The following is a 288,358-nucleotide window of genomic DNA, read 5'->3' on the forward strand; positions in this document are numbered from 1 at the left end:
AGCAACTTAAAGCCTGGAAGCCCGGAAAAAGATGGGTCATGTGACATCTAAGTGTTCCATACCGTAGCAGTCCAACACTAAAAGGTATGTAAGGATGGTTAGGAGGAGAAAGTGTGAGAGTATGAGTGCGAGTTGTGAAATAAAACACAGTATCAGGAAAAGTTCAGCTTGTGTGAAGAACTTATCATTCAGTATAGTACTATAGTTCTAGAGTAGATGCTCGGCTTTAATTACAACTATTGTCAATATTTGGTCATTATTTATTCAAAGAGCACACAGGAGCTTTCAAAAACAAGACATATCATTATCCAAGTGTGCTATAAAGCAAAGACTTCACGAAGGAACACTGAGAATTCACAACATGAAAACCTCAAGAAAGAAAGACCAGAGTTAATGATTTCCAGAGCTAGACTAAATATATACCCAATAAACAGATGAAGCAGGTAATAATCATGGAATCAATTTCTAAACCAAAATATTCTAAACTCGTCAAATTAGCCATCTTTGGCAGATGTAACATGTGAACACATTTTTTTCTAAAATGGAAATCAAATATTTTTTAGGATATTCTACTCAAAAATGCCCATAGATGTGTGGCACTCGTAGGGTGTTTTGCTTTCACTCTTCTGTCCAGTTTATCCCAAACTAGCTCGATGGAGTTAAAGTCTGGACACTGAGTGGGCCACCCTGCGTTTTCAGGCTTTCCATCTTCTTCATTTTTTCTAAGGTAGTTTTGGCATAGCTTGGACTTGTGTTTTTAGTCATTTTCTCGCTGTAGGATGAACCCCTGACCAACTACCCACATACCAGAGGGTCCTGCGTGGTGCTGCAGAATGCTGTGGTAGTCGTTCCAGTTCGGGGTGCCAGTCACTCTGTACAAGTCACCAGCAGGACAGCCTCAGACCATCACGCTTCCTCCTCCATGACCATCCTTTTGCCTACTCAACGTCACACAAACATTCTGTGTGATGAACCCAAGATCACAAATTTAGTTTCATCAGTCCATAAAACCTTCTTCTAGTTTACAGTAGTGTGCAAACCTTTGCTTATTCTGACGTCTCAGCAATGGCTTTCTAGCAGCAACTTGACCTGCCAATCACAGCTGAAACTGAGGCTTGCTAACTATGTCTACTATTAAGTTGGGCTTGAAGCTGTGGTCCTGTGAGCTGCCTATTGAACTTCTGACTTGTTGTGGCTTTGGGTCTATCAGACCTCTTCCTGTCACAGTTTCCCCCAGTTTCTGAGTGCCTTTTGATGGTGAAGGAAACTTTATTCACTGACCACCTTCACCTTGAGTTTCTTTGCAATTTCTCTGTAGGAAAGACCTACATTTTTAAGTGTTATGTTGGTCTGTCTCTCTTCCATTGTTAATCACATTTTTCCCGCTTTGTACAATACAATACTGTTCAAATAATGCTCATGAGGGTATGGAACCTTAGTGTGTTCCAATACTAGTTTTATAGTTTTATACAGAGAGAGGAGGCTGAAAGTATCCAAGAAAAGTTGGGACACCTGTAGGAACTGGTAGCGCCAACTTTCAAGGCAATGTATTGCTACTTGAAAAAGGCCTTTCTGTATAATTCTGAAATGTACTTTATATTTCAGTATTTGGGTAACCTTGTTTTTTTTTTTTTTTAATATCTGGCAGTTCACCATTTTCCTTTGGATGATTTCAAGCTATTCATTGGACTTGAAGTGCTTGAATTTCAATAGGAAAAAATTGGAAATCAGGGTGCTTAATAGATTATTTCTTTGTTGTAACAATAGTTCTTGGAAATAAATCTTATACCGTTGGAAGGCCTGACTATTTCCCTTTTAAATGGTGCCACATTTGTAAAGAACATGTATTTGTGGGATGAGCAGCAGAGCTCAGTATGTGGGATGAGCCCATGGACTATTTGCCAAATCTTCTCTGCTAATGCCAAACAGCTTTTTTTAGCTGGTGTTACTGACTCTTGTTTGTTCCCGCAAGACCAAACTGTGGTATTATTTGGACTGAGCCCTAGTACCATCTGCAAACTGAAGGCCAAATTTAATATAACAGGGAATGTCAGAGATAGGCCACAACTAATGTCAAACCCATATCTCCAGAGTCTGGAATCAAACTCTATCCTCCAAGACGAAGCTCACCCCCAGAGAGCAAGGTTTATTAGAGACTACCTTCACAATTTGGTAGGGGAGAGGATGGACTTGCCCTCCAGCAGTCCTGACCTCAACCCTACTGAACACTTGCTTGTGGTGTGCTGTCCGTGCCAGAGTGAACACCACAACCACACTGTCTGACTTGCAACAAATGCTCGTTGAAGAATATGATGCCATCCCATGGCAGTGTGTGACCAGCACGAGGAGGAAATGCCAGGCTGTTGTGGCTGGGTATGGTTCTTCCACATGCTACTGGGGCTCCTGATTGTTAAATATATGTGTCTTATTACTTAAAACTTCAACCATCCAATCAGCCAAACAACACCAAGTAGAATCAACAGCAAAAGAAAGTCGTTTGGCATCAGCAAAGAAGATTTGACAAATCTTTCATGGTCTCAGCCCACATACTAAGCTCTGCTGCTCATCCCATAAATACATGTTCCTTACAAAAGTAGCACCATTTAAAAGGGAAACAATCAGGCTTTCCAGTGGTATACGATTTATTGCCAAGAAGCACTGTTACAACAAAGAAATAATCTACCAAACCCAAATGTCCTTATTTTTAAATTTTATATACAGCATACCGTCACAATATGGGACAGTGGACTGAAATGGTTACACTTCTTACACCATTCCCCTAATCTGGATTTGAATGCCATCAAATTAAAACAAAGAGTGTTTATTTTTGAGAGGAAAGACACTACTACCTTTGTTTGCAGTTCCCTAATGCCTCCCTACCCTACTAGGAGTATGTCATTTCACAGATGAACGAAATGAATAATTTATTACTTTATATCACTAATAGTTAAAAAAAATAAAGATTGCAAACTTACACATTCTCACATTAATTATAATAATAAAGGATATAAATTTAAATGGAAGTATGTCTAATATGTCTATTGTTATAAAGTTACAACTTCTTCCCTGACACTGACTCTTACTCCTTGTAAGAACGAAACCAATCGCTGTACATTATATCTGACATTTATATTTGTGCCATTGTAATCTGCTTTAGTCAATGAAAGCCATATCATACAATAGTAAATGTATAAATAATGTATAAAACAGTTAAAAATAAGGATCATATGCAAAAATTCCAACACAAATTTATTTATCATTTTCTGTTGGAAAGGGCCATCTTATTCAGTCAGTATTTATTGCACACACACTTTTTTATGCATGAACATAAATTTTCCTAAAGAAGATATCTATTTTAAAAAAGTTAATTAACTTTATGATGCTAAATTTTTAGCATAATTCACCTCAATCCACAAACTCACATGTGTCTGCTGTCAAATGTATGTTGCTGCATAGAAAATGCTATTTGTTACAACTTGGTGGTGATTCATAATGACAGCATCTCTGAAATCAGACCTGCATGTGTGCATGACATGACTGATAGAAGAGCACATTCCACGCTCTACAGTACGTGCCTGCAGTCCTGGTAAGATGGATGCCACTGTCAGCCTATAGGGGGTTTCTTCTGTGTGGTTTCTCCTCTACTTGTTCTTGCCAAGTGTCCTCTGCTTCTCTGCATGCTCTACTATTTTCTCTTCCACGTAGAGACCTTTGCGGCGGCGGACAGCGTTCATGTATTTCAGGGCCTGGTTGGTGGAGTCAGCTTTCTCCCCAAAGTGCAGATATTCTTCCTCTGTGGTGGGAACCCAATATGGATCACTGCTGATGACCTGGGACAAAGAAAAGGGGAGAGGGACAGAAACGTTCAACATTTGCCAATTTTCACAACTGCCTTTACATGCGTCAAAGACCTGCCTTCTTTGTGGTGGAAAGGAAGGAAGTGGTGCTACATGGAGGCACGTCACCATGTTAATGGCAGACAAAGGAAGATGTATAGTGGTTCTAAATACAGCTGATAACCAAGCCAAATCTTCTCAGATCTAGAACACAAGGTGCCCACAATTGAGACACTGGAGAAAGATACCATCAACACATACAAGAAGTTAAAGAATCAAATGCCTGCAACAGCCGGAGAAAAGACCATTGACTAACCCAAGGGAGATCACTCTTTGGATTTATAGACTTCTCAAAAAATACAAGGAAGGAGACCCACGTAGACCAATAATCAGCAACATCGACTCAGTCATATACAGAAGTACCAAACACCTGGCAACCATCCTTTCTCTTTTAGTTGGTAATAATTTACATCTGAACCAAAGCTCAGGACTTTGTTAACAAGATCTAAATCTATCTGGACCCACAAGAAGAAATCATATCCTATGATGTTATCTCACTCTTTAAATTCATTCCTACCCCCCAAGCAACAACAGTGGTAAGGAAACAATTACTACAGGACAACACTAACCAATAGAAGCAATTTCACCCCAAACCAAATTTGTGTGCTTGTTACAATAAAGGAAGACCTGGTTGTGTTATGGGGTCACTGATGTCACCTACAGCAGTCTGTGTATGGAAGGTCTGTACACTTCAAGCCACATACAAACAGAAGTTAGCTCACTGCCAAAAACAAAAGAGACCTACAGGCTAAAGCAGAACAATGTAGTTTATGCAGTATAAAACAGTGGAGAATACAAAGATTTGTAGACTGGAGAAACGAAACAACCATTTCACAAACAGAAGACTCTGCAGTACATGACCTACATCTGAAGGTCAAGGGACACTCTTTTGAAGACAATAATGACCATGTCTGTCTTTGACAGACCAGTTAATCCATGATAGGGGCTCTGCCCCCCTTGTATGATCACGATGAACTTATCCTTCCCCCCACTCATTCTACAATAAACCCACTCAACACACCCAGGCTGGCTTGGTTGACTGATGATTAACAGTTTTCATTCATATTGGTGAGGGTAGTTCTTGCCTTTGTTTCTGGGTTGTGCTATGTTTTCACCAAAATGTTCCACAAAGTACAAAATTGAGAATGCTGACTCACTACTCTGGGTGCAGATGGATGACCTTCAGATGACTATACCATGTTGTGATTAGTTAGAGGAGTAAAAATAGCCAAAGACTAAGGATTTGTTCATACCAATTTTAGGAAACTGGATCTAAACCAGACATGTATCTCAACCCAAATGCTCTTATTGCTTCAATCGGATTTACAAAGATCTGATGTACCACTCCAAATGCAACAGACAGCAGTGACATCCAATCCAGCCCGCCAAAAGTACTCAGCGAAAAGCTGCTAGTAGCGAACTATATGGAGAACATCGTAAAGGAATATAATCAGTGCCATCAATCAGATGCCAGAAGTCATCCTTCCACAATCATAAGTAGCTGTTTTGGCACCTGCAGTAAGTCAGGAATTTATTCACATTATTCTCTATGTACTACAAAAAAGGTTTTATTAAGGTAAATACTGGTAAATACTGGTAAACACTGGTAAACTTGATCAATTTGTTGGGATCAAACACGCCATAAGTGTCCCACAAAACACGTGCATGATATTGATTTGTGTGCGTGCATGGAAAGTCCATACAAACACTTTCCAAAAGCTGAAATTATGCGTTATACATACATTCACACACACACGCCCACTCGTACAGATTAGAATAACTACAGTAGCAACACACAGGCAGCAAGGTCCTGCACCTGGCCCTGGTTACACTGGGACAGATGGCTGAGGGAGAGCTGCAACAACGGCCGGAATGAAGGAGACAACACATCACATGTGAGCAGCATATGTTCAGCACACAATAGGATCCACTGAGGGGTGAAGAAGAATGGGGCATCCCGCCACAGTTAAGTGGCGTCTAGCTGACTGAATTAATATCAGCAGACCCAAAATTTTAGACAGTATCTCTAAGACGATAATGATATTGTTACACTTGAAAAAATGCCAGAAGTAGTTGTATAACAATTACATGACGGAATGCTAAGGCAGAAGTTTAAACCAGGTAGTGGTTTCTTCTCTCTGCACAGGTGCCCAGAGTGATCCAGTTGCAAGTGACCAGCTTCAAGGAAAGGTGAACACCCAAGAGCATCGAAGACACATTTTAGATGGAGTTGAACCACATTTAGGAGCTGTCTAGGCCTTGTGGCTTAAATTCTTTTGGTAGTATGAACACACAATGTGTGCTGGCCACAGTGACGGACTCTACTCCGTTAACATCCTCTTGCATAAGCACAGTTTTGCCTCATTTATTCAGCAAAAACACTCAACCCCTATTTTGAATGATCACCAGGAAAAGCATCGTAAGTAAAGCCTGCTTACTGGTAGGGAGCATTTTCTGTGCATAATCTGTGCTTTGTGAGGGTCATGGCGGAGATACATAAATGAATAACAACTATGTGCATTCAGTGAGTTAGAAAACACAGTCTGTCAAGGAGAACATTGCTAAAGGTGTTTTCGGGTTTTCTGTTTTTTTTTTTAAAAAAAAAAACAACATATTAGTTAAAAGGCCAGATTATTATGCAGTATTTAATTATTTAGGGCGGCATCTATGCACATACTCTAAAAAGTATCGAATTCTTCGTTAAGCGCAGTGAATCACTTAATTATCAGCTGCACATCACCAAGGATTAAGTATTTAGCAAAAAGGATGGTTTCGTACGACGTGCTGACACATCGAAAAAGAATATTCTTTATAATGTTCCAGCAAGGCTGGCCATCATAGAAATAGGGAGATGCATCATTGTAAAATAAATGGGTCAATACTGCACATTTTTGGATGGTCTCTCCCAGAAGGTATTCGAAATTGTAAGCGAGCTGGATGAAAAAAAATAAATAAATACAACCCCTCTAGTTGCTACACTCTAAATATGTGAGAGGGAAAAGTTTCTGAAAGGTTTTGACTATTGGCAAGCCGATGAACAAATACCACTTTCACATCTAAAATCCCAGGTTGACCTGGGTTGACTTGCTTTTGGTGCCTTTCACATCAGAAAAAGACCCGGGTCGGACCTCGCGCTGTGAGTGCTGTGTGCCTGTTTTTTTCCTCCCTCATACGTCATCGTGTACATTGCAGGTAAACAATGGGTAAACAATTGGGAGTTTTATACATTGGGGTTAAACTGAACCTTTTCAACACTCTTTCAAATGGCTGTTGATATTTGAATAAATCACTGTGTCCTGCACAGAGCCCGATATCTGTTGCCAAATCTCCTCTTTTCCTCGGATGCAGAGCGCTGCCATGATTGTTAAAAAAGTGTGGGATCAAATCAAATCAACCTTATTTATATAGCGCCTGTCGTACAAATGAACTGCAGCCCAAGGTGCTTTACACATAGAACAAAACTAAAACAAGCCCACAGAAACCTCCCACTTCCCACCCCCACGTACACACACACACACACACACACACAAAATAATAATAATAATAATAATAATATTATATATATATATAGTAGGTAGGCAAATAGAATAAATAATATATATGAAATAAGTAAGTAAATAAAAATATAAAAATAAAATAATTAATAAATAAATAAATAAATAAATAAATATATATATATATGCTGGATAGGCCAATAAAAACATTAAATACATAAATAAACTGAATAAATATAGTGTTAGTCCAGGGTGTATAAATCAAGCTAAAATAGCTAAAATAAAGCTAAAATAGACATTTAAGATTGGCTAAAAGCTAAGCTAAAAAAGTGGATCTTGAGTCTCTTTTTTCAAAATATCAACACTCTGTGCAGCCCTGTGGTACGACAGGCTGTTCCGTAGACGTGGGCCATAAAAGAGAAAAGATGCCTCACCGTACTTCTTTGTCTTAACTCTAGGAACCACTAGGAGGCTGGTACCAGAGGACCTCAGGACTGCAAGAGGCCGATATGGTAAAAGCAGATCTGATAAATATGAGGGACCAAGACCATTAAGACATTTATAAACCAATAAAAGAACCTTAAAATCGATCCTGAAACACACAGGGAGCCAATGCAGCGATCTTAAAACAGGTGTAATATGCTCTCTCTTTCTGGTCTTTGTCAGCACACGTGCTGCTGAGTTTTGAAGTAGTTGTAAACGATTTATGTTTTTTTTTAGGAAGACCTGAAAGGAAAGCGTTACAATAGTTAGTACGATTGGAGGTAATGCATGTATCAGCATCAGCATCAGCAAACAGACAAACTCTGTTCTTGAGGTGCAATTTCGCGTGACATTCCTGTTGACATCAAAGTCGTGCCGATAAAATCCTGGGTTGTTTACGGGTTGGTGACCCGGGTTGACCCTTTCACATTTAGCGAAAAGCCCGGGTTAACGTGGGTTTTTCGCTCGATGTGAAGGGGGCTAAAGATACCTGAAATAGGATTTTTAAGGATGACAGGATACTTTAACAAACAAATAAATAATAATGATCTGTACACACCAACAATTTTTCAATATTATTTGTGCACTGTACACACAGTAACTGTATTGACAGCTTCGGCTGATAAATATAGGACTTACTCACACAACTGCAGTTTGGAGCATAACAAAAGCTCCATTCTGATGGAAATCTAATGTAAACGTCCCCACAGGAGCCACTAACCATCCAGTTACACAACAATACATCGCTCAAAATTGTCTCTCTCTGCCTCTGAGCTCATTCATATGTTAATCCAATATCCTGGCCATATCAAATTGCTGTCAGGAAGAATGCTGACATAAGCACTAAGCAGCAGGAGAGTTCTGAGGCTGGGAGGACTTGGAGACCATGGGGGGCTCAGGACAATCTCTTTGTGAGGGAGCATCTGCACATAAATGAAATCAGACAGACAACTTTTAATGAGGCAAAGACAATGGCCGCAATACAATGTGCCTGCTCGATGTGAGTGTGTTTGTAGGGCATGGCCATACGAAGGTGCTCTACAGCCTCTATGGCGGCTACGTGTGGTTTCGTTATGAGTATTTGACAGATGTTATATAGCTAACCTTGGATATTCAAAACAGATTGAAAGTGATGTTTGGACCAGATGCAGGTCATCTTTTAAACAGCTTGAATTTTAAAAAGGCATCCAGACTCAGTTTAGAGTAGAGCTGGAAAGGGCTCAGATATCCTCTGTCATAATGTGAGCAACTCCCAAGTATTAGCCAATCATATTTGTTTTAATGCAGAGTTGAGCTTCCAAAGTGATTACAGTGCTACAATGGATACCAGCTGATGAAACTATTCGGTACTCAAGAAACAAACTATGCAATTCTGTAGAATAGAATACGACTGTCCTGTTAGAGAAAACCGTAGAGGATTATGAGCGCAGAGAAGCCAGAAGAACGTCACAAGATTTGCGGATATTTGGCAAAATGACATTTTGGCTTAATGATGCCACCGGCGGTAGAGGATGACTGAATTTAATATCATTCATTCAGAGGCAATCATTAATGTGTGTAGCAAATGTTACAATGATCCATCCATTAGCTGTTTCCTGACAAAACCACAAACATCACAATAATGCAGGAAGAGAAGTTATAAAATCATCTGTTTTGTCTGTGGACAATGGGCATAGTGGAGACTGTAGATTCTCTGGATGATACTAACTTGATCTCATTAACTCAAGAGCAAGTCTCATGTTAACTAACTTACAGAGGACAAGAGAGGACAGTGGGTATCGTCTTTCCTTCTGTTGGAAGTCCCTATGTGCATGTGATTGTTGTCTCAAAAAAGACTAGCGTGATAGTAATGATAGATGATGTTTTCAAGGAGGAGCATGTGCAAAATATATGGAAATAATTTGATTGATTCAAGTTTTGAACAATGGGAAAATGCCTAAATTGCAAAATCAACATTAAAGCAGCCTCTCCTACCACCCAAAACTGATTGTTTATTTTACTGATGAGGACTACTATATGTGTGTATGTGTTATTTTTAAGTATAATAGACAAGGATATTAAAAATTCAACCTTCTTATTTTCACTGTTAATGATTGTCATTAGATTTTTTTTGATGGGGCAGATTTTTAACAAATGCTGCCCCATTTGTTATTGTTTCTTGTTATTGAATGTGAATTATTCTGTCTTTTCATAATAAAACACTCACAAATTAAATGAATAAATGATTCCACCATCACTGAATAGTGGATACAAATGTCCAGCTATCCAATCTCAGAGAATTAAATTACATGAAAAAACATGATTTGTTTAAAAAAATTAAATTTAGACTTTCACTCTGCTACATGTGACAATAAATACTTCTCTCTAAAGCCAGAGTTGTACTTACATTTTCACAGAAGAATATCACATCTGTTGCTAATTGTGATATACAAATGATTAAAGAAGCAAAATGTCTTTGTAGTGATAATAAAGCATGAAGGTTTTCTGCAGGCACCGTTTCAAAGGAAGTCAATGGTTTTTGCCCGTTCAGTTATGTCATCAAAGCTGTGGCTGTAGCTACAGAATTATTTTTCTTTTTCTATTTTTCATGTGTGAGGAAATACTTCACTAAATATGAAGCCCATTCTACTGTGACATGCAGAATATGCAAGTCAGTCTGAGGTATAACAAAAGTACTACTGCAGTGCACACTCATCTGTTATGTTATCTCAGTTATTAGACCTTTGACTGCAGTACTATTAGAACTGGAGTGCTATTAAATACTATTGATGGTGCTGAGTTACAGCAGCTCACATTATGTGGCACATGAGTTGTTTGTCCTCAGCATATGTATTCAGGTCAAGAAAATCGATTTCATTTGTACAAAGCATTATATTCTACCGTGTTTCTATTAGTGATGTCGTCAGAGACTAGTCGGTGTCGACTTGACTTTCATCACACTGTAGTAAGAAATGTGAACTCAAGCAACCCCTAGCAGATAGTATTAGTATTCTGTCATGGTGTCTCACTTCACTGGCATCTTTATTTTATCTGTACGACTCTCAATAAATAATATATACAAAAACATCCCAAGTAGGACTCAATATAAAACAGTGAAACTTTTAAAATATTCCAGTCACAGTGAGGATATTCTGTCTGGCAAGTAGCTGTACGACAGTGGAGAATCATCTCTCTCTGCTTGCAGACAACTTGACCCATTACCCCAACTGACACTGTCCATATGGCCTGCAGGGACGTTGAGACTGGGCGCTGCAGCTTGAGCCAGCCAAGCGGCAGGTATAATTGGCTAATGCGCACGCTGTCTATTACAGCTTTGATTCCAACTCCCCCGAGGAACCGTCTCATTAACTAGACGGCCTCACTGACCTACAGCCCCACATAACGAGCTCAGTCACGCTCCAACTGTGTGTGTGCACCAACGTCTTTGTTTGAATGTTTGTGTGTATATATGCACAGCATAGATAAATACTGAAGGCTGTAGCCACCATTTGCTTTGATAAGAGCTTTTTACTCTCTTGACGTTATCTCAGTCAGCTTCATGAGGTAGTCACCTGGAATGGTTCCCAATGAACAGGTCAACCCTGCCAAGAGTGAATTTCTGGAATTTCTTGTCTTTTTAACGTGTTTGACACCATCCGTTGTGTTGAGCAGGGGTAGATTTGGTACACAGTGACCTACAGTCAATAGCCCTATCTGACTGGTTTTCTAATCCGTATTATGGCAGGAACCACTCAACCATCAAACACTGTGATAAAAATGAGGATAGAAAGACCAGAGGTCCCTCTGCTGCTACAGAGGATGAATTCATTAGAGTTACCAGTCTCAGAAACTGCCTTTCCAGCCTGATGATCATTTGTTACGTCGATCATTTTTAATGATTTTTTTTTTCTATTTATTGAAAATAGTAGATGAACTCTAGTTGACTATGAAGTGTAATCCTAAATGTGCACTTACTTTTGCACCACACAGATATGTAATATTGGTTAATTTCCCCAAATAAACAAACACACAACATCATATTTCAGTGGCATTTGTTTGATTGGGTTGTCTTTGTCTTCTTACAGGAATACATGAGTCTGTAATGTATAGTTGTGTGGTAATAATAATAATGATCACCTCCCAGTGGCTGAAGACCAGCTGTGGACTAGCCAATCCGCTGGTCCTCTTGCGGATCTCATCTGCAAATCCGAAGCTCTCAGCCACAGGCAGAACAGCCTTGATGATGAACATGTCCGTCCCTTCCTTCATCTCTTCCTGGAGGACGCGACCCTCTCGCTTCCCCAGTACTCCGTAAACTCGGCCTGGTGGAAGACACACGGCACGCAGAAATCAATACACCCGGAGGAGAAGACTGTTTTCAAAAAAATATTTTTAGACTGACACTTGAACATTATTTGGAGTTCTCTGATGACAATCATCACTGTGTATCACTAACTATCACTATTTTCTGTAGCTTTGACATGAATTCTTGCTTTACAAGAAATGATTTATACCAATTCTGATTAAATATAGAAATACAGTAAATAAATACAAATATATTTACAAAATACTAATAGAATAATTATAAGAATAGTAATGTTACAATACACTATAAACAATATAACAGCTCAGTCAGGCTAGAAAATGAAACAATTAACAAGAATATTTTCATTACTGAACACAGAATCATAGTCCTCAGTTGGTTGAGTACTCAGAAAATAAGAGAATGTTTTCTTTATTACATATGCTACACTACAGTAAAGTAGCTATAATTGGACACAGTTAGATTCAGCTTTAATAGACATATTTGTGCCTCTTAAACAACCACACGGAGCCAAAAGTAAGGCCGCATTTGAAGTACAATTTTTCATCTCACTAAAGTAGTCTGTTCAGATTCAGCTGACAAAGCAGTTCTTTGCACAACAAGCCGTGGCTACTAACTGCCCGGAGGTATGTTTTACCAACACGATAAATGGCATTTTAAGCCTCATATTCTTCTTAATGACTTTTAGAGTGAAGCATTAGTCAATACTGGGCTTTGCTGGCTTGGCTGGTGAGCTCATGCTGTATGTTTGTGTTGGTGGCAGTGGGGTAAAATCAATGTCTCTACTTATTTTTTCTTTTGTCTTTAAATTTGTTAAAATACAGAAAATGAACCTAGGATATAAGGATCTTATCTCATTATCTTATCTGTGTTTTAGCTAGTTGTCTTATGAATTTTTGTACTGTGTTTATTGATGTAACTGCTTGTCTGTCTGTTGCTTTTTTTCTCTCCTCTCCTCTCCTCTCCTCTCCTCTCCTCTCCTCTCCTCTCCTCTCCTCTCCTCTCCTCTCCTCTCCTCTCCTCTCCTCTGACTTCGCCCATTTACTCACACGCTCTGGGTGTTATGATGTCATCGTGTTTTAGAGCTAGGCTGGTTTCATGCGGACAGATCACACACTGTGGTTTCTCATCGCTGCTCTCCATAAAGACAGACTCAAAAAATATAATTTCTTAGCTTGGTTGATTTTAGCTTCGGTTGCTTGATGTTGCCAACAGTGGATTTAAAGAATTTCTCTTTCATGACCAGCTTTATGATAGTTAGCAAGCCCAGATAATGACTTGCAAAAATGTGCTGACTAAAAAGACATTATTTTACAATTTCAACTGACATGAATCTGGAGTGAGGGATTAAGTAGTGGTGGTGTGTCTGTTCCATTGCATAGTGGTATTACACAGAATGTAACACAAAGAGAAAACCAACCACTCATATTCACATCCACGCCTACAGTCAATTCAAAATGTGTATGTTTTTGGACTGCTGGTACCAGAGAGAAACTACAAAGACACAGGGAGAACATGTAAACTCTACACCTTGGCGGGGTTGTACCCAAAACCTTCATGCTGTGAGGTGTCAGTGCTAACCACAACACCACCGTAACGGCCCGTTTTTACGAGTCAGTATATTTCTTTTCAGTATATTTGTTTTATTATCATTATATTTGTATTTAATTATTTTATTGATCCCCAGTTAATATGTCAAGAACCCCTGGTATCTGGGGACACATTGGAGACTTCTTGTGTTGTGTTGGATTGGTGTACTAGAGCCCATGAGACCACATGTGGTGTGCTGTACAGTGAGAAATCAGGAAAAACATGTATAAATAATGTACATCTTAGGTTCAGTGCAAATAATAAAAAAGTGCAAGTAAAATGTGTTTTTTACTTATTATTTGAGCAAACTCAAATTCATCTGTAAAATGCTGTCGTAGAAATCCCACTGTCTTAATGCAACAACAGTGTGTGAAAAACGCCCTCTTACCCAACACCTCTGCAGTGGCCATGATCTCACAGGTATACATTGCAGCCATGAGTCTCTGAGGCTGAGCCTGGAAGGCGTGGCGGCATGCCTCCTTCATGGCAGCGATCAGCTGCCCGGAGACTGGCCCGTAGCAGTCTGCAGAGGACGCCTCTGGCCGACGTCCGGCCTGGCTCGGCCCTGCTGCCAAGCCCTCCACCAGTGCAGACATCTCACTGTTTCCCTCCGCTTTTCTGTCATGTGAAATGGAGCCCTCATCCAATGAGTCCTGATGCTGTGGTGGAGCTGAAGACTGGATGTCCCACCTCTCCACGGAAAAACAAACTCCCATCAGGGGCTCCTCACACATGGGCCCTGACATGGCTGCTAGCTGGAAGCCACTGATGATGCTGTTGTCCAAGTCTCGTAGAGCTCCGGCTTCACTAGCTACGTCTTCTCGGACCCGACACTGCCACACTGAGGGCCGCTGGTAGCCCTCCACACTGTTCAGCAGAATGTTGGGACCATACCTGAAAACAAGAAGCATTAAGGGACTTGAATAAGTAAAACAGCAGATTCAGTATAAAACACAAGTGCAGATAAGCAGATCTGTCATCATGATTATGCAATTTGAGAATCTGGAAGGATTTAAAGACATTAGAGTAACACTTTTTGTCTGTGACTAAGGAACAGATACACACTTAACCTGGGGGAACAGCTCATCTCATATTAGACACTTCATTAATCCTGTTTTATAAAGTACAGCGTAGACAATTTCAAAAGAACTCAAACTGGTTGGTGCCTCCAATCTTTCAATTATGTAGACATGATGGCAGCCACTTCAGTGCTTCAGCTTTCTGACTGTTATCTGCGGACCATTAGTGTACTCATACTGCGCTGCATGGTGCCAGACTCTTCAGCACTTAGTATGGGAAGGCGATTTTAAATGCACATGAGTTATGTCTCAGGTTAGCTTCAGCTAAATGTTGTTAATTTTGTTTGGACACAACAGATATTCTGGTTCATCCATCACTTGACTTGGAATAATAAGAAATCTGCTAATATATATAACATGTATATAATGTATATAATATCATGTAAAACAGAAAAGAAAGAAAAAAGGAACCAATTTTTAACCTTGAATTTATCAAGGAAATGTGAACAAGGAAGAAGAGTTAGGTTTGAAAACACAAACTGTAAAACAAGCTACAAGTTACAAACGTATATATGTTATTAATAATGAATAAAAGCCTCCCTTAAATATAGGCATGCATATGTTGGCATTATAATGTAACATATAATAAAGTTCCTTGACGTAAAGTTAGTCTCTGTTCTTTAGGTTATCAGTAGAATGTCTCTACAGTCTAACCTGCGAGGCCCAAAGGCCCAGATACGTTCCACAGCGTTCCTCCATTTCCTCCCCTGCAGCAGGCTCTCCAGCTGGGCCTTCAGTCCAGCAATGGCCTCCAGGGTCCTGAGGCTGACATCCAGGCTTTTCCCCTCCTTTAGGGACATGTTTATCATCTCCAGAGTCCGAATCACCTCAGAGCTACTCTCCAACAGATGGGTTACCTCTGACCAGAGAAGATCACATTACCACACTACCAAGGCTTCATCACGGTTTATAAGACACATCAGACCTCTGCAGCTTCAGGTTTCACTTCAGTTTTAATCATTTCAGATACTTCAGCTTTACATATCACATCTGGTGAGAAGTTTTATTTAAGTTATTCTCAATCTGGCCCCCCCTGCAAAAGTAAGCTGGTTCTCAGTTTAAGCATTAGGATGACAAGAAGCCAAACCGCTTCATAAGTGATTCATCAGGTGTCAAACTTGCAAACCTATAAGTGCCTGCAACTGACAGAAAGCATGTAACATTGTTCTCACTGGTACAATGCACTCCTCTGTTCGACAGCAAGGCCTGGCTCCTAACACTTTGCCTTTAAACATAGTCACAGATACAACATACAACTTATTTAGCTTAAGGAAGACCTTTAACTTGCTTGAACCTATAACCTGCTTGTTGTGTGTCCATGTCTTACCCTGTGGTAGGGGTATTGCACGGACGCTGACAGAGGCCAGTCTGTTGGGAGTGGTGAGTGTAACCAGACCACTGGGGTCCACATGTAGGGTGTCAGACAAACGTCCCTGTGAGATATCTTCTTTCACCTAGCAACACACACGTGAGCAGAAGCATACCTGATATTAATCAGGAGTATAAAATCCATCAAATCTACAATTAATAGTACTCACTCTGACTTTCCAATTCTCCTCTTTATACCACATTGGTAAATTGAAGGAAATGAGAAGTTGTCAAAACTCCAGGTACATCAAGACCAATTAGTCTAATTCAGTAAAGCTGAGTTGCATACTTATTGTTGGAGGAGTCCTGACCACTTCACATTTGTTAAATAAAACCTGTCACCTTAACAGCTGACCTGTGTACCATTCGCCTGCCTAGCCAACAGAAACAAAATGCTTGACAGAAAACCCAGAAGCTTTCACTCACTGGTTAACATTGCCTACTTTGTAATGACTGTGGAGGTGACTCACCTGATGAATGATGGCAACTTTCTGTTGCTTGCCCAGATCTTCATTCACCATATCCACTTTAGGAGGACGGACCACTGTTTCTCTGAATGGAATGATGGGCTTAGACACGCTGATCTCAATTTTAGCAAACCTTTAAAAAAAAGTTAAAAAAAGATTATTATTTTAAGTCGATCTCCAAATCCATAACCAGCAACATGCCAGTTTTAATGTTCCCTTGTATTACTTCAATTTAAGGACAGATATACCAAACTTAAAAGGAATATGTCCACTGAGAGTGAGTCTTTTGTCAGTGTTATATTTCTAATCAGTTTGACAGGCTCGCTAACGAGTTTCTAAAAACAGCAATAGCTATGAGAGGTGTTCAAAAAAAATAAGGGAATGGAGGTGGGCTGCAGGGGTTTCCTGGGGCAGTCTCTGCACCGGGCACTCAGGCTCCCCAGAATCAGAGGGCTGTAAGTGAGAAAAGCCATCGGAATCATCAGTGAGGTCGCAGAAAAAGCCTCTAGATAGCTGTGGATGAAGTGGGCAGATTCATGATTCATGTAGCGCTGCTCGGACACAAAACCAGGAGAGATCACCCCCGGCTGGGTCGCCCAGGTGAGGATGTCTGATCTGAGACCTGAAACACCCTATGGCCCTGGGTTCATCGCTGAGGATGTGTCTGAGCTGCACCATTTGGGTCTATGAAACAACTATCCGTAGACGTTTTCACCGATTTATGTTTTTAGGAACAATGGACTTGTGATTGAGAGCCACAACCAGGATACAACACAACACTGCCCACCTTATTTTATTATTATCCAAACATCTTTTAAATAAATGAAATTCCACTGAAGTTATTAACATACAAAATAATTATGCAAAATAAATTAACTTTTTGTATGTGTATTTTGTAAGTGTGTATGTCAAGCATGTTTGCTATTCATATGATGGTGTAACAAGTTTACTGGTTGGGCTGCCTTTGGTCTTATAGGCTTTACAGAGCAACACATATGCTTCCTGGTGGCTGGCTTAGTGACCCCTGAGCCAAAATAGATGTCTGCACTAGTATATGCATTAGGGTGGCACAGATACAGGGATGAGAAGGCAATACTTAAGCAGACACACAATAAAAGATACACTACATCCAGTAACAGGAAAGTGGTACTGCCCCTCACTCCTACGTACTACTACCCATACTTTCTGTCTCTTAATTAAAGGTGATTTGAAGTGAGCCCAGACACTGTTCGTTTCCATGATAATGTGGGTGACATATTGAAAAATATACAGGTACTCTAGAAACGCAGGTTTATGAGCATAAGTCGTGGGTGACCCAGTTAAAGGGTTACATCCAAACTTTCAGGCAAATTATTTTGGTACTGAAGGCTTTCATTTCTAACAGCAGACAGCTGTTATCAATTAAAAAAAGCTCAGGTAAATCTAATTTACACTATATATCCAAATATAACAGGTACAACAGTGAGTTTACAAATCAACTGCATATGTGAGCACTAATTAACATGGCAGCTACTGAGGGTAGAGAGAGCGTGAGAGTAGAGAATTACACACACACGCAAGAGACAGATAATCTCCTCAGAATGATGGGGCTGTGATGTCACAGTCTTGTGCTTGCTCAAGTGGCAGGACAGCGGTGACCTCATTATGACATGACAATGTGCAGGTCAGGCCGCTTGCCAATGATGTCACAAAGGGCTCAGACTGACATCAGCCAGCATGAAGTTCCAGCCAGTCACCTAAATAACCGCTGAGTGAACTGTACAGGTTAGTCAGCCAGACGCCTGACATTAAGTCACACCGCCAGCCAACGAGCCAAAAAAAGTCCAACATAAGGCGATGATATACTACAGCTAGCCACCAGCGCCACCCTAACAGCCAATCAGACTTCATCTGAGCTAAGTAGCCAGTCACCCAGCCAGTCGCTGTCCTCCTTTCCCCTCTTTGTTCCAAGTTGTCTGGGCAGGCTCTAAACATAGCAGCAGCCCTACACATGGCCTCATTTCTTTAGTGGGAATCCCTCAGATACAGTGCGGCAGACAGCAGTGGAAGTGGAATCCTAATCCATTTTACTAGCACTGACAGAGATTTACAATCATGTCTCAGACTGCAAAAGAACCAATTAACTGGGGGAACACCGCACCCTCTACTGCTAGTAAATTACTACTTGACTCAATCAACCCTGTGACCCTTTTGCGGGCTGTGTTTTTTTTCTCCTTATACATCATCATACAGTGGTTGCTTTCAATGCAGTTTTGCAAATGCAAATGGAAAAAAAGAACACTTAAAGAAACTATAATAATATAGAAACTAATACTTTTAAAGCAGCTATCCTGCATTAAATCTTTAAGTGTTCTAATGCTCAGTTTATGTTGAAAGCATCAGAGGGGTGACACTTCAACTGGATGATCATTTTGAAGGATGTAGATTGTGGTGCTGTTAAACTGGATTGAAATAAACACCAAATGTTATTTAGATTTGCCCATTGACTCAAATGGGGTTGCCAAAGTAATAAAAACATGTGTTGACACACCACAGTAGTATTATATACTGGTTAAATCAACAACAAGAAACAAGTGCTGAAGACAATAATCTAATAATAATGCTCAGATTTATTACAAGACTGATATTAGAATGTATTTGTTTCCATGTACCTAATGAACTGATATGTGATGTTTGGTGATGTCTACTGTCTGTGTCTGTTTCAAGTCTTCAGGTGATCACTGCGCACAAAGAATACTTGACAAAGTATTCAACATAAGGAGCTGTCATAATCTCAAGCAGCGTTACCTTCGCTTCATCTGTCTCTCTCCATGTGTGCGATACGTAACAGATGGTGTTCATAAGCAACGCTTTGCTAAATAAGGTCATTATATCAACTTAAAAGATGATTTGTCACTGGCTTTCTAACCAAACCACCATTTAAACAAGATAAACAGGGATTTATGTGATGGGCCCTGAAATGTCACTTCATGACATCCACAATTAGTTTATGCCAAACCACAGACTAAGTATTAAGAATCTAATTGTGATGTTGTGTTCCTATTTTTTAATTTTTAGATTGCCTTCATGTTGTCCAATTTATTTTTATAGTGTGATAAAATCTTTCTGTATTAGCACTGTCTGTATTAAATCCACCAATATTTGACAAAAAAAGTGTAAAGCATGCATCACTCAGTGCAATCAACAAACATATTTCAATCAACTACCACTAATACCAATGCAAACTTCTTCGTAACCAATGTTAAGTGTGTGTACTAGGCTGTGTACGATATTCTGTAATGTGGAGAGTTTTGCAAAATCGTCTCAAATGAAGCTTCAGAGTTTTCTGTAAAATAGTAGAAAGCGTTTCTCTAAACTTGATCACTTAGTTAAATCTTTTTGGTCACCCAAGAGCCCAGCAGTGAAGCTAGGACCAAACCCAATTCTTCCCTCAATCTGCCAATCAATGAGCTCACGTTGCTCTTCTTAGGAGGCCGGCCGCTTTCAGACACTAATGTAATGATAGCCAGATAATAATGGTTCTGAAATTGGAAACAGATCAGATCTGGCTCTCAGATTTGAGTCACTCAGTATATGAAGACACATTATATTCAGCCTGCACTAAAGATCCAAATACACGCAGTCATTACACAGACACCCACAAATTAAGACAAGGACACAGAGACAATTAATAAAACTTAAAGACTATGAAGGAGACATATATGGAAATGTATGAAATAGAATGCAAGGAAAACAAACACCACATCTGTAAAAGCACACAGGCACACAAACACATGTTTGGAGATACGACACACACACACACACACACACTCACCGTTCTCTGAGGTCGTCCAGGCAGCGCTGCAGATGAACCTCACCAGCAGTGACTAGAACGTGTTCTCCTGTTTCCTGGATCAGAACCTCAGCACAGGGGTCTGCTTGGTTCAACAAACGCATCCCATGCACCAGCTTCGGCATCTCGTCTAACACGAACAAACAAGGAGGAAATCCATCCGGGTACATTTCAAGGACAGTTTGTCAGATATTGACAGTTTGAAAAAAGTGCACCTTGAGTAAAATGAATGCCGACTTTCGTAGGTGAAGCTAGTGTTATATGCAATCTGAATCTGTGAATATGCAAGGGTAAGAGTTAGCAGCTGTGGAGGAATTTTGGTGTCAGAAACAGATGGAGACATGAGTGCATTTGTTTAACTCTAAAAACCTGTCTTGACAACCACTGGCTTCTTGTTCAGGCTGCTGTTTGTTCTGCCAGAAAATGAAACATACTGCCAGTCTAAGGTGTATTTTCCTGTTCCCTCTGAGAGATTAAGATTGATACACCTTAGATTGGTTGTTGGAGGAAAATCCGTCATCTGATAACAATTAAATTCTGCTTACCTTACAGTTTTTATATTTGAATATCCTATTGTACTAGTGCAAACTTGTCTGCTGTCATACATAAACTTGGACTCAGGGCCAGTGCAAGAAATTTCTTAACACAAAGCTTCAAGTAACCTCTGAAAAGTGTGTGTACGAGAGTAGACTCTCAATTATATCGTATAAAAAACAAAACTACCATACATTATTTTGAAGGTAAAAAACTGTAAAATTCATGAACAGAATTAGGTGTGAGGTTGCCGTCTAAGACCTACTTGGATGTTTGGGTTCTATGGCGACTCGTACAATAGGCGTGGCCTCAAAGTTGAGGGGGCTGAAGGGTGGGCATGCAGGAGCAGTTGAGAGGGTGGCTGACTTTAAGACATAGTCTTCCAGCCCTGCCAAACCTGAATGAGGATAGAAGAACAACATCAGCAACAACAATAAACAACATTAGGGTTAAGGAATGAGATAATGAGAGTTAGAAAGCTATTAACTTGGAGAAAAGAAAGAGTATTTTACTGTAGCTGTTTTTGTGTTACCAGTCAAATGCAATCTTTCTTTTAATTTAACTGATTGTGTTGGAGCTTCGCCTGTTCAGGTTTGTTTGTTTTCTTGTCACTGGCTTATTCCCTATTAAATTATAATTTTGTTTAAAATGAACTCTTCTACCTCCTCCAATATGTGGAAATGACATTTCATTTGGGAATTTCTTAAGTTTTGTTTATTCATTTATATTAAACTTGAATTGTGATATTAAATGTGAACTTTCTGAATATCTGAATAAAATGCTAGAGCTGTTGGTCAACTAGCTAAGCTGGTCAACTGTGTGCTTATAATGGGAAGGTTTTTATACTCACCAGCTCATTACACTAATGCATTCTAATGTAACAATCCTGTATTAGATCTTAGTTTCATGGAGGTTATGGTATTCAGCATTAGTTTAAAATTACTTCTGCTGATTCAACTTTGTTTTCATTTTAGAAGACACCATTTTAGTCAGTGAACTACGCTACATTTCACAGCATCACAGACTACATACACAGTGATCATCCAGTTAAATTACTGCCTTTGTGACATTGTTCCATCATGAACTGAACATTAGAAGAGTAGGATTTAGTGCAGGACTGTTATGTTAGAGTGCATTTGTTTTCACTAGTGCACCTAATGAACTACGAAGTGGATTTCTTTCATTTCTTCATAGGTTGTGTGAGAGCACACAATAAATAAATCCACACCTCTCTAACCAACCAGGTAATGACTTCATACTATATTAAAGTGTGTTAAGGTACAGATCTTAAGGTTGAAAAACTGGCTATATAAGAACTTCCTATAAACAGTTATAGTTTTAACCATTTCCTGTATTGAGTGAATATTTTGCTTAAGCTCTTAGTTGAAAGCAACAAAGCACAGTTTCCTAGCAACAAATGCACAGTGCTGGCTATGATATTTAGTCAGTACGATAATGAGACTGATCAAGAACACCTGTGTGGGTATTATTTTCACACATTCCTTCGGATCAAACCCAGACTTCCATCAATACCCTCATGGCAAAGTCACGCAGTTTGTGATATATGAGCTACTGACATCATGTGATACATTTGATATCAACTGAACTACTCACCATTAAATATGTACACATTGAGTGCTTTCAATAAGCCTGCCTTGGAAAAACCATTCAGTTTGTATTTTTGCGGTAAATCATATTAGTTCATAGTAATTCCAACAGTGTTCACTGAATAGACTTTCACAAGGACTTAATCCATTTACATTTAATACCTAAACCATCACCTTAACCAAGGTAAGGCTCTGGAGCTACAGAAATAACTACAACTAGAAAAATAGTGTTCAGCCTTGAATGAAGTCTTCAGTGTTCAACGATGCATTGTAACACCACAGTCTCTACTGTCAAATCTCGTCTTGTACTGTCTCAGTGACATATCACACCATTTCTATCCAGCAATCATCAGTTGGCCCTGGACCTGTCAGTAACACTTGAGTGACTTCGAGGGCCATCCTGGACACTGATCTGTAGTGTGCCCTAGGAAACATTTTTTACACTGGTCTTCGCCTCAGTGAGGCCAAATAGGACAGCGACTGTAGGGTTATATCCCCTCCCATTTGGACTGGCCCCAAAATGTGGTGAATGAAAAATCCAATACACAGGACAATGACACGAAACATTTCAGCAAGACTTCTGACCCCACTAACAGACACCGGATCACTGTAGCTATTTGCTTGTTTATAGCTTCTGATCATCTGAGCTGTTAGGGCCTTGGCTGCACATCCCTGCTCTGCTCCTCCTGGCCAAACCACACCGACCAATGGAAACAGCGGAGTGTCAGCTAGGCCCTCTCCAATCTCTGATGGTTAAACTCATGGTTTCCAAACTGTCCTGGAAGAGCTAGGAATTAGGGATTGTACAGATTGTGCCATGATGCTTTAAGCATCAAATCGTCTGGTCGCTGATCATGTGACAACAACAACATGGAGGCCTCAGAGAAAACAGGTTGTGGAGCGCAGTGGGTCATTGCATCAAACTAGTAGCGGTTCATCCTTTGTGGGAATACTTAAAGATGAAACCCACAATACCATGACGTGCAAAATACGCCCTGAAATACAACAAAAGTACTACTTATCCTGTCTCATCTGACACAGAGAGGGCAGCAGCAAATTTTCTGGTGAATTTCATTTCATTGTCAAAGTTATTAGACCTTTAGGTACAGCACACAGAGAAGGCTTCAGAGATGAACCACATTTGTTTGTTAACACTATCCTATCTAAGAAAACACTGTGCAGTGCTACTAAATGCTACTGATGGTGCTCACAGTATGCAGCCTATGAGCTGTATATTCTTAGCATATGTATTCAGGTCAAGGATATAGATTTTATTGGTGCAAAGCATTACTTTTTACTGTGTTTCTATTAGTGACATCATCAGCGACAAGTTGGTGTAATTAATTGTTTGATTTAAAGGGAAGCACAGCAGAGCTGCAGGTTGGACAAAACAGTAGGTTATGACAAATGTGCTTAGCTGGGAAAGAAAGATATTCTTGTTCAGCCCTTATATTTGATGTGTTTAATAATCACTGTGGTCCACATGAATTTGTAAGCAGTGACAGTTATCACAACACATCTTCAGTTATGGCTATCCCAAATTTGTTGTACAGGTGATTGTACAATGTTTATCTTATTATTTGGCACCATTATGAAATGCCTCTGCACAGTGTGTTTCTGGCTATGCAATAACATGCGCAACATATATTTTAGATTTGATACTCGATACTAACGTCATGGAACAGATATAATATTCGACATTTGCAACCAAAGACTGACTTTTAACAAGCTGTGTTGCAGAAAACTGCATAATACATAATACTGCAACAGAAGTTGACGAGAGTAATAAAGGTATAACTAGAGTTCAGTTCATACGATTTCTGCAGGTCGTAGGAAACTTAAATCAATCAAGTTCCATTGGAAAGCTAAAAATATGAAAAAAATAAAGCATAAAGCTAACAATTATCTCCTTCTTTCACCTGTTAACAGCAGAATTATATGGGCATCCTTAAAAAAGAAGCCGATAAATGATCCACTAACACTTTTAAAATATGTTTAAAGGTTTTAAATAGCATTGTATTTATAAAGTGCTTTTCTACCTATTGGCACTCAAAGTGCTTTACAGTCACAGCCACAAATCAACCCGTTCACTCACACAATCACACACACATTCACACACCGGTGCCAAGTACTGGCAGCAAGTCAGGGTTCAGTTTTTTGCTCAACAAAACTTTGGCATGCGGCATGTTCCGGGGATCGTACCACTAACTCAACTCTACCTACTGAGACACATGATTAAATGATTTAGTTCCTTAGTTTAAGAATTTATTAGAGTTTTGTCACAATCTGGATTTACAGACATCTCGTATCCAACAGGAAAGACAGATTAGTAATAACTACTTTTAACTGACCAAACTTGAGGAAAGACAAAAATGCTTGAAAGCACTCAGCCACACAGACACAGATACACACGCACTCACACAGTCACACTCACACTCACACACACACACACAGGGGACCAGGCCTGGTTATGTCTGACTGCGGAGCTCAGGATGATTCAAGCCTAAAGACATTTCCTTCAACCACAAAGAAAGTTGGCCGCGCTCTGGTTACATAAAGGTTTTTTTTTTTTCATTCTCCCTGAGCACATAGAAATGAATAAGGCATTGGGTATGTAATGAAAATTGTGAGGATGTATTATGGAAAACAGAGATTCATATTCATATTCCATACTGTACGGTTGCTTTCACTGAAATGATATACATTTCCTCACTCTTTGGAAGAAGAAATTTGGTACACACATATTAAAACTGATATTCCCTATGCCCACAGAGTGTTTAGAGGCAATTAAATGGCAAGGATGTATTTCTTCTTGTCAACTGTGTGCCAGACAGAAAGTATTTGGAAGTAACTGTAATTTATACATAACAGCTGTAGTGTATTCGTTTTGTGAAAAAACAAACAAACAAAAAACACTGTACAGACATTCTTCTGGATAATTGTTTAACTTAAAAAAGCCCTAGCTTTATTGCTTTCTAGGGGATTCCGGTATTGTCGACCAGGCCACAGTTTGTGTGCTTGTAAACCTTTACCTCTTCCATGAGTCTCGTCTCCTAATCCAGAGTCACCGCTAAGATCTTTCTGCTATTTCAGTGAAATGTTCTTGATTGATCAAGGCTTTGTAGAGTGACTGCCCCACTAATGCTCTATATCCAACCTCGTTAGGAATGCATGTTGCGTGTCAGCCCTGCGCCTGATGACTGGTTCTTCAAATTTGGGCCTCTTTTCTTTCCACACATCTTCCCATTGAACTATTATTTCTACTAAGATAATGTTCTTGGTGGCTTCGGAGACCGAATGTACTGAACCCCTCACGAATGTTATGTTATGTAGGGTGAGAAAACACAGCTAAGTATCACCAGGCAACCTTCACATTAAGCTGAAGCGTGTGGTGAATCGCAAAGACATCTACGATCACACGGGCCTGATTCTATACAAGATTAATGTGGGGGTGAAGGAGTGCCTAGATATAGACAAGGACAACATCTACACAGTACAACAGATGTTCAGCAGTATGCAGGAACTATCTGGAATACACGCACAAAGTTGCTAGCGCACACTATATTCACTGATTAGCAAAATCAATCAAAAGCCCAATTCGCACAGGACTAGTTTTACCTAAGGACATAATGTGATATCCAAATTAACCCCCCTACAAGGAGAGTAGAGATCCTTTTCCTTAATTCTATTGTATTTGATTTCCTCATTTCCTCATTATTGGCTCTCAAGAGAAATGAAGAAGCAGAACAAACTCTGTGCATTATTCGTGGATGTGATAGAGGAAGTCTGACTGTAACGGAGGAAACATCACAGAGCCAGACGTATGGCATGAATTAAGTTCTACTTTTTGTCACCCTAGAAAAAAAAGAAAAAACATTGTAAGAAGTGCTGTAGCTGTGGAAAAATGGCAGATGGAAAGGCAATAAATATGATGTGGGACTGGAAATTGTTAAATGTTCAGCATGGATTGTGTTATATTAAGTACAAGGCCAGAGCCTTGGATATCAGCTCCCTTTTAGATCCTATGGAATTTCCCTTGCACTGGAAAGTCTCACTTAAGCTGCAGCAAGTCAAGCATGTGTTTGTGGGTGCATGTAGCCTAGATGTGCATTGGCAGAAGTGTGGAAGCTGCACTACTGTCTAAACTCCACCAAGGTAAAAAAGAACAGTTAGAACTTTTGATTACTGTGGCACATTATTGTTTTCATTCTGTAAATCATTCTGTGATTTCATATATTGTTAATGCCTGAACAGCACTTAAGTGTAGTGCGTTGTGCATGGGAATATGCCTACAATCAATTACAGGCTTTTATAATTGAATAATGTGTAATCAGATTTTTGCAAAGTATTAACACAAGTGCTGCGGATGAGAAGTTAAAAGGGATACATCAGTTGAAGGTATCATACTTGTTGAGTACATTAAAGCAAGAATATGTTATTGAATAAGACAGCATATTCTACATATGACAATTTTATACTTTTGACACTATTTCTGTGTCCATTGTTGTGTATTTGATGGAGAGTATAATCTAACAATACGCAACCTAAAAATTCACTTGAAACAAGGGTGAATAGCCATGCGTTAAGAAAATAAAAGTAACAGAAGTGTCCTTTGCTGGCTTCTAGTACCATTTTGTGAAATGCCTTACAGGTCTTTGTGTGAGTGTGGAGCATAAATGAAACACATCTATTCAAATGTTCAGGCTTGAGCTGCAACAGAAATACTTAAACTAGAAATAAGTTCATAGATCAACTCAGTGTAGCATAGGTTTCTACACTCAGCTTAAAGTGCAGGTGGCTTTATACAGTACTTATTGGTACTGTTCCACAGGGGAGCTTTAATAAGCTCTGCACCCAACCATGAACCCTGGAATGACCAACATTCAGACAGGTAACTTATTCCAGAACATCTGTTAGTCCAATGACTTCCATCAAAATTGTGCTCACGTAACAATGGGTACATAAATCACAGTGACTCCATTCTAACCCAGAATTGGAAGAAACTTTGATATATTCATATAATGCTCATAGAGCTATAGGTGTAAAAAGTGACCAAATGCAATGGCCACATAATGAATATGCATTAAAATTACCAATATACACTAATAATTATCAGCCCAAATCTGCAATATCCACAAATAACAGTCTTTGTGTAAAGATAATTCCTCTTACTACAGAAATTATGGTCACAAAATGACATGTACCGACTACAGAGGCTACTGTGATGGACTTTGTTTTCCTTCCTGTTGGAAAATAATTGTCTAAACATTTTACTAGTTCCGTATTTTCTGAACTTGGACTAGGAAATTGTAAATATGAAGCCTGCAGAAAATGAGAAAATGATGGCATCTGATGATGACATATGTATTTTTGTTCTCTTTTGTTTTTAATTGAAATGTTCTACAAATGAACAAATTAACTAAATCAACAGAACAGAAATAACATCTAATAAATGGCAAAACATGTAACATTACATACATTTTTTAGTTAAACCAACTTGGCATTTAATGAATTAAACTTACAAGGACAACTCTCTATCCTGCTGTTATTCAGTGTTAACTGAACCTAATGTTTCGGTTGTTATTATGAATGACTGTAAATGCATGTGAAAAAATGTAGTCTTAAATAAGATTTATGTGTATTATTGTGGAAAATGGTCAACTGACCATGTTGAGGCTGATGAATGCAAAGTAGCCATGTTAAGTGACCCTGTTTACTTAAATGATACTGGGGGCTTTATTAACTTGCCAGATACATATTTACTGATGTTTTACTGTACCTCTGCTACGGATCTGGGAGAGTTGTCACAAGTGAAGTACATGTTTATCTGTAATCTGAAAGGAAGCATGTGTTTTTGTCAGTTGATGAGTTTTTAGGTCTATACTGCAGTTTGAAATTCTGCCTATGACAAATTCTTAATAATGTATCCCCCATGGTGTTATGTAATAGTTACGTCAATCATTCCTTTGTTTGAACAAAGAAGATTGGAATTAGAGAGTTTAAAGAGGTAAGAGGCTTGTGGTTACACTGTGATTATGATGGCATTGTAGGTTAAATCTGCACGATTTTGAGTAGTTTTGATATAAAGAGTTTTTTTTTAATCATTTAAATCACTTCCTACATGCATCAGTTAACACACTTTTAAGATCTGCAAATGCTGTGAAATGCTTCAATATACGAACAACATCGAAAGAAAGAGGATTCCTGAATGACTGAAATTTATAATACTGACTGTAGCCCCATGTATGCCAGTGCTGTAAGGGTTTAAAGAACAGTAAATACAAAGAAATTTGCATCTGGACTCAGAGAATCACATTCATTTTAAACATCCTGAAACGATATGGAAAAAAATGAAATAAAATAAAAAATGCTAGCAGCAACCACACTCATAAGGGATTTAACTTCATAACCTTTTCAAACTTGAACTCTGAACACTCTCCCTTCTCCAAAGACTCACCAAGCCCCCAACATTAACACGCACAACGCAATACCATACAACCACAAACTCCCAAACACTGCACAAGCCTCTTTCAGCTGACATGGACAATTGCACGACAAATGTTGCACAACTATGTGTACAGTTTTTATAGATATATTTTTCACTACATGCATCTGTGGTAACATGAACTCTTTAGCACAGTACTCAACATAGCAAAACTAATACTAAGTTTGTATATACTGTATGAACCTACAGTTAGTAGTACAGTAGTATCTATCAATAGCAGTACTCATCCATTCATTGCAAAAGCAGCGTTATTGTGTAGTTCAAATTCTGTATAACTTCTGTTTAGAACATTTTTCTGTATACCGTGTCATCATATGCTGTATTGTAGTCGTGTGTGGCTTGTTAGCATATACACCAAACAGCCACAACATTACAGCCACTGACAGGAGAAGTAAATAACATTGACCATCTGGTAAAAATGCAGTGTTCTGCTGGGAAACGTTTGCCCCTTTCACATCGAGCGAAATACCCACAATCGACCCGGGATTTTATCAGCTCGGCTTGACGCGGCTTAGATGTGAACAGGAATGCTGCGTCGACCCGGGTTTTTCGCTCTGATGTTGATGTATCTGCCTGTTACATTCTGAATGTGTCACTCTGGGCCTGACAATACTATATCATTGTAGAAGCTCCAGCTCAAGTTTTGATTTACTCCTATAAAGACCGATCTCTGAAGGGCAGAGATTTATGTTCATATTTTTCAGTCAAACAAATCAAATGTGTTGTTACACGATCGTTAATGGAAGTGCATAGGTGAATCAGTCGTACGTCATGTTTGGGAAATTGCACCGATCGGGGAATACATGTGCGACTGTGTTTATATACAGCTTGTATAGCAATATCCCACACTTTTTTAACGATCATGGCAGCGCTCTGCATCCGAGGAGAAGAGGAGATTTGGCGGTGGATATCAGGCTCTGTGCAGGACACGGTGATTTATTCAAGTATATGCAGCCTTTTGAAAGAGCGGGGGTTTGACCGGTCTATTCTTCAGGTTAATAACAAACTGAAAGGGTTAAGAAAATGCACCATGCAGCCTATTGTTTACCTGCAATGTACGCAATGACGTAAGAGGGAGGAAAAACAGGTACACAGCTCTCACAGTGGGAGGTCCGACCTGGGACTTCTGCCGATGTGAAAGGCACCAAAGGCGAGTCGTCCCGGGTGTGAAAATGCTGGGTCGAGCCCCGTGAAAGCGGTATTAGACACAGACCACCTAGACCAGACGGACACCCCCAGCCCATAGCAATGATACTCGTTCCCCAGCAGGATACAGCCTGACAGAGGCACACACACAAAAAAGGTTTAGGAACAACTCAAAAACGTGAGGAACAGCACAAGGTGATTCAGAATGAAATTGAAGACTGAAAAGATGAGGCAAGTTGCACATATGAACAAGTAGAAAATCACAAAATCCATTACTTGGCTGTCCAACATTCCAGCTACATGCTTTACGCTTGTATCTCTGTTCATATGCTTTTTTGTGCTTGTTGACTGTGTTCAGGTAAAAGAGCTGCATGTTCTACATGACAGGCTCCTTGTGCCCTTTGCATGACTCACTCACTCAACATCTACATGTGTGTTAGAGTCAGTATGATGGTAAAGCGCCTGGTAGCCTGACATACGTCAGCAGTGTGAAGCAAGCTTGGGCAAAGGACAAAACAGCTCATACATTCACACCACAGTCACCCCTAGCTTTTTATAAAGGCTCAGATTGTGACGCATGAACAGACAGACACATATAATGCCCCCCCCCCGATTCCCCATGTTATTATAGAGAGCTCTGCTTTAACTTGCAGTCTGACAAATGAGTCACCTGTAGCTGAAGCTGCTTTTACTGTCGCACTTTGAATAGAAGCCATGGCCTTCTATTCAGAGCATGACATGTGTTTGTTCTGTGTGTTTGTATATCCGCAACAACAGAGAAGTCCTTTTATCGCCTTCTGTATCCCAGATACAAAGATTGAAATAACAAATTCTTCAATATCAAGGTGGAATTCTAGGCACCGAACAAACCAGTCAGCATATTCTCCATCAAATTTGATGGTCCATAGCAAGTATTTAGTTATAGGGGCTTTTAAATGATCCTGTTGTATTTGCTTTGTAATTTAATACAGTTAAGCCACTTCAATTTGAAGCAGGACATGCTTTCTGTTGACCCGACTATGTAATCAAGTCTTTTAAGCACAAAATACTTAGATTTGCTCATCACATATAATCCATTCAACCTCAACACGCAACGAAAACTCACTCACGCACTTCTATATGCCATTTGTTCATGGGCTTACACTTAACTACAAAGGTTTTAAATGTTAAACTTAACACTGCCCATATCACATTTTATGTTAATCCCTGGTCTGGGTCTATTTACACAGACACTTTGCGTGGGCTCTGAACATGTAAACCCTGATCATGATTGCCACAGAAGGGGCCAGCTGTCATCTAGACCTACAGAACCAGCCAAAAGTTTGGACACACCTTCTCATTCAACTCAGTGAGAAGGTGTGTCCAAACTTTTGACTGGCAGTGTACATCAGGCTGTATAATGGCAATGGTAGTGCACAACGCAGCAGGCTGTATCTTGGCGTGCATTCAAGTAGAAGCACCTGTCCAAGCTCGTGTAACACAATTTCTTTAAACTTCAAAAAGCTGTGGTTGTCACATTCCAGCAGATTAACATTTACTTTCTTTAAAGCACTACACTATCCCTTGTAACTATCCCATGTGACAGCTTTGGATTTGTGGTGTTGCGAGACTGTATTACATTATACTGACAGGTGTTTCAGATATAGATATGGGGTAGAGAAAAGGGAAGAGAAAAGGCGAAAGATTTAGACTTTTTCAGTCTGAATTTACTGAATTTACTAACGGTGGTCCAGGCAAGACAGACTGGTCTGTGTCAACTTGGGGGAGGTGAGAGTGAATCATAATCCTCATTCTTCGTACACAGCACTAGATGATGAAGGAGGGTTAAGACACCTGTCACAGAGCTAACTGACCATGTCACACAATACACATGCACAAGCACTACACAATCTCTATCTCACTGCCACACAGAGAAAGTCACACAGCCCCACACAGAACTACAAGACATTCACTATCTGTGCAATTCAATACTTTTTGTATACATGTCAAAATACATATACAATTTTTTATTCTATTCTATCTTATTATTTATCTTTTATACAGTACTCTACATACTCTTTACATTTGTCATTTTCTGTTCCTATGTAGGCTGTTGCAAACTGCAATTTCTTCATTGCAGGATAAATAAAGGTTTTCTAATTTTATGCCACTTTTTTTTAACTCAATCTTACCCTGTGGCATACAGGGATTGACGCATGCCTCTTCCTCTTCTTGTGAAAGCGTAACACCGCGTGTTAACTAATGACACAAAAATGTCTGACTGATCAGAAAATGTATAAGAGAACTGAAAAAGTACTGACTTATTAGTAAAGTTTGCTCCTTTTTCCTTTTTACTCCTCACAGGTGCCATTTTCTGATAGCACTCACTTATTTTGTTAGGTCTACTCCTCCTGCCTGAGCATAATTTCCAAATTAATTACTTGCAAAGTCAAATGTAAGATGAGATATGATGTGATTTATTAACATAGCTCTGAGTAAGAACAAATATAGGAGAAAAATAAAGAACAGCATGACAAATACCAACTGGTATTTTTGTATTAAAAAAAGAAAACATGCTGTTAAAAGGTTTTTTTTTGTCCCCACTGTCAATAAGATCACGAAAGGGGAATTACTCGGGTTTCTCTTTACCTACAGCTTAACCTTACTCTGAGATGATGAATCGTTGTTCTGCTGCAAAAATCTGCATATTTGTGTAATTTATAGGAAATGTGGCAACAACGAAAAACTAATGGCAGCATAAGAAGCAGTTACTCCAACGGTCTTGTCTTTCTGCCAAGAGTGTGTGGTGAACTGGCAACGGGTGAATAACATAAACATCTGTTAGAAACATTTGTCCCTCACATTCAAATTTACAAAATTACAAAACCTGTACAGTAGTGCTGCTTGGATGAGATAACTCAATACATCAGTGACCAAAAGAAAATGTTCTCATCACAGTCTGTTAACTGCTTTAACACGTGTAAGTAAATGATTGAGCTGGAGAGCTAAAGAAACATCTCCACGTTATTCCTCATGAAAGACATATGGAGCCACTGTCATTCATCTCAATGCTAGTGAAATGCATGTATTTTCCACTTCAACAGAACTATGAGGCACTCTAATGGTGCAGTTGATTTATCTGCTCGCAAAAGGCACAGCACAGGGAGATATAAACCTGCTTTCACTTTACACTCAGAACACACAGGGAAACAGACAATAACACACCAGCGCTCTGTACTAAATGCTTTGCTTTGTGTCTAGCTTTGCTTAGAAGTTTCCCTGAGTTCCCTTGTGACCCCTCAGACTATTATACATCGTGCCTTTGTGATGATTTTTGTTGATCGACCACTGTGGAGGGTAACTGTTGTCTTAACTCTGTTTCACTGGTTCACAATCTGACTGTAGATTTGTGGATTCTAAACTCTCTACAGATGGTTTTGTAACCTTTTCCAGCCTGATGAGCAACAACAACTCCACTTTTTTTTCCTGAGCTCCACAGAAAGCTGCTTTGTCTGTGCCACCAAACACTTCTCACAAATGTGTGCAAGTGTCAGACGAAACAGATAAGTATTATAGACTAATTGCTAAATAGATAGATAAATACATAAATATAATATTTAGTTTCATTTGATTAATTGGGTTCTCTGCTTAATTTCAGGGCATATGTTAATGCTTCTGTTTTGAGTAACTGACATCTAATATTACTAGATGAAATATTCTAAATAATAGTATTACAACAAATCTAATAATAATAATAATAATAAACTATAAAAAGACTGGCAACTGAAGGACACTTCAGTTGCCAGTCTTTTTCCGGTCTGTGTTCGAGAGGCACACAAGTGAAGACGCCATGCATTTTATTCCTCACTCACGCCATCTACTGGCTTAACGGTGCCAGGATGAGCGTACCGCATGGCTCAGTCAAACAATGAGGGCAGGCTGCCAGCACCACTTGTACCGAACAATAGGAAAGAGTGAGAGGGAGTAATGAAGATGCTCATTATGGCTGGGTGTTCTGAGATGCCTGTGAAGCTGTGGGTAGAGGTCAGCCAGGTCCAGGCTCAGTGCCAAAGATTGGATCACCAGTTTACTGAAGTGAAACAAGGGAGGTGAGCAGGAGGTGTAGGGTAGCAGCAAAAATTCTGGGGGCTTTGCTGCCCTGTGCTACAGCCACCTGACTGCAGTTAACTCCCAGAGGAAGATCCACCGCCCTCTAACCTATCTTCTACACACACACACAGCCCACAACCCACCTCTTCATCTCTCAGCTGGGTAGTTTATTTAGGGTAGTGACTTTCTAACTGACCCACCTACATCCTGCTACTGGAGTTTTCAGGGACAATTGTGTCAGGCAAAACAATTAAACCTACCCACTACAATTACCATCACAAAGCTATTATTTCTGCAGGTTCTTCTAGTAGTTTTACTACAATTACTATCAGAGGGGATGTAAAAGTATAAAACCCAGTTGAAAGTATGTGCCGCAGTTTATGGAACATAAACACCTGAACACGAAAAATAATATAATAAAAAAGGATGAAAGCAACTGTGACAGGCATGGACTTCTTATTGGCTTACATTTTTATAAACATTAAATTTAACTAAATAAAACCAAATATAGCTGTGATTTGTACTCATCAAATGAGTGACCACGGCATTTATTTATTTTTTCCCCCCCAAAAGAGTCAGAATCGTAACTAGGCAGGTACGTTTTTGTTTTTCAAAGCTTAGTTTTCCTCATCATCACTTACACACGAGACATCTGCTTTCAGGTTAATCCACTTTTGGAAGAAGCTCAGTTTGTCAGAGAAAAGGGTGCGTAATTAAATCTATCTGGGACACAGCATTTGGAAAGACACATAGGTAAGATCATGCAACTCTTTTAACTCTAAATCAAATATACGAATCAGTTCTCTAAATATTTCATAAGCATGAAACGGTAACGCTGGCAACACGCAGGAAGACGTATTATGTTGCCACTTGTATATGGAGTCCTGGAACTGTGCAAATGAAGAAAAATGTGGCGTAATTATAAATACATTAAGTTAAGGAGAATCTTTCCTTTCCTCCCCTCTATCGACGTCATTCTTAGTAACTGAAAGAAACTTGTTAATGGGGCCTTCAAGAACTTCAAGAGACTACATAAAGAATCAGAGTGAGATTGAGACAAAGTGAGACTTAGACAGAGAAAGAGTCAAGAAAAGAGCAATGGAGGAGTAGAGAAAAGGACATGAAAGGTGGGAGGGAGCATGAGAGAAGAGGTGGTCAATAAATTTCCAAGGGGAGAGCAGAGGACTGATGAGGTGGAGAATGCTTTGTGGCTATGGGATCCCAGCAGGGCTCGGCTGGGACTAGAAACTGTGTCAAGGACGGCTGAGGAAGAGACAGAAGCAAAAGAAAACTCTAACTGCTGCATGCACACACAAGTACGTCCGGCAGGAAGCAATGGAGGCTTGATTCAATCTCTGTTTACGCCAAAGCTGATTCCTTACTGATTTGTGATGCAGTCGCCAAAAACAGTATTTTACTGCCTAAGTCGAAAAACGTAGTTAGCATGATGTAATGCAAACTTTTAACCCAACATGGACTTGTACTGACAGTGTTTAAAATGATAGACAGCTTGACCATCTGCCATCCAAGAAGAAGAGTTTATTTATTGATGAAGATCCTGTGACATGGTTGAAAGCGGTCCAGTGAGCAAACATTGATTTAAGATCATTCTGGTAAACTCCACTTTCAAGTACAAGAATGAAAGACTCATTTGCTCCATACTGTATGGACAATGTACACAGATCAGCCACAACATTAAAACCGCTGACAGGAGAAGTAAATAATACTGACCATCTTGTGACTGTACAATATTCTGTTGGGAATCTTTAGAACCTGGTATTCATGTAGATGTTACTTACGTACCACCCACCTAGACCAGACCAGGCACCCCAGACATAATGTTACGGCAGATTAACGTACGAAGCTACACAATAAGTCAAGACAACTTAGCAGTGTTGGCTGCCACACTATGTCAATGTGTTTCTGTGGAGGAAATCTCTCAGTGACACCCTGAAATTTGAATGAACGGCTGAGCTTCCAGTCAAATCGAGATACGTCCAAAGACTGTATGTAAAAAAAAAAAGCTCAAAGAGACAGGGACAGCTGGAAACTCAATGGAAACTGACTTGCAGGCGACTGCCAGCCGGCTGGAGGCAGCACTTCTGAGTGGGCGTATCTGTGACATATTGCATTGAAGAGAATGGGACGGATGGACAACATAAAAACCTAACACTAACCGCAAGGCTGTTCCTGGCACATGGAAGGCATATGGAAGTTCACAGAGGGAAAAAAAGTATATTAGTACAACCAATCAGAGACAAAAATTGACATCAATCATGAGGCCATTAGCGAAAGAGCAAAAAAAAAAAAAACAACATTCTGTGAAGAATTATTATTTACTTTATGAAAAAAGGCTAAAATTCCCAGACAGAAGAATAAAAAGCAAACTACTCTTTCCAGTGATGGAATATAAGGTGTGATTTACTAGAATGTTTTATTGTTAGAAGTGGAACACTACAGGAGACACTGTCATTATTCATTATATGGTCTGCACTGTACTGAGATGAACTCAGCTGGCCTCTGCTGTTACCCTGGTGTGGTTGACAGCAGTAAAATCAATCAGTTGGTGTGTTCTGTTAGAGATCTGGGTTGCTAGTCACTGCTGGCATGCAGAGAGAGAAGCCTAATGCAAAACAAATGTTTTCATAAAGTCGCCCAGTGTTGAATCAGCATCATTCATTTCACTCAGGACTGCTTTTTTCTGTCTTTTCTTCCCTCCCAAAGGACTGACTTGGATGACTTGGGCTGTGGCCGCTGCTGTTCAGGCAGCTGTTTCCCATTAGGGCCCCGATGACGAGTTTGATGCTGCCCACGTCTTTAACCCCTGTGACAAACCACTGGCCTTACTAAGCTCACCATCAAACACCATCGTGCTGGCTGTGTGCTCTCCCTCAGCTGCAATCACAGATAAATCCCATTGTTGGCTGGGAGTGTGGTTCCAATCAAAAACACTGAAGAAAATTAAACAAAGGACTTTTGTTGAAATACTCAGAGAGTTTCCAAGCTGTGTTTGTCCCAGTACTTGCAATTTTGCATCAGAGATGTGCCAATTTATTTAGGATTTCTTTTATCACCAGACATCGTAGATCAGACAAAGCTTTATTTCGACACACATCTGGCCCATAGGCGGGTAACTATTAAATGTACTTCTCATTCCTGTACTCCCGTCTGTGCTACAGTTTTACATCAGTGTTACAAATACACTATATGAAGCACCCGTACATCCTGCTCATATGTCTGAGTTAAACATGTCCTCATTCCAAAACTATGTGCAGCTATCAACCTCTCTACCAGATGCTGAATACGCAGCAGGATTTACTCCCATTTAAACGCAAAACCACTTGTAAGGTTGGGTGCAATTCTGCCTTGCTGTCCACTTTATGCCGATGGTTTCGGGGGTTGGGGTGGGGTTCAAGACTCTTTATGCTCCTACTAAGTTAATTCTCATCAAATTTAGTTGTGCCTCTCCAACTTGAATGCAAATAAACAAACCCAGGTCCCAGGTAAAACTTTTTTACCTCAAAATGTGCAGGTTGCAGGGCATATGCACATTTACTTTTGTCCTCAATTCAAGAATTCCTACGAACCTACAAAATGAAAGGATTCATGACACAGTTCATCACCTTGAAGAACACCAGAAACTAGCATTGAAGGCTGTGGCGTCGTCTGAAGTTACCGGTGCTCACACAGAGTACAGCCATTGGCCAACCAGTACAAATACACTGCACCTGCATGAGAGCAAAGACCTCTCCAAACCAGCTGGTAGCAGACGTCTGTGTTCCTCATTCAAAACGGAAATCCAAAAGAGCTAAGATTAGCTAGGAAAGAGTTGTAAACTATCCTGGATAACTGGCCTTTTCATCCCAGACCAAAAATATTGAGCATTAGGATGTTCAGCTGATATCAAGACTATGTGCCTTTGAACAGTCAATCAAAGAGGTCAACCAGGGCAACACTGCAAAAAGAGGACACAGACCAACCACCAACACGACCAGTTTTAAGAAAATTCAATAAGGAATTCAAACAAGGAAACTCTCTGTAACTCATAAAATCTATGTCATCTGGTAGTTGTATCTAGAATTGATTCTGGCAGACAGAAGCTCTTATACCACAACTCTGTCAGACGACATGTAGATGTGTTATTTATTATACAAAAAATAATAATAATAATAACAAACGGGGGTTTTGATTTATATCTTTGAATCATAGTCATAATCCTTGCTGGGCTGAATGACCAACAGAAATCATTCACAACAATGTATTAAACAGATTTAGAACTACTGATGATGTTTAACTGGAAAGGAAACCCTTCTCCAGGGAATGACTGGGGGTGATGGTAGGATTCAAAATGAACTGCACAGGAGCATGATGGGATGCTTTCATTTTCCGAGAGTGCGGTTTCCAACAATTGGCAAGAAACACAAGCGGGAAGCCGACACAATACAGTGCATAAAGCACAGCAGCTGTCTTCCCTTTGTCCATGTGCCCTTGTATGTGTGTGTGTGTGTGTGTACATGTGTCATGTTTCCTGTTATTCATTTAAAATGGGCAATCATGGCACACTGCGTCGCAGACACACACGAATGCAAACATAGCACTTTGTCATGCAGTCTGTGCAGTGTGCCATCATGTGGTTAACTAGAAAATGTTTTCCACATCAAATGCTGCTTTGTGTGTATATTTGTGAGAACGTTGCATGTGTGGTTTTTCCCTCTCCAATTACTTGCTCCAGCAGTCAGATAATAATGGGGGTCTAATCAGGGCCAAGCCTGGTGGGGTTTACACACTGGTACTCCACTGGCAAACTTCCTCCCTGCCACAGGGCACTAACAGGACAGGAATGATGGCTCCCACATGGCCGTCACACACAGAAAGACAGTGTGTTTGCATTGATCTATGAAGGGCAGAAAGTGTTTCCACCCTGCTTGCTACTAGTTCAACGTTCTGCTTAGTCATCAAACCTCTTAGTGGAAAGCAGTGGGATCCCGGGGGAACAAGCCGCCTGTGTCTTACTTTACCATTACAAAACATCATAGTTAAAAAAAAATTCCATCAGCCCTTTTCTGCATTCATTAATTAACGCACATGATCAATCAAAATCAACCAGTCACTGCAAAAAGGAAATGGGAGAGACACTGATACCATATGTACTGCTATTTATTAAATTAGAGATTTAATAGACACAGACCATATATATCCTCAGTAGAGTATGTTTAAGAGAGGGGGCTGTGTGGTTGGAAGAGAGGAAGCAGTCTGCGGCAGAGGTCAAACCCTGCCTCGCCTCCTCTCTACATTCCCAGGTCCTGCAATGGTTGATATTTTCATTTGGCTTATATCAGGGCTACTCTGACACTGTGAGATCTCCCCACACATTCCTGGTCAAATGTGCAAGCTGCTGCAATACTCTAATGAATGGGGTATAAAAATGAGTGGGAGTGCTGGGCCAAGAAAGTCCGATGGAGCCTGGCAACCGGCAGCCACTGTACGGACTATGCAACCCTGACTGAGTCCATGAGGTGAGGCCAAACAAATCTCTCGCTCTTTTCTGATCTGAAATTTTTCTACCTCGCCAGCTCAAATCCTCAAGAGGCAAGTGCTGGCGGACAGGTGTTTCACATCTCAAACCACATGTTAGGTCAGATTAGATATCGACTTTCAAAAAGTCTATATCTGTGTAACCAGCCCTAGAACTTGTAACTGCAGGTCAATCCCAGATCCATTTACTGCCCATCAACATGTTGCCTATCCAAATTAAATAAAGAGCCAATGATGCTCACTCAGTGACAAGATAAGAAGATCTGGTTGTTGACAACTCGTTTGTACTGTGTGATACCAGCTGATGACTGTATGTCAATATCCTAATGCACATTTCCTTCATAATTCATGACAGTTACACAGGGGGACTTCACACAGTTCGTCCATTCTGTGCTGGCACCACTCTCAAAGTGCCCCAGAACATTAATGTGAAGTCAAATCAATACTGCTCCAAGAAACACTCAGCACATGCATTTTAAGGCACATGAGAAAACTTAAAGGTTTGGAACTATGAACTTGAACTTTATTACTCCAAGTCATGAATGCAGGAAGACAGGAGCAACTATCTTTCTCAATTTATAGCATCTTGGTTTGTCAGCAAACCAGAAAGTACAAGTCGCTTTAGCTTCCGTTTAAATCAATTACAGATTATCAGAATAATCACATTTCCGTCCATCTACAAATGAAATGCTGGTTAACTTATAAAACAGAGTTCAGATTCCCTCAATATGCACATGTTCAAAGCAGCTATTGGTAGACAGGGGCAGGTAATGTCTACCATCTACCATCCTGCCTACCTGATTCTGAATGTGAACCAAAGCAGATAGTTAAGAGCGTCCCATGAACTACAGTATCTGCATGGAGAGAGAACAGCTACTGGGGCTGAAGCTGTTCATTATGTAGATATACATGTAAATCTGTGGACAAGTGGAAGAACTCATTCATGGATTTAATGTATTTTGAAAAAATGTGTAATATAAAGCCAGCTGTCAGAGCTGTGTGAGATCACCAAGTCAAATCTAGAATGCAGATAGAAGTGGTGTGTGATTATATGTCGTTTAATCACAACACAAGACAACAAGGAAATGAGAGAAATATGTAATGGTCCTAAAAGACATAGTGAGTGGGCTTTAAAAACATTATGTCGGAATCTGTATCTCAGACAAAATATAGGTCACTTCTCAAAAGAAAAACACGTCACAGAGTATTATGGTTCTAGAGATTACCAATTGTCTTGTCTTATGTCTGGTGGTCTGCTCATTGATTGGTTAGCGCTCCAGTTGTAAAGAAATTGTACTCACTAGAGATTTGTAGGACTGTAGTATTGTCTCTATAGTTTATATTGTACAGTCATTGGTGTGTCTACACAGACACGCACAAAGAATTTCAAGCTTGACTGTTCAGCTATTCACGTCACGTCAAACAGTAACTGCTCACCAAATTCCACAATCCTGAACCAGGTGAGATCAGCGTGCCCAAACCCTGTCCAGTAAAGCAGCGCACAACAGTAACACAATAACCGAGGAGAAACAGACATATTTACCCAGCACATTTCCTGCAGGGACTTCCTCCAGCTCCTCCAGCTCTCTGCCCATCAGCAAATAGAGACTTTCCAAGGAACAGCAGGACAGATGAGGTACCTCAGACACACAATCTGAAGCGCTGCATCCCTCTGGCAGCTGGTAGAGATGAGAGAAGAAACGGGAATGAGGACCAAAGCATTTCTGGTGGTTACAGTGAATGGACAGCTTTGTTGATATTAGATTTTCCATGCAACTTGGATAATAAAAAGCTAATTGAAATGGAAACCATTAAATCCATGACGCATAATATCACTTCAGTAGCAAAGAGATGGCTGAGATGATCCATAATGACTGTATTACTGAAATATGCAGATGCTGTGATGTATTAGGAATTACTGCTACAATCTTCTGACAACTAAATACTGTATTATAAGCATTATTAAGTAAAATTGGGCCCAATCTGTGCATATAAATTATAGAGTTCGGCCGCTGGACTCATGACTGGCTCAGCTGTAACTTGAAACATTATTTAGACTGTCTGAAACTAGATAGCACATCACAGGAAGGAAACTATGATTTGAATTTAGCATCTGGAAAGTGAAAGCTTTTAAAGGCAAACTGATCTGGTTATATTCTCTTTCATTAGCCCAACATAGAAATACCCACCATAAACTGAGCTCGGGACTCAGCCATTAAAGCACCAGAGTGGATGTTTATGCTATTTGATGGAATGATTTTAATTGTTTATTTCTGCAGTTCACTTTTAATCCACTCAGTGCGATAAATTTTGAGAGCTCCTAATTGGTTTAGTGGGAAAAAAAAGAAAAAAAATTCACAAGAGTAATAATGCATGCAGACACATTTGTCTGTCTTAGATTTACACTGAGTCACAGCCCTGGAACAGTTCCATAAAACAGACCAAGGACTAATACTAGAATATTTGGTCACTGCGCTAATTCTGTTCCTCAGGGTTTAAGAAAAACGCAAAATCCATTTATTTCAGTGTCAACAAATTGAATATTTACAGCAAATGCGTGTATTACACAAACAAGTGTGGGACACGTAGTGGAAACTGTGGGCGTACCATGCTCAGGCCCTGGGCAGGGTCGTACTTTGGTCCCAGTACAAATACCCTCCGTCCTTTCTTGACAATCCCACTGTAGACCCGAGCAAACGCTATGAACGTCTCTTTCTGCTCCTCTTTCTCCTCTGCCTTCAGTGTCAGACTCTCCATCTTAGCTGACAAGAGACAAACAGGATACACATGAAAATCAATACCCCTGATACTGCACGTACTTGGAAATCATCTGACACATTTACCAATTTTATCTGACACAGATAATAACATGCCTACTTGCATGTTTCTCCATCCGCGTAATTATTAGTGACTGTCTGAAATATTTAAGAAAGGCCTTTATTTAAGAAACTGTCTCCAGAAAAAAAGACATAGAGGGGATGTTTGTTCTTATGAATGAAATGCAGCGCTTTTAATGTTAATATATTTTATTCCTCTGAGCACGGCTGTTTGGAAAAGTAAAAATATGAAGATGACGTCAGAGATAGAAATTAGTAGGAGCTGAGCTTACTTGTGCTGACTACCACAGGTTGGCCTTCCTGTGGGAAACTCTCCGAGTGAGTGAGCTTTTTGTGGCTCTCCGCTGCCGTCTGATCAGCTGCCATCCTGTCAGCATGTCGCTGTCTTGCCAGCTCTCTGCGCTCGGCAATCTCTTCCTGAGTTAACGGTCTAAACAAACACACACAATCAGACCAGATATTAGACTCTTTTTATACACATTATTATACTAGATTAGTAGCAAATGTATTGTTTTGTGTTTCCATGTACTGCCAACAATGTAATTTTCTAATTTTTAATTATTTTTTTTTGCTGCTGCTTGTTTTTTAACTTTGTGGCAACTGGAATTAACTAATCTCACATGAACCTGATGGTCACAAGTGTCACTGCAGTGGACAACTGGAGATCAGTATTTCGATCAGCACCAACATTCAAACATGAAGCATGCAACTCTGGCCATAAACCCTTTCTACAAGATGGTAACTGTTCCTGATGTGGCAAATTCGAAATTTCCCACATAGGAGAATTTAAGTTTAAGTGGAATCATAAAAACAGAACAAAATTATTGTTAGTTTTGCTACATGCTGTGTGTTTGCATATCCATTGCAGTCTCTGTGTGCATGTGCAATACAGTTGGAGTGTTGGCATATGCGTTAGTGTGCTTTCCCTCTTCAAAAAGACCACAGTGACTATAGCAACACAGCTGTGCACAATAGGCCTGAGTGACGGCATCCAGCACAGAGTTCAGCTCCATGATGACAAGCCACTTAAAACAGGCCATAATTTGCCCCTGACAACAGCAGCAACCGTGCCGACTCACCGAAACTGATTGCACCTCTCTTTAGCATAAATTGGGTATAAATGGAGCCACGGCCTGAATTCAGGATTATAAAAGGAAACCACAAAAGAGCAAACCCCACTGGATGATGGTCTGGCCTTAAGAACAAATAACCTCCAACTGAAAAAAGCACAAGTCAGCTTACTCGGTAAAGATCACATTTTTTCCAAATCCAAAAGGACACACAGACCAAAAGCAAGCAGATGTGAATGTTATCAGTTTACCGTGACTGTTATTTCAGCCCAGAAATGAATGCTGTGTACATACTAGGCATCACGCTTTCCATACATTTCTCCTTAAGACATCAAATCAGACTGCCATCGGTAATAATGGGAATGCCAGGACTTGGCTGGAAGTTTATGGGTTCCAAAGACTTGAGCTGGTTGATCAGAAATTAAATCATATATTGATATTACAGCTGTCTGCAAAACACACTTCATTGCTTTTTGCTGCAAAAAAGGTTTTGATGGAACATATCTTCCATTCTGGCTAACCTGGATGATATTCTTTCTAAAATGAAATAATGAAAGCTCCACAGTGAGATACAGTAATTTGAGGGTTAAGCACATATGGGCAGTGTTAACTATGCAGATGAAACAAAAGTTAATGTAGTTCACATCAGCGGTCTGTCTAGTCACGTCAAACATTCCGTTAACCCTCTCTGTAGAACCTTTCAGTGCCTCACTGCCATCCTTTGGATGTACGGGTAATAAAACTGAACCTCTTCAAATGACTCTTTGACCACAAGTAAGACATGGATAGTCTTAAAAGAGGGGTAAAGGATGCCCTCTACAGTATGTCAAATTGAAAATTCCCTCTCTGAACTGGGGTTGTGAACTCAGATAAAATATGCCATTGGTTTAGGACACAGTCTTAACACTCGTCATAAAAGAATACCATTCATTGGGGAAAGGAAACAGGTTAAACACAGATTCCTCCAATTACAGGCAAGTATTTGATCATTACAGACCCCAGGCATGTGATTTCCAGGTGGACAATATCCACAAATGTTCCTATGTAAACCCCAACTCCCGAACCAGTCCGTCAGAAGTGAAGAAGCTACTTGAAACATCTTCAAGAAGGTCTACAATAGAGTGTTTATAGACACCTCTAAGTGTCCTATTTACTAGATACTAACTAGAAGATCCTATTAGATCTACTAACAGTATGTTTATTAACCACTCCACTGAACACAGCAGCATCTATGGTCTGCCACAGAAATGTCAGCATAGAGTCTGTGTGCCTGCTGCAGGTAGAGCGAAAAAGAGACAGGACACTCTTGCAAGCTAATTATCTGATATTTTAGACACATTTTCGTTCCCCACTAAAACTGATGATGACATTTTCTTCCTTCTTTCTCTCTCTATTTTACATATCTGTATCTCCTCATCCTCCCCATCTAAAATTCTTCGACAGTGTGTTGACAGTAAATCCACCTTCCTCTGCTTGCCATTCCGTTTCCCTAGAAGTGCTCTGGTTGAGTTTGAAATTGCAATCCAGCACTGTGACAGGAGTAGGAAGGAGAGGAGAGCCAGAGGGCTCAAGTAGAATAGTTCTTCTCTGCATCAGCTATGCTGGAGATCAAGAAGCTGAAAACTGAGGGGCAGCCATGGATCATACCATGTATGCCAGGATACTATTAAAACTGTGTTTTTATTAGTGACGTCGTCAGCAACTAGTCAGTGACAATGAGGCACAACAAAGACAATGAACTTACTCAAGCCCACTAACAGCTTACACACATGTTCCACAGACCTGGCCATTAAATCAACACAAACACTGCTCCTGAACATCCATCCTAGCCTCCTGTGAGCATCTGCTTCCAATAGGAAATGGCAGCAATTCACTCTTTGTTGCAGCATGTTATCCGAGCCTTTTAAGATCGTCCACATCTTTGCTCTTCATGTCACTGGAGGAAGTAGAATACCTCATGTCCCATTTTCATAAAGTGCTTGGAGACAGAGTCTGTGACACCAGGTTTAAATGAATGGGCCAGATACGGAAGAATGGAGCTGTGTGATGTTTATGTGTGCTCATAATCTAAAGCAGGACAGGCGGGGCAGACCAGGCCAACCCCATCTATCGGCCATTGTGGAGGAGTTGGGAGTTTGAGGTTCACCCTAAACTCACCTCCAAGACGGCCACAAAGATCAGGGAGGAGTATCAGTTGTATCCCACTCTGGGAAAAAAACAACTTGGGGTAGAAATGGTGCACAAGTGAAAGAGATACTAACACATGTTTTTTTTTTTTTTTTAACTCTGCCAAAAACTAATAGTGAGCAATAGGTCTGACATAGTCATAAAACAAGTCTAACTACAGGAAGACATCATACTCTAAAGTGAACATTTCAATTATCAACTTTATTAATAATATTGTGTGTTATAACAATATAGTATTATAACTGTGTCTGAGAGAGGAGAGGATGAGTAGAGAGCAGCTAGAGGAACAAGATGATAAGGTCATACATACACCAATCAGCCACAACATTAAAACCACTGACAGGAGAAGGAAATAACACTGCCCATCTCGTGACAGCCTGACACAGACACACACACAAATGTTTAGGAGCAACTCAAAAAAAAAAAAAAAAAATGACAAACAGAACAAGGTTCTGACCTAGCCTCCTACCCATTCGCTGATGAGTCTTCCTTTGAGTGAAAGCATGCTGCATATATCCTTTGTATTTAATGCTTTCACAACTGACCTTAACTAAATCATCAGTAACCTGAGTGACTACACATTTACATCCATGGATTCCAAAATGTTTTGAAAGACTCATGCCACATTACATCAACGCCTGCCTCCCTCCTGTCTTTAAACCTCATACAGACCTCATTTCATTCTGCATACAGAACAAACGACCTATCTTCACACCTCTGCATACTTCTCTTAAGGTCTGCAAGGTTGCTAGAACTTGGCTTTCAGTTCCGCCATCCCTGCCATCATTATGCTTAAGTTAGCCGCGCTGGATCCCTCACCTATTCACCGGTAGAGTTTCTGCCCACGCTCAGCATTGGTTCCCCACAGAGCTGTGTGCTGAGCCCTCTCCTGTATGCCATCTACACCCGTGACTGCACCCTCACCCACGCTGACTAGCACTGTAGTGGCATAATTCCAGAAAGACACCAACACACAAGCAGAAAGGCTCACAGCAGGATAAGCCTCCTGCACAGGCTATGGCATGGGCCTGTTGGATGGGCTTTGCTCTCACAATAATGGGAGCACCACAGAGTACAGTGCTCTCCTCTGTCACTGTACTCCTTGGACTCATGTCAAATGCAGAGGTTTTTTAGAGGAACTGTGGGGTATATCAGCGATGGAAGAAGGAAATGTATAGGAACACGGTGAAGGACGTTGTGATATGGCACACGTCAAACCAATTACATATAAATACTGCCAAAAGCAAGGAGAAAGTGGTGGCCCAGGCCCCTCTTTGCAGTCAGTAACCATCGAAGTTAGTTCGGACCTAAAGTACCTGGGTCTGCATCTACATTACCTACTGGACTGGTTAGTTAACACTCCAATGATGCTTCCACATTCGATTCTATTTTATGAATGATACGTACGTAAAAATGTGCGTCTGGCTGATAAATGCAAACTAGTTGCCTGGATGCACATCCTCCAGCCCATGTGTGATAGGCAGCATGTGAAATGGCCTTTTCCTGATGCATTTGTCGAAAGGAGACAGCACCAGAATTGGTCTTATTCCGCCCGTTTCCTTTGGACAAAGTATTGAGAAAATAAGTCCCCCTGTTTTTCTCTCAAGAAAACTGTGCAGATAGCTTGTTTCCACAGGTGGACCAGGAAACTGAAGCATGTGACCATTTCATTTCAGCATCCCTCGCTGATCACAGCCATCACCAGGCCGACGAGTGCCCTAGAAGTGGGTGCACGCTTGTTTGTGGAGCATCTGTTGACATGGTTACCAGCCAAAGTGATTCCCTCTCCACCCCTGAGTGAGGTAAGTGCTGGAGGTGGATGATAACTGTCTATAGTCAACAATGCACATTTGAGGTGAAGATTTTCCACTTCTCATGGGAGGAAGTGACCATCTTCTCCCTCAAGTCTGGTGAATGGCTGGGAGCAGAAATGTCACTTTTTCAGGGACTAAAAGCGCAGCGTCCAGGAAGGCCAGGAGCTCTATGAAACTAGGCTACAGCAGAGAGGTCGTAGACACCGGCCTAAAAGGAGGCCATAAGCAGGAGAAGACCATTTAGCTGATCAGATCTGCCACACATCTGGTTAGGCCTGTCACGATAATAAATTTTGCTGGACGGTATACTGTCCCACAAATTATCGATGATAAAAGATATTATTGTCAACATTATTTTGAGACCACTTTTTCACTAATTTAATAACAATGCGTCATAATGCAAGTACACCCTTTCAAAACCAATAAACAGTTAAATTTTTATTTCTCAAGATTATTTAACATTGGAATGAACTTTTGAATATCATAAATAAATAAAATAAACAATAATGATGATAAAAATAATGGAAATAATGGACCATCAGTAAAGGGCAACATTTCTTTTGTAATGTAGCTAACTCCACTTTATGTGAACGCTAGTTTCGTTTATATAACTTTGTTCAACCAAACGCGTCAGTGAGTTTTTACCAGTGTCCAGTGACGACAAACTGTCTCGTCTGTGTTAATGGGCTCATCTAGCTCGCTGTCCCGATTCATAGTCAACACGGACGACGCAATGACGCGCCGCATTGGAACGCAAAGTGCCGCATTGGCCGCCATGATATGTAGCTGCGTCAAGATACTTGTAATACAATCCGTCACCGTGGGAGGCGCTAATCCGTCTAAGGAACTTTTTAACCACTTTGTTATAAAACAGAAGAAGACTATTGGAACAATAACGGGAGAGGCGGAGAAGTTACGCAAGCTTGTACGGGCGCACTCACTTCACATCCATACTCTCATACAAGACTGACATAGTGAATGCGTGGATAGAAATTGCTGTCACGATGGGAAAGAATGTAGAAAGTGTCAAAAAAAGACTGGAAAAGGTTTGAGGGACAAATTCGATAGGCGTCTTGTTGCCGATTGAGTAATAATTTAAATTTAATTTGAATTTAATTAATTTATTACTAACATAACAAATACATTTGAAAGCCGAAAGAAAACAACAAAAAGTTTAGTGTCTGAAAATGAGCAGGTGGAAGTAAAACTTATCTCTACCCCTTTCTCAGTTATCTATAAATAAATAAAGACGAAAACTAAGTATAGCTTTAAATAAATCAAGATTACTCGCAATAAACTAACACACTCCTCAGTAGAGATTTGTTTTTTATATTTTTGCGTCCTCACCTCAGAGCCGTAGTGATGATATCATCTCAATAAACGGCTCTGTTGCTGCCCCCTGGTGTGTGAGCGATGTATGTGATTTCACTTATGGCCCGTGCATCAGACGTCCACTGTTTACACTATGAAGAGAGGTGCGTCGCTCACGCGTCATTGCGTTGCTCGTGTTGACTATAAACCGGGCCTTATTCCTACAAATTTCGACTCGCGTTACCGTGGCCTCTCACCTGCTGCTAGTTTGAACATGCCGCCCCAAAGCCTCTTGTCATCCAGCCTCTTAGTAGAGAGATGCGCATGGCGATATATTGAGGCCAGCAAAATTATCGAGTTGCTTTCCATTTATCGTACGATTAACTGAATTATTGATTATCGTGGCAGGCCTGCTTCTGGTTGCGAAAAACTTGGCAGTAGGAATATGACTAGCAAAATAGCTACAGCAGGGGAGGGGCTCCGGGCCACAGTGGAGCTTCAGGGCTCCCAATGAGAAACAGAACCTGTGTCAAAGATGGCTGAAATTTTCAGTTATGTCTTGAGCTAAGGATTCCCGCTGTGTGCCCCGCTGCTGCTATCTACTACCTCAGCACGGAGTGTCGTGAAAGCCTCTTTCTGTCGCTGCAGCTCCTCCACAGGCAGATGAGCACAGAGTTGGCATGCCAGCACAGCATGAATAGCCCAGAGATAACACCCAGAGATGAGGTCTGGAGGCTGAACTAGTCTTAGATGCCTCTCTGCAGGTTCTTTAGAGCTGTCACCCATCCAAAAATCCCTAGACTCCATGGAAACTTTTACTGCTCCCTCATTATATGAATAAAAAAATCAAGAAAAGTTACTCATAGAAGTATTAAAAATGAATAGTCACACTTACAGGATAAGAGAAAATGAATACCGGGGTTCTGTAGTCTGATTCCATTGTAGCAAAACGATATGGTGGCTCATGAAATTAATTTACACTGAAACTTGGCTGCAACAGGTCATATTAGGCATGTCACAGGAAGTCACATTAACCTCAACATATTCTCACAAGAGGAGGACAAGTGGCAGAAATCTTCCACTCAACAACCAAACTGGAAAACGCAAAGGCCAGTTCTCTTTGCTGTCCTGTATTGTCTACCTGCTAAATTCCTCATCTTTGGTGACTTTACCACTGACATAGATGTTGACAATAGCCATTGTCAAAGGACAATCAACAACCACAATCAAGACTTGCCAATGTGAAAACAATGGCCATGAATCAGAGGAGAATAGTTCCTTGGTATTCATTAGCAAATTTGTGATTCAAAGCATAAAGGAAGACTTTTAAAAGATGTTTTGTGAGCCTGGAGTTTCCAATTGTTACCATTAGAGAAAGACAACAATCATCCTTGTCATCAACAGATCTGGGTTATAGAGTTAACAGTAATCATACTACTAAACCTGATGAGGTTCATTTTAGTAACATGCTATGTATGGCAGGCTTTTAAAGTTTTTATAATTTTTTGACCCAGCAGTCAGCCATCCATAATCCTATATCAACCTCCCTTTATCTATAAAAATGTAGAAATGTGTAACAAAGCCGCTGCAAATCAGCTGTGTGTTATGTGTTAGGCCAGAACCAGTAATGATCCTCTCATTCCCTCATGAGATTCATGTGGGAATAGTTCATGGAACTCATCAGGAACATGCCCAACTTCACTTTTAATTTATGTGAATAATGTAATTTAAATAGGAAGTTGTGTGATTGCACCGCATAAGTTTTCACAATGATAACCATCTGAATCACATTACTTGTGTGATTTAGTACATCACGCTAGTTTTCTTTTAGCTGTGGCAATTCCAAAATAAGGAGCAGACAAAGACTGAATGCTAATGTACAATTAATTAAAACATTTCTATCTGAACCATTGTAATGGCAAGACACTGGCAACGTCAGGATGTTGAGAACTCTCCCCTGATGTTGTATAGTTGATAGTTTAACGATAACTCTATATGTTATGTTTTCACCTAGTGGTTACCAGTGGTATTGCTTTCTGAGTTAAACAAAAACATATTTTTCAATGCAATGTGACCATGTCTAGTTAGCCTACTGCTAATTTAGCCATTGAACAAGTCACCTTAGCCACCTCTGCACTGCAGGAACTGCACAATGCTGAGAAATGTGCCTTATATTACGAGTAATACACACTCACCTCTGTTTGTGTTGAGGCAAGGCCTTCGTGTCCACAGCAAACATTTTGGACACAAAGATGATAATGGGAGCATTTTCATCACTCGAACACTGGAGGAATGCTGGAAAATGCACAAGTGGAGGAAAAAGATAAACACCCATCTAAAATCGCTAACCTCTTCGCCGCTACGCCTACCCTAACCCTGCGTCTCGTAAACTATACAGAAACCAAATAATTTTTAATTTGAGGTGACATACAACACAGGTGGACATTAGATAATAACTTTACTGTTGAGTTTGTGCTAAATGTCTAGTGAGAATAAAGTAGGTCCATACTATAATACACAAACCACACATTACATAGTGGAGGACATTATTAGTGTTTTCACACTTTTTTGTAGTTGTTAATTGTAATGACTCAGTTTAAAGGTTTGTTCGTGGAAATAGTGCTGTGTCAAATAACGGTTAATTTTTGTCCACCGATATCTGGATGGAAATCCAGAATGCTAAATGGTCAGATAACTGATGGACTCAGAGACTGATGTCAGCCAAACATTTCCTACTGGCCCAGCTTCAAATTAAAATCATGGGGAAAAAAGCAATCAGACCAGTCAGGAAATGCAATGTTCTGTGAGTCAGTTGTTTAATAAAAATGCATCTGGAAAACAAAGCAGAATTATGATCTTTTTTCATATGGCCTGGTTTGCCTTTTCCTCTTTTCAAAGGTACGGTAGGGAAGCAAGGCATTGAAATAAAGTGTTATCATTTTGCACATTTAATTTTTTTTCTTTTAAATATATGTTATCTTTAGTCTTCAACAAAGTGTGTTGGTAATTAGATAGTATATGTATGAGTATATATAGAGTATTTATAGTTGAGGAAGCTACAACACAAAATATTCATATTTTTGGTGAGTTAGCCAGCCCAGTACCAGCACAGATTTTATGAATTTATTCAAAAACAGCAAGCATACAGATTGAGAAGGTACTCGACAGAAAAAGGTCCACAGTGTGGTCCTAATGAGTTTTTGGATTACATTTATTTAAAAGGATTAAATGACATTTCATATCTAATGAGTTGTATTAATACACACAACTTATTAAATTGGACTAATTTGGAATTTAATATTCAGGGACCTTCCAAAGTTTTAAGACATACTAGCCAGTTTCAAATGAGCAATTTATTAAATCAATCACGCTTCATTAAAAGTGACATCACCCAATATACTGATGCAGATGTCAAAGACACCTTAGCATTTAATAATGCTGTTGATGAATTCAAGTGCAGTTTTTAGAATTTGGCACATCTCTCTTTCTCTCTCTCTCTCTCTCTCTTTAACTGCTAAGTAGTGTTCCCTGTTCACCAGCTACTTACTAACATAGGCCTGTCTGCCCTGCCCAGACAATTTAAGTTAATTTAAGCTTTATCCCTGAAAATAGCTGTCTAATGCTTCTGGAAGTGGCAGTGATTTGAGTGTTAGGGCTGTACCAAAACAGGAAAGTTGTTGGCCATTAAACCAAAGGCATGGAAAGAAAGATACTAAAACACCCTGTAAAGCTGAGGATTACGGGATAGGCCAAGGGCCTGGTCAAATTCAGCTACATAAATATTTTAACCATGGCTGTCTTGTTTATGTTGCTCAACCTCTGATTTGATCACAGATATTTACAGAAGCTATATAGCTATAAAAACTTATGCAGCAGAGGCTGAGGTATCCCAACCTTCAGTCTGCAGTAAGAGGGAAACTAGAAAAAAACTATATCCTATATTTCCCATGATGCATTGACGGCATCTTCTACATAGATCTATAATAGCGAATTCCACCGTCCTTTAAATGTCCAAACAGCCCCAAGGGGCAGAGTATCATTGTTTTCAAATGATCCCTAAATGGGGCAAGGAACTATATATACAGGTGCTGGCCAGTAAATTAGAATATCATCAAAAACTTGATTTATCTCAGTAATTCCATTCAAAAAGTGAAATTTGTACATTATATTCATGCAATGCACACAGACCGATGTATTTCCAATGTTTATTTCTTTTAATTTTGATATTTATAAGTGACAACTAATGAAAACTCCAAATTTGGCATCTCAAAAAATTAGAATATTGAAAAGGCCAATGAAAAAAATGTTTTTTTTAGAAATGTTGGCCAACTGAAAAGAATGAACATGAAAAGCATGCGCATGTATAGCACTCAATACTTAGTCGGGGCTCCTTTTGCCTCAATCACTGCATTAATGCGGCGTGGCATGGACTCGATCAGTCTGTGGCACTGCTCAGGTGTTATGAGAGCCCAGGTTGCTCTGATAGTCGTCTTCAGCTCCTCTGCATTGTTGGGTCTAGCGCATTGCATCTTCCGCTTCACAATACCCCATAGATTTTCTATGGGGTTAAGGTCCTTGATTGCTGGCCAATCAAGGACAGGGATACCATGGTCCTTGAACCAGGTACTGGTGGTTTTGGCACTGTGTGCAGGTGCCAAGTCCTGTTGAAAAGTGAAATCTGCATCTCCATAAAGTTGGTCAGCAGCAGGAAGCATGAAGTGCTCTAAAACTTCCTGGTAGACAGCTGCATTGACCTTGGACCTCAGGAAACAGAGTGGGCCAACACCGGCAGATGACATGGCACCCCACACCATCACTGACGGTGGAAACTTTACACTGGACCTCATGCAACGTGGATTCTGTGCTTCTCCGCTCTTCCTCCAGACTCTGGGTCCTTGATTTCCAAAGGAAATGCAAAATTTGCTTTCATCAGAAAACATAACTTTGGACCACTCAGCAGCAGTCCAGTCCTTTTTATCCTTGGCCCAGGCGAGACGCTTCTTACGCTGTTTCTTGTTCAAGAGTGGCTTGACACACGGAATGCGACAGCTGAATCCCATGTCTTTCATGCGTCTCTTCGTGGTTCTTGAAGCGCTGACTCCAGCTGCAGTCCACTCTTTGTGGATCTCCCCCACATTTTTGAATGGGTTTGTCGTCACAATTCTCTGCAGGGTGCGGTTATCCCTAGAGCTTGTACACTTTTTTCTACCACATTTTTTCCATCCCTTCGCCTGTCTGTTAATGTGCTTGGACACAGAGCTCTGCGAACAGCCAGCTTCTTTAGCAATCAACTTTTGTGTCTTGCCCTCCTTGTACAAGGTGTCAATGGTCGTCTTTTGGACAACTGTTAAGTCAGAAGTCTTCCCCATGATTGTGGAGCCTTCAGAACAAGACTGAGGAACCTTTTAAAGGCCTTTGCAGGTGTTTTGAGTTAATCAGCTGATTAGTGTGGCACCAGGTGTCTTCTATATTGAGCCTTTTCAGAATATTCAAATTTTCTGAGATACTGAATTTGGTGTTTTCATTAGCTGTCAGTTGTAATAATAAAAATGAAAATGAATAAACACTTGAAATATATCACTATGTGTGGAAGGAAAGTATACAGTATACAAGTTTCACCTTTTGAATGGAATTACTGAAATAATTCAACTTTTTGATGATATTCTAATTTACTGGCCAGCACCTGTATGGCCACTACGGCACACACATTTTAAAGTGGCTCTCAGTGAGGTTTAGAAGCATGTGGTTTTCATTCAACCAATCAGAGGAGATCAAGGAAACATTCTCAGTTCAAATGTGGTCTGCCACCTCCGCATGAACGCTGACTATAACTGCTTTATTAGCGACCATGAAGAAGTGTCCTAATGTTGTCTCATGCCATAATGTTGACAAGTGCCTGCATCAGCTCTTATGTTCTAATGATCTAACTACATGTTTGTTTACCACTTAAAGACAAGGAACCATATGTTGGAAAATGATTCATCTTGGTTTCCTCCATGAAAATGGGCAGAGGTCTCCATCAAATCACATTTACAAATCCATTACAGAAGAGTGCATGTATCTACCTGTTTTCAGTTCCTGTGTCTTTTCAGGTAGCGAGTCAAATCGCCGCGCTCCAACACTTAACAGTTTCTCCACCCTTTCTTCTGCCATGTCTAAAGGACTGGGGAGTTTCTCACACACCATGGCTGCAGTCTCTGTTAAGGAAAACTAGAAAAAACAGACCAAGATCTCCAACATGATCTGGCACACAGCCTGGAAATGAAGGAGGCTGCTGTTACAAAAACATTTAACTCTAAGGAAGGTAACAGCCAAATTGCTTTGACACAATTGAATCGAAATTTTTGATGTCGACACTTAAGGAACAGGTCTTAGGTCCAGATTATAATGGACAAACATGTCATAGAAAGCTGCAGGAAAACACTAGGATACAGTTTGATTTTGATTTGTATAGTATGGGGTTTCAGTGAAGTAGTCAGTGTATTAGTACTGGTATCACACTTTAAAAAGATACCCAGATCAGATAAAGACAGGGCAAAGGATACAGAGGACAGCCTGAGACACAGGTAACCACTGGCTGCAGATGGCAGACAAGAGGACTTTAGGGTCGGAGTGACGCAAGTCTCTGGCCATCACCTTTACTCCAAGGGTTGTCACCATCTTCTCCACCTTCTCTTTGTCTCTGCTCACAAAAAAACAATAAAATGGATAGAAACGTATTCAAACTTGTTTGTGTCCCATTCCAGCTGTCATGGAAATACAGTTATAATTGGACAACTTCACATTTTTATCATCTTGGTTCAAGGAACCTATCAGCTCAAGCACCTCATCCCCAAACCGCTCCCCAGCCACTAGATGTACAGCATCTCGCTGCTAGAAATGTGCCCACTGGTCTCTGAGTGAACAAATGGATGGCTTAAGTGCAGTGAAAGAATTCCCCATGAGGAATCAATCAAGGACAAATAGGTGTTAAAGTGACCTCAGGTTTAATTTGATATTATTCTGTTCCAGTTGAAGAGGTGTTAGAATTACACAGACCCCTGTTATGTAATGGAACTGTTGGCTCAATCAAAAGCTGTTGATATTACATCATTTCTTCATCCATGAAACAGGTAAAACATCTGTAGTTGTTTTCAAGAGTGACATTAGCAACATAAAAAGGCCTGGACGTCCACAGATGCACCAAACTACAGAACAATCACAATGACCATTTAATTCAAAGTGCTGACATCGCATGATTTCTAAAAATGCAACTAGCAGAGAGAGTCCAATATCAAAATATACCGATCAGTCATAATATTATGACTAATGGCCAATGCTGATGTAAAAAAAAAAAAAAAAACAGTAGTGGCATCGGCCTTAAAAAATCCATATGGGTCGATCTCTAATTATAACCACCTTCCTAATATTGTGAAGGTCTCCCTTAGTGTCCCCAAAACAGTTTAGACTGATCAGAGAATGGACATGTGAGGTGATGAGGGTGTCCTGTGGTGTCTGGAAACAGAATGTTGTTAGTGGGGGCCTTTGGGTCCTATGGGGATTATCCCACAGATACTTGATCAGTTTTGGATCTAATGGATTTGGAGGCCAGGTCAACACTACTTTCCTGTCCATTAAAAGCCAAAAGTTATTCACATCTCCTGTCATAATGCTATGCCTGATTAAGTTTTAATTTTATTCATGGGAACTATTTCTCCACATTTCCATTTGTCAAACTTGAGTAACCAGTAAGGTGCACATGAACTACGAAAACACACTGAGATCAGTGACATATTTGTTCCATTTGTGGAAACAAATATGGGTTATAATACTGCCCCTCCATTCTTTCCCCTTCATCAGACCAGGTCAAGAAAAACACACACTATAAGTCCAATAATCAAAACTGTATTTGATGAACAGGGAGAATTTCAAGACTGAAGTATCGGCTTTGCAAAACATTTATTCTACTCATTATCAGGTCTTTGATTCGGGCTTAGATATCTTAACACCCTTAAAAAAATGTGGATCAATGTTCGGTTGAGGCTAAAGTGAGAAACCTATTTATTCAGTGTATCAGAGGCTAAGCAACAATAAACTATGTGCTATGTAAAATTCAGACAAGCCTCTCATAATCTAAAATATGTTTCTATAAAAAAATGAACAGTTGTTTGCAGCCATGTGTTACTAATATAATGTAATGAGGGATTGGTTCCTGTACATTTACTGAATGTAAATATATCAACAGTGAATCCCTGGAAGGCTTTCTAACCACACTGTACCCAAATACTGATGCAAGAAGGACTATGCAGTCAGTCTCTACTGCTGTTGGTATAACTTGAGTGTGTGCTTGCCTCTGTCTTCTACACACATGCACAGCATTATCTTTTCCCCACCAGTACACCATGCTCCATTTACTTTGATGTTAAAATAATTCTACTGATCTATCCTCTCCGGGAAGCACTTGATGGAAATCTGTTGCAGCCATGGACAACTTTAATCCATAATGCTACATACTAGAGTATGTGTGCATGTTCAAACATCAAAAGACAATCTGTTCAATCAACAAAGCAGTGCTACTCTTTAACCTTTAACCTACCTCCTGGTGACCACTGCATCATATAAACTCCAAATGTTATCCAGCACAAGCTGCACAAACAGAGGTTTCTTTCCTTTGGTCTGCAGGAATGAGGGAGACAAATAGCATACAACAAAATGAATGTTTGGAACAGGAAAAAAAAAAAAAAGTAATATCTGTGTTAATTACCACCATACTACGTTTTAACGCTGACAACCACTGACAGATTTTTACTGAAAGATTTTGGGGAAAATGCAGGAAACTGCTGTGTGTCAGTGTAAGCAGCTGGAAAACTGCATCAGCTGTTTTTCTCTTGATCTTCCACTGACTTGACATTGTGATTGAGTTCATGGTGATCTTGGGATCCATTAAACCCTTTGCGGCAGTTCATATAACTGTGTAAAACACACAGGAGACACATGGGCAAAAGACTGACAAGCAAGTAAGAAAGACACAGAAATAGTCTGTGTTAGTTTACCTGAGCTCCCCTCATGATCTTCTTTGCTTTTGCATTGAGGTAGAAATCCCCCCACAAGGTTTTGAGCAGCACCGATGCCTTAATGCCCATTTTCTGACTGTAGATGGAGGCAAACTGCTGGATTCTACAAAACACAAAGTCAAACTCTTAGTTTTCAATTTACATTTTTACCAAAATTCACTGACAACTGAAAAATCTTAACTGTAAACCACACACTAGCATTTAGCTTTCCTTCTATACTGAACTTATTGCCCTATGAGCAGTGCTTTTGTACTGTTAACGGGACGTGAGATAATGTGACTGTGTAATTGTTTCGATCTCAGGTTCCTTGTCTGTTGTTATAGATCTTAAATGGAAGGCTTGAATTCAGAGGCGGAAAAGATGGCTGTCTCCACAGGGAATTAAGTGGATTATTTATAGCAGCAAGTGATCAGAAGGGCACATCAGAACTAGGTCTTTGTTTCCTCATAATAAACTGCAAGTGTTGCATGGAGGCCTTTAATTCTGTGTTCTAACACATTATGTGAGATCAGATTGTTTTAGAATGGAGAATGCATTATAAGAGGCTGACTGATCTGTTCATTTCCAGTACTGAAATGTTATGGAGTAGTATTTTACCTTGAAAGTTCCTAATTGTGTAAAAGACTCGGGTCTTATAAGGTAGAAACACACAAGCTGTGGATTGTTCTTGTCTGTCATGGTTCTGTAATCAGGCTGATGGGCATTTAGTGCAGCATGCGTTAAAAGCCTAAAAGACTCCAGCACCATCTGGTGGACATTCTACTTATTTGCCAGTGTTTCTTAGAGTAGCTTACAGTGACATTTTGACTTCTTGAGTTATAGTCATAGTCACACAGACTCACTGCAAAGGCCATGGAGATAAAGATCTGGATTATTTTTGTAATGAGGAATGGGAAATTATTAGCAAGTCAAGAGAATAACCTTTAATCCAAAGAGGCTGAGTGCTTCAGCTATGCATTAGTTCAGATACAGTTAGGTAGTAAGTTTTAAAATCTACATTACATCATCTTTTTTTATTTTTTTTGCTGATTTGGCATAAAGTGCATATAAATAAATTCTTCTTCTTCTGATTTGTCCACATAAGTGCTATTACTTGTAACTTTTCTTTTGTGAATGGGAAATATAAACATAAAAATATGTCAGCATATCACTAACATACTGGGTAATAATTTGTTTGTCTTTTATGTAAATTCACAGTTTTCTTATCATTGCTATTTTCCATTAACAGTGATATGCATTGGAAGTTTTTGAAATAATGACTGTGATGAAAATATTCAAACTCCATCTTCAGCTGAATAATGCCAGGACTGAGCTGAAGATGGAATCTAAAAAATAACTTTCGTCTTTACTAGTATGTTATGTGCTGGTGCTGACTGGTATAATCTAATGAACACATTGGTCTAAATGTTTCGTGAGTTTAATTTGTTGGTTTTCCAGCTCGAATATCCAACACACAAAAGACAGTCTTCACAACTGCATCCAAGAAATCCAAGATGTTGGACTTCCGAATCATAAAAACCACTGATGTCATCAGACCCGGCTCACCTGAAACCCCATCCGTCTATAGCGCTGGCAAAGACCACATTTCCTTGGTCGGGAGAAAAGTAGAGGCAGGAGTCATCAGCCTTCTCTAAACCAGAACTCCAGTCATAAACATGATCTTCACTGAAAGCCTCGCTCTCTTTCTCCTCTTTCTCCTCTTCCTCCTTCTCTTTCTCTGCTCGCTCCTCCAGCACTTTGGATGTGAACAGACTCCCTGTCACTGCGTTCACCTTCCAGAAACAAGTAAGAGTGCACAAAAAAGTACCCTTTAAATAAAGGATTCCATCTATTGTGAAATTAGGGCTTAAATGAATAACTATGGTTTGTAAGATGAGAGCTGAAACCCTCACCTGTTCCAAGATCTTCTTCAAGTGGGTATAAGCTTCCTGAGAGGTGAGCTTCAGCTCAGTGATAAGTCGGTCTATCTTGTTGATGACCAGAACTGGCCGGATGTTCTCCAGCCATGCCTGACGAAGCACAACCTGCGTCTAAAAACAATACACACATTCAAAGAGTAATCACACTCCACATCTCCACACAGCAACATGTAAACATGCTTTTAAATGGCTACTGAAAATGAACATTCCACAGTATATAGTATACAGCAGCTGTGCGTTCCTACATTAACAGAAATTGTGACACTTGTTCAACCACGTGGGCAGACCTAAACAACTTTAGGTAAGGGGTCATAATGGTATGATTAATCGGTGTATAGCATCAACAACAATCCAAAGTGTCTGAAGATGCTTTCCAGAACCCAGAGCCTGCACTAAAGGGACGATGTAAATAAAGCTCCCTTTTAACAAGAAGTAACCCAGACCAGGACCCATGTGCTAGAGGCTGACAGAACACACCCCCTTTTCATTTCTTAGACCACAATCTGGAAAAGGATGGTGTTGGAATAATTCTACATTTCCAAAAACTGATGTCCACAGAATCCACCTAATAAAACACAAATTAAATTGTACATTAAGAATACAGTGATGCTAGAAAATACATTTTTGAATGTCTGATACACAGATATTAGTCTGTTTTATTGGCATTCTTTGGATATGTATGCCATACAGAATATTCAAAGTATGTGTCTCATGTTTTAAGTATGCAAAACGAACACAAAGGCCCACATTTCTGGTCGGGACAAGAAACAAAACCACTTTTCAACATTGTGAACAGGATTTAGAAAATATCACAACACCAGCCATTTCCAGAATGAGCTTGAAAGCTAAGATAACTGTGTGCACAGCTGTATGTAAAAGAGCATATAGATGGAATATTCATTTCCTTCAGACATGTAAGTAAGTGCCAAAAACGGAGTATTTTGTGCACGTGAGTGTAGTCAGTGAAATGTACCTGTGGACACACTCCCTCCACTGCATCAACAATGACAATGGCTCCATCACACAGCCTGACAGCTGTGGAAACTTCTGAAGAGAAGTCAACGTGACCAGGAGAGTCAATCAGATTTAGTAAGTAGTCCTGATCTCCTAAAGGGACAAGAAGCACAAAAACACTGTGAGTGTTCCAACTAAAAAAGTTTAGGCTGAGAGGACTGCTTTGTTTGTAATTACCAGTAAGTTTGGCCAGAAATTATGGCTTAACCCTTAACACTTATGATGTAAAGCGAATGAGGCACAGTTCAGTTAGCTGAGTAGGTAGTCGCTCTGTGTGGCCCAGTACATGGAATACAACAGAACTCCAAATGAACTAATGACCTTTGCATAAGAAGAGGCTCGCCTCATTCATTCGGCGTACAGATTTCACTCTGTTTTAAAAATAGGACAGTGTGTGAAGTGATCACAAATCAAAAAAGGTGTCTTAAAACGTGGCTGAATAAAGTATTCAAGCAACTGAAAAGAAACCAGACAGCTACTACTATGAATGGCGGACTAACCGCAAAAGCAAAAGCACAAAGTGTTGTGTATCCATGAGTAGGGAGAAACTTTAATGTCTTTTGTCCTTGTTGACGTTAACTAAACGCAATCAACTCAAACTAATTAATACATTTATTGTGCATGCATTATATAATCAAATGAAATAATTGAATATGAGTAGACTATGTGTTATTTCCTTGTTAAAAAGCTATGGGCATGTGGTTAGCTAATGATGTGTTCATGCTGACATATGTTACATTAATGCATTTCCTCAATATTGGGTCTTAATTGGCCTTATGTAAAATAACTGATGTCAGGGAAGAGATAAATAATCAACCAAACTGGTGTGATGAGCGAGGAAGACTTAACGCCACATTTTGTTTCAGGACTTGCAGCCCAACAAACAAAGAAACAAAAGCGTTCATGGTTCTGAAACGACAATAGCTTTTAGTTAAGGCCTACACAGCAGCTTTACCGTTTTTGTAGTGCAGAGAGATGGCGCTAGACTTCATGGTGATTCCTCTGATCTGTTCATCCTCCCTACTGTCCAGGTACCTCAGCTGATAGATCAAGCAGAAAATGACAAAACAACCTCAACTTTTAATCATTTATGTAATGTGTTGATCGAAACTGAGCATAATTTTCAAATATGTCTAATAAAGTCACTTACCTTCCCTGCCAGTCGACTTGATATGATACCATTACTCGCTACTAAGCAGTCAGCCAGAGTGGTTTTTCCTAAGGACAGGTAGGTGGTGGCAGGTGATCAGATAGCTTCCAAACAATGTGTGTATTATGCTTACTGGAGATTGACAGTTTAAGTTGTAAGAGTTGGTATTTTATGATTCGCAATAAAACGTGTACAGTACTCCTGATCAGTCAGCAGAGTATGATGCTGAACTCACCGTGGTCGACATGTGCCAGAATGCACAAGTTTCTGATGTTAGCGGGATTTTTCTGTAGTGCAACGATCTTCTCCAGGCTAGTGAGCCCCATGGCGAACGTCTACAACAAAGGATACCGCTAAACGTACAGCTGGTACTTTGTGCAGCCTACCTTAAACTACACAGTGATTACAATGATGAGTTAGCTACAATGATATGGTACAACAAAGTGAAGGTGAAAAGTAACACAGCTGATGCATCGCTTGCTAACTGGCTGCAGCTGTTAGGTAGCTTCGGCACTACAATGTAGAGAGACAATCGTACACCAAATATTTCCAGATTATGGGTTTGTTAGTTAGAATTCCGTTAGTACAGAGAATGAATGTACAGTAGAGATACTGTCGCTGATCTGTGTGCGAAGTGCAGCAGGTGATTCCTGCTATCACTGCGGCTAGCCTCACCTAAACTTCTCAGATAAACATAAATAAGAGCCGGATTAGATTCCAACGTTTACACAGAACACCAATATCACGCATTACTGTGATGCGCTGTGTTAAATATGACAGTATCTACGGAAAAAAGCACATATTTTAAGAGCATGTGGGCATTCTCAACTCACGTTGTTTTCCCGGAAGTAGATGAGCTCTGTTAACCACGCCCACTCGCTAGCATTGGCGCTGCCTTCAGGGAACGTGCTGAAAAGGAGCTTTTTTCTACGTTTACATTTTTATTTTATTTTACTGTACCTTGAGCCCCACTGACTGGAAGCAGTTTGGCAGATTTTTGTACACACGTTTTATAGCAAGGAAATGACATGTGAGGTAATAGTGGCTGTATACCGTTTAGAAGAGTTATGGTGCATTCAGGGTCACTATAACGTAACCAAAGTTGCTGCCATCTTACTCAGGAACAAGCAAACACAGAAGAACGGTAGCCATACTACCAATACTCAGAGTCAAATCAGTTATTATGAGGGCATTGAAGTTCATTCGTAGATAGACACGGAAAAAAAAACATAATATCATATAGGTATTAGTGATTGATTTCATAAAAAGTCCAATCAATCAGACCACACAGGCCTGCCCGAGTCTATAAGACTTCTTCAGTTCCAAGAAATATCAAGAATATGAAAATAAACAAACAAAAAATAAGTAAATAAATCTATATTGATACCTATTAATGTAATAATCGCCTTTTCAGACACATGCTTGTCAGTTGCAGTTGTAAATGTATATCCACAAATATATACAAAGCTAAAACCATATTGCATATCCACAATTGTGTCAGACTGGTAAAGGGAAAAATGAGTTTCCTTGAAGCAAGGATGCACGAGTTACTCATCCATATTCAGTGTATTACCTTCAGTGTTTACGGTCCCAGTTTGGAGAAGCAGATCAGAGTTCAGCGTGGAAGACAAGCAATGCAGTTCCAAAAAAGCGTTGAATAAGGTCAGCTGGACTAGTAGAATTTCTTGAAAGAAGAAGCGTCCTTCTTCAAGAAATTCTACAAGTCCAGCTGACCTTATTCAATGCTTTTTTGGATTACCATGACCTGGATGACTGAGAACCTTCACAGACACAAGCAATGAAGTGTTGTTGACAGATTCAGAAGTAAATGCACTTTAGCCACGTGAAACAATGCCATGCAACCATCTGGACACATGGACTCTGTTGTCTGATGTGCAGCAGGTGAAATGAGCATTTCAGTATGCACTTGATAGAGAGAAGTCAAAAATGGTTACATTCTGCATGCCTTTTTGAAGATCTAGAAGACAGCGTCCTTCTCAGCCTCTCATTTTACTACTATTGCAACTACTACCAGTCAGCCAGCAGCTCCCATCTAATTTGTGGTGGAATCTGAGGCTCGTGGCACGACATGCTATGCTACACATCATTGTCTGTCACATTCAATACTTCGGTTGGCTGTCATGCGCTGCAGTGAACCGAAGTGGCACACTGGTGCAAGTACTTCTGTATCCTGTGAAGGTCAGCAATGATGCCGCCTCCATGAACGGAATAAACTCGTAAAGTAAGGTCACATTTGGAAATGTGTAGCCAGTGTTTTCCATGTTGGACAGTGATTGGTCATGCCTGCACGTGTCTAATTTCAAGCAAATGCACATAAAAACATGAGTCACATATATAAGGTGATTTCTTTATTCCCTTGCAACATTATCTTAAGCATGTTAGTGATTTATTGTGCTACCATGTGTTCTTTCAGTCAAGCTAAATGTCCACAAGTACTGTAATGCTGCCACATCTTGTACATTTTATATATTCATCAGCAGCCAGGGAGAAACGTGGAGTCTTTCACAATGCAGCCATGTAAAATGAGCGATTACTTTGAAACATGTGTACCAGGTGAGTGCGTGGTAGCAAACATACCACCCAGTCAACAGTAAAAATGCATTATAGTCTGATATCTTGAACAGGAGTTAAAAAGACAATTTCATCATGAATAAGTAAGAAAATAAAAGTCTCACACAGTCGACATACACTCATTATACAATATTGCACTTAGAGCGGAGCATATACAAGACACTTTACGATCCATCACATCAGTATGATAACCAGCACAAAGGTAACATGAACAAACCCCTCAGTCCAAATCACATGGTCTGCTGGTGCACCCTCAGGTTCAGTTTCAACGATGAGCTGAAAGTTGTCGACTTGACTCTGAAATCATGCTATCACGAACACAACCCATTACCTTTACACAAGAGAATGGCCTCATAAGGATCGAAAAGGTGGCTTTTGTGTTTACATGATGTGACATTATTATTATACATTTAAACAGACTTAATTCTGTGGTGTTCATCAGCGCGATATCCCCCAAGAATTATGCTCAGTTAAAGTTCAGTGCCAATGCAAGTAACATTCTGTATTTTAAATGCTTAATTTAGTGAATTAGTGGTGATGGGTGAGTCGCACTCGACTTCAGCTAATGGTTGTAATTATCCATTAGCTCTATCCATTTAAAAAGCATATGTAAATGATAACAGCTTTCTTCCCTTTGCTTTTAACCTGTTACCCTTTGAGATATTGTGATGAAAGGTCATTATAAATAAAATGTATTTTTATGATATTATTATTTGACACACCATTCCTGTCTTTGTTACAGTTGATTCTTGACTGACTGCATTTTTGATGCCTTTTCTGTCACTGGCTTGTAATCCCTCACCCAATGGTTTACTTAAACCCAAGTGTCTCGACCTGGATATTCAACCGTAACACATTTACCTTGGAGGTCAAAGGGTCTCTAGAGGGTCTAAGGACACATGTCTCCTCTTACACATCATGGTTTGGTGCTTCTCTCAGTGGAATGGGGTCCACTCCCTAACAAAACTTGACCAAACATATTCTAGTTGTCATAAACAATACTTTTCCTAACCACCCGACAAAAGCCAGTATCTTAGAATTAGGTCATTAAAACACAACAACAATAACGACAAATATTTGAACATTTGACATAAAAGTCAGAATGGAAATTTGATGTATTTTATTTTAAATATCTACAGACATTTTAAACATAAAACACTAAATCTGGTCTTGTGGTAATATTGTTTTGTCAATGTCTTCAAAATGGATCACTGTCATGCCAAGGAAGAGCGAGAATCCAGTGTCAATACCAAATATTTGAACTAATCAAGATTCGCTTAAGATTATAACTACTTCTACTAGGATCAGAATAGATGTAGTAATTTTTCTTTACTACTCAGATTTAGTATAAAGGTGCAATTTAAATATTTTCAGGCTGGTAATATTAACCTCTAAAATCCCAAGTTGATTAGACACAAGTTTGCTTTTTCTTTTCAGAATCTCACTCCTGCAGGAAATACCCAAAGCCAAACTATTACTTTGGGAAGTAATAATCACAACTACTAAAAAATAAATCTAAGCATTGATAAAATGGAATTTCCTTTTCTATATTAGAAATGGAAAAAATATAAATGTCTTTTTTTTCTATTTCAGTTGTTTGATTTTTTGATGTCTTTGTTTATTGGCAGGATGGAAAATCTTCTGATGTTTTGAGTAATTTTTACGTAGAAATGCAGAAAGTTCTGAGGGGTGGAAATACTTAAAAGCAGCACTATAAATAATGATGAAATAAAGAAACAAAAGTATAACCACAATGTTTTCCATCAGTTATTATGTACCTGTGTATATGATGAACCTTAATCATCTCTGTGGTGGATGACACTTGCCTTATAAATATTAAAAGGTAATACTGGCAAACCAATACATCAGTATTGTGGTGTTTAGTGGTGTTCATGACAAACCAGAGGGGCATAGTTTACCATAAACATATTTATTCCTATATGGCCAGGCCACCTGTTTTGAATCCCACTGGAAACTAGATATTCATTTTTTTTTATTATTATTTTTTTTTATTTTTTAGCAAAGTCCAAAATCAGTATCTGATCCATATAGTGAACACCTGCCTTCACATTGAGATGCTGAGACCAAATCAGAAAGTAAAGCCATTCCATCGTTTCGCCCCTCTATTTAATTTCCTTTCAGGAAGTCAAAGAGTCAGAATGAAGCTTGTCCAGTTTGCATGTGTGCAGTTCTCGAATCATCCACTCACATACAATGTCCTTTTGAGGTGACTGAGGTGATGACTCACTCTATCCACTTCCAGTCCATGTACAGTATTTTACAACAAGGTGGTTATAGCTCCTCGCGGCCACTAGGTGGCACCCATGTCCTACGAACAGGACCCACAGCATTTATTTTTGTACGGCTCCAAATGGCACAGCTTTAGCCTCTTCACCACACTGCAGTACTGGGTGGTGTCCTTGCATTCACCTGCATGGGAACAAAACACTTGATTTAATCACCAAACATTTCTACCCATTGTTTTACACTTCCCATAGTTATTTAATTGTATCTGAGGATATTTCCTAGAAAGTCCTGTGGTAAGTCAGAGGCAGATTAAGTAGTGAGCCTTTGACCCAATTATACCCCTATGCTACACTGACACAAACTACTCCTGCTGGAGCGTAACTAAGTACTATTGCAAAATACGAGTTACAATTACAAGTAATTGTTATGCTTGAATGCTGTTTCACAAGTTTTATTAGATAAAACACATCATTATGTGAAATAGTTAACCTGTGTAGACAATGGCTCAGCTAACAATAAGATAAATTGTAGTAGCAAGTGTGTTTAGGTACAGTCAGCCTCTGCTGAACAAATGCAGTAGAAGAACATAGAATATATGGGGGAAAGAGCAATGGATTGACATTCATGCAGTGAAGGTCTAAGTGGCAATGGATCAAAATGAGGACTCAGTATTGACAGCCTTGGCGTACAAATAGTGCACCCACCAACCACTCAGGGTGCCACACTTGACGGCCTTTTAAGTCACGGAACAATCTACTAGTTCGGTGTTGAGCTCTCAAATAAACCACTGACTGGCAATGATAAGTAAACCTACAACTGAATTTAGTATGTGCTGCTATTTTATTCATTTTCACATAAGTCAGCTTTTTCATATTCATATTTTTGTTTCTGGCATTCACCTGAAAACCAATTGCAGCTGATTAGATCACTTTATATAAGCTTTACACGCTTTTTAAATTACAGTGTGATATTTCATCATACTACAGTGTTAGCACAAGTTCCTTGGTGTGGCGTCAGGGGTTCACACACAGACTTACTGTCACATGTGGCTGTGTTGCAGTGCTGCCAGGTGAAGGGCTTTTTTAACCAAGCACAGTGCTGGTCAGCCAGAGTCCTGCCACTCCTACGGTTAACACAGTCCACCCTGCGGGACTGAAACCCACTTCCACAGACTACTGTGCACATCCGCCACGCACCAGGGCGCCAGTACACATCACAAAGGTCTGAAGAACAGTTGCGCGCTGAGACAGGCCTGAAAGAGAGTAGTGTTAGGAATGTTATAGGTGCAATTAACACTCCACCCTAACCTTAAGGCATAACTATTTTTGCAAAGTTTCCTGCTTTGCAGTTCTGTGCACTTTGCAGGATAAGGAGCATTTTATTATTTTATCTCATTACGGAAATAAAAGGTTAGTGTTTATCTGTTACAGTCACAAAGTTGGAGAAAAAAAACTGACAATCTCTTATTGATTCAGGATGGTGATTGTGAAAGTCTTTGTACTGAGTTAAGTATTAAATAAGCGACTATGACAGAAACATCTATACTTTTCTTGAGGATTGGAGGCGAAAAAGAACAAAATGTCAAACCAGAAGCAAAAACATTCTACCAAACAACCCAACTAACTGACTAAAGAGAAACATCAACTGATAGAGAACAAGGAGGATGTGTTGGGTCTGACTGAGTCATTGAAAGAACTGGGAGGATTCTACATGAAAACTTCTGTAAACTTTGGAACCCCAGAATAGAAATTAATAAAAGAGAAGTAAACAAGGGATTAGCATGGCAGGGATTCACTGGCTGCAAAACACTAAGTCATGCTTAGAAAAGAGCCTCTGGTAAGGTACTGGCATGGAGAGAGACGGCAGACAGGAACTTGGGGTTTGAACAAATGCTGAAAAAGATCAAATAATCAGAGCTCCTTCTCTGATTAATCTTACAACCCTCTAACTTCTTGGACCATTTGCCGCAATCAACTCTGGAAACTCTTCATCAAAGACTGCTTTCATAATAAAGACATCATGGTAGCCGAACCCAGCAAGAAACAACCAAGAAGAGACTGGTCCACAAAGACAAATGTTACAGAATTTGAGTTCAGCATTGAGGTCTGCTTTGGAGCTTCTTTACTGTATGCAGACCTCAAAGACTTGAAATTCAGTCTTGAATTTTCTGAAGTACAAATTATATCAGTGCTGTAAAAATCTGTAAAAAAATATTTACCACTCAAGTGATGAACCTGAAAAAAAAGTAATGTACTGAAAACGAGTGAAAGAGAACAGCTTAGACACAGGCTTCCAACATATGTGACAATTCCCTAAGATACTGGAGCAGACTTCATGTTACATCTGTTATACTGTTGACAGAATTACATTCCACCGACTTCCCAGCCTTGGCACAAGAAAAGCTAACAAAGACATATCGAGACCAACTGTTGCTAAATTTGAGCATTACATAAGCAGATAGCTGGCAAAGAGTATAGGAAGGGAGCTGAAAGGAACTACAGTGAACAGCTTCTGAAATAAATCTAGGAAAGAAGGAAGGAAGGGCTCGACAAACCCAGGACCTCAATAATATAGAATAATAAAATACAGAAGCAGATATTTATGAACAGCCAGCCATCTTCTTAACTAAAGCTGCTTCTAACTTTACAATCACTGCCTGTTTTTCCTGATCTTTCCCATTCTTGTTCTTGGAACAATGACTCCGAAAACACACCTCAAAGATACGTGAGAGGTATTTAACCAAGTGATGACCAATCAAGTTCTCAACACCTGTGAGAACTCCTTCAAGACTGTTCCAGGTGACTATGTCATGAGGTTGATTGAGAGAGTGACAAGAGTATTTAAAGTTGTCATCAAATCAAAAGCAGGCTACTATGAAGAATCCAACGTATGCAACGTGTTCTGGTTTAAAACCTTCGGTTTACTACAAAGTGCTTGTGTTTCTTCAATAAAATAATAAAATAAATAAAAACCATGGAATGAGAAGGTGTCCACAGACCTTTGACTACTCTGTATAGAGTATATTACTTAAGGTTTACTTTTCAATTATTACTGGCCTGTTACATTTAACAGGCGTTCTTAATAAACAACTCCATATTTGTCCAAAACACGGTTGCAATAACACAGGCGAAGGTCATAGACTTGAAGATATTCAATTAGTTGCTCACTAGAATTATTGTTGCAGCACAGGTTCAGTCAGACACTTCATTTCAAAGCAAGAGAGAGAGAGAGATTTAGAAGTATAAACTCCAAGACTTTTACAGCAGCTTAACCGAGTCCTCTTTTCAACTCCTACCTACCTGTTCCTGAGATCACAGTCTGTGTAGAAGGATCCATTAGCATGTTGGCAGACGACAGACCTCTTCTGTACAGTGGTAGTGGGACCTAAACACCTTCCTGAGCACTGGAAGTGAGTAATATAAAGTTTACAACTGGCATCATCTTTGTCCATTTTATTTCCACATGCACCTTGTCACACATTGGTCTTAGTGTTTGTATCTACCTTTCCCCACGGACTGGTCACCCAGATAGGACAGTTGTTGCCAGAGCACTGCTCTGTGTTTGTAGGCCGGCTTATCCTCTCACAGGCAGCTGCTGTCAGAGCCCTCAGTACACCTCTTGCATCCAGTTGCTGACAAAATACCTGCCTCTGTTTCCAGCCACCACCACACGAGGCCGAGCATTTCGACCACTCTGACACAGACCATCTACAATGATGACAACAAAGCAAAAACAAATACACATCACTAAGCGTTCTGAATGAGAAATAGCTTTGCTTGAAAAATCTTTCAAAGAAATATGAGCTAATATATGATCTCCAATGTCGGCCTTGTGAGGGAGGCACAAACAGCTCATATTTAAAGAAGAATTTGTTTAAAAGATAATAAAGTGAAACACAATATATACACGCTAAACCAGTATATATGCAACACTTTGTTTTCTCTATACCGACTTGAGGCTGTTTGTATTGTGTCCATGTTTGTCCATCTCTGTCCATTCCACTTTCCAATTGAAATGCATGTGAATAAGTGGTTACACCGGAAAATGTAGTTATCAGTATTGTAGAATAATTGTATTGATTAATAGGAACTAATAGACAGTATGTGACATTTTTATTTATTTATTTTTTTTGGTGGCGTCTTTTTTTGTGTGTGTGACCAGGCAGTGTATTAGCACGTACGCAGATGTTTTTAGCCCGGCTTACTCTCCTCCAGCTCCTGAACTCTGACCTCTCCCTGCTCCAGCATCATATTGATGTTCTGTCCCTCAATAGGCAGATTTCCTCTCCGAAACTAGACGACAGGCAACACATTGGCACAGAGCACTTTGCCAGTTACGGTGCACAATACCTCCCGTGTCGTTTGCATTTTGCAGATGTTGTGTTTTTTATGTCCGGTGTGATTTGCCTGTCAGGGATAAATAAAGTGTTTTTGAATTAAATTTGAATAGCTGAATCTCCATGGCAAGGACAAACAAAGCTAAGAGCAAACATGAGGAGGAGCACAGAACATTTCTGCCTGAATGGGATACATTGTGTGTTCTTTGTGGAACGAAATGGAAAACCCTTATGAATGAAATGTTAGGCTTCACTTGTTTTGCATTTGAAAGCTCCAAACCTGGAGCATCATTTTACTTCAGTCCATGCTAACATGGCCCAACTGTTTCCCAAAAATATCAGGGGGTTTGAACATTGGCCGAGCGAGAAAACTATACAGTAAATGTGGAATGTACATCTATGAAATATTGTTTCAATCTTAATTCCCCAAAGCCACAGTGTGAAGCACTGTGTCAGACCTGTGTGTCACAATTCACCACTGAGAGAGAATAATGGATTTCAACCACTTGACTGTAAAACAGTTATAAACAGATCTTAAGAAATGCTACAATTTCGGGACTGCTTTTGATGAGTCATGTGACATACAAGACAAACTCCAGTTGGAAGTTTGTGTAGAGTCTGCGTCAGAAGATTGAACAAAAGAAAAAGATCTGTCAAACCACTACACAAAGTGATTACTGAGAATCTCTTGGTTTTTTTTTGCGTCAGACATAACAACAACCGCTATAATCATTGTTGTTGGGCTCTACAGATGGGCTTCCAGGGCTGTGTACTGATTTTTCCAGATTCTGTGACATTCTACTGCATCATACATCAAGAGAACCTGGTGTCCGAACTTTAACAGCAACATGTTTTCCTGTGTTATTTTAGCTTTTGTGTCCAGTGCAGCTGTTTCTGGAACGGAAACATGTGAAGCATGAGCCAAGTGATCCACAGGGGATTTTACATCTGGGTTTTCTGGTTGACATTTTGCAAAATCTGAATAAATTAAATCTACATCTGCACAGAAAGCTAAAAAATGGTGTTTTCAAGTTTAGCTAACAAACTAAAGGTCTTTAGACCCATTTCCAAAAAGGCGAGCTCATGCATTGTTAATCGTGCTGAGAAGCATCTGAAGTCTCTAGAGGAGAACTCTATGCTCAGCAACACCGGTCGAATATCTGAGTTTTGAGGATCCACTTTGTGACCTGAAACATAAACAGGCACAGATTACACTGATTCTCAGCCCTTTCAGTGCTGAATCAGACTGTTTGAAAGCTCATTTGGTGACAGAAGCAGAAACATACGTAGCTGGAGACGACTGAACATTCTGAGGATTACAGACACAAACGTGTTTTGATCGAAGGAAACTGTGCCCACAGATAATGTCAAAGAGGCTGCACTGACGCTAATAATGATGTTTGGATCAACTTATGTTTGTGAATCATTTTTTTCTTCACTAAAACAAGAAAAGTCAAAACTTTTGTGAAGAGCTTTTATGACTGGCCACAAGTGAGTATAAGTAACACTTGAAAATGAGTGCAGAGACAAAACCTGTCAGGTGTTCTATAAATTAAACTGAGTTGAGCAAAGGCCAATGAAAAGCATGAGGTGATGCTTTATGTCATGATTAGGACTATAATTGACTAGTAATGACTTGGTGTGGGCATCCATTTGTTGTATGACCCTTTGTAATGATGACAGATTTTTTTTCTTTATGGCATTTTGGTAAAGGGGGTAGGTGGAAGAGACCGTAGGAGCATAGCTAAGAGAGTGCATGAGTGTATGTGTGTGTGTTAGGTGCACGCCACAAAAAATGTTTCTGACTTATTTCTGCCTCTATGTGTTCTCATAGTAGTAACAAACACAAGTTAGGTCCAAACAAAGGGGAGCTGGATATCTGAGTGTTTTTAAAGCACAGCCTGGGTCTGTGATCCAAAGGTGCCTGGATTTAATAAACAACTGTTAGTGTACATGTGAGACTACGCCTCTGTGTGAGACTTAATTATACTCAGAAATCAAATCAGTACATATATAGTGACAACGGTTTATGAGATTTTAGTAAACCGTGAGTACACAATTACTATTTAGGCTGTCTCCTCAGTTAGTTACCAGTAAGTGAGAGGAAAATACATGATCGTAACATTATGACCACCTTTCTAATGTTGTGTAGGTCTCTTTTGTGCCTCCAAAACAGTTGTGACTCATCAGAGAATGGACATGGGTCTTCTGAGGGTGTCCTGTGGTGTATGGTAACGGATTTTGTTTAGTGGGGGTCTTTGTGTAGGTTGAGGGGAGGGGTTCCAACAGATACTTGATCAGTTTGGATCTAGTGAATTTGGAGGCCAGGTCAACACTTTGTTCTGTTCTTTGTGTTTTTTGAGTTGTTCCTAAACCATTTGTGTGTGTGTGTGTGTGTGTGTGTGTGTGTGTGTGTGTGTGTGTGTGTCAGGCTGCATCCTGTTGGGGATGGCTGCTACCATCAAGGAGTGTCATTGCTATGGGGTGGGGGTGTCTGGTCTGGTCTAGGTGGGTGCTACATGTCTAAGTAACTTCTACATGAATGTCAGAACATTGTATTGTCACAAGATGATGGGTGTAGTTTGTTGGTGTGTAATGCTCCTTTAGCCTGTGATCACGCCTGTTGTTGTCAGTAGGGGACTGCTGCTCTATGTTGCAAAAGTTGGGGCTGGAGGAAAAAGGTTACTACTTTTTTCTCCTTGCAGAATTATCAGTTTGGTGACAAGCTGTTTTGCTGCTCCCTTTAGCTTCTAATCATGAAGGTAGACGCTGTGTCGTAGCTGCCGGCTAAATAGCCTGTTAAGTCTTGGTTAGCGGTGGCCACCATCAGCACGCTCAGAAAGCTGCTGAAAAGTTCAAGAATGGCTCAAAGGGAGAAGAGAGAGAAGAAAAAAAGAAAAGGAAGAAAAGAGAGACAGCCATGGAGAAGCTGGGGTTTTCTCTCGCTGGGTTGGGAGACTTTTCACTTCACAATAATACCAGACAATGAACAATTTTCGAACACCAACATCGAAAACAAGAACTTGCCAATCGATATGTATCTCGGATGATTGAACAGCTTTCATAAAACTCATTCTCTAGAAGATTGTTCTCCAATATTACTAGAGACATGTCACTGAAATTACTGCAACACAAAGAGGAGGGTTTTCTGAAAAGTTGTAAAACAACATCATATAAGTCTCATCTCATGTCCAATTAGTTCGCTGTGTTTTCATGATATGTGCAACAAAAGGTCTAAAAATAAGTAAAATAAGTATAGTATTTAACTTTCACTGCTGTGTCAGAGTGAACCATGTTCTTCTATATGTGGGTTTCTTGCTCTGACTTTCAAAATCATAACAAAGTTTAGTTTTCATCACAGTGTCACTACTTGAATACTTTCTAACACCTCCCTTTTCAAATGTGTCATATTTTTGTCAGTATTGTGAGAGAAGCAGCAGCAGCGTGTGAGCGAGGGTGAGGGGTTGGTGTGAAAAAGGCAGGTTGGCAGGGCTGAAAACAGCAGGGGAACAGGCTTACCCTTGAGTTGTGATCAGGCTGGTTTTACATATTCATTAGAAGTCTATCCACACTTCCAAAGTAAATGTGTGGAAAAAAATACACTACTGCTCCCTGGGTGCGTAAGCTCACAGCAGAATAGTGAAATGGAAGTCAGTCTACTTAAATCAGACAATCTGCTTCGCGATATGTGTCAGCCCGAAGTCTATATCAAGTGTACCTGGGAGGGCAGTCTTGTCTGTTACAGGGCGCTGGGGAGGTGATGGGTTTGGGTATGTGTTGACACATGGTTGGCTGAACATCCTTTCCATCCAGAGTGACACACCGGATTCTTCGCAGCCAAGTTCCCCGGTTCCCACACGAAGCACTGCAAGTGGTCCAGTCCCCAAAACGCCAGGAAAACCCTGTGAACCCAAATAAGATTCAGAAAAAATGAATCTAAAAAAATCCAAACCCCTCTGGAAGCAAGCCACTTCACCATTACTTTAGATGGTGAAAGCATCGTATAATGCATGAAACATGGAAACAATGTACTGAGCTGGCATGGAAGAATGTTCCTGTTCAATTCTAACTAGTAATAATGTCCAGCACGAGTTCAATAAAGAGGGCTATTTCATCTCTGTTGAGAAAAAGTCCATTTTTACTTTTTAATGAAGTAATGTAAATCATAAGCCCTTGGAATATGTAAGCATCCAGCTGGGTTCACTAAAGTTTCAAATGTGTGGAGGAAGGAGCAGGTGCAGACTGACTTTGGCTTCCTCTGTCCAAAATGTGGATTAGAATGGTATTAGATGTTGGCCTTGAGCACACAACCTTGTACATGCTTTGCAGAATTAAAATCTGTGGGGGATAAAAAAAAATATCTGAAACCTTATTTTATGCAGGTTGTATTAAATTTGACCAGTTCTGACCAGTCCTGGTGATTATTGTCAGTTACACTTATACAGGCCTTGTCTTGTTATTCTGAACTAACAGTCTGGGGTTATGCCGCCATGAGTGGTGACACTTGAAAGTAGGACTTTGATGCATGAGGTGTGCATGCACGTAAAGTAAACACTCACCTTCAGTGTGAACATAAATCCAGGCAGACAACATTTGCCTGGTATTGTTGATGGAGGTCTGACATTTGTACCGGCCTGCAAATTTCCCCTGGAGCGTGCCAACTTCAAGGACACGGCCTCCCACAAGCATCTTGTACTGCAGACCCTGACCTGGAACAGAATCCTGGCTTTGAACCTGATGTGATACCTCCTTCAGGGTCTGGTTGTTGTAGTCCCACTGCACAGGCAATTTGTGGCCAGGAACCACTGGGCAACCTGTTTAAAGCCACAAGCAGACTGAATGTACATACTGATATGAACGGCACAAGATCATCCGTTTTGAAAAAGAAGTAGAATTACAAGTGTATTTATTACATCATACAAGATTAAAAGTTACAACGCTTATGAAAAGTCACCCGTTTCATCATATAACATGTATAAAAAAGAAATAATGTTAACTGCTACTATTCAGAGGCAGCTAGCACTCTATTGCACTTGCAAAAAAGCATCTGAAACTTTGAGACTCTACGGCAGTACAACGGAAGTGACTGTCATTTAAGTGTAATGAGTTAGGACAGACTGTGTACTCACCTATACGCAAAACGTCTCCAGGTTTAATAAAGACCCTTGTCCCACGGTGCGATGCCATGAGGACCCTTCTCCTGTTCAGCTCTCGAGACCCTGGAGGAAACTTCCTTTCTCCACCTGTATGCACACACACACACACACACACACACACACACACACACACACACACACACAAAATGTTCTCTAAGTGAAGGCAGGCAAACATAAACATGTTTGAAGGTTATGTGTAATTTATGTGTGAACCCACCGTAGACCTGGAGCACAATAGAAGCAATGGACTTCCCTATGATGTTAGTGGCAGTGCAGGAGTAGGTGTCTTGGTGGTCCAGGGAAACATTTCTTATCCACAGTGAGCCTGATGGCAGTGAAACAGCACTGGCATCTAAGGGTCTGCTCTTCCTTTGCCACTTCACCGTGGGCTTAGGAACACCTGATATAAGAAAAACACAGCTGAAAAAGGGGGTGACTGTGACAGAGATAACATGTAACTGTCAATGAAATGGAACTCTTGGGACAAAAAAGAACCATTAGAGAAAATGTGGAAGGTACTGAAAGTTGAGCCATTGCTTTGTATTTTAAATTCTCCAAGACTCCAGTCTCCCTCAGAATATGTGATGCTCTTTCTTGGGTACACAAATACAAATAATTAAAACAACAGATAAAAACATTTTTTTAAAACTATTTTTAAATTTAAAGCAGGGGTATTCAGCGTTTTTCAGGCCAAGGATCTTCAAATTGATGGAGTGATTAAGTAGGGACTCCCTATCTACTGTAAGTGTTCTATATTAAACTCAGTCTAGTGCTATTTATAAATATATTTATAAATATACATTATTATTATCACTTTGCATTCAATATTAAACTATCCCTTTTCCCATTTACTAAAATATATTGAATGTGCATTTAAAGACATTTGATTTAAAATATATAAAAATGTCTAATCAACCAAATATTTTGAGACCCCGCTGCAGTGCTTCTGCAGACCCCCTAAGGGTCGCGGACCCCCTGTTGAAGACCTATGATTTAAAGCATATTAATAAAGATAACAGCAGCTTCCCATCCCACTCATTCAGAGTCTCTTTATTGTATTTATACTCTATGGCTCTTTCATAATTATCATTGCTGACGCAGGCAAAAATCCTGAATTTAATTTAATCTGCATTATGAACTAATCTATGGGTATTGAAAGCAAATTTTTAACCAGTAAATTAGGGATTTAACGACTACATGTACATTATCTGCAGAACAGTACGACTTAATACCATAAGCATGAGGATATACTGTATATTGCACTTAATTAAACAAGAAACTATATAATTTACATAATGAACAGGATTAAGCTTTGTGGTAGCCTAACACAATGCATGATTAACTGCAACAAAACAAAACAAAAAAGTATTTCTTACTATACAAGGCTATAAGTATGGATTTTAAAACATAAACTTTCAGACACCAAAAACTCCTAAGATTCTCTGTTTCTTTTGCTTCCCTTTTTGATTTGGAATCTTTTCAGTAAGACCTATTCTCTATATTTGTAACTAGTCTTTTTTCCTTGGATCCTTTGGCTGTGTTCTCCTCCCTGTTCTCCCCAAGTTTCCCTGTGTTTTCCCCTGTGTGCTTCCAGTGTTTTTCAGTAACCTAGTGTCTCATAGTTCATTGGGTTTTTGTTTCTTTTGGATTTTCCTTTTTTCTGGTAACTGCTTTTCATCTGTTAATCGTTTGCTGGACTCTTTGGACTCATATGGTGTTTTCTATGCTGGGTTACACCTTTTGTTGGACTCTGTTATGAAGTATTCTACTTTACCTCTGTGGTCCCTTTTATTCTATTTTGCAGTGAGTTTAATTAGAATGCTTGTTTTGTATCCTGCCTCAGACCCCTAGTAGACGTGTGTTCTACTTTTAGGTAATTTTTCTATTTTGTAAAATTATTAAATATTTAAAACTGTTTAAACTGGTTTGTTTAAACTTACCATCTATTCACTACATTGGATTATCTTTCCTGATACATGGGCTTTGTTACAAACTCTCTGGATGATCCATTGTCAGTTTGATTTGCAGAGCAACACAACATATAATTGGTGGGTTGCATTAGTAATACATAGCACAAAGAGAACACGACAATTATACCACTTTATGAGAAAATTGCTGGATATTTTATTCTCCTGCTAGTCATCACTGCAATAGACTGCACTGGGCAGACACCAAAGTGATAAACTGCATTTAGAACCAACTCGTTTTGCAGTTCTTTGAGATTTTATAATTTCTTATATTTACATTTATAATTCTTTTAAGTGGACTATGCTGTTAGAGTAGCAGGAGAATTCCACAATAACGCAATGAAATCCGGATTATTGTAAATTACAACATATGGCGACTTACCAGTGGAAGGGCATTCCAGAGTGAGGTTGGCTCCAGGACGTACACTGACTTGTCCCCCAACCGTGATCCTCAAGTTGTGGCCCAAAATACCCACATGGTCGGAAATATTTCTCCATGTCATTACGATGGCTGGTGGCTCTGAAGGTGTTAGAAAACAGAAGGTGTTATTCATGTGTTATTTTTGCCTTAATAACAAATAATAATAATTAATACTGTATTGATCCCCAAGGAGAAATTATGTTCCTGCTGTTTGACCCGTCCATTTGTTCACACAGTAGTGTGGACAGTTGGAGCAGTGGGCTGCAGCCTGTGGTGGGTGCACCTGGAGAGCAAATTGGGGGTTATGTGCTTGCTCAGGGCACCACAGCCATGGAGAGGGTGGGAGGTAAACCTGGGAACCTTCGCCCCCCAAGCTGCACCTCTAACCACTACTACACTACTTACTTGAAAACAGAATTAAACTGTATGATCAGCGTGCTCCTTTGAGACAGATTTTCAGCATTCACCAGGTGCTCAACACCAAAAAAGTAATTATTGTTGGCAATTTTAACATTCATGTAGCCATTGGTAATGATAGTCTCAGCAATTTAATCTTAACCACAACATCCATCTTGTTCTAACACAGAAACATCTCACAGTATTTCCCTGAAACCATGTTTTGTTTGAATAATCAATTTCTTCCATGTATTTACTTCAGTACAATGGAAAGTAGGTCTCTTTACTCCCACACAAGATGATTGTGTGCAAGCTCACAAAATGCAACACTGTTGGCCTGAAAAAGAAGTTCATGGTTCAGAGGAGCCAAGCTACATGGAACTCTGCCTTTCTGTCTGCTTGACTAAAGTGCCACACTAAAGTGCATGATAATGCAACCCTACTTGAGACTAGGGTATTAAAGTAAAGGACCCACCTGGCAGCAGCAGATGAGAGGTCTCTGAATCTGAGCCATGTGCGTTGGCAGCTCTGCACGTGTACTGGCCTATATCAGACACGCTGAGCTGAAGGATGTGAAGACCACCACTATCCCAGAATACCCTTCAGATAGACAAAGGAAAACCTGTTTTATTTTCTTTCCGGCTCTTCCCAACAGGTAGATTAGGACCTAAAATGTACCTGATGTGCTTTGTAATTTGAGACAGCTTAAGCTGAGTAATGGGTTCTGTTAGAGGACCTCTGTTATGTTGTATAATATTTTATAATCCAACTGGTTAGTGTGTTAATGCAGCACTAAGTTCTAGCAGGACAACTACAGAGACAAGTTGAGTGCCTGAAGCCACAAGGAGATTGTTAATCAACAGTGCTGCTTCTGTACTATGATGAACTCTAAAGCCTGAATACTCTCAAACAAACCGTTCCTGCCTCAGTTGTCAAATAACTGAACCATTTACAAACAAATGGATGGCTGGCTTCGTCTATAGTTGTCTAAGACATCCTGGTCTAGAGTAGGGTTCTGAAGTAAAGGATTAAATACACCAACCTTAAAAGACAGTGGTTGACTGTTGCCTTTAGCTCTGCCACTGGGTTATTAAAACAGGAGGAATAAGTCACTGACAAGTCACCCATCTATTCAAAATCCTATTTAATGTGATTAGAGCTACTGTACAAGAATATATCTGTAGTTGAATTGACATTCAAATTGCAGTGCAGCCTTGGTTCAAATTACAGTGACTGACAGTAAGTCAAGATGCACTTAACTCATGTTCATTCATTTTCACTGGTGTCAAAATGGCATCTTACAAAGAAATTATGAGTCTTATTACTGAACTACTGAGGCTACAACTGGACCTAATTTTATAAATAGAACACAGGGAGAAAAGCTTAGCCTTTTGTGCTATATTACTGGAGTGGAGAGGATAATTAGGTTTGATTGCTTTCACCCATTTTTTTTTATTAAGGAACTATTAAAATACACTGCAGTAAAATACCCCTGGCTTAAATCAGTTTGACTTTTTGATTAATGAATGCCTACACTCACGTGGTGACACAATACAGGCTATACAGAGAGGGGAATCACTTTAAGACTTCATGATAGACAGACAGATTTAACACCGCTTTTGAATCTATGCCAAGAACACACAGGGGTTGCTTTCAGACCACAGAGTCTATTTGGAAGTGAAATGAGACGTGCAGCCTTGGTTCAATTGTTCAGCTTGCACCAGATTCTGACTGACAGCTTTCACGACTGCCCAACAATTCCCACTAAATGGATAAATGCTGAGAATTGAAATTGGCTTGAAACAGAAGAATTGCTTTTCCGTTCTAAGAATACATTTGGCATCTTTGAGTTGCTATTGCTGAAAAAAAAAAAAAAACATTAATGGCAGCTGTCTGCAACTCAAGTGACCCAGTATGTCATCCTAGTGTGACCCGGATATTACCAGGACCTGAAAGAGAGGCAGTTAGTTGAAACAATACCTGGATATCTATCTAGAAATTTAAACTGTTTTTTTTTTTTTTTTTTTTTTGTTTTTTTCTATAAAACCAAATTCGTTGAAAGTGATGTGCACTATGTGGGATTAAGTTTATAGGAATTTGATACCATGATTAAAAAAATAAGTAAATTAAAAAAAAATACCACAACTTACGTACATTACCAGAACTTCAGGAAGTAATGAAATGATGTTACCTGTCACTGTACTGCAGGGGAGCTCCATCTTTGGTCCAGCTGGTTTTGGGAGGTGGGAAGCCCTTGGCGGGACAGAGTATAATCAGTGATTTAGTGGCATTGGTGAAGAGGGCGTTGTGTCCGATACTAATGTTGATGATCTTCTGATAAGTCAGTGGAAGGGTCTGCTGCTGTCTGGTTATGACTGGCCTGTTGGCCACCATCTCTGGCCAGTGCTCTGACCAGTTGGGCAATCTGTCTGTGAGACAATACACAATATAAGAGACAAAACTTTTAGTGCTTTAAGTTGTCTGAAACTGATCTCCTGGTATTTTCACCAGAATAGTCTCTAGACAATATTGCGGAAAATGGATGGATAGAGAAATAATAAAACTTAGAGCTGATTCTGATTAACACATGTTTATTACCTTTAGCTTGTCTTCCTCCCTTTGTGTTTCTGATCCAGAGCTGGTCAGCAGGCATGTGGGTTAGCAGTGAAGAGATAAGCTCTGAGGCCTGAGTCTGCTGGATCTCTCTTCTATCAGCCTGCAGAGTGATATTAATCAGCCTTTCCTCCACCCGTGGCTGCAAATAGGCATCCTGGTCACCACTGGGCAGCAGAGACACAGTGACCCTACGAAACATCAACTCTGAGGCGTGCGTGTGGCAGGTAGGCTCCCAATTAGGAGTAGGGCTGGCAGGGGACATTGTGCCAGATGACCTGCTGTCAGTACCTATCAGTTGCAGGGTGAAAATGTCTGAGGCCGGTCCGGCCACACACTTGTATACCCCAATGTCCTGTGCCCCCAGAGAGTAGATCTTCAGAGAGCCAGACTGGGTGACTCGGACATGTTTGGAGCTCGGCAATGGGCTTCCATCTTTAAGCCAGTGGATGTAAGCTTTGGGGAACCTTCTGACAGGGCATTTGATGACCAGAGAGGTGTTGGGAAGGAGGTAAGCATGACCACCAACAGTCAGGTGGAGGCGTTGCACCTTGCGCGTCTGAATGTACATGTTGTGCGTGCCCATGAGCACTGGACACTGTTTAACACCCTTCCTATAGCCTCGAACCTTTGCTGGATGTCTCACCATCTGCTTGACTTGGTTCTTCCCCAGAACTTTGCGAGTGTCTTTTGGTCTCATCTCCTTTTTGTGGTCTGTCAAGTAAGAGGGTTATTTCAATGTAGTGCAATGTCGCGAGTTTACATAAGAAGAATGTAAAAGAATGATTACATTTATCTATCACTCTGCAAGACATTTGCACTATACACCAATCAGGCATAACATTATTTTGCCTAATATTGAATGTTAATGGGGGCCTTTGGGTCCTATGGGTAGAGGGAAGGGGCCTCTGAGGATCATCTCACAGATACTTGATCCTTTATCAATTTGGGATCTAGTGGATTTGGAAGCCAGGTCAACATCTTGTGCTGTTCTTCATTTTTTTTGAGTTGTTTCTAAACTGTGTGTGTGTGTCTGTGTCAGGCTGCATCCTGCTGGGGATGACTGCTGCCATCAAGGAGTGTTATGAGGTGGGGTGTCTGGTCTAGTCTGGGTGGGTGGTACATGTCGGAATGCCAGGTCCAAAAGTTTCCTAGCAGAACAATGTATTGTCACAAGAACATCAATGTTATTTACTTCACCTCCGTGGTCATGTTTTAATGTTATGGCTGATCAGTGTATGTACCTATACTGTGATATTCAGGAATCCCACCTCCATTATTTTCAGTGCTGAATTAACTCTATTACTGCTATTACTACTAAAATCATATAACTTTATCTTGTACACAGCCCACAGTGACTTTTCATAACCTACACCCAGCAAACATCATTCATGGTGGATGGCTGTCGCTGTCATACCATGATCAGAACACTGTGTGCGTGTGTGTGTGTTCTTACTGCGGCAAGGCATCATGCGGCAGGTTCGTACAAGAGGTGGGGAGGGCAAACCTGCGCATAGCTCCTTGTCCAGTGTCACCTTATTGCCCATGGTGGTTAACTGGTGACACAGTGCATCCCTGTGTTGTATCCCCAAACCACAAGACACAGAGCACTGCAGAGAAAAACAGGACTAGTATTGAAATGTTTGTGTCAGAGAAATTGTCTACAATATTGGACGATTCTGCAAAACTCTGTACCCAGGGGCAATAGCTGTTTTTTTCAGAACCAATGTTTTTGGTTCTGTCAAGTTTGATTTAAAGAATAGATAGAGAATTTTGAGAAACAATATCCACTGCTTAATTTAATGTCACTCGCTGAGAATTACCCAAGCATGTGCTGTTCTGAAAAGTAGTCTGCACACATACAATATGAAGTACATGGATATACAACAGTAATAGTCACACATGTACAGAATCATTCTAGCTGTACAAGCAGACTTGATAATTGATCAGTCTTCTGCTTGAATTAGATATGGAGCCTGTTCTATCATTTCTCCAGGTGCTCACCTTTCCCCATTCTCCTCCTGCCATGTAGGGCAGACAGTCGGTGTTGCTGCAGCGTCTGTTAGCAGAAGGTTTTGCTCCAGTACAGAGTTCATCTTCCAGCCTTCTATAGGCCCCTGTGGACAGGAGCTGCTTACAGTACACCTTGCGCACTTGGACCCCTCCACCACAGGACTGGGAACACTAGTGAAAGGAAGCAGAAGAACTCAGAGCTTAGGAGGGGGGAGTTAGACCAGTTTTCACTGTAGATTATTTCAACAGTCGCAGTATCATCTGTTCCTCGCATTAAAAAGGGAAGAAAGAATGTCAACAACAGCCCTGATCTGATGAACACATCAAAACATCACATAACACAGTTTGCACCGGGACCACTTGTGTTTCAGTCAGGAGAAATGAGAAGTTTTCAATCCAGATTAAAGTAATTCTTCTTTATATAATTTATATGACTTCGTTTAGAGTTAAAACAAGTGGAGAGTTTTGTCCTTTCAGAGCAGCTTCAAAATGAAGGATGGATTGTCCATATTTGTGATATTCCTCTCTGTTGTCTGGAGTTCTATGTATACAAATCCCTACTCTCAATATGTCCTGCATAATGTCCAAAAAGTGCTTCAGTTATGTATGTATTATGTTTGATTTCTCTTTCAGTACTGATATTGTTCACTATCTGATGTAAGGACAAAGACAGTCCTAACTCAAAAGCATAAACAGTTAAGTGGTATTGTCAAAACATGTTTCTGATGAACGGCTGTTTCAGAGTAATAATTTCTTTAAGCTGACAGCTGTTTAAAAGGGTAAACAGTTTAGTGTTTAGTTTCAGTGTACTAGTCGTATATACAGTATACAATGTTCAGGATAATGGACACACAATGCAACCAGCAACAACAGTGCAATGATGTGTTCTTGTTTCTTTAGTAATGGTTACTTGGTAGCTTGTGCTTCCATTGCGCAACGTATAAGGTAGACAAGATCAACTGATCACTTCATAAAATTACAAAAATTAAAAAAATACATTTTAAGAAGTGGTGTAAAGAAGTCAAGAATATGAAAACATAATCAGTAAATGAATTTTGTTCTTCCTAAGTGTAGGTCGACGATATAACCAGATTAATCATAGTTTCCTACAGTGTGACTTGTTAACAACAGATGCTCTACCACACATTTACATTCAGGCGTACTTCTTGTGTACCATTAATCACACCCACATTCTTTCCCTTTTTAAATTCTGTCAAAACATTCTCTACCTCACCACCACAACCTGCCTCAGCCTGTTGCGAGGCTTTGCAGCACTTTAACCTAATCATAGTGTGTGTGATTTTCCTTCTGAAGGAGGAAATTCATTATTCAAGTAACAGACGTTTGGTCAGGAAAACAAACACATACATCATTTTGACCAAACAATGGAAGAAGTTGCTTTTCGGGTTAGGGAGGTCATTCATCTTTTAGTGGCATGGAATACACTTTATACGGGGTACATAGGGACTGATATCTGGTAGATAAAGCCTGGCATCACAAGCTGCTTAGGGTTACCAGTTGGGGCGTACTCATGATGTCATTGTGGGGGACTTGATCACATCCGATTTAGTCCTATCACAGACCAAACACAAATTCTAGATGACTGCATCTGTGTATGCTGTGGGAGCTATGTAGTCACATATGGCGAAGGAGATAGTAACAACAAAACCACCTAGCTAACAAATGAGTGTTGCACATTACAGTGTCATATATCTTAACATGTATCTTATTTTGTATATACACATTGTAAAGCCCATACCCACGTGCCTTAGTTATACATGTAGTTTTATCTTGTCTTCCTTGCTGTGGATTTACTCTAAATCCTCTGTGTCCTGCACATATAGCAGAACTGACAATAAAGTTGTCTTTGATTCCTCTGAGAATATCTCACTGAAGAAAAAATTTAAAGTGGTTCAGACCTTTAATAATTCATAATATTTCCCAAATAATATTTTACATCAAGCATTGGCACACATATTAAACAACAAAATCCATACCTGCTCCCAAGGTTCGGTCTCCCAGACTGGAGGACAGTCCACCTGGTTGCACGGTTGCAGGATGGCAGGTTTGAAATCGCTGCACTTGTCTTCAGAAACAGTCACAATATCCTGCTGGTCAACAGAGAGGAGTCTCATGCAAAATACACTCCTGGTCTGTATTCCAACACCACAGGATGCAGAACAACCTGTCCATGCTGTCATCTCCCACCTACAGAGGGATATGGAACAGCAGCTCAGACACAATATAGTGATGATGTTGAGAAGAAAGCTTTTTACAATGAATATCTATTAAAGGCACATCATGACGACATTATATCATTATCAAGTGACTTATTATACTGTGTTCTATATGAAGCTTTCCTCAAACAAAACATCACACATGTTAAACAGCCAGCTATTCCCCCAGTCGTTGTCTCGCTGCATGACTCAGTTCCTCTTAAGATTCAGCTCATGGACAGACGCCCTGACTTTTTCTTTTAGAATTTGCTGGTATGATTCAGAATTCATTGGTCTATCATCAGTAACAACTGGTTTGCACATATGCCACGGTCGTGAGGCGGTATTCACTATGTCATTTTGTCTTTTTACTCAAGAACCCAGCAGGAACGCTTCACGGACCAGTAATGAACCATCTGCAGATTTGTGTATCTGTTGTAAGGATGGATTCTGGTGACCCTGAATCATCTCTTAATATTCATTCATGTACTGCATGTTGATAACTCCGACTTCTCTTTCCCTGTTACTGGCTGCAGGCATCTTTGGAAACTCTATGCCCATTGTTTAACATTTTGTGGGTTCTCTTTTTTTTTTCCTCTACTCTTCTCATTTCACAAATATTTCTTCCTGTTTAAAGGGATCCCTGTCCTTGGTAGACACCCATTTTCAAATTGGTAATGACTCTGTTTCAATTCACACATATCATCCTTGGAACAAGAACCAACACTAAACTTTGTTATAGAGAACACAGAGAGAAGGTCCAGCCTCCTAACTGCAGTGGTGTATGACAGCAGTCTGTGAGTTTTTTGCAGATGCCTTCAGTGACCTTCAGTGATCTCTTACCGTGGAGGACATGGGTCAGGGTTACAGATGCGGATCATTACTGATGGCCTGCTGAAAGAATCACACAAAGAATCGCCCACCTCCTCACCTCGCTTCCGACTAACACACCTCACATCAGCTATCTGCTTTCCTGGACAGAGGACAAAAAAAAAGAGTTCAACGTAAAAGGTATGTGCATTTCATCTTTCACCGTCCAATTCTAAACCCTCACCAGAAGCACATGCGGCTGAGCATGGTGTGAAGTCCCCGTAACCCCAGCTATACTGTTCCTCTGTCTCGATTAAAGTAGCACTGGGATCTTGGAGGCCTGAAGAGATGCCCTTAGTACATGGGCCCTGGTTGCAAAACTTCTCCAGGTGGGGCTTGTCTTCACCACACTCCTCTTCTGGAAGGTCTACCGCTGTCTTGGTGAAGGAGAGCAGCACCTGGCATTTCACCTCCCGAGTTTGTCTGCCAGGTCCGCAGGTGTTACTGCAGGGTGACCAGGGTCCAGGTACAAATCTGAACATGGTGACAGAGCAACAGTGTCTGACAAAGTGACGTGGTCTCCACATCTATGCAAATTATTCCTTGAGCTAAGGTTATGAGACTGTGCATGTCATACATTGGCATGTAAATATGTGTACAATGGTTAAATTCACTCGTGAAAGTCAAGTAAAAATACCGTTCTTCACTATCTCAATCTGGAGGGGGTTTGCAGCCCTTTAACCTAATCATAGTGCATCTGATTTTGCTTCTGAGGGAGGAAATTCATTATTCAAATAACAATAGTTTTGTCAGGGAAACAAACACATGCCTAATTTTGGCCAAACAATGGAAGTGGTTGCTTTTCTGTTTACTCTTTAGTAAATTCTTTCCAGAGTAACCTTCTGACATTACAGTTAATATGTCTTTGTGTCATGCAGTATATCTACCTTAATTGCACTGTGTGAGCTTCAAATCATCCAATTGATTGATTGATCTTGAGACTATATGAGTGTGTGCTGTAGGAAGTCGAGAGCGCGTTTGCAAAGATTTTGACAAAAACATGTGTGTCCCTTCCAAGCGTTGGAGGTGCATGCGAGTTCTGAAAGTTGACAGATCCCAGGGAGGCTATCAGAGCTGCCCAGGTCCAGAGGTCGCAGACAATAATCACATTATCTTCAGCAGTAGGAGGAGGAGAGGAAACAGAGCAGGGCCGATTCACACAGCTCTCAATAAAATGAGTGTGTGTGTGTGTGTGTGTGTGTGTGTGTGTGTGTGTGTGCCTCTCTCTCTCACTATTCAAAAATTGACAATTGTACATGTCTATCTGTACTCACGTGGGGTTCTCTGTAGCGGCGTAGTGTTCTTCCAGTTCATGGGCTTGCTTTAACCAGGGCATTTTGGCCTCTACTGGAACGGATTCTGATAGAGAGACAGATAATATTTAGTTAAACACAATCAACTGACCTAATATATGTGTGGTGTGTGTATTTATCCATAACCTACAACCACTTATCACTTAGCGGATCACGTGTATGAATGTATTTATGGTTTCTGTCACTTTAGTATGTGAGTTGTTCCGAGTTTACATGAAATATGTTGTGAAGTTATATATTCAAATAGTAGAGAGAATAAATAAATTTTATCTTTATCTTTTTCCATATTGTGTATGGCATAGCATGCAGTATGCTTTGCCATATTGGCTGGTAGCTGTTAGTAATGACAGGATGTACACCCTTGTCCTCTTCTATAAATCTGACAACATGTGTACATTTTTATGTTTTGGAAAGGAAAATATGGGCAGAGGTTGTCCCTAGTTTTCCCAAAAAACTCACGTCAGCCCATTTTGAATATTTCTTCTATCGTCCCAAATGTTGCGTTGCCATTTCAGTCAAATAAAGAGCAGTCTCACCTAATGCTGTCTGTAATTAATGTCTGCAATAGCACAGGCCAAGTATGTAGGACATACAGTCCACACATGTGAAACAACAAGCTTCACTGGGTTGAAGAAAATGTAATAGTTTAAGTAGTGTAACAGGGGTGTGTTTGTGTTCATGGTAGAATATGGATCATCAATTAAGGCCACATGATGGAAATCTGTTGTCACTATGGTTGTAGTGGGCATTAAAGAGACCACACACAAGCTAATGGCATTACTGCCAACTCTAAGTCATGACTTCAGTGCGGTTCGCCCAACTGTCATTTAAATCATGCACACATATGCACACAGCAGATACATTAGGGAAAAAAGCACAAATCAGCATATACCATACTAGTTTGAAGCCTACATAAATTTAAAAATACAAACAATTATATGGATATTTTACATCAGAGACTTTTAAAAGCCTCTCAGATAAGGTTGTACTTTACTCGATACGCACACACGCAGAAACGCACGCATGCACACACATACGCACACACAAACAGCTCACTGTCAACCGTTACCCTACCCCTGGTCTTCTGGCAGGCAATAGGGACCAAGCATTCTTCCTTAACATGAGGTTTCAGTGATGTTTCACAGCCGCCTATGTGCTGCCCATGATGGTTGACGCACAAAACCACCCGGTACCGCAGGCCACGGCCACATGTCACTGTGCACTGTGATGGGATGGCAACACATACATGTATTAGTCAATCGATTCGTTTAAAGAATTTTGAGCATCTAACAATTGATGTTATAATGATATTGATGAATCAGCAATTCCAGCTTTTGTAGCCCTAGAAAAAAAATGCTATTCAAGACTCAGTTATTATAACTTGTTCGCAATCTTTTTGTTGATGATGGAATGAAAGAGAGAAAAACTGAGAATAGCATATACCTGCTAAAAAGTTCAAATGAGTTTATCTAGGAACAAACAGGTGCCCAAACCTGAGACCACTCTATAGCCACCCACTGGGGGCAGGCAAAGGTATTGCAGATCTGTCGGGTGACGGGTCGAGGGGAGTGAGTGCACTTCCACTCCTCCACCTGGGAGAACTGTCCTTGTGTGTCTTCCTCTACACACATCACGCTGCGATCCTGCCAACCACCACCTTCCCCACAGGATACTGAGCACTGGGTCCAAGGGCCCTGTTCCCAGCTACACACGCACACACATTTAAAATCAAGTTATAAGTGTTGCAAAATAACCTCAGAAAAGTTGATTGGTAGGTGTAACAGATATCAACAAAGTCCAACTTTTGACAAGAATGTCTAAAGACACTGAGCTGGGTGCTGCTAAAAATTTCTTCTGTTTAAAGGGAGTGTTTCCTCTTGTTACTTTAGGTAAGATTCAAGTGTGGACCAGAAAGTATTCACATCACAATGTCTGCCCATGTGTAACCTCATGTACAACATCTGAAATAAAGGTCAGAGTTACTTACTGAGGCAGGGGATGAAAGTGATCATATGGCATCACCTCTTTGAATCCATCACTGCAGGAGACAAAACATCACCCAATGCATTAGATGGATCCATAATAAGTAAAGATATATTTACAGAGAAGCATTATCTAGCACCATTCCAAATAAAGGCGCGTGGCAGAAGTGCTTTGCAAGACAAATATGTAACACAAAATCAACATGAACAAAAAAAAAACAAAAAAACACAAAGGAAAATAAGTGTTTTAAACATATCTTGAACACATCCCAACAAATCAGATATGTGTTCTATCAGTACAATGTATAATTTAGAAACAATGTGGAAGAACTTAGCTCAATTGCAATTTCAACGGTTGAGTGGACCCTGTAATTTAATACTTGCGGGGTTTAGCACTATATGGCAAATAACAAATATTTATTAAAGAGGTGACTACAATTGTCTAATGGTCACCACTTTCCTCATGAATTCAGATGAACTCTATTCCAAAAACTGAGAGACACAAAACAGCAACTACTCATTCATATCTAATTACTCCTGTTATTCAATCAAAAGTAAATGAGAGACTTAATGATTCTCAACAAGCGCTTTAATCATCACATTCACGCTACATGCACATTAGTTTACACAATTAGCTTTTTTCTGCTACAGTAGAGAGGCAACACAACAAGAAAATGTAATGAGTTTGTAACCGTTTCATTAAAAATATGGTCTGAGCCTGTGTAGTAAGAAGAGAAGTTGATTTTGTACAGTAAGCCAAGATGCTAGTAGTATAGTATTTTCATCTGAAGCACAATAAACTTTCTTAGATGAGTCCCACATTATTTTTTAATGTCCCTGACTGCCACAGATTCATGGCTAAATAAACCCTTACACTATGGTTGAATAGCTGAATAATCTCTATTAGAAAAAAAAAAACAAAAAAACAAACAAACAAAAAAAAAACAAAATGATGGTATATTGTGAAATACAGAGACATTTCCAGGAGGTAGTTATCATAAATCTGTAAAGTCTTGACTGGAAAGGTTTGAATGGAAAGTGACATTTAAAAGTCAGGACGGACTACTAGTCCAGATAGAAACAGCATGCTGGCACAGATGTTTCCCATGACTGTCTAAGGAGGCTTGTCGAGGAGGCTAAGGCCCTTGTGGAGTGTGCACAGATTCATCTCAGTATCCTGAGATAGATCACAGCTATTGACTCAAAGGGAGTTCCTCCAGCAGCTCTAGAGGTAAATGTCACTGAGGTGCCAAAGAGAGCATGAGACACCAGACAGTTTTCAGAAAATGCATTACCAAGGGGAGGAAAAATAAATTTCTCCCTCCAAAGTCTATGTGACAGGATGAGATGGCTGTGACATAGACATTAAATGGAGATGGAGCTGACAAGATGCCTAGACGCCGCAACACTTTCAGAACCATGGACAGCTCCTGATAGTTTATGTTTATGTGAATATTTTCACATAAACATAAAGTCTTTTCCCAAGCATACGGGTGGTCATCTTGTGACTTTGGAGTCAGAGCCTGTTCAGTACAGTCCGAGAGTGGAGCCACGCATAGCTTCAATACTGACGACCTGACCACACTTTCTCCAGACTCACTCACGTTTTCGTTCAATCGATCCTACTCTCTGTTCTATCTCCACCACTTACAAGGACATATCGCATTATAAACGTACTTATTTTTATTTTATTTTTTTTAAAACTCTCACAGTCCCAAGGGACCGCTTTATGGAGCAGTTGGCATGGCAACTGGTAGTCACATTATTTCACATCATGTTTCTATAGTGTCAAATAACTAACTAAAACAAAACTTATCCAAAAAATGACACTTGAACATTCATCAATGTTATATTAACCTCCTAAAATGACAAACTATTCTTGGGGGAAAAAAATAAAATGTTTGATGTGTATTTTAGTTTGGTCCATGGGGGAGGTGGAGCTTATGACCTATACTGCAGCCAGACACCAGTTCCACTGCCCAACTTTATAGTGTCTGTGGGAAAGACAAAGGCTTCTTCCATCTCCCTTGAACAACCTGAAGCATATTTTAAAGTGTTATGGTAAACCAGGTTTTGTATCTTTGGCACAGTTCTGATAATGCTCATTATGGACACAGTCAACATTTCACAAGTTGGTTAAATATGATGGGAGGTTGGTCTTATGATGGCACCAGGGAAAGGTGAGTAGATCTTTTTCCTTGTTTGAGATTAAAGGGAAACGCTCTTATATGTCATGAGTAACTGGAAAAAAGGTATTGTGTCTTTCAAACTAATGTGGTTGATATTAATCTGGGGGTGACTCCAAGCCCTCATAACCCTGAATTAGAGAGTGACTGGATAGATGGGACAAGGGACGAGTTCATCAAAATGTTCCTGAAATGTCAGCGGTTGCTTTTTATCCTTACTTGTCTGGGCAGGGGTCCATATTGCACTCTTTGAGTTTTGGTGTAGGTTTGGTGTTTTCAGAATAGCTGTTACAGTGGTCTTCAGCCACAGTTTGGTTGGATCTGATGTCTGTGCACTCTGCAGAGTTAAGCTGATAGCCTGGGGGAGAAGATGACATGATGTTTAAAACTATGTTAGAGATACACTATACAGATGCACAACAAGTGGTGATCTCAAACCTATTAAAGTGTCAAACTTCTCTAAAACTCAATAGATACTACTACTACTGACTCACTGATGTTCACCTTACCTCCTCCACAAGTAAGCGAACAGGGGAAGAAGTCAGTTTCTCTCCACTGGTACCTAATTGGTTGGTAGAATAGAAACTGAACAACTGGGACCTTGGAGCCTCCATACTTCATCTGAACAACATGTAGGGTAACAGAATAATAGATATGCATTATGTTAAGAAGTGGAGGGTAGAAGAGACTACACAGTACTAGAGGCAAGCAGAAGAAAGTAGAATAAAGTGAAGATAAGCAAAATAGAGGATACCACAGTGGAGAATACTTTTTCAAAGTGATTTGGTTTGTAAAATTGATCTGAGAATCAACGTTGAAGACAAACAGCACCTTGAAAATTTGGGTTGAGGAGTTAACACAAGCAGAAAACTTCCTTTCAAACAAAACTTTCTTCCATGTTCACAGCTCCCTATTTGAAAGGGATATCAATAAGATTTGGACTTGTGGACTAAACTACTAAGTGAACTCTATAGTCTGGCCTGTCAGACATTGTATTATGGCAACCATGTCGCTGTAACAGCATTCTGTAACTTACAGCATCCCTCAGCATGGCTGGGCAACAATAACTATCATTAATGGTGAAATGTAGAAGATACAAAACAAAAGAGTGTTGCAGAAATTGCTTCTGACTGAGACAAATTAATTCTGCATATTTGATATAACAATAATCTACTGTTACAGCTTCTGTATTCCATCTAGAGAAGTGAGAATCTGTAGAAGACTCAGTGGGTATTGGCAGTCTATGCTCTGGTTTCAATATGAACAACACATCTTAAAAAGACAAATCTTTATCATCTGTGCATAAGATGCAACTGTAGGCAATCCAAGACTTGAATCAAACTCATAAGATCAACAATAATACTGACTTGATACCAGTATATAACAGAGATCCCCTTTGTTTTTAAGAGCTCATCTTATCTGATGGAAATAAGATGCAGAAACTTTCATAGTGCATTAAGCTGCTTTTTTTCAAACTACATTGGTTAACACTGGTTAAATGGTAAAGCTGGTGTTTTTTTAGCATAATTTATCATGATATTCTGTAATGTTAACTCACTTGTAATCATGTTTGATTTTCTTCAGATACCTGTTTCTGTTCTAAAAGCTTCTCCCTTGGTATTTTGTTTTGTACTGTGTTTTCCCTCTTTAATTATATGATTGTTTTCGCCTTGTGTACTCAGCCCTCATTAGTGTCACTTGTGTCAAGTCCTTTGTTTAGTTTAGTTTCCCGCTTGTTGATTTACGCCCGTGTTTCCCAGAATTTCTGTTCAGCTTCTTGTTGTTCGTAGTTCCCTGAGTTTTGTGTTGCTTTTGTTTTGTTTTTTTGGATTACCCTGCCTACCCTGCAGCGGTTTTTGTTCCTTTTTAGTGACTCATCGTGCCTTTTCTGGACTGAGTGCCCTGCGTTTGACTCGTACCTCCTTGCTACACATCATAACATCATTAACAAATTCCATCAAAATATAAAAGCATCACTGTAATTTCCAACTACCTGTCTTTGTCATTCAGCCTCAAGTCTGTTTTAAACAAAACACCTGGACGAATCTTAAATATATTAAATTTAGAAGATTAACATCAGTCTCATACCTGTGCTCACTAATTAACACTTTGTATAAATAATTTAGACTTGTAGATAAAAAAAAAGATGACATTTCCAAAGCAGTTACTTGGTTTAAATAAACAGTTTATCAATAATTACTAAAATGGGATAAAATACAAAAACTGATTTTGTGCTGTAGTGGATAAATCTGGCAGAAGGACACACTATGTGCATGTAATAAAAGTTAAACTACAATTAGAAAAAATGGATATAAGTGTTTATACAGTGATATAGCAGGGCTCTTCAACAGTAGTATTAATAGAGCTGTTGGAAAACAACTCCATACTCTTATTAAAACAATTCCCTACATTGACAATTATGCAATTTTCGTTGCATTTCGTGTATCTGTGCTTAAAATGTGTACATCAGTAGTCAAAGGGCGTTTTGCTGTGAACCCAGGCATGCCCCCCTTTCCTTTGCTTCACCTTGATAATGTAATCAGCTCTGAGGGGGCCGTGTGTCTTGAGTGTCTGTTTGTCGGACCCTCTTTGGAAATCCAAGGATGTATTGCCTATTACATAGGAGCCTGAAGACGCCAGACTGATCTCCTCCTTCCCCTGAAGAGAGACGGCTTCAATGACTGAAGGGAAGACAAAGCAAGAAGCAACATTTTATATTTAAATGTAACCTTTATGAAAAATGCAAACGCACGCAATATAATGAGCAAACATGAGGACAATGGGAATGAAATGCACTGAAAAAAGCTGTTATCTAATACAAAAATGTGGAACATCCAACAGGAGCTCTAAAGTGCAGTGGGATTCAGACATCTACTAGAATAAATGTAAAAAAAAAACACGACAGAAGCAAAAGGAATGAAGAGAACAGAGGGCAGAAAGAAAAGTCTGAATCAAAAATAACACAAGATAGAAAAGAGTGGACACAGGCTATTTCACATAGTTTTTACAGTTCAAGCCCAGGTAAGAAAAGGGAAGAATGTGTGTTGTTAAATACCCACAATTCAGGAGTCCAGAGGGAAATATTGTGAGTAATGCAAGTATATAGCAAAATAAATCATTTTCTTATTCAGTATTATAGTGGCAATGGACTCCCACTCCAGTCATGCTCCCCTTCACAACCACATCCCAGGATAGATGGGATGTGGCTGTGAAGGGCTTTCTAGGACGTTCACCCTGGTATGTGTAATTCCATGAGTGCATTTTGGGCCTATCACCAGTTCTCCCATGTGGATGCATCCAGAAAACCTCCAAAACGAGTAGTCACAGGGAAGTATCTTCTTACTTTATCTCCAGATGTGATTTTTGTAATGAAATTCATTCTGCCTGCTTGTATCTGTCATATGATTTGTCACGGCTCAAAGCTCATGATCACCGAACTATATGTCAAGTGTTTTGCTTTCAAGCTCTGTTCAGTCTCCTCACCCAGGCTGTCCATTATAATGTCTGCACTGCACCAAACAAACCTGTCTGTCAATCCGATCAGCACTGTTGAACTTCAGGGACTTCGTCTTTTGGGAAGCGACACACTTCCAAACCGAGGCAGCAAGATATTGTTATTATTTTCTTTTTTTGGAGTATTACAGCCTCAAGCTCTGAGCTGCTAATTCTGATTTTTCAAGCAAAACCGTAGATCAGAGAAACTAAAATTGTGCCAAACAGAGTCCTAGCTGGCTGAGGCTGCATCATAAGCCTGTAACAAGGATCACTTCCAGTATGACTTGAAAACCCTAAATGTAACCATCTTCTAGGGCTAATCTGCCAGAGCCTGTACCTGAAACTGCACAGGGAGAAGTTGGAAAGCAAGTTGACTAGATGCAATTCTTCATTCTAACCCTGTCTGCTAGAAGTTAAGAGCTGAATTATAAAAGTTAGTCTAGTTGTACTTGCCTACTGCACTAAAGCGTGTATGCTGGAGCAAACCACTAAGAAATACTTTTAGTTACTAATCTTTTCTTGTCTGAGACCTCAGTAACTTAGAAATACATACACTGCCAGGATTCAAATGAGTTTTACAGCTCCTGACTTTGTTCAAAGAGCATCAACTCTGCCTTTGGCTCTGGGCCACGGATCATTCTATAGCCCAACACCAAACTGACAGTAACTGTACTCAATGATGCTTTCTGAGAGAAGGACAAAGAGACAAGAAATGGTCAGATTGTGGTGATCATTTGTCCTTCAAGTCATAAAGAGCAATATCTATTCTCTTTCTGAACTTAATTCACGTTAAACTTTAAAATCTAAAATAACCAGGCATACATTACCTATAAGAAGATTAAAAGCAGTTAAAGTAAAGTTACCAAAAAATCTTAGTAGGGAAAGCACATGTGTCTTAATGATTAAATTTCAAGTTCAGTTATCCTAGTTGGCAGTGAACACGCTGGCACAAAAGCAGGAAGTCCTCCAAGGAATTCAGCAGTCATTAATACACCTGTACTTTTCCTATTTTGACAATTCATCAAGTCTGCTGGGAAAGGGGTCTGTTAAAGTTTTCACCCAAAACCTTCATGGAACATTTTGTTGGACATTTGGAACATTTTAGTATAGTCCTCACCATACAAAAAGAAGTCACTGTAAGGAGGGCCTTGGGTTGCCATATGTGAAAATGTGATCAGACCTCTGATAACGTTTGGTTTCAGAGGAGTTCATGAACTCAGAGGCTGGGTAAGCCAAGCTGTAAATCTGTGTGTGATTTCTTTTTATTTATGGTGGTCCCTCTCTCCCCTCAAATTCTCTCTTGTGTCCCCCATCCTCCAAACAGATTCCCTGGTAGCTGATGAATCATCTGCTAAAGCAATTCTTAGGCCATTCCTCTATTCAGGACTATCTAACAGAGCACACAGAGGACATCAACTGATCAGGGTTTTTATACTATATACTGTATTAAGAAGGTAGGACTAATACATTCACAACAAGGAAAGTAGTTTGAAAGTTTATTTACTGGACACTGGATAAACAGGAACTCTTCTTTGTGTCTTGTACATCACTTCAGTTGTCACAAGAGCTCATACATAATTATGAACATCATCAAGTAAGACGGCAATAGGCTTTATGTTGGACATAAGAAGTCAGGATGAATAGAAGTTTTCTAATATTTTCAATTTAACGGATATAACATATCATATCCAATAACATATCTACTATTGTATGGTCTTATACTCAGTTTTACATTTAGTAGTTCTATCAGAACCCATTTCTGATTAGGTCCAAACTCTTGGCTATGTGAAGACTTCCACCACTAACCAAACAATGACAGTACCACCCTAAACACTGAGACTCCTGTTTCTTAAATGGTCTCATTACAGTCTTTTAGTATAGCTGGCATCTTTCACAGTAGTATAAATAATAATTAAAAAAAAAATTGGGGAGATTAGTCGAACTGCAGCAATCAAGTGCATGCGGAAAAAGTAAATGTCTACAACAGGAAAAGAAAACAACTACAAAAAAAGAATAGGTTCTGAATGCATATTACACAGACTGTAGGTAGGACTTCTGCTAAAATAAAATAAAACAGAGGGAAAACTTTTGCCTTCATTTGTCTGAATCGAGGGACTCAAGGGAGATCAGGCGGCACCACAGTGAATCCAGCCCAGCCCACCTTCTTCCATTTCTCCACCATGCAGGTCAATGACCACGCAGCCTTCATACGTGCCAAGCTGAAGTAGTATGTGAGTCCTGACAACTTTCTATTGTAGCTAGCAGTGTTAATGTTTTCATCAATTTGTTCTACAGTGTTCCTCTCGTTGGTTCACAACTTCTCCTTTCTTGGACCACTTTTGGTAGGTTCTAAGTAAAGCATGCTGGGAACACAGCATAAAAGCTGCCCTCTCAGAGATGTTATGACCCAGTTATCTAGCCACTAGCCAGCGTCGTTCAGATCTTGAAGCTTGCCCACTTTTACTCATTCTGTCAAAGAAGTATATCCCCCCTCATACAGCATATCAGCAGCATATCCCACCCATGGACAAGTCCCAGCACATGTTGTAATGAGATAATAAGTATTATGGACTTCAACTGTCAGTGGTTTTTATGTGTTGGCGGATCACTGTTTGCATGTGAATCAGATGGACGCACAATTCAACAATAAGCTAATGGAAAACAGGTATATTTCAGAATGAAAGTGTGAAGGTAAGTAGGCAAGCTTTAAACACACAACTGATCAGAGTGGACTAATCTGCAGTCACTCACCTATCATATCAGATCCTTTGGCAGTGAGTCTGAGGAAGCGGCTTCCCTCTGGCACCTCCAGCACTGTCTTCAGAGCTGTAGGCACAAGGTCGGAAATGTTTTATTTCAACATGCTGAGGAGAGGCAAATGTTGTTGAGAGTCACATCAAGACCTATAAACCAGGGACCTCTGGGCCACAAAAAGCACTTGGAGAAGGTATAGCTTGGAGGCATTTGTCCTGCTACCAAGTGGTCAGTACGGACAGATACATATACATACAAAGCTGAAGTACAGTTATGTAGAATTTAGGCAGTTGTGTTGGTGTTGGTGAGGAACAAAGCAAAACTAAAAATCAGGTGCTCATAAAGATTACTGAGATGCTCCACATGTTCTGGATTGTGTAGATATGCAACTGTAGGCTTTAATTCACTCATACAAATTAAAGTTCTAATGTCTTTCCAAATGCACGTGCTTTAGTTAATTATATTATATTCCAACTATTATCTGGCCTACTGTCAGAGCCACAATACTGAGCCAGATCAGTGGGTCCTCCCAGACTGCAGCATTATCAAACATGTTACTCTATCGCGCCTTGTTTACTTGTCAATCATCAGACTCTCTCTGGTGCATTCTGGGAGGTCACGAGGTCACCAGCACAGAGCTAAGACATCTGAGGTATAACTGTGGAAAGATTGCTGTTTTTCAATCTGAAAAATACAAAATTTCTCCATCTATGTTAAGTAAGTAAGCAAGTAGAACAAAGGTGAGACCTTTATAGACAACTGGTGTTTTAATTAGATTTTCTCCATTTTATGAAAGTTTTAATTTCTAGCACCAAAGAGAGCTGAGCTCAAATAATTAAGCCTCTGGGCTTTACGCCAAATACTTTTGTGTTTGGAAACTGCATCATGAATCTCCTCTTTGTAAACAGACTTTAGGATATACTATAAACATTTAATTTTTTAAATGCAAGAACTGATAAAAACAAAAGTAATGAATAATGGATGAAGAGGAACAAAGGTGCTACTCTGTGTGATACCAAGGTAAGGCTATATAATTGGATGTTTATTGGATTAGCTCTTCTCCCTGTGGACATTAAAGTTGAGGTCAAGGTAGAGAACATAATTCTTTATAATTGAATGTAAAACATAATGAGTCTGATGGGTACAGTTGTTTTGGCCAGTAACTTGCCTAAGCAGCTTTACAGACTCCCTGCTGGCCTGGGATAACATACCAATGCACCCAGTCACTATGCTCTATACACTGCAGTGGTAGAAGGTGATCAGACAGGAACAGGAGGCAGTGAGTTGAAAAGAATGAAACGTTAAGCTCCTCAGTGTCTACAGTGTGAATACTGTAAATGAGAGAAAGGATGCTGGTGGGGTACCATTTCAGTTTAGTTCAGTTCAATTTGTTTGCAAAATCTAACGTCGCCGCTTAATAGGTGTGCTATTACTTTTCTTTTTAAACCCCTTTTAACTTTTAAAGTTATTCAGCTTTTTTCACGAAAAAAAGTTTTTTTGAAAAAAGTGTTGTGAACATTAGGTATAACATTAGGTATGTGTGGTTATGTTTGTTTTAAAATAATGTAGAGAATCCCATTAAGCCATTAATAGTTGTTTCTTTGTCAGTATTTTCCATATAATTTCACCCAACAAACTAAAACAATCGACACTGAATCAGTTATGCTGTTTAACACTGAAATACTCACTTCCAAAAACACATTTTCTGTTTCACACTCCCTGCACTGTTTTTGTTTTTTCATTTAAAAAAAAAAAAAAAAAAAACTCCAAGCAAAGACAGAAAAAGAAATAGAAAACACCAGGCCAAAACACAGTGATGAATTTCATCACTTGGTGTGAGAAAAAAAAATTGTGTCAGTGTTGTGGATGGACTTGCGTTAGCAAGTGGTTAGTAGTTCAGATTTGATAAAGAAATACTGGTTCAAGAGAGAAGATCAAGACACAGCCAGGATGGTTCATGAAGACACTGGCCAGCAGAGCAACAACTGACATTAGATTAGACCTCAAAGATATATCTGAGCACCAAGCTCTCCACCATGGAAACCCTGCCTCACCTATGGAGGGCTGCACAGAACCTGGACTAAAAACCTTTGACTGCTGACATGATAGTGATATGTGCGAAGGTTTTGGGTAGGTATGAAAAATATGCCATAAACTAAGAATGCTTTCAGAAATGGAAGTGTTAATAGTTTATTTTCATCAATTAACAAAATGCAGTGAATGAATAGAAGAGAAATCGATATCAAATGAATATTTGGTGTGATCACCCTTTGCCTTCAAGACAGCATCAAGCTGGTAGGTTCTCCCAAACATCTTGGAGAGCTGACCACAGATCTTCTGTGGATATAAGCTTCCTCAAATCCTTTTGTCTCTCTTCTTTACGTTGAAGATAGTTCATCATGACCTTGACTGTATGTTCGGGGTCTTTGTTATACTGCAGAATAAATTTGGAGCCAATCATGTACCTCCCTGATGGTGTTGGATAAGCATCTTTAGGGTAGTAACACCAAATATTGATGTGACTTCTTTTGTTCGCTCACTTTGTATTTTGTAAAGTGATAAAACAAACAATCATATTAAAACTGAAAAGTGTTAATGATTAGAGAAGCTAAGAAATGCAACAACAGTGAATGCATCATTTCGAAGTCTGGTTGTGAGATACCTACTTTGGTCTGGTGTAAGGCGGGGTAGGGCTTGCCCTCGAACCAGTTGACACGTGGAGCCGTCACCACCACAAACGCCACAGTTATCCTCCCTCGCACCACTGGCCAGCTGCCGATCACAACCTACCTCCTACACACAAAACAAACACAGAATAGTAATTGATGAATAGACAGAAAGATAACACAGCTGAATAATGTACTATAGACAGCACACGGTACACAGAGTGGTGAAAAGAAAGCCACCTTCTTTGCTTTACTTTGACTTCAGTAACTTTTTTAAAATTACATTTAAAGTCAAAATCAACATGCAAGCATTTTGCTTGCACCCTTAACTGTGTGCAGAGGTTAAGATAAGATGTGCCGACGTTCCCCCAGAGGGGAAATTCATGGTGACACAGTGGAGTAAGATACAAACAAGAAAACTGTAATCAGCATGTCAATGTGCTAAGGAAATACAAATAATCTCAGCATTGCACACATTACATGAATAAAACATACAGGCTCTTTTTTGCTATGAGTGTTAGTGACTTGTACATATTCATTTAAAAATAAAAAACTTCCACAAAGTGGAGATTAGAAGATCAGAGTTACAGAAATAAATGGTTATTCTGACATTTTGAATTAAAAAGAAAACGTTCTTTGTCTGAGGAGCGCTGTCTTCTCTTAGGCCTGTCCAACCATGCCCTTTTACACATGTTCTCCACACCAACCAAAGAGACTTGCACTGAAATTGCAAGGTCAATGGGGGTGCAGAGCAACGCACAAAAATCACCATTTTTCTGGTTAAACCAGAGCTGGATATAACCCCATGTGTAATTTACACAGTTCTTACTCATACCATATACCGCACAAATCACTGTGATTAAAGGTTGTCTAATGTGCACTATGGAAAAAAACAAACTTTTCTTTGACTTTTTATATTGAACATTTTGAATATGCTGTTAGTATTCTGGATACCAACTGTAGCTGTTGCTGTTCTGTTGCAATCACTGTGACCATTAGCCCACTCATAGCCACCCACACAATGTATTTTAGTTTTGTGTGTGTGACTAAACACTTTCTATTCCATTTCAAAAGTCTGTTTCCCTCATAACAAGTAAGGCACCCGAATTTGATGGAATTCATCACATAAACACACAGTCCACCCCAGATACTCCATTTTGAGGCGTGACATGTCTGCTAACTGTGACAGGCTTACAAAGCAAAGTGACAGCGACACACACATGCACAGAGAGCATAAAACAATACTGTTCCCTTCCCTTTTACTCCAAGGAATTGTATTTATTCTCTCCTTTTCTTGTATACAGTTGGCATTTATGCGGCTGTGTGGTGTATTATTAATCTATACACATCCACCAGAGGAGGGACTGGCCTCATTCCATCTCTTACAAACTCCCTGCTACAATACCACTGCAACCCAACATCCTTTACTGTGCTGCAGTCTCCACCATTGGGTGATGCCATTTCCTAATCATGCCCAGTGGCCTCTCTGCAAGCCAGGACCAGCAGCTGCTGATGTCTGAGCACAATCCATCCCTCATTACTGCCCATGTAACAGGCCCATTGTTAGGTGGGTTCTCAGTTTGATGATGGAGCAGAATAGCCCGAGTAAATCCAGTCTTTCTAGAAATTGTGTTTTGACAATCTGTCAAACTAAGTTTATTTTCACTGGTCAAATATTAACTAAACGATCATAATCCAAATGGAGGGGATCGACTGTTCTTATCCTGGAGGAAACAAGCTTCATCTGAATGTTTTTTGTTCTTCTTTATCTGGGTCTTCCTGAAGTGTTTTTGTGTGTGTCTGTGTCAAACTGCATCCTGCTGGGGATGACTGCTGCCATCAAAGAGTGCCATTGTTATGGGACGGGGGTGCCTCGTCTGGTCTAGGTGGGTGGTAGCCTACATGTCTAAGTAACTTCCACATGAATGCTGGGCCCAAAAAATGAAATAGTTACAAGATGGTCCAAGCTCCTGTCAGTGGTTTTAATGTTGTCGCCATCACTATGTAGCTACCATGAGATACCAACATGTCCAAGGCCAGACCCTCTTAAAAGGAAAAGTCATACCAATGGTAATCCATGTTTGTTTCAGCCTTCAATTTTCTTTCCTTTGTGGACTGGAATACTTCATCTGAAGCTTAGGTTCAATATTGGTTGACATAGAACAAACAGATCCTGTTACATGTGGCCAGCTTATGAATGTCCACACAAACGCCATCATACTACAAAATGTGTGTAAGTGTGTAAACTTCTTCAGTCCATTTAAAAGATCACCTCTCTGCTTGATGTTAATTTCACTTTGTCCCCAACAAAGAAAAAAACAATCCTTCATCACTTTATTTCACACTGGCCACACTGACTGGTGTAAACAAATGTGTGAGGCACTTCTAAAAATGATTTCTGCTGTTAAAAAACCGTTGACAGCAGCAGATGTGATCTGAAATTCTGCAATGCAGCAGACTTACTTTTGCTTCAGAAAATAATAAAAGCTGCAATTCAGGGTTGTGTCGGTGTCATTAAATATGAACATAACAAAGAAGATGGGACATAAATAAAGGAAAAGAAGTAAGAAAGAACTACTGCAGGTTCACTCCCAACAAGGATGCACTGTCGAACTAACAAAACCTAAGTTGAAACATGTGCATTGTTTTGGGGTCATACAAGGGGCCTCTCTCCTGGAATGTCCCCAAACTGTCAGCTCTTGTTTTGGAGGAACGTTCAATTATTGCAATTTTCACTCATATACTGCATGTACTATGAATGAAGGAAGTATTTAATATTGCTGACTAGACCAAATTTGAAATGTAGTGCAGTCCCTTACCTGACACGCTCCACTGATGCACATGTCAAAGGCATCAGCCCGGCATCGTGTTCCATCCAGCACCTTAGGGGCCAGTTCGACAGTGATACTCCTGCCTTTAGCCTGACACAACAGCGCACATGGTGCAGAGGGGTCATAAGGTGCTGGGACCCACTCATAGGTGATCCCCTGGTACTTGATATCATTGTGGGCTGAACACTGCTGGGCCCGGAAATCACCTGACTCTGCAGGGCAGTCCTAAACAGAGGAACAGGATGGGGGAACTTTGTCACTATGGTATTTTCATTTGTCATATTTAAAAGTATACAAATATAGTATACCTATCTAACAATGTATTTTGTTTTGTATTGCATTCAACTTTTTTTTCTTCTTTCTTTTTTTAAGAAAAAGCTGTCGAGGTTCCCCCTAGATGAAGATCATCAATATAAAGGCAGTACTGATGTTTTATGCACAGATGATTAAACAGCCCGGAGGTGAAGGTCAGTCTGCATGATGCTCAGATTCACCCCTCCTCAGTGGTGGAGCACCAAAGAATAGCTGAAATACTAAAACACGCTGCTTTGCCTTTCCCCAGTGGTAGCTCTGAATATCTCCATTTCCTCCACATCAGATTATGAACCATCAATATACAGCATCAGATTATTTTACCAGAACTTCAGAACAGTGAGTGTTGGTCATGTGATCATACGATGCAGCATCTGGTTTAGGACTAGATTCTTAACTAGCTGATCTGTTTTAATTAAGTTAACTGTTATTTGTGAAGTATCCCTCCATCACTTCTTGATAATCCATCTTTTACATCGGCAGTCATCTTCTAGTCTTGAGACACTAAAATCTACTACGTCGTATACTTGGTGGCTCTACACTAGGACTGTACTCTTGCAAACCACAAAAATACATCCAGCCTGTTGAAATAATTATCTTGGATCATTTTTAATAAAATGAAGGCAGCTCTTAGTGGTTCAGTCTGGATTCTTTATAGACGTTTGATCTCATCCAGCGGGAAGTGTTTCTGGGATAGCATTTATACCATCTCTCTGCTTCATGTGTCTCTTATTTGTCAACTCCACATAGGCATCTGAAGGACTTGCACACTAGCAGAGTGTGATATGTCTGACTGACTGTGTCCAAGTTTCAGTCAGGGAGAAGCAGATAGGGTTATTCAGTGCCAGTAGTCTGCCAGTTCCAAAAGGAACTAGTGTTTGATAGATTAGGCACAGTCCCAAGATGCATCGATGTGTTAAGCTGTTTCTGCAGCATCACCTCTTCTGTCACGGTGAGACAGGCTGGATGTTTGAGCCTTGTCTGAATCAAACAATCATAAATCGTTAGCCTAATAGCATAATTCCCTAAGTCATTTATTGATTTATTGTTATTGTCAATAAAAATAACTATGTGTTTCTTGTTTTCTGAAAATGTTCAAATATGACAGCTTGCTGCAGACATGTTGCAGAGTTTGTATCACACTCAGATAGTGGTCTCTTATTCTTATGAGGAGTTAGGTGATGAAATATATGTTAACTTCTGAGATTAACCATATTAGCTAGAAATGCAAGGAAGCATGGCTTCAAAGTGTGTGTTGCAGAATTGTTGCAGGGACACCAGGGAGACTCGAGCATCAACTTTTAGTCAGAGGTAACCTCCCTTAAAAGTTGCTGCCAGATTTCATGGTCCTTTGAGAGTGTTCCTGTGAGAGTCGTGTTCTTCCTGGGGTAGTGTCAGAATGTAGCCCCCGTATAGTCTGTCTGCTCGAAATAACTTTTTTAAGCTTGGAATACAGCACCTTCTTTGTGGGCCTGCATTGTGTGTTTACACGCTGTGGAGGACTACATTTTGTCATGCACTAACAATGCCATTTTCTTCACCATTAATCACGCTTGCTTACTCTAAGAGTAACTGTGAGGCGCACAAACTGTGCTATGTTACATATGGCCCCGCCAGGGTACTTGATGAAACATTAGTGAAGGATTTATTCATTTTTAAGCACATTCTGAATAAAAATGATTCAGACTGTGGAAACTGTTAACAGTTTTAGAGGGAATTAAATGCTAACAAGTTAGCAAATGTGTATATAGTGCCCCCTCCTGACAGCTATAGGATGCTGCCTCTACGGCAATGTTGTAAATAGTAATTCAAAAATCCTGTTTTAAAAAATTCAAATGTAATTAGTATTAATCATCAAATACAAGTAAAAATGGCTTATGCAATGAGTTTGATATATTGTAAAGTGTGCCGATGTTCTACTAATAGACCTAACATGCAAATAAATAAATAATAATTTTAAAATGTATTATTTAGGTAACGCTAAAATTCACATACACTGCCTGGCCAAAAAAAAAAAAAAGAAAAAAGGCGCCACCTGGATTTAACTAAGGAAATAGCTACTAGCCTCCTATTGGATAATTACTCCTTAGGCGATTATCTTTCAGCTAGCAACAAGTTATTTAACCCCAACTGATGCAATGAGCTTCTATTTCTTAATCAACCATGTTCGTAAGACATCCTGTGGAAAACTAAAAAAATAAATAAATAAAATTGGGTTGTCCAATGCATTATTAAAAACTGGAAGGATAGTGGGGAACCATCATCTTCCAGGAAGAAATGTGGTCAGAAAGAAATTCTGATTGATGATCAAGTTTGGCGAAATCAAATACAAGAAAAACAACAGCAGAGCTCAGGGCTATGTTTAATAGTGAAAGTAAAACCATTTCCACACTTACAATGTGACGAGAACTCAAGGGACTGGGACTGAACAGCTGTGTAGTCCTAAGAAAACCACTAATCAGTGAGGCTAACTGGAAAAAAGGCTTCAGTTTGCTACGGAGCATAAAGATTGGACTCTGGAAAAAAGGAAGAAGGTCATGTGGTCTGAAGGGTCCAGACTGATCCTGTTCTAGAGTGATGGGGCATCAGGGTAAGAAGAGAGGCAGATGAAGTGATGCCCCATCATGCCTAGTGTCTACTGTACCAGCCTGTGAGTTTTGGCAAGGCAGTGAACAGAATATTACAGAAGAACAGTAATTACAGTGCCATTACATTACAAGAGCATTACACTTCATATGTGATACATGCGATAAAGTCTGAAAGGAATAACACTAACAGTGGAAAGAGGTATAACATCCAAGCAGCATACTATTCTGGACCAACAGCAGCTACTCTAACTATCAGACAGACTACTGGGTAGAATAAGAAGTGGTTACTGTCTTTTGCAACTTGACATTTATAAAATATATATAATATAAAACACTAATATAAAATAAATGTCAAATCTAATATAGACAAATGTCACTCACCATGTTACTGCAGGTTCTGTAGCGGATATTTTTACCATCACAGTTTCTGAAAAACAAAAGATAGTCTCATCACAGATGACACCAACAGACGACTCGGTGATACTTGAGCTGCATATCAATACAAAGCTCGATGAAAACCAGTCAAAAGATTTAAACCAGTTAGTGTCAGTAATGAAGCACTGTTTTCCAGGTCTACTTGTGATATTCGACATATTATTTTTGGAATGAAAAACCCTTTTAGTTATAGCATCTTTTTTTTTTTTCTAAATCCTTACCTTCAGATAATCATTCCACTGGTATTCTGTTACAGAACAACAATAATTTTGCATCTCCTTCTAATTATTATCTCACCTAACAGCACCTCATATGACCTCCACAGCCTTTTCCTTCAGGGGAACACAGACGTGAGGAAGGAGGTGATGAAACAGTTGCTTAAATTCCCTTTATCTCTTTTTGGTTTCATGGTATTTATCAGTAGCGCGTTTTTTTTTTTTTTTAATCTTAATTGTGTGAAGATTAATATGAAGATTTAAAATCAAATGTGACGTGAGTTGTCAGATTTACCATTAGTTACCTGCATAAAATGCTGACATCTGAGTTGCCTTAAATTCAATTTATTTGTCTTTTTTCTATCTTCATTCAGAAAACAGACACTACCAGAGAGGTTTGGTGAATTCAGACAACCTTGAGAGTTTTGATTTTTGTGTTAAATCACAGGTGAAATAATAAAGTAACAGAGAATTAAGAAAGCTGTGAACTACGAATACGAAGTACATATACGTTCTATGAGTGTAAACCAAGCTTAAGAACGAACAAAACTGTCCATGAAGCTGAAGCAATGAGCTGAAAAATTCTTGAGCTGATAAGTGTGAAGGTGACCAGTAACCGTTTAGGTTAGAGCAACATTGGGTGCATCTTTAAAGGCGTGTACAGTATGCCTGCATGAGCTAGTTGGTGTTTCCAGGTTCTTCGTTACAAGTTTTCCAGACAAATTGCAGCTATGCCAGGGATAACAAAGTAGGGCTGAGCTACAGTCAGACATAACGTAGACAAATGCATCGTCAGGAGGCTATAGGATGAGATAGACTGTGATAACTTCCTGAACAAGCATTACAGCACAGCGAATTGCTGGGCAGAGACAGACTGTCAGTGGGAACATGCAGCTCAGTTGTGGGTTTTAGAAGACAGATTACACGCACTTCTTGTGTTCAGTCAGTCTGAGAACAATGCAGAATACACCTGACTCAGACCTGTCTCTCGACTTCCAAGTATCTTTCACCAAATCTGCCACTTTCTAGTTCTGAATAATCATTTTGGTTACAATGTCATTATGATATAAAAAATAGAGGCACCAAATCCTACAAAAAAAGAGTCAGTCAGATGAAAACTAGGTTAAAGCTTGTATAGCTGGTGTTCATACATTCTCTTTGATTCAGAGTATTGTTTTTATATGAATGTGACAGTTCAAACAATAAATAGCTGGCTGAATATTTTGTGGTATGGGAAAAAAAGTGTTTTTATCATTCTCATCACAGCCCTAGCAGTGAGCACCAGCTCTAGATGCTAGATTTGTTTATGTTATTCTAGTGATGAAATGTTTCCATTTTTACCAATAGGCTGTTAAATGTTAAATAAGGTTTACCCTCCATTGAGGCAGCGTCGTAGAGAGTAGGACGCTCCTCCCCCACATGTTCGAGAGCAGTCACTCCAGGAGCCCCAAGCATCCCAGCCAACGTCCATGTCTTCATCTGAGCGGGTCGTCCTTGATGGCTAAAGGAAAAATGCCAACACAAAAAATCACATCACTGTCCTCACTAGTTTATACTGTTTCTTCAACTTTCTTTGGTGATGAACATTTTCTGTATAAAGACTGGTACTTTTGTCACTGCTAGATGACTATTGACCATACATGTGTAATAAATTCCTTTCAAACCTGAGAAGCATGCAGGAGCAACACTAGTATTGTTTTGATCACTGGGGCTGTGGCTCAAAAAGTAGAGAGGCTAATCCTCCTGATTATCGTAATCCCTGGTGTTTCCTGTCATGCTACATTTGTATTCTTTTAGTCTTGTCCTCTTGACATTCATGGGAAGGATTGCTGTCAGCTTTGCTCCCTGCATCAAGCATAGTCATCAGCTCAAATGACACTTTGGTTAATGACCAAGTCAGTCGTGATATACAGTATGAGACATGTAGCAGTGATGTGGTTATGAAGTGGTGACGAAGAATTATGATAAATAAATTATTATCAGTGGTGGGAATTATTATCAAAGTGGGAAATTTGATATAATTTTCATCACATAAGCTTGTAAACAGTCTACTGTGTTAGTTGACCAATGCTGGCCAAAGTTCTGCTGATGTGCAGCAATGTCCTATTTTCACTTTCACACCTTTTTATGACAGATGCAAAAGCACATGTAAGGTTTTAGACCTATGAGAGAGCTTCTCTGTAGAGACTGTGTTAATACAAATCCCATTTTTCTGACAAGTAATGACTCACTTGCTACAAGAGTGGATGGATTCCATTCTTCTTGCTCAGTCAGTACTGAGGACCACTGAAATATCTACTTGGAATTTCCTCCAAATATGTTCAAAAGAACCTTGGTGTGATGATCCTAGACGGCCAACACTAAGACTGTATGTGTTTGTTTTAATATGTTGTAAATAGTATCGTGGTCATATGACATTACCACAGAATTTTGGGTTGATTGCTGCAAATCAACAACAACAACCTTCAGTATGTATGAAAAAAGAAAACAATAAAAGATAAAGCTTGGCAGACTAAACTATAAAAATGGTTTAGAGTCTAGGAAGTTTGAAAATGAGTGAAAAGTACTAAAATCACAATAGGAGGACTGATTTAAGAAATGAAGAGTCTCCATGTATGCACTGCAAACAATGACACACATCTATAGGCATACTACGTATGCACATATTTGAAAGAAATCGAGAGATTTCTTTAGTTAATTCTGTTCTAAACCCTCCCCTAAGACCTGCAGATCCAGCTGCCTAGCCTGGAGACTCGGTGCTGATCAAAGTCATAAAGAGAAAGACGTGGTCCAGTCCAAGGTGGGAAGGCCCAGTCCAAGTCCTTCTTTACTCCAACTGCTGTAAAATTGCTGAAAGGACTATGAGGATTCACATGTCACACTGTAAAAAGGCACTTGGGTTGTCTGAGGGGACAGACTGAACAGACAACTCTGAGACATACTGATCCACGGCTGGGGGAAGTCTGGGCTAAAAAATGGGGTTCACATAGAAAACCATCTCAAATCCCAGTCACCTAGACAAGAAAGTGGTCACATCAGAGTATGTCGTAGAGGTACTTCACTGAGGACACCCCCCAAGAAAATGGATCCCTAACCCTAACCCTTAGCAAACAGACTGTCCATCATGGTGAGGGCAAATCCTCTGATAATATCACTTAAAAGATCACAACAGGTCAATAGAACCAATACCACCTCAACTACAGGAGTGAACAGACAACCAACGACATTCCCTAGTGATACACAGGTGACATATCTAACAAATATCACATTTGATGACAAATTAGTGCTAAAAACAGGTTATACAGACAAAAAACTATTGGATGGATTGGATGGCATACAGCAAAAGAAACTGGTAAAACTAACTGCATAGCATGTTCCACTGTCAGACCATAATTAGGAACAATTCCATTTGGATAAACCTCCGACCCCTCAGGTTGGCAATGTATTATTAGCCTGTTTAATAAAAGCACAACTCCTTTAATTCATCAATATGAATCTCTGAGTTTGTTGTTTCCTCCAGTGAAGGACTCCTAACAGGTAATTACACCTTTTCTCTACAATCAGGAAATGACTTGGATGTAAGGTCCCTCAAGCAGTGCTCCAATATTATTAATATTACCACTGACAAAGTTGCTGAAAGAGGAGGAGGTGTATGATGAAAGTTTGGAATGTCCTGTTGTACATTCATTCCTAACAACACAGCTCCGGATGGAAGCATCACCAGAGCCTTGGAGAGACTGACCGGTCTGTCTAAAGAACTGTCTGAGATCGGAGAGATAGATGATCCATTTAAGAATCTCTTAGACTCATGTTTGGTAGGTGGAGCAGGGTAATATCATCTCTCCTCGTCTCTGTTGCAGTGGCTGCAGCTCTGTTGGATATCTGCAGATGCTGCTGTGTCCCTTGCATCAGAGGGCGCTGGACTGAGAACATCATGACCCGAACCATGTACCAGCAGATGGAGATGGATGATTATGGTGATGCTGAAGAGATCCAAGCCTAAGGAACCTTAACGACACTGAAGTGAACTATCAGTGATACACATGATGGAAATCTTTTGAAGTGTTTTGTGGTGATGTGTAGTGTTAAAGACAGGACATGCAGTATAAAAATGTCAATATAACCTTCTATTGTCAGTTGATTCTGTACTCGCTATAGTGGATGTATCGACTCCTCGCTGCAAGTAAAACTTGAATGTGATTCCAGTAACTGTCATTCTTGATCATTCTTGATAAAAGAAAATATATTACTTTCCCTATATACACTGTACCACTGATGAAAAGGAAGGACATAGTGGCAGAACAGGCACCAGGACAAGCTTCAAGTATCTAGCTAAAGATGACGCAAAACAATTGCAACAAACTAAATGAAACAGTCTTACATGCTCCACTGCAAACTCAAAACAAGGCTGACTACACACATTCAAGCAATTTCTTACTGGTTATGTCTTTCTGTAACACTTGACCCGAAGTATGTGTTCAGTTACTGTTCTATCTCACCCACTGTCATCACTCTGGGAGCATTTTCCAGAGTATAAAAGAACCCAGCAGTCAGTTGGTGCAGGCCCAAGGTATTTTTTAAATCAAATTATCAGGGAGCTGAAGTACTACAGAGAGCCACCATTTTACTCAACACTGAGCAGTGGCATTACCTCACAGCCTTGTGATACAGTAATCTGTTTTAGGAAAGGAACCCAACAAAGCCTCCATGAATGTTACCCTGGACCTTTCCTCTGTCTTATCTGCAGCGTTAAAAAGCTCAGATGAAAGTGAGGGAGTGATGGAGGGTGAGATTTTGATAGGGAGTCAGGGAGGTGGAAAGAGAAAGGTTTTCCTGGCTGTGTGTCACCAAAAATAGGAAAATTGGCTACCCCAGGTCAGTGATGTCACCACAGACCCCGTGGTGCCAGAGAAAGAAGGGATCCCATACTGAAGCAGCATGTGTGTGCATGTGTGGGTGTAAGAGGAAAACTGAAGCACAATGAAGCACTTATGGAAAATACTGTAAGTGTGGGAAGGAGAGAACTGAGCTTTCAAGAGTGATTTAAATGCATGTATTTCACCCAGTGTTTTCTTGAATCAATAGTCAATACATGTATTTATACAACTGCAAATGTATAGTTTACATGTGTTTTTTTTTTTCCTGGAGAATTGATAAAGCTGGCTCTCAAAGACAAGAGTTGTTCCTGTGTCAGTAAAATTCACAACACAGGAACAAATTCTAATTCCTCTGACAGTATTATTTATGCCTGGTCAACCAGAATTAACATTTCTGACATGCCTCTGCAGGTTTCATTTCACCCTACCTCCCAGGCCTGGATCACTGACTGACATTGGCTAGCAGAGAAAAACATTTTAAAGTCTACAACATTCCACCACATCCATACAGATACACGAGCCTTGGACTTGAGTTCTGAAATGGAACCAGATATTCTCTTGCTTTTCTCTGCCTGCTGCACTCTAAGAGACAGGCTGACTGACTGGAGGGGAATTAGCACTCCACTAATAGGATAAAACCACCTTTTGTTGTCAGGCTCAACTGGCCAACAGCCATCACAGACCTCCAACAGTAATAACATCGGCATGAGGAGAATCTGTCCAGCCATGGCTTTTTTGGCCCTGATAGACAACCTATTATGTGAGGCCTGCATAATTCTGTATCAGCAATCTGTGTCTGACGACCCAGGGGACCTGAGCATTTACAGTATGCACCAATCAGGCATAACATTATGACCACCAGCCTAATATTGTGTAGGTGGAATACGATTGTACTAATGAACATGGGTGTTCTGCCAACATAGTGATGTTAGTGGGGGCCTTTGGGTCTGATGGGTTGAGTGGAGGGGCCTCAGTTTGGATCTAGTGAATTTGGAGGCCAGGTCAACACCTTGTGCTGTTCTTCATGTTGAGTTGTTCCTAAACTGTGTGTGGTCTGTGTCAGGCTGCATCCCACTGAGGGTGACTATCAAGGAGTGTCATTGTTATGGGGTGGGGTTGCCTGGTCTGGTCTGGTCTAGGTGGGTGGTACATGTCTAAGTAACATCCACATTAATGCCAGGTCCAAAAGTTTACCAACAGAACATTGAATTGTCACAAGATGGTCAATGTTATTCACTTCTCACGTAAGTGGTTTTAATGTTGTGGCTGACTGTTGTATTTCTGATTGTACCATCATGAAGGATCAACAGCATCTTGTTCAGTGAATGCTGTTTCCATTGGTACACCTAACTTATAAGGCATCACTTACAACAGTTTAAAGCTGTTGATGGTTTGATGGTTCAAACACTTTACTGAGTTAGGTTTAAAAAAGTTGGCTATTGGAACTGGCAGTGGGGTAGTAAAAAAGTCAAATGTTCACAAGAAGAGATAGGACACAAGAAAATAAAAGTATTCTTCTATGGGAAACATGTGAATAATGAATGAAGGGACATACTTTGATCATGTGTATATGATCATGTGTCCAGCACATTCCACAGATGCTCAATTAGATTGAGATCTTGGCAGTTTGAAGGGCAAGTTACCACCACTGCAGTGTTTCTCAAACCAATTCTGAAACTATTTGTTTTGTGGCAGGGCACATAATCCTGCTGCAAGAGGTTAGTGCCATCAGGAAGTACCATGTCCGTAAAAAGGTAGAGACAGTGTGACACTTACCCCAAGCTGACTGACTTTGCCCACTCGAGATAAGTGTATGGAGTCACTTCCTGTTTCTGCACTGTACTGTAAAGCTGTTTACAGAGTATCCTAGCCCCTTAAATAACACAAAACTGTTTCTGCACGGTAGTTAATTCTAAATTCAAACACATATTCTACTGTAGTACATTTCTTCCATACCACCTCGTATAGCTACTATTAACAATAAGTAAACTGCTGCTATGGGTCTAATCTGTTGGGAGACTTCTCATGGTGCAAAAATCCCTTATTTTCCATTCTGTTCTCACTCATTTGTCTGCTACACTGGCTTCCATTCCAGGAATCTCATTCATATGCTGCTATGAACAGCCATCAACTCTGTGTCTCTCGCTTAGTCTCAATTTGGATTATATTCAAAGCTATATAAGTGAAGTTGAATTAAGTGCACAGGCTACGCCATTTGCATTTTTCATGCAGTTCAATGCAGTTCTTGTGCCATTTGTTCCCACAATAAACAAACAAGAAACAACAAGCACCCTGCCTTCCATGTGATAACCAGATAATCTGCATTATTATTCACTGAGCGTGTCAGTGGTCATTATGTTATGGCTGATTAGTGTATTTATGATTTATGAACACCATCATAGCAGGTGGCAGTCAAGATGGAGTGCAGGAATACACAGCACATGACTCTCATATTGCTTTTGTTTGACTTATGTCTGCGTCAGGCTTAATAGGCAATGGATATACCTTCATCAGTATGCCATGCATTCATTAAATTAAAAAGGTGGATCACTTCAGCTCATACAGAGCTACAAACTTTTTTCTTTTTGTCTCTGCTCATTTCAGTTTATTCATTAATTTTATATATATTCCACATTTTTTTTCTCCATTAATCCCATTCTGCATCACAGAAGCTTTTCTTTGAGATTCACGAAACATGTCGAAGTGCATATCCTAAGAGGTTTCTTCACACTTGATCTCATGCAGTTACAGAGATGGTAAACAGACATGCATCAGATTTTGGTTGTAGGATCTAATACAGAGTGGAAATAGCAAGGAGCGTTAGTCTTTCTTTCTTTTTCTTTTCTTTTTTTTTAAAACGTAGTTTTGGATGGGAGAAGCAGGAATCTACTAATGTACTCAGTGAGATATGATTTTGGTCAAACTGTTAAATATCCAGAACAAATTCTCCGTCATCCATCGTATGAGCCTGTTGGGACCGTAGGTAGATCCTTCTGCCAGAGATTGCTGTGCCCACGATACGAAAATTTTCCAGGTCATCATGTAATATTTGCTTTCTTAAGAGTAACATTGCTGTTACAGTTTGTCATTTCCATTTTTACAGATTTCACCACCACTTTAATCTTTTTTTCTCTCATTTGGTAATTTATTTTATATTGTAGGCAAGAGAAAGCAAATTCAGCACTGTTGTTGAGAAAGTCATTTACATGTTATATTACAGTTACTGCTAATTCATCAGAAACAAGTACCACATTTCATAACTTGTTTCTTTTTACTTTAAAGTAAACCCAACTACATTGTTATGATGACTATAGTTTAAAACTCATTCTGAGGCTAAAGGACCATTTTCCCTGTCTTGCAGTAAAGAACATTAATATACAGGACTACTTTGACCTGTAAAGTCCATCTTATTCATAAGGCTAGCAGGTTGGACTTTGAACTCATTAGAAATGATTAAGCTCATTGCCTGGCTGATTGCAGCTGAGCGGGCCCTCGCTCTGTGAGAACTGCTCTCAAAATACCACAGACAACTTAAAACCTCGATCAACGTTAAGTGGTACCCTTCATACTTATCATTCAGCTGTGTATCTACAAACAAACAAGACGGTTAGTGGTTTGTCCCCTACAACGTGCCACCACACGCCGAAGTATCTTTGATGCCAAACCCCCCCAGTTGCTCCCAGTGCTTGGCAAATGTGTGTGAGCCACAGAGTGTATAAACAGTACGTGCCATGACAGCTCCTTAAAAGTAAAGCCAAAGCAAGTTGCAGCACAACCCAAATTCTAGCATTGGTTTGACCACACCATGACTGCAGACGCAGCATCCATATTTCCTACAGTCTATAGTACTACACTAGTATAGTAGTACTATATGAAAATCCATCCTGGTTTTCATCCTGGCCATCCCTCACAGCTGTACAAAGACTCAAGCCATTGAAGAATTGCTGATAGAAAACAAATCCTCTGAGCTGTCAGACAAGAGCAGGATATGAAAGGGGAACCAACAAGGTCAGCCCAGACAAGGTCCAGCCTTTGTGGCTACATCTATGTTTATGTCATGTTGACCTTTGACCAGCAAGGCCTTTAAGGGATCAAAGAAATAAGATGGTTGCCATAAAATGTCCTTTTGAGTACTTGTATATGAAAACAGACTATACAACACTTTGTAAATGGATATTTGGCAAACAAAATGTATACATATTTGTTTTTGCAAAGCTCATAAACAAGACATATTTCCATTAATAATCTTTGACATGAAAACTGTGCTAGCTCAGTTTGTGGCAAACCTACAACCTTCCACTTAGCTCCCACATGAACTACTTTATGATTAGATAACAGAACATTTGGACACAACTCTGTCTGTGACTCAGACTTCCACGGGCTTGAGTAGAGAGTGTGTTCTTTGGTGGTACAAAGAAGTAGAGGGGGAACAGACAGTCATTTATATGATGTCTCCTTTCAGTCGGACTGCATTAAATCGAGCAGTTTGTTTTTGCTTCAACCTTAGCTGAATGCAGTGTGCTGTAGATGTGGTCTGGGTTAGGATGAAAGTGAATTTCAACTCTTCACGCTGCGCCACACGACAGCATCTGTTGTCTTTGGATTTTTTTAATCAACAGTTGGGAAGAAAAGAAACTGTGACAAGAGGGTATAAACAGCCCCAAACCAGCCACTGGTTTCAGTAATTTCACTATAATTCTCAGAAAATCCTGTGAAGTAATGTCAGTAAACTGCCCAGTGAGTCATGTTCACCAGCCCGACCAGCCAGCCTGTGAAGCTATAAGCAGAGGATACTAAAGAAATTTGACAGAAAAGTCGTGATGTGTGTGGGAGTAAATCAGTGACTCTGCTTCCTAGGGGACGCTAAAATATTTTCAGCTGCACAGAATTTATATCACACATAAACACATTTGCTTACTGAGGCCACCCACTCACCCCAGCCCTCAGTTAGGGCCCAAACATATACTGGGAATCCTGATACTCCCTCCGAGTGCTGCTCTGAGCTCTGAGCGGGGCTTGTCCTGTGAAATCCCCTGCTGCTAATTTGTTCCGCAGTAATTCTCAAGGCCAGGGAGGAAACATAAATTGTATTTGTGAGAAATTAGAGGCTCTCACAGTAAATCAATGTGCATGACAGAGGAGCTGGTCTCTCAAGCTGCCTCATGGCTGTCAAGTGACTCATGCGAAGCAACTGGTGTAACAGAGATGTTTTTTTTTTTTTTTATTAAATGCAGCATGGTCATAAATCAGCTTGTTGATCATCTGAAGAATTATTCAGTGCCCTTGTAGACCCTCGTGAAAGACAGAATAGTAATCTACATTTGCTTTGTCAGATACAGGATTTATGTTCTAATGTTTTGTTTGAAAAATGTTGTCTTAAGGGTGGAAGGAGTGACTGCAACAAAATCTTGGCTGCATGGCAGGCAACCTGCTTTACATTAATCATAGGTTAATAATTAAGACAACTATAGACTTCCTATTCAACTAAAAGTCCATGGCAACCTTCACAGACATCTATGGCAGTGTCTACATGGACACACTGACACATACAAAACAAAAAATTAAATGTATTTAATAACAAGCTACAACAAGTTTGAACAAAACCTCAAAAAATTTGTTTTTACAGACAGAATGAAATAAAATGTTTAAGGTTACAAACTTAGGCTAGGTAGTCCAGTTTTATATTCTTCTTTAATACGTTTTTATTTCAAACAAATGGGCAAAATAGTAAACACAATGCTAGTGGAGAATGGGAATCAAAATGTAAAGCATTTGGGTGCACTCTCTTCCATTACCTTATTTTGATGTCTTTCTTCCTTAATAACAACCTGTATATTTATCTGTGTCCACATTCAGCATATGTTCAACAAATAACATTAGCATATTTCTGTAATATTTCAAATCCTGCCTGAAGTGGCTGATAACTCTGGATATCTTGTAACTTAAATTTTCCATCAGGAATCTTTGTGGGGACCTATACAACCCTTTATATGCTTAAAACAGGGCACTTATTTGCTTTTTAAATGTGCAGTGATTAGTGATGTCAGGGACATAGTCTGTTCCTCAGTTACCCTATATACCAAGCACTTCCAAGTGCTGTGTACACTTTCTGACGTTATAGCCCATTTCCTGTCTCTGGCAGCTGCATAAGCCAGTAAGAATGCACAGCAGTCAAAGCACCAGGAGAAAACATTTGCAATATTCCACTATAATAAATCCATTGTTCATACCACTAATTTAATTGGTAAAACCCACTTCCCATTCCAGCTTTTTCAGTTCAAGCAGTCAATAGTACTTTCCGTATGTTTTCCATCACTGATAGCTTGGTGCTAGCAGCAGCTCATAAAAAAAAAAATTGAAGTGAAATGTCTTCCCTAACTTATAAGCACTGTTATGTTGCTGTGCTGATTTGTGGCGTCTTGAATGGTTGGACTGTGTAACCCACTGGAAATATGCAAAAAGTACGAAACGAGTCAGAAGGTATTAACCACCAAGGACAACATGAAGTGCAAATCAAAAGAAATGCAAGTCAGAACCAAACTTCTGTCTGCCTTTACACTTTGCTCTTGACACATTGCAATGGCAACTTTTATAAGTGTCTTTTAAAGAATTACCATCCAAGTCAAGTGAAATATTATCTCCAGATTTATTTGGAATGGTAAAAAACAGTAATAAATTACAGCATATTACAAATGCCTAAGAATGCCAAATCTAGAAGACTATTATTGTGCAACACAACTTGTACAATGGTGCAACAAATTATAGATCAAAATGGAAAGAGACGACAATAACGGATATCTCAATCCTAACTGGCAATAGTAAACTAGTAAAGACACTACAAGACTCGCTTCACTAAACATCTGGTCCAGCTTCATTAAAATGTTCCAGTTAAAACGAAAGTGAAAATGTTGAGCTGGTTGACTTATGGTGATAGATTTAAACCGAGCATGACAGACCAAACCTGTAGGCAATATCAAAGAAAAGGGATTACAGCAATGTGTACAATAATTAGTCTCTCTGTGTTAGTCCTGTGATAGACTGGTGACCTGTCTAGGGTGTTCATTGTCTCTAGCCAAATGACACTTGGGATAGGCTCCAATCGAAACGTGACCCTCCAGAGGACAAACAGTTACAGAAAATGAATGACTGCACAATAATTAAGAATGGAAATAAACTGAGTTTCCAGGAAGTGAAAGGGAAACATAGATTAAAGAACAAGGACTATTTTATGACGGAAGTACAGAAACCAGAAATCTTAAATGGAATACTTGATATAATTACCCAGTGGAACGAAATTCAAGTCAATCTCAGTACTATACCAAAAAGAAACTGTAAAACAAAAATCGTCTTTGACATACTGTACATCAAAACAAAATGGGAACAACAACTTAATATTAGAATGACAAGGGAGGACTGTCTCAACATTTGCGCAACACACAACTAGAACCTCACCAACATGGCCAGAGTTTGGATGGAAGAATCTAACTAGAGTTTTTATTTAACCTAAAACCTGTTGAAGGGGAACATGGTACTAGAGCAGCAATCATACATTTTGTTTTGCAATGCCATATAAACAACAACCATTTTAGGATCATGTTCATGCTATGACTAAGCATATCACGGGCTATACTACACCTAAGACAACATTCTGTATCTAGGATATATAAATGAGGCAATAACAAATAAATGGTATGCGAAGGAACCCCCTACTTTGGTAAAGGAAGAAGGTCATGTGGTCTGATGAGTCCAGATTGACCCTGTTCCAGAGAGATGGGGCATCAGGGTAAGAAGAGAGGCAGATGAAGCGATGCCCCATCATGCCTAGTATCTACTGTACCAGCCTGTGAGGGCAGTGATATGATCTGAGGTTGCTGAAGTTGCTCTAGTCTAGGTTCAGCAACATTATGCCCAAAGAATGAGGTCAGCCGACTACCTCAAAATACTGAATGACCAGGTCACTCCATAAATGGATGTATTCCAAGATGATAATGGATTTATTCGGCTCAAATTGTGAAAGAGTTGTGTGCACATGCAGTCCTAGTTTAACAAATCAGTCCAAACTTTATGCCTCATATACCACCAAAATAAAATGCATCGTCTGAGAAGAGCAGAATTGGCATTTTAATACCCGTGAAAGTGAATTTCAACAAGTCAAAAGCTGCAATTTTTCTCCTCAGTCTGTAGAGCTGAGGAGTGCTATTTCCTGTAAGCTTTTATGGAGCTGTCAGAATTTTCGAGAACACTAGTGACACACTGTCTCTAAAGAGAGGGAGGGTCCAGGAAGGGATATTCATGGAATACCAACTATAGAATGAACACAAATGCAGAAATGCACAAAGAACTGAAAATAAGAGAGGTGCATGATGAAATATGAGAAAACGGAAGAGTAGTAAGTGATGGATAGTGGTATAAATCCTTGGGGATTGACAAAAAAATAGTATGAATGGGGGAAATGAGTCCTGAGGCCTGCTGTGTTAATGATGAGGAAACCGAGGAACCCTGGGTAGCCCTGCTCTGATCAAGCTCAAAATAGATACACACACACGTACATGCTCCTTACTGTGGTTGTGAGGACCCTTCTAACCAAAGAAACCTAGAACCATTGATGTTTTGACCCTATCCTATTATATAACCTTTACAAGGATTAATAAAACGTCAGTGCTTTGGAGGGCATTCCCTATCAGCTAATTTTAGGGAGGCCACAACCATCATAAAAATAGAAAAGGGCACATACACATGGAAACTTGTCCCAGTAGGTTTTTGCATGTGTGCTGACCATAAACACTGCACAACTTTCCACACATTATGACTGTCACCCACCCTTGCATTGTCTGCAGCGTTGGTAGGTCGACTAATGTTTATTTGCTGTGGAATTCCACCTCATTCACTGATGAAGATTTTTTTTTTGCTATCCATCTCTCAAAGTTTATATCAGTTTCTCGTAGTGTGGCATTAGTGGTGACTTTTTCTCTGGAGTAAATCTCAGAATCAGAATCAGAATCAGAATTACTTTATAGATTCCAGGGAGAAATTACTTTTCGTTACAGCAGCTCCAACCAAAAGTGTACCAGTGTTAAGAACAAAGAGCAATGTAGGCAATAAGAATAAGTAAGAGAATGTGGAAAAATAGAAGAAATATATATATAAAAATATGTACAAGTATAAGTGAAGTGAACCTGTGCGCCGAGTTATTGCTCTACAGTGAAAATATTATTGCACATGGTGAGAATATAAAAGGAAATATTTAAGTGTATGAAAATAATGAAGTTAAGCATGTGTTATTGCACAATCTCAGAGACAGTACAGTTATAAACATGGGTTATAGTTATAATCAATTGTTTTGTTTTTTTAATAACACTGTGCTCTGCTTGTATCAAATTAGTTGAAGATGGTGAAAGAGAAATTAATGTGAAAGACAAAATTGTAGGAGACACTTTGCACACCCCATCACAATGGTTTTGAGAGGCAACCCTTATCACTGGTATTACATTGAGACATTTCAAATCCAAATTAAGAATTTAAAAAATGTAATTATCTCTATGGATTTCTTTTATCTAGGCATTGGACTGAGTAAATTCACTATAAAAACTACTACTATTTATTATAGACATCATAGTCTATGCCTTAGTGAGACAATCAACAACACGCACACTTCATATCTGGTCAGATTAATATGCAATGTATCATCAGTTTCAGTCTGGGAAACGTTATGGCTTAGAATGAATTACACTGAAATTATGTTAAGTTAATGCTTATTTGGAGTATTCTTGTTACATGTTAATGCTTATGCGTGTTTCAGGGGTATGGAAGTTTTTCTGTGCCATCTCAAAATGTATATGTGGGTTGAATTCAGGTTATCACACTGTATAAAGTAGCTTCATTACAAAATAATGGAACTTTTTCCTAAAATTTATTTTTAACATACTAATTCCCTGCAGCAAACAGAGGAGATGTTTTTATTCCTGTTAACTATCTGGTACTGTTATTCCTTAACTATGTGGTACTGCTCCTGAAGCAGCAGGACCTTGCAGATAGATATGGAATCCACGAGTCCACACTCACCAGGATCATCACAACATGGAGCAACTTCCTCTGAACCATCCCTGGGTGCATGATGAGCGCCTCATCTGCAGAGTAAAGGAAGGAAGTTCTTCGACACAGGGACCCCACTCCGACTTGACAACATTAACCAACTACATGCTGTGGCATGTCTGCTTACAAAATATGAAAATGGAAATGTGTAGGACTTGAAACTGTCCACATTTATTCATATTCATAAGTGATATAGTATGTAATGCATTCATTGTGCTTATTGCCCTTGTGTAGTTCTGTTTAAACTCTGTTCTTATGAGAAAAATTGTAAATGACTGCACTCCTGTTTTTCTTTGCAAACACGTATGCTCCTCTGTATACTTGTTGTGCCCTCTCTGCATAATGCATGATCAAGATCAACACAGATTGATCCTCTGTCCTGTTTATTTGACTTTTCAAAGGGAAGTGTTGAGGTAAAAAAAAAAAAAAGGAGTCAACTTTGTCTTTAAAAGTAGTAATTCAAACTATGTTTAGCTACATCCATGATTACTACGTTACAGTAATATAAAGTTAGCCTAGCATATTCGCGCCATGTACAATAGCCACTGTCAACGTTATTGTGTGTCATTTAATTAAACTGCGTTACTGGTTACCCAGAAGTTAAGACTGGTGATTTTTGATGTTGAATATTTGAGGTTGAATATTTTTAAATGTTGAATTTGTGTGTAAACTTAATTTATTTAGAAATTCAATCAATAACGCATAACTTACGTTAGCAGTTAACGTTAATGTTATATGTATATATGAAACTGATGATTTAGGAACATCATGGCCTGGTTCATAACAGCTAAATAATATAAAACATCTTCCTGTTTATGAAATGATATCCTTTGTTGGTTTTGTTGTTTGTTTCACGGAAACATCCTTAAGCGGCATAAAAGTCTGTCATTTCAGTCAGTCAGATGCACTGACTGCAGTCTGACCGCAGCCCAAGATGGCAGCCGCGTTGCCATGTCTGACAAGCTTGAATGCAGCATCTAGTGTATTTATCTGTGGGGTCCCGTGATAACGAGTTTATTTCCTGTTTTCTCAAGATTCTGAGTTATTTCCATACATCACACATTCTGTGATATCCTTATTTTAGTTTCAGGAATGACTTTCTGTGAAAATGTGAAATGACAGTTGTTAACATAAGGTAGGGATTTTTAACATAATGTCTGGAAGCAAGAAAAAACTGCCTGACTTTAATAGAAATTAAAGCCATTGGTATTGGTCAAGATGATGGATTTTATTCCATATATGTTTTACAGTATGTGCATACTGTGACAACTCAGCCATATACATGCAGTAAAGCATGGTCCACATATGGTCACATAACATATAATATGTAATACATAATACACGTGATACAAGTTATTTCATCGCTCTGTACTGCACTCATCACAGAAGGCACAGAAAGTAAGCAGCTTCCAACCTCTCGACTGAACTGAGTTGGGAGTACAGTGGTTGGAAAAAGTGCATCAAATGAGTGAAAAAACAGAGGCTATACTTTGTATTAGCTCAGTTCTCACTGCCAGACGGAGAACATTAAGTATGTATTTAAAATGCAATTACCATAATTCCCATAGGGTGAAGAAAACTGCCAGGAGGACATTCACCAAAGAAAATTAATATCAGTTTTTCCCATAGGTACATCACGTATTTGTCAAAATAATTACACTTACCTACCAAAAATTCTGTATTAATTGGTGCAATTTGAAGGAAAATCATGTTTTGGCCATCTGGGAACAGTCGAGAACTGCCCTCTCAGCTTTAACCTCATGCAGTCAGTGCATTATATTTTACAGAGGAAGCTGTATTTAGTACGTTTTCCATCAAACACTGCATAATGAATCTCCTTATATGAAACTGGACACCTCAGCCTATCACTGGTAGCCTACTTATGAGAAACTGACTTTACGGAAAGGAAAATAACCATTGGATGAAGAAGAGGGCACATAGAGAGAGACAAATAAAGATAGAAAAGCTACTGAAAGAATCTCTGTTGGCAGGAGGTTGTGTCTGGTTGGCATGAAAGCCACTGTAATGTGGAATTATGTAGAATCAAAACCTGTTCATAGAACAACATAATACAGTTTTGCTGTGCTTGCACAGTGAGAGGTAAAGTACTACAAAACTAAAGAAAAATTCTGGTTTTACCGGAGAGTTTACAGACAGTTGAAGAACATATGATAGCAGAGTTGAGATACAAACATGAATCGCAGGTAGTGCTGAAAGTAACATGCTAGGTACTTATTTATGGAGCTGTGGCCATACAGACTTCAGTTTTAAATATTTTGCATACAAATGTAACTGTAAAAGTGGAATGGGGCAGTGGGGCCCAAGCATGACAGAAATCTGCTCTGTTTGACCTCATGTACACACTCGATTTACAAGTTCACTATTTGTGTGTGATGCAAACCACCCAGGAAGAAAAGTCATCATTGTTGAACAAAACAAAAGAAAGTGCAACCAGCACAATGAGATGCAACACTGCAGGAAACCCAGCAATACAAATTCAGTTTAACTGATTTGCAGACATCCATGCTGTGTATAGCATCATCTTCAAATTCATCATGGTGGTCAAGTATGTGTTCAAATAGCACTAACAATAACACTCACCAGTCTTGAGGCAAAATTCCCTCCTGGTTTGTACCATGTGTATCAGGTGCTTCTTACATATTTCATCAATCAGCTACACTGGGTTTGGCAACATAGAAAACAGTCAGGCCAGAAAGATGAGAGAACAACATTTTTATTCTATTTTTTTAATTAATGGCGCCAACTATTCACTATTGATATACAGCGTATGTACAGGACTGTCAAAATTAACACAGTAATAACTCACTGAGAAAATTACTTTCAATTGATTAATGCATGTTCACTCTGTTATGACTGAGGGCTGAACCACAGTTTGAGAAATCAAAAGAATAAAACACTGTGGACAGCAAGGAGAGTCTGAACAGCCAAATCCCAAAAGACGAAGAAGAAACAAACAGAAAAAAACAAGGACAAACAGATAACGAAACTCGTCATTTGAACTTCACAGCCATGCCTTAAGGTTCTCTGACAGGAGCAATGTTATCTACATAGACTGTTGATGTAAACAGAGTTACCATTGGATTAAGAACACACCTGAGAGCAGAGAGCTCTCTGCAGAGCAGAGGGTTTCCTGAGGAGTTGAGATGTTGATAAGAGTAATAAATACTGAGAAATACCCCCTCTAGTTACATTTAAAACAGAAAGGAGTTGAGAACACAGCGGCCTATTTGAATACACAGTATCTGATTATCAGGCTCAAAATTCAGGTTTGATGACACCAACTACTAGAAATGTTCCAGAGGCTGTGCAAAGAAGCTGGCTCTCACGTTTGCAAAATTGTTTAAGACTTCACTCAGTAGTTTGGGAGTATTGGGAGGTGACAGTTCACAATTTCAACAGTGTGCAGATTTACTTGTACTTGGTTGGGATAAACTAATCTCTGTTGATCTTGTAGTTAAGTGCAAACACATGAGATTTAGCCTGGTTTTGAGGATTTTTATCTTTATCTTTTTTATCTTTACACCTACTGTACGTTTTCATTTTTTGTATGTCTCTTTAATCATTGTTTGTACTGTATCTCCTGCGCAAACTAAACTGAGCAGAACGGGTCATAAGACAGATTGTGTTCCAACTTCAGTGTGACAACACAGACATACTTTCACCTAATAACTGCCTAGTGCAGTTATAAAATAAGTTAAATCTAGTGTATGGAATACTTCAACAGTTGCAGTAGTCTTCCAGCTAGAACTGAGAGAACAGACAGTGCTGCATGCTGTCAGGGGTACGCGTCTGCAGAGAAGACATCGCATGTCACCGAATGGATCAAGGCCAACTGAGTCTGGTTTCTCCTCCTGCTGCTGTCAAATAATCCCCTTATTTATCTCCATCACACAACGTCTCATCTCCCGTGGGTGACAGAAAACTTACAAATAAAAGTGAGAGATAAACTCATGGGGAGATTTGTGCTTTCTCTTGGTTCCTCTGTGTCTGTGTGTAGAACAAAGCATTACTTTATGTATGGGCATAAACAATGATATTATTACTGAGATTACTGGGAACTAAATCGATGTTGTATGCATGTACAGTGTATTATACTGTACACTTGTGAGAATATAAGCCAGCTCACATTTGTTCTTGGAGTGTGTGTGTTTAATATAATGTTGCTACACTTGTAGCATACATTACTAACAAATATTTCACTTGTATCCACCAGTCTTGCAATACGATCAGCTAACAGTGACTACAGCATTAATATTTTATTTTTTTTATTTTTTATTTTTTTTTTACTGCTGATCAGAGCACTTGAGATGGAAAAAGTGTTTTAGAAATTTTTAGTGAAATTTTTTATAGCACCTCCCAAAACAAAATTTCAATGTGGCTTACAGAGAAGACAAAATAAATTCCCCTCACATCAAGATGGATACTTTGTGGAGGAACGCCAGCGCTGGACTCAAAAAGCACTGTGCCCTGGGTGCACAATATCCAACATTACACCATTTGCAGCCAAATTGTGTATTGATGTGAAAAACTTAAATCAGAGTCAATTATCAATTGGGAGACTGTGGTGAACATAATGTCTGCGCCTAATTTAACACATCAGTTGTGGAAAAACAGAACCATGACAGAAGGTTGAAAATGTCAACTTTTTTTAAACATTATTTTAAAGCTAAATCTTAGTATTCTTCATGAAACTGATCTTGCATTATGCATTTGTGGTGTAGCTCAATACAAAATGTTAAGAGAGATTATAAAAAGCAGCCATAGACACCACAGAGTGTCCCTCAGAGACCAGAGGGGAAGCAGCTGTGGCCCCTGACACTTACATCTAAAAGCAGCCAGCAACACACACACACACACACACACACACACACACACACACACACACACACACACACACACACACACACACACACACACACACACTCTCTCTCTCTCTCTCTTCTCAGAGTGACATTTAGTCATGGTAAGGGTTATTCTTATCCTCACTGACTCCGTGAGGGGTTGAATAGCATTCACAAACAGCCTGCAGCCTTCAGTTTGTTTACATATAAATTGGTGTACAGAAGTTTGTATGTGAGTGAGGGCAGTTTGGGAGTTGGAGGGTTTATGGCAGTATCTCTAATCCCTAAAACTCACTTTATCACTTGACTAAAAGACCAAGTGGGCATTTTAGAGGGGTTCACACAGTCCTCGAGCATCCACGCTGCAGCACAAGAAACCGTAAAACGAGAAGAAGGGGAGAGGGATGTTTGCAGTATTAAGACCTTGGCACGTGTAAGCCTTTCTATCAAAGGCACCAGGTAATGTCAAAGACACTGGACCTTATGCATGAACAGTGCATATGCACAGATTTCCTTCTAAATTGTCCAAATGTGCAAATACAAGACTTCTGTGGCATCCATCAACAATCGCGTGCTTCTAGTTCTTAGGTTACAGCACAAATCAAGAGCGCCCTCCAACACACTTATGCTAATATGCACTTATGATTATACCAAAAGCCTTTTGTGCTATAAAATATTATTAGTGCTACTAAAAATACGTAATTATTAGAACACAGAAAGAAAACAATCTGATCCAGTCATTCATTCATTTAATAATCTGGATTGATCAGAATGGTTAAGACATATGCCAAAGAGTGTTTAATATCTATCTTGCTTTTGGACTGAGTCCATGCGAATCTCAGGTGGGTTGTCTGGTCTGCTAGAGATACACTTGAACTAATTCATTTATTCATTAAAATGATGTCTATATGGTTGATTTTGGATTAAGTGCAGTTCAGGTGGTTTGTTTAACGTGGAATCAACTGCCACAGTTGTGATATTACTCATGCTGCCTGGTGTTGATGGGTTTGCCACAATCAAGCAGAATTTCAGCACCCCAGCAGAGTTAGATTGATGGCTTTGTGCTCAACCATGTCTACAGTGTTGACCGTTTTCTGGTCTCCTCCTGTGACTGTAATCGACCTCATGGCAGCAGGTAGTCACATTATTGGAAACAATACTCGAGTTAAATTATTTTGCTTCCACACATGCTGCATTAATTGCACTGAGGGAGTTCCAACGCTTTGTACTTGTCCAGTTGACTGACACCACTGCACAAACTCGAAAACAATAAATACAATTTTGGACTGTTTCTACCTCTGCAGAGAAAACTATTTTTTAGCTCTTGGGTGCCATTTTCACTTTCGTTACTTCATCTGAGTATAACGTTACATGTCCAGCTCATAGCGTCTTGTGGCTTCCTTGTGATAATTGCCTGGCACACGATTTCATGAGGGGTATGTAGGATTTTCTCTCTTACATATTTTTGCTTTGACTAAGAACAAATAGGAAAATATTCATGCACAAGGAGTACATTTGTCTCTGTGTAGACAAAAAGTCAAGAGTAAAGTAATTTCTGTATTTTGACAAGGTTTGCAGCAGTGCATCTTAAAACTCAACTGAAGTTGTCCTACGTTTTAAATTAACATTATATATAAGACGTATACAATGTATAAGACATTTCCTATTAGCGGCTCCTTCAGCACAGTTGTGGCAGTTACATGGTAGGAGAAAGTAGAATCATTATTAATATGATCCAACATAGCAGCATGTGTCCTGCTACATAGACGCAAATGATCTTCCAGAAGTCCAAGCTTCCTCTGACCTTGTCTTCTGCATTTGCTACTAGTGCAGTACCACTGCATTAATGTCATGGGAAGATTTTAGTGAATCTCTCGAATTCATTGAAAGGACAATACAGTACTAAACTCTAAACTAAACCTTTTTTCTGTTTATGAGATCAACCTTTAAATGTTTTCCGTAACATTCTATCCCCTCGTGTCTGCATCTGGGTCCTACCCCCTCACTACATCTCACAACAACAACAGTACTGAATAGGTTCACTAACATCTGTGAATATATGTGAGAAATCTCACACACATTTCAGGGTGCAACAATAAGCAATGTGTAATACTTCACACTTGTCTTATTTGTAACTTTCGTTCCACAACAGTCATGCAAGCAATATGTGACAATTCCAGAATAATTGCACAATAATAATAAATGGATATCAAGTAAAATGGTATGAGTGCATAGTTCACCAAGGCAAAGCAGGCAGATGATGAACTGGATCAGCGACCTTTTGGAAAGGCACTGTACTAATTTATTTCATGTTAGTGTGATTCCATTCTATTTGTCTGAAAAGATTTGTTGCTATTATTCCTGGAATTATTTCTTTGTATTCTTTGTCATGCATCTCAATGCTCTAACCTTGTCTCTCCTGTGAGAATCATTCTGTGTTCTCCTTTCATCACTTCAATGAAATGGACCTCTCAGGTAAAAAATCATAATTAGATTATAATCATGCATTTTGAGTTATGTGTTGAATGAGACAGAAACTTGGGGACACGGTGTATAGTGCAGAGCAGGTGCGCTATGAGTGTGTTTACCGAGGAGGAGGTAATGCAGCGTGAACTCTGTGCACCGCTCCTTTTTGTTACAAATGCCATGCTAATCCCCTATCCTTCTGCCCCCTTCTAATAAAAGCAACTGACTGATTAAGGGTTTGAGAGGGCTCCTGTGTGTGTATCTGTCCACAAAGCATCAAATTACATCACAGCTCCCCACTCAACCAGGTCTTACAGGCAGGTTTCCTATGGATGGGATGAGTGTTAGTCACTGGGTTGGTCACAACAGAGGTGTCTCAATCCACCCAGCCTGAAAGAGCTGAAAGAGATGTCAGGAGAAAGAAGCATTTTACATTCGTTGACCTGTTTAATTTTATCAGTCTAGACGCTGGGAGGCAAACTGACTGGTGCCTTGATCCAGGGAAGTAGAAAAAAGGAGGTGACCGTGATGAGTGAGAGTTGAAGCTAGATATGTGATGCAACTTGTGGAGTTTTTTTGCCACCGAGGAGAGCCTCCTATTAAAAACATAAAGACGCACCTCAGCTGATCTATATGGTAATAACCCAGCTATCTCCATGCCAGCATTGTGAGTGAGAAGCCTGTGTGAACCAAGGTAACTCTTCTGTCTAGTTCTGCTAAGTACGTCCTGTGTACTCTCTTCACCAACAGGACTCAGTGGAAAATGCAATTATGAACAGAGGACTTATAGAGGGGCTCACACACACAATGTAAGAAATCACAATATCATTTATAAGCTTAACATGGAAAACTATTGATCCTGACCTCAACCACCAGCATTGGAGGCCGTCTGATTACTTCAAACTATGTGACCAGGTTTGGTGAAAAATGTGTTCACGGAGACAGCCTGAAAACAAGGGTAGGGTAGGTCATACAGCTGCACCATTCCCATATAGGCTCATCATCTGCCTACATTTATGACGACTACAACCTGTTTCAACTTTGACTTGTACCCTCTAGAAACTAAGCTGCCATGATCAAATTGGTGGTGCCTTTGTTCAAAATGTACTGTGATGCCAACAGAAATGTAACAAATCTGCTGACATGAATAAGTCCACAAGGACTGATTTGTTCATTGCTATCACTGAGGTCAGCCTTGATGGAGCCTGAGTGTGTGTTTACCTTACAGAGGGAGCCACAGTGGTGTTACATGGGAATGCTGAACAAGTGGTTTGCTTAAAGCGTGCAATATCTTTCCCAGATGTAGCGTGGAATGACTACAGAAATGACTGCTTCTAGCTGGGAGATTGTTGACAATTGAGGCAAATGAGTTAATCTGGCTTTTGGCTCACAGGAATTACTTTTACACATTTTTAAGTCGTTATTTGAAGCTTTGTCTGCATTTAATTGTACCATTTGACACATTTGAAATAAGTAAAACCATTATAGCTCCACACACACTCAGAAACACAGCTACCTTAGCCATCTTTCTTTGCAAAAACCCAGAAAACTGAATCGCAGAACATTTTTGTTTTAAAACTGAAATGTTACTTCCAACCATCACTTGGACAAATCACAGATAACTATATAAGAACTATATAAGAACTTTTTCCGCTCCAGTCAAACAGGGCAATGTAATGCAGAAGACTGTGGAACAACAACAGACAGGAATCAATGAGACACTGCAACAACAATCAGAATAGAAGAGATTCCAGCAGTGTGGCTGTTAACCCTGATATACTGCTTTTCAAATGGGGCCTTTCAACACTGCAAACGAGTCATAGATTAGTAGAACAGCTTAATATATCAGCAAATTTATTACAAGAGCTCAAAAATCAGAATTGGTGAGTGGTTGCAAGCCCTGCCCTTTCCCCTGCAAGGGCTAAGATACCTGAAACTGAATCTATACCTCTACCAAAGGTTTGTAGTGTTTGGGTCAGTTCCTGCAGTAAAAACCTGACAAAGACTACACCATGGTTATAGCTGAGGGAGGATGAGCCAACTGCTGCTAATATGAGAAAATACACCATTAATTAAACAGTCAGAATATGAAGCAGAAATAGTGCGGAGACGTAATGAGATGCATTCAGAAAGTGTGATTAATGAGTACTTGTTAATGGGCCATCAGAGACTGTCAGCCACTGTCGAGGTGGGTATGACATAGATTCTTTTAATGACAGACATCTCACACAAACTGATACTACCAATACTTGACATCAGCAGTACTTAAGACTGTCTGATGGAATATATACTTATAAACAAAGTCCAAACAGATTGTCAGGGCATCTGACTCGTGTGATGCTGAAAATTAACTTTTGAATGACTGAATGTAATTGAGTTTTTTGGTTTAAAACAAAAGAAAAAAAATCAACACGTCAGCATGTAGCATGTACTGGGGATCGAACCCTCTGGTTCGCGGGTTAGTGGAGTCTGACAAAAGATAACATAAAGTCACAAGAATCCACACAGCGGGCATAAAACATACATACTTACTGTAGATGTAAACCCGCTGTACAAAAACTTGACTATAGTGACATTGAACGTGCGCATCATATGGTACAAAAAGCACATCATTTATGAACAACACACAACATTCACGAAGCAGCCTGTCTGCATCGGGGTGATGTTATAATCTGATGACTGCAATAAGATGGGATGGACTACAGTGATCAAATGTGACAGTCAGTACACACATCATAACAAATAACACAATCAAAGAAATATATTGAAATACTCTACAAGAGAAGCCCACTGGATCATGAAGCTCACTTTTCTGGCTCTGATGTAAATAATGCAAAGAATTTGAGCGTGAGTGGGGCTAATGTAGGTGGGTGAGACAGCCGTAGACAGCTAGTGACCTTGGCTGACACTCATATGCCAGTCAATGTGTGTATCTTAGTGTTTATTTATTGCTTAAATCTGGACATTATAACATCTAAGCAGTTATTTGAATTTGAAGCCAAATTCAGGCGACAACCAACAGCAAAAACTACTGTAGTGAGTCTGTCTTCTGTTCTGTGACATTCATTAGGCCTGTTTTGATGTGAGTCAAAACAGTGTTTGTTCCTTGTTGGGTGACTCTTCAGCTAACATTCAGCAAACATCGGGTAAATGTGTCACAGATCAAGTCGAGTTCCTTTTCATCTGCAGAGCTCTGCAGCATCACAAAACATGGGGCTCTAATCTTATAACAAGCGTTAGTACCATCATGATACTGTGACAATAAGCCAAACAGCCAACAATCAGAACTTAGGCTTTAGAGTTGAGTATTTAATTCAAGTAAAAAACAAACAAAAAAATAGCTCTGGATAATGACCAACCCCAGGTTTGAATTGGAGGGTGAATCACCACCGTGTCTTTAACACTGGTGTGATGTATTCACTCTTAACAGTGACTTTAACACATACTAGAGAGAAACCTGCTGCCAGTGCGAACTGGATTTGACATTATTTTAAAGCCTAAAGCTATTCAAAAGGTGTCAACCACGTTAAGACATAGCAATGACAGTTTAATTTCTTAGAGTAGGGCAAAGACAAAAAGACATTTATACTTGTCAAATGGCAATGTTCTGCGCTACAACAGTCTCACAGAGGCAGTGAAAGACAGCAAATAGGGATTTTATGGCTACAGAGCTTAACAAACCCAACCAGCTGGGAGCCATGACTAACAAAACAGATAGACTCACATTACCTATTCTACACAAAGGATGACTCGCTGCATCTGGAGTGGAGTATTAAGGATTGTTTTTCTGGAACTTCTGCAGACTATGACAGAGGTTTCGGTAAATAAGTAGGCAAATATTAAATTTTAAATTTACAGGTAGACGCAAACGCACCTCAGACTGGCTGTAAATATTGTCCTTTATCTGCTGGCTAATACAGCAAATCTTGTAGTCATGACTAGTTTGAAATGTGCAAATCTCTCACTGATGTTTGTACAGCTTGTTCTGCTACCCTTCAAAGCAGATAAAAAAAAATCTAATGATGCAACTTCAACAGAAAATGAAGGAATAACGCAAAGGAAATGTGCTAACTCTCTTCACGCTTCAAGTCTTGTTTCTTGTCACTTCCACAATAGGTTAATAAAAGCATACTGTTCCCCCTAGTTCCACTGTGATACATATACGATGACAAGACACACACAACGACTACTGTAACTGCAACTACTGCTGCACTACTCCACTCCACTACAACACATGACAGCACAGAATACAAAAAGATTCTCTCTTTTTTTAAGAGCTACTTGAAATTAGAATGGCTCTTTAATAGATTTGTGTTGTATGGCAGAATGAGAACACTGTAGAATGAAAATATTCAAGATTTTGTGAAGATGTCGATTCTACAAAACACAGCGTACACTTCTACCCTGCTTTAGCGTTCTTTTATTTTAATAGATACAGATATGGTGGAAGTTTGACATGCAGCAGCAGCATGTACAGCTGTAGATCCAGGTGTGTCTCAGGAAGCAAACCTGTGTTGTAGCAAGACTTATGGAAAATAAAAGAATTAAAAATCATTGCCTCACACCCTTTCAATGTAGGAAACACACAATGACTGCCTACAATACCATGATAGAATTTCTTTCATCGGACTGCATTCATTCTAATGCATCAAGGTCGCACAATAAAACAGAGGCCACTTTTGTTCTTGGCGTAATTCTTTTTGTCCTAGTCTCCTCTATGCAGGAGACTGAGTTGAAAGAGCGGAAGGAAAACAAAATAGCGCAGAAAATATGAAACAAATGCATGAAAAATGAAGAGAGAAAACAACACTGAATAGAACACAACCACAGAGAAAGGCAGAAATACAGTATTTGGTGAAGCTGTTTCTGTGATGTCTCATACCTGTGTTATGTTCCATACTATATCTGTAGTTCAGACCTCTGTTAGACAGTAGGTATGAAGTGCTCTGGCTCTGGCACCAGAGCTGTGACAGCCCATCATGTCGATATTTTGGAGCTTCTTACCGCTGCTGCTCTCACTCGCAGAATGTCATACGATAAGCTCTGCGTCTAAGGCTGCTTAGCTAGAGACAAACGTTATGGAGATTCAGGGAAATTCACGTTACGTTCTCAAAGTGCTCCGCCTGCTGCCAGTGTGTTTAATAAGCAAGTGATGATGCCATTTGTCTGACACTTCCTTCCACTAAACATGCTTGAAGAATGATACATCCTCAGGAAAATCCTTCAAAAACGTCCTCCCACAAGAAGCAGGAACACCTAAGCTCAAGTACTACATGTCGTACATGTTCACCTGTTAAACCCCATAAATTCAGCTTTCCACCACACTCCATCAGCTTAGTGTCATATGTTTGGCTGCCCTCTCCTTTTCAACAGAAATACAGTTCTTGACGCATGATTCTGTTAAGATACTCGAGTGAATCCCTGCACCATGTTTCACATTAAACGCCTTAACTAGTACATGAGAGATATTCCTTTCTTTCTACACAGACTTCAAGTGTGAAATATCTGCAGGGAGTTTCATTAACAGGACATTACCAGTAAACGTAAAAACAACCCAAGAGAAACAATGACATCAGTGTCTATGACTTTTATAGTTCTACTTCTAATGCCAAATACAGTAGAAATTGCTGATAGTGATCATGGACATTTTAACATTTTAGCAGTGGTTTGTTTCTGGAGCCAGTTACAGGGGATAACCAGCGGCAAAAACTACCATCATATAGATTTGTCTGTGCTGAAAACGTAACGTGTCTAAACTCATTTTAAGTTTTGCTTTTGTGAGGAAAAACAGTGTTTGCTCCTTGTTCCATGTTAGTGCAGAATCATCACAGAGGCTATATAAATAAATTGTCTAAGTAATAAGTATTACACTTAGCAGTTGTTTGTGGTCATCCATGACAACATATGGAGAAATAAAATTTTAACTTTTTTAATTTTACTCATTGTGTTCCATGTCTATACTGTCTACATACTGTCTTTTGGAGGGTTTCTGTGACCATGTTGGGTGTTCCTTGCATTTAATATTTTTATTTTATAAAGTTCTCCCTTGGTGTTTCTTGTCTTGTTTTACTTCCTTTGTCCCCCCTTTAATTGTTGGATTGTTTGTTCCTTGTGTCCCCCGCCCTCATTCGTTACACCTGTGAATCCTAAGCCCCTCTGCTCTTGTGTATATAGCTCTGCCTTTGCCTTTGTTCCCTGACAAATTGTCTGCTACTCTAGATTTCATTAAATTCATCTCGAGTTCCTACTAATGCCTCTCCTCTGTGTCTTGCATTTATAACATAACCATCACACTTCCTAATTGGTCTCACTTGTGTCTTGTTCTCATGTGTGCTACCTCTCTCTTTGCCTTTTCTCCTGCTGTTCCTGTGTTTCATCTTCATATCTCCTCTCCCTGTGGTTCTTACCTCCTCTCCTTTGTAAGACTATTGTTTTTCCTTCTTGGTTCTTCCTCTGTTGGACTTTGTTGTTAGCTTCACCTATGATGCACACATATCACTGTCAAATCAAGGCTTGCAAAGGTTTAAATGTCAACTAGAAGCAGACAGTTGGATACTCTGGGCATCTAATCATGAGGCCTTCTTGACCCCTTCCATTAGAGATTTCCCAGGCATAGCGAGCTGAGACTCCAACACCAGAACAAACTAAAGAGCATTATACAGTACATGCTGGCCTAGACACCTTGGCATCCCAATACTCAAAGGTGGCAAAAATTAACTAGCAGTGAAATATGGTCATGTTGTGTGCCCTTTCACCAAGGTAACTCCAACTTGTAGCAACCAGTGTGTCTCTCATGCGATTATATGCATCATTTCTGCCATGCATCAATTTGAATGTGAATGAGTGTCTGCACTAGTGCATGAACGACGGGAAGATGCGATGCAGAGATGTCAATACCTGCCACCACTTAGGCGTTGTTCAATGCTCTATGAAGGACAATATGGAGAATAGGAAAAGCGCTGGCATAAAATCATTTGCTGGCACTTTGTGACAAAAAGAACCATCAGCATCAACGGCATCATTACATTGTTACAGACACATCTCTCCATAATACAGCAACCACAGAACACAGAACAAATACAATCTCAACCCTTGCAAACAACAGTGGGGGCAGTATGTTCTAAAGATGTTATTTGAGGGAAAAAATCCTGCAGTCTGAACAAATTCTCTGACACAATTCTCTGTTACGTAAAGCTTTACACTTCAATTGCACACTTGAACCTTCTGAAAATTCACTGCAGGAATTCTATTCTTCTAGGAGTAAAGTCATATACAAGTGAACACTTCATGCACTGTGCTCTGCTCAGATACAGCTCCATAATTTCCTCACAGAAGCGACAAAATGCCATCCTCAACTTTTGTGTCTCACACACTTCAGTTCAACAACCCTACACTGCAGATGGACAGAAAACTTAGCCAAGGAGAATCTCTCGAAGTGTTTCGTAAGGGAACATGCGTATAATATTTATCAGCTGTAAGGCTTTCAGAACACAAAGTATTTAATCTGATTCATACGGATGTGTCTCAAGCCAAAGAAAGATCTCAATAACTGCTCTTCAGTGTCACAACACCAGAACAAACTAAAGAGCATTATACAGTACATGCTGGCCTAGACACCTTGGCATCCCAATACTCAAAGGTGGCAAAAATTAACTAGCAGTGAAATATGGTCATGTTGTGTGCCCTTTTACCAAGGTAACTCCAACTTGTAGCAACCAGTGTGTCTCTCATGCGATTATATGCATCATTTCTGCCATGCATCAATTTGAATGTGAATGAGTGTCTGCACTAGTGCATGAACGACGGGAAGATGCGATGCAGAGATGTCAATACCTGCCACCACTTAGGCGTTGTTCAATGCTCTATGAAGGACAATATGGAGAATAGGAAAAGCGCTGGCATAAAATCATTTGCTGGCACTTTCTGACAAAAAGAACCATCAGCATCAACGGCATCATTACATTGTTACGGACACATCTCTCCATAATACAGCAACCACAGAACACAGAACAAATACAATCTCAACCCTTGCAAACAACAGTGGGGGCAGTATGTTCTAAAGATGTTATTTGAGGGAAAAAATCCTGCAGTCTGAACAAATTCTCTGACACAATTCTCTGTTACGTAAAGCTTTACACTTCAATTGCACACTTGAACCTTCTGAAAATTCACTGCAGGAATTCTATTCTTCTAGGAGTAAAGTCATATACAAGTGAACACTTCATGCACTGTGCTCTGCTCAGATACAGCTCCATAATTTCCTCACAGAAGCGACATAATGCCATCCTCAACTTTTGTGTCTCACACACTTCAGTTCAACAACCCTACACTGCAGATGGACAGAAAACTTAGCCAAGGAGAATCTCTCGAAGTGTTTCGTAAGGGAACATGCGTATAATATTTATCAGCTGTAAGGCTTTCAGAACACAAAGTATTTAATCTGATTTATACGGATGTGTCTCAAGCCAAAGAAAGATCTCAATAACTGCTCTTCAGTGTCACAACACCAGAACAAACTAAAGAGCATTATACAGTACATGCTGGCCTAGACACCTTGGCATCCCAATACTCAAAGGTGGCAAAAATTAACTAGCAGTGAAATATGGTCATGTTGTGTGCCCTTTTACCAAGGTAACTCCAACTTGTAGCAACCAGTGTGTCTCTCATGCGATTATATGCATCATTTCTGCCATGCATCAATTTGAATGTGAATGAGTGTCTGCACTAGTGCATGAACGACGGGAAGATGCGATGCAGAGATGTCAATACCTGCCACCACTTAGGCGTTGTTCAATGCTCTATGAAGGACAATATGGAGAATAGGAAAAGCGCTGGCATAAAATCATTTGCTGGCACTTTCTGACAAAAAGAACCATCAGCATCAACGGCATCATTACATTGTTACGGACACATCTCTCCATAATACAGCAACCACAGAACACAGAACAAATACAATCTCAACCCTTGCAAACAACAGTGGGGGCAGTATGTTCTAAAGATGTTATTTGAGGGAAAAAATCCTGCAGTCTGAACAAATTCTCTGACACAATTCTCTGTTACGTAAAGCTTTACACTTCAATTGCACACTTGAACCTTCTGAAAATTCACTGCAGGAATTCTATTCTTCTAGGAGTAAAGTCATATACAAGTGAACACTTCATGCACTGTGCTCTGCTCAGATACAGCTCCATAATTTCCTCACAGAAGCGACATAATGCCATCCTCAACTTTTGTGTCTCACACACTTCAGTTCAACAACCCTACACTGCAGATGGACAGAAAACTTAGCCAAGGAGAATCTCTCGAAGTGTTTCGTAAGGGAACATGCGTATAATATTTAACAGCTGTAAGGCTTTCAGAACACAAAGTATTTAATCTGATTTATACGGATGTGTCTCAAGCCAAAGAAAGATCTCAATAACTGCTCTTCAGTGTCACATGGATCATTTTTCTGCATTGCGCTGCTTTACCTTCTCAAAAAAAAAGAAAAAAAAGAAAAAATGGTGCACTGAGTAGCCTGTTAGTCTGTGACTAATACCCTTTAACAGAATCTAAAAACACAGTATGATGAAAGTCAGATTCATAGGTTTGTTTCAAAGTCTATGAAATTACCTTTCTCTCATATTGAAGGCACACAGAATGCCGCAGGAATGCAATATAACAACTTATAGTGCCAAAACCTACGTACTGTATTTTAATTATCACGACAGATAAAATTCCATTTCCACCGTAGATGAGCCAAAAACCTTGAAAGCTTTTGTGATAAACCTTTTAAGATGCTGGCTTTGTGCTGTTGTGCATGAACCATATATTGTAAATGGGTATTTTTCTGCGTGCGGTGGAAAATTCGCTCTCCTCACTCTATTTTCAGTGAGCACTTTTAAATCATTAGTGGGAAAAGAATGTGTCTAAATGGCTAGGGACCTGTTACAAAGCTGGTTCGAGTCTATTTTATAAAAGTAATCAGTATTTAAATGACTCGTATGTAGACTTTAGGAAGCACTATTGGCATATATAATAATAATTAATGATAAAAAATTATAATTAGAAAATATTTTTTTATAATTTCATTTTTGTTAGTGTATGGTGACCTTACATAAATTTACTTACAAATTATTTATATTTACATAGGCAGGAGGTCTACTCTTGAAGTCTGCCATTTTGCTACAGTAGTAGTAGTAGTAGAAGTTGTTTTTTTTTGTTCTTTTTTAAGTTATTATGTTGACGGTCATATTTAACCACTAATGGATGCTCTAATTATATACTTTAGCTCCATTGTTAAAAAATAGGGGCTGTATGTCCATCTAGCCTACCGACAGAGTAATGGGTGAATGAGACCACTCAGTGGCCGGATGTGTCATACCGGGACATTTATGACATCTGGGTAATATATGACATCTGTCATCAATTCATGATCACTCTGCAATGTTAAATTAACTAATCATGACATAAATACAGCATGAAGCTTAGCCAATGTAACAGCTCTGTCATTTCAGTTGAGCATCAACATTCACTACTATGACATCAACATTCACTACTATGACATCAACATTCACTACTATGAACTTTTAACATTATAACCATTATAACATTGTAAAAACTTTGACGACTGACATTAGCTGACGTTATGTTTAAGTGTTTGCCTCAAAGGTACACATATCGACTATCAGGGTCCCACAGCTTTCCATCATTTCCACCCATTTTGAGGATTTTTTTTATCTTTCTCTCTTGAGGGGAGGGGGGAAACGTTTATCCTTTAAATGGTTTGAAAAAAAAAACCAACACAGCAACTTCTCCTTTGTTTGGCCTTTTCAGTGACGTAGGGTTACTCTCTTCCATACAGGAGGCCCTTGATGAGGTGAGCAACTTTGTCAACTTTATGTTGTAAGTGCATGTGAAGTAATGTTACGAGCACCAAACTGCAACCACCAGGAAGTGCAGGACAGCAGGGAATTAATGATCATAATTAGCAAATAAGCACCTGGACAGGTTTCACTACAGTTATTTATATGTTGTGTACGTGTTTGTACCCCAAGAAAAGGAAATAAAAACCTGGTTCATGCAACAACAACAGTATGTCTCTGCCTCTCCCCAACACTGTATACCAGGTCTGCATAGTAAAGGCAAGATGAGAGAGGCAGCTATGTTAGGCTAGAGTGAAGACACTAAACAGCCAACTTATTCAGGCTACAATTACGGTTCCCATTTGAGGTATTTGCATACTTTAACTAAAAGGCTGGAATCAAGCTTAGTGTATAGGCAGTAAACACTGCCTATAATGATGAAGGGGCCAATTAGATACTGTATGTGGAGCTTTGAAAGACTTTTTTTTCCTATAACAGTACATTTTCCACTCTTTCACAGTACTCACAGGGGTGAGTCTGCAGAGGTGAGGAAGGGATCCGCTAACACTGATCCACAGCATCAAATCTGTCTGCAGACGTCCTTTGTTAAATGGTCTTGTAAGCATAGACATAGATTGGTTCCAATTACTGACACACACTGGCCATGAAATCTATACCGTGGCATGAAGCAGGATGAAAGCAGAGAGCAGCCGCTGTGTTTTGGAGTTGGATGAATACTGAATTTTAAAATATATTTAAAAGAAGGGAAACATCTTTTGATTGAGGGAAGACCTGAAACCATCCACTCTGAAATACCACCTAGGGGATCTACAGGCTTGTGCTACATGTCTACATGAAAGAGAATGTAGTGAGCTAGGAAATGTGACAGTATTATTAACCACCCTGGTGGGAAAAACACAGAAAGCAGCTCTGCTGACAAGTCAAATCTGCTGCTCCGAGGATTAGAAACTGGGCCGTACATCAGTTAGCACATCTTGTTCATATACCCTGCCATAGTGAAGACGATGTAGACCGCAGAGGATTTAGAATATTAGCATCAGCTTAAGCAAACCTTGTGCAGCAATGGCAAAGAGAGTAAAGAACACATGACTGACCTGGTCATCGTATCTGTAAGTTAAATATTGATCTTCTGTGGCATCCTCCATGAAGCTTCCCTGAGGAGAGAGGGCGAACTCTGGCAGGAACACTGCAGTTTGGGACTCGCTCTCCGAATGCTGACAACACACAAACACACAAACTTAGTTAAGCAGTGCATGTTAACTGTGCTGGAATCAGATCATGATTATGCACCAAATATGTAAGACTTAACACACATGCATACAGGTACGTGCACTGTAATGTTCAGTTTTCAGGGTATAAATATAAATTGAGGGAGCTGAAACCTGAACCATTTGTATTTTCTAAACAGATGGTGTCAGGCCAACTCCCAAAACAGATCAGACCCCTTTTCATCCTCCTTATTAGCTCACAGATGGGAAGTGCTAAGCTCCAATATATTTGAGCCCTCTGTGTATTCTTCCTAAATTCTGCTTCACTTGAATATGTTCTAATCATTTCCCTGTGATTTATATGCATCAATCAGGAAGCGCGTGCTTCTCAAGCTCAGCATTTAAACGGTCAGCATGAAAGGCTGGGAGGGGAGGGGGCAGGGGCGTGAAACTGATTATCAGGTAAACAGTGACAGACACTATGCTGCCAACTGGTATGGGATGGAAATAACTGGCATCTGGCATGAAGAGGGATCCCAGGAGAGAGACAGAGTGATTGAGACTGCTTGAGTGTGTGTCCAGCCCACTTGAACTGCATGAGAGAGAGATGATCCACCATTAAGATTAGTAGGAGAAGAGTCTCCTACAAGCTTTTAAAGCCACTTAGAGACAGACACAGCCGAAGTGCCACTGCTATGTGTTTCCCTGAGGAACGTCTGAGGACTGCACCACTTTCATCCCTCTCCGACCTCTTGACTCCCTCTTTAGTTCTGTCCCTAATTCAGATGTGCTTTACTCACAGGAGAGTAGAATTTTGCTCTATTTTAAGTCCCAACGTTTTGAGAATAACTTGCAGTGAAGTAGATATTTCCAAATTTAAATATAACACTACCATGTAGTGTGGCATTGCAATCTTCTTCTTATTATTTCTTCTTGGAGCTGAATTATCAGATCATTTGAATTCGGTTCATCATGTTTGACTAGAGCCATTTGATTCTATGTTGATTTCAAAAGTACCAAGTACACACTAGCACTTGGTTCCATTTGATAGTTTTTCACGTGTGCAGGAGACAGAGAGCAATACATCACTGACACTACAATTTATTTCAATAGCTGATTAGCCATTGTATGCTGTTTGTGCTGTGACAGTTTTATTATTCAGTTTATTCTAATGCACTCCTCTAATCAAAGCCACTTTGAGCCACATCGGTGGCTCAGCCTTCCTGTCTGTCTGAAAGGGGCACGAGTTGTCATTCCTACAGAGGGCTGGGCCCATATTAGGCCACGCACATGCCAAACCCACACTGACAGGATGTCAGGTTGCTATATAGTTTCTGAGCCGTAGTCATGCAGTGCAGTGTAGAGTATTTCCTCTACAGCAGCAGTAGAAGGCAAGCGTCAGGGCCATGCTCACACTTCACACACTGCAGAGGCTGATTCACACCTTGGATCACTGGCTTACTTCAATGGAGACAGCACTGGGGTCATAACATACGGAGTGCAACGGTCAACCCAAAGGAGAACACACCAGCTTTCCAAAGGGTCTGAAAAGTCGCTCATTTAGCAACAATGAGGAGCATTTGTAACTGCTTTTGCTCATTGGGTATGTTCGCAGATGCAGAGAGAGAGTGTGTGTAATTAGTGAGACAGTACAGATGCAAACACTGGCAACATTAAGTTATATTTACATATAAACAGTACTGTCTCATACTCTGTCTCATTTTGTAAATACTGTATCATAAGAAACTGACAGAGAGTGCCAGTGCCAATGATATCTGTACTCAAGGAATGCTTTAAATATGTTTTTTAGGGTGGGGAGACCCTATTATCCTGGCAACAAGGAATCACTTCAGTCACCAATGACACTCCTTGATGGCAGCAGCCATCCCCAGCAGCCTGATACAGACACACACACAAGAACGGTTTAGGAACAATTCAACCACAAAGAACAGCACAAGGTGTTGACCTGGTCTCCAAATTCACTAGATTCAAACCGATCCAGTATCTGTGGGATGATCCACAGAGGCCCCTCCCCTCAACCCAAACGACCCAAAGACCCCCACTAACAACATTCTGTTTCCAGAAACCACAGGACATTATCAGAATACCCATGTCTGATGAGTCACAACTGTTTTGGAGACACAAGGGAGACCTACACAATATTAGAAACATAATGTCATAATGTTATGCCTGATCTGCAATTTAAATTGTTCTCATAGGCTTCATCGTCACTGCTATGTAAACATAAACCACAAACTCTGCAATGTAAAGCCCGCCTGTCTAAGACTCCTGAATCTGAAGAGCAACTGCAAGATAAACAACAGGAAAGGTTTGAACTTGAAGGTGAATTCTCTACAGTATAAAGACTCAAATTTTTGTAGCACACTTTGAGAATTGATAGACAGAGATGCCTGTAGAAATGGCTGCCTTGCACATTCTTTGATTGATTAAGTCCTTTGAGGGCAAAGATGTATATGAGAACATTGGGAAAGTTTTAAGCTTAACAAGAGATATAAAAATGGAAATTCTAGACAAGATGGCTGAAGGAATATTTTCCCTGAAAGCCAAAGAAATATGACGTCTATTGTCAGCAAGCATCCATGCTCTGGGGATTTTATGGGCCAAGATATGAGGTATGGACAACAAACATTAAGGACTACCAATTTAAGCTGATTCAGACTTGCTGTAATGTTGTCAGTGCAAATAGGAAAGAAGGGTAGAAGAAGATGCCACTGATGGAAGGCTCAAATTTAAGTCGATATGTTCCTGAACATTTTGATAATGAAAAGAAACACCACGAGACCAAAGATATGAACTGATAGATGGATGTATTATTACAGCTCATATTGAAGAAGACTTCAACTGCTGGTCATTGCTACCAATGAATATCTCTTATCGATGGTCTTAGAATGAATATATTACCTAGGTTGCTCATCTGTTGAAGTGATACCTACTTTTATTTGATCAAAGCAAAAACCACAATCACATTTCAATATTACAACAAACACATGGCAGTGTTGGCTTTAAAATGCTTGAAAGATTAGCCACACAGCTACACTGCATCGGTTTTATTAGTGTGATCCTAAAGGTGGCATAAAGTGGAGGGAGTAGAACAAAGCATTTGTCTCTGATCTATAAATACTACCACCCCACCATAGGCCAAGCAGTTACAGATATATGAATGAACATATTTAACATGAAAACACGCCCCATGATGAAAGGGCTTTAGGAGACTCATCTTCTGATTTGAGTCTGGCTGTACAAGGCTAATGTGCGATGCATCTTTTTTCTTATTATTTTAATGAGCACATTGACATCAGCTGGCATTTTCCAATTGCTCATGGGAACGTCAAGATTTAAGTGTTGCTGTTCTGAATATGAATCTCATATTTTCTGTAGCCATTGTGGTATTTGTCTCGGTTATGACTTGGTAGACAGATATGTTTCACACACCACTGTGGCATTTTTCACTTTCAGAGAACCAAATATTGAATAAGGAGATGAGAAAAGATGTGGACTGACCTGTATTGATGCAAATACGTAGTCAAAACCTCGACATTATTCCTTTCTTGATCTCAGAGCTGAATTGTTCAACAAAATGCTGAACCAATGTGAACCAATAAAGCTACTATACTGCGATCTCACAGCAAACAGTGCATACTCACTGGGGTTATGAGCTTGTGTTGAAAGAATGTGATTAAAAGAGGGTGTGAATATGTAAAAACAAGGCCATTTACCAAACAGTTAAGCTAAAAAAAAAAAAAAAAAGCTACCTACACAATTATGTTATTTGGTGCAATATGGGAAACGTCCAGTACTGTTCAGTGTTATTGTAGCCGGAAACACAGTAGAGGTTAGACTTCAACATACCTCTCTGCTAATGTGACTTTACTATTCTCATACATAGGTAAGTGGAAACTAATTTAATGATGTATATGACTATGCATCATGTTGTATATGAATATGCTCTAACTTACTCGTAAACTTTAGTAAAGTTAATACGTTTCTCTCCTGTAAAGGCACCTGATAAAAATTTCCTTCCGTCCATCAACACATAAAATGTGTCCTTTCTCAAATTCAGCCCACAAAGCTGACTATTGTAAGATAAACTTGTCTTATTATAGAGGTTGAAAGAGTGGGATGAAAGGCTTTGATCCCATCAGGTCTAAATAAACAGGCTCTATTTTGAACCTGGACTCAGTCCACCACTGGAGCATACAGGCCCACTTCTGTTTGTACAGTCTTTTTATAGTTATAGTATTCCATGGAAATATTTGGATGAAGATGGGATGGGAGAACATCCTCTTCCTACAAGCAAAAAAGCAATGCCACACTGAGGCTTTACTTGAAATAATGTGTGTCTGCATCTGTAACAGGTTTTCTGTCTGTGTTCCAATACTAAAAGTGAAAAGGCCTTTCTAAATAGAGCCATTTATACTGTATGTATGAAAGGGCTTTTGTTAATGGGTTATGAACTTGCACGTGTAACCCAAACTCTGGACCAATACAGCCATGAATGTAAGTCCACTCATTGCAGATTGGGATTTCAGTTGCACTAGTAGGAGGTATCACAAAGAAACTCTGCGACTAACTGAAAGGGAAAAAAAGCTACCATGTAGCTATGGATGACTGCAAGAACTTCTTTGTTACAGCTTAAGAAAATGGGAACCAAGGTTTACTATTATCAGAAAACAGGAATGTTTCAGTTGCTCAAACTATTAAACTGTGTCCACAGACACAGTTTATATTTAGTATTTAAGCGATAATTCAGATTTAATTTAACCTGGCATAATTCCTGGTCATGTGGCCATCGTGTGTATATGAGTGAAAGATGTAGAACATTTAGTGTTTAATTTCCCTGCCACTTTCCAAAAAAAGTAATTTTTACATGTATTATATGAATGTTTGTTTTCAAATCTGACTGAAGTAATTAGAGTGATTAATCATCTGGAATGGTCATTTGCTAAAATGCATCCATCTGGGGCTTCCTGTCTGACCTAATCAATGGCCTATTCACCTGAACCTTTCAGTTTGTTTACACTGAAATCCAATTTCTATGCTTACATTAAAAAAAGGTAGTTTCTTTTTTTCACTAGCACCTTTCACATTGCCTATTCAACAAATCCAGTGCACAGTTCTGTGTGAACAGTACAGAAACAGAAAGAGGCAACCTTGTTGTGGTGGAAAGATGCAGGGCAGATGCATCTGCAGTCTTCATGAATACTAGGCGCTGTGAAAATATCGAGGTGCAGCACAAGATATGCTGTGTTACCAAGACGTCTTTATCCACCAACACCAACACTAAAGCAGCAGGAGTACCAGTAGCTGAGGATGCAGTGTCGGCTAAGTACATGAGATTTTAACTGTTGCAGACCAGACAATACTCTGCAATCATCTCAGCAGTAAGTGAACATTACCACCAGAAAGCATAAACATATTTGGTAATATTAATTGTGGTTGCAGACCATAGCACCATCTGTTTACCTTTGTTGTACACACAGGGACTTAAGCGTCATAAGCCTCATTCCTGCAATGCCACACAATGGACAGAGAACACTTTTACATAACTCTAAGGCACCCTGATGCACAGGACTCTAAGATGAAGAGTCAAAGAGTTGAAAATGAAGAGAGCCTTGTCCCCTGTAGCGGTCCTAATGGGGTGAGCATGGATAGCATAATTAGCAGGTTTTCTGGCCACATTACAGCATGAACAGAGTGCTGACCACAGAGACAGCACCAGTATACTGAAGTACATTTTCTGTCATTCATTCATACATTTTTTACAACCGCTTGTCCTCTGGAGAGCATGTCTTTGGATGGTGGAAGAAAGCTGGAGTACCGGGAGAGAGCCCATAAAGACACAGGGAGAACATGCCAACAGGCATCAATGCTAAACACCACGCCACTGTGGCACCCCATTTTCTTTCAGGATGGTCTTCCATTTGGTTTGACTGTAACTGACACTGAATTTACATGTGACTGTACCCACGGTGGTGCGCTGGGTAATCCACCACTGCATTTAGCTGTAAAGCTAAACTCACCAGGGAACACATTGGAGAGCAGGTGCTGGTGAGAACAACTGAGAGCAAATTGGCCCTCGCTGCCTCATTGTAATCCACTTAAGGCTTTAATCAAATTTTCCAGACAATTCCATCAGACTTGAGGTCACAACAATGCTGAGGGGTGAATATACAGCAGACAGCAGTATGACCACTAACAGCAATGACTTGATGAACTACTAGCCATGGAAATTCCTCACAGAGGTAATTTTACTCTGACTACACATGTACATTTCAGTGACGCACATTTATTGCACTTCCTGCCTTAGTGTTCTCCAAGGAGTGTGAATATTTGGTTTTGCTAGATCCCTTCATTACGGACAAGGGATCCGCAACCATGTAACTAAATCGAATACTCGAGCTCACAGGATGTGATGTGTTTGCTGTCGTTTTCAGAAATGATGAAAGTAAATGGAAAGTCAATATATTGAAATTCCGTCGCTGCCCCACTCAGGAGAGGAGAGGTTAAGGGGTGACACCTGTGACCCTGAGATACCTGCTGATGATGCAGAAGGGATTCCCGCATGCATACTGACCGCTCTCCCAGAGCTCCATCACAGGAGACATCTTCAGTTGCTATGTCCTAAGTTGCTCCTACAGTCTCTGCTGGTAGCAAAGCATCTTTGATGTTTATTTCATCTTGTATATAAGTTTACCAATACCTTGTGCTCCTCACATTGCCTTGTTTTCTCTTTGTCTTGTACTTAGGTCCTCCCCTTTAACTAAAACTTCACACATTCGTATTTAAACAAATTAAACAAATAATGAAGAGCATTGACTTTATCTGTCTAAAGGATGTTTCATCCTCCATTGCAGAAAAACAATTTAAAGTTGCAGCATTATAGTATATCACAACAACATTGGTATTGTACAGTCATTTGGAAAGAATATTGTGTGTTTAAATACAATATTGGGATAAGTTGATGTTACACTGCCTAAAGATAACAGCAGTTCACTCGCAAAGACATTTGCTAAGATACTATGCAGAAAAGGATATAGTTGAATCCTACCAGATGGTCATAATGTTATGCCTGATTGGTGTATGTACTTCCGTTTTCCCTGTTTGTGATATGGATTGGAATTCCTGCACGTGATTAATACATAACTGAATTGCTTTCAGATCCCTGGGTTTAAATGTGTGCACCAGTCAGAGGGAAAAGACAGGGGAAAGACCAGTTTGTTTTTCCTGAAAATGGACTCTATGTTTAATTATTCTGTCCAGAGTACATCATTTCAAAAGCTCTGACATCCTGCTTCCGTGTTATTTTTCTTACAGTGGAATGATTTGTTTAATTTTTGGCATGAAGACATCACAACACTTCAACAACAAGGACAACATTAATGCCTAGAAGTCAGAAGGTTTACATAAGACAGGGTCCACCTGTCACGGATTCTAATCATAGGCTTCTAATATACATCCCACAATGTTCATTTCTTCATTTGCATTATGAAAATGACTACAAAATGTTTATTGTATGTGTAATTAGTTTGAGTAGATCACTCACTTTTCCAGGGAGTGTGCATATTGTTTCAGGACTGTGCATATAAACTGAACTCTGGGAACCCCATAACATAATGTAAAGCACTTCAAACTGTTGGATTTCTCTGCCACTATAAGGCCTCGACTTTCCACCGTGAAATGCCCTGGGATTACGTATAATTTGGAACTCAACTCAAAATACAAATAATTATCTGTTATTTCACAGGAACACTGTGCACATGAAAGCCCCTGGCTCCTCACCTACTTTGACATCACTTACTTTGGAAGAGTTGTCTTCCATAGTTGTCACTGCAGCTGAGGCAGCTGGTGGTGGTGATGGTAAAGAAATGCCTGCAAACTACAGTTTCAAAACTGCCAAATATAGAAACTGTGACACATTCATATGAAAGGTTTAAAAAAAAATCTGAGGAATGGAAAGTAACAGACTTACTTTTTTAACATTGCTGAATGCAGTCATGGCACATTTATCAAAGTGGCAAACTCAAAGATGGGCAGCACCGATATCCATATGTATGTTTTTGAACCAATCATCTCTGAGAGATCTGAACAGTGTGGCCTGTGTGACACCATCAGTCTGCTGAACATTAGCAGAAAGATACTTCTTTAAATGTACTGATGCTCCTCACTGAACCACATTTACATTTTCCATGGCTCACTTGGCTACATATAGTGACTCACCAGACTATTTTAATAAAAAGCTCTGAGGCACTTTAATAAAGTGATGACAATCGACAGCGTATGATGGGAAGTGTTAATAGCAAATAGCTGTTCCAAAGGGCCACATGAAGAGACGAGAACTTTAAATGTTGGGATAGCACTACACACGTTCAGACAGCCTCTCTAGGCCATGTCTGGATGTTGCAGACATCTGTCTAATAGCATAAATCAAGGTGTAGAAAATGTCTAATAATAAAAGAAGTCGTAAAGAGAAATTCTGCTAACCTTTCATCTTAACACATCCGTTCATGATGAGTGTATTTCTGCAGTTAATTGCTGGCTTCACTGGTTTCATTTTTCAATAAAACTGTTCACAATATTAAAAAGTCCTGGATTTGATTGTCCTTCAGAGTGAATAAACATAACTTGTAAGAAAAAGCATTCCATTAGAGAGTGACTTTCCTTGGTATGGTTGCATGCTTTTTCTCTTTCTGTCTTTCTCTTTGTCCCTTTTTCCTTCTAGTCCCTGGCTGCTCTCTGCAGTTCCTCCACCTCTGTCATCATTTCTAAACACAATGTGAATAGCAAACTGCATTCCTCAAAGTCATAGCTCATAGCTCATTGGCATTACAGACGATGCTGTTTTCAGAGTGGGGTGAAAGAAAAGGCTGGGTGATTTTGTCCTGTTGTTGTTTGTGAGTGCAAGGGAAGAGGAAGCTGGCGTTGACGAGGGCGGGGTGGCCGGCCTTGTGAGGGGGGAGGAGGAAAAAGTCAGTGCTGGCGCTGCAGATGAGTTACATCTGAACGGCTGTGCCTACAGGGAGACTGAGTGCTGACAGGAAGAGGCCGGCACCAGGAAGGCCCGGCCGACAAAGAGACAATGAGTAGGAGTAAAGGATTTTTGAAATTGTCACTTTATTATTATTCCTTTTTTTTTTTTTACTTTTGCCTTTACCACTCCTTCATCCGTCATTCCTCTTGTTTAGTGCAATAGTGCCAGAGTTCAAGCTGTCTTTTTGTTTTAAGCATGTTCCAATGTTCCACCATTGCACAAAATAAAGCCTTCGGAAAATATTACTGACAAAATGAAATGTTTGGAAAGGGGGAGATAAGATGGGGTCACAGCTATAAACCTCAAAACATGTCTAGAAAAGCACATGGCATGGTTATAATGCCACATCTAGTGAATCTGTACGCTAGCATGCAACCTGCAACGCCATCAAACACCTGCACCTCCTTCATCTCACTCACATCTTACCATTTTAAATCTGCATCCGTGTCCGAAATATTCCTTGTTCTTTGCTTTTACCTTTACTGTATAATCAGGTTGACACGTAAGCTTTTCATTTTGATGTATTTTAGGAGACCTCAGTGACAACTGGTTGAACGATGGCATATTAAAACCAAAGTGCACCTGTGCACACCATTCTTTAAGGTTGCATGTGATAGATCCAGCCCAGAGCCATAATGCTCAAAGAATAAACCATGTCAGTATTAGTTAAGCTCATTTGTATTTCTTAGCAGCATCTCATTTGTGTATGTCAATCATCTGCCCATGAAAGGAAAAAGGTTCCTCATGTGTGCTGCTCTTTTAACTGAGCTAGGCCAGGAGGACCACTGGTTCTGACACTTTCAGTAGGTCTTCATTTGTTTGACTTTGGAGACTGCATATCATCTTAAGCAAAAATCACATTTCCATTGATTATTAATGTAATCAGTATTTACAACACTTGAGTTGGATTATTCCCTTTAAAGTATTACCCTATAGTTTTATATCCTTGTTAAGAAAGGAACTGAAATGTTAGAGGTAAGAGATTCATACTGATACCAGTAGTGGGTGTAGGTCTGCTCTGCTACTACCTTACAGCAACATACAGCTGTACTCGCACAGTCGAATCTGGGGTTTGAATAAATAACATTAGCAGTATTTAGTGCCAGCTGCCTGATATCTGTTCTCAGAGTTCTTTTAGACCAGAAGTGTTGCTGATGTGGAGGTAGAAGTATAAAAGTATAGTTTTAAACATTCGGCAGTGAGGTGCAGCTCAACCAGCCTGTATAAACAACACATACCACATTCTAGCAGCATGCAGTACTGTAGAACAGGATGCTACGTTCTCTCATCAAGCAGAGGCAAGCCCTGGGAGTATTTGGGTCCAAATACAAGCTCCTTGACTCACTGCTCACCAGTGGAAACTTCTGAAAAAACAGGCAGTCTGTTCTGGCTCCATCTGAGGAGTTTACCAGAAAGGTGAGTTTCTGTGATGCTGTGAGTAAGCACTGAGGGACCGCAAAATGAACGACGCGAGACCTTCACACCCTCAAAGTCGGGTGATCAGGACCGCTGAAGCTCTCAACTTGCTGTGAATATCAGCCCATCCCACCCAAAAGCAGTCGCTCAAAACAGCAAAATGATAAATTACCCTCTTAAGAAAATGAGGAATGTTCCTCAACTAGCTCCCTCTCTGTGGAAAGAATGGACAGAGCACACCAACGCTCTTGACCCACTGCATTTCGCAGGAATGTCCTGATCACTCCTCGAACAAAAACAGGTTAAAGCACTGCTGAAGTCCAAAGACAATGAACTGCAGTATCGACAGTTAACAAAAAACTATGTTAATATAAGAGTATATGACAACCAGACGCTAATCACCCAAAAAATCAAATCAAATGATCAGCTGTCTGCTGTAGACCTCTCAGAGAAACCATAATCTCATCTTGACAAAGCTACACTATTCCAAAACACACTGACTGCATGGACAGATGAACAGACAGCCCTGCTTCCAGGCACAAACGCACATGACATAAAGCACAGTGCACAACTGTAGCATTTTTCTCATATGTAAACTGATTTCCGGGGGGGGGTGACAAGGTATGATATTATGACAATGAGCCAATGGGATTATGAGGGAGGGGTTTTGTTCTTTCACCTCAACGCAACACTCTCAAGGGAAGGCTGTTATGTACTAGAGAGAACTGTATACAGGTGGGGCACAGAAGAATACAGTGAGGGTAACGCACAAGACAGAGGACTGCATAATGAAAAGTGTTGAAAGACAATGTTCAACCTGTCCTGAACACAGAGAGAGACCAATGGAAACATAGCCCAGAGCATGACAACGAGGAAAACTGATTCACAGTAGCAGATCTCCATCCCAAAGCCATTCAGCTTCGATTCCCAAGGGCCCAATTCAATTTAAATAACTATTCGATTTGATTAAATGTCAATTAGATTAGAGATACTTCAGTTATAAAACCAAGGCTTGTGTAACTTGACCTGCATAACTGTGACTTTTCACAAACATATTCAGCTGGATTACCAATTTTGTTTGGACACGCATGAATCTGTCAAAAACTAAAGCTGTAAATTGTACAAGGCACTACTACTGAAGAGCAAAGTTTTCCAATGTTTTTTCTATGGATATGGGCCCCGGCATGACTACTGTTTATCTAACTAGTCAACAGTGAGAAGCTAAAGATGGGACTTGACAAAGGGTAGAGGCTCTCTGGTTGGTGGACAGCAGACCAATAAGACCAAAAGGTCATCTAGATAGTCAGTACTCTAAACCGCATAAAGTAAATGTTTGCTGGGGTTTTATCAGTTCCCAACAGAGAAACTTGGGAATGTAGACATTTTGAAATGATTATGGAAAGAGGGTGGTGATGGAGGATTTATGGTGTGTAAATATCCTACATTAAGCCAACCGATGAATGTTTTGTAAAAGAAGCTGATGGATATTTACTACAAGATAATGACAATAGCAATAGACAACATTAGCGTTTGGAAACGCCACCATTCCACACGCTGTTAATGTTGGCATTGGTTCTAAACACACTCTGCCTTTGGTAGCCACAATAGCTTAGCAGCCCATCAAGTAGCAATCAAATGTCTGACATCTGTCTAGATGGAGTCATGACTGAAAGGTGACACCAGAGCACCAACACATCATAATCAGTACACAGCAGTGGTGAGCAATATATACAACAGTATACGAGGTGCAATCGACAGATGACACCAAATACTATACCAGCAATATAACACTAATGGGAAAACTCTACTCAATGTGTTGTCTGCTGGCAGCTTTAAACTCACAGGCTACAACCAAAATAGTGACAAACAGATGAGTAAACTGAATGATGAAGCCAATAAAATCACCTAATACTTCTAGTTCACGTTTTCAATATTCATATCAAATTCAAATTCAGATGTTATGTTAATATTAAATCTTTTTACTTAATACATATTCACTCTTAAATGTAACTGTGTGTATTTCTGGTAGTAATTTTAGCTAGAGGTGCAAATGCGATGCAAGTGATTTCTGACCACTCCTCAGGACTGTACACATCTACACAGTGAGCATTGAAACCCCCACCTAAACCTTTTAATCTGACTTCACCAGAATAGCAAGTAATCAATAGAAAACACTGAAAGGCTTGAAGGCCCAGCCCCCTGAAAATAGACTGAACAAATATTCCTTCTACCTTGAAGGGTTCAGGCCCAGTGGGGAACTCAGAAACAAAATAAACCAACTAAAAACATATTAAGGTGTATTTTTCTCTCACTAACTTTCAGATGTGGTCCAAATAATGGTCTAATGGTCTCCATGCTGAGCTGATCATGGAGAACACTAGGCCTAACACTGCAGGCTGTTTCCTGGGATTAAGTAGCTGCTATATTTGCCAGAGAAAATCCTGCACTCTGTATTGCTTCATATAAGGAGGTGACATTCATCACAGCTCATACGCATGTACAAAGATTCCAGCAGGCTCTCCACTCTGCCAGCAGCCTTTTAGCCTGAGCAAACAATTTGATTTGGGTGGGTCAAATTAAGCAACAGCGCTAACAGCAGTAGTGGCGGGTCTGGGCTTGTTGTGTATGGAAAAGGTAGCTCTAATTAGGTCCATGTTCATTTTATTCACCAGCTAATGTGATGATCCACTATGACTGTGAGACAGGTGGCCGAAGCACAAATCTGGACGTACAACAGAACTGTTTGAAGTGCACTGTGGGGCTGCAGCCGAGCATGAGGAAAGAAAATGCAGCGCCTGGATTACTCTATCCAAAACCCTGTCCATCCATTCATTCATTTTCTTTACCTGAAGAGAGGGAAGCACGAGGAAGATCAGGGCAGCCCTCCGGAGGATAAATGACTCCATCTTCATCTGTGTTTTTCCACAAGTCAATGTCTCTCTGCAGCAGGATGAGCCCCAACCTATATAGGAAGCAGGTACAGCAGAATAAATCTCTTAGCAGAAGCACATGGGATGTTCCGGAGACGCCAGACTTTGTAAAAAAAAAAATAAAAAATACTGTATGGCATGAAATAACTAGTTAACACAGCAAAGGGCCCAGAACAAACCTGAGCTGCGGGCCCTCATTCCCACAGCATAAATATGCATTGTATTACTTCAGCAATTAGTTTGAGGTGCCTTGATTAAGCACACAGGTATTTAACCTGTACTTAAACACACTGTAATGCTACTTAACTAGCCACCCTGCTCAACATATGAAAACACCACACACAATGTCCAATAAAAGGAAACTGCTGAGATGCGCTATGGAAATGCAGGGCCGGTATTTTTGGAGTTTGACCTATACAAAGCACTGAATGTCAGGATATCGGCTGCGCCGGTTTTGACCATTCTTTTTAAAGTCTGACAGTCCACAGGAGCCCGTTACATGCACTGCTAAATGTCTCCCTCTTTAGAACTAGGCTTTACTGGGCGTCCCTGCACAAGATGGGAGCTCAAACAGACCTTCTGCTTTCATTTCAGCCTCATCAATAGAGCTCTGCGTCTTCTTCAGTGGCACGAAAGCCTGGTTTGATCCTGTGTCACTACTATGAGTTAGGTCTGTGAAAATAAAGTAACTGACGATTTTTAACATTGTTTTCTACTGCAAAAAAATGTCTTTGGTGGCTATGGCTCAGAGCGGGTTAGTGGTCTGATAGATAGATAGATAGATAGATAGATAGATAGATAGATAGATAGATAGATAGATAGATAGATAGATGGAACATGATTATCATGACTCATTTGTTAAAGAAAAAACACCATTAATGTTAACAGCTTCTATGATATAGTATCTACTGTAAATTTCCCACTGTGAGACAAATTTTTCTATTCTATTCTATTCTTGTCTTTTTTCAGACAGATATACAGACTAATATTTCTTTAGGGTATTCATTTTATTATTACTATTGTTGTTAGTATTATGTGCATATAAGTCACCTGCATCCATTAACACTGACCAGAGACTCTGTGACAGCAGGAGGCTGAGTTTCCTCCCATGTAGCTCTAGGCCTACGTGTAAATATAAATGAATATCATAGTGAAGGTCTATTTTAGCGAGCATACCGTGAGCATACCGTGAGTGTGGGCAGAGTTTCTTAAGTTTCTGAACGTTCAGAGGATCTTAAACACAGTGGCAGTGTTTATGGCATCACGCATCAGAAGCATCGACACCAGACAGGTTGGTCTCGCAGCCCAAACGAAAGTCTTGGTGGAAGATGAGCAGTCGCAGGTGAGCGGCCCTGCTTTCAGTTGGACATCTGTTTGTTTGCGGAGAAATAAATAAATTACCTTGAGTGTGGGGAGAGGTCCTGTGCTCCCTACGCGCTTCTTTGGAGATGCGCCATCCTTTATTTTCCAGTCCCGACAAACACCGACCACCGATCACCTGAGCACACACCCCGAACCAACACAGAAGTGACCGGAAGAGACCGCTGAGGAGCCAGAGAGGTGAACGCGCTGGTGCTTCTGAGTATCCAGGCTCCTGGAAGAGCGCAGCCCGTCCGCTTTCCTCACACACAACTTGGGACCAATGTCGAGTTAGACACACATACTAGTAGATACAGCTTCCGGTTATCGGTTTCAAAATAAAACACATACATACAGACAAACTTGTATTCGTTTACATGTACTTTGAATTTCGAACAAAATAAACAAAGCTGACTGTTTGTTCTAACTCTATATAAGGCATGGTGAAAGCCTGGTCACAAACACTGTATACAATACGTGTCAAACATAAGGCCCTCTGGCCAAAAGTGGCCCAGCAGAGGAACCAATCTGGCCCGTAGTATGAAGTGTGCAAATTACACAGAAGTCTGCAGGTTTTATATGAACACAACAAAACACAAGAGGACACAGGACTAAATAGCAGACAGCAATGTGGCCAAATTGGCCATTATTTATTTATTTATTTATTTGATTGTTTTTTTGAAGGATCATTTGTTAAATGTAAACATTCTCCTAATTGAGTTCTTCTTTGCACTCTGGAGTTCCATAACCTCAACTTCCCACTAGTCTCTCAGAACTCACGAAGCTACTCGAATGAGCAGCAAAACGTCTAAAAGACACTAAAAGTTCAGTAGCCTTTCTTTAAAAGATTACCTTGACCTGGAAGACTGAGAACCTTCACAGACACCCTGTGGAACTGTCACTACTTGTAGGTTATTGTGCTGTTATCTTACTGTTCTGGCCTGCTTGGGATCAAATTGGGCTGTATGTTTTTATTTTTTTAGCATCAATACAAATTATCTCCAGACACTTAACAAAATCTGGCCTAAAACCTTCAGAGCAATCGTGAAGTCAACGGTGGCAAGGAAAAACTGTATTTTAACAGGAAGAAACCTTGAGCAGAACACAGCTCATATAGAGGGACCCATCTGCCTGAGGCCAGTATGTGGCCTCCAAACAAACATGACTGCCCTCATATACAATATATCCCAATGTGGACTACATGAGTACGCTACAGTTATGTGTGGATCCTTTGTACTATGATCCCATGTGGTGCCAAAAAGGAGAAAAGCAGGCTCAACATATGTGTAATGAGGTGGACTACTTCAGTCGGCACATACAGAACGTAGGTCCAAGTTTCGATCATTCAAACTTCTGTTTGTATGAACCCTGTTTCTTCCCTTAATTCACTGTAATATCAGGCTTGTGCGTAGGTGTGAAGCAGCTACTCAAGTGGTAGATTGGAACAATAACAAAAATTAGAATTGCAAAACATATGGTGAACTTTTTAGTAAATGTTATTTATTGAGTTTAGCAGGTGACATTTGTAAGGACTGAAACATTTGTGTTCTTACGTTGTTTATGTGTGTTGTCTGACTTTCCTGGTGAGTGTGAATATGATTTTGTTCTGAAAGGTAAACGTAGTCCATTTCCATGGGTTTCTCCAGCAGCTTGACGTGGTGCTGCGTAGGCGAGCCTGATGACCAACCTCTCTGTCCCATGTGGTGCGGAGGAGCACAAAGCAAAGGGAGAGATGATTGGTTTCCACCTGTGTGTGTGTGGGCGTGTCTGCGTGTGTGTCTTTTATTATGAGGTGTAGAATACGAGCTGGCAGAGGATGAAGGGCCTGCTTTTGACTTTCACAAATAAGAACAGAAGAAGGTTTCTGTCAGCAAATGACCTCCAGGTCCACAGCTGTGCACAACTGTACTCTCTGGAAACACACTACATGCATGCAGAGGTGGAGGGATGACAGGTAGTCTGAACTAGACTGAATGTTGTTCTTTCTCTGTATAGATGACTCCCCTCCAGTCACATGTATATCTAGTCACGCAGTGGGTCAATACATTCAGCCAGCAGACACTTTGGCAGATAGTGTTTAGGCTATGTGATACACAAATAGATGGGACACTCTATCACGAAGTCATTATCAGCAAAAATCTATGGTGGAGGTCTGGCGCCCTCTTCATTCACTTTCGTGTAATATTTAAAGTGAAAACTGCTTCTCCTAATGTCTTTATTAAATGAGATATAGCTAATTGTGGTGTCATGCATTGTGTTCTGTGTATTTGTTTTTCCTGAATATATAATCAGTGTCCTTATTATGATCACGATCGGAAGAGAATCACTGCACAGATATGATGCTATTTACTGTTAAATATTAAATAAAATGAACGTGTTTACATGCGTGCTCACTAAGTGACCTCGAACCCTAAAGTGCATCTAAGATGTGTAGAAAAGAAGAAAAAGTTAGTCTTGTGATCAGTGACAGCAGCGGTTTTGGCGAGTCATCTGTCAGCTGATGCCCTGCAGGAATTTTACTGAAGTCAAACTAGAACGAGTTACGGCGAGGAATAACGGAAGCGATACGGTGATTCCATCAGTATAAAGGCGAAAAGAGGCAAGAATTCAGTATTTTAAAGTCAATTTTTAATCAGCTTTAGTCTCTCTCATAAAAACAATATCATTTCGATATGTTGGTGGTTCGACAGATTGGGCAATGTGTTGCTCTTTTTAAATGTTTTGTTTTGTTTTGAAAATTATAACCGGAAATGCTGTGGGTAATTTTGGGTCACTTGGTTTTATTGCGACAACTCGTCAAATTAGATGGATTTCAGCTGTGGACAACTTTAATGTAGGAACAAGGCCACTAACAGGTAAAGAGGACCATATTTGTGATTTCCATGTGGCGTGATGACAGTGAGACTGTACGGGAGCGCGTCACTGGGACTTTAACGCGTTTTAAACACTGCGCATCTACGGCTGGCATCAAGTCGGATGTCTCAGCCTCACGGCCCGTAGTTGTATATTCTTGTTTTTTTTAAATCTACTAATCTGTATCTTGACTAGTCCTCTTGCGAACCTTAACGAGACCCCCATGGCCTCCGCCACCTCCACCCCCGCCGCCTCCGGCAGCCGGTCCAGCCGCTCCGTCAGTCGCCGCAGCACAGCGGCCGGCGGCCTGCCGTCCTCCAGCACCAGCCCGACCTGCATGTCCCGCATCCAGGAGAAAGATGACCTCCGGCACCTCAACGATCGCCTCGCCAACTACATCCAGCGGGTCCAAGAGCTGGAAAGCGAGAGGTCCTTCATGCTCATGCAGCTGGAGGAAAAGGATGAATCCAAGAGCCGGGAGATGGGCAACGTGCGACGGTTGTACGAGGAGGAGCTGGCCGATGTCAGGAAGTCCCTGGATGGTATCGCTGGAGAGAGGGCCCGCCTGCAGATCGACTATGGGAATCTCTGTGAAGAGTACAAGAAACTTCAATCCAGGTAGGAGAATTTACATATTTGTCACTCCATCTCCATTCACCGCTAATGCAGACCAAGGCTAAGACCTGTCTAACATCTTAAAAGTTCCGGAATCATATACTTGATGTTACCCACTAAGGCAACATTGACAGACACATGCAGGAGACTGGTCTGACAGAAAACTTGTTAAGATTGTTGGAGCATGTGGTTATTAAGCTGATCTATCTATCTATCTCTCTGTGTCTCTCAGGAACCAAAAGAAGGAGAGCGATCTGACCAATGCTCTGGTCCAGTTGAGGAAAGCTGAGGCAACTCTAAACTCCAAGGATGCTGAGTACACCAAATTGCTGTCTGAGAACAGGAGACTCAACGAGGACTTTGCTGACCTACAAGGCCAGCTGGATAACGTATGACTTAAAACTAGATTTGAAATGCTAGCATGTATGAGGAGTGCTATACTCCTGATGGGTTACTGTCTTAAAATAGCAGAGCACTGGATAAATGGTGAAGTAGCAGTGCTGTTATGATGGTGGCTCATTCTGAGTGTTACAGACCTATAGTCTACCGATGTGCTTCGCCTCGTTTGGCCTTTGCTTTGTTTTATAGTAGGAAAGTAGACTTGCCTTGTCTTCTGTCAAAGTGTGTTCCTTGAATGGAAAAATGTTGCCCTCCAGAATAGTTTTCACTGACATCCCCTCCACAACTGCCCGTTAGGTTATGGTAAGTTATAGCAGGGACTGTGTTGGAGAAGGGTCGGGTCAGAGGACAAGTGGTTGGTGAAGGTAAAGAGTAACTTGCATACATGACCGTGTAAAAGACCTCAACACAGTACTGACAACTCTACAGGTCTTTAATACAATATGCATCTAGTGTTGTCCATGCATAAATATCTAATGGCAACATTTGGAAGGATCGATATGTTTTGTAGAGATTCATGACTATCATATAATCAGCATAATATTTTGCTACATGACATGTTGTGTTTTTTTGGGAGCTAGAAGTGGCCATGTTTGTATTGGACAAGTGGAACTTGAAAGGAGTAAGGGATGGCCAAGGACCACTCATGGACACTAGTCACGAGCTAGTGACACTGAAGGCTTACACTGCTTTTCAGCTACATAGTTGTGGCTTTAATGCCAACAGCCAAGCAAGGCCAGTTATTTTACCCATGAGGTGCTGTTGATGCGCTCATTGAAGAAATGTGTAAACTGGAAAAACTAATCCATATGACTCACTGACATCTCAGCTCATCATTGGGGTGCTGGGGAAATACCTGAAAGCAGTCCAACTTTGCAGTGCATGTTTGGCATTAGTTTGTAGCGTCATATTTCGGATTTCAGATTCTATTAAAAATGACTTGTGGCCTGTTGCTTTTTTGCTGGTATAGTGAAAACGGCACAACGCAGGTGTTGAAGATCGTTCACTGCCCTCTAGCCAGTGTCGACCAGCTCTGATCTCGCCTGCGTCTCATCCCCACCTCGTTTCACTTCCTACTATTTTTAGGCAGTGGGTCTGTTTTTATCAGAGCATCTCATGTGTCTGGAGCATGAAGTTAGCTTTCCCAAGTTAACGCATGCCTGATATTAATTGTCAGTAAACTGTAAACATGTAGTCTTGTTGCTTTGGGTTGAACTAGAGCAGCAGTTCTCTTTATGCTAAGCTATGGTATTATGTCTATATTTGACATGCATGAGCTTGATGTCCATCAACCCCATTAACTCACTCAGTATAATGTGCATATTTCACAAAATAAATGAAGTATAAAGAGTACATTTTGTAAAGATGCATTGACAGAAATATTAAGTAGCTGTAGTATATACCAGCAGGAAATGTTGAGGAAAGGGTTAAAGAGTTTTTCTTGTAAGGGATGAAAGTCCAGCAAGATCTTAATGCTGTTAATGCTGACTAACTTCAAAACCCCAATAAATCCTTCAAAATGTTCCACATACAGTATGTGTACCAGGAATAAATGTTGTTTATTATGTGTGCTCGTGTGGTCACCAGGTAGAACATGTGCTGGCAGAGGCCAAGAAACAACTGAGCTCTGAGATGTTGAGGAGGATAGACATGGAGAACCAGGTGCAAACACTCAAAGAGCAGCTGGAACTCCAGAGGAACATCAGCGAGCAGGTGACACACACACACATCCTCTCTCAATCTCAACCCAGCTCTCGTCTTTCTGATTGCACTGTGCCACTGCGGTGCCATTTTACATGCCACCGCAAATTGTTCACCATGACTTGATCTTCACAGGAAATCTTGGAGATCCGGAGTCGACATGAAAGCCGCCTAGTGGAGGTGGACTCCGGGCGGCGGAGAGAGTTTGAAAGTAAACTTGCCGAGTCGATTCAGCAGCTGCGCCAGGACCATGAGGCACAGCTGCAACTGTACAAAGAAGAAATAGACAAAACGTTCAGTTCGAAGGTTCAAACACAGAAAAACGTGATATTTTAAAAGCGTGTTTTCATCTCTTTTTGCACTGAATTCTTTTCCGTACTTTAGTTAGAGAACGCCCAGCGGGCTGCACTGGAGAAAAACGACGCTGCATCCGCTACAAAAGATGAATTGGAAACCACCAAGCTCAGAATGGAGACGCTCAGCTCCCAACTCCAGCAGTACCAAAAAGATGTAAGTTCACCATGTCACACAATCTGAAAAGATTTATTAACAAAAATAAGATCCCCATGGTTGAAAACTAGTTGAAATTTATGTGGACTGAAAGAAATCCTCTAACACTGCCAGGAAACTGGTTAAATTCCACGGGGGAAAAAATAGTCCAGTCTGACCCACATGATGAATTGCCAAAGTGTGAAAACTTGGGTGCACTAGGGATCGTGGTGCTTTAGTCACGGTCGTAGACATAACCCAACGCTGACACCCAGAACCAAACAGCAGATGGCAGCAATGTGCCAATGCACTTATATTTCTTAAGAAATTTCAGATTGTCGATAAAATGCTTTTTAAAAGTATAGTTGATTAAATGTAAACATCTTCATTATGTACGTCTCTGCATGAAAATAAAGGGAAAAATCTCTAGTTGCTGTTATTTGTAGGTTATTATGCTTGCTAATGCTAATGTTACTTTTTCAGCCCTCTTGAGATCAGATTGGACTGTATGTGATCCTTGAACTAAAACAAGTTGGATTTGTCCCTTTTTTTTGTGAATATTTTGATATACATTAAAGGAAAAACTTACAATTTATATTAAATTGACCTTTTCGGTTTCTTCCCAAGAGCTAAATACGACTGATTACCACTCTAAATATTAAGCTGCTGCCAACAGCCCCCTTCACTATCTCCAATATTCACTTTATCATCTGAAAAGTTGAGTGAAAAACAGAAACATTGTTTGTTATTTAGTGAGCCTCTGTGGCATTGGTAGACTGATTACGTTTGCTTTGGACAGAGCCATGGCAGCTGTTTCCAGTCCCTGTGCTAGGCTAAGCTAACCAGTAGCTTCTTGTGGGCAGCTCTGCAAGAAAGCAAATCAACAAAATGTCTCAAAGCTAGTCTTTTAAACACAGTTAAGTTCTTTGTATCTGGTGGTCTCCTAGTTTCTCCACACATTATCTATCTATTTTTCTCAGAAAATGGCGTTGGAGGGTCGCTTTCAGGATCTGGAGAGGACTCTGGACAGGGAGCGGGAGGTTTGGCAGCAGAAGTTGAGTCAGAAGGAACAGGAGCTGCTCAACATGAGAAGTCAGATGTACACTCAGTTAGAAGATTACGAGAACTTGCTGGACGTTAAGTTGGCTCTGGACATGGAAATCAATGCCTACAGGAAGATGCTGGAGGTAGAGGAGCAGAGGTACGGCTGTGATCCATGCACATCATGCAAGAGTTGACCGATGGTTCATCCATTTCAGTGTCCACAAACAGAATGGTTTCAGTGCGTTTGGTGCTTTAGTTCTCAGGTGATTTTGTCATTTTTGCGTCAGGCTGCAGTTGTCCCCCAGCCCCTCACAACATGCACCCGTAGCCAGAACACAGGAACACAGCAGCCGCAAGCACAGAGGGAAAAAACGGAAACATGAGGGAGCCTCTGGCAGCTCTCCAGCCTATAAAATGTCCAGTCGTTCAACAGAGCATGGTGCAGTGAGCGTGGCAGAAATCGACATTGATGGAAAATATGTTAAACTGAAGAACAGCTCTGAGACGGTAAGGCTGGAACGCACCAGGAACATGGGCCTCTATAAGTTCTGTTTTTTCTGTTGGGGGTGTTTTAGTAAAAACATGACAATCGATTTAGTGCTTCAGACTAGTCAATTCTTGAAAACCTGCTATGTAATAGACTGGCAGAAAATGGCCCTAGTGACCTCACCAGGGTTATTTCAGCTTTAGCACTTGTGAGTTAGATCATATTCATGACATGCATCCAGATTCTGTCAGTGATGTGAAAGTTAAAACAGTATATGAATATAACGCGGATAAAGAGAAGAGTTTCACTGCATCCTTGACAATATTCTCTCATCAATAGTTCAGGTTTTCATACAATTTGGTCCATTCACCAATAAGCCACAACATTAACATTGACAGGGGAAGTAAATCTCATTGAGATAGGCTTTTGAAACCTACTGTGTTCTGTATCACTTCATTTGTGAGGTGAATTGAACACATGCTGTCAATTGCAAGCAGCAGTTTCCAGATGAACGTAGAAACAAGTTCCTACTTAATTGATGAAGAAACGTCAAAGGGACAACCCACATCTGTTCAGCAAACAACTGACTTTTAATTCTACCAGCGCCTGTTTATTATTAAAGCATATTCAAGCTCCACTTGTATAAAATAACTACTCGTATCCAAAAATATATGGTCCTGATGATATAAACAGATCAATGTACTAATTTAGTTACATTTATTGTGACATGCATAGTCCCTATTAATCAACTGCACAAAGTGCCAGTAAATAGGGCAGCTTTAGCTTTAGGTAGTTTTATTTGAAGTATGAATACTGTGTTCTTCGGGGCATCAATATTCACTGTGTTATTTCTGCTGTCTTCTCTTTTCTGCACTTTCAGGAGCAGCCGTTGGGTGGTTGGGTTGTACGATGGATGTACCCAGATACTGCAGATGTCTCCTTCCACATCCCCTCCCCCTGTGTCCTAGCTGGTGGGCAGACACTAACGGTGAATAGTTTACTCTGTATCACAAACCCATAAGTATTACTGTTTGAGAGTGGGCTCTTAAGATGTGTGTACTGTGTGTGTTCCTGTCAGATCTGGGCAGCAGGTGCAGAGACAGAGGCTGATTCTGGGGACCTCATTCTGCAGGGCCACAGAAGCTGGGGGGCCATTAGTGATGTTAGGGTGATTCTTCTGAACTCCGACCTTGAGGTTAGTGACATTTGTCTTTGTCTGTTGTAACTACAGTCCATCTATATTTTTCTAAGAGGCTTGATCATTTTCTTGAAGACAAATCACTGAAGTAGTGATTATTCTGGGCACTTGCCTGTAAATCTTTGATTTCTGGTCATCTTGCAATAAACGTCACGCAATGTGTTTTCAGGAGGTAGCAGAGCGCAGGGTGTGTTTACAGGGCAGAGGTGACGAAGAAACTGAATTGGAGTTTGATGAAGAATTTGTGGCAGGTAGCGACATTCAGCGCTTTCGGAGACAGGTAAAGATGAAGTACCTATCTAAAACCACAATATGAAGTGTGATGTGCTTTTACAGACAAAAACTCTTCAGTATATGAAATCTAATGTTATTGTTTTCCCTGCCTACACTGAAGCCAAAGAAAAAGAAGTGTTGTTCTGTGTCCTGAATTCAGGCCAGACAGCGTCCTGAATAGTAGGTGAGAAGAGTGTTGCCACCCACTGAGGCTATTCCACCCCGCTTATCTGCTTTTACATGGTGTGCATTGCACAAGATGCATGGCTCGTTTAATACGTGTTGGATTTGCTACTACCTTTATGATTTTAACACATGAATTTCCTTACTTGTGTCCCAAAGCTGTAACCACTACATGCCTTTTTGTCTCAATCAGCTGTTTAACCAGTTTACTAGGATCAAGTGTCCAACTGTCCATGCTTTCCATGGAGCTTGTGTGTTTAATGTAATAGCGAGACTGCACTTATATTGAGTAATTAGGTCAATGGAGCCCATCTGTAGGTCAGTGGACATGAGAGCAGTGACATGGGGATTGATCATTGCAAATGATCAATCCCCATGTCATGTCACTCTCTAAATTTGCGGCTCCTAAAATGAAGTGTACATCTTGAACTGAATCAGATGATTGTGAGAAGTCAATTTATTTTTCTTTCGCACTAAAATAAATATTGCCTCTGTTTAGGCTATATATTCTTGTTCTTGCGTGGGCTTTTGGATGCTAACTGGTGCAATGTAGTTTGGCCTACAGAAAGCTTTTAAATATCAAACTGTCCAGCTTTTAGAAGAGAGGTGTGCTGTTACTTTTCTTTGTAATATCCTTTTAAACTTTTAAAATGTTTCACTTTTTTAAAAAAAATGATGGATTTCAATAGGCAGAATGTTCAAATCCTCTTCAAACCTGCTCCTCTTTTAATTTTCAGCTACAGACCAGGGGCGGAGCTAGACTTCTAAACCAGAGAGGGCCAGAGGGTGGACAAGGCTTTTTAATGCTATATAATGTATGGGTGTTTAAATGTGACCCATATTATGTATGAAAATATTTTCAGCACATATTAAATAACAAAATGGCAAATATTCAAAACACAAAATCCTTTATTGGAATACGGGCTGGGTTTGGAGCCCAAGTCTGTGCAGTGTGGTCCAACAGTGGCACCACACGCTGGATTCGGGTATCACTACTGTTTCTACAGCGTCAAATTTATCAGAAGAAACAGGAAAACGCATTTTCTCCAGGAAATGCACATTTCTAGTTGCCTTTGTATTCTGTTGAACTGCCAGATGTCCACCATCTTGTGGATATTTGTGGCATTGCTGCTCCCATTGTCTGTGTGCATTTTCCCCACACAGGGCACATTATGCTTAACCCTTGTATTAAATGTGTCCAAAACAACACTGCCAGAAAGCAAAAATCCATAAATGTGCATGGCAACGCAAAATTAAAACAATACAGTGTTAAATTCAAGTGGCTAACTCAGATTTCACAGAAAACGGTTCAAAATGGGTCGGTATCTGCTCCTGCGTCTGTGGCCTCATTTCCACTGCTGTAGAGAGATTTATCCAGGTTCCCTGAATCTTACCCTACATATTTGGAAAAACTATTTCAATTATTTGCCGATTCGGGCTTTTGCAGAAAAACACCCCACAGATTTACCTTTTTTTTTCCTTTTTTTTTTTTCACTCGCTTTTTTATACTGGAAAAATCTCTGAGCCCCGAGTTACATTCTGCCCCAGTTCTTTATAACTTCACCAGCATGTGTAGTGCTGCCAGACTAAGTGCCCTGATACTAATTGATTAAATGTGATAACACTGCTGTCTTTTTTTTGTTTGTTTGTTTGTTTTGTTGCCCTCAGGACCTGTCTAAGGAGGCCAGTTGTGCCGTCATGTGATTTTGTCCATCCACTGCTGGCCGTCATCACTATCTGGAAAACCCGGACCAGCTCCGGGCTTCAGAGTACAAATGTCAGCTGCTGTCTGGTTCTGGTGTTTCAACAAACTGACAAACTTCAATAAGACAGTGACATGTTAGTAAAGAGCTCCTATGCCTTAGCACAACCTTAACCTCAGTGTCCCTCACATTGCATTGCTCCAATTGCACATTGTAGGCTTTTCCTTGATTTAGTCTTATTTAAATGTGTTGTGAAATAAAACTGTAACCTAATAAAGTTTTCTAAACTATTATAGTTCAATCTAAAACTCCAAGTATGAATGTCTGTTTGTTTCAATAAGGTTCTCCAAAAAGTGGTTGAGTGTAAGCGAGCAGGTTCGATCCTCAGTAAAATGGAGTACACACTGAACAGTGCTTGAGCCAGATGACGATGATGTGCGATTGTAAAGGGCTGTGAGCAGATTAGCACTATATAAATGTAAGACCATTTCAAAATAAGATGCACATTCAGTTCTACTTGGCAAAATCTGAGTTGTGACAAACCTGATTACTGCATTTTTGTCTTGATGAATCATTTTTTAGGTTGAGTGAAGATTTTTCTGTCTTTACCAACTGTCAGTCTCCTTCACGTTGTGTGTTTGTGTGTGTGTACCAGCTACACAGAACATTCCTAGAACACACACAAAAGCCGCATTATGTTACTAAATGCCAAAGTAAGATGTCATGTTGTCATTGTACCAGCTAAACATTAGGTCAGCGTGGTGACGATAGCATGTGGCTCAAAGGTCCGTACAGCCTCAGACTGTGGTGTCTTGTTTCTAACGCTGGTAAATGATGAAGGACCTTCTGCTTTGGGTTCTGTATATAACAGGATACAGTTCTAGGTCTGAGCAAGATTAGGGGAGAAAGGGTGTAAAATAAACTAAATAGACATCCAATATTGGATTGAAGGAATCTGAGAATGTCTGAAATGCCTATTAAATAAAAATCTTAAATTCCCAGTTACTAGACTGGACCAAAATTTAGTTAGGCAGTGAATAGATTTTCTTTTACTACTTCCTTTTTCAGTTATTATTCATAGAAATAACCTAAAAACATTGTAGGTAACTGTCGTATTTATTCAGTATATAACAGGAACAGGAACAAGTATCACTGTCTTTGGCTCAGATGTTGCTCTTCTTTGTTGGTCCCTGTTTTAGCATTGCAGCTGGAATGAAACCCTGAGATGACATTGTTACTGAGGGCTCTAAAAAAAAATGAGAAAGCGCACCATTGCGAAAATGACTGGTGTCAGTTTTCATCTAAGTTAGACATTTTGCTCTGTTGTTCCACACGGGTTGAAACCGAAGGACCAGGAGCTGATGAAACAGTCTTCAGCCTCGGCTCTTGAAGGAGTCCACGCCATGCAAGCGTCTTGAATTATGTTGTCTTCTTTCTTTATGATTGTGGTACTGTAGTCTACACTACTACAGACTCCTTGTTGGTGGCTTTGCCAAGAGTGCATTTGGACAGGATTTGTTGGTTTAGAGTGGTTTGGCCTGGCTGAGGAAGTTGCAGTCTCACTTTCTGGTCAGTCTTCTTCCACATTTTGTACAGATGCACATGGTAGCGCACAGACACCTGGCAAACGAATAACCAAAAGTCAAACACATAACAATGTCTCCTCACCAACCTTCTATACTGACAGTAGGTCATGTAACGTAAACTCCTTATGTAGAAAAAAAGCCAGTAAGTCCACCGTGACATTAGATTATTTTATGAAAATACTGTTCTTATGAATCTGTATGTTTGAGTTTTCATTTTGGCTGATAGTATAAGGACTTATAAAACAGGAAAAGCAAAAGCTACAATTGATTAAATATGTTAGCCAAAGATTTATTTAAACTTTTACACTGATCAGTCATAACATTATGACCACCTCCCTAATATTGTGTAGCTCTCCCTTGTGCCTCCAGTTGAGGGTGCTGAGGGCGTCCTGTGGTGTGTGGCAACACGATGTTAGTGGGAGCCTTTGGGCCCTATGCACTGTGGATCATCCCATTGATACATTGTGCTTTTTCTAGTTTGCAGTGTCACAAGATGATCAGTGTTGTTTACTTCACCTGTCTGTGGTTTTAATGTTGTGGTTGATCAGTAACAGTACCAAATCAAATGACAGCATAATGAGAAAGTAAATGTTATTCCATGGATCTACAGGTCTTCTGTTAAAACACTCCTTAAAACACTGTTACCCACCCAAAAGGGTTCTAGGTTCAACCTTGCTGATTGGCTTTGGTCTTTCTAGGTGGGTTTTCTCTGGGTACCCTGTCTTCCTCCCACAGGCCACAGATGTGCTTATCAGGTTGTTAGTTGTTAGGTGATTGGTTGTTTGGTTCTGTCTATAATGTACTCCATATGTACTCTGTGTCTATCCTGTCAGATGGATGTTCAGGTTTAACATATGATTAATTGTTACTTGGTTACAATGAAGGTTGGGGAGCTTGAATTAAGTGTAATATGTTGGCTGAAAGGGCAGTATTGGTTCCAAACTTACCACAGTCCAGAAAACATATATGGTGAAAAGGGCCAGCGTGAGGACCAGGAGCCCCAGTGCCTCCATGCCATTGGTGTAGTAGAGGTCCATGGCTCCTTGAACACACAGCCACCCTGATAAGCTGGCTAGGGGCGTGATGAAGAGGAAACATGCTGCATCACCACAGAGTGTCCTCCTCTGCTGCTGCATGGATGGAGAACATAACCACTGGGAGAGGAAGAGGGGGAATGAGGCCTGATTGACAGCATATCGTAAAAGACAACATCAGAATGGTGTGCATGCTGGGGGCGAGATGATTATAATGGTCATAATGTGGAAAAATACACGCTAAAAATTCTCTTGGAACTGGAATGTACAGTGTGTGGATATACAGATATAGGTAAGTTTGTATGCTTTTTATCTATTTAATGGGTGATATTGTTAGAATGAATATGAAATCAATCCTTGTACATGATGACAACATGGGAGAAAGCACATGTGAATAAAAAACCTTCATCTTGTTGCATCTCTGAGTTTGAATGACTTGTATGACATATAATTTATACCCTGTGACTATGCCAGACTCCTGCATCATTGCTTTACTTGCATGAGAAATGTCATGCAAGGTCCCAACCAAGTGAGACCAACTGAAATCCAAAGCAGGTAAAGACCAGAGATTCTGTGGGAGTACACTGAGTGTGCGGGGCCTGCTCTGGCGATGAGAGATGAATAACACCTACACATCACAAATGTAACGTATTGCACCTGTGTTTCTGAGCACGAGTGCAGAGCTGCCCGACATGGCAGAGAACAGAGATTACAGGCCACGACCACATGTGCAACTGGACAGAAGGAGACACGGACACACTTTCCTTCACTGTCGCAGCGTAGAGTAGCAGGCGAGGGAAACATCATCTAATCTGGCTCTCAGGCTAAGTGGCTTTAGCAGTACTCGTGGTCCAGCTGACAGCAGCGTGTTCTTTAACGTGAAGGCAACAACCTGCAGAGAAGCACCTCCCACTCACTGTGACATCAGCTGTTTCATTCACTTAAAACAGGGGGACTTCATTATTTCTGTCTTATATTCTCTTCTACTAGCTCTGTTGCAGTTATAGTTTTGCTGAAGTACAAAACAGTAAAAACATACAAGTACCTGAAACTCAGCAAAAACGCTGACAACACTGTACAACGAGCCAAGAGAATATATTTGTTAGGAAAATTCAACTCTTTTGACGTCAACAGACCTAATTTACCTTTTATAAAACTTCTGTTGAGTCTTCTCAATACTTTGTTTTTATATGCTGGTTTAATGGACTGTGCTCAAAAATCACCTGAAGGTCTGAAGGAGTGGGTTGGTTCAGACAGGGGACAGAATATTATCCCAATTTGTAATCAAGCCCTCAGGAGGGCTGTGTTATGTGCCGGTACAGAAATCAAACCGCTACGCAAATTCTTTTATCCTTTCCACCATGAGGCTGCTAAATGCACATATGCAGAGTGAGCCTTGAATTATTTAACCTGCATCTTGCCCCACTGTGCCGTGAATGGCTGTGGTCACTGTTGATATAACGACTGATGATGCTAGACTGTGGATGTTAATTCTGTGTACTATTTATCTCTTTTATAGTGTATTTTGTTGTGTTTTTTTGCGGACAGGTTGACTACAAAATGAATTGCCTCCCTAGGACTAATAACGATAACATAATCTGAATCTGAATGTGAATCTGATTTGATTTTACACTATTTGTGTATATTTATTCTATTTAAGTTGACCGTCTAAAATCAATATTCCTCTTTTAGTGCTGCTTGGTTTGTCACCAGTCAAGCATGAGAAAATCAGAAATTCACTTTAGTGGTAATGAGAACAGAGTGCTGAGCAGCAGTAGGTTAATGAGCATCAGAAATTACAGTGTTGTGTACTGCAAGGGCCTACCTCAGTAAGAGGCTTTGGCAGGCGCTCCAGTGCGAACTGGTGGTGGCAGAGCTCACAGTGGCCGCTGTTGGAGGCGGTGAGCCACTGCTCCAAGCAGGTCCGGTGCACCATGGCCAGGGTACCGGAGCACTCACACGGGGAGAGAAGCTCCCCCGAGGTTTGGTCTTCATGGCAGATCCGACAGAATGGCTCCTCACTGCACAAACTGACACACAAAATAACATTAGTTATTTAATAAGAATTGCCACAAGGCATCAGGACTTATTTTGGCTGGCACATTTTGCACAGGATCATTTTTTTCATTGGTTTAACTTAATTTATTTTTTATATATTATTGAGTAATTATTTTCTTCTTGTAAACATTTCATGTATACACTGATCAAGCCTCCTTTGTGCCTCCAAAACAGTTGTTTCTCATCAGAGAATGGACATGGTCCTTCTGAGGGTGTCCTGTGGTGTCTGGTAACAGAATATTGTTAGTGGGGGTCTTTGGGTCCTATGGGTTGAGGGGAGGGGCAGATCAGGCTTGTTCCAGTGCATCCCACATGCATTTTAACAGTATGGGATGTAGTGAATTTGGAGGCCAGGTCAACTATGTTTTAAATTATACGAATCCTGACCTAAACAGAAACACACTGCACATTTCAATAAAATTATCTAGTTTACCATCTTCATACCAACCATTAGCCTGGAAGATGATTTGTTTTTATTCATTTTCTTTATGTAGTTCTCAACTTTAAGGCCCAGAAATGAAAAACCTCTGAGACATGGGGATAATTCAGCATGTACCACAGTATAAATCTACTGTATCAACATCTAAAAAATGTGAGATTAAATCCCAATTCAAAACTTCTAATAGTTATAGAGGAACAGAGTACATGTGTGTACTGCATACATTCTCAGACAGAAGCCTTATAAATGTTTCCATTGGTATTTTGACCTGGATGGTGGAAACAGATCTGTAGAACTAATATTACAAGTGTGTGATTGTTGTTTTTCATCTACTAAAACATTTATGTTACCTTTTTGTGACTGCTGCACATTCCTTAGTGGGCATTTCTATGTGATAGCTGTTGAGCTCTTCCTCTTGCCCATGTTCAGACATTAATGTGACCTCCCCCACAGGACTGGACACCCACAGACTCCTGGGATCCTCTGCTGTCATAACTGCTATATACGGGGCCAGTCGGATATATATGTTATCAGATGTTATTAAATTATAATATATTACATGTGATATTATAAAAATGACAGATCGGTAATGTAATACACTTTTTAGTTAAATGTGACATGACTTTGCAAAACAAGTTAAAACAATAAATGAATTGTTCATTTATGAGAATTGAATAACATTCTGTGTTCTGTCTGCTCTTATTTGTTTTCAGTAGTTAAAATAATTGAAAAATAACTTAAATAAAAACTCCAGATAATACTAACTATATGACAGAATACACACGTGAATACTTCAGGGAATCAAATGCAGTGAACAGACAACAAATATTATAGGCAACCATATGTGGTAACATTGTAGTGCATGTAGTCAAAGCCAGGTACTCTGTAGATTTCACTTTATCTTTCTGCCAAACATTATGATTCTGATAGCCAAATGATTATATCAGTGTCTTACCTGTGGGGGTATGTATCTTGAGTCAGCCTGTGATTATCCTAGCTTAGCATAAGGACTGGAGCCAGAGGCGAACAGGCATTCTGATCAGTCCCAACACAACAAATAGGGTGAGTTAGATTATTTCTTGACAAAACCTTGTTTATTCACCAGGCACTAGGTACTGCCTCCCCTTCCCCTAAGGACATGTTTACAGATACAAGCTTTAATCTAAACCACAGGTTTTAGTATTAGCCGTTGATTACACATTTATGAAAAAATATCAGCTTGATTAAAACAAGGATCAGTACATCTGGTAGTTCAATCATGTTATTGAGACCCTAACGCTGTACTCATCAATACTGATTCCTTCTTTGGTCTCATTCAACTACAAAAACATTGTTGCTATGAATGGGCAAAATCAATTAATGCAGCTTTACAGTCTTTTTTCTTAAATCACATGTAATGGTCTATCAGTGTATAGTATTCATCTGTCTCCAAAAAAAAGTCGGTTTAATTTTTTGTGTTTCTACTACAGTAAACTGCTTCATGCCTGCTTGTTTCAACACGCAGCCTGCATCCACTGAAACAGTTTGGCCGTATTCTGGCTCACTCTAAGATGTGCAGACATGGCTCAGGTCAACACACAGCTGACCTTGTTCAGACTGATAACACACGCACAATCAGGGGCACGTGAAACACAACGTTGACCAGTTGAAGTATCAAGTCAATCACATGTAGTGGAGCTAAGGACAGCTAAATCAATATGTTTTAAACAACATGTTCAACAAAGTAACAACACAATCCTTAACAGCATTCTTACCGCAAGCTCGATCTCCGCCAGCAGCCTGTAGCAGTGTGAGCTCCCATACCATGAACAGCAGCCCTTTCCCTCTCTGTTTATCAGAGAGTCGCTGCATGGAAGCTTCTCTTCCTAAAGCCTGCCTGCAGATTAGCATGGCTGACGGACAGTGGTGAGAATAGAGAGGGATTAGACGGAAGGAAAGTAAGGGCCGGGCCAGACAAATAGAAATCACATCAGAGTGAGTTACACCACGCAGGAGCACCACCTCACCATATCCCCCTTAATCCTGTTAGGAGGCTACCAGGCAGGCAGCACAGTGAGCCATTTACTGGCCTCATGGTAATGTAGGCACTGCAGATGAGGAGGGACAGGAGGCCGAGTTGTTGCTGTTGTGTCTAGTTTTGGAAAGGGGCGCTCTAATTATGGGGGAGACATTTGGAATGCTGAAATAGAAACAAAGCATATTAAAATCCCCTAAAACTGAATTAATTTAATGTCCTTGGTTGAAATGCTTTGACCCTGTGATTGCTTGGAATGTGCTTGGAATGTCTCAAACTATTGATGCAAGTGTTCCTCCTTGATAAATTGATTGAATAGCACCAGTGGTTCAGGATAGAAATGTAAATGGTGTTAATTACTGCTACAGTAGAATTTTGCTCATACCTTTTTAGGGCATGTTGTCCTTGTATGTAGATAAGGTTTGCATTTATGAGACTACAGTTTAACTTCTTAAGTATCAATGTAAGACTAAAAATAAAGAGTAAGAGTAAAAATTTACTCCCACTGCTAAAAGTAATTAATTTAATTTATTTTTTTTAATTTTTTTTATCGTGAACCACCTACATGAATCATACAGTCGTGTTTGTATCATGTACGTATGTTGCTGATTTCTTCTTTATAAACAGGTTTTATTTTAATTTTTATTCAGATTCAGACTCGTTATCAGAACATATACTGTACATACAGGGCTAGCAGAAAACTTGCTGTTTTATCGTCTGCTCATTTTGTTATATAGATGTTTTTTGTTAACTTTATATTCAAATATTTGTACATATTTCCTCATATATTACTGGACTCTGGACTCACCATGTGCAATCATTTCTGTGCAATATATATATATATATATATATTATTGTGTGTATTCTTACTATAATTGTCTACTTACTCTTACTTATTCTCATTGCCTACATTGCTCTTTGTTCTGAACACTGGTACACTGTGAGTAGAAGCTGCTGTAATGAAAAGTAATTTCTCCCTGTGAACAATAAAGTTTGCTATTATCTTATATTAACATATGTGAAATAAACCGTAATTAATAACAATAATAATTAATAAGGTGCTGCCAAGTGTAAGTGTAAGGAGTGTAAGCAAGTGTTAGTGAGAAGTTAACGTCATTCATGTGAAGCCTGTAAATCTCATGTTCAGTATAGAATATAGAGATAGGGATGAAATAACATTCACCAGATTGAAAAATAAAATAAATGAAAAACAGCATTCTGATGTTGGTGGCTAAGTCTAGCATTTTGATTTTCAGCTGTTGCGGCAGTGCTTCACTATTGATAATAACACATTGATGTGTGTCGTCTAGATGATGAAAGTGTTTTAAAGCAAAGACACATTCCGTTCACATCCAACCCAGCAGAACCTCTAAAACGCCCCGGCATAGACCCTACACCTATGACCAAAGGTCCCTTCAAATTTTAAATTTGTCGCGCAGAATAATTTAAGATATTGAGTCAAAAGACAATCTTCAAATGAATATCCTCTGTCTAAGTGAAATAAGCATTGTGCTCAGTACACTGTGCAACACAGTGAAACAGAAAAACATTTCAGTACCAGACAGTGTAAGGGTTAAAGGAGGTGTCCCATTCATATTTATTGTAAAAAGAGAAAGAGGAGGACTGTCACGGGCAGAGCACCGGTGCTTTTCTTTCTCCCTCTTTTCACTCTAATCCTGTCTGCCTTTCACTCTCAGACTGCTCCTGAACAAAGCGCAGGGGGAAAGCACGGCATTGAGAATTCCTTCGTGAACAGCGTGAGAGGTTGGATAAACCTACCTCAGACATACATGCATGCAGAGGGCCTCCTCACACTGCTCTGGAGAGAGGCTCTTTCCTGTGCTCAACGTGGCCTGTGTGTGTGCTGCTTGGATGCTGTCTCTGGCTGCGGCTCTGGATCAGCTGATGTTGTGTCTGGGCTTTAGTCAAGGTCTATTTGAGATCAGTGGAAGCGTCTGCCCCCTCCTCAGTATGTATTGTGTTAAATGGGACTGGGGCCCTCACTAATCCTGCTCAGGGCAGGAGCGAGGGGCCACTCGCCAGTCTATCGATCGCTGGTTCCATCAGGTCCCATAACAGCCATTAAAAGATGTTAATCCACTGTTTACTTCAGTCTGGATCGATAGGAGACAATAGCACTGTAGGAGACTGTCTGGATCACGTTTTACCTGCACTCTGTCTGTCACCATCATGATTAATATACTGCTACACCTGCTCCCAGTAGGTACCATTGAATAAAAGAAGGCTTCAGTACGCTTTGATTAAAGTCTTGGTTGTGGCAAATGTTAAAAGCATATATTGCTGTTCTGAATGTCCACACTGAGAAGGGAGAAGCTTGCCTTTACCCAGTTTATCTCCAATTCCAGTATGGTTTATGCTGGTCTATGAGTATATTGTGTTTATATGAAACTACTTTGATAGACTAAAAGCGGCCATGTAACTCTGTCCTTGGCAGGTGGTATCGATAACTGAAGGATTCACATTCACAGTGATTTAAAATAAAACACAGTTGCTTAAAAACATCCAGTAATAAAGCATAACTCACTCACTGGATTTTATGCTTAAACTTATATTCATCACTGAAAAACTATCACCTCTATTATAGGAGGTGGAGATAAAGAAATCAACAAAGTGGTAAATGGTAAATGGTCTTATTTTTATATAGTGTCTTTCTACCCATTCGTGCTTGCTGGGAGCAACAGGGGGTTTGGTGTCTTGCTCAAGGACACTTCAGCATGTGCACCCACTGAGTCAGAGCTCTGTGTTTAAGTGAGGCCGCTTTTGTGAACAATAAAAAGGAAAACCTCACAAATACACTTTCACACACACCTCTAAAGCTGATCTGTTAGTTTGGGAAAAGTTGTATCAGATGATGTGAAATGATCCAAGAACCATTTCATTTGAAGCACACTGAGTTAAAAGATTTACAAACTATCCTGTTTGAGTGTTCGTGTCATAAATAGAACGTGGACAGACGCCTGAGACAAGGACTCAGAAGAGTTTGCCAAGATTGTTTGAAGTAAAGAAACAGGTCACTAAGTGTTTTATCTGGAGGACAAAATGATTTAATGCTAGGAGCCCTTTCAAGGGTCTGTTTTTAAAACAAAGATAAGGAGGATCAAGCCATGCTCGATCCATTCCATGCTCAACTTTGGACAGTCTTATTGTCACCAGTCTCAGTGTTTATGTCTTACTTGCTGCTCTGCTGTGCATCCTGACAGACACCACCTTTTTTTGTAACAGCAGGACAGGTGTTTTTGAGAGTCTGTCAGTTGGCATGCTCTTCTGAGCTGGTCATCATTTAAAATGTGCCTCTCCATTAATGGAAGAGCCCATTAGGTTTCAGAGGACTAATCTGTGAAGAATGCTATATCAGTCTGCACTATCAGCAGGTCCTCCAGTAGAGGAAGGGTGATGTCTCTTGGTTTTAAAATGGATCCTAAGGACAAGAGAGAAGTGAGCGTGCCAAGTGACTCATGTCAAGTGGACATCCTTATCTCTGAAAGATGGGTGTCTCCCTCCTGCAATGGCTCCACTGTTCCACTCCAAGGCAGCCAGGCAGGGCAGGCAAACATTTAGAGAGGAAGCCCACTGCAGGCTTCAGTATTTGGAAGAGTATGGCTATGATATGAAGAACAGTCAGAGGAACTGCAAAACAAGGTTTTGTAGAATTAAAAAGAAGGGCAGGGTGGCTTAGTATCAGCTGGGTGGTAGTTCAGAAGGAGGAGAGGTGGATCAGTCCCAAGCAGACTGCTCTATTCAAGGCAGTTTGTCCCTCCTCGAGGCAGCCGGCAGCCACAGGCCACCATGACGGAGTGGACTCTGCTCAAACGTCTCCTGGATGCTGTCCACCAGCATTCCACCATGATCGGACGTCTGTGGCTCACGGTCATGGTCATCTTCCGGCTGCTCATTGTCGCTGTGGCAACCGAGGACGTGTACACCGACGAGCAGGAGATGTTTGTGTGCAACACGCTACAGCCGGGATGTTCCACCGTCTGCTACGACGCATTCGCTCCCATCTCACAACCTCGCTTCTGGGTCTTCCACATCATCAGTGTCTCCACGCCATCGCTTTGTTTCATCATCTACACGTGGCACAACCTGTCCAAGCTGCCGCATAACGCTGCCCTGAGACTGGGGCAAGGACCTGGGGAAATCTCAGGGCAGGGAGGCCGAGACGTACGGCAAGACGGCGGACAAGAAGCATACAATCAGAGCTGTGACTCTGACAGCTGCTCCATCCACTCCCATAAGCATCTAGGCCACAGCCTGGCAGATGTGATGGACCAAAGCCTCCAGAGAAGAGACACCAACAACATAGTGTCCTTCAGCCAGACCCGAGCCTGCGCCTTCAGGGAGGGAAATACAGAGGGTCACATAGTCTCTGGAGGGGTCCTGTCCAAATGTTATGTCTTCCATGTGTGTTTACGGGCTATCCTTGAGGTGGGGTTTGTCTTGGCTCAATGGAAATTGTTCGGCTTCCAGGTGCCCGTCCATTTCTTATGTACCTCGTACCCCTGCAGCCAGCCAGTGGACTGCTACATCTCCAGACCCACAGAGAAGACCATATTCCTTCTCTTCATGTTTTGTGTGGGAGTTTTTTGCATACTGCTTAACCTGCTAGAGCTTAACCACCTGGGCTGGAAGAAGATCCGTCAGGTGGTGAAGCTGAGAGAGAGAGTGTCCTGGGGAGGCTGTCCAGGTCTGGAGGGGGGCTATGAAACCTTCCCTCCAGACAGCCCCTCTCTCATATCTTCTCTTGGCTTCAGGGAAGTGACCAGCACCACATCACTGCCCACTTTTGACTTGGTGGTCGGTCACCAGCCTGACTGGAGCTGTACTATGAAATGTGCCAAGATGAGGGAGCCTGAGGACGCCAGAAAGACTAGACAGGAGCAATCAAAGAGACTGGAGACCCACAAAGGAGAGAGGCAGCCTTTGAAGAGTAAGAGGGAGATCAGAGGGTCCAAGCAGAGGAGCATTGAGGTCTGGATATAGCCTACCATTATAGAAAAGCATCTTACTGCCTTTTATCTTGACCCATGAATTTCAATTCAGAATTTCTAGAGTACACAGAAATTGATTCACCCAAAATAATAATAATAAAAATAATAACGGTCTTAGTCAGCCTTAAAGGACCTCAACAGGAAGTAAAAATAATCATCGCATATGAGTGACAAATGAAAACTCCACTGAAGGAGATTAACTGAACCGCTCAAATATGTGACTTAAGTTTGAAACCTCTGTGTAGAAAAACAGCAGTACTCTGTTATTTTGTTGTTACTTTGTGATTCTGGTGAATAAATCTTGTATTTTAACACAAACGACTTAAAATCATTCAGACTACATTCTGACTTTTGTTCCTTAATAAAATATATATATATATATATAAATTACTTGCAGCGTTGCTATAGGACAAAATCTTAACAGGACTAACGTGAAAACTCATATCGGAATTAAGATACTAAAATGCTCATGCCAATAAATATTGCTTTGCATGTTGAGTCATAAAGCTTAGACGAAATATGTTGATGCTTTGAAGTATTTTCACAATGCAGCGGGTCAGTGAGTGTTGAAGCACTGTGTAAATATCCTATGAGACACAGGTGGAAGAGTGTGAGGGTTGGCAAGGGTTGAAGCCTTAACCAAAAAAAAATAAAAAATGTGTAATCCTAAACTCACACCACATGTTGCATGGCTTGTTTTATTTGTTGTATTTGACTTGCTGTCAGATGGGTGCATTTATTGTTTGCAGTACTGAGAGAGGCAAAAATTAGAGACTCAAATTAATAATAGGTGACTATTATTAGTTCCGCACAAAATAAGAAAAATGTTTCACAATAGAGATATGAAACATCTTTGTAGTACATTACATGAGTCTTAATGGATCTTGTAGGGTCCACACTAGGAACCAAAAATTGAAGGTAAATTATATAACCATAGGTATGTAGATGTCATGCACATAAATGAGATAAACTGCAGCAATCTCCTGTTGAGAGGTCCAACACGTACACTGGGTGGGAATCATAAGGTCACGCTCACATGTGGAAATATGCTGAAGATAGAAACGAACAAACCCAAACTGACACTTAATTAGAAACAACCCATTGTCTAAACGTCAGCGTGTGCTGTTTGTCCAAGCCCAAAATATGAAAACAAACCACAACAACATGGACATGGCAGGTGGACAGGGCTACGTCATTGTAGCCATGCAGTGTACACAGATGAACGAAAGTTCAGAATGCACACAAATAAAACGCATGTGAGTGTCGGCTCAATATTCGCTGGTCATTTATTTACACAATATATTTATTCATATATTCATTTACAACATCTATAAAACATACTTTGCATAAATTATGCTACAGAGAAAAATAAAACAGAACTGCAACTTTGTTTAGCCAAGAAGTGGACATTTAAATTAATACTGAAGGGAGACTGGAAAGGTAAACAGAGGTACAGTGTTAAGACATTTTATTTTAGTGTATCAAAGTGTCAGTTCTTCATACAGTGGGGCTACCTATAAAAAATACATTTAAACTAATCTTGCATTCAATCTTAAATATGTAAACACATCCAACAGGTAGGACATAAAATTGATATAGATGTGTATAGTTTTTGTTTGATGATAACAGAATCTATAAAACCAAATGTTCAGCAGAAAAAAATTAAAAAACAAAAAAAATATGTGAATGAATGCAGGGACTTTCCATTCTGTAAGATACAGTGATGCTGACAGCTGATAGCTACCTGTGCTAAGGCCTCCCCAGAATCCAATCTATAATGATCTTTAGAAAAACAAATCATCATGCAACATCTTGGACATTTAAGCTTTTACAAGCTAAAAGTAACCATCCAATGCATTGTCTCTATCTCGTCTCTATTGTAGAAAAAGTAGTTGGTCCACATACAATAAAAGATGCAACTAAACAATGTAGAATGTGATTGATCAAATAGATATTGAGGCCAAATCAGATTTTGCTTCTGTTCATGTTATGAGCAATGCTTTACTAATAAAACTAAACTAAGGAAATGCACATTGGTTGTAAAGAAAAATTTGTTTTAGCGGACCTCCCATGATAACCTGTGAGTACTGAACTAAATTCTCTATAAACAGTGGCCACTGGAAACAGTATGGCAAAGATTTCACTTTGCTAAAAGACAATCCCGTTCACTGTATTAATAACAATAATAGTAAACATCCAGAACACAACCTAACATCAGGAAAGGACTATAGTGGTTGAAAGTATGAGGGGCCTGTAATGGCAGAAGTGTTTTCCTGTGTTCAGGTCCCATTTCAGTTAAAAAAAATACCCTCTACATCTGAATTATTCCTGTTTGGTTTCTCAGAAATCATGTTTTCTCTTTTTGGTATGATTCAATTTAAGATTTGCTACTGAAATGCGCCAAGTCAACTATTTTTAATCATGACTTTTACACAGTTAATTTTTTTCTGATAATTATTTTTTATGATAAATGAACCAGGTGATTACATCTCCTCAACCCGCATGGCAGCAGAAGTGAATCAAAACTACGCATTCAGAGAGAAACTGCTTGTGAGTTGTAAGTGTGACACGACTGTTGTTCTTGTTTGTATTTCAAGACCAGTTTTGAATTTGCCGCAACAAATAATAAGAGCAAAAAGCACAATTTTTCTTACTAAAAAAAATAAACAAATATAAAACAGTGAAGTGACGATTAGAAGTAGGTTTCAGTCGAGGTGAATGCAGACTTCCCAACAGAAGAAGAAGAGATGGCTGCTGGTTATTAAGATACTGAGGTGTTTTACCAGCTCATACCACAATGGGACATCTGAAATGAACGTGGTCACAGTAATTGCAGGCCTTCCCTCAGTCTATGGCTTATCTCTAGTTGGAAGAGACTGCAATACGACTTTCACAAGGTAACAAACTGTCTACTTCCACAAAGTCTGTCTACTTCTCATGTAAGTTGCGATACAACATTTCTTTCCTAGATTACAATAATCGATATCGTGGCGTCATTAAATATGTACATCTAGTTTCTACAGTTTTAACATCACACATATCCTTTATATCTGATATGTAGTGATTCTAACCCCGTTTTGAAAAACACAAAGTGCAGCACTGGAAATGTGGAAAAGCAAAACATTACCAAACCAAAAGGTGCATGTCCATAAACATATAGTAGGTAGATAGTTTCTAAAGCTTGTGCAATACAGACAACATATCAAAAGCACTTTCATGTGGCTGAAAGACGACCGTTCCTATGCTTACGCAATGTCACAACAGGTCAGAGCGTGTAAACAGAGAGAGAGGGACATTCACGGTTCCTCAAAGAAACGCTGCACAGTGCGTTCTGGAGCGCAGAGAACAGCAGCCAACAGGAAACATTTAGAAAAGACACACGAACAGAAAGGTACAGAGGTACAACACGAGGCTGGCCATCAGAGTCCCGTCGACCGTGGTCCCAGTGGAAGCTTTCAAGCATTGGTGACTCTGACTGTCCAAGAGGTGACACATTCACAAAACAGTAAAAACACATTTAAAATAAATAGCTATGGAATGGAAACAGTGGCATCACACTAAAGCCAACACTGACCAAGTATTTGATTTCACATTTTAAACCATGATTATGGTTTTCAAACTATGTTGTTTGGAGGTAAATCTGATGATGAGTTTGTGTGAAATGTCAATGATCTTTCAGTGCACAATCGTGGCGTGAGTAAAGTTGGTCAAAGCAGGTCTCAGTTGTTTCTTTCTTTTCTCTCCCAGATATGATTGGCTGATCCAGAGCTTCATTTAAAGTGGCATTAATCCGTTTCACATGGGCACCAGGGGAAGATTGAACTTCATAAACATTTCATAGAACATTATGGACAACGAGCACATTCCCAAAAAAGTTGGGAAGCTGTTTAACATGATGATTTGCAAATAATTTATATCCTGAATAAACTACATTACACAAGTTTTCCAGTCTTCACACACTAATTCGTTTTATCTTGGTTTCCTTCTCCATGAACTCCTCAGTAAAAGAAGTCTGATATTTACTCCTTAGATTAACAGTGTCTGTGAGTTGTTTGGTGCTGGGCGGAGAGGACACAGGGGGCTTCTCAGAGCTGCTGATGGAAAAGCAACAAGAGAGCTATGACTGAAAAGAAACAGTCAGTCTGAAGGCTTTACAACCAAAATGAGAGTAACTGTGGATGACTGCAGAACATTATATCTGCAGGAAACAACCGACGTATTCATGATAAATAATTAAAGTCAGCACAGATTTCAAGCCCGTCTTAATGTCTGGCTGCTTGAGTTTTTTTGTTTCCATCAAAAGCTCCTTAAAACAGTGTCACCATGGTCTTAGTCTCAATGCAATATTACAATTATGAAAACAGTTATGTCAACAAGAATTAAATCATAGTAGACTTGTCTCATCTTCTAACAGCTCGTCCTCTAGACGAGTCGTGGGGGGCTGGGGCCTACCCCAGCTGTCTATAGTAGACTGAAAGCTCCACAAGGCATCACAGTTGGTAAAGAGCAGGGCTTGTATTTGGATAAGAACAGAACATGTACTGTTTTAATATATTAAAGATAGCATTGGTAGAACACAGGACTGTGGCGCCCACACTGGGGGGGTTTCTGCACATCTAGTTTTTCAGAGCTTCAGAACTTCCCAAACCTTTTCAAGGGAATCCTTACTGAATATTTGTAAACTGTTTCAGTTCAGTTGCGTGAGCCTCAAACTTGACATTAATTAAGCATTGATTAAAGCTGGGACCAGTTAAGGATGGGACTTATTTGGACCAGTAAGTGTGTATCTTTGTAAATGGACACTGTGCACTTTGGGTGAACCAACAGTTTAAAGACCTGGCTGATCTTTTAAACATGGAATGACTCAATGAAATTGTATTTCTTGAGCAGCTGAGTCATGTCTGCGTGGCAGGCATGATGCAATGCAGTAACAGTAAAGCCAAAGCCAACAGAAAGTTCAACGAACAACTTCTCTGAGGATAAACTGTGAGCAACTTCATATGAAGGACGGCCGGGTTGCATTCCACAGCTTGACATTTCCACTTTAGTCAGAGCCAGAGGACACAAAGGGTCCCATCAGGCAAAGCGTCCACGTTAATGGCTAGGGTTTCAGTTGGCTTCTGTTCATAAATATCAATAGACAAAACAATGCAACCATCGACACTTGATCTCAACTCAGCTTGGAACAAAATGACTACCTGTCTAGCTTGGTTGGAAAAACAGAACACAGAATTTGTTTGTCAGCCTTGGGCTGATCCGGTGCTGTGCATTTTTCCAGCCTGAGTCCAGCTGAGGACAGAGGCTGCATGTGATGAGGCAGTTGGGCATCTGTAGAGGACCCTGGGTTTTGGTCTTCACTGAGGCAGGGGCACAATGACCTCCACATAGCTGATGGGAAAGAAGCCAGACTCCCCGTTGATCATGCCCTCATACCAGTTTTCATCTATCTGGTTGGTGAGGATGATAATGTCGCCCAGTTTGAAGCCGAGCTCACCCTCATTCTCTGGCTCAAAATCATAGAGGGAGCGACAGCAGGGCTGGTCCAACACTTCTGACTCTGCAGCCAAACACAGAAAGACATCAAGTGAATGGTTATTTCACTGCAGCATATCTATAATGACATATGGACTATGGTCTGCCTTCCTGGAGAGTGTAAGTGCACAACAGCCACAGCTCATAGCTACTTTTGTTATTCACTCTGCAATTTATTCATTATTGAATTAAATCTAAATTAAAAAGTCTATGTTGCTTTAAACTCTGTCAATGGTTAAATACATTGATATGAGGTTCTATGTCCAGAAAAGCTAATGATGTGACATTTAGTGGGTTAGGTTAGCTGCATTTTTACTAATACAAAGCAATACTGAGCAAACGTCAGCCACACTCACATTTGAGTAGTTGAAAGCAGCACTAATTCTGCACGGCAAGATTGACTGATGATGAAAACTTTTGTTGGTTAAGTTTGTTTGTATGTTACTTACCGTCAATATTGCCATTGGTAGTGGGGCTCTCAGGCCATGACAGTGGGACAGAGGGTATATGATCAGCTGGATGAGATGTAAAGACAAATGAATATGGTGCTCAGCGCAAGACAACACAAAACAATGCAACCTCTGAGTGTCTGATCAATGAATCCTCCCAGGTTTGACTGGAATCCTCATATTTGTGGAGTAGTGTGTGTAGTGTTTGGCTTTTCTCTGGAGTATGCTGGGGGACTGTAACCTTATTTTTCCCACATCCAGCAGGTGGCAGGTGGACAGACTTGTATTTATATAGTACTTTTCTATCTAGTGGTACTCAAAGTCACAATGACTGTGACACATCCACCCACTCGTTCACACAAGCACACACACATTCATACACCAGTGCCAAGCACCGGGAGCAACTTGGGGTTAAGTGTCTTGCTCAAGGACTGTTAACCCTCTGGCTTGTGGACAACCCACTCTACCTGCTGAGCCACAGCCTCCCCTGGACAAGAAACACACTCAACCTGCAGGGCTGAGCTTCAGAGCAAATTGTGAATTTTCATGAGCAAATTTGGACTCATTCTTTGTGTGATACAGTGGTAATGGAAGCAGAAATATTCTGTGATATGGCAAAATGCATCCAAAGCTGTACACCAGGAGAAGGAGTGCTGCAAATAATAGAACAGGAATAAATACAAGAAAGAGTGATGGAACAGATATCATTTATATGATATCTGATATGATATTTATATAGATTTAAGCTTTAGTTATATCTGTTAATTCAAGCTAAAGAAATAAACATTATGAAACCTCATGGTCTCACTCCAACTGCACTAAATGCTACTTTAATGAAGTAGTAGTAGTGCTTCATCCAGAGACTGACAGTGTTCACTTGTCAGTCTGTAAAACTTGACCGGATGTGGGCTCAGAAACACAGTTCATTACTGTGTCGACACAACACGTCAGGTCCCCACTAATATGAAACAATCTTGGTTATAGAAATAGTACAGAGTGAGTCTGTTTTATTCTCAACAGTTAAAAAGCATAAGGCAGCTCGAATAGCAACAATGAAAAACTGGAAAATATGAGATGTTTGTAGCCGTTCTAAAATATCTTATAACAGTGTACATGGCAATCTGATATGATGCAGCTACACCACTGTATCTGTATCTGTGTCTGGATATGAGACACACCAGTGTGAAGTGAGGGGGAGCACATGTCTCAGACCTGAACACTATAAATGAATACCTACTTTTCCCATTGACTGTGTGGTTCATCTGCATATCTGTAAGGAACAACAGAAGAAAAATACTACATATCAAAGCAAACAATGTAGATGGAGATGACAGTGAAAGTGACATGTAAAAGAAAGCAAAAGCACAGATAAAATACAGACAGACAGGAGAGACCTGTACCTGATTTGACTGAGGAGCTGTAGGACAGGCCGTTGTGCTGGCTGTCGTCCAGGGTGTCGATGGTGCTCCTGATGGACTTTGGTCTGAACTCTCTCTTCGGCCGGCTGCTAGCTGTGGATATCCTAAGATGACAAGAAAAGAAGAGTTAAAAACATAATGATGAGTGCTTTACTGTTTTAGAATTCAGGGGTTTTCGGTGCGTTGCAAGGGGGTCCAAAAAGATGAAAACCGTTCATTTGTATTATTCTCCAGTTAGATAATATCCAGTCCAGAGATCAACTAGCCATCCTTACTTTACTTGCAAGGAACTGCATGTCACAATGTGGTAAATGCACACAAAATCATGTGCGTGGTTATCTGCACAACTGTTCACAGCACTGATCTGCAGCATGTGATTGGTTTGTTTAAAGCCACCACTGCAGAGAGCTGATGTAGGTCACAGGTAGTGGGCCAGTGTCATGAAAATGTACCACATTTAGGTTTATTAATAACGCTTCAGTACCTTGGTAAATGGTCAGGAATGAAGGTCAAACAGCATAAAATATTAAACTAACAGAAATTAAGACTTAAGAAAAGAAATTAATAACTAAAGTTTTCAACAGTACAGCAACTTAAAGGGTTATGATCTCTCATAGCGAACATTAATTTAAGTACCATACTATCTTCACATACTGCTCAGAAACCTGCTGACATCTCGGCTAATCCTTCACAAACACACTGAGTGAAATGAGTTTTTGAAGAGCAGAAAGTGAAGGAGAATGTGACTGTCTGAGTGCCCCACAGGTTAATGAACTCTGTAAAGTAATTACAGAAAGTCGAGGCAAGTCTGGCCTCAAGTACAGCGGAGCGTCTTCCTCACCTCTTCTGCAGCTTTCCGCTGAGCTCCTCCAGGATTTCATGGGACTGCCGGTGGTACTCCAGAGACGCCTCTACCAGTGCAAACAGCTGGCTCACCTGCTCCACCTATTGGTCACACCACCATTGCATGTGTACACAAAAGCACACAAAGTTTACGATGTATGCACTGACTCACAGTAATTACTACGTAAACATAGAGTACTGAGTAATTATCCGACTTAATTACTTCTGAATATAACAACATTCAACCTGTTTGTTAACAATGTATGTATCAAACCTCAAATTCACTGGTTACCAACAAAGATCAGTAACTGAAGAGAGAAGAGGTGCTGGTGAACAGTAGGCTGTTAGAGCTCTACAAACGCAGAGATCAAATCTACACCAGAAAGCCTCTTAATTGTGCCTGAAAAATCTGATGAGCGCTTAATATTGGGTCAGTAAATCAGGACATTGTCTTTTGAAAGCGCAAAGCAGGATAATGTGCTGCGCTGGTCTGACACTTGCAGTTTAACAGTTAGACAGAGAAAAACAACACTACTTTTATGTGTAACTATAGGTAAACATTAGGAGTGACTAAAGATACAATTTGTATTCAAAAATAAAGCGCAGAAATGAATGACTAGCTTAATTCTCACTATGACTTTTTTTCTACATATTGTGCACCATTGTTCTTACTGTTCAAGGTTGAGCCTCAGATTCTGTGCCGTCACTAAACATTAGGATTTCTCATGTCTAATGCTCCTTCAGTAGTCAGTTCCTAATGTTCTCTTACGTCATTCTCCAGGAAGTTGAACATGCTCCTCTCAGCCAGCTCTTTGCTTTCCTCAAACTTCTCCACAGCCTGCTGGACCTCCTCGTCTGGGATTTTGCCTTGGCGCTTCTTCTTATAATCAAAGTCTAATCGACGTCCTTCCAGCTTCTTCAGGTGGTGCTGCAGAGAAAGACAAAACAGGAATGTCAAACTTTTTTACTCTTTTACAAACATGTCTGAACAGTTCTGCAAGTGTATGTATGGAGTACCGTATCATGGAGTATGGCTGGGTTTTACAACCTTATTTACTTTAAAATTCAGATTCCTGCCCACTTTTTTTCTTAAAAAACAAAACAAAAACATATTTATATAATTTCCCTGTACAAGATTGATTACACGGCATCAGGATTATTTTCACAAAATATACCAAGTAGCCAGTTCATTAAGAACACTAGTGAAAATAAATGCATTCTAAAATAACAATCATCTGCCCTGTTATAATGGTCACCTTATGTCGTTTAGAGGATGTAATTTGTAAAACTGTTAAACCAAACACTAAATGTTAAAATGGGTAATCCATATAACGGAAAAAACAACAGACTACTATTCAAACACTACAAACCACAGCCTCCAAAATGAAACCACAGCTGAATCCAGAGCACTCTCAGTTATTTGAAACAAATGCTGAACACCACAACCTTCAGGAAGCAAAGACTTGTTGAAGGTTATATTATAATGTATTCTAACCCACACTCACTAGTGTACCTGATGAACTTGCAAGCGAGTGTATGTCCCCAAAGGCATTTTATTCTGAAAGCGACAATAATAGGCGACTGTTTCTGTCCTGGACAACCCAAACAGCTTGTAGTTATTCTAATCACCGCATCTGGAGACATATGCCTTAACATACAGAAGAAATGAAATAAAGTAATATTACGCCTGCAATATTTCTAAATGTTGTTCCTGACACAGGTGTATTGTCTGGAACTGTGCAACAATGCCCACAGAACGCCCACTGAGGGCGTCTGAGGACCCAGCAGCTAGTGTGAACTCTTGCTTGAGTAAACTGCGCCGTCCTTATGGTTTACAGAATCAAAGGGTGTAGGAAAACTACAGCAGCTACAGAACCCATCAGTACATGTACACTGGAGTATGTATGGATCACCCTGGCCTTGAACCAGTGTTTGAATGTATCGTCATGGCAACATTCATTTAGCATCTATAGTGCACACCATGAGGATTTCTGTGGATGCAAGTGGGTAGTTAGTACTGTAAAAGATACGTTAACGTAGGGAAATACTGCAGTAACATACTGCAGTGTGTTACTGTTTGTTTGTTCATCTTTGATGTAGGTCAAATTTAATGTAGGCTACACTTCTATGAAAACCCACCCACAAATTGTTCTAGTTCTGATTATGAGATTTATGAACAACACAATAACAATGTTATTTAATGTACCAGCTGATACAGCAGCACTAATTATTTCACAAAGATGCAGAATTACAAAATTTAGTTTACGTGCACGCTGAGTTAGCTGTGAACATTCTACACTCATCTTTCTAAATGCAACTAATTGACTGTTACAGATACTTGGCCTATAGAAGCTTTGGTCCTTTAGATACAGAGGGTTTTAGCTGATGTAAGCAAGGTACAGAATTTGGACAGCAGACCTGCCCTTGGTTTAAGTTAAAGACATATCTGAAGGTAACTTCCAGCTTGTCTAGTTTTCCCAACTCAGCAAAGAGATCCTCAAAGGTGGAGATGTTCATCACCTCATCCATATATAGAGGTTGAGTCCTGGAAAAAGATCAGGTCTTGAGGTTTTTTTAACATCCCTCTTAGTCCTAACAAAAGATGAATAGTTTTCAGAACTCTTTTTAAACATTTCCCAAGCTGTCCGTGCTAGGTGCAGCATGCACTGTATGTCAAAGTTGACAGCATATCTTTCATAGTTATACAAACAGACTTTTCTGTTTGAGTGAGGATGGAATAACGATCATGAAGAATAGTATTATTAGGCTAAAATAAGTTACCTTAATGTTAAACACTGTTTGGATAAAGTATGAAAAATATTTACATTTTCCCTGTTTTGAGATATGGAGAAAGAAGCTGGAGCTGATCCTTCCTTCAAGTGCAGTCTTGAAACATTTCAACCTCTTTCCAACTACTGCTTAAACTTCATCGTTGATAAACTTTATCAAACTCTGTCAGTTCAGGTGGCTGGTACTCTATGTAACGAGGTATCTTAAAGTTGCAGCTGTTTAGAGATCTGCGTAAATACGCGTGCGGTCGAACTCATATACGACAGACCCACTGAATGACATGTTTACAGATGTTACCAACCCATACGAAACTGGCGAGGTGGTCATACGTCATATATTGGCTACTCTAAACACCCGAATGTGGCACAGAAAAAATCTGCTTCTTTTTTTAATATCACACAGGCCTAATAGGTTCTAGAAACAGTGTTGCACATGGGCTACGGAAATCTTTGCACATCCTGGTGGCAATGTCAAATTTCCTGTGTTGCAAACAGTGTAACAGAACTTGAAGGCAAACTTCAAGCCAGCCATATATTTTCCTATACGTGGTTCACTTGGTTTAAGTTAGGCGACAGGATCCATGCTGCTGCACTGTACCGTTATCTCTTTCAGATCCTTGTCCTGTAGACTCTGCAGGGGATCTATAAAGTTTTGTTTGACGCTTATGTCCAGGGAGTCCTTCACATCGGCCATCTGCCTCATGGCCTCACCCATATCCACCAGAGCAGTGCCTAGAAGACAGAGAGACAAACCACACCAAGTCAGTCTGCAGCAGGCCACTAAGACATACATCATCTTTCAGTTGTACAGGATCTGCTGTGACTTGTCCCCATGGTACATACAGTCTTAGAGACCATATTGCAGCAAACGGAAAAAGGATCTCACTATTTCACTTTCTGCAGAATTTTACATAAGCAAACATTTTCATCATAATATTAGCTACATACTGTATGTAACTATCTTTAAACTTAAGAAATTCATTATGGCATCTTGTGTTCTACCTGTGTGCACAGTGCACATCCCTCATTGTTACAACACCTCCCTCCAAACATTTCAGGGATAAATAAATAAGAGATGGTACCAAACACAGAGTCTTCTCCCAGTTCATAGCCGTAGCGCAGCATGCAATCTCCCAGCAGACCTTCAGTCTGAGGGTAGCCAGTGGTCTTCACCTGCCCACGGATCTTAGACACTGTGTTCAGCATGTTCAGTTTAGCTCGAGAGGCTACAAACGTAAAACAATAGAAACACCATGTACAGGATTGTAGATAGCAGCAAATAAAAGAACAGCAAATTATCTTGAAAATTAAGAAATGACCCATTTTCTTTTACCTGGGTTAGGCTGGAGATATTCTGTTGTTTTAGCCAAGAGGTCAAACACTGACTTGTTGGTCACATCAATTTTCTGTTGGGAGAAACACAAATAGGTCGTCAGCATTTTCTGATTCTGCATGTAGACAATATTGGACAGATGTGAAGCTAATCACACAGCTAATTTGATATTTCTCTGAATAGTCAACTGTGGATGACAGTTACAGCCACAGTCCCAGACAAGTAAGTTGCAAGCTACTGATAAGATGAGACTCAGTCAAGAACAAATAAATTATAACCAGTTTCTGTCAGAAAGCTTTTTGTTGAAAGCCTGACTGTTCTGCAAAGAAACTGATGTTGCATCTTATTTCTTAATGAGAAGGAAATCAAATAATCATAGTCCCCAAAAATGGTGACACTATTTTATTTAACATAATATATATTCATCATTTGCAATGGACACTAATTTCAACCCAAGTTCAACCAACACTCCAACCAAGTGTATTAGGCCTGGCATAGTCAAAATAGTGTACTGAATCCTGTACTGAATAAAATCAGTCTAGAACAAGAAAAAGTAACATCAACACTATGTTTCCATCGTATGACTGTGTTTTCTACTACACTTGCCCAACTCACCCTCTCCATCTCCATGAAGTCTTCATCCAGCTTTGTCCCCTCTGCCCCACTGATCTTTTCACTGAGTAGCTGCAAGGACAAGAGCAAAACAAACACTTATGAAGGACTGAGAGGTAATGGGACAGAAGAGTAGAAGGAGACCACGTTGTTCATTTTGGTAATATTCAGTGAAATTCCTACGGCATACTCACTGGCTTTAGTTGGCGTGCATATTAACCTTTTTTTTTATAAGATTATCAAATCTGACTCCTTAGAAATGAATTGGTTATAATGCCAGCAAATGCCGTAATCCCCTTATACACTGGGTCTACATACTGTTTGATTCCAGTACATAATTTCAAGTGAGACACGTGCTGCCCTCACTTTGACTTTATTTTCAGATAAACAGGATGTGAGTCTCGTCACGTGGTATAACAGGAGTCACCTTGGGACTCAAGATCATTAAACTTCCAGCCCTGTGCAAGCAAAGAAACTGCTGTTGTACCATATAACAGGAGGATCTCCACAATCAGCTGTGTCCAAGCAGGGCAAACAGCAATACTATAAACCCTTCCGGGTTTTTAAATGGGTGCCAGAACCAGGACAGAAATGTCGACGGCATTCTCTGAACGATTAAAAGAGGATTAAAACTCTGTGAGCACAAATACTGGGCTAAAACTGAAACATTTAGGTCTGTGGGCCAGTTTGGAATGCAGGTCAGTTACTGAATTCGTCTTGTGCGACTGAAAAAAAAAAAAAAAAAAAAATCAGTCATATCCATAATCCTTTAAAAACCTCGACAGCTGCATTTATGCACTTAGACATTTTATGCCATTTTTATTTTATCCAACAGATAAATGTCTATTGTGGTCTATACTACATGTAATACACAAAACACTTTTGGCTGAAGTTAACTAACACATCTCAATGTCCAACAACAAAATATTCATGAATGTCTGAAATGAACTCATATTAAAAAAAATCCTGAACAAGTAATGAAATTTTGGTTGTGTTTTTACCTGTAATGTCAGACTTTATCTGAATTTGTACTTTGTGCAGATAGAGGAATAATAATAATAATAATAATAATAATAATAAACAGCCCCTCTACTCTTTTCCCAGTACAGGTGATGTGTGTCAAATGCTCCACCACCAGCGTTGCCACCAGTAGGAGAGCTGAAGGCCTAAAGTGGGTCAATGCCTGTGTAAAATTAGCAGAGTACTTCTGAGTACAGACACGAGTCCGATCTAGCTGCAAGCACCTTTGTGGGACAGTGGAGGAGAAGAGGCGATGCGTAGCATGAAATGAACAGGAGGGTGCGTACAGGCTTACTGCATAACTGCACATGCACACGCACAGTTAAATGCTGTTCCTGGTTCTGCTTTTCTGAGTTTTTGGTGAAGTCTAATCTGGTTTTCTGTTCCTCAGGTTATATCTGTAGATGTGCTGATTCAGCCAGTGTTAGTGTGTGCCTGATGCATGTGTCTTGTTTTAGTAGCCTAAATACGCCGTGTTTAAAGTTTGAAAACTCCCTTAAACACATCATTACAACAGCAGCCTTCTCAATGCAAATAACCTCACCTTTCATCTGGTAAGTCAATGAAGAACTAATAAGAAATAGCCAATTCTGCTTTACTTGGACCATTTACTTTTGAGGATTTTGAATATCCTCAAATTAAAGCTGAGATTCTGCACTTTAAGCCCGTATCCAGCCGGTGTTCTTCAGGTCCAAATGCACTAACAGAAGCTAAGACGCTAAATGACTAATTCTTTTTCACAATGACGTCATCTAATCTACACATGAGTTCTGAAGTTAACCTACTGTAAAGTGAAAGTGATGCCTTAACTGTCACTTTAAAAGTAAAACTGTTGCAGCCAACGGGAACACGAAGAGACCCTCATAAGAGCTGTGATCTGCACAAAGATGTTTTTTTTTTTTTCTTTTTTTCCTCCCAGATCAAAGAAGCCGGCAGCTTGTAATTTCGCTTAGAGTCATTTCTTTGATTGTGAGACTGTGCCGACAGATATCTCTGTTCTTTCTTCCTGCACTCTGAACTTCAATGGGCCTGGGTGGAGCGGACACACAGTGCTTGTTCCTTTGTATATAGACAACACACAGGAGCACAAAGGAGCACAATAACTTTGTCTTTTTGCTCACACTACTTAAACACAATGAATAATGACTAAGCAGCCAAATCATAAAATTGTAACAAGAGTACAGGCTCAGTGCCAGTGTTATGTCAATCTGGGAAGGTATCAACAGGGGAAATAAGGCAGTCAGAGGGTGATTAGTAAATTGTGCAATTCGTGAGGCCAAGTCTCATGCAGCCAGTTATAGCTTCAGGTTAAGCTGTATACTGCCGAGATATTCATAAGGATATTGAAGTTTGTGTTTTTGTGATAACAGCGAAGTGCCCGGTTTTGAGGCGTTCGGTGTTTGCCTGATTGTGTGTCAGTAAGACAGGGATAGAAGACAGTGTGTGCAGAGTGTGCAGCTCTGCCTGTTTGGGGTTTCGTGACTCACGGTCATGGATCACATTCCCCCCCTCAGTAAGATACGCTATTGACAGGCTCATAAGTGACATTAACCCAAACCACGGCATTCCCCCTTGAAAACAATGAGCAATCTCACGAGGAAAGTAATCACTGGCTTACAGACACACACAGGGATTTAGTTGCGGACTTTTTTGTGGTCAAGCAGAACAATACTGTTTCACAGAAACATACGAACAGTGGAGTCAGAAAAAGTCCCTGTGCAATATATTTAAACTTTAAGAATGTTGTAATTATCTTTCTGCTCTATAACGCCCCAAAATATTGACACTGCTGATCACAAAGAAGGAAAAGAGTTGAACAAGATTTTGAAATGAGGACATTTAATATTAAACTTATAATCATTCATGTTAAAATGACTTCTATCACCTGCAGCTCATCTTTTACATGTTACACCTCCATACACTCTACAGCCCACACACTTCTAATTTTGACTGCGTCACTGAGAGGTGTGGTGAAGATGGAAAGGCCGAAAAATAAAGCAACAGAACAACCTGGATGACCTGTCCCCCGGCTAAAGCTGTCCCCGAAAGTGTTCCTGATTTTAGCTTTTTATGAATGAGAAAGGCAACAATTATTATGACAGCCGGTCACGCTGCATCCTTTCACGCAACTGGACGTTGTTGATCCACCAAAACGGCGCTAATTACTCACACTGCACTACGTCACCTGACAAAGACTGATTGACATTCCATACATAGCAATATAAATATGTTTGAATATGAATAAATATGTCAAAATAAATGAAACCGTAATTGTCCCTGTTTCTTTATTTCATCTTGATAACATTTATTCATTTTTATGTCTGCAAGTGTCCCCAGACTTCCACATGAGCAGCCAGTGCTAACAGGCGCCATGTAAACCTGTTTTATTACTAGTGTGGGATTATTCTACAACATTTACACATCACCACAGTAAAATCCATCCCTCTCTCAACTAGCAGAAAATGTTGTGAACATGTGACTATGCATGAAAACAATACTGTGATACACCGTGATACTGTCAGAATTTTGAAAAATACAATGATATACATTTTTGGTCATACCGCCCAGCACTAATGCTCTCCTTAAATTTGTTTAAATGTTTAAATTTGACATGTGATAAACTGTGTTTTTTGAAATGCTCCAACCTCCTGAAGACAGAGTTTCAATGTTGAGATTTCTCAGATTTTCTTAGATCAGCGACATACAACTATGCAGTGCACACGGTTCAACAGCTCTTCGAATGAGATCATATAACAAGAAAACTGGTTGAGCATCTTTCGAAAATAATTTTAACAAAAACATGTCAGGACAAACAGAAGGGAATATGCAAAATCTTCATTCATACAACTGAGCTTCAAAACTGCTGTTCAGGAGTAAATGAATACATCCAGTCGTTATGCCCAGTTGTTTAGCCTTCTTCTGCTGTGGTCGTTGTCACACTGCAACATATTACAGCAAGCTGCAGCAGCAGCCTCTTTTTTCTTTACACCCTGTCAGCTCACAAGAAATGCTGCATTTTTTGCTCCTTGCCTAGGTCCATTAATCTAAGATATATACACTGTACTACATGCTGCCCTATTGTTTTCAGGTGTTACAATGTGTGCTTTCTCTGTTTTATAATCTGAGCCCAGCTTTGACTTCAGAGTGTGTAGTGTAGTGTCCCATGTGTCCATCAGAGAGCTCTGTGAACTAAAGAACTGGAAATGAGCCTTAGATTCGTCAGAAAACAACACCGTCAGTGAGCGCGTGCTGCACAGCTTTCTGTTGCGTGTTTGTGGTGGTAGGTACTCAGGGGTGCAGAGCTGTGGGTGGAGCTTTTTTCATGCGTTCAAGTTTCGGCGTGTGAAGCAGGAAGGAAGAGGCAGCAGGCAGTGTAGCTGACATTGTTTGTGACGTTTCTCTTTAGGCCAGTCAGGCGGATGTAGCGAAACCCCACGTACAAAGCTACACAACTCTACACCGCTCTGTTTCAGGGAATCAAAGCTTCTGTGAGCTGTAGCAGGTGAAATAAGAAAGATAATGAATTAATGTTTCAGACTGGACGGTATAACATTATTGGATTAATCACTGCCTTTCCAGATAACTGACTCATTATAGGCCCAACCAGAACACGGACATTAATGAGTTGTACTGCTTGTTGATGGGCCCTGGTCAGAACTAATGTAATTATTAGTCCTTTACTCAGAGCACATGACATGAGTGAAACACAAAATCATTTAGGAAGCAAATTAGCAAACATGGAGTCACTCAAATTTCAAATGCATTTCATCCAGGCTTCTATCCGTTCAGACAGAATGTAAGAATGTGACACACTGTCAGCCTCTTGGTGGATTTACATGCTGCTGCTTCGTATACAGGCAGACTGACAGCCTGAACCACATTAACCTAACAAATGTGCCAGGAAACACTGCATAAATTCCCACTGCAATGGAGATGACACCCAACTATATTTATCCACAAAGCCAGATTAAACAAAACATGTGACGAGCAGCTAACTTTCAACTTCTAAATGGTATTTGGGCCTAAACAACTCAGCGTTTCAATATCTATACTTTCTCTGGATGCCACTACATTGACCTCCAGCACTACTGTGAGAAACCTTGGTGTTATATTTGACCTATATATATATATATATATATATAAAACAAGTGACCAGGAATCATTTCTTTCACCTGCAAACATCCTGTCTCATAGTGATGCTGAAAAACAAGTTCATGCATTTGCTTCTCTTCACTGGCACCCTGTGAAATCCAGAACAAATACTGAAATCCTTTTCCTGATATACAAGGCAATAAAAGGGCAAAATCCATCCTATCTTAAAGACCTCATAGTACTTTATCACCTCAACAGATGGTTTGATGTCCTGGTATGCAGACAACATCAGCTTAGAGAGTCAATGCTAACTAGGAAAAAAAGGCCCTTATTAACATGTGAATCTCATACCTCAGTTTACTCTCTAAGCTAAACGTTACTAGTGAAAAGGGACTTGTAAACTAAAACATATGTTTAATTCAGGGTTTTCCATATCAACTGCTCAACCAATTGAACCATGCAGAAATGTTAAGGAAACTCAACTTCATCCTACTGTTACAGTTGTTGCTTCATGTAGTGATAGTATGTGAGAAGTTTGTCTTGTCTTTCACATTTTATTCATTTTTTGTTTATTGGAATGGCATACATGGTGTAGAAAATATTTTAAAATCATTTTAGAATATTTTTTTATTTGAAACATGACACCACAACCACCAGAGGCTATAATTCTCTAGATCCCAGGATGTATAGAGCTTCTTTCCTTTTTACCAGCATTATATTGCAGTCTTTAGGAAATTTCCCAAAGGAGTGACCTGTTTTTGTATGTAATGAATCAGCTGTTGTTCAGCTGGAAGGCTCTCATTTTGCACTACATAATACAGCACGCATAACCTTGCTGGTCCACATCTTAGTGGGCTGAAAACGATGATGACAAGTTGATCAAATGTTAATGAGCTGAAAGGCTGCCTGCCAGACCACCGGGCAACTTTGGCTCAGTCCCTCCCTCCATCACTCATCATTAAAGATGGATGGATTATTTTCATTGAGGTCTCAGCTCTATCTACCGTTAAGTAGTGGTCCTTAGATTGTGTTGCAGGTTGCAGGCTGCTGGTGTGCATGAGATAAAACGCACACCAGATGATGTAGTGCTGCTGCAGAGAGGTGATGGTGTTGAAGGTGTGCCTGCATGTAACAGCACACAGGCTTCATGAGCAGAGACATGATTAGTGGATTATTATTGCTATTACTCTAAGAATCCTGAATAGAAGTCTAAAGCAATATCCCGTAATACCGGAGATGACACATGCCCCACCCCTCTAACCCTGCTTTTCTTTTACAGCAGACATCAGCAGGATGAATAGGGTATGTGTAATATGGTTATAAAAATGCTACTGACGTGTTGATGATTAGCCATGTGGTACACCCATCAGTCCCAACATTAAAGCCACTGACCGGACACGTGAATAACATTGACCATCTTGTGACAATTCAATGTTCTGCTGGGAAACCTTTGAACCTGGTATACATGTGGATGTTACTTAGACATGTAGCACACCCCCACCCCATAGCAATGACACTCCTTGATGGCAGCAGATTAGAAACGGTTTAGGGACAAAGTGTTGACCTGGCCTCCAAATTCACTCCCAGACTGATCAAGTATCTGTGTGATGATCCACAGAGGCCCCTCCCCTCAATCCATAGGACCCAAAGACCCCCACTAACAACATTCTGTCACCAGACACCACAGGACGCCCTCAGAAGACCCATGTCCATTCTCTGATGAGTCACAACTGTTTTGGAGGCACATTATTAAGGAGGTGGTCATAATGTTGTGCCTGACCAGTGTATACCTTTGTATATTTTATATAAACACCTTTACACATTCTACCTCTATGATGCTACTATATATCAAATATCCTGGGGATAAATAAAGTATCTATCTACCATAGTAGATGACAGGAAATCAGCTGACTGCATTGTTTACACTGCCCTGCACTTCTATTAGTCACAGGTCTCCAGTAGCAGTCATAACATTCCATAGATAGTGGGTCCCACCAGTACAAATAACTGTGGACTTTGAGCAGTGGGATGAGTATCAAAACCACATCCGTGAAGTCAGACACTGAGTCAGACCCACAGCTAAATTCTAGGTCATCTGCAAATTCCCTCAGTGTCAGACCACAACACACCACAAACAAACGCTTTTCTCACACCTACTCAGTTCACATAGTGTAAAGAGCTGTCATTTTATTCATATCATATTTATTTTTCAGTTTTCAGTTGTCTTTGTGGGAACATGGGCGGCTGGTTATAATGTGTGCGTGTGCAAGTGTCACTGGAGGCAGGTGAGGTACCAACAGATATGTTGTCGTACGTAACAAACACTCTGTTTCAAATAAGAATCTTCTGTCTGTTTTTTGAAGGAGTGAGGCCGTTAAAATTGAACTGAATTGAATTGAATTGTTCCAACAATGCAACAAACCCATGTCATACTTATGGTGTTGATTTGTTTCGTTGTGTTGGTAAACAATTTTTAAATAACTGGATAATCTCCTGTCACTAAAATTCAACACCTGCAGCACTGATGTCTCAAACAATAATCAGCCCTGTTTTCAGAAAATTCAACAAATTCAACAGGCATACAAGCACTTGAATGAGAAAAGGAAAACTTCCTTGTCAACTTGTTGAGACAAGTCCATGAGAGAACATTTCAAATAGGCAAAAACCTTGGCAAACTACACTGGCAGGAGTCAAAAGTTTGGACAAACTTTCTCACTAAACTGAATGAGAAGGCGTGTCCAAACTTCTGACTGGTAGTGTACACTTGTGTGAGCTAAGGTTTGTTTCCATGATGACTGGGAACACTGAACGTTAAGTCCCTCACAACCTTTCATGCCAAGACAACGAAAGTAATTCTTTTCTTTAACTACCTGACTGGCTAGATAGGTAGGGATGCTAGGTGACGTTACCTAATGATAGCTGGAGCGTAAGGTCTTGTACATCACTACACACAACGAGGCTGAGTTTTCCTACAGCGTGGTCACGTTATACACTCATGCAAACCAGATTTGTTGGTTGACCTATGGTAGTCAACAAGACAAATATCAGACAATTCACGGCCAATAAATCGATCCATCTCTGTGTGACAACCCCCTTTGAATAACTTCTCCGTTTGCATTACTAAAATAATATCTGAACATATTTCCAATGGCTGCAAGTGGGCATTCAACCTGCAGTAACACCCAGTGCTGAAGCTTTAATAACAACGAAATTCTTCTCTATTCCGGCCCCACGATCAGTTGGGGTGGCTGTCAGCTGCAGGGAATATGGCACGTCCAGTTTGGTCCTCAGGCTGACAGACCAGACCCAACAACATCGCCTTCCTGTTCACTGTATATCCATGTTTATTGAGACTTACGGCTCACCTGCTTGGAACGCAAAGCACACATGAATGCACCCTAAAGAGGCAGTTGAAAGAGAAAGAAAATAAATTCATTTGAATAAAGCAAAATGCAAATTCTGTCTGCTTGGAACTCTACACCACAAAACAGACTCGTCCCGACCCAAAACACAACAATTTCAGTCTGATTGCAGAGGTCCTGTGAGTCCAACAGACTTATAATGTATTAGCAGGGTTTGATAAAAGCACACAAAGCAGATGGAGAGCACTCTGCAGGCTAATTCAGCAGCATCTAGCTGGAAAACTGGAGTTAGCTTTCCTATTTTAAACAGAGGCTCTCTGAGGTTTAAACCAGGGGTGTCCAAACTACGGCCCGTTGTCCATTTTTAATCGGATCAGAGGAAACATGAAAGCGAACATTTTATCACAGGCAACGAGGAGAATCGAGTCTGTTTGGTTTGCAATGAAATGTCTGACGCTGGTGCCGAATGAAGCAAACGGACAAAAGTTAAGCAAATGACAGGTATCCTGCAAGCTCTGCGATCGACTGCTTCCATGCAACAAACTGACAACAGAAAAATGCCTCCGCTGTCAGTTCTGTTCCCACCGTTACAACGCTGTTACAAGTAACAATGAGTTTAAAATACAGGATATTCCAAGGTTTCAGGTGTTAATAAGTCCAATTCATTCTTTGCATTTCAACTTGAAATATCCCAACCACCCCTCCTATTATTCTCACTACTAACCATCTAAAGCTGCCGTTTTAAGCATGAGCCGCCAGCTCTTCTTGTAACAAAACAGATGAAGCTACTTTAATGAAAAGGTGTGATGTAGACTACTTTGCACTAAAACAAATGGAAAAGCTGCTTATTGTGTGAGTTTGACCCCCCTGACTTTAACCAACAGGCATTTCACAAATAGTGTTTTGTAATTTGGGTAATTTGTTTCCAAAGACACGTCATCTAAATGTTAGAGATGCTACGCAATTTCTCCCAGCCACCCACAATGGACCCACACAGAGCAATTTACTTTAAGTGACATTTTCAGCCAAGTTAAATCGTATTTAGGGGGTACCCGCTCAGCGTCATCCTAGCTGGCTTTAAATTCCATTAAGTGTGAAGGAATCACCCCAATCAGTCCATTGGATGCGCACAATGTCATCTGGACTATACAATTACTTCTGCTCCCATCTGAATCCAGCGTTGACAGCTAACTCAACATCACCAGTCTCTGAAACATATTCTTTACGTGTGGTTTCCTGCAGACTTTAAAGCATAAAGCATGGCTGCATACGGCACGACTTATTCCTGCCATACAGTTTCCAGACCATATACACCCTGACTGCTTGGGTGAGCTAGGTCTGATATATTTCAAAAATTTCAAGATTGAATTGAAAAAGAATTAATACACCAGCGATGACGCCGAACCATCCACTGAATGGCAATATTTCAAAAACAGTCTAAAACTTAGTCAATTGATAAACAGGCGTTTGTACACACGCGGAAGTAAATTCTATTTCCAGTAATTTCAGCGGAGTTTGGTCTAACGGTGTCCCCTCTGAAAACCAACTTATCTGGATGAAAAAGTAACGTTACATAGAAAGCTCAGCGTCGCTTCACTCCATCGTCGTTAAATGCGAGAATTGTAAAGTTGTACGTGGGTTTCGAATCCCCCGGAAAGCGTTTCGTCTACAGTTCGCTGAAAACACTGTGCATGACCAAACAATTGTTGTTATGGAGGAGCTAATAACAGGCGTCTCCGTACCTGACTGGCTTTGTGGAACTGTTTCTTCAGCCCGGCCACAGACATCTTCGCCAAACGTGTGACTCTTCACCTCTGGAGGAAATATGCCGTGAAACACTGAAGCCGAAGGGGAAAATCCAACTAAAGAACCATTCGAAGCCACCACACATCACTCACCTCCTTTCAAGATGAGATTGCAGCACGATCCACGGGGCGTCAAGCTCGCACAGCTGAGGACGACACGACCGGAAACAGTCCGAACCCTTCAAAGCAAATGTGTTCATAAAGCTGATGTTAAAAATAAAAGACACTACCACTGCTGCTACTACTACTACTACCAAAAATAATAATAATCACAATAACAATAATAGTTATTATTATTATTCAACTGTCTGCTTTGAGCTCTGACATAGTTGAACCTCTGTTTATTGGACCAAGACATATTTCAATAACTACATGGCGTGATTCCACTACCTCATCAGACATAAGTAGACTAACTCTAGGACCTGTACTCTCCTAAAATGAGGAAATGGGCATGAAAATCATTTCCACGCTCTTTACACCCTTGCCATCCAGCTGGAACCCTGGGCACTAGAACACCTGGGTACAAGGATAACTGTCAATGAGCCCTTTCCATCTACTGTCTCACAAGGAGTCTGAAGGTTATCTATTCTATCCTCGACATTAGGAACCCATGCCAAAGTGTCCTTGAGCAAGACAATGAAGCCCAGGTATTTGTAAATAGGCTTTGTGCACCAAGAGAGCAAACGTGACATGGTGACTGTAGAATATCTGAGTGGCCTAACTGTAGATAGAATAACGATTTTGTAATGCAAGGCCAATTAGGCTACACGTCTTTACTGTTTAATGTGCTACAGTTATAGCACATTTCAACTTTCCTCAGTTTTCCTTAATTCTTATCATTAGATGCGATGCCGTTGATAAGTGTGTAATGGAGCATCTGGGTACATTGGGAAACCGCTGGTATGCAACTAAAATTGTGGCAGTAGAGCTCACTGAAGAGTACTCTCTGGATAAGTTCACGAACTGTAATTGTACTATGTGTACTATTTAACAGTTACCATTAACAGCAATTATCAAGTCTTTTGTCTGACTATTATGTAATTTAACACTTTTATAGCCTTTAGCATCTCTAATTATATATAATATTAATAATAATAAAATATAGTATAATAATATAGTCTCTAATAGTCAATTTATAGTCAATTTAAGCACCGACAGCATTCACTACGACCCCAAATACAGTCTATTTTGGTATCAGCTAAAATGACAAAAATATCTGGAAAAAAATCTACATGTAACATTTCATGTCAAGTTCTCTTTATTGAAAGAAAATGTAGGCACCTACAGTTGGATCATTATGATATATGTCAGTGGAGAGAATAACATATATATACTGTATATATATATATATATATGTGATATATATATATATATATATATATATATATATATATAAAACACATACACAAACAAGTATAAACCAAAGAAAATTAAAAATAATAGATCTTGTACATAAGAAGGTCTGAGTTTGAGTCCAGCTTAGGCCTTTCTGGGTGGAGTTTGCATGTTCTCCCTGTGTCCTTGTGGGTTTTCACCAAGTTCTCTTGGTGTGAGTGTGAGTGCGAATGGTTGTTTGTCTCTGTGTTGGCCCTGCGATAGGCTGGCGACAAACAATGATTGTTTATTTCTATCAATGTACAAAATGCAAAGCGAGGGAACAAAAGAAAATTTTAAGTCACATCAGTATATAGTGTTACTACCCTAACCAGCATCAATCCTTATAGGTACGCTTGCACAAAGTCAGGGATTGTGTAGGGTTGCAGACGCAGCCAAGGGAACTTAGTACAGCAGATGAAAAACACATCCCTTCAAAATCAGAAGATGTCCAGCAGTGCCATCAGTCAGAACTGTCAGAAACCAGTGGGACCCAGTTACACCCATCTACTGTCCAGAGAAGTCTAGCCAGAAATGGTCTTCATGGAAGAGTTGCAGCCAAAAATCTATAGTTCTGACATGGAAACAAGGCCAAGAGACTCAACAATGTGCAAAAACAGAAACTGGGGTCAGTAAAAGGGCAGCAGGTCCAATAAACGGATGAGTCAAATTTTGAAATATTTGGCTGTAGCAGAAGGCACTTGTTTACTGAAAGGCTTGAGAGTGGCACAATAATAAGTATCTGCAGGCAACACTGAAGCATGGTGGAGGTTCCTTGAAAGTTTGGGTCTGCATTTCTGCAAATGGGGAGTACGTCAGGATTATTGGTGTCCTCAATGATAAGAAATACAGGGAGATATTTATCAATCATGCATTACCAACAGGGAGGCGTATGATTGGCCCCAAATTTATTCTGCAGCATGACAAAGACCCCAAACATACAGCCAAGATCATTAAGAACTATCTTCAGCGTACAGAAGAACAAGAAGATCTGAAAGTGATGGCATGGCCCCCACAGAGCCCTGATCTCAACATCATGGAGTGTGTCTGGGATTATATGAAGAAACAGAAGGATTTGAGGAAGCTGACATTCACAGATCTGTAGTTAGTTCTCCAACATTTGGAACAACCAACAGTTTTGTTAAAAAAAACTGTGTGCAAGTGTACCTACGAGAACTGATGTCTAAATTGATCTGTTTCTCATTCTCACTAACAGTTTGGAGGTTGGACTGGAAGGTCCAACCTCCTCCCCTGACTCTGGTCTGTCCAACACAACAGCCAGATGACCAGCTCACTGTTGCTGCATCCTCCTCAAGACACATAGTGTTTTTGTATTGTAATAATAGACACATTTTCTCTGTGCCTGTCTGGCTTTTTGTGCCCCACTTGGTCATGACCTCCATAATGTCTTGTGCTGCCTAGGGCCTCTTCAGACCTTGCATTAAGATCTGATCTGAACTATTGGATCGCAAGTGACCATCTTTAGGTGTGGTCAGACCTGGCATTGACATGTGTCTCCAAATGCTTCCCCTGATCCCATCTCAGTTTTTGCGCTCTGTATGCAAATAAACCCTGACATCATCTGGGGTCCACTATAATTTTTTACTGTCTCTAATGGATCCAGGACCAAGAACAGCTCTGTTTTATGTGTGTGCATCATGACTTGGCACACATGCACAACTTATTATTTATTGATCTCCACCCTGATGTTAGTGAATGAATGAGGAAAAATGCTGCATATGGAGGAGCATCCTGTTGAGTGTGGGCGGTCTTTATTGCAAACCAGGACTCATTCAGCACGTTTACATGCACAGCTAAATCGCGCTATGCTCAACCTTCATCATCAGCTGTAACAACTGTAATAGTCTACTTATGTTAATCGTGTAATTGTCCATGAATTAGCATTTGCTGATTTAAGTGCACTACACTATGAGGTAAACAATGGACAGCATGGTGTATTTTCTTAATTCCTTTAGTTTGTTGATGACCTGAAGAATGGAGCGGTCAAATCCCCGCTCGTTCAAAATGCTGCTTATATTTGAGTAAATCACTGTGTCTTGCACAGTGCCCAATGTCTGCTCCCGAATCTCCTCTTCTCGGAGGAGAGTGCGCTGCCATGATTGATAGAAGAAAGATTTGCTTGACTGAAAAAATGGACAAAAATCTCTGCCCTGCAAAGATTGGGAATAGACTAAATCAGAATGTGACAGGCAGGTTACACAGAGTTAATTCACCAACACTCCATTTTAACACCAAATATTTGCCCTCAGAGAGCTATAGATACAAATATGAATGAAGAAAAAACAACCCAGCCCTCTCTTTGTAGAGTTAAATGTGTTATATATAACTCTCTGAGGACAAATAGTTGGTGCTGGTGTTAGTTGATGTGACAACTATTTAACTCTACAAAGACAGGGCCGGGTATCTTGTGTCCTGTTGTTTTCTCTTTATCCAAGGTCTTCTGAACCATTCTTTGTCTGACCCTTCCCCTAGGACCAATCTGCCTTGAGAGACCCTACCAGGGGCAAAATGCCCAAGACAGCATAGCCCCTAGGATCATTAGGGCACTCAAACTCCTCCACCACGATAAGGTGACGGTTCAAGGAGGAGAACGTTTCTATTAGGTTGGACCTTCCAGCTCAACCCCCAAACTATAAGTGAGAAAGAGAAACAGGTCCTATTTAAAAACTCTTGCTCGTAATTTGATGACGCCATGATGACATCATCAGGAACAAGGACAAATACAGTGTATGTAGTGACGTCACTGTTGCCCGGGGCCACGCCCCCTTAAGGGACAAAAACATGGTAGAGTGTATCAGTAAATACAGCGAGACCGGGAAAAATGTGGCTTATCAGATCAAATTAAGAACAAATGGACTCGACAATGATCCATGCGAACTGGTATGGATTTAGAAAAGTGGAATAGCCTCAGTTTCAGTTAGTTTTAGGCAAGGATTAATTTGAGCCGGATCCTGCCGAAGCAGAACCTCTTAATTTTGGCCTCCCTGCTTTCCCATTTTCCGGTACTTATTTGGGCAGATCCGGCACATCCGGTTTCTTTTTTTTCTGGGAAAGAAAGAAAGAAAGAAAGAAAGAAAGAAAGAAAGAAAGAAAGAAAAAACATAAACAAAAAAATATACAGAAATATGTAAAATAAAATGATAGTATGCAAATATTAATTTACAGAACGAATCCCAATAATTTCATGTTGTTTATTAAGATTTAACGATTTAACGTCATTTGAAAGAGTCGGAGATGTGACGCACTGATAAGCTGGGCCAAAAAGCCACGCTCCTGACACAGAAAAAAAAATAAACTTGAAATTCGCCGCACCTGAGGAGCAAGCAAAGAGGAAAAAATGGTTACCATTTCAACGCAAACATGTCAAAAAGAAGGAGGAGTTGCATGACACTTTAAAACGAGTAAGAAAAGGCTCCACAGGCGGCGACGAGGGCAGCTGCAGCGGTCATGTTGACGGTCAGAACCGATACAGCAGGAGGCTAGCGCCGCAACAGCTAGCCGGGTTCACCGACAGCTAACGTTAGTAAAGCCGGGTCAGGAGGCTGGCGCCGTGGCAGCAGCTGGTCAGGTTCACCGCCAGCCGGAGCAGGAGCCAGCTACAGCGCTAGCAGTCAGACAGGTGGACCAGCAACAGGCGGGTACCCTGGCATCAGCTAGCCCGGTACAACAGCCGGAGCAAGAGGCGGGAACCGGAATCCGGACACGCTCGTGATGTGAGGTGTTTTGGACAACTAAATATGGTGAGCATACTGTCTATTAATAGGCCGCCGTGCCAGCCTTTGAAAAACAATAATGGGAGAAAAATATATGTGTATATATATATATACATAAAATAATTAAAATAATTGTAAATTATCGTCATAACATTTATACTATGGATATTATTTGAAATTGAGGCTTGTAAGTCCCACAGCGTGGCAAGTGGGCATTTTCATGTTGTTTTCAGTACGTTTTCTGTGTACAGTCCGGGACCTGTGCCCGTCTCGTCATCCCTGAGCTCTCATATGTACTTTGCGTTCCGTCACCTTATGATTTACAAATTAAGCACTGGTTTTAGGTCATTTCAATTATGATAAAAGTTGCTAACGCTAGCTTTACTGAGAAGTAACGTCAGCCGTCATACAATACTGTGGCATCCGACCGGACATTATAGGGATGAGGAGTGATCGCAAATATTCATTGTATTGTTTTATTGTTATATATTGTGGGAACTGAAATAGTTACTGTCATCTATAACTACACCAGAACAATATCAACAAACTTATCTGACAACCCTCCAGAACGTAACTTTAGAAGTAACTTAAGGCCTGACTTCATCGAGAAATACAGCATAAATTAATATTACCACATCACCAGTGTTCTGTGTCTATATTCCAGCTGTTTCTTCGTAATGCAGCGATCCATTTACTTCTCTTTTCTTTGGGATGTCTGTAAAATATATCTGACTGCTTTTCATATCCGTTGGTACAGTCAATAACACAACAACTATTCATTTTTTTTTTAAATACATTTTACAATTTGGACGCAATTAAAGCCTATGATTCAAATTAATGCGACTAATCTCCATGCTCAACTGTCACCTTTGACAACCACGGAGACTTTCGCTTGCTGTTTTGTCCAGCCAACGTTATCTGAACTGGACACAGCACTATGGGGTCATGGCCATAGACTCTGTTAGGTAGCGGGACGAAAATGAATAATTAACTCTACTCTTGCTAAAATTTCGCCAACATCAGAATTTTAACTCCTACAGAAGCATAATGCACAAAGTGTGATTTTGTTCTTGAAACAGAATGTCTACAGATCTGTGACTAAATGTTCTTGTAAGTTAGTCTTGCACAGTTTAACACATCCCATACATACACATTGTTACTGTTAAAACACGTGTAACAGAATGATTCCACTCTGTAGAATTCACATGGGTGGGTGAAAGTGTGACTGGCTGACGACACCAGCAGGGGGCAGTACAGGCTTGCAGAGTATCAGATCCGGCTCTGATTTACAGCAGCAGGGGGCCCAGTGAATGCAGCTCTTCTTGTGATGGCATGGCCACTGTGATGAGTTTTACCAATGAGTATATGATTAGGGTGTAATTTGTGTACACATTTGAATTAAGATGATAATATATCAGACAGGTTCCGGGATATTTAATAATCTTAAGGTGTTATTTATGAAATCAATATGCACTAGAATCTGCAGAAGGCACCAGAGTCACAACTGAAACTTTCTGGTAAACCTGTCTCCCTCTCCTTTAACTTCTGTCAAACTCATCTTCAGTGTCCACCTCACTCTCTCCCACCCTTTCAAGTATTTGGACAAATAAGTCATCTGCCGCCCATATGGTCCCTGTACGGGGTGGCGACACCCCCTCTTATTCATCTGCTTTCCAAGCACCCGTGGACAATCCATTCTCTACCCCCTCCTCTGCCTTACCCTCCAGTTCCTCTAACCCAACGCACCCCACGATCCCTGATCCTCATCCAAAGGACGCAGAGATGGATCAGGTATCAGTGCCTCAGAGAGACCCCCCCCCCACACACACACACACACACTCTCTAACATGTGGAGGGATCAGCAAGTTTGTTGCTCTGAGGGTTCAGTTTCACTTTCTGGGATTCTTACAGTATCCACTGCTTCCCAGGTGCTGCTTGCTCACAGCAAATCTATGGAAATAGCACCAGCCACATTAAAATCAATAAAACTCATCCATACTTTTCATGATAATTAAAATTCATTTCTGCCTTTTTTGTTGTTTTGAAACTTTATCTCAACCAGACATGGTGGCAGTGTTTATACCAAAAGTAATAATGTGGAAAAACAAGAACATCAAGTAAAAATTGTAGACTTTTTGGTCTTTGAAACAGACCATGATGATATACTTGAACACAACCACAAGAGAAATTAAATTTTTTAGGTATGTGCAATTGTGGCAGTGGTGGCGAAGCATTCAGCATTCACCAGCAGAATGGTAGAATGTGAGGAAAGCGATTCACTTCTTGTGCAGCAGTTGAATACAGGTTGCAAGCGTAGTTGGACTAAAGCTTGACGCCACAACTGGGGGGAAAACATCTCCATTGTTTGACTTTTTCAAGAAAGCTTGAAAAAAAAAATGTCTCACATGTACTCAAAGGGGCAGAAAAGAAATTAATTATGATAAAAGGATCAGGCATGTCATGACAGTACACTGTTCACAGAAAATCTAAAGAAAGTGATGACAATCATAACAACACTCCCAGTCCCAGCACACCGCAAAGCAGCTTAACAGATGTAAACTCTCAGTACCTGCAGTATGTGCGATTTCAGATGTAACGCAGAGGTGGGAAAATGATGACCTAATGGGAAAAGCTAAATAGCGTTGAACTCATGTAACGCTTTTCTACTTATTAGTAGTCAAAACGCTTTACAGTCACAATGACACAACTACCCACTTGATCACACAAATCCACACACAGTCACACACCAGTGAGTGGTTGCAAACCCGGGGTTCAGCATCTTGCTCAAGGACACTTATACATGTGGGATGAAACCCATAACCCTTTGGTTCATTGATAATCTCATCTAACTACTGAGATTTTATGCATTTTGGGAGGAGATTCTACAGGGGAAAACTCACTGAATATTTTTAATTGAGTTATCATACCTTTACAGCAGTTTTTGTTCTGCACAAAACATGCATCATCTTACTCCGGCCAAGCAAACACTTACTTTGATTTGACTGCCAAGAGCAGATCATGTCAAGATGCAAACTGTACTTTTTACATATACAGTATAAATGGACTTTAAGGAATGATATTACAGCTACTTGTGAAAAGTCCTCCTCTGCAAGTTAATACAGCACTAGCACGCACACACACACATATACACTTACACACATTCACACATGCACGCGCACAGCATGGTAGGAAGTTCAGTAACATGGCAGACCACTGAGGATCCAGGTGAGGAAAAACCACCTATGGGGGCCATCCACAAAGAGAGGCGCCACAGAGACCAGCCTGACCCACATGGACCCGAGCAGACTCCACACCAGACGCCACCATGAAGAAACACTGTTGCTAAAAAGATTAAAAGAAATTGTTTAGTTTCTAAGCTCATGCAACTTTGTCGACCCCACTTGTGATTTAATAGTCTTGACTAACTTTTTGTTCACATGTATGCCAATAAAAATGAATATGATGTATAACTGCATATTTTTTTTAAAAAATGTAACATTTTTAAAATTATAGAATGAACCCAAGGGAAATTTCTTGGTCACAGTAGGACCACAAGTAAAAAGAAAAAGAGAAGAGAAAATAATAAAATAAATAAAATGAAAGTAAAAATGTAGTAAAATTAAAATAGTACAAGAAAAAAAAAATCTAAATTTGCATATGAAATGAAAGAAGTAAATATATATTATATCTACAACAATGATTAAAAAGGGTAAAATAGGGTAATGTGCAGTAACCTTAATGAGATGGGAATTATCAAATACAGAACAGTGTCTTGTTGTACAGCTTTTGATAAATATAGTAATTAGTATTTATGAATGAATTAGTAATTACTTGACTTTGTTGCTTCCCTATCTGAGCACACCCTTTCAGCCTCCAACAACTATATTGCTTGTGTAAGCCTCATGGCTGTCTGCTGGACTGTTCTCAGCAACATCGAGCAGCTGTTTAAATTAAAAAAGGACCGGCCACTATGCCCAGAAATAAACTAAACAAAGCGGGCAAACACAAGTAGCGACTAAGTGGTGGACTTACTATAGTGGGGAATACGTGGTAGACCAAAACAAACCAAAGAATGGTGAATACTGCATAGTAACACAACCTCATGTCAGTGCTGGTGATGCTTTACATCTGCTGGTGTAATTATTTACCCTCAAATGAGCTGATTATATGTTAAGAGTCTGTGATTGTAGTTTGTTCTTTCCCTAAGTGGATGGAAACAAATCAGTACAGCTTTAGGTCATTTTGCATACTTTGGATTTTTTTTTTTTTTTTAAAGTCGATTATGTTTAAAACGAAAGTGAATGTACCATTTTATTCAAATGATTCCACTCTCATGTTTTCTTAATTGCACTCTGCTACCTTCTACTCATTTCTTTCAAGGCACCGACATTCATTTCTACAAAATTCGACAAGCTTATGTTGAGTGGGACAAAGCAGAATTATATCTGCTCTACTCCACTAGATATGATTTTACGCCTTCAACAACACTCACTTGATAAGAGGGTTTATTATTTATTGTGTATTCGTGTTTGTCCAGAAAAGGCAGATGCAGTGCATGGAGCAAATAAGAAAACATCTCTGTGCAGAGTATCAGAACGCGCTGCAGCTGAAACTATGGGTTGAATCAGATGGATGTTTATGACAGACAACAGGGTAAAAAGGATTTATTGTTACCAAGAAAGTCCGCCAAATGTGTGCCCACTTCATTCGGGTCTTGCAGTAACGTTATGTACTGTTGGAATTTTTCACAATGACAGGAAACACACTTTTCAGAGGGTCTTAGTTTCAACGAAGATCACGTTAATACATGTTTAAGATTTAGTTTAGGTATGTTTTCAAAATGAATCTGTCCTAAACCCGGCAGTTTAATATCTGATGTTGGAAGGTCCTTATTCTTTTCCATCTATTCTATAATTACCACTGAATAGTTTTTGAAAGTGGTCTACTGCTTTTTTAAAATAGCCTGAAAGATGCCAACTGTTCTGGATAAAGATACAGCTCTGTGGAGGAAGCTGAGCAAGTGCTCCACCTCTACAGATCAACCAGTTTCACTGCTGAATATTGTCGCCTACATAGTGAACACAGGAGGGACTGAAATAACCCACTGTGCCCTCTCTGAGTGGTACTAAATTTCTGCAACATGCCAGAGAAAAAGGATGGGGCCCACTTGTCAGAACTGGGTTTTGCAGCTCCTAAGTGATGAGGAACAGCTCTGCAGGCTCACTAATGTACAGTAAATGTGATGGGTGGGTTGAATTGTTGAGTTATGCAAGGCTTTCAGCCTTCTGTAATTGTGCGATACGTTGGCATGTTGCGTAACAGATTTGCCCCACTAGCTTTTTCATGCAGCCCCTACGATACTTCCACTGGCCCTCGTCCATTTCTAACCATGCCCTTTGCCTTTGCATACCACTATTAGAGCGATTAATTCTCCTCTTCAATAACTCTGAGAGGCTTTTTTGGGTAGCGTAGAGTATGCCATTTTGCAGCAATGCACATTTTATCTGCCGAATATGACTACCTTTTCAGTGTCTCTCCCATTTGTATCAAGCCAAAAGGAAAGATCGTAAAAATATAATCATAACACTGTTAATAAAGGTGGACAAAATACCTCTTGTCTAGACAGACGTTGACAGACATTGATGCATTTGTGTGTCTACATGCTTGTTTTGGTCTCTACCTCTGTTTTTTGTTGTTGTTGTTTTGTTTTTGTTTGCTTAACATGGTGGTGTTGCAGTCAAGAGGTCAAGTATGACCTCAGACCAATCTCTGAAGTAAAGTACTGCTTAATGTGCCATCTAATCTCTCACTTGCTTCTTTATCCCCATGACATTTCCATTTGTTTTTAATGCAAGTGGACAATAATAATAAATACTTGTGCCTAAAACGACCCCAAACAACGGGAACTGTTCCTGTGACCTGATAGATACGGTATGTGTATTTTGTTTACTGACCCATGTCAACATAATCCCCATAGTACCGCTTATTCTATTTCTATTATTCCAATTTTGTTTTGTTTTATTTACACTGTGCTGCTGATGTTCAATGAATTAATAATATATCACATATTACATATACCCACGTGAAGAGGTATACTGGAGAAGGAGAAACCAGGAGGATCAACACAATGTTCTCCACTGAGCCATCTAAAGTGTTCTCTCAGGTTACAGGGTAATCACATGAGACAACGCCCACCAAGACTGGAGACTGAACAATACTGGAAAAGCAAATAAGGAAGACACCAGTGCACAGTGGCAAGTGAACCTGAGAGCTAACCATAGCAGCCTCCTCCTACAGGATCCAGTAATCATCACGGTGGACAGAGCTGGGCAGCAGCAGGCTCTAATATGATCCATACATACTGGCTGAAGAAACTAACTGCACTCGGTGAGTGTCTGACAGGAAAAACTGAGCAGCTGCTACGATGCACCCTGAATGGCTCACTGAAGGCTGGAGAATGCTGATCCTGAAGCATCCTCAGAAGGGAGCTGCTCCATTCACAATGTGCACAATATGGAAGCATCTGTCATGCATCATAGCTGCTTAGATGAGTAGGCATATGGCTCAAAACATGCGCTACTGATACTTAGACCAGCCACTCAAGACTCTAAGACCCACAGACCAATCTGTACTTGTGCATTGGAATTTCGCAACCATCAGTCATCTCCTCTAAATATAGTGAAAAAAAACATCAACTCCCTGATCCAAACCATTAGGATCTACAGCAAGTACCTTGCTGAATCACCCCACCCCCCGATTGGTTAGGTGTGGTCGGATGGTAACAAAAAGAGGGAAGTTCATTAGAGCTGAAGGGGTTGTACTACCAGAAGGCCACTTAACCGTAAACCACAAGGAGGCGACAAGGAAAGCAGCCAAATACCTGCAGAGGCAGTAAGGCAAGAACTGAGAAGTTAGCTGAATTACAAGTACAAGATCCAAGCCAAAAGAAAATAAAGATATCGACATCAAGACAAGGAAGTTCCACACAATGAATGCAAATCCAGCACTCTGCGTTTGTGCATTAAACAGAAGGAGGGAGGATGAGGATGACCACAATTTAAATTGAAGCAACAAAGATCAATAGCCTCATCCACAGAGTACATCAGGAAGATGGCCCCCACTGATGAACTGTTTTGTGACTACCTCAGCCAGCAGAAACTTGCGGAGGAAGAGAAGAAAGAGCAGGAACCATCATGCCATGAGATAACAGAGCTGACTAATATTGAAAAGTTCTACCTACTGAAAGTCAGCACAAGAGGCCCTAATCACGGCTGCACAGGAACAGGCTCTGAATACAAGATCAATAGAAGCCAAGTTTTACCACACCATACGGGACTCCAGTTGCCGGCTGAGAAAACAGTGGGTGAACAGTGTTTTTCCGTGTGTGCGTATTGGCTCTTGATATGCCGAGACCTGCATATATGCTGAACTAAAACCAGCAAATGCAATCCAATCACAAAGATACAAATTGTGATTGTGTTTTCGAATGGATAGAAAATTGAATGAGGGAGTCTTGCAAACATATGGCTTTTTATTTAATTGCAATGAATATTGTAACATTAATTCAAAAGAACCACCGAACAACAAGTGTCAGTTTTGCTCCTTTTTTGAAACAAATACAAACATCAAACAAATGGGATCTTAAATCTGACCCCCTGCAATTAAATAGACAGTAAAAAAAAGAATACAGAGCAAAACCAGAACAATAAATCATGGTGGAAAAAAAAAAAACACTAATGTACAACACAGTTTTCTTGTTCATTCATGAGAAAAGACATGTAGAGATGAAATGATCCTAGTTTATACCATATATTTTTTTTGTTTCTTTCAGATAACAAATTACTCTATTCACAGAATATACAGTTAAATAAAGATTTTGTCTACCAGTTCTTTTTCAGGGTGTGCTCACATGTGGGGCCATTATTATAAACTGCATTTTTTCATGATTATTTCTCAGTGTTTGACTCTTTCACAGTTCATTCTTCTAGCCTCCAAAAACAGCAATTCTTTAATCATGCCTTGCTCCATGATCTCTAAAAATTACCATGGAGATATTGTTCCATCACTTCAGCCAACATAATTTCATTATTATTGATGGATTTTTCGTTCATTTCAAGCCTGGATACTGCTGTAACCACAAAGTGGGTGATCAACACCTGGGGAAACCCCTTAAAACTCCATACCCCTTACACAATATTAAGAGGTTTCCATATGCACCTGTCAAGCGAGAAAAATCTTTGGTCAGGATTAGCAGTTTGCAACAAATAGAACAGCAAAGACAGATCATTAAACACCATACAATAACTTATTGGTCAAGCTCACAACACTATAGCTTTTGAACAGAATGTTGAAGACCATTGTTCAAAGAAATGAAATGACATGTATTGTTACTTCACTAATGATTTTGATCAATATATTATGCACAACTTCATGGAAAAGATGTGGACATCTGACAACAAAACACTAGAAAAGATCACTTGCATGAAACAGTGTGATTTACTGTAAGTCACTAAGACAGCACATGTAACAGTTCAGTCCATTTTAACTGGGCTGAAGGGCAAACCAATACAAAATTCTGCACCACATTACAATATTTCATTTAATACTAAAATTAATTCACCCATAGGCGCATATTTTGGTTATTATCTCTATGATTTGTGTTTTGTGTAAACACTTACAGATGCATGTACTGCTGTTTAAAATTTTCTTTGTAGAAAATACCATTTGTTCCAAAAGCAAGTTTCCTTTGACACAACAAATAAACTGCTGGCTGTACTTAGTTTTTTTTTTTCTTTTTCTTTTTAATGTTTTTTATCTTTTATTCCCCAAATTATGACTGTGACCTACGATGGTATGGAATTTAGAAAGTGCTAATTGGTGACCCCTTTCTAGGTACCCCAAAAAGAAAACCAACAGAAGAAATAATTAAATTGAAGGAAATAATTCGACTTGGCATTTGAGATCAGATCCCTACTCCTGGTCCATTGTGGCACTTGAGCTAACAGCTAGGTTCCTATGGAGGTTTGGGTTCTGACTGTGCCTGTTTCTGCTTCGTACAGATGAGAAGGAAGTATCACAGCCAGGGACTTTACACTTGTGAAGCAGTCGTAGATGGACAGTTTTGTAATGTGCTCTGAACGTGCCCTTGTTGCTGTACACCTTTTGGCAGATGTGGCACGTTATTGGAGATCCACCCCCACCTCCCTGAAGCCCAATCTGCCCCCCCACACCCAGTGTCCGCTCTCCCTCAGATACCAACTCATCGCCTCGAGGCCTATCCACGCCATTGCCTTCACAGCTTTCATCACTGTCCTCCATGGGAAGTGCCTCCTCATCCTCTTCAACCCCCTCTGCTTCCTCACTACAGCCTCCATCTGAGTCCCAGGAAGACCGACCACTGCCGGTACCACGAGGCAAGGCAGAGGAGGAAGTGCTCAGGTCCAGAACTGCTGCATCTTCCCCACTTTCACCACCCTCTCTATCTCCTAATCTCTCCATCTCTCTTAAAGGAGATGCCCCAGCATTCTCTGATGCAGTAGACATTTTGCTCATAGGAAAGACCAGGCCCATGCGATTATGTCCTCGGAATATGACTGAAGTCTGGCTGTTTTGATCTCGATAGGGCAGATCTCTGTTTCGCTGATCTTGGCAGTAGTCTTGGCCAACAAAGTCTCTGTTTCTACAATGGGATGTGGGTGAGTAGAGGGTGCTGGATGGGTTGAATGAGTCTTTGGTCAGCAGTTTGTGGTGCAGGTTCAAATTTGCACTGTGTCTGTAAATTAAAAACAAAAAAAAAATTAAACTCAAGTCACTTTTATTGCCATATCTACTAAGTTTACCCCACTTTTTCCAAAATCTAATACAATAGGAATATGAATAAACCCACCTGAAGTACCAAAACAAGTCACTTGGATTGCTAAATCAGCTGGCTGTGCTCTGAAACTGATGTGAACAGTAACTTTGTGATCATAGTTCTATTTATACTACACACTGTATCTCTGTATGTGAAACTAAATGGCAACACCTTAGAGCTGGTATGAAACTGCGACCTTTTTTGGAAATTGTAACATTGATGGAATTAAATCAATCAGTAATTCTAATAGCTTGTGTCAGAAAATAAAGAAAGTATGCCTGAAGCTTACCTGTCTCGGCTCCTGCGCGAAGGAAAGGCAGCGTTGCAGCCATCAACTGTGCACATGTGCATCTCTTTCAAGTGGACATTTTGATAGTGCATCTTGACACTGTAAGGGTTTTTAAAGGTCTTACTGCAGATTTCACAGTGGTGCGTCAGGTCAGTGCTTGGATCAAGATGTGACAACCCTGAGTCCTCATAGTCATCTGCACATCCATCTGATCCCTCCCTCTCTATGAGCTCGAGAGCACCTCCATTAGTCAACCTGCCTTCACTTTCCTCCCATTTTAGCTCTGAGGTCTTGTCAGCTGCAAGCAGTGAGTTTGCATGCTCCCTGTTCTCCGTTTGTTCATTGCCACTGGATTCCTGACAGAGTAAGTTATTGTCACAGTGGTTCTCCCTCAGTCTATTTTCAAAGGTGATGATGCCTGATTCAGTCTGTCTTGTCCTTTCCTCTTTTTCTTCTTTTTCTGTCATTTCTCCATCTAAAGTTTGGTCCAACACAATCTTGGTACTATACCTTCCTTCGTCTTTGCCATTGTAAGCTTCCCTTGTGTCCATCTCATCCCCAGCTTGTCTAGTGTACATATCCCCGTCTGCCTGGCTACCGTCACACTCATCTTTGGTCCTACCCTGTAAAGTAGCCTCGTCCTCAGAGCTGCTCTCCTTATCCATTTGATCATCTTGCTCTACCATCTCCTTCTCTATCTTAATTGGCATACTTGACTTACGAGACTTTTTCTTTGGTATAGGGTCTGTCATGCAAGGTTCAGGGGCTGTGATGGGTTTGACAGGTACTGAAGAGGACAACAGAGGAAGTGAGGGCAGTGTTCCTGGGGTGTTGGCAAGTTCTGCTGGGGTCACCAGGCTTCTGTAAAAAGGCAGGACTGGTTGTACAGTTTTTAAGTTGGGAAAGAGGATGCCACTCTGGCTCATGCTGGGGAATGAGCTGCTGGGCAGCTTTGAGCCTGTGTCCACATGGCTCACCATGTAACTGGGTATGGACTTATGGCTTTCTGCAGAGCAAACAGAGATGGGAGTGCCATATTCAGACCTCTTCTCGCCTTGAGAGCTTTCATCAGCAGACAAGCTGCCACGCATGTCTTTGTCCCGGTTGTTTCGGTTCATGGGCATATGTAGCCGTGGGTTTGGATTAGCACTATGGCGATTGCGACTGCGCAGCGAACTAAACACCATGTTGCAGCCCTCGATTGTACACTTGTGCTTGATCTTTAAGTGCACAGCATTGTAGTGAATTTTCAGCGTGCCTTTGTCATAAAATGTCTTCTCACAAGCATTGCAAAATACACGACCCTTCTTTAAAGAACCTCCTCCGGCACCACCTCCTGGGATCCCTCCACTAGCACTCCCGTTACGGTCCAGAGAGCGCAGCTTGCCCTCGGGCGACATCTGTGTTACATCAGAGCTCATGGAGGGCGTACATGGTGTGGAAGGTCCATCTGAGTAGTTGTCACTGGTGGAGAAATCCTCAGCCTCGATCTTTGTGTTGGCGGAAAGGATGTCCATTGCCTTGTCTCCACTGCGGTCTAACTCAGCAGGGAATGAGACAGAGCTGGAACCAAGCAGGTTGCTTTCTGAAGGGTGTGAAAAGGGAGAGGGATTGTCACTCCCTAGACTGTCTTGCCCTTGATCATCTCGCCTCTGCAGCTCCACAGACCCACGGCATTGCTGCTGGTGCTGATGCTGTTGGTGTTGCTGGTGCTGCTGCAGGCTTCCCGTCGGTGAGCCCAGAAATGGCGCAGGGGCAGAGCCTAATAGCTGAAATGGCAGCATGAATGCCATGCTATTGATGAAGTTCTCAAAGTGGTGCATGCTGTTGCCACTCAGCTTATCAACCTTGGATGTGGAAATGGTGGCAGCGGTGCGAGGCGTGTTGCGCTCGATGAAAGTGCGAATATCTGAGTTGGTGCGGGTGCTGGGAACCAGCACCGCTTGGCCTTCTTTGTCTTGTAAAGCCATCAACTCCACTATGGACTTGGTCTCACCAAAACGCAAGAACTGCTGCAGTGTGGCAATCTCCTCCTCAAATGTCATAATGGCCCACCGGTCCAGAACCTTCCCTGCTACATCCTATCATAAATACAGAGAGAGCAGAAATAGCAGTATGGTACAGGAAAGGGTAGAGTGCAAAGGGAAGAAACAGTTTGAAGAGGATAGAGAAAGTGAAAAAAAGAGAAGAGAAAAAGCAATTTCATCATCAGCATTAAAAGTGTCTGTTGGGTTGCTCATACATATTCAAAGAGTAGTTTATGTGACACACCTTATGAAGAGGATTGGCATGGCGGTTAAATATAGGAATCAAATGGCGCATTAATGGTAGCGGGCAGCACAGAACCCTGAGAAACCTCATTACACAGACTCACAGTGTTTCATCTTGCAGGTCATTTCTCTTCATTTAAATCATGTGTATTTGCCAGGAGACAGAGAACACAGACACACTTGCGGTGAGAACATGCATACTAGCATGGTAGCAAGCACATACTCATTTACACACTTACAAAGGGACGCAAAAATCAATATGTGCACAACATATCACACACACATAGTGGGGGAGGAGGAGGTGTTATCAGAAGGCGCCTCACATTGATCAAGCGGGTCCTTTCTCCCTTAGCCCGGCAGTAATCACATGTGAGTTTGGGGGTCTTTCAAAGTGAGGAGCAGCTTCGTGCCATAACCATGATTAATATTTCATCACAGAGCATTCATTGGGTGCCTGTCGAGGATTCTGACTCTACTTTCGCCATTAGATGAGCTAACATGAATTTAACGCAGTCCAACTTGAATACTTGATGATGTACTAATCGAAGAGGGATCATGCTCTGACACAGCGCTTGCGGCCCAGGCCTTGGCTGGCTTGGCACTGGCTTGAGAGGGATTCTGGTGCAAAAGACATAATATTTACAAATCTACCCAGCAAGCTTATGGAACCACAGCATCAAGCAAGCCACATCAGCAGGGTACCGAGAGAGTTCACGGCATTGGTCCCGACATCACATCCCAGCTCTCTCTTGTCTTCAGCCATGCTTTTCTGACTCCCCTTCTCCCTTCTGCCCCCCTTGTCCTCCTCAGCAATTCCTTATGTCTCTCTTAATATGCTCTCAGGCCACACAGAATGTATTTTAACCATGTTTGTGAGACATCTCAATCACACATGTGTCAAGTTCGTTTTCCTGTATTTTACACATCTAACTGCAGTGATAGTGAAATGGGTCTGGGAGCTTCCAAATCATGGTTGAACTACAGGTTGACCCGCATTAAAAATTATCTCAAACTTGTGACAAGCAGACTTGAGGAGTCTGCGCACATTGCTCACCAAATGTAAGTTACTTCTTTAAATCAGCAATTTGTACTTGAGCAGCGGTCAGAATACACACAACGGTCTTAGCGCAATCCTAGCAAGATATTCAAAAACAGAACACAGTAAAAAGTTTTTCTCCTCACTGCTCACCTGGAGCACATATCCTCGTATGTAGTCCTGCAGAGTCCAGTCAAGAGCGTTGAGGATCTGGATGACCTCCTCTTGCTTGAGGACAGAGAAAAGGCGGTCCAGGAGGATCTTGAGGCGGATTGGGATGGCTTGCGTTCCATACAGCATCAGGCTGCAGATATCAAATACCACATTGGAGTGCACAATTTCCACCTGGCTGCTCTGGTACATGTGGTGCACCTTCAGCTTGCTCAAGGCTGGAATACAAGTGTCAGATTTTACTGCATTAGATTACGTTAACTATACTGGGCGCCAGTGCTTACATGAAGAGAAGGTAGATCAAGAAAAAAAGACATACAATACTGGATCGAAAAAGTACGAAGGAGTAAGAGCGGGTCGAACAAGTATAAGACGAGTGTAAGTGTAAAAGAAAAAGAAAAAAACAAAGAAAATGCATTACAGGACAAAAACTAAACGTATAGTTAGCACTTAAAACCATGTGGTAGTAATGAAGTACTAGAATAATGATAATGATTATGTGAACAACAAATAAGAGAGAATTATTTACAAAATAGTATAAGTACATATAAACTCCTTCATTCATTTTATTAAAGGCCAATATGTTGTTATTATTAGGATAATTATTGCAGAGAATAAGCAGGTTTCAATGATGCAGAATTGTTGCATTATTGTAGCTTTCTTTGTAGAGCGCTTACTTTAGTGAATTGCGCCGTGATAATCGCCATATGCAAAATGTCTGCATTTCCACCATCTATCTGTCCAAGCAGATTGCATTTTATTCATAAATGTTTAGAGATATATGTCACAATATATTATTTACCCTTAATCTGTGCTGCTATTTATAAATAGAGGTTTAGAAATTGAAAAGTGACCTCCTGAATTGCAGACTTTGTGGAACAATAATAATAATAATAATAACAATATAATGTAATATATAATATTATTATTGAAAAACCTTTAAAAATCTTGATTTTGCTGTTGACTCATGATTTTACTTGGACTGCAGATGTTTGACCAAAGATTAAAAATGACATTATGAAATAGATTTCAATTCTTGGCGATTGTTACATAGTAAGGTAAAAAATAAATCTATAAATAAATACCTCAGGTTACATATTGATTAAGACAAAAAACGCAAGGATCATGCTAAATGTTTGGTTCTGAAATGAGCCTTTTATGTTTTTATACATTATTAAATGAATTAATTAAAACTAATCAAGTACAGTAAACTAAACACATTTCCTTAGTTCTGTAAAGTGTATTTGATTTTTGTCAGTAAGAAATGTTTAATGTTTCATACTGGTGATACAGTCAATGGGGAAACAGTTTAAATGCGGTTTTGTGATTGAAGCTTTACTATTTAACAAATTTAACTCTGTTCAGCTCTTTTGTATTTTAACGTAAGCAAGAATCTCCAAGGTAAATTCTTTAGAAATTCTACAAAAATTAAATCAAACTCGCTGTGTGGCTAGAAAATATATGTGATGAATAAAAAATATATATATATATGTTTATCCTATACCTATAATATAGGAAAGCTTCAGCTGTAATGTATTTACATTAGAAGTATAAACTTTATAATGAACTCTTACCGTGTGCTACCCAACCATGCTTGCAGTTTTCACACTGTCTCCTCTTCAGCTTTCCAGGCTTGAAGCCGTCACAGTTACAGTTCACCAAAGTGCAGCAGATAGACTGGTAATACAAAAAAAAAGAAAAGAAAAAAAAACAGAACAAGAAAATTAATTTCCACTTTTACAGAACACATTTTGTCACAGAGAAATTCTTAAGCCCTTGATTTCGACCTTCTCTAAAGCAGGCTGACATATGCTACATATTCAGTATTTTCTTCTTTCTGCACTTTTATGGAACCAGCTGATGTGTGGAATCTTTGTCACATTTGACCTTACTCTGCTCGTTAACTGAACTGCTAATGGATTTGATGTTTTCAGGATAAAGAAGCAGTAAAAGCAGAGTAACTGGATGTCAAGACTCAAAGTGAGGAATGAATGGCAATAACGAATCAGGTTTTCTGAATAGCTGCTGACTTGGCAGCAACCCTGCAGAGAAAATTCCAGCATACTGATACACTAAAAATGACTTTCCCAAATCATTTACACACCAGGAACGGAGGCAAAAGCATCATCAGATTTATGATCAAAGCCACTGTTGTTAGTGGTACATGCTGAAAACCTTGGGGTGGCTGTGCTATGCCATTTCTCTCCCTTTGCATCTATAATGCATGATCAGTGGGGTTTTAGCATACACGAGCAGCATGCTTAGCTCCTTGCTGGAGCTTACTCCCTCTCCAAGGATGGAGAAGGAGAAACAGTGTGGGTGGATGGGCAGGGAACCCCTCCTCCTCATTTAGTCATTCAATTGCTCCTGTGCTTGAGGCTGGAATTGTCCTTGAAATGTGGGATCACGTTATTTCACCTTACAATAACCTCCCATCATTAGGGCAAATAAACTGACTGGTGTTGAGGGTAGTTGCAGGTAGCTGACCTTGAAACATAGATTGATAGCTGTGTCTTTCAGTCCCATGACTTCTGTGTTCTTTGTTTCTCTCTCCGTTGCGTTTTTTTTTTTTTTTTTTTTGTCCCTCAAAATAGTGGCGTGGTGTAAAAACCCCTTTACTCATCTCTCAGCGACTTAATCCCGTCATTACAGAACACCAAGACCCAACATGGCCCAATTAGTCTAATCCCATCCCACTGTGGGTGCACACACACCTCCCGCTGCTGCTCTGCCTAATATACATCTTAATCAGGTGCTTCTGCTCACTCTCGCACACACACACACACACACACATTCCAATGGAGAGTGTGGTCAGAGTCGTTTATCTTAATTAGTGACTTGTTTCTTGAGATCCTGAGAAGGACAAGTATTAGAATAGGAGTTGGGGGAATATGGCAGCACAGGACATCCCAACACGACAGTGGCTCTCTGTAACCTCGACACCCGGCCCCCCCTCGCACACACACACGCACACACCCCATTTCCCTTTGCTGTTGTCACAACGAAGCCACAGCTGTTCCCATGAATCAATGAAGTCGATGACAAGAAGGCTAATTGCACAGAATGATCCGTCAGTGTTTTTGAAGCCAAAGATAACACAATGATGCTGTCTTTACATCACTAATTTATAACAGTGTAGTCACGGACACACACACACATACACACACGCCACTGATACGTGCACCTTGAACAAATTACACGTCTTTTTTATAAGAGTGAATTGGATTGTAATGTTCTTTTCCTAGTAACAGAAAAGCAACAAAAAGACTATTTAAATTCTATTTACGCTAATGTATCAATAAGCAGTACTTTATTTTGATTTTAACATGAAATCCTACACGTGTGAACACGCGGCCGTGCAGGGTGGCTGGAGGTCACAAAGGAAGATGAAATAAAGCAACAGTGATGTTAAGTAAAGACAAAAGTGTGAGGTCAAGACAAGGAAGGAACGCCATAAAAACAGCATCCACACACCATGACGCCTCCGTCCTGACTAATTAAACACTCATCCGTGTGTGTGTGTGTGTGTGTGTGTCTGATACCTTTGCACTCTATGATGCAAATAAATACACAGAAATAAAAAAAAAAACAGATGGGATAGGATTTTACTGGCTTGCTCCACAGCAAAGTTAGCTACTATAACCATTCATAAAAATCAACTCCAACGCCAGCATTTACCTGGACTTCATGATCTCCTGTAATGTTCTAGATGTTATGTATTATATTTTTGACATTGTGTACTTTCTGAAATAAAGAAAAGCCAAGCTACCTGGTCAAAGTGGAATATCATTTCATTTCACTGCTGAGCAACACACACACACACACTCACACACACACATGCACATCTACTATTTATGTAATAGTCCTTTTAATAGACCATTTAAAGTAAAAATCCTGAAAAGCCACAGTGCATTACAGAGGCAACAGAAGTGAAGAGCTGCTTGAATAAACTCAGTTTGACAGGCACTAGTTGGCTTAATGCTGTGGAAAACTATTCAATTAGCAGCAGCCCAACACTAACCTACAACTTATAAGCAGGGAGAAAGAACTTGTGTTTATGGCAAACAGTGAATAACAATGAAAAGATATGACATCAGATTCTAAATGCATTGCACATAAGTTTGTCGCTCAGCCAGAAAAAAATATTTTTACGCCTCATGCTGAAAAACTATGATTAATTTTTATTAGTTTTTTTTTAGTATCTTACAAGTCAATATTATCATGAGACTGAACTCTGAGAACCAATAGTCTGCCTCCATATATAGATATAGCCGCCTCATAAAACCTGAACTAGTTGCATCTAAAGCATGTATTAATAATTTATTGGTTGTTGAGATTAAAAAGAAAACTGATTATGAAAATCACCTGGGCTGACGTTCTTAAAAACTCACAACCTGCTAAAGTAACACATCTTCTGATTAGCTATTGATAATTCTTTAGAAAAATCCAAAAATAAAAGAAGCATTTGAAAGTTTGGTTTCTATGGGTCGAACAGTTCCATTAGTTATCAGAGAAAAGGCATAAAATTTAAAAAATATATACATATACTAATACTTTAAAATTGGCGTTTTTTGGTCAACTAAGAAAGCACAAAAAGGATTTCAAAAGGACACCACAGGATCTGTGAACATGTGATGGACGTTTTCTCTTCTTGTAGCTTTTAAATTATAACAAAAAAAAAAAAAAATAGTGGGTTACGCAAAATAAAAAGTCAATTGTTTCCTCAAAAAATGAAATGAATACATCTATTAAGGTGATTGAAATTAATAAAACTATATATATGAACAAATCACATTTAAGTAAACACACACACACAGACATACACGCACAAAGAGGAAATAAATATTAAATACGTTATCGCAGCCGGAACACCCATAACACTCAGGAATTTAGTGGGAGGACAGTGTTCCTGGTACCGCTGAGATATCCGATATCCTACTAAAACAACTTCAGCCAGTGAAACCACCTCAGCCCCAAAACCTGTAACTGCAGTGACTCCACCTGGCCCCACAACTGGGTCGTTGTGCGTGTGTGTGTCTTATTAGTATATCAACTTTGGACCAAATTATGTAAGTGACAGCGAGGTAGTAAAATGTTAATTGACGACAGGCTTTGGTTAAAGTGAGGTAGGATACATGAGCTGCTCAGCAGGCTTTGTTATGCTGCCTCAGCTTATGATTTACTCTCACTACACTAAGAAAGAGGAAGCACTTTAACATACAGATGCAGATAGAAATCGCCCACTTGAGCTATTCTCTAATATACTTAACAAGTTTTACATGACATATTTAACTTTTTACGGACAAACTCTCAGCTGCAAACCCATTCAGTCTTGGAAGCGTCTTTAAACGCCATCACAGTAGCTGCTGAAGTAACTTAAATTAACCAAAAAGAAATGAAGGCTTGTCTGTTCCTTTAACTCTGCATCGGCCATGAAAAAAGAGAAGAAAAACCCAGGAAAATCCTGGGCTGGTGCAAGTAGTGACAGGCTGGGTTTGAGCCTATTAGGAGTCCATACAAGCCCAAAGACAGCATGAAAAACTCATTACTTGAAAGTCATCCAGCAGTCAATCACAACCGAGCACACACACACGTCAATACACTACGGTTTCAACACTAAAACGGACAAAAGATAGCACATCTTTACCTGAAGATCCATGAAAAAAAAAAAAATCTCAGCTTCTTTAAAGGAAGATATTAAAAAGAGATGAGGTTGTGGTGGGGGGAGAAGGAGGCAAGCCAAAGTTTGATTGTCTTCTTGGTGTATGTGGCTCTCCTTTAGGAACTCGAAGGGAGTGTTTGGCTCAGAGAGGGAGTAAATGAGGGGAACATGTTAGTACACTGAGTCTGAGAGAGTTTGGCTCCCAGCTACGCTCTGATTAATATCAGATCTCCCTCTCTCCTCGCCTGCCTCTTGACGATCTTGTCACATCTGGCTGACAAATCCTCACAAGCCTTTTGGTGGCAGCGCAGAGCTGATGCTAGGGGTGGCTGCTGTGTGTGTGTGTGTGAGGAGTTTTGGGGTGTTAAGGAGGTAGATTGGGGCCAGGAGGGGCGGATCACAGCTCGAGGAGACGCTGAAGGGGAAAAAAGACACACACACACACGCGCGCGCACACACAAGTGCCCCCAGCCCCTCATCCTTTTACAGATCGACCATCATGTGGTGTCGCCACCACTACCAGCGACACACACACACAGTGAGACACACAAAGCAAAGTACAAGTAAAGATGAGCCGAAGTATGAGCTCTGATTACGTCTATACACGTAGTTGAAAGTTGGAATAAAAATATTTTTTGCGTCTTCTCACAAAACAATTGTCACAAGGTGATTTGTACGAATAGGAGTAAAAAGACCAATGTGTCTAATTCCAACTAATTATCTGTGTACGTGTGATGTGTGTGAGACATCCCCAGAAAGTGATGGAGGTAAAGGCAGGATATAAAAGACAGAAAGAGTGAGATAGAAGCAGGAAGCGATAGGACAAGAATTTGTCAAATGAAAGCCATTTTACTTTCTGCCTGTGTTTCCGCCTCTCACACACGACAAATGCATTTGTCGTGTGTGATACAATCAATTTTATGGAGTATTAAAGCAATGGCTTCTCACTCACCAGATAATAGGAAAGGATACCTGTTACCTGTCATTTTTTTTTCTAATAAAAATGTTATTTGTAAATTAAGTACAATGCAAAACTGAGACATATTTATGGTTCTTTGACATGGCGTCTATTTATTTATTTTACACACAAATTTAAAAAAATATAGAAAAAGCATTTTAAGCATTGTTTAGTCACAAACGTTTGTATTAATTATTTTGAAGGTAATAATAATAATTGAATCTAAATATTATATGTATCAGTGTATTTATAAATGTGTTAAAACCATTCAGTTATGAATAAGTAATTGCAGTTAGCTCTCTCCGTTAGCTGAGACATGACAAATAGTTTTCATTTCATCTTCAGTGATCAGCTGCTTCACACACACTTTGTTTCATTGATTCAATCTTTTTTTTTTTTTTTTTTTAAACGTAACGAGGAAACTGTTTACTGTTTACATAGACACGTACACACACACACAGGCACACACACAGGTGTGGGAGAGTGTGTTGCTGCTACCATCACCACCAGCACAGGGATGGCTCAGCTAATTGCTACATTATGGCTGCAACAAAACATTAGGCTGCTCTTAAATTACATTCCAATAGGCTGTGGCCAGCGGCCAGCAGGCTACAGGAGGCCAGGCTGCTCAGACTGACATATGGGTGGATGGATAACAGGTCCAGGTAACGTTTACAGGCTGGTTTTAACTTCTTTGTTGGAATGAATGAATCTTTTTTTCCCCTTACAGATGTTTAGGGTAGAACTGGCCGGAGCGTGAAACGTAACTGGATATGGTTTGAATACAGTATTTTACATTAAAAAGAACAGGAAATAAAAAATAGCATTTAATAGTACAATTATATTTTAAAGTAAAATAAATAAGACTCACTCTCTAAAACTTGAGAAGTACTGTTACTCTTTAACTGGAGTTGTCTCAAAATTCTTGGAGGGCGTACAAGATTAATCTCTCCATCCTGATTCAAGCTAAGATGTTCTCATTTGGAAGTTTTGATCAGACGCATAAAGATGTCAAGTGTCTGAGAGCAAGTTCAACTACTGGAGCTCGAGTAAGAGATTTCAAGAAAAGTTTGGCAAATGTCAAAAGCTGGAATCAAATGAATGGCTTTTTCTCATTCGTCAATCCATGTGTTTATTTTATTTTGAAATTTAGCCAGTTTCAGAGTGTTTTATTTAGACGACCTTCTCATAGCCTGTTTGGAGACATTTCATATGTGAGAACTTGGGGGGGAAAAAAAGAGTTTGGGAAAGAAAATGTGTTTTTCCTAAAATAAGCTATTAAAAAAGTGCGCATTGCAAAGTACTAAAACTCACGCACATCTTTTACAGTCACTATCACCAAATTTGTAGCGATACCTGGGCCTGTAGATCACTGTCACAATCTTAACCACAATTCATAAAGAAAGTATAGACAAATACAAATAAATCACAGCAAAAGTTCTATATCAACACTTGTGTTTTTTCACACATACAAAAGTAGCCACCCAAAATAAATGTGCTTCTCACGCCTGTCTCCCCAATCAGCTACATCCAGTTTGTGTTAACTATCCTGATCAGAGAGTGTGAGGAGAGCTGGAGCAGACGGAGAATAATGTTGAAAAGCTGTCTCTCTCTTACCTCAGCCATTGTCATTTAGTCAGATGTTTCCAAGGAGACCGTGGAGTTTGCCATTCCCTGCGAGTCCCACAAAACAACTGCCTCTAACTCTCCTGTTCGCACAAGTTTTAGCGCAAAAGAGCCATCGCACCCAGCCGAGTCTCCTTCAACAACAGCCACACACGTATCCCACTTCACACACACACACACACACTGAGCCTCCAACACTCAACACAAAAAAAAAAAAAAGAGGAGTCACTGTGCTTTTACTCTTACTGCACAGATGCACACGCAAACACGCCTCTTCTGCTTTCTCTCCTCTAATGTTTCTGTGGACTGGCTCTAAACTACTCAAGATGTTCACTGTGTGTCTGAGTGTGTGTGTTGAAACTGGGCACAGGGGATTGGAATGAGATCCTCCCACTCGGCATTCTCACCTCAGGAGCCGCCTGCTCCCTCCCTAGCCTGCACGCACACACACGCGCGCGCACACACACACATGCGCACGCGCACACACACACACACACACACACATATACACACAACACACACGGACGTGCACGCGCAGAGGTGTACATGCCCTTTCACGTGCACAGACACACACACAGCAACCCCCTCGGAGTCACAGGGCAGTCCCCTCACAGCTGGCTGGAAGAGGGCATGACACTCATCTTTCACAGAGATTTGATCAAAAGGAATCACAAAGGCTGGAGGCTCTCCTAATGCAGTCAGGGGAGACTCTCCCTTTTTCCCCCCTCTCTCTCTCTCTCTCTCCGTCTGAGTAATGCCCTAAATCAACGCTGCCCCTCTTGGTGCACACAGCCCAGTGTGTGTGTGTCTGGATTCACCTTAACACAGCTCTGTGAACAGTCTCCATAACAAGTTATGCCTTGTGCCGTCAGGAATGTGTAAGTGTCTGTGTTGAGTGTTTCTCAGGAAGAGGGGGGACTTCACACATGACAAATACTAAACCTGTGTTGTCTTTAGGTATATGTGTACCCTGGGATGAGTGTCAAACCTCAATACTTTTTTTTTTTTTTGGTGTCCATATCCTGTGTCTTGAAGTATCAAAAGCCGTCTTTGGTTGTCACCCAGATCAAAAAAAATGGCAAACCCCCGTGTACACCTTTGTCTAAATACACGTAGAAGGAAGAAATGGCCAGTCCATTTGGGAGATGGTACAGGGTGAATGTCTATAGAAAGTAGAAAGGGCAGAATCAGTATTTATTTATTAAATCTATTTTAACACATGAAGGTGGTTACATTCAGGTGGAGGGATAGAAGAGAAGAGATGCCACCAAGAAGGTGACCTGATAAGCAGTTGGTCTTGTGATGTTAAGTATATTACTGAGACAGCTACAGTACATCCACTAAATTTTCGTCATCAATAGAAGCCATTCAAGCTGAAGTCAAGTTGTCACGTTCATTAATGACAATTTCCATCAGTTTAATTTAATAGTCATTAGCTTTTTTACATTGTCTTATCTAACCGAGAAGCTGGAACATGGGATTGTTTGGTACCTTTGCTAAAGGCTTATTTATTAGTTAATTAGTTCTCTGTAATTTTTCCATCACTCATTCATTCGAGTTGAATGCCTCAGTTCAAAGCTGGTATTGTGAAATTACAGAAAACATGTTGGAATTTAATTGCGGTGAAGTGGCTGTTATTTAGCAGCAAGTGATTCAACAAATAATGTGTGTAATGTGCAGTAAGTTCAACTAAAGTTGAAGTTCATCCTAAAAGATGAACTTCACTTATTGTCCTTTCTTCTTTCTTCCAATGCTTCTGTGTCTTTCCTCTTTCCACGTTCCTCCCTTTTTCCCCGTCGGTGGCAGAGGGGAAGCTCTGATGATTTTTAGCCATTGAAGGCATCTGCTAATCCACAAATTACGCAGCAAGTTTAAACAGGTACACCTGGTCTGCTCTACTCTACCTGCGACAACCTAAAGGAAGAAAGGAGGGTGGAGGTCGGGGGATGCCATCACGTGGAGACACAATTAAAAGGGTAAGCGCAAAACTGACTTTTTTTCCTCTTTGAAAACCTTAAATTACCCAGGGAGTGTCAACAAAGCCCTATTTACAGAAATTCACAGCACATTTTTATCATTCTCCCTCAATAATCAAATTTTTCTACTTTAACCCTCTGAAGCAGTGGGGGGATTTAGTGCCTTGCTCGAAGGTAACTCAACTGAAGTGCTATGGGGATAGAACAGTGTTAGTCATCCAGTTTCCCCGCCCAGAATCTTCCAGCGAGGAACTAAACCCAACAACCCTCCAATCATGAACCTGCTTTTCCAACCTTTAGGCTAGCAACACCCCCTGACATGACATTCAGAAATTTGCCAAGCAGCCTTGCTAACTGATAAAAATGTAGCTAATGGTCCTTGAAGTTGGACATTAAAACTGCATTACTTTCCACAGGAGATCAAAGCCGTTCTTATTCGTGAAAAGCCCAAAATGTTATGAGGTTACATATATGGATAAGAGACAACCCGTCAAGGCATGTATCATAAGATTGGAAAGCCCTCCATTCCCCTGCGGTCGTCCAGGCAAGCAGATCTGCTTACCGGCCTTGTATTTATTCCATACCTAGGGGATGCATACCAAACACAGCCCCAGTCCTGGCCTGGATTAGGTCTGCACTGCTTGTCAGATTGGTGCTCCCTGGGCTGGAGCATCACAGACGTACATGTGCCCTGGGGGCTTAGGGTGGAAGCTGCAGCAAAAACCAGAGCAAATAAACTCCATGTGCAGCAGAACAGGTCACGATGCCGACTTACATGTCTGTCATTAGCCTTCCTGCAGGGAAGAGCAAAGGGGTTTGAGTGCTTGAGCAGATGAGCGGCTTTGGGAGAACATTACACACTCCTTACACTTTCTTTATGTGATGAGGACAAGCACATACTGCTAGTGTGTACAAACATTATTGGTTTAATGAGACATTTGGCCAACTGGACCTTTACGTAGTGTACGTAGTATGAAGGATTTAAGGAGTCACTTTCATTTGATTGTTTTACTTTCATTCTTTCATATTTTTGTTACTACTTTATTAAATGGTCGATATATTATTTAATCTACAAACAGTTACTAAAACAACTAGCAGTCTCAATTTGGACAAAATTCCATTTATAATCATAAAGCTAATGAATGATTACCATTTAATTACCTAAAGCAGTCACTTTTACACTAGCTCAATCTTTGTTAGCATTGTTTTTAGCTCCGCTGGTTATTATCTCTTCACTCTGAGAAGCACAAAACCTGTCCCAACACAGCCACAGTGCAAAGGAAGTGGTGTTCACGCAACATGTGCCATCCAAGTGTCAACCTGCCTCTCCTCACTTCAGACAGAAGTAAAAAAAATAACATAAAAAAAACTCCAGGTTGAGGACAAATCTGTCTGTACCAGGTTCTGACTAACAAGCCAAGTGACCCAATGTTCCAGTCATTTCATGCTATCAATCAATACAGACACTATCACTGCGTCAATGTAAATCACATGGAGTAGAGACAACTAGACATGTGTTTTAAATGAAAGTGTGAAAGATCCCAGCTCGTTTAAGACGTTTGCTGATGTTTCCGCAGCCAAAACATTATCTTTATTCATTTATTTACTCCTGCAGATGTGATGCAGTCATGTAACAGTGTGTAGGTGATTATGTGTAAAGGAGATGGAAAACACTGTAACAAGAAAAAAGTGAAGATAGCAATTTCACCGTGCAGCATGAGGGGAGGTCAGAGCTGTTCATGTGCGTGGGAGGCATAGGGCTTTCATAGAGATTGGTTTTATATAAAACAGCATCGGTGAAAGCAGTGCTAGCCACTGAGTGCACTTCAAATGTTAACAGAGGACCACAGAATATTAGTGCTTACTATTAATATATTCTTCTCTCTTTAGTTAGTGAGTAAAGTAGTAAGTAGTAAAGTAGGACATAGAAGTAAATGTAAATGGAAGTGATATCGATGGCTGAAGCTCTGTGCACATACAGCAAAGGACATATCATAATTTTGATTTCTTCCATAGATTTCCCAGCTGAAGATCACCAACACCAGTCAGCTCCATCTGTGCTGCAGTATGATATCTGAACTACAGTGTGTGGCAACCTTTCATCTGCAATGGTGTTGGACCGAGGGAAAATGATGTTTCCTTTTTCTTTTTGAAATTTAACATTAAATTACACTAGATTTAAGGAAAAAAAACACACGACATTGCCTGACACCTACTGTGGCTGGATTTGTAGTGATTTATGCTGTTGCAAGTGTCACTGCAATTCTGAAAAGGTTTCCTTGGTTGTGTACATAGTTTTAAAAATCTTCCAAGCAAGCTAGAATGAAAGATGAATAATGTGCAAGACGACTTGCTCATGTATTTTGGCACCTCAGTGAGATGTAAGGATAAAATCCTTATAGATACATATCAGGTTCATAAATTACAGTTGTGGTAGCGAGAATGAATCCTGAAAGACTTGCAGACCTTTAAATTCAACCTCAAAGTGATTGTGTCTAAATTCGCATAAAAATACTTCTAATCTATTGCTGTACAACTAGCGACAGCACTGAAAGCCACAAACCATACAGCATTCCCACGTCAGCCATCCATCTATCAGCCTAAAGTTCTATGATAACAATAAACACGTGTCACTGTTAAATGTCACTTCCCACCCAACTGTGACAGTCACATGTACTGGATGGTCTGCTGTGACAGACATTCTCACACATGGATTCATATCCGTTCTTAAGTCTAGAGCAGAACTGTCCAGAGGAGGTTCTGCAGAAATGTCTGGCCCATATGAGGAAAAATGATGGGAACCAGCTGCCTGTTTGAGGACATCCCTCCAGAAGACATGTGGGGCCCCCCTGCAGGTAAAGCCATTAGCAGGGAAAAAAACAGCATAGCAGCTCCTTTACACATACACAGTATACATCATTGTGGCTGTACACCAATGAGGCAAGCAGTATCCCTCAAAAGAAATGCATTTGTGTGTATAAGAGATCTAGAAATAACAGATAACTCTTAAATTCACATTGGTGAGTATTCTTATAACACAACTTAAATAGTTCAGGGATGTTTCCAAGGAGACAGTGGAGAAAAGAGAACATAATACTGACTGGCAACATACTACTGTATGTCATTGCCAAGTACAATTATTTTTCCAATACTGATTATCCATAAGTTATTCATTCACACATACCTGTTGTTGTTAGCAAAGGTTCAAGAGTCAAGGATCTACAAATGGCTTGTTTTATCCGACAAAAGTGTAATTTTTACATGATCAATAACGAGCAATTCAATATTTGCACGCTGACAGACAGGAATCCATCAACGTGCAAAGATGAACCATGTTATTTACACTTCACAGTTTACTATGACACAGAATATAAATGGATGCTTGGAGTATGAAGTGGCAGATTAGAGAAACTAAAAATCCGAGTGTGTGTGTGTATCATAGTGTTTATTTTGTTAACCAAATTTATTTCATTGTAATGTGGCAGTACTGATTGTTTTAATGGAGTCAGTAATATACTGCTCTCTTTCATGGTCTAAAATTACCTCATATCACCAGAAGCAGATTTGCGGACTGACTAATAGACTGTATTTGACTTTCGGTAACATTCTGTGTTTGCAAGCATTTCAAGACCATTCATGGACAACATTCCTATCCAGTCATTAGACAGTAAAATAATAACAGACTGTGAAACATACAGCCAGCACAGCAGAATTTGTAAAAAGGCAAAAATGAATCCAGCATTATTGAGTACTGTCCATGTGGATGTAACAAGAGGAATGAATACAACATTAATGTGCTGTCAACCGTCCAGATCTTACTTAAGATGCTTAATGGAGCATTTAAGGGTTATGAGTCAATATTATATAGCATTTTTATCAGTGTCTCATTCTAAACCCAGCAAAACACAACCTGTTTTAGGCAACGAGTTCACAAAATGAATTAACAGCATGAGAACCATGGCAGTCTAGCAATGCAGAAACATGTTAGCGGTGTCTTTGTAAGCATGGTAATTACTGTAATTACTGTAAATAACTGTAAATGGCCAAGATATGGATCTAAGTCACACTTAATAAGTGAAATGAATCATTTCAATTAAGATTGCTAAATCATATTTTAATGAACCCTTAAATACTTATGCCGGCTAACAGCTAAATCCTAACATGTTGTAAACCATTCATTAATTGATCGCATACAACTAAAATAAATGCTAAATAGGTGGGCAAAATACACCAACTCAGAGACTGTAAGGATTTAACATGGTTGTTGCATAAATAAAATAGTTAAATTCAAATTGTTACATAATGTAATGTCAGACTCCTAAAGACATATCCTTTCCACCCCTTCGCATGATTTCTTCCTTCCACCTATCACTCCATCCCATGGCAAGGCAACAGAGGTTTCAGCTGGTACAAAAAAAAGCTGCTCCCTTTCCTCTCATCCTCCATCCACCCATCCCTCCATCCCTTCCCAGGAGTCTGGTATTGATCAGACATGTCCACATTAGAGGGAGGGGAGATGCTTTTATGATAATCCACCCACCCTACCCACCACTCGTAATGGCTGCATTAGACGCTCATCCCCTCTGCACCCGACACCTGGCCCTTGCTCTCCTCTGACTTACTGTTTGCATTACAACACTGTTTAATGGGCTCTTTAGAAGGGTTGAGGGGGTTGGAGCGATATGGGGCAGGAAACTTTCCAAGAGTTTCCAGTAGATGAGGACCCAGCAAGGAGCCACTGGGAAGGTCCGGTGTGAGAGTGATAGATGGCACCATGTTGAAGTGAAGGGCGGAGGGAGCTGGAAGCGGGGGTCCATTACCTATTACTGAATGCCCTCTCTGTCTAGCCACTGCACTCAGTTTGCTGTCTGACGGCTAACAAACTCTGGGAAGTGGAGCTCTGGACGAGTGTGTTCTCTGACCAAAGACAGACATAGGGCCAATCAATAGCTCTCTCATTCAACCCAGATACTTTCTGACAAAACTGTAAAGAGTCAGTCCACAAATGGGACAGCAGTGAAAATAAAGAACCAAGTTGAGACTGTATATACTGGTACAGATGGGAATAGTATGCATTCCCCAAGAGCATGATGAGCTCTCCTCTCACTCTATCTTTGCATTATTCACCGGCTGCCTGGCTGCAGCAAAGAGTGAGGTGGGGCTCTCAAAATGCCTTCCTCGAGAAGAAGAAAAAAAAAACACTGAAAAAAGTAAGGAAATAAGGAGGAGAGAAAAAGAGCCACCTGGATACCATCAGTCTCAGCAAAGGTAAACAACTTCGACATACCTCCCGGCACATGGGCCTACAGGGGTCAAAGGTCATGATGACAAACGAGTGACCCAGAAGCCCTGAGAGGCCATGAGAGGAGCCTCTGGAATCTCTCAGCAAGGGGACGGGGGACACAGAGACACATTCACCAGCCCAGGAGTCCTGCTTAAAAGGATAGTGGAATACAAGTTCTATGGGTCGCTGTGGAAGACCCAATGTGTCTCATAGAGTTTAAAAAACACAATACAAGCACACATGTGCAAACAACACAGCGAACATATGCCAGCCTCATTGCGGGGTCATTTTCTGTTCTTATTGTTTGTTATTTTATACTGTATGGAAGGCATAGTAAGCTATAGTAATCCTCAAGTTTCTCCGTTTAATCGGGGGATTTTTATAAATGGCCTCAATTGAGAAGAAAGAATAGGATGTAGGTGGCACCCTCAACACCTAAGACAACTTGCAGCCAAAGCTTCTGGTTGTGGTAGGAAGTCAGTTGTAACTAAGGAATGTATAATGACAATATTTCATGTGTGAGGAATGGTGGGCATGCGAGAAGGAGGACGGGTCAGAGGGTGACGATGATGAGGCACAACTGGAAACGGTTCAGGATCCTTCCCAGATGTCAGCAACAATCTATGAACTTTTATTTCACAGCACATATTGGTGGCTTAAAAACACGTAGTAGTAGTTCATGAAGCTAAGATGTTATATTAGCCCCTAACACACAGATTTGTGGGGGGATAGTAGCAGTCCATGTTCATCCATCTGCAGTACTGTGCTTAAAATATTTGTTCATTCATTTGGTCCATAGTGAGACATAAGTTGGGAATCTTTTACTAAACATAACAAATTTAAAACACTGATACTGCCTTTCAACAAAAAATGCAGATTGTAAGCTACGACTCTTTTCATTTGACCAGTGCTATAGAACAAACACTTCTACACTTCAGTTCTCAAATGGTGAATCAGCATCTTAGGTGCTGCTCAGGTAATTCTTGTTAAGTTAAAAAAAAAAAAAAAAGTTTCTTTCCAAATACCACAATTTATATTTTGGGTAGAGCACCTAAGAGACCAGACAACACACCAGGAGAGATTGTTAAAATGATTTATTTCCAATGTTCTTTAAAAAGGAACTATAACCTTCAACAAGTGGAGAGCCAGGGGATGGAACTGTCAAACCATACCCACAGTAAGAGGACAACTCACTCTACATCCTGAACCACAGTGCCCAGAGTCCCAGAAGTGGACTCTCACCAAAAATCTGATTTTTAAGAGTTTGAACAGTTTGGATTTTTATGGTATCCTTCATATTTTTGTTGAAAGGTCAAGACTCCTGCAGCACCCGTGTAATATACAGAACAACTTTATTAGACCGACGCATTTTGGCTCATGGCCTTCATCATAGTAATGGGATGAGGAGCCCCAGGGTGAACCCTGATGAAGACTACAAGCCAAAACGCTCAACATACAAGTCCTGCTGTAGTCAAAAGATTTCTTTCCTTATCCATACACCTTGGTAGCAGGTGAAGTCTCTCCAGAAATACAATTTCAGAATACCTCATATATTTCACATGGACGTAACCTAAACCCTGTTCAACATTGCAATTGTTTTACAAGAAAAAAGGAAGAACAATACGGTAATTATCCCTACACTAGTTCTCTACATTAGATAGTAGAGTACCGCACAAGAGAAAGTTGCACTTGCCCACTGTGGAACACCCCAACTGGAAACACTAGTAGCCTTTTTGTAGAAAATGCAGACTGGTCCGCTAATGGTGCCAATTCACCACAGCTGTAGAGTATGTGTCCCGCGGCCTAGTAGCAGACCCAGGAGACAGGAGGAGAGAGAGTGCAGATGGTTACTACAAGCGAAGACCAAGATGAAACATTCCGCTGCATCCCTTACAGTCAAGTCAAAATGTTGGCAAATCTGATATCAAAATTATTTGTATGTAGTCGTCTCATAAAAAAAAAAGTAATACATTTGAAAACCAAACCGTGATGGCATATGTAAATGTGAATACTTGTGCAATCTAATAGGCATACAGGTTTAAACTCACTGGAAAAGGCACTGTAACAACTAATATATTGTACAAATGGGCTATAGAATTGTAGTGTGTCATTGGCACACTAGTCCAGCACAAGGCCTTCGGTTGTTTGATGCTATGGTTTTCTGCCAACAATGTAGCCTACAGCTCCATATGCAGTTCAAACAGAGAACCCAGCTTCATATGAGCCTCCACCTTGCTTTAGCGTCCCTAAGCAACCTGCTCCAGGTCTGCTACTGCATGACTGAGCCCGGGCCTCTGAACCTGTGACCTCTCTGACATCAACAGCCTCAGAACAGTTTCACAGGTACTGTCAGTACTATTCCATCCTCTTTGCTGCCAACATCAGCCAGTTGAGTAGGCAGATAACAGAAGCTAACCAGATACACTGAGTGGAAATGTGAGTCAGTTTGGGACCAGGATAGTGTGTGAGTACTGTGACTAGAACCTCCATGCCTGCTTGACGTGTGACCTTGATCCCAGTTCTCTTACTCACCCTAACAAGCACACTCACATTACCATCAGCGTTGACGAAAAAAAAGTTACGGAGAAAACTCTTTGGAGTATGGGCACAATGATTCATACAGGGACATCTGATCTATTTTCAGGCTATGAAAGCAAACCGTAAAAACTGACATATCCTTTCTTGTCATTATGAATGTCATTTTTACATACAGGACGGTAGATAGAGACAGACTGGGCTGCGATAATGTGTGTTCTCAAAATAATATTCTGATGTATGCAGAAGTACTGCTGTATTTTCCTCCATGTTTCAGACAGTCACTCGAACATGGGTCAGTATAGCGACGCGTTCTACTTGAAGCCCTCCCCAAAACCCCCTGCATGTTCTACAAATAACAGTAACACACATATAAGCTAGTGAATTGACGTTGGCACAGCAGCCTATTTGCACCAGCAGTTATGTGGAATACTTTAAGCTTCCTATGAAATTCATCACAAGCCTATTGTTGAGTAACATCATATGAAATCAGTGAATTAATAAACTCAACTTTGTGTCACGATGCATTCCATTTGTGTCGATTTTAATATATCGTGGATTCATTTTTAGAGACTCAGCAAGTCTTCACATAGAGTTTTCTGGCCCCTGTGTTTCTGCGGGTTGGTGGTGCTATCAAATGCACATACGGCACATCCAGCCCTGACCAGTCGGGATGATCAGCATTGACAAGTGGTGTTACCTTCAAAGACAAGATCAGTGCTTTTGATGGGGAACCGTTACCTACATCTCTGTCCCCTCTTCTGACAGACATGTGATCTCAGTGAAAACTAAATTAGCAGACACACACTCTCACGCACTCGGTAGCAGCCAGCTGTCACAAAGCAACTCACAAAGGGAATAATTTAATCGGTGAGCAGCACCCTTTATAAAAATTCTCCTGGTGTCATCACATCAAACTGAGCCATGGGTGTCAGTAGACTAATGATGAGTTGGTCCTTCTACACCATTGCTTACTTCTGATATGATGTGGTTAGTTTATATTTTAAAGTGTGAAGTAATTCACTGAGTCATTATACCTGCTTGAACTGTGCAGTGTTGTGCGTGGATGATGCTAATTTGCTCACAGTGGCATGAATTCAGAGGTCAGGGACCAAGCTAACGTTTAAACTCAAGGCATTGGATCACTGTACAAAGTTGTACAGAAAATGAAGTGCATCTGCCAGGTGTATATGAGACAGGCTTGAAGAACAAAGCTGAAATGGAAGGCTCAGAATTTTACAGCAGATTCTGAGGAAGACACAATAAAAAATAAAAAATAGACAACTTACTTTTGAATCATACCAGTAAAGGGAAACATGTTAAAGGCTGCAGATGCTTATAGTGAGAAAAATATTGCTTGTTTAGGGTGGAACAGTACTAACCCATCGTGCATAACATTATGACCACTGAATGGAGAAGTAAATAACATTGTGACAATTCAGCATTTTGCTGGGAAACCTTTGGACCTGGCATTCATGTGGATGTTACTTAGACATGTACCACCCGCATAGACCAGACCAGACACCCCCCACAACCATAGCAATGACACTCCTTGACGGCAGCAGCCATCCACAGCAGGATGCAGACACAGACACACACACAAAAACAGGAACAACTCAAAAACACATGAAGAACAGCACAAGGTGTTGACCTGGCCTCCAAATCCACTAGATCCCAAACTGATCAAGTATCCATGGGATGACAGAGGCCCCTCCCCTCAACCCCTAGGACCCAAAGACCCCCACTAACAACATTGCTTCAGTGTATGTCCCCATACATTGAAGGAAACACATATAACACTGTATGTATGATAACAGAGGTAGAGATCACCGACTGGACCATGGATGTGATTGTAAGTTACAAATCAGTCTGCCAGTTCTTTAGACTGAACTACCCTAATGTGAAACATCTTAATACAAGACAGAGATAAAAATACACTCTTACACTTGGGTGTTAAGGCAGTGATAGTTCTGCCAACCAGCCAGCATGACACGAGAGACAGCTTTGAGTTTGTGTCATGTATCATTACAGAATTACAGAAGTTTCAGAATGAATTCAAAGACTTCAAAGATTGCAGGGGGAGAAAAGTCCTCATTTCATGATAACGCAATTTCTGCTGTCACTTGATCTTGAACCCCAGTCCCCAGGGAATTTTCAGACACAGGAGGTAATGCTGAGAGGTGGGAGCGGGGGGGCTTACCAACAGCTTCATCTGAAGGCCTTTACTGCTGTGACACATTGTGACCTCCGCCAGGCTTTAGGCTTGAGGAGAGGAGAGGAGCACCGAGAAAGGAGGAAGAGTCAGAGAGGGAAAGGAGAAGAGGGGATCTGTGCGTGTCTTTATAGTGTTTAGTTGTCATTAGATTGAGCAGCAACTCTGTGGTGGCTGTATATCTATCTGCCCCTCAGGGCTGAGCAGTGTGTTCCTGTTGCCATCCTCATGACCTCGGACCTAAACACACCAATTAACCACCGCTGGACTTTCCACTTTTCCTCAAACTCTGGTCCAAACAAACACACCACTACGTCAACACCCTCAAAACACCCCCCACACACATACTTCTGTTCATCTTTGATCTTCTGCTTCACGCTCTGACCTGCTGACGAGAACTTCACCCTCTTTTAGCCCCAAACACTGGCCAGAAAACAAATTTATGAATACATTAGAACGGTTCCTAAGCTAGAGAACAAGTTAAAAATAGAAAATTTTTTCAAACGTGTGTTAATTTGATGTTTTGGTACATTCAGACTCACATGGGCATTTATATGTATATATTTATTACTGACTCTTAATATTTGTTAAGATGGAATATGTCTACAGCATTTACAGTACCAGCCTTTTCTTTCAATGTTTTTTCTTAATTTTATAGATTTGGCTTTAATGATCTTACTTTTATTAGTTTTTGGTTTGTTTCATTTTCCCAAAGTAATTCAAAAGCTTTCAATTATCTAAACATGTATCTAAAAGTTACATTACATTACTTTTATTCTTTTGTAAATAACCCAAAACCTTATTCCATGTCTTCCCACTACATGTGGCATTTACTGCTGATGTGGATAATGAGCACTAGACACAAAGTGACGTGTTGATGTGGGTAGTGTAAATCAGTCCACTACCTATCTTAACATTCTCATTTGATGGATTGCTGTGATATTATACAGTGACCAGGTGCATCATGTCTAAATAACATTCAAACCATTTTGCAAATGTTAGCATTTTTATGCACAAATCAAGATGGTTAGTCTATTAAGTATTGTACCTGTGCCAAAGATTAGCATGTTAACTTTTCATTCCAAGCATGCTATATTAGGTTTTTGCTGGCATGTTTAACTCTTTTTTGTTTTATTCTTAAAACTTTACCATAACTGCTTGCTTGACAAAGACAGTGGTTTGTAAGCAACACGTAGTTTAAGGAATTATTACGAAAGCCATTAAATTTGTTGTTTTGTTTTTTTCATCTTTCTAGATGTATGCTGTTGTGTGTTATTGTTTGGTAATACTGCAGCACTGCAGTGTGGGTGGCGTGTTTACATATCTCCCCACTAAGTCCAAGGTTGTAAATCATTTTCCTGTAGTTTGCTGTGTCTTCTGTATGTAGAGTTAAGTTATATGAGGAACACATGCCAATGTGGAGCTCTCAGCTAATAACAGGGAGGAGCCTGTGATTATGAGAACCTGCCACTGAAAACAGCTTGTGGTTTGGAACAATAGATAGAGTTACATTGCCCTTTTTTTTATTTCAGTTAAACATCATGCACTTATTTTAGATAGATCCAGACACTTTATTAAATATATTGGAGTCAGAGTTTATTTTTCTGTGCTATAATCCATCTGTAGTCTTGATTTCTATGAGGTGAGATGATGATAAAAGTTAAAGAGTTAGTAGTCTGAGTGCATGTGGAAGCACACAGAGAAAGATCACCTCAGGGCCTGTGTTGTGGCGTGGCTGTGTCAGGGCTGTGTTGGGACTTGTTGCAGTTGAGTAATGACACTGAGCCTAGCAGCACCTGAGGGCCCCTAAGCATGCAATGGTGGCCTGTGTTAGGGCACAGGGAGATGACAACGGCATTCCTCTCTTATGTTATGAAAGACTGAAACGGGAACAGTTACTGTCGGGGCTGGCAAAAGATGGGTTGGTGGGCAATGATAAATAGCCTCAGTTTATTTTAATTATTTCTTTGGTTGGAAGTAGTTCCAATAAAAGCTGTTGACAGAAGTTACCAAATTGTTTTACTTGTGAAACTGAAATGGGAAACATCAGCTTCTTCAGGGTAAAAATCTGATACAAATAACACAATATATCAAACAAACAGAATTCCCTGTCGGAAGTCGCTTTGTCTCTCCAGATCTAGGCTACAGTGTGGGTTTGGTTGGGTTTAGGCAAGTCAAAGTGGCAATAATTGCAAAAAATTTACCGCATGTAAACCCCAAGTTCACTGGATTCATGGGCTAATCTTCTGAAGGCATGATGAATTCTGAACGGACTGACCCCAGACTGAAAATCATCCAACAAAGACTTTGTGAATACTTCCAGGCTAGACCATGAGTTTCAACACTTTCAACACAAAGTTTTTGTTTAGCCAACCAGAAGACATTTTATGTTTGGTCTAACCCCAACAATGACAGTTTTCTGGACACACAAAACAAATAACTGTCTTCTGTATGGAGATGCCTCAGTTACCCATGTAGCTGCAGCATTCACGAGGCATTTAGTGGTCAATTCTTGGAAAGGCCACATCCTGCTTTTGAAGAAAACAAAAAAACAACAACTGGTTTCAGTCTTTTTTTTTTCTTTTTTTTTTCTTTCTCAGAAGGCCAAGTGTTAATAGCTGAAATGATTTTTAAACAATTAACAACAGCGCAAGGTTAAGGATGGTGGCTATGCAGCTTTCAGTCGAAGGGCTTTGCTTCCCTTCCAGTCAAAGTTGACCTAAGATGGCATCAGGAAAGCAATCTGAAATGAATACAGCAAGGTAGAAAATTGGATTGTGGAGGCTGTTTTACAAGTCTGGACTGATCGATGCTCATATGGCGCGAGCACAAAAAAATCTTCTCTTAGGCTATCTTTTCAACACAAGAGAGAAGAGGTGCCTCATTAGGAAGGCTGGCGTTGCAGAACTGAAGGCTCTAGATAAACTTATCAGGTAAACAGGGCTCTTTTCTCACTAAAAGAAAATGTGGTCCAGACAGAGAGACAGCGGTAGTCTCTTGAGTATTTGCTCCATTCATTTATATTTTTATTTTATAACATTGTCAGACTCTCTGTTTGACATCGGATTTCCCTTACAGGGCCAAGGAACCGCGGGGTCGCCTCTGAGATGGCTCAAGACGGTGAATAAGAAAGAGTGCACGCGCAAACACAAACATTGTGATATACCCTAAAGACCCCTAAAGACTAACCACATCAGACCTCCATTTACTTGTCCTTTAAAAACAAATATGAAAAAATGACACCACTGTATATTCTCACAGGCTCACATACACAACCTCGTGGCTTAAAACGAATCTCCACTTGATCTGTTTTTCACACTTTTTCCCCAGTTTTGATGTCGCTCACTCTCTCCCCCTTTTTCTGCTTCTTTGGTGAAATGTGAGACTCCAGCAACATTCCTTTCTAAACAGATTCTGACAGAGACAGAAAGGGACAGAGAGGGAAAGAGAGAGACACACAAACACTGGATGAGATGCTGCATGTGAAAGAAAAGAAAACACACAGATTTTATTATTGATTCTCTATCTCCATTTAGACATCCAGAAAGAAAAACATAAGCAGCCCGCTTCACTGTGCCACAAGCTGACACACACACACACACACTCTCATTGCAGCTGCGACACGGTTGACCAATTTCTAAACAGGAACACATTTATGTAAAATCCAAATCTGTACACACATATGTACACCCCGGTGTGGCTTGTCAGCAGTGTGCTTGACAAGTCCACCGGGACGGCAGCCGTTAATCAGAGCAACATGTTTATTTTCATCTCTTTAATGATCACAATAGACTCATTTCACACTGACACTGGTTTTTCCACCAACATACATCTGTTTGTGTCATGATCAATCCTCCCTGACACATGCGACTCGCATTAGTCGACCCCACCCCCCACCACACACACACACACACACACACACACACACACATACACACACAGCTGGGCCTCCCCATCAACCATCAGGCTAGGGGACATAATTACCCATGCTGTTTGTGACATTCCTGTTTAAGGGTCAGGGGGCTTTTCCCCACTCTTATTCCCTCCATTTTGCGCGCATGCACACACAGACACACACATAAAAAATCTTAAAATCACAAACAAATGTCCTAAAAACGAAAAGATAACAGATGAAACACTCAACAAGCAAACAGGAGGGGACAGTCAATCAGGCTTTGAAAATCAAAAAGTATGTTTCGATAACATTTGCTACTGTCTCTGTGTATACTGTTAGTATAGTATTTTTTGCAATTTCAGCCTTGCATAAAGACTATATAAACAACATTGAATTGAACTGAACTGAATTGGATCCAGTTTCCTCGCTGCCACTAAGTTCAAAAAAGAATTGAAAGACGGTGAATATCACCTCATCAGACTGCAACGGTTTGATGTGGTCTCTCTGGGATTAATGATTTGTTTACAACTTCATCATTTGACTTTGATGAAAGACCAAAGGAAGGCACACCTTTAAAGTCAATCTGTAAACTTCAACAATCTGCTCACGGTTTTTGGTCATTAAGGTTATTTTCCAGTGTTGGTGTCCAAAAGCCAGCATTTCATATAGAGAAAACACAAATTCTAACAAACCAGAAATATTCTTCAGTTTTCCCAACTTAAAGAGTCGGAAAGGAATACCAACTCTCTGCAGAAGAGTTCTGATCTTTCAAAGGGCAGTTTCCTAAATGAATACCCAACCCGTGGCACCAGCTTGTAGCCTACATTTTGAATTAATCTGCTTAAATCCATTTTAGCAAGAGTCACAGGAAATCGATTTATCAACGCCAATTTGAAGGGAGGTTTAAAAGCAAAAGAGTTTTTTGCTGCATTATGTGTTTTTTTGGAACTGGTTGGTAGTTGGCCAAGAACCACAGCCACTTTGCGTTTACTCTCTCACTCCATCACTACCTGTTCATCAGCATGAGCAGCTCCACTTCTTCTTACACTCCTGCTGGACATTGTACAGATTAGATGCTGCACTAACACTGTTACACCTTGTTGGTATAAAATACTATGATGTGTTTGTGCACGGGCTGCCGACACCTAGCTAGCATGCTGCCAATATTTATCTCCGTGATACATTACTTGGATACATCTGACATAACTAAGTCAGTTTTTCTCCATATTCAGCTGATAATTTAATTTTAGACTCTATTAGAGGAACCATAGATAGAGGCAATATTGAACCAGTGGTCTTCTTTTCTGCAGAGTTCTTCGTACTTTGTGTGGTTTAAGATGTCTGTCACATATCCCCTGGAGTATCAAGGTCAGGGTGGGGGAAAGAGTATGTTTCTGAGGGCTAAAGAGGAGGAGGAAGTACGAATGGGGTGGTTTTGGGGGTTGTCGAGGGGTGTGATGAAATTGGAAAAGCATGTGGAGATAGATGCAACCGTGGGACGGATTCAGACACTTCCAGATGCCCGGGCACTGAGGGGCCAAGGGCCGCAGCAAAGCCACCCTCCCATGGGATGTGACTCACCTGGAAGGGGGGCCAAGCGCTGCCAGATGTGGAGGAAGCCGCCTGGGTCCCTCACGCCAAACCCGTCTAACACTGTCTCGATTGTGCTACAGCATATGCTTCCAGTCAAGGGTGAAAAATGCAGGCACCAGCACATGCCAGAAGTCTTTCAAGCATAGCCCAGCAGTCAGCCTCCAGCTTTACACCCACTCTGATCCATACACACACACACACACACACACACACACACACACACACACTCACAGAGCAGATCCTCCCAGTCATCGAGTCAGTGCAGTGCAGACATGTCACTACACAGCAAGTCAAGGCTGGTTAAACTGTGAAACAGCTAGAAGGGACCCAGTCCAGACACCCAACCCTAAGGATAGCACTACACACGACACAGACGAACACACCTACACACATTCTCTGAACATGGCCCACCTCACCAAAAATGGCAATGGAGAGAACAGGGAAAGCAATAAGGAGTGAGTTAACTTTGTCTAGGACACTGGGTCTAAAGTGTCAGCCAGGATCCAAACAAACACAGATGCCACTGAATGAGCAGTCTGAGTCAGACCAGATGACTTCATCCCCCATAGCGACATCCAAACATCCATATTGTGCTAATAGACCTGGTTTCTACATGAACCAATGCAGCCTTGACTGCGTCAGAGTTAAGAGTGACATGGTTGGTGAAAAAAAACACTTGACCTGATGCTCACTTTCACACAAGACACCGATTTTGCAACCCACGAGTATCGTCACTTGGCGTGTCTCCGTGTGTATATAAGTGTGAGCCTTGGAGTTTTTTCAGAGTGTATGGCAGCTGGTGAGCACACATCTCTTTCATAGAGCAAATCTCATCCAAATCCCCCTCACCTGGAGCAACTCACACATACACAGATGGCTACCTCCAGCCTGTAAAAGTCCGAGGGCCTTGTGCAGGAATGTGTGTGTTGCACAATGACCTCATTGTGCTGTGATATGGCTTGTCTGAGCCGCACTCTGTGGCAGAGTCACACCTGTTCCACCTATGCCAAAGGGCTGACAAAGTCAGAGATACATCAATCAGCATTTAGAGCATAGACATAGACACACACAGAGATGAGAGACACATGTATGCACATGCAGCGATGCACACACACAGTGCTGATGTGGCATTGTCTCTGTCTGCAGCAGGGTGGCTCCCTGAACACTATTATATTAATTGAGCTGGATATGATGTGATGGTTTGACAGACTACTGAATGCTTCATTTGTTTTGACTTGTTGCCTGTTTGAGTAAGTTCACAAAGACAACACAGCGGGTAAAACAAGTCAATATGTTGCTTTTTAAAATGCTTGGCAAAATTTAAATATGACTTAACTTTCATGAATTGAAGTGTGTAGCTAGTAGTGAGTAAGTGAAATGTGCTGCAGTGGTTGACTGAACCAACGTTTGGAACATTTCATTCAGATTCTCAGATGTGACAGTTTGAGGTTTTTCTTTATAAATAGGATATGTTTTGGTTTGGAATGTTGGTGTCATATTGGATTACGGGAAATCATCCCAATAATGGTGGCAAACCTGTTCTATGTGGTACAAAAGAAGGGACAATAATTAACAGCTGAACGTGTCCATGGGACGTGCATTGCAAAAACACATCTACCATTTCAGACTGGCAATGACATCAGACACACACAAGACATGCATTGTTTATACAACATTTTAGAAGGTGACAATTTTGAATTTATTGAAGACCACTATATGTTGTGCATATAGAATATATGTCTGAGATAATTTAGTGGGATCCTTAAGAGCAATATTATTTCTTATTATGTGCATTTTTATATATATATATTTTTTGGTCATTTGTTTGTGTTGGTATTATTTTTTAACTGTTTACCAACCAAGACAACCAAGTCGCAGTCTCTTCCTGGAGCCATGACACAATCATTAAGACAATTTCCAGAGTGTCATTTGATCCACTGGCTCATTGGTCTGACGGGTCCCTAGTGCCGGAACAGCACTTCCAGTAAGCCTCTGATATTCTTGTGATAAAGGCTTCCCTAGAAGGCCAAAGTAATGTTTCATTGGGAAATGACTACTGCTTGTCACATTATCACCACCACTCTGAGAAGAATCAATAAATACCCATTTTGTGGAGGTCCATCTGGGAGCTGATGATGATGATGGTGATGGCGATGATGGTGATGATATTAGAGGTCACTTAGCCCACCTTCTTGTGTCCCGCATGAAGGAATCTTACCCTGTCATGAAGGAATCTGTTGATTCAGACACAGAACAGCTGTGGCTGATTCATTGCCAGTGCCTTGTAAATCTCAAAGTAATGGAAATCAGTCTAATCTCGGTTCTGATGTTGTTTTTTTTTCTAATTTTTGTGTGTTGCTTTCAAGAAAAATTGTATGGTGCGCCGTGCATTCACTTTTCAGACCGATTTTAAAGAAGTTCCAGTGAAAAGCGACTACATTGAGCATGGGAACTGAACAAGAACTGATCTGGGAAAGTAAAATCCAGAAAATGTCTGTTATGCATAATGAAAACTAGAGTATGTCAGTGTGATGTTACTGTAAAAACAGGCATGTATGCGCTCTGTTCCACCAAAGTACAGTACAGTCGAATGTGCTGAAGCACCACTGCAGATGCTGACAGCAGCCAGATCCTGCTGTGCTGAAACAGTGATCTGGGTGGGTATGAGACCACGGTGGGTTAGCGCTGGATCTGTGGAGGCTGCAGCTGAGAGCTCAGAGCTGTGGGATTGTGGGATTGTGTCAGACTGAAAGGGGATCCAGCACAGGGCAGAGAAACACAGCAGCTCCCCCTCACTGCTAGAGCACACTGCTGACATGCTGCCAAGTTCTCAGGGCTCCACACACACACACACACACACGCATACACACACAAAAGTGCGCGCAGAAGAGCAAAAAGTACATATTCCTATAGAGGTGCACTTAGACAATCACATGACACACACACAAATATTACACAAGCATCCATCGTCACACACATTGGCACATGAAAATACTTGTATGTATCCACAAATACACAAAGGCACACAGGCGCACCCTCATACACACATACTGTACACCCACACATGAGCGCACACAGACACATCCAAAACGACACTCAAAAGTGCTGGCTTATGCTTCAAATATGAGCTTTACTCAGTTACTAAAAGTACACATCATGCTCCTTGGTGACACACTGTTTTTATTTCCATGTACTGAGAGGGAACAGGAGCACGGACATGTTACCAGCAAGATTGATTTTCTTTTTTTTTTTTTGTTATGATTCGTCCCTGATGCCAAGTGTCATACTAAGTGATTATGCAAACAAATTCTGGTTTTGAATAATTTTGGGTTTGGTCATATTCCTAACACCTATTTTTAGTGACTTCTGCTACGAGCACCTTCATACACAAACAGGCGTTTTGTAGCGACGCGGTGATATAAAAGTGAGTTATTACAATAAGGTCTCAATGTGCTCAGCTTGACACAGCGAGTCCACAAACAGCTGTGTTGCGGAGACACTGCTGGCATCTGCACCTTAACAGCCAAACGAGCATGTTGAATGTGTGGTGAGCAGTGTGGGATCAGTGCGAGATATCACTAAAGGTTTCTTGTGTTTTTCATTTTCATCTTATTTGAATATTAACCGTGAGAATATTTTCAAATGACATAAAACTGTAGACCAACTGTGCAGCATGATTTAGGAGAGACTCTCTGTACAACTCTGCACAGTGGTTTGTTGCTCTCCCTAGCATCCTGGCTAAACATCGCTTTTATGTTTTCCCCTTTCGGTGATGAATACAAACTGCTGCCACCAGTGGGTACGAAGAGTCACTTCGCAGAATTTAAATTTGCATTTGCTGCCTGGCCATTGGCAACTTACATTTAGAGATACAGTTGTCCTTTGATACCTGCAGTTCTTTGACTCTCTGCGTACAAGAATGGTGCTCTTCCTGTAATGGATTTGAGCATGACACGTCGGGACCCATCAGGGTGCGGTATCGTCCAGCCGCCCAGTCACTCTATTTTTTGTGAAGAGCTCCAGACAGGCTCTCAGTCTGCCTCCAGACTGCCTTCACCCCACCCAAAGCCTGCCTCCAGACTGCCTTCACCCCCCACTCCCCAACACACTCACTTTTCTCCCTTGTGTCCCATTGCCGCACATCATCAATACCCCTCAATTCCTTTGTGCCCCCCCCCCAACCCCCACCCCCCCACCCCCACCCCCACCCCAACCAACCCACACACACAATCCTACACACACAATCCTACCTTTCACCCCTTCAGCACCCCTATGGAACCCCTCACTTCAAAAGTCTGCCAGCTTAACATGTCATTGATTACAGCAGGAGGGGCCTACAGCCTCTGGGTAAGGGTGGGGGTTGAGTTTTTGGCAGAAATACTCTGGAATCACACGCACTATCAAGAAATAAAAAATAAAAAAAAAAGATCTCAAACACATGTCCATTATAGCCTCCTTTTAAATCTCTTTCAAAACACTCACAACATCCCGCGTTTATTGAATTATCAGCCCTAGAAACAGATGGAATGCTAGCACTGATAACGGCGAAGTTTGTAGTGAGTCATCGTTTTCTACCAAGCGTCATCAATCATCGGATCGTTTTCCACATTCTATGGAAGCTGTTGCACTTCTCTGTAAACGCGTGTCTGTGTTAGTTGCGTGGCGGTTAAAGGGGGTTAAAAGGGAGGTGGTGGTTGTGGCGAGTAGAAGCCAGGGGTGGTCCACTAAAACATTAGAGCGTCCCTGTGCACCTGCACACACATAGACATGGTCATGGACAAAAGTATGCTTACATACACTCGCTCGCACACACACACACATACGCGCGCGCATTCCACTTGGACATGTGGCAGGCCACCCAGCACTCCTGCGTCTTTTCTTTAAAACACATCTGGACGCTCCATTAACGCGGCACAGAGGAGAGTTACTCCCTTCATCTCTGCTGAATCTTCCCTTACACTGTCTCATGTAGACCACTCCACCTCGTGGAAGGGGATAATTGGCCAAATGAGATGTTTGCACACAGCCAGCTGAGTATGTCAACAACCTATTTAACAGCGATTATGCCTTGAGCAATGATGTTTTAGCGCAGGTTTTCCCTGGTTGCCCTCCTTTCTGCCCTGCTCTCTCTCTCTCTCTCTCTCTCTCTCTCTCATACACAGAATGCAGAAACGTTCTCCCAAGCACTCTCATCTCTAACCGGGCTGTGGATCAGTCGCGCTGTTTCTACATCTTTTCATTAGCAGAAATAAGGCAATGGCGGTTGTAGTCATGCAGAGCTCCATCAGAATGTGTATCATGTTCATGAGGCGGGAAGCATCTCTTTTAACACGCCTACACACTGTTTTACATGAGGCAGTAGAAACCTTACAAATCTGTCACATGGGCATACAAAGCACAAGCTGTGTTCACTTGTGTGTATAATCTTGTCACTTCCATATCCTGGTCTCTTTTACAGGCAGATTTTTACTGAGGCCATCACTTTGGTTTCCGTTCACGTTTTTCAGAAGTTTTGGTTCATCCTGTTCTTTTTTTTTTTTTTTTTCTTAAGATGCAGTGGCACAAATGGAGCCAAGCGCTGGGCTTTTTGAAAGACCTTAAGCAGAGGCAGCAACTCCTACATGATTTCAGCACACACAATCGCAATATTCCTCACTGCAGGGTAAGATTGTCTTCAAAATAGCAAATTATACCGGACACGGAGTAATTTCAATATTTCTAAAGGCAGCGTTGTCCCTTGCCACAGTATGGCCGAGTATCGATTTTATGTTGGAGAAAAGTTAAATGTATTTTCTGGCAGATCTGCTTACGGCCGGGATGAGAACAGATGAGAGCGCCATCGTGGGAGAAATCTCTTTCGACATCTGCAACACTGGAAGAAAACACAAGTTCGTAAAAGTATGTCTAACTAAGACTCTAAACTTAGAGGAAAACAGTGTAATGTCATTATTTAAAGCAGCACCTGTCGGTTCTGGAGTGGTTTTGGCCCTTTGCTTGTGGAGTTTGACAACAAGCACACAGTCACTGAACTGACTATGTTCTAGCAAACACTTTACAGACTCATTCTCCTGACATAAATACCTGCTCTCAAGGCCGATCAGATCAGGAGTAAGCAGCTTTAAGTACACTGTCACCACATACATCTGTAACAACAACTGCAACATCCAGATCTGATCATAAATTTGTGGTCTATACACGCTGCCATCATTTGGGGGTAGGATTTTTATTTTTATTTTTTAATCAGCTCCTGTGATCTACCACAAACCCTATGGCTATACATTATGTGCCTCAGTTGGTGACATGAAACACATTCCTTAACATAATGAGCCATGAAGACTCTCACTCATTTAAAGTACACATGTTTAGTTATTACTTTACTATTTCTATTAATTAATGTAAGTATTAGATGACCAAAAAGCTCACATTATAAATCAAACTGGAAGCGTCCACATGCAGACTCGTGATAAAAATAAATGAAAACACTAGTCATTATTAAGGGAATACAGCAATTTAATTCCAAATAGCTACTTTGCAAACATAACCGCATGGATAATTACCACATGTCGGTGACAGAATTACAACTTACATGTTTAATAATATCATTAATTAATTATTGCTTTGATCTATCTGCCATTTAACTAGTTAACAGCTACAAGACATATTTCTCAATATTTCTCTACAAATTGACAGTCACATTTATGGTGATTTTTTCATTTTCATTTTCATCACTCTAAATAGAGACTGGAAGTTTTTTCTGAATGAATGAAGCAAAACTGCATTTAACCATAAATGCGTCATTTCAGTACACATCAGTCAATAATGTGGCCAGGATATGCTGTGTGTTCACAGATTGGAATGTGGCCGCAACTGTGACATTGCCTAAAATGCTATGCTCCACTCTGTCCACCAGCTAGTTAATTGCATCTGTCTGTTGTTTATTGCTGAGCTGGCTGTGTACTGTGGGTTTATCAGAGCTTTTTCAGCTGCATGCCAGCAGCTGTCTGCTTGTAGATGCATTTTTGATGAGCAACAGCTCGCTGACAAAAACACATGACATTTCCTGTGACTACTTCATATTAAAATCGTACTTGTGTCTTACTAATTCTTAATGAGAGGCTGTTGCAGTAGGAAATGTTCGGTTTGCAACAGCGACTTGGTCGTCTGATGATGATTTAGCATTCTGCGTTCATTTACAAATATGTATAAATAGAGACACATGAGCAGTATTATAACACAGGATTTTTCCCCAAAGGTCAACTCAAAAACCAAGTTCAGTATAGACCCCCTCACAGTTTGTAAACAATTTGACATTTTTTGAGAGGCGGGGCTTAACTGGATGTCAAACATCTCAAACACGAAAAGGCAGTTAGCATATATCAGTGGTTTTGGCAAGAATGGACAAGGAAAACACATATTTTAGTGAATGTACTAATGCACTCACTCCCCGAGAATATGAATGTTATTTTAAAAAGTTGACATAGTAAATGCGATTTCTGCTTGGACGCCTCTGAAACACACAAGTAACATTGTGTTAGCTCGTAGTTAGCATTAGCATTAACATGTATCAAGAATCCACTAAATAAGCATTAACTTAACGTAATTTCACGATTTATTCTAACCCATAATGTTGTCCAGGCTGAAACTGATAATGCATTACATACTAATCTGACCTGATAAGAAGTGTGTGTATTATTGAGTGTCTCACTTCAATCCTTTCTTTTAATCACCAAAGACAAATCAAAATCGTCTACGACTGGCAGTAGCTGGTATGTGATAAAGCTTCAAGCTAGTGTTTTTGATTTTGTGGTTTTGGCACCAAAACATACAGCGAGACAACATTTTCATGGTTGAAAGTGACGGTGTTCGCCTCAAGCTTCCCTCTGTTTTGCCTCCAGCTAACATTGTGACATCACAGTGACGCAGGCCATGAAGGGGTCTATAATGAAGCTATGCTGTATAGTAAAGTAAAGTTGGCCAAATAAAAAGAGTAAAAACAACACTTTAATCAGTGGGCCAACAGAGAATGAACTGACATTTATTACTTAAAATCACAAATGGTTAAACTTCTAATAGTAAGTGCCATACTAGATAACTTTCTATACCTGAAATAATGCAAATCAAAGAACACACTTCTTCAGAATGACCAATCAAAGAAGTCACGAGTGATATATTGTACCCATAATGACACAGCAGCTCACCTGGATGTGACCAAAAGAACTCTGTTGTCTATTAATCAAGCCTAACATTGATTATGTTCAGCTGGAAAAAGGTTCCAGTCTGTACTTAGTCTACAAAAAAAGTTGCACGGCATTCTAGTTTACATTCACAACGCATGTTATTTGCCAGGGAACTTCAGCCAACTTCACCGATCAACAGTGTGGAGGCAGACAACCGTATGGACAGACCATGTCTCTGGGCTAAGCCATCAGAGATGTTCAACCCTCCCTTCAGTGAAAGCGCTTCAGGTCAGTGAAACCAGAGGGGAGAGGGAGACTCAAGCTGACCAGACACTGAACAACTTTCATCTCTGATTACACAGTTTCTCTCTCTGGAGTGTACACTTCTCCACCCCAGCATACTGATCAGGCCGATACAGCTCTCCATGATCACTACAGCTCACAGACTGACTGACTGACTTGAGCTCCGCCTCCCCCTTTCCCATCTCTGTTTTCCATCCCCCAGCCCTCTCCTACCTTGGGTTATCGTCAGAAGTCTATAGCCCTCCCAAAATCTCAGTAGAAATCAGCAGGGCTGTATCGGTTCGAAGGCCTGAACCAGAGGAGGCCTTGGAGAGGAGGAGAGGTGCTCTGGCTCTTAAGAGACTCCCCTCCTGGCTTTTTGAAGGGGGAGGGGGAGCGGAAGGAAAATCAATAGGCAAGGAGCAGGAGGCCTGTGATGGCATGGCTAATCAGGTTTCTGCATTAATCTTTTAGATGCTGGGAGAACTTGTTGCCTGTCTTGTTGTACTCAGGGTCTTAGCGCAGCCCCGCACAATAAGCAGCAAACACAGAAACAAAAGGCAGCTGTATAGCTTGTAGGTTCACATAAATTTACTCACACCAGCATACAAAAGCAAAGTTATCAGTAAGAGGGTTTCTGGTTTGCATTTCTTCACCCATTTTGGACTGTCAGTCAAATGAGCTCTGGAACCTGTAAACCAGTAACCAAAAACTTTTTGACAGTCAAACACAATGTCGCCGCAACAGTCAGGATTTTCACAATATATGCAACATTAAGAGAAGAAGAACACGATGGTAACAAACACAATCTGCCAATCAACAATTGCCTAACTGCAGATTGCTAGTGTGTGTGTGTGTGTGTGTGTGTGTGTGTGTGTGTGTGAGAAGTGAGAGGGAGGCAGCAGGCATAGCTGTGTTGGAGGATCAGTTCTCCCAGACACTGAATCATGATCGCTAAACTCTGGCGGTATTTGGTGTTTATGCCACAGTTTCCACACGGCTTTCCTTTGACATTAGCCGTGTATAAATCAGGCTGCAACAGACAGGCAGCTCCCTTCTAGTGACTGGTACGGGAAGGGCTGCTACTACGGGCCCCCTCCCACCACCACCACCACCTCTCTGCCTCATCACCAGATGTGCTCTGATATCTGCTGCACACCCCAACCCCACGCACAAAACACATACACACAAGCACCTTGATCCCACCACTCATACTGACAACCACTAATGCCTCCAACCATGCTGAAATATTCACTCTTTGCTCCCCTAGACGCAGACTGTGTTGGTCTGCAGCTGTTTCTTCAGCGAGAACAGTGATATTTGAAGGCTAGTGAGAAGGATTAGCTTGTGCTGCCTATCTGTTTTATTTTCTTGTTGTTATTGTTTTTGTCTTTTCTGTCTTAATGAAGCAACGGTTCATTTCTTGAGGGTATCTGCAAAATGCTCATTGATAGTGAAATGAGTTTTCCCTTCAAATACTACTCCTGGCAGTCAGCGTGGTTAATATTTTTGTGGTTATATTTTGGGGTCTCAGAGAACTCAATCAGTCTTTGGGAAATTTTGCTGTCTTTGGGACCCCCAAGACGCTGGTGTTCACAGCAAGTATTTAAATGTGATGCTTCTGTATTAAGTTGATTTCAGCACTGATACATGATTACAAACACAAATGGACTCTTAAAGGTGGACTTTGAGGGACTTAATCTTTTCCAGAGATGTGAGTAACACAAGATTTAGCAGCTGGGTGCATGGCCACATAGGAGTTTATCATAATTATCACAAACTAGCTAAAACACAATCTAAACGTAAAATGAAAAATATTAAAAACCCAAAAGTGTCCCACCCTGTTGCATGGGTAACATGATCCTTCACTACCCTAGACACACACAAACAGTAGTTTTAACTCAGTCCCACAAACACCATAAACAAACCTGCTGTCACTCTATGACTCCGCAATGAGTCTTTCTCAGAGCATTAGAGGTATATATAGTAGGTTCAGTTCAGTTATATATACAAGGACAGAGTTAATGCACTACTGAGGGCTACACCCAATTATTAGCGGGACCAGTCACATTCTTATGACTCTGGTTACAAGTACCAGTCACGGTGATAGTCATCACAGGGAGAGTCAAGAATTGAAATAACATTTTTAACTGAAGTCGTCATCATCCAGTGTGTGTATCCAAAACATTTCTCCTTGGATCTATCCTTCCATTTGGTAACCTAAAGTACTCAATCCCATAGAATCCTAATGAAGACGATTAACTGTGCTTCAGCGTGATGCTTTGCAATTGCGTAATCCATGTTAGCCGTACAGACTGCAGCTTTGTGCTCTGATATTCATAGTTCAGTTCAGTCATACAAGTCAATGGGCCACCACAATTTGATTAACAAGCAGTTCCATTCAGACATGCAGTTTTTATTTTCATGTCTGATTTGAGTATGTATTTCTGTAATAATAATAATTATTTTATACTACTATCTAATATTTTTTTTGTCTAAAGTTTCTTGTCTTTGTCAGCAGTATGTGACCAACAAGCCACCAAAGAATTGGACCACAATATCTGTAGTCTGTAAGGCACAATTTGGCTTAGAAGATGCAGGAGCGTAACTATGTTCCCTGGGTCCCTAACCATGTCCCTAACCCTAACCCTTTTTTAAAAAAAGGGTCCTATGTTCCCCGCTTTGTATGTGACCGGGGAACGTAGGGATGATCCCGAAGATGCAAGTAAACACAAGGAAACCCTCCAGTGGAGGCGTAGAGAGTAACGTGGGTGCATATGTTGTGATGGACATGACAGATTGACTGAAGGAACAAATGTGATAATCTCTTCGCCTCCAGGGGTTCTTACATCCCAAGGAGAAAACTGCTCTAAAGGGAAGAGATCAGTGATCATAAGGACAGTAAGCCAGCCACAACAAAGGTAGTTGACCAGGTGGTTGGAACTTACAGGAGGAGGAGGATGACTGTTGCTGACCTCCAGTCATCTTCAGCCAGCCTTTGTGATATGATACAAGATCAACTCTAACTGGATGCTTGGTTAGCGGAACAAAGGAGGATGTTCAAGGACCTGGGAAAAGCACATGTAAGCCTACACATTGAAAGAAGAGAAAGGCTCATCCCTGCTGCAGCTTCTGCAACACTTCAACAGCTAGTTGAAGGGCTGAATCATACACTGATCCACCTGAGACTGCAGCTGCAGCAGAGGGGTAGATGTCATTTATTTCCCACAAATTCCTAGTATGCATGTCCATTCTGTCCTACCTCGATTGATTTTTAATAATTTGTTTAAATCTGTATAAAGGCAATCAAGAGGGAACAGTCAGGCTCAGTGTTTGTAAAAAAAAAATGTGGTTGTTTCTTCATTCAAAACTGGTTTGAGGTTTACAATTTACATAAACAACTCTTTTGTGTTTTAGTTCTTTTTGTGAGGACATGACTCTTGTCGAGTCATTAAGTTTATATTACCACAGTGTGGAAAAGTCTTTAAAAATGTACAGTAAACTAAATAAATCATCTTGAATCACCTTCGTCTGATGTGAACAGAACTTCTTTTGCCACTTTGTGCAATAGCAATCAAGCTTGTCAAGACCCAACTGAAAGGAAAGACAACATGTGGAGTCTAGCCAGCTCCCAGATCTCAGCAAACAAATAAGCAATAAGAAATGGTTGGAGAGGCTTACAGCAGAACAAGCAAACAAAAGACAAGCAAAACTTTCAGACATCACCATCACACTCTTATTTTTTTATGGTAATTACACCAAGAAATTTCACTTTATTCGACAATAACAAATAGATACGCATAAAGCTTGTAAAAAGCGAAGGTAAAAAAATAAAATTATATACAGGCCTTCGACAAAGGGCGGTGTCAGGTTCAGGCTAAGCCTCAGGGGCATTTTTCATGTGCCAATGTGCTAATTAAGGCTGCTGTCTTTTACTGCATACTGCACTTCAAACAAAGCATATAATGCATGAGCGTAACATACATAATACACTATACTTTTTAAGTCAGAGGTACACTCAAAAGGCTCCTTTTTCTAGACTGTTCTTGGACATTGGACAAGTGCCACCGTTCTGTGACAGTACTGATAGTTCACCTGAAGACCCTCATTTGTTCTCCAGATCAACTCCCATGCATATGGATAGCTTCAGCCCCATTTTTGTAGTTGTGCTTGAATACCTTCCTAATATTGTGTAGGTCTCCCTTCTGCCTCCGAAACAGTTGTGACTCATCAAAGAATGAACATGGGTCTTCTGATGGTGTCCTGACAGAATTTTGTGGGGGCATTTGGATCCTATGGGTTGAGGGGAGGAGCCTCTGTGGACCTGTTTCTGGTCTGGTCTGGTTTAGGTGGGTGGTACATATCTAAGAAACATCCTCAAGGATGGTCTGGAAGTGTCCCAAGAGAAAACTTAATTGTCATAAGATGGTCTATGTTATTCACTTCTCCTAGGTCACAATGAGGCGGTGCAACAAGTTGTAGAGTAACTTTGATTAAGTTGATTTGCACTGTGGTTGATAATGCTGATGTCTCTTTAATTTCAGAAGCTCAGGCTGTCAGTCATTCTCATCTCATCTTCCATACCGCTTAATCCTCACCCTGATGTCGCTGGGGGTGCTGGAGTCTATCCCAGCTGGCATTGGGCGAGAGGCGGGGCCTAACGCAAGGCTGTCATTCTCTCCCAACTCAGGAAATCTTATATAATTTGTTTGGCTTTATGAGACAACTGTAGCTCTGGTGGGAGATCAGTCCCTTCCACCTGGCAAAGTAATCTTGGGGTAGGCACCCTATGTCTTTGATGGTAAGCCTGGGTCTTGCATGTTGCATGGGTGTGTGTGTGTGTGTGTGTGTGTGTGTGTGTGTGTGTGTGTGTGTGTGTCTGTGTGCGAAAAGGTGGATGAGAAACACTTGTATCTATACAAAGAATAAATGGTCTTCACCATGCAATAAAAGTTATTTTCATTTAAATGTACATGGTTAAATGGACAAAATGCAAACATTAACCAACACAGCTGTTCTCTTGGATTTACAAAGCACACTGTGACCTTATAGGTACAGGGTACAGAGTCATGGTCGGGTCATGGCATTGGCACATCCCCATCAAGTGAGGGGGGGGGGGGGGGGGTATTAATCCTCTTCAGGCCCAGGAATGCCACCACTGGCCCAACCATGATTAGGTCCTGCAGCCGGCAGGAGAGCATCAGATGCTAATTGGAGGCTCTGGAGCGTTGGGAGGCATGCAAATATCTCCGGCTTTACTCTGATACCCTTCTGTTCCACTTCCAGTCCTCTGCAATCCCCTCATTCCACCTGACTGGAGGAGAAGAGGGGGAAGAGGTGAACACAGCTGCTGGTTTGTTGCCTCCTTCCCCGTGGGCCCTGGCTGTGTCGAGGGAGGGAGCGACTACAGCCGCTGTTCTCTTGATTAGGGGCTGGGCTTCCAGGCCTATGTCATGTACTGTACATCAGAGGAGATCAGCAAGCCAGCCTGAAAGTCAGATGACACCGAGCACATGCACAGTGCTGCTGACCGCCCCCCCTCCCCCAGCCCCACCAGCTCCACCCCCAACTCTTACTGCCTTTGCTCTCTCTACTCTCACTCCCATCTGTCTTCTCTTCCACTCTCCCCCTAGTTTCATCTCACCTGTCTAGCCTCCCACCCCCACACCGTGGTTACCAAGGGAGGATATGAGAAAGGCATAAAAAAAAAAACAACAAAAAAAAAAAAGATGAGTGGCATTTTGGTGGGGGTTGTCTGGGCAAAGGACGAGTCCAGACCAGGCACGAGGAAGATGTTTAGACTTGGACGGAGAGCTTGTCAAAACCATAAGGCTTTAGCCTTTGATGAGGACCTTTTAGTTCAAGACTTAAGAGTCACTTGACATTCAGATGGTGTTAGCGGAATAATTGTCAAGAATCCATCTTCATTATTTATCTGCAGCAATATATTTGGATTCATGCTATGCTGTTCAGTCTGGAGAACCGTCTGGAGACAACAGCAGCCATGGAATGTGCTCAGAGCCTCATAATCAAACAACCTGCAATACAGTACCTGTTATTCTCTGCCATATGGAACTGCACGAGTTACAGTTGCTACTGCTTGTCTTTGTGACACTGTGTGAATAAGTATCTTAGAACAGGCTAGTACAATGCAGTAACTTAAGCCACAGCTGGGGCAATCACTTAGTTGTTTCATCTTTAACTACATCAACTGTTGTTTTTAAAACACCACTTTAGCAGACCAAAGCTTAATTTATAGTGATGAGCACCTCCCCAGAAATGTAAATACGTGTCACATCATCATAGACAATGTGACACGTATTTGGTCTGAAATGCATTCCCTTGTTCCTGTGACTCAGTGGCCCGACAAGCACAAAAAGTTCTCCTTTGTTCCTGCTCATACATACCATCTACTTCCCTCCATCCAGGACCTGAACCGGACCAGGGTCAAGAAGCGGGCCGGTAAAATCTCCACTGACTCCTCACACCACGGACACTATCTGTTCAGACTTCTCCCCTCAGGCCGGTGTTACAGAGCACTGTACGCCAAAACAGTTTCTTTCCTCGGGCTGTCGCTCTGTTGAACTCTGAGTAGTCACAGAGCATGTGACCGTTCCCAGTATCCTCATTACATTCTTCTATATACTACTGTTCATATTCATGCTCATATTCAATGGAAATACCAAACTACTAACAGATGTATATATGTATATATATATATATATACTATTTTTTATTCTGAAAGTCTATTTATGTTGTACAGTATTTCTATTTTTGCGTACATTTCCTATTCTTATGGTTACTCAAGTGTTGCTTTTTATTTTTTTGTACCATTGAGCAAAGTTACCGGAGTCAAACCCCTTGTATGTGTTCTCATACCTGGCCAGTAAAGCTGATTCTGATTCTGATTCTGATCTACTCAGATGTCTTCTCTGTGTTCTGTGCTGCACTGAGCTCAGTGAAAGTTACCGTTGACCCACATTCATTGTCTTCAGGTCCAACATGAACCACTCAGCTCCACTCGCCATTCTGTGAATTACGGAATAAAGCTCATCACACCTGACCGTGTCTCAGTGGTGGAGTTACTATACGGACACGTCAGCAGACAGGTAGAAATGCTTTCAGTGGCATAAACACATGTGGTCAGGCTCCACGTGGGCCAGTTCCAGGAGTATAAATCACACTTAAACACACAGACACAAAATAAAAAATATGCAGGGTATTTTGATGATGTCAATAAAATGCACCCAAAAATGAACAGTTACAGACAAACAGGGATAAATCACATTTCAGTATTTTTCCTTTGACAATATAATGTGAGAGTTATGAGGGATTGAAGCCCATTCTAGCTGATAAGCGGGGTACACCCTGGATAAAGGTCGGCCGTCTGTCACAGGGCTAACACAGAAAGACAAACAACCACTTCCACTCACATGTACACCTAAGGCCAATTAACCTCACATATTGAACATGTCTCTGACTGTAGGAGGAAGCTGGAATGCTGCAGCCTCTCACCGGCCAAGTCCTCTTCCCAATTCTCAGTGAAACACATGAGAACCATAGGAAGAATGTGATGGGACCTTTGCGGGACCTTTTTGGAATATTAGGGCATAAATAATCCTTCCCTCCTGTGTCTCCGTTCTCCCCTGGGTTTGTCTCTCTTCTCCCCCAAGTCCTCTTGGTGAGGCAGTCCATCCCTACAGTACTGCCACACACTGTGCTTCCTGTTTCACTATGACCTCACCACCACCCCTCTGCTCTTCTTTATTCTCACAGGATGTCCCCCTTTCCTGAACCCATCACTCCTAGCACCCTCAGGTCAGGACTAAAATGTGACTTATGGGCTCAGACAGGGACAAGTTCTGCAGCTTGTGTTTGTGCAGCAGCTAAGTACAACACATATGGCCGAGCAGTGTGAGGTACCAGTCTGTGGAGTTGTAGGGAGAAAACCACCGTGACTTTTGAATGAAAGCAGTCTGCATTTGGTTTGTTTTGCATTTTTTTTTTCCACAAGTGCCATGTCCTTCTTGGCACATGGCACTTCTGAATTGCTGCTCACTGTCAGCTGCACAAAAATATTCCAATCCTGTGGATCCGGCTTTCTGTGCATCCCACAGATACTTGATCAGTTTGGTAGCTAGTGAATTTGGAGGCCAGGTCAACACCTTGTGCTGTTCTTCATGTTTTTTGAGTTGTTCTTAAAGCGTTTTTGTGTGTGTCTGTGTCAGGCTGCATCCTGCTGGGGATGGCTGCTGCCATCAAGGAGTGTCATTGCTATGGGGGTGAGGGTGTCTGGTCTGGTCTGGTCTAGGTGGGTGCTATTTGTCTAAGCAACATCCACATGAATGAATACCAGGTCCGAAAGTTTCCCAGCAGAACACTGAATTGTCAGAAGATGGTTATTAACTTATTACTTCTCATGAAAGTGGTTTTAAAGATGCAGCTGATCTGCGTGTTGTGAACAAGCAGAAGGAAACACAACTTGTTTTCTCATCATTGGTTACATGATCAGATTATTTTTGCTGAATGATCCAGCAAAATAAGGAGCCCCTCTTGCCCAACCCCACCCACAGCTGAACACCACACCAGAAACTCAAGCTATAAACTCAATCTCAAATTTAACATGTTTGTTTCATATTCATACATATAAAATCTTAACTGACTTAATTCTAACATAAATATCTGAAAATGATCAGATGCCTGTAGCGTTTTTGACGTTTGTCAGTTAGTTGGTTAGTGAGTTAGTTAATATCTTTTGGATCATTTCTACAGTTTGAAAGACTGTGTTCTTCCATATTTTGTATATTATGTATTTATTGATTAATCTGTTAAAAAAAAATAAAAAATAATAATAAATAAATAAAATACAACAGTGTATCACTGTGCTGCTCTGACTTTTTGCACCTTCGGCTTCTCTCTGCTTGTGCATCTTTCTCATAAAACTTTCTTCTTGAACCTCTGCATTGCAGAACTCACATCCATTACTATTACACACACACACACACACACACACACACACACACACACACACACACACACACACACACACACACACAAACATACACACACACACATACTTTATGTCGCTCACATTCTATGATTTCATAGTTAAAAACTGTGCCAACATATAACTATAGCGAATGTATTTCTTAATGATCATTAAATCACTTTTTCTTCATGTGTCAGACAACAGTCATGTTTTTTATGAACAGAAACAATAAATTGTAGATTTAAATGTATTATTTTATTCCTTTGTCTATTTTTTTAACTATATTCTTTTACCTTTCAGCAATATACATTTCTTTGTTGCCGTTGTTCGTTGGACTAATAGTATCGATAGTTTACTTAAATATTGTGGTTCGCAAGAATTATATTACATTATTACTTATATTAAAGACATTATAAATAAATAATTTTATTTTAACTTCCGTAATTTCCATGATGACAGTGTTATGTGTGGCTTGTGTTGATTTATTGACACATGCACAGTCCTGCCAGGCTCATCCAACCACAAATATCAATAGATGCAAATCCCGACACAATCATGTACAAAACAATTTAATAAGTTTGGACAGATCGTCTTGTTGCTCACCTCCCCATGTAAAGTCAGTCAAGGGTTCATATCAATCCACCACCTGTAGACAGCCCAGTCAATACATAAACTTCACACAACAAACTACCTCTCGGTCCATCTGCCAGCTGGCACTCACTAAGGCATGGTGTTAGAGGGCCTGTACATAGCTTTGAAGGTCACGGAGGCAGAACACAGCAAATACGTATAATACAAGACTAATAAAAGGTGAAATGCAAAAGAAAGACCATATTTAACTGAATTTAGCATGAATTGTTCAAATTAATGATGCACCTTATACAGAGTGAATGGGTTTTTACTGCTAAAAGTCTCAAAAATCAATCAACAGTGAACCAAGACAAATATTTTACTGCACAATGTAATGCTGCAACACATTTATTGGTAGATATTAAGAGACAGTCTTAAATGAAATAACCCATTAGCATCAATCTCACACTGACATACAAATTCAATGGCATCTCTGGTTTGTGTAAGTGGTTGTTAGTGCCGATTAATCGACCTATTGGCTGGGAAGTACTGGACAAATGTTGTAGAAGACACTCACTTGCAGAAATGCTTTTTTCCACCAATGTTACCTCCGTCCCACAGACAGGCGCAGGTGTCTTTGGGAAGGAGTGTGGTTCATTGCTCTTAGCAACCACACTGGAGGTGGTGTGGATCGTGTGGTGCACAAAATTATCTTGGTGTTTATGTGATGCATCAAATGCATCACATTACAAGGGACATGGACATAAATCAGTTTGCATACTTCACAAACACCATCACTCACTTCCCAAGTACTGTTACAAAATTCAGTAAAAGCTTTCACCAAACACAGTCCAAGCAGCCTACCTGCTTTATCAAGGATACGTCGAACGTAGGTCAGGTACCCAGGATGCACCAGAGCTCACCGGTACACTGCTGTCCCAATGACCATTCTGCATCCTCCCATCCTCCAGAGTCTGTACTTTTGTCAAATTTGTTGAGTCCAAACTGCAGAGTGCACAAGTCTAAGTTTACATTACTGAGAAACAACCCGTGTCTCTGCTGCAGGACATCACTACGGCTCACCCTTCACTTGTCGTGTTTTAACATCATTTATTCAAGTAAACACTATTTTATATATTTTTGTTACTCAACTTTGTTGACTTGTCTCTACGTTGTCAACATCAGAAGCAAACACTGCACATGTATATATGAGTATGAGAAGTCATAAAAGTGTATAAAAAATAGTTTTATAAAACTTTTCCATTAATTTCCGATCCGAATTACACAATATGTTTTCTTCTTTCATGGCAAATTTGACAGGCATAAGATTTCCAATATCACTTTGATGAATTCAGAGGCAGTGACTGAAAGCCTTGAGCTGTTCTAAGCATTGTGATTAGATAGAGGGACCCAGGAAGCAGAGGTCCATTGTGCTGTATTTCTTCTGTTAAAGAAGACATGCTGTCCAAGGCCAGTTTCTCCAGGCGCAGGAAGGAAAGGAAGACAGAATCAAAGGAGTGAATTGGGGAGAGAAGGAATGGGATGATAAGAACAAGAGCTGGAGGAAGGAAGATGAGATGAGGAGTAAAATATAAACAGTATGGTGGTGCTTGTCTGCTGTGGCAACAGGCAGTAATGTTGCATCTTTCATGTTGCACTGTCCGGAGAGGAGGGTTGGAGATTTATTTGAATGTCAGTATCAGGGGAGCAGAACCTGCAGGACATGGCCTAACAGGATAACCCCTGACCTCTCCTCTTGCCAGAGCTGCTCGGGGTCCCATGAAGCATCCCAGGGGCCCCAACACTAGCCAGTGTGTGCCAGGGCCCCCAGCGGTGTCAAATAGCTTAGGGCCTTTTTCCAATGTATTTTCTAAAGGCGGGGGGAAATCAATAAGTTAAGTCAGAGAAAGGCAGCTGCAGAAACATGAGCCTGTGATATTTACTTTGCTGTAAGGCACAACGTGTTCAGAGCACTTGTCAAAGATATGCCTAAAAGAATATGTTTGGTAGTGAGACAAAAAAAAAAAAAATAATAATAATAAGTCGATACATGAACCTGATTCACTATTTTTGCAGTCATGAGCACTGTTGTTACAGTCATATTTAACACTTCACTTTTAGATGGAGCTAACATGTACAGTGTCCTGTATACTAATTTACATGCATACAGTGTAGAAAATGCTTCTAGCCCTCTGCCCTTTGCAACACTAGGTAAATGCGTTGAATAATAAATGATAATGCCGACTTCTTATTGAGAACTAATCATAGGAAATGATCAAAACGATACCTTTGTTAGTATTTTTTCTCTCGATGCTCCCTGAGTACCCCGCCCTCTCTGTGGCCCCTAGCCCACTGCAAATGTAATGAGTAATACGCATCTGATTATAGAACTATTGAAGAGAAGAAAAAAATAAATGAGACTTTTGACACAAATATACTTGGTGTTAGTAACAGTTCATAGTGGGTTTTGATCTTAAGATTTCTTGGCAACAGAAATACTAAATATGTGTGTTCTTGTAGAGTGAGTCAGACGTTGTACAGTAAAGAAACTTGTCAGCGTCCTGCTTTCTACAAGTCTGAATAGTTTCTACTTCAGACTTATCTCTAGTATTTCAATACTTTTGTAGTTTTTGACATATCTCTCAATACAACCTCTCTGAGTATCATCAAGAATTTTTACATTGTGCAACTCTGCAAGCACTTGAGTGGCGACGAAAATGAATGGAATCATTTAATGATATCTCGTCTCCACCCTCTGTATATGCACTTAAACCAGAATTCCACTTATCACCGTTTGCAATGACAGCTATGTTATTCCTCCTCATCCAGAGACAAAGCGGGTAATTGGATTCACATTGTGTCTGCGAGGGGAAGCAGAGAACAAACCCCACCTCTACCCGGGCTGGCCCATGGCGGCCAGTGTGATGGTGATATTGTCCTGACCCTGCCTATCAGGGGTTACAATGGGGAATTATCGTGTCGGCCGTCAAGCTGAGACCCATATTCTGCCTGGAGGTAAGGTACACTCACAGCTCCGGAGGACTAAACCAAACGCTCATATACAGACACACAACACAGGCAGAAAACGCATACACTCTTTATCTCTCTCTTGTTTGAGCGCTCGTTCTCTCTCACTACACAATACCCCGCTCGTCGAGTTTATGGGCCTGCTGTTGCCCTCCAGGGGTGAGAGAGGGGAGAGAAATAACCAACTACAGCAGAGCTTAGCCACTGAGTCAGAGTGACAGACGCTGAGGGGCGATGGCCGCATCACTTTATACCCTATGAAACAAAAACAACAACAGTAAAATAGACAGAATGGCTCTCAAAAACAAACTGGTCTGTTTTTGTCTTTTTTTTTTTTTTTATCCAAGCCACAACGGCACTGTGTCACGAGTTAGATTTCCCATTTTATTTAAATGAACTTCCTTAACTGAGTGCAGTTTGCTCAAGAATGATAAATGATATTAAAATATGTAATATTAAAATGTTTTATATTTTAATATTACAAAGTTGGTCCCTGGTCTCTGTATTCTGTTTTACTAGACTCAGTCCACAGCTGCCTACATTTCCAATTAACCCTGTTCTTAATCTCTCACAGTCCAGTTTTCATTTATACAAAGTTCTGTTAACTTTCTTAACAACTCAGTTTGGGTCCCTCCCTCATTTTGAGAAGGCCCTGTCCACTCATAGTGTGTCAGCTGGTGGACAAAGGATGAACTTTGTCAATCCACTTGTTAAATATTTCAGACTTTTGATCTGTTAGACCTTAAACCTTCCCCAGTCCCCACCCAGTACATACACGCTTCTGTGGGGTAGTTGACCTCTCCTAGGGCTTAAGAAGAACCTGTCTCCTGTCCAGTTTCTTCTCTCCCATCACATGCTGACACCACAGCAGCACATCAAAGCGGCCCGCTTTTGATGCTAACCATCAATATGCATTTCATCCTGCACCACTTTCTCCGCCGCCTTCCTCCTCTGCGTCTTCTCTAGTCCCCGCAGTAATTGCCTTCAAAGCCAATTAGCGCAAATTATTAGCGACCGCGCTGGTGGTAAAAATGCAGCACTTGTCAGTGGAGGTGTTGTGGAGGTCAGATGTATCAGTTCAGCGGCTCTCGTTTTCTGTAAGCTCTTTCCGGTCTCTACTTGTACAAATAGGCTATCAGCGTTACCCTTGTCAACCTCCTACATTAATCTCCAAATGTGGTGCATGGCGTTCCTATAAATGCATTATTAGAAGAGCTCACCAGCTCACAATTTTTCAAGGCTCATGGGGCATGTTGCCCTAAACATGTGAGACCGGTAAGTATGCTTAGTTAATTTGTCGGGGTTGTGTTGGCGCTTTGCATCGGCAGCCTAAGTTGCTGTTTGGCTAATGCTGCCAGGGCCATTTCACTGTGGTGCCTGCCTGAATTCCCTCTCGGAAAATACATGTTTTACTCTGTGAGTCAGATCAAAGCGGAGATGCTGGGATCAAAGACCGGCATCACGCCGCTTTGGTCACATCTGTGTTGTTTACATGAATGCTAAAGGCACTTATATCAAATATTACCAACTTTGAAAGCTATATGTGTTGAATCAAAGTATTTTGATGTCACTTTTGAAGTACACCAGTGCATTTGGGGATAATTTTGAAAATCTCCCTACAATTTCACAACAATTTTGTAAGGCTTAACAAGATGGGGGGACTAAGCCCTGGTACAGTATGCATCGTTTGCATCTCCCCCCAATTTCAGAATTCCACCACATCCTTAATATGAACAGCGCAGTCCCCTGTAGGTATGTCTCTGAAGTATGCAGGGGTCCAAATACTGAGCTTACCAGTGGGTATGAATAATAAATTTATATACAGTATAAGCACGTTAAGACATTTGGAGGGGAAAACTGGATAACAATAGATTTCAAAACATGGTCATTGGATACTTTCTTTTCTTGTCATTATTTTTTTTTCTTTTCTTTTTCTCTGTCTCCTCATCGTTTTTTCCCCTTCCCTAAACAAAGCTCTGTCTGACTGTAGCGTGAGGAAAGTCACACTGATCTCACTGTTAAAGGGATCTGCCTCAATAATCTGGTAATGAAAATAAAACAGGGTAGGGGTTTATAAAAATGCGTTTCGCCCCTCTCGCAAAGTGAGAACTAGACGTGAACCGGTGTGCATCACCACCGCCACTATTTAACGTAGCTTGACTGCACAAGAGCTATTTGTCAGCTGATGTCTGGGGATGAAAGACATAAAAATAATGGAGGAGGGGGGGTTACCGTACCTCTCTTGAGCTGTTGTTTATCTGTTATCTCTGATATTCTCCACTGGGTAATCTTCCCTGAAGGGGGGCTGAGGAGGAGGAGGAGGCATCTGAGGGGAGTGGTGGGTGAAGGGAGCGGGGGAGGGGGAGAATAAAGGAGTTCAATGACCTGCGAGCTGGCCTGCTGTTGGGCTGGGGGCTAAACACCCCCAGGAACTTTGACCCCCCTTTACCTCTAACTGGATTATAGACCCTACCATTCCCCTTGCAGAGCAGCCAGATCTCTCACACACACACACACACACACTTGTAATTAGGGGTTCATCTCTATAAACAGCACTCACCCCTCCTTCTGTCTGTGGTCTCTCTTCACTCTTGCGCCGCGCTCTCCTCCATCCTCTCCAGGTGGAGTGGCAGGGCACAGAGTGGATGATGGGATGCAAGGCACCCATTTCCCTCCCTTCCAAACCTCACCCCAACCCTCCTTCTCTGTTTTTCTCTCTGTCTCTCAGCCAGCAGCTGACCCCTGACAGAGTGGTATGTGTTGGAGATAAGTATGTCAGGGCTCAGGAGGAATGTGAGGTTCAGTGGTCTGTGGTGATCTGCGTCTGGTGAGCCAACTTCCAAGACAGCTTCTTATCTAGATGTATACATGAAGGCGCACACGCTACTCCTGTGTGTGTGTTTGTGTGTGTACGTGTGTGTATGTGTATGTGTATGCGTGTGTGGCATGTGGCGTGCATAGGGTGAGCGCACAAGATCTACACAAGCCAAAGCCAAACCCTCCACCCACGCACACACCTAACCAAGTGCACACACACTAAGACACCAAAGCTGCTGTTTAAGTTGTTCCCTATGGACGACTAAACAGTGCACGTCATCAGAGTTATGTTAGAGAACGCAACAGCCATCCAGACAGTGTGAAAAAACATTAACTGAGAGACAGTTATGCACACATATAGGGTTATGTACACCGATCAGGCATAACATTATGACCACCTTCCTAATATTGTGTACGTCTCCCGTGTGTCTCCAAAACAGTTGTGACTCATCAGAGAATGGACATGGGTCTACTGATGGTGTCCTGTGGTGTCTGGTAACAGAATGTTGTTAGTGGGGGCCTTTGGGTCCTATGAGTTGAGGGGAGGGGTCTGTGTGGATCATCCTACAGATACTTGAGCAGTTTGGGATCTAGTGAATTTGGAGGCCAGGTCAACACTTTTTTTCTTGTGTTTTTATGTGTGTGTCTGTGTCAGGCTGCATCCTGCTGGGGATGTCTGCTGCCATCAAGGAGTGTCATTGCTATGGGGTGGGGGTGTCTGGTCTGGTCTAAGTGGGTGCTACATGTCTAAGTAACATCCACACCAATGCCAGGTCCAGAAGTTTCCCAGCAGAACAATGAATTGTCACAAGATGCTCAATGTTATTCACTTCTCCTGTCAGTGGTTTTAATGTTATGGCTGATTTGTTCATATTGCATGTAACGTTCCATCCGAATCTTATTATCCACTTTAAAACATCCCATTGGTCAACAAAAAAGTAACATACACTAATCAGAAGCTGATATGAAATTTTACACTATGACCTAAATTATCAGGTTGTTAATAAGTAAGTGTGTTCATGTATGAAGGTATTAATGTTTTGAAATGCTAATTTACTTTCTTCAAAGTCCCCAGCTGGATGTCAGTCTCATCTCTATGGAGACAAGAGACGGTTACTGTAGTCTCAACTGTAGGCGTTTTTTTTTTTCAAAATGTGAAAAAAAAGCACCATGGAATGGACTGACGTGGATGTATTTCCTGGAAGTGTATCAAATAATATGTATATATATATATATATATATATATATATTTTTATATTTATTTATTTTTTTTTAATGACAATTTTATTAGAAATAATAAAACTGAAAGTAACTGAACCACTAGCACAAACCATTTTATAAATTGTTTATTCATTTATCTATTTATATGCATACATATTTGTTAGGGCGTTTATTTTATGTTTTATTCTCCTATTGGATTTAATTTATTTCTGATTATGAACATTTTTGTCCTCCATGGAACCCTTCAAGAATCTTTCTTTATAAAGAGGGAGAAGGAAAACTTTTCACCTAAATCATATCTAAAATCCCTATTACCTTCATTATCATTGTCTAGCCATTCAGATGATGTTGATTTCAGTTAGAAATGTTACACAGATATCCCAAAACCTGGACAAATAAAACCAACAAAAGGAGAAGGGAAAGGAAAGGTAACAGAGCTCAAAATGAAGTCAGAGAAACTGCAGCACGAACTTTTGCTGCCTCCTCAATCATTTCCCTGAGATTGTTTGAGGAGATATAATATTGTTCTCCCAAATGCAAAGAAAGAAAATATAAAATACACATAGATGGTATATCATACCCTCACTGTGCGGCTCTGCTCAGTTCACTAAACAAGCGCTTCAAGGTCTTGTACTCGTTGACTGACAGTTTGCTCTCACGGGGCTCTGTGGCCTCAGCATTTTCTGTGAAAACCAGTGCTGGTCTAGCGCTAGTTTCAGATGCCACGATGAGGAGCTGGCAGGAGGAGAGTAACCACAGCAGATGCAGTCTGACACTCCCAGGCCCCGGAGCAAATGCACCAACACAAATGCCTGCCCAGGCAACCGGAAGAGGTGACAAAACACATCAGGTAACGTTGCCTTTCTGGATGGTTCTCAGCCTCTCCTGTCACAGACGCAAGACACTGTCACGTCAGACAGGGATGGTTATTGAAAGTGACAGGCTGCATTCTGAGGTAGGATGTTTACAGCGGAGGCATTTGACTGGTTGTTAACTGGTGTCTCTGATGTCATCTGGTAGCTACAAACTAAAAGGAAAGTGAGACGTTGTCAGGAGGAAGGCAGAGCATAACTGAGAAAACAAAGCTAATAACAAGACAGAGGTACCACGGTGCTGAACCAGAAGACCCAAACTCTGTACCACCATCAGTTTTCCCACATAATGTTTATTTTAATAATCATTTTAATAAAACAGTGCCCAATAATCTTGATCATCCCAGTGCAACAAGACAAGGTTGAGTTCTAACGTCGAATTATGATAACCATGTCCTCCAACACGGTTACAAAAAATATTTGGATATTAAAAATAACAAGAAATTTACCTCCCAACGTCTCAAGCCTAAAAGTGACCTATTCACTTTACAATAGAACAAACACAGACTCACTGAAACTGATCCTGCAATTTTTTTTTTGTTTTTTGTTTTTTTTTATCAGTATAATAAATACCTGTGCATCATCAAAAAATATCACATTTAATAAATGGACGTTTTGAGTCAGTGGTCAGCTACAAACTGCCAGTCAAACTTCAAGTAATATAAATCTTCTCACTGCATCTGTGCACTACATACCTCTGCATGGTCCACTACGTAGGAAATAAAGAAAACCAGCTTTCCATAATAACTAATAGAAAATCCCTGGGTAAACAAATCTAAGTCTGATGTAAAATGCATAAAGTTACATAAAGCTATGCCCTCAAGTGAACTGAAGGCAGAATCATTTAGGACCAAAGACTACAAGATAGAAAATGCAAAATCTAGTCTGGACCTGAACAGTGACATATATGATCTGTAGCTCTATCGGTTTCCTAGCCTCTCCGCTAATAGTATCTCTTCTATTTTTCCTTTTTGAATGACAAACACACATTACTGCCACTTGCTGGTTTAAAGAGGGGTCTAGCCAGCTGGATGTTGGATGTATCCTTGCAGTGGGCTCAAGTGCATATTTTTGTTCATGGCAACATCAGCATTGGTTGCTAGGAGTTCTTTGATGTTCTTTAAATAGAAATTAGCTTATCAGACCTCTACGGCTGCAGGCTAGTAGCTCTAGGCTACATTATCTGCTACTATTAAACAAGTGTTAGTGGCTGAGTTGTAATGTAAGTAATGTCCCTAGCTCGGCATTGCCAGATTTAATTCTTACAAGAATACGAGTCCGTTAGCACACCATTTAGATTTTCTTATTGGGTGTGTTTCAATGGATACACAGTGGAAGAAAACGCAGAACCTACAACCAATCAGAGCCGTTTATTTTTAATTTTTGTAAACAAGTTTAATTGGACAGTTCTCAGATGATGTGTATGATTATGTCGTGTAAGCTTGCCCAAATGATTTATTTAACCTGGTAAATATGTGCCACAGCATAATCAGTCCCCACTGGAGAGACTGTAGGTCACCTTTCCACCAGAAATAAATTCTGAGCAGGGATTTTCATGTCTTCTAGGCTGTGATATCTCTCGTGAGTCTTATATTTAAATAAGCCTCATAGCCAGATAAAAAAAAAAAGCCTTTATTAAGTGTAGTAATAAAGTATTGGTTGGTTGGATCATCAAGTAACAGCCTAAAATTACAATTAACCAGGCAATCAGACATACCCTGTCTGGACATTGAAACACTGTACATGCAATATGTATATGGGTATGAACCTTTTCATTTGTGATGTATGCCTCTCTACAAGATATACACTTGACACCACAGTTTGACCAGTGACATAATCACAAGCCTTATAAATTGTACATGAGATTTTTCAAGATAATTTATAATTTATAATTTTTTTTTTTTTTTTTGGATTTACCGAGCATCTCAATTTCATAACTGATCTGACCAGAATAAAGTCAACACAGGGCCGCAGCAGAATTCGAGAGAAGCCTTCACTTTCTAAGTAGATTCAGTCATTACAGATCAAACCTCCAAAGAGCAGCCGGCATCTACAACAGAAAATAAAGAAATTGAGGATAGTTGATGATAATTAGCTACAGTTTTGTTCTTGCAGCAGATGTCCTTGAGTTTCCTACAGGGGGATTACATGTGAGAGTAGGGTTGAGGATGGGGGGGCGGGGTGGCCGGGTGGCAAACCACGTCCAGTCATTAATCCTGTAGGGCTCTCAAAATTCCACATCACAGCCAGGACCTCGGCTGTCAGTGAATTCCCTCTGCTGCTGCAATTGGTGACATTACACTGAAATATTAAACACTTGTGCGCATCGGCCTTTTTATGTATTGAAGCATATTTTGTGTAGTGCTTAGGAATATTAAAGCATAATTTATATTTCAGGAGTTTGACACCTTGACATTTTGGCACCTCTGTTTTGAATTTCAGCATGCGGTTTGACATGTTTGTATTAATAACATTGTGATCTCGGAGGGCCATGGCCTCAGGCTACTTGAACAAGACTACTAAAGAAAGGGATTTCAAAAGGAATCGTAGAGCAGCCTAGGGACTCGTCAAAATCAGCCCTGAAACTGGTGCCCTGATAAAAATCCATTACCCACAAACGTGAGGGGGGGATGTGGTTGGGTTGAGTGTGTGTGCGTATCTGTGTGTGTGTGTGTGAATGACATTTCTTGATCCATTATATATATATATATATGGTACATTATCACTTTCATTTAAAATATATAATATATAATATTTATTAAATACAAATATAAATTACCCAAGAGAGAGAGAGATATTCAAATATATTCTATGTCTATGAGCACATGTAAAATGACTTTCTCATTGTCATGGCACTTATATATTGCATGGGCTACTGTAACTAATACCACTTTCTATATTGTTGGCGATACCATTTGCACCACTACACAACTTACAATTGTCACAAGCTAACAAGAGCTAGTTGTATGACTTCTGTATGTGACACCCATCGTTCAGAAAGGTGACATAAGATGTAGCGAGAAGCACGTAACTTGTCGCGTGATCTTGTGATGGCACGAACCTTGTGAAAGGGTGAGATTTTTCTTCTAGAAACCTACCTTTAGAATGTCAATGAAGCTGCAGAGCCATGACCTGGATCTGAATGATAGCGATCTAGCATATTACATATCGTTAGCCTAATAGCATGATTGCCTAAGTCATATTTGAACATTTTCGGAAAACAAGAAAAAATGCTATTTTTAGCACATTCGATTTTGTATTGATATCATAACAGTAAATTATTAGTATTATTATTATTTTATTATTATTATTATTATTATTGTTATTTTTAGTAGTAGTTGTAGTAGTAGTAGTTAATTGAATTGAGACAGTGCACATTAATGAACATGACTCAGGAAATCATGCTATTTGTCCTATTGACAGTTAGGTGTAGGTATACTAGTCCAGTTGTATCTGTATATATATATGAAATATATAAAATATTCATAGTTTAAAGAGTCGTAATATTGTGCACAGTGGCAGACAAACACTGAATTGGCAACTAGCAACTTCCCGTGTCAATATTCAAGTGCAACTTTGTATGTACAGAGTTAGTATTCTGAGATGGATCATTGGCAGTATGCCAGTGAGGACAATCTACTTACGTTTTGTTGCCAGTGGAGAATATTTAGGAGGTATTAGAAGGAGCTCTAATTTCATTTCATAGATATATGCTACTGGAATCCCCACAGCGTACATCTGTTTAAAATTACATTTGGCAATGTTGGTCTTACTGAGGATGTTATTTGTCACAGTTACCTGATCTAAATGTTAACATGTTCATGTGACATTTCAGATTAGATTCAGACAAGTTTATTGATCCCAGGGAGGGCAGTTCATTTGCACCATACCCATCCAACGACTTACAATGCTGACATAATATTTATCAAGAGGGTACCTACCCTACAGGACGCTTGTGCAAACAGCAAAATGTTAGTACCTTTGTTGGTTCTATTGTTTCAACCAGGCAGATCATTTTTCCAAACATCACAGTCAAAAACTCAGTTTTCATTCATTTAATAATCCAGATAATCTTTCTTCATTGTTTTGTTGTTTAATATGTATTTACTAGCGGTTTGCTTGTAGGCAGAACAGTTTCTGTAAAACAATTCAGCTGAAAGATGAAACATAAGAATTAATATGCAGTTAGCACTAGAGGGGGTGTAACACAACTCAGGGGAGCAGAGGGAAGTGCCAGTCAAAGGTGATTGGGTTATCACCCTGCATTTGTGGAGTCATGCACTCTATATTTCAGTTAAATAATATCAAGTATACCTCTGCCAGACAGGTGACATCTATCTCCAGATATGTGATACTTATTCCAGGATTGTATCCTGTGTGTGTGTGTGTGTGATTATTAACCTTTTAGGTGTGTACTGACACAGTCGTACAGACACAGGGTTGAAATCCATTAGAATCGTCTTATTTACAGTTTAGTGTTTCTATAATAATTAGCTTCAATGCAATAAAGCGTTCCTTCAATCACTGTGACTGTAATTGACACTCTGTACAGCTGCTGTGTTATAAAGGACATGGATGAGCCTCCACCGGCTCAACACATCACACGTTTTATCATGTCGCATTAAGTCCATGTGTTGTTATGAGGAACTTCTTTACAATTTAAGAAGTTAATTTTTGGGGGCGCGCAACCAGAGATTTTCAAACTGCTGTGTACTCTTGTCTATGGAGGAGATGAAGCGGGAGGCATGGAGGGTGAAAGGGACAGGTACGTGCTGCTGTTCTTAAAAAGAAGGCAGAAAACAAGCTTCAGTGATATGGCTGCTCATCAGAGTAATAGCAGTAATGGTTGTGACTGTGACACACAACTTTAAGTACTTTAAAATCCATTTTACATCGAGTGTAACTTAACACAACATTCAACATTACACGTAATTATCTCTAGGGTTTCAGTGCAAGGAACTGTCTGTCAGTCAACTCAGCTTTGCTTTAACGTAACACCAAACACTGTTGACTAAATCTTTCTAAAGCTTTATAGCAAAGATAATATAAGAGAAGTAAAGATAACAGCAAAGACGTATTTAAATACTTACTGTAAACTCTGTATAATGAGGTACTTGTCAGGTCATTTGTCTACTCCTCATCGAATGGTCCCTTAAAGAGTCATAAATGCGGGCCTTGATATCTTTACTAATACTTGAGAGGATTATAAAAAATAATAATAAAAAAATCACTAATTTCCAGCATTTATTTGATCTTAAACTAAAGAGGGCTCAGACTTGACCCAGTATAATGCAAGTTCCAAAACACTCATGAAAACCTTCCAAGGCAACGCTGAAAAGCAGCTGCAATCTTTCCAGATGTCATAAGAACAAACAAAGACGTAATATGCACTATTAAGTTAATGCAATAAATATGTTAAAATCATCATCACTGAGCGAAAGCAGCTTGAGAGAGTCAATATTGCAGAGGTCTTGTGGGAGAGAGCTCCAGAGGCAAAGGACAGAGCAGCTGAACGCGCTTTAGACCCCACCGCAGTCAGGGGGGCAGATGGTGTGTGTGTGAGTTGAATGTCAGATTTAAAAGAGCTGGAGGGTGTGTAAATATGGAGAAATCTTCAGAGACGCACAGGTACTACATTAAGAAGCTATACCATATTTGACAAGGAGCCACAGAGTTGATGGAGAAAAGGATTGATGTTTGGAAGGAGTTGAGGTAATGATAAGCAGCTGAATGTAGCTAGAGTGGCCAGTATGTACCACAGATATAGTACATGAGAGAGGTAGTGGGGCTGAATGAGCTTTAAAAATGCTTATCCACAAAGGTTGAATTTTTAAATTTGGGAAAAGTTAGAACCTTGAGAACATTTTTGCCAACCAGCTGCAGATGATGTATGTCCAGCAAGATCAGCATGTGGATGGATGGTGTCATGGTCAGTGTGTCATTTTGAAGCCTAATCTGGAACTTAATCAACTGTCTCTTCTAATCTGAAGATAAAACATAGAACAATTATTAGACAAATGAAAGATTTGGGATAGCACAGGGAAAGAAGTGTGCCATGTCACCATTTAGTTAACGGCAGGATTTGATCTGAATGCTTTAAGAGGAAGTCAGTGTAAGGAGCCTGGACAGATGTTTCTGTTTTTTTTTGTTTTTTTTACCTCAATAAGAGTCAAAATGTTGAACTAGTTGCAGATAGGGGAAAAAAAAAATAAAGAAGAGTCCCAGCACAGTATGCATAGTGCACATTTCTATTTGTTTTTTCAAGGGCATTGGTAGAAAAATGAAGCCCTGCAAGTATCAATTTAAGACTGTTCTGTCTTAAAAGTAGTTCTGGCACTATTTAAAAAAAAAAAAAATACAAATATGGCAACAAAAATTAAATATATGAATATTTTTTAGCTTGTTACACTTATTACGCAATGTTACACTTTAGATGTTCTAAAAAGAAGCTTAGTTATGTTCTAACATTGTTGTTATTTATGGGTTATTATTCTAGTATCTTGCTGGTCCAGCCTGCTTGAAATCAAACTAAAACAAGCTCGACAGCCCTGCAGTATATGGTGCAAATATGTTGCACTAAAATGAACACATGGCCCTCATTCTCCCGTTCCTCACTAGTTTAAGCGGTATCCTGTCAAAGCACACTAAAAGAAACACAGTTCAGTCTTCAAAGCAGTATTCTAATAAATCCCAAACAAATTAATGACACCAGTGCGATCTGTGGTCCCGTCTTCTTTCCCCTGCTGACTACTCTCTGAATGTGAAGTCAGCTTTCTCAGACAGTCGTAACCATCTGCACTGCTTCCCGTCGCTGCACAAAGCAGCCAGCTACACCTGTCTCGTGTTTAACTCGGCCTCAGTGCTGTGTCAAACTGTTCAGTCATTATACATCTCCCACATGAGGCAACAAAGGGTTTGACATCGGCAAAAATATATCAACCAACCACAATACCTTCTCGTCATTGACTGAGTCGCAGTGTTGACTCTTAGGTCTCTACTGTCTGGACTGGATGACAGTATATTCTAATGATAAAATAACACATCAGCTCCCCACAAACAAAAGACACTTCCTTTCAGATAACATTCGTTTTCTCCCTTACTAAGACCGCTCCTTGGCCACCTCTGTGAGACAACTGTAGAAGTCTACATCCAGACATACAGTCAACTCACAGGCTCTGGATATTGAGAACACAGATTGGTTTAATTGAATTTCCAGTGTCCTCCAGTCCGAGTCACCAGAGTAGAGATAATTCCCTTATCCACATCAATGCAGACCCTCTACTGGGTGCAGTGAAAGGGGCTGTGGACCTGCTGTTTGCTGGCAGGATCTGCCACAATCAATTACCCAAGCTTTGTTAAATACCCCTGCGATTTCCTGACTCCGCTCACCCCACACTGACGGTGAACTAAGCTAAAGGAACCAAACAACAGCCGCTGAGACAAACAACCCCAGATTGTTGTCTGGCTACAGTGCAATTTGCTGTCTTAAGATGGCTTAAGCTGGCTGAAATAATGCCACAAGATGCTGGAACTCTGCCCCTTGATGTGGGCTATCCTGCAGCTAGCCAGGGGACTGATGAGGTGGGCTGAGCATTCCACACTAACCACCACATAGCTGTGTTGCCCCTCAGCAGGGGGGCTCCTTTTATCCTGCTCAGTCACCCAAGTATCCATTGTGGCCCGGGCTGATGCCAACACATGCTCTCTCTGACAGTACATAGGTGAGAAATTGTTCAGCTGACAATCCCAAATGAAAAAATATAAAAAATTTGAACACGACTGATGGTTCAGCTTTTATATCATGAAACACACTGTTCAATTTCATTGTTCATTTTTCAATATTTTTGTCATCAACAAATCCCATTGGACAACATCCCTGAATCACCTTATTCCACCTGGCTGTGTCACACCTATTAAGGATTATAGAGATCTGTTTAGCAAAAATGAAACTTCATGAGCCAACCAATGCAGTTTTAGCGACAGCTATTCAAACAGTGAAGGCGTAAATACTGTCATGACTATTATTACATTTTCATTTATTCACCAGTGTTGCATTTAATGTATCACATGTGGTATGCAGTGCAAACAGTACTGATCAGAAAATAATTGAACCACAGCACCAAAGAGGTTTGCATATACTTAACAGTGAAACCATTACATACAAGCGTATTAACAGAGACAACTAATTAATAAATAATTCACAATGTTGAGGTGAACATAGGCGCTCATCTCACTATATGTATATGTGTATATATATATACAGTACAGTATGTTCAAACTATATTATTATTGTTATGCTTAACTTATCAGTATATTATAGTCTAGTACAAAAAGTCGACATACTGTCAACATGCAACATGCATTGGTCCAGTTTGGTCATTTATTTCTTGCTTTATTTATGCCCATGCTAAATTGTAGAGGCATTTTTTTTTATCTCAACATCTTATTTTTCTTTTCCTTTAAGTTATATATATATATCTATATATCTATGCAATCACCTCCATAAATGTATCCCATATATTGATATCTCATTACTGCTATACACTAGTGAGCATTTGTATAAAGGACTGACACAAACAGAGGTCTTCTTCATTTCATGGTTAATACTTAAGATCTGATACTATTAATTAAACAATAACTGTCTGTTTCAGTCAATTCATTATGTTTTTTCCGTTATATCACAATATGCTCCACAGTCATATGCTTTCATATGCATTAGCAAATAAGGCTTAAAACATATTTATTTATGTTAGTGATGTTTTTTCAGGTCCCCTTTCTTTGACTATTGAAAACCTTTAATTGCTAAAAGCATTTGCTGTACAATATTCACAATTAAAATTCCCTGGAATGTATTTTTAAGACACCCAACCTTTAAGACTAATACCCCAAACGGGAGGCAGTAATGAAATTCCTCAGCAATGACTGTGTGAAAATATAAAGGAAAGTTTTTAAAGTTCCCTTTTGAAAGCTAACCATTATGTGGTTATTTTACCGTATGTCACTCATCTTTTCATGCTGACAAATGGAGGCTTTTTGTGTCTCCAGCATTTTAACTTGAAGTTTCTTTGAAACAGCGTCTCTCATTGGATATTCTGTCGTCTACGATGTGTGCGATGATTTTTATCTTTTGTTGGCTGCGGTATGGAGACAGGTTTAAGTGCCTTAGTGGAACTCCTATTCACCTCCATGTTCAGCACTCTCCCGTGGCCTCTTCTCCATTTCCAGTGCTAGAAAAAAAACATGTCATTGTGAACCATGACCCCACCCTGATCCACATCCACTCTCCATCAGGAAGCCAAACACATGCCTGAACAATTAACTCCTGCACTGCCATCAATTTAGCCCAGAGGCAAGAAAAGATTGAGTCACCTAGGTTCAAGCAAAAAAGAAATGGGTAAAAACATAAGGATAAAAGGGTTTTCTTAAGAAAGAGAGAAAAACATTTTTTTTTTCAGTCCCTGCAAAGTAACTGTCACTGGAGTGACAAGGAGACACTATTGAGAGCCTCCGTTCATTCAGCCAGTTTGTCTGAACTGTTCAACAAACAATTACAAGGAGTCATGAGGGTTATGTTTATCTTGAGACGAGGCCTGTTGTGAGCTGCCTTAAAAGCCACAGTGAAAGAAGTACATCTTCTTCATAAACTTGTGATGTTGGGTCTCAGTATTGATTCCTGTTCAACGCAGCAGTTGCTGGTCAGCAGGAGGCTGATGGTAGCATGACCCACTGTCTGTTCAAGTTACACTGAAAGTGCTCCTGATCTCTCCTGGGGTTGGTCTGATACATTCAACTTTTATGTTAAAAATAAGATAACAACTTGTCTCAATGAGACATCTGATGCAGATTAGCTATATAATATAATTCACCCTTTAAAAGGGACAGATTAATACGACACTCTGGGGCAGTCGCTGGAGGAAGAATATGTAGCCATCAAAGGTTAGTCAACGATAGTTGCTATAAACTAAAATTGTCCTCTTGAATATATAAAATATGGTGGACAATATATGCAAGTAAAAGAGCTCGACCCAGCTCAGTCAGATAACATGCAGGGAAAAACTTACATTCATACGTACTGTGGGATAAATTGAAGGATTATCTTATCTTATCTTATCTTATCTTATCTTATCTTATCTTATCTTATCTTATCTTATCTTATCTTATCTTATCTTATCTATTGTGCATATGAGGCTTCTGACTGGTAGAGCTGAAATGGATGCAGTCTTGTAAATTCTTGATTTATTTTTTAAACGAATAGAACCTAACAAAGACAGTTATCAGATACAAATAAATATTTCTCCCTTTAACCTTTGCAGTTTATCATCTCCACAAACTTTATTTCCTCCATCTTTCTGCCTCCAGTGATAAGTCCTCTTCCTTGTCCGTGTCTTCTGTTTCCTCCCTCCTCATTCCTTCACACACACTCTGCAAATATAAAAAGTCTCCATTTTAAAACACGCTTCAAGCCACATTCAAATTGGAAGATGTCAATTACAGTGGTTGTGGATTAAAATACTGCATTGATGGCATTGTTGCTGTGAAAGTAGTCATTCGTCCAGGTCATGGTATATCCAAAAATAAACTGAAACGGGGACAACTGGACCTGTAGCCAGGCTCTTGTTTCAGTATATGTTTACAGACTGCTGCATGTCTTTTCCCTGATCTCTGATTCATCCTCTGCCCCATGAAATCAGCTCATGCCGTGTTTACAGTATGCCTGCTAGCTGAAGCACGAGGGAAGGATTTGTCTTTCTCGAAGGGGGGTTTGCCTGTAACTCTACATCAACGGGATAAAGAAGTGCTGACATGGGGCTTCATAACCCCTATTCCAGAATTTGATTTAGGTAAACAGTTTCCCTGTGCGTGTTTGCCCCTACTACAGCTGCATTGTACAGCTGACCGGTTCTCCAGCTCCCCCAACACCCAAGCACCTCCACCACCTGCCAATTAATGCCAATCAGCGCAGCGGTTGGCTGATGTGGTGGGGGGGTTTGAGACTGGGACCACCTGGCTATCGCTCACAGCTGGCCTCTCCTCCCTACCTGTCAGGACCAAGCCCCTCAGTCCCACAGAGGAGGTAGAAGTCTGCACTTGTGGTAGCCCTGTCTTATATATCCCAACTTGTGTCCACTATGGTTTATTAATGCAGTCTGTGTGTGTGTGTGTTTCTTGATTTTTATTTATTTTACAAACACACACACACACACACACACACACACACGGTATATTTATGTATGATAGATGTATTAGCAATGGAGAAACTTACAGAAGACACCTGTTCAACTCTTTTCTCAATCTTTTCTTTCTTCAAACAATTTTCACTTGATATTAAAATACTTTGCAACACACCTCTGTGTAATGTGAAGATTTTTTTTATTAAATATAGATGTGTAGATTTACATTTGTTATATGCAATTCTTAAATTAGCCTGACCATTCAAATTCATTTAAAACTAACAATGTTATGTCTACTAAAACACTCAGTGGAAGATTTTCTCGAGGGTGACGCTGCGTGTGTGTGAAGCATCACTGTCACAGTGCCTCACTGCCGCCTCAACGTCACCCAGGAGCCTTGGCAGCAACCGTCCATTTTAGAACTCAAGATCCTTCCAGAAATTACACCTGATCCCTGTGTTAAATAATGCATCAACGGCTTTTTTGTAATGTAAAAAAGCTGGCTTTTAGCAGTGTTAGTGGGACAGTAATGCCACCTGACAATCGTTCCCTGCAGTCTTGACTGTGGCCTGCAGGAAGAGAGTCAGACTCCTTGTGATTGACAAGGACAGAAAGTGGAGTAGTCCCACTTCTGTTTTTGAATTGTCAACCGCAGCCATGGGATTTAAGAGTGAAGGATAAAACCATGACTTTGACTACAAGAAGTAAAGGACTTAAGCATGACAAGTGTGATTACAATATCTAGGAAAGTCATTTAGGGCGCCAAGGTAAGAGTCAGTCTCTACAGGACATTCAATTATTTATAACACTGGGGAGAATGGGTACTTTCAAGGCCAAACAGCTTACAGGCATTTCAGGAAAGGTGTATTCACAGTTCCTTCAGCAATACTAACTCCACTGTTTTCAATCTTAAAGACGAGTTTAAATTGCACACCTTTCTCCTGGAGCTCTTCTAGAATTCACTGTGAACATTCATTCATTCGATTGTAAGGTGTCACCAGGAGATAAAACATCTTTCACAAAAACTCCAAAGTAAGGCACTGAACAGTATGTTCCATGGACTTACAGTACTTTGCACGTTCAGTACTGTTTGCCACTGGCCTGTTGTATCGATGCAGTAAAGTAATGGCCACGTATCACTGAAAAGATTTATTTTTAATGATGAATCTGTAGTTATTAAGTTGCAAAATGTCATCACCAAAGTGTACCACATTGCCCAAGCACAGAAGTACATTGTACAATCACAGTTGATGGGGTGAAGCGTAAGGTTAGTTGACACTTGGTTTTCGCACTGGTCTCCTGACCATACCATGGTTATCCTTGCTAATGTACATCTGGTTAGACGATCACAACAAACGTTAAGCTCTTTTGTGCAACTGAGAGTGAAAACTGAAGTTGAAAGTGTTAAAAGGTGTGCATGTGGTACTTGTAACATTCATCCCAATGAAAATGCACTCCTGGAGTTTTCATTTGCTTCTTACCACTGGATTCAGCTTCATGGCAGTTCCACCCTGTCCCAAGAGATTCTCTAAGTCACCACACAAGGCAATGCTGAAACTGGTTGTCACTTTGTTATTTTGGATCTTCATTAAATCTTTAGCATTTTTTGTGCACATAACTATACAGTGGTACACAAAGCAGTATTCTACTGGCAATGTTATCTCACCTGTCCAAGGGTTTTGTTAAACATGAATTTATGAATGAATTAATTTGAATCATGAATTTGACACACTCACCCTCAAACTAAACTCAAGCTAAAGACGCATCTGTAATCAGAAGGGAGAGTTTGGACATCATGACTGTTGACAAAAAGGAGGAATTATAAAACAAAAAAGTGGTGAACATTTGGTCTAAAAATAGGGCAAATCTTCTGCTTTGAGCAGCAGTAGTGTTAACATGAACAACGTTGAGGTTCTCCTAAATGCTTGCCTAGCGCCCTGATGCACAGCCCGAAGTCAAGATGTTTTGATCAGATCCCAAACTGATCTGTGGGATGATCCACAGAGGCCCCCTGTTGTCGGGAGGAATTTCTCAGACTATTCTATAGGCATCCCTATTCTATGCTGAGCTTGCAAAATATGACAAAATAGTCATAGCTATTCTCACAAACTACAGCTAATCTTCACAAAAAATGTAAATATACACTGACTTACACCCAAAACAGTCACAAGAAAAGGTGAAGCAATTACAGGAATTGTCTTGAAAATTACTTGGTGATGCATGATGTCCACTGAAGTGAAAATTTTTATCTCAATAAATGGTTTATTTACTACTCATCTACAAATACTTATTACTACAAATAAACCATGATGTCCACTTCAGTGGACATCATGGTTTATTTACTACTCATCTGAGATAAAATTTTCTAAAAGAATAATATTATTACGTAGATGTTACTATATACTATCATATTTTTTTACCCAAGAATTATTTTGGCATAGAAGGATTGTCAGGATATGCCAGCAGAGATCAACAAGTGTGGCTGTCAGGTGACCCTGCTGGATTCTGGGAAAATTTGCTTGCAGTCAATGACTGACCACTGAATAAAGGTCAAAGGGGTGTGAAGAGCAGCAGAGAGTACTCTAGAGACTGATATTCAGTTCTACTATAGAAACCATTGCATTTAGGAGAAAATGACTTCTAAATAGCTGTGCACAGCAGTGAGCATGATGCGTCAGAGGGCTGGGTTCACAAGACCGCAAACAAAGATGGCAAAAAGGCTGTGAGTCAAGATGTTTTTACTCTGGAAATGCTGATAGATATGCTGGAGAGTGGCCAAGATTATGCTCAAGCTATTAACAAGTAAAATGCCAAAATAAGGTTACCAAGAATTAACAGTTGGATGTCGCATAAGGTTCCATATGCTAGGACAGCACAGCTCTCACTCTGGACAAGCTCTGTTTCCTGTGTCACCCTCATTCCAGATGCAAATGTCTGGAGAGGAAACTTCCTATTTCATGTGGTCAGCAGGGAAACTGAATGATCTGCAAGCAAACGAGGACAACACATTTCGAGTGAGTGAGCTTTCCAACCTGGATTTGATAGACACTGATGACTGTGAGCCATTCTATCAGACCTTCAGCTAGACCTTCAGTTACAGTTCCCCTTGAAAAAAACTCTAACTGTGCAAGGCTTACCTGGACACTCAAAGTCTGCATTATCATGGCATGAGAGAGGTCATTCCTGTGCTAGGTGGTCAAGGCCTAGTTAGGGTTTCTGCGGTCCAACACAATAGAATGAGAAACCGAATCCATGCCAGCTAGAATTTTCACAGAAGATGTGTCAGTTTTGATATGCACTTTGTCCCTGGTACCAAGAATGTATGTTAAGATGCATCAAGATGAGAGTCATTTGTTCAGTTTAGTATGATTTCATAATGGAAGCCTACAACTTAATACTAAATCATATTTGTG

The 288,358-nt window shown here is 40.3% G+C and overlaps 7 protein-coding genes across 13 annotated transcripts; 2 read left to right on the forward strand and 5 right to left on the reverse strand.

Annotated features, from left to right (window-relative positions):
- Positions 1–3,231: 3,231 nt before the first annotated feature.
- Positions 3,232–63,156, reverse strand: efl1 (elongation factor like GTPase 1). 2 transcript variants are annotated; one of them, XM_047581551.1, is made up of 23 exons: positions 63,117–63,156; positions 62,519–62,618; positions 62,284–62,351; positions 62,089–62,173; positions 61,093–61,226; positions 60,093–60,230; positions 59,746–59,972; positions 58,180–58,303; positions 57,723–57,802; positions 55,693–55,829; positions 55,213–55,335; positions 51,343–51,442; positions 43,038–43,195; positions 42,536–42,690; positions 41,472–41,607; positions 21,312–21,443; positions 20,495–20,642; positions 16,684–16,813; positions 16,173–16,299; positions 15,500–15,704; positions 14,155–14,660; positions 11,990–12,174; positions 3,232–3,830 (listed from the first exon to the last, which is right to left on the reverse strand). In XM_047581551.1, the coding sequence occupies exons 2-23, from the start codon at positions 62,607–62,609 to the stop codon at positions 3,642–3,644; spliced, it is 3,378 nt and encodes a 1,125-aa protein (XP_047437507.1). In that variant the 5' UTR covers positions 62,610–62,618; positions 63,117–63,156; the 3' UTR covers positions 3,232–3,641. The 2 variants fall into 2 exon arrangements, with proteins under 2 accessions (XP_047437507.1, XP_047437508.1); XM_047581552.1 differs by lacking the exon at positions 63,117–63,156 and adding an exon at positions 62,959–63,108.
- Positions 63,157–64,637: 1,481 nt separating this feature from the next.
- On the reverse strand, positions 64,638–157,279 carry adamtsl3 (ADAMTS-like 3). The gene is made up of 32 exons (XM_047581177.1): positions 157,054–157,279; positions 155,569–155,684; positions 142,144–142,263; positions 109,261–109,388; positions 107,619–107,664; positions 104,326–104,562; positions 101,507–101,633; positions 98,838–98,912; positions 95,118–95,272; positions 93,101–93,212; positions 92,811–92,949; positions 90,411–90,461; positions 89,917–90,127; positions 89,498–89,645; positions 88,385–88,469; positions 87,295–87,584; positions 87,084–87,213; positions 86,022–86,232; positions 84,016–84,195; positions 83,468–83,621; positions 81,997–82,725; positions 81,590–81,827; positions 79,874–79,998; positions 78,964–79,101; positions 76,832–77,014; positions 76,588–76,701; positions 76,018–76,272; positions 75,177–75,360; positions 70,625–70,829; positions 70,422–70,525; positions 68,160–68,374; positions 64,638–67,305 (listed from the first exon to the last, which is right to left on the reverse strand). Exons 2-32 carry the CDS (start codon positions 155,632–155,634, stop codon positions 67,205–67,207), a joined length of 5,256 nt encoding a protein of 1,751 aa, XP_047437133.1. The 5' UTR covers positions 155,635–155,684; positions 157,054–157,279; the 3' UTR covers positions 64,638–67,204.
- A 2,468-nt stretch (positions 157,280–159,747) lies between these two features.
- On the forward strand, positions 159,748–168,264 carry lmnl3 (lamin L3). 3 transcript variants are annotated; one of them, XM_047581675.1, is made up of 12 exons: positions 159,748–159,866; positions 160,060–160,482; positions 160,712–160,868; positions 162,466–162,591; positions 162,715–162,885; positions 162,964–163,089; positions 164,049–164,269; positions 164,400–164,619; positions 165,480–165,587; positions 165,678–165,794; positions 165,967–166,077; positions 167,922–168,264. In XM_047581675.1, the coding sequence occupies exons 2-12, from the start codon at positions 160,088–160,090 to the stop codon at positions 167,955–167,957; spliced, it is 1,788 nt and encodes a 595-aa protein (XP_047437631.1). In that variant the 5' UTR covers positions 159,748–159,866; positions 160,060–160,087; the 3' UTR covers positions 167,958–168,264. The 3 variants fall into 3 exon arrangements, with proteins under 3 accessions (XP_047437631.1, XP_047437632.1, XP_047437630.1); XM_047581676.1 differs by lacking the exon at positions 159,748–159,866 and adding an exon at positions 166,192–166,254 and having other exon boundaries at positions 159,873–160,482; XM_047581674.1 differs by lacking the exon at positions 159,748–159,866 and having other exon boundaries at positions 159,873–160,482.
- On the reverse strand, positions 167,145–174,966 carry zgc:158785 (uncharacterized protein LOC791214 homolog). The gene is made up of 6 exons (XM_047581677.1): positions 174,828–174,966; positions 174,029–174,108; positions 173,424–173,571; positions 172,402–172,606; positions 170,490–170,696; positions 167,145–169,576 (listed from the first exon to the last, which is right to left on the reverse strand). Exons 3-6 carry the CDS (start codon positions 173,564–173,566, stop codon positions 169,415–169,417), a joined length of 717 nt encoding a protein of 238 aa, XP_047437633.1. The 5' UTR covers positions 173,567–173,571; positions 174,029–174,108; positions 174,828–174,966; the 3' UTR covers positions 167,145–169,414.
- A 3,696-nt stretch (positions 174,967–178,662) lies between these two features.
- gjd6 (gap junction protein delta 6) lies at positions 178,663–180,428 on the forward strand. Its single transcript, XM_047581081.1, has one exon. It carries the CDS (start codon positions 178,895–178,897, stop codon positions 180,086–180,088), a length of 1,194 nt encoding a protein of 397 aa, XP_047437037.1. The 5' UTR covers positions 178,663–178,894; the 3' UTR covers positions 180,089–180,428.
- A 936-nt stretch (positions 180,429–181,364) lies between these two features.
- On the reverse strand, positions 181,365–203,513 carry sh3gl3a (SH3-domain GRB2-like 3a). 3 transcript variants are annotated; one of them, XM_047581314.1, is made up of 12 exons: positions 203,445–203,513; positions 203,289–203,360; positions 193,076–193,144; positions 192,461–192,533; positions 192,210–192,353; positions 191,726–191,859; positions 189,108–189,266; positions 188,337–188,440; positions 187,478–187,599; positions 187,315–187,347; positions 186,078–186,143; positions 181,365–185,653 (listed from the first exon to the last, which is right to left on the reverse strand). In XM_047581314.1, the coding sequence occupies exons 2-12, from the start codon at positions 203,331–203,333 to the stop codon at positions 185,451–185,453; spliced, it is 1,152 nt and encodes a 383-aa protein (XP_047437270.1). In that variant the 5' UTR covers positions 203,334–203,360; positions 203,445–203,513; the 3' UTR covers positions 181,365–185,450. The 3 variants fall into 3 exon arrangements, with proteins under 3 accessions (XP_047437270.1, XP_047437271.1, XP_047437272.1); XM_047581315.1 differs by lacking the exon at positions 186,078–186,143 and having other exon boundaries at positions 203,289–203,480; XM_047581316.1 differs by lacking the exons at positions 186,078–186,143; positions 187,315–187,347 and having other exon boundaries at positions 203,289–203,480.
- A 12,459-nt stretch (positions 203,514–215,972) lies between these two features.
- On the reverse strand, positions 215,973–230,674 carry bnc1 (basonuclin 1). 2 transcript variants are annotated; one of them, XM_047581480.1, is made up of 5 exons: positions 230,316–230,674; positions 223,653–223,755; positions 222,061–222,211; positions 218,602–220,682; positions 215,973–218,231 (listed from the first exon to the last, which is right to left on the reverse strand). In XM_047581480.1, the coding sequence occupies exons 3-5, from the start codon at positions 222,205–222,207 to the stop codon at positions 217,430–217,432; spliced, it is 3,030 nt and encodes a 1,009-aa protein (XP_047437436.1). In that variant the 5' UTR covers positions 222,208–222,211; positions 223,653–223,755; positions 230,316–230,674; the 3' UTR covers positions 215,973–217,429. The 2 variants fall into 2 exon arrangements, with proteins under 2 accessions (XP_047437436.1, XP_047437435.1); XM_047581479.1 differs by having other exon boundaries at positions 222,061–222,296.
- Positions 230,675–288,358: the final 57,684 nt, after the last annotated feature.

The sequence above is a fragment of the Mugil cephalus genome, chromosome 3, assembly GCF_022458985.1.
Source record: "Mugil cephalus isolate CIBA_MC_2020 chromosome 3, CIBA_Mcephalus_1.1, whole genome shotgun sequence".
Taxonomy (NCBI): domain Eukaryota; kingdom Metazoa; phylum Chordata; class Actinopteri; order Mugiliformes; family Mugilidae; genus Mugil; species Mugil cephalus.

Coding starts and splice junctions, on each gene's coding strand:
- gjd6 (XM_047581081.1), top strand. CDS start 178,895: ATGACGGAGTGGACTCTGCTCAAACGTCTCCTGGATGCTGTCCACCAG.
- bnc1 (XM_047581479.1), bottom strand. Junction 222,297..223,652: donor GCATGGTTGGGTAGCACACG/GTAAGAGTTCAT, acceptor CTTGTATTCCAG/CCTTGAGCAAGCTGAAGGTG. Junction 220,683..222,060: donor TACGAGGATATGTGCTCCAG/GTGAGCAGTGAG, acceptor TATTTATGATAG/GATGTAGCAGGGAAGGTTCT.
- sh3gl3a (XM_047581314.1), bottom strand. CDS start 203,333: ATGTCTGTGGCCGGGCTGAAGAAACAGTTCCACAAAGCCAGTCAG. Junction 187,348..187,477: donor CAGCTCCTCAGTCAAATCAG/GTACAGGTCTCT, acceptor TGTTCCTTACAG/ATATGCAGATGAACCACACA. Junction 186,144..187,314: donor CCACACAGTCAATGGGAAAA/GTAGGTATTCAT, acceptor CATCTCATCCAG/CTGATCATATACCCTCTGTC.
- efl1 (XM_047581551.1), bottom strand. CDS start 62,609: ATGGGGCTCACTAGCCTGGAGAAGATCGTTGCACTACAGAAAAATCCC. Junction 41,608..42,535: donor CTGCCCAGGGCCTGAGCATG/GTACGCCCACAG, acceptor CATCTCTACCAG/CTGCCAGAGGGATGCAGCGC. Junction 16,814..20,494: donor CTGGACGACCTCAGAGAACG/GTGAGTGTGTGT, acceptor TTTTTTTTAAAG/GTTTGCTAAAATTGAGATCA.
- lmnl3 (XM_047581675.1), top strand. CDS start 160,088: ATGGCCTCCGCCACCTCCACCCCCGCCGCCTCCGGCAGCCGGTCCAGC. Junction 162,592..162,714: donor AGAGGAACATCAGCGAGCAG/GTGACACACACA, acceptor TGATCTTCACAG/GAAATCTTGGAGATCCGGAG. Junction 164,270..164,399: donor CTGGAGGTAGAGGAGCAGAG/GTACGGCTGTGA, acceptor TTTTTGCGTCAG/GCTGCAGTTGTCCCCCAGCC.
- adamtsl3 (XM_047581177.1), bottom strand. CDS start 155,634: ATGAAGATGGAGTCATTTATCCTCCGGAGGGCTGCCCTGATCTTCCTC. Junction 90,128..90,410: donor CACTTTCATCCCCTGCCTCA/GTAAGTAACTCT, acceptor GTGCGTGTGTAG/CTGGGAACAGGGCCCTTGGA. Junction 87,214..87,294: donor CTCAGCCGCATGTGCTTCTG/GTGAGGGTTTAG, acceptor TCCTCTGTCCAG/GAAAGCAGATAGCTGATGTG.
- zgc:158785 (XM_047581677.1), bottom strand. CDS start 173,566: ATGACAGCAGAGGATCCCAGGAGTCTGTGGGTGTCCAGTCCTGTGGGG. Junction 170,697..172,401: donor TGCCAAAGCCTCTTACTGAG/GTAGGCCCTTGC, acceptor TTCCTCTCCCAG/TGGTTATGTTCTCCATCCAT. Junction 169,577..170,489: donor TATATGTTTTCTGGACTGTG/GTAAGTTTGGAA, acceptor TTCGTTTGCCAG/GTGTCTGTGCGCTACCATGT.